Consider the following 288358-nt stretch of genomic DNA (forward strand, 5'->3'; position numbering starts at 1 on the left):
CTCATGATCCACCCACCTCAGCCTCCCAAAGTGCTGGAATTATAGGAATGAGTCACCACACCCGGCCAAACCTTTTTTTATCATTCATTTTTTATTCTTATTTCCACAATTCTGCTTTAGATGAAATAGGAAGGGCGCATCTGTATGAGTTCAGGTGATTCGGAGGAGAGGGGAGGGATGAGCCCCGGTTGGAGCCCTGTGTACCCACAGAATTACTGTTGATCTTTGCCATTTGCTGCCAACTCACTATGCAGCTCCTCTGGTCAGGGTTGTACCATTAAAAACATAGGAAGACGGGACCCTGCGGGGAGGGAGACTCCCCTCTTGGTTGTCAGCAATAGCTCTCGGATTGAAGAACAGAGGATTGCTCAGCCTGTGTCTCTTTTCATTCAATGTCCTGTTCCTACAAGGCTTAGTGCCTGTATCCAAGCCATCCTGTGGACACTGGCAGAGGAAGTGTGGACAACTGCAGGATTTTTTGCAGTAAAGAGTCAGTTGCTCTCACACAGTATCTAATTTACATTAAACATTAATGGACACATAGTTCTTTTTAAAGTGAAAAGATGATAGAAAATAGAACAAATAAAATATAAAAAGAAAAAGAGTCAATTGGTGGTTGCCTCAAGTAACCTAGGGAAGAGGCCTGTGTAGAATTTAATCAGCTTTTCTGCAATTCCTCTTTTCACTATTGCCTCAGGTCACCCTTCCTCTCAGCTGTAGCCACCCATCTATCCTAGCACAAAACAAGACAACCTTGTCTATTTAGGGACACCTTGCATTTTTTCCATCACTAGTTTCTAGAGTTCTTGTTTCCTCTAAGTTCTGGGGTTTCTCCAGGGTTGATTTTGGAGGAAAGAGACAGCAGCCTGGGTAGTTGGTCATTTTATTAGTTTCCTAGGGCTGCTAGGAAATTGCCAGAAACTGAGTGGGTTCACAACAGAACTGTATTCTCTTACAGTCCGAGAGGCCATAAGTCCAAAATCCAGGTATTGGTAGGATTAGTTCCTTCTAGGGGTTCTAAGGGAGAATCTGTTCCATGCCTTTGCCTCATTTCTGGTGTTTGCTGGCAATCTTTGGTGCTCCTTGGCTTGCAGATGCATTGCTCCAATCTCTGCTTCCATCTTCACATTGACTCTTCCCTTGTGTCTATGTCTTCTCTTTGTATAAGGACACTTGTTGTTGGATTTATGGCCCACCAAAATAATCCAAGATGATCTCATCTTGAGGTCCTTAACTTATACATCTGCAAAGATTCTTTTTCTAAATAAGTTCACCTTTACAGTTTCTGGTGGGCACAGCTTCCCCCCCCCCCATTTATTTATTTATTTACTTAATTTTAATTTTTTTTTTATTATACTTTAAGTTCTAGGGTTCATGTGCACAACGTGCAGGTTTGTTACATATGTATACCTGTGCCATGTTGGTGTGCTGCACCCATCAACTCGTCAGCACCCATCAATTCGTCATTTATTTCAGGTATAACTCCCAATGCAATCCCTCCCCCCTCCCCCCTCCCCACGATAGGCCCCGGTGTGTGATGTTCCCCTTCCCGAGTCCAAGTGATCTCATTGTTCAGTTCCCACCTATGAGGGAGAACATGCGGTGTTTGGTTTTCTGTTCTTGTGATAGTTTGCTAAGAATGATGGTTTCCAGCTGCATCCATGTCCCTACAAAGGACACAAACTCGTCCTTTTTTATGGCTGCATAGTATTCCATGGTTTATATGTGCCACATTTTCTTAATCCAGTCTTTCACAGATGGACATTTGGGTTGATTCCAAGTCTTTGCTGTTGCGAATAGTGCCCCAATAAACATACGTGTGCATGTGTCTTTATAGCAGCATGATTTATAATCCTTTGGGTATATACCCAGTAGTGGGATGGCTGGGTCATATGGTATATCTAGTTCTAGATCCTTGAGGAATCGCCATACTGTTTTCCATAATGGTTGAACTAGTTTACAATCCCACCAACAGTGTAAAAGTGTTCCTATTTCTCCACATCCTCTCCAACACCTGTTGTTTCCTGACTTTTTAATGATTGCCATTCTAACTGGTGTGAGATGGTATCTCATTGTGGTTTTGATTTGCATTTCTCTGATGGCCAGTGATGATGAGCATTTTTTCATGTGTCTATTGGCTGTATGAATGTCTTCTTTTGAGAAATGTCTGTTCATATCCTTTGCCCACTTTTTGATGGGGTTGTTTTTTTCTTGTATATTTGTTTGAGTTCTTTGTAGATTCTGGATATTAGCCCTTTGTCGGATGAGTAGATTGCAAAAATTTTCTCCCATTCTGTAGGTTGCCTGTTCACTCTGATGGTAGTTTCTTTTGCTGTGCAGAAGCTCTTTAGTTTAATGAGATCCCATTTGTCATTTTTGGCTTTTGCTGTCGTTGCTTTTGGTGTTTTAGACATGAAGTCCTTGCACATGCCTATGTCATGAATGGTATTATCTAGGTTTTCTTCTAGGGTTTTTATGGTATTAGGTCTAACATTTAAGTCCCTAATCCATCTTGAATTCATCTTCGTATAAGGAGGGAGGAAAGGATCCAGTTTCAGCTTTCTACTTATGCCTAGCCAATTTTCACAGCACCATTTATTAAATAGGGAATCCTTTCCCCATTTCTTGTTTCTCTCAGGTTTGTCAAAGATCAGATGGCTGTAGATGTGTGGTATTATTTCTGAGGACTCTGTTCGGTTCCATTGGTCTATATCCCTGTTCTGGTACCAGTACCATGCTGTTTTGGTTACTGTAGCCTTGTAGTATAGTTTGAAGTCAGGTAGCGTGATGCCTCCAGCTTTGTCCTTTTGACTTAGGATTGTCTTGGCAATGCGGGCTCTTTTTTGGTTCCATATGAACTTTAAAGCCGTTTTTTCCAATTCTGTGAAGAAACTCATTGGTAGCTTGATGGGGATGGCATTGAATCTATAAATAACCTTGGGCAGTATGGCCATTTCCACGATATTGATTCTTCCTATCCATGAGCATGGTATGTTCTTCCATGTGTTTGTGTCCTCTTTTATTTCACTGAGCAGTGGTTTGTAGTTCTCCTTGAAGAGGTCCTTTACATCCCTTGTAAGTTGGATTCCTAGGTATTTTATTCTCTTTGAAGCAATTGTGAATGGAAGTTCATTCCTGATTTAGCTCTCTGTTTGTCTGTTACTGGTGTATAAGAATGCTTGTGATTTTTGCACATTAATTGTGTATCCTGAGACTTTGCTGAAGTTGCTTATCAGCTTAAGGAGATTTTGGGTTGAGACAATGGGGTTTTCTAAATATACAATCATGTCATCTGCAAACAGGGACAATTTGACTTCTTCTTTTCCTAACTGGATACCCTTGATTTCTTTCTCTTGCCTGATTGCCCTAGCCAGAACTTCCAACACTATGTTGAATAGGAGAGGTGAGAGAGGGCATCCCTGTCTAGTGCCAGTTTTCAAAGGGAATTTTTCCAGTTTTTGCCCATTCAGTATGATATTAGCTGTGGGTTTGTCATAAATAGCTCTTATTATTTTGAGGTACGTTCCTCATTACCGAATTTATTGAGCGTTTTTAGCATGAAGGGCTGTTGAATTTTGTCAAAAGCCTTTTCTGCATCTATTGAGATAATCATGTGGTTCTTGTCTTTGGTTCTGTTTATATGCTGGATTACGTTTATTGATTTGCGAATGTTGAACCAGCCTTGCATCCCAGGGATGAAGCCCACTTGATCATGGTGAATAAGCTTTTTGATGTGCTGCTGAATCCGGTTTGCCAGTATTTTATTGAGGATTTTTGCATCGATGTTCATCAGGGATATTGGTCTAAAATTCTCTTTTTTTGTTGTGTCTCTGCCAGGCTTTGGTATCAGGATGATGTTGGCCTCATAAAATGAGTTAGGGAGGATTCCCTCTTTTTCTATTGATTGGAATAGTTTCAGAAGGAATGGTACCAGCTCCTCCTTGTACCTCTGGTAGAATTCAGCTGTGAATCCATCTGGTCCTGGACTTTTTTTGGTTGGTAGGCTATTAATTATTGCCTCAATTTCAGAGCCTGCTATTAGTCTATTCAGGGATTCAACTTCTTCCTGGTTTAGTCTTGGGAGAGTGTAAGTGTCCAGGAAATTATCCATTTCTTCTTGATTTTCTAGTTGATTTACGTAGAGGTGTTTATAGTATTCTCTGATGGTAGTTTGTATTTCTGTGGGGTCGGTGGTGATATCCCCTTTATCATTTTTTATTGCGTCTATTTGATTCCTCTCTCTCTTCTTCTGTATTAGTGTTGCTAGTGGTCTGTCAATTTTGTTGATCTTTTCAAAAAACCAACTCCTGGATTCATTGATTTTTTGGAGGGTTTTTTGTGTCTCTATCTCCTTCAGTTCTGCTCTGATCTGAGTTATTTCTTGCCTTCTGCTAGCTTTTGAATGTGTTTGCTCTTGCTTCTCCAGTTCTTTTAATTGTGATGTTAGAGTGTCAATTTTAGATCTTTCCTGCTTTCTCTCGTGGGCATTTAGTGCTATAAATTTCCCTCTACACACTGCTTTAAATGTGTCCCAGAGATTCTGGTATGTTGTATCTTTGTTCTCATTGGTTTCAAAGAACATCTTTATTTCTGCCTTCATTTCGTTATGTACCCAGTAGTCATTCAGGAGCAGGTTGTTCAGTTTCCATGTAGTTGAGCGGTTTTGATTGAGTTTCTTAGTCCTGAGTTCTAGTTTGATTGCACTGTCGTCTCAGAGACAGTTTGTTATAATTTCTGTTCTTTTGCATTTGCTGAGGAGTGCTTTACTTCCAATTATGTGGTCAATTTTGGAATAAGTGCGATGTGGTGCTGAGAACAATGTGTATTCTGTTGATTTGAGGTGGAGAGTTCTATAGATGTCTATTAGGTCTGCCTGGTGCAGAGATGAGTTCAATTCCTGGATATCCTTGTTAACTTTCTGTCTCGTTGATCTGTCTAATGTTGACAGTGGAGTGTTGAAGTCTCCCATTATTATTGTATGGGAGTCTAAGTCTCTTTGTAAGTCTCTAAGGACTTGCTTTATGAATCTGGGTGCTCCTTTATTGGGTGCATATATATTTAGGATAGTTAGCTGTTCCTGTTGAATTGATCCCTTTACCATTATGTAATGGCCTTCTTTGTCTCTTTTGATCTTTGATGGTTTAAAGTCTGTTTTATCAGAGACTAGGATTGCAACCCCTGCTTTTTTTTGTTCTCCATTTGCTTGGTAGATCTTCCTCCATCCCTTTATTTTGAGCCTATGTATGTCTCTGCATGTGAGATGGGTCTCCTGAATACAGCAGACTGATGGGTCTTGACTCTTTATCCAGTTTGCCAGTCTTCGTCTTTTCATTGGAGCATTTAGTCCATTTACATTTAAGGTTAATATTGTTATGTGTGACCTTGATGCAGCCATTATGATATTAACTGGTTATTTTGCTCGTTAGTTGATGCAGTTTCTTCCTAGCCTCGATGGTCTTTACATTTTGGCATGTTTTTGCAATGGCTGGTACCGGTTGTTCCTTTCCATGTTTAGGGCTTCCTTCAGGGTCTCTTGTAAGGCAGGCCTGGTGGTGACAAAATCTCTAAGCATTTGCTTATCTGTAAAGGATTTTATTTCTCCTTCACTTATGAAACTTAGTTTGGCTGGATGTGAAATTCTGGGTTTAAAATTCTTTTCTTTAAGAATGTTGAGGCCGGGTGCGGTGGCTCAAGCCTGTAATCCCAGCACTTTGGGAGGCCGAGATGGGTGGATCACGAGGTCAGGAGATCGAGACCATCCTGGCTAACACTGTGAAACCCCGTCTCTACTAAAAAATACAAAAAACTAGCCAGGCGAGGTGGCGGGCGCCTGTAGTCCCAGCTACTCGGGAGGCTGAGGCCGGAGAATGGCGTGAACCCGGGAGGCGGAGCTTGCAGTGAGCTGAGATCCAGCCACTGAACTCCAGCCCCGGCGACAGAGTGAGACTCCATCTCAAAAAAAAAAAAAGAATGTTGAATATTGGCCCCCACTCTCTTCTGGCTTGTAGAGTTTCTGCCAAGAGGTCTGCTGTTAGTCTGATGGGCTTCCCTTTGTGGGTAACCCGACCTTTCTCTCTGGCTGCCCTTAAGATTCTTTCCTTCATTTCAACTTTGGTAAATTTGGCAATTATGTGTCTTGAAGTTGCTCTTCTCGAGGAGTATCTTTGTGGCGTTCTCTGTATTTCCTGAATTTGAATGTTGGCCTGCCCTACTAGGTTGGGAAGTTTTCCTGGATGATATCCTGAAGAGTGTTTTCCAACTTGGTTCCATTTTCCCCCTCACTTTCAGGCACCCCAATCAGATGTAGATTTGGTCTTTTTACATAATCCCATACTTCTTGCAGGCTTTGTTCATTTCTTTTTCTTCTTTTTTCTTTTGGTTTCTCTTCTCACTTCATTTCATTCATTTGATCCTCAATCGCTGATACTCTTTCTTCCAGTTGATGGAGTTGGTTACTGAAGCTTGTGCATTTCTCACGTATTTCTCTTGTCATGGCTTTCATCTCTGTCATTTCGTTTATGACCTTCTCTGCATTAATTAGTCTAGCTGTCCATTCTTCCACTCTTTTTTCAAGATTTTTAGTTTCTTTGCACTGGGTACGTAATTCCTCCTTTAGCTCTGAGAAGTTTGATGGACTGAAGAGTTCTTCTCTCATCTTGTCAAAGTCATTCTCTGACCAGCTTTGATCCGTTGCTAGTGATGGGCTGTGCTCCTTTGCAGGGGGAGATGCGTTCTTATTTTTTGAATTTCCAGCTTTTCTGCCCTGCTTTTTCCCCATTTTTGTGGTTTTATCTGCCTCTGGTCTTTGATGATGGTGACGTATTGATGGGGTTTTGGTATAGGTGTCCTTCCTGTTTGATAGTTCTCCTTCTAACAGTCAGGACCCTCAGCTGTAGGTCTGTTGGAGATTGCTTGAGGTCCACTCCAGACCCTGTTTGCCTGGGTATCAGCAGCAGAGGTTGCAGAAGATAGAATATTGCTGAACAGCGAGTGTTCCTGTCTGATTCTTACTTTGGAAGCTTCCTCTCAGGGGTGTACTCCACCCTGTGAGGTGTGGGGTGTCAGACTGCCCCTGGTGGGGGATGTCTCCCAGTTAGGCTACTCAGGGGTCAGGGACCCACTTGAGCAGGAAGTCTGTCCCTTCTCAGATCTCAACCTCCATGTTGGGAGATCCACTGCTCTCTCCAAAGCTGTCAGACAGAGTCGTTTGCATCTGCAGAGGTTTCTGCTGCTTTTGTTGTTGTTGTTGTTAACTGTGCCCTGTCCCCAGAGGTGGAGTGTACAGAGACAGGCAGGTTTCCTTGAGCTGCTGTGAGCTCCACCCAGTTCGAGCTTCCCAGGGGCTTTGTTTACCTACTTAAGCCTCAGCAATGGCGGGCGCCCCTCTCCCAGCCTCGCTGCTGCCTTGTGGTTAGATGGCAGACTGTTGTGTTAGCAATGAGGGAGGCTCCGTGGGAGTGTGACCCTCCCGGCCAGGTGTGGGATATATTCTCCCGGTGTGCCCGTTTGCTTAAAGCGCAGTATTGGGGTGGGAGTCACCCGATTTTCCAGGTGTTGTGTGTCTCAGTTCCCCTGGCTAGGAAAAGGGATTCCCTTCCCCCTTGCGCTTCTCAGGTGAGGCAATGCCTCGCCCTGCTTCAGCTCTCACTGGTCGGGGTGCAGCAACTGACCAGCACCGTTTGTCCTGCACTCCCTAGTGAGATGACCCCAGTACCTCAGTTGAAAATGCAGAAATCACCGGTCTTCTGTGTTGCTCGTGCTGGGAGTTGGAGACTGGAGCTGTTCCTATTCGGCTATCTTGCTCCGCCCCCCCCCCCCTTTTTTTTTTGAGACGGAGTCTCGCTCTGTCACCAGGCTGGAGTGCAGTGACAAGATCTCAGCTCACTGCAACCTCCACCTGCCAGGTTCAAGCAATTCCCCTGCCTCAGCCTCCCAAGTAGCTGGGACTACAGACACGTATCACCATACCTGGCTAATATTTTGTATTTTTTAGTACAGATGGGGTTTCACCATGTTGGCTAGGACAGTCTCCATCTCCTGACCTCGTGATCTGCCTGCCTCTGTCTCACAAAGTGCTGGGATTACAGGTGTGAGCCACCATGCCCGGCCTAACTTTTATTTTAGGTTCAGGGGTGCATCTGCAGGTTTGTTATGTAGGTAAATTGCAATGTTGCAGGGTTTGGGTGTACATATTATTTTGTTACCCAGACAGTAAGCATAGTACCACATAGGTAGTTTTTCGATCCTCATCCTCCTCCCACCCTCTATCCTCACGTAAGCCCTCATGTCTGTTGTTTCCTTCTTTGAGTCCATATATACTCAGTGTTTACCTCCCACTTATAAGTGAGAACATTCAGTATTTGGTTTTCTGTTCCTGTGTTAGACATAGCTTTTTTGTGGTGGCTATTGAATCCACTGTTGTTGAGTTGAAAATTCCAAGGGCAGCTGGTTCACCTGTATTTGCTTTCATTAATTCATCCCAGCAGGGCCTTTGTGTTACCTGATATACTACCTTTGTCTCTTGTGAGACGTGCATTCCTGAGCTTTGGAGCCAAATTCCCCTAGAATCCACCAAAAGGGCCTTCTTTCTCTCTTGAGTTTCCAGGAGGTCATAAGAACTCTTATTAAGAAGACATTTCTCAGTCTGGCTTGGAGGAAAGCCATGCATTTGTTCCAGGCCCTTTGACCTTCTCTCTCCTCTGTCAACCATAATAGAGACTTAATAGACAAGCCTAGCAAGGCCAGACTATATAAAAATCTATAAGCCATTAACCATAGCTATATTAAACTAATAAGAATCAATTCCCACACTTGCTTTCAAAGCATGCTGGGCTTCAGAAGTGATCTGAAAAGTGACAGTCTACATCTGGGCTGTGATCAGAGGGGGCTGGCCTGGAGCCGTCAGCTCCTCAGAGTTTACAAATTGACCCTCAGGAGAAGGCTCTTGACATAACCTTAGGAGGATGATTCATCAGGAGTCGAGAAGACCACTCCTTAACATGGACAAGATATGAAGGTCCAGGAAAGATTGAAAAGGGAATTAGTAATGTCCAAGCTTCCAAAGTCACTGGGCTTTGAAAACCCTGAGTTTTGCTTTGCCGAACAGCTCTGGGTTGCATTATGTCTATTGATCTTTCTGAGCTTTTGCAGCCTGTAAATGATGAGCCTTTTAGCGCACTCCATGACTGAAGGGCACACAACTGTGAGAACAGCTCATTTCATTTTTTTCGATTTATACAAAAGATGCTGTGGCCCAAGCCCTCTAGGCACCCATCTCAATACATAAATATGCCAATTAAGCTAAATGGAGATCCTGCAGGTTAAAAGTGCCTCACAAAAGAAGGAGGCTTTTTCCAAAGCCAGAAAGTTTATCCACAGAAGAAACACCAAATCACCAAAAGTGGATCCATGCCAAGCCATGAAGGTCAAAAAAAGTGGATCCATGCCAAGCCATGAAGGTCAGAAAAACAAGGCTTCTGGGATCCAAAAAAGAAGAAAAACAACCATTATTTGTTCCCCTAGAAAACTGGGGAAAAATAGCTTTAAGCTGTGACTTCAGGATTCTAATCAGATGCTACTATTATTATTTTTTCATTGCATTTTCCAGAGCAGCATTGATGGACGGGATAGGTGAGTGGGAGAGGGAGGAAATCAGTCCTAAAGCTGAACTGACACAGAAGTGTCTCAGTTATCCACCAAATGTCACAAGGGCAGGTGTGGGTAAATCAGTGTTAGTTAGACATGCTATAGCCTTGCCACTCAAGGATGGCCCATCACAGTCATGCGTAGCAGCCACAGCAGCTGCATCAGCTGGGAGATGGCTAAAAGTAGAGAGTGCAGGCCCCGTCCTACATTATGTTAGCGAGAGACTGCGTTTGGCCAAGATCTCCTGATGATTTTCCTGAATACTAAAATGTCAGAAGCCTTGACCAACACTAAATGGCTAGCCTGATACTCACCATCCCACCCCTGGAGAGCTTATACTCTTTCTGCCTACCCTACAGCACTGAGGGAATGGAGGTCTGGATCCAGGGAATGGACTGGGAAAAAGATAGATAAATGGGTTTTTGTCCAGCTTTTAGTCAAGTTCAACTGAGTGTAAGAATCTCAGGAGATGCTTCTGAATGGATTTATATACTCGGGTTTGCCCATCGTACGTCTCCAAATCTTTCATGATCAGCTTCCAATCAAAAACTGGGTTTCTTAGGTCATCTTTAACACCTTATTTGGGGTCTGATATTATTGGAGGGCACTGAGGAAAAGTTTGGCAGTTTAGAAAGCAACAGATGGTAGCAGGTGAAAGGATTTTTACCTTATGTTCTTGGCCCTTGGATGTGCTTTTGTGTGAGCCAAGAACATTGTATAGTTCTTCCCATGTTTCTCCCACTACTAATACTAACAAGGCTTAGAAATGCCACAGACCCAAGAATGTCACCAATGTTATCAAAAGCATTTCATGAAACCCCAAGTGTCTTTGCTCACTCACTCAGTTGCTCGCTCAGCCATTGACTCAGTGAGCATTTATCCATCATCTACTTGTCATAAACCCATTTCCCTGGGATTGCTGCCCTCTCATCTACTTTCTTTTCCTGCCAAAATTTACACATAGTCATCAATAACTGCCTCCCTTTCCTGAGACCTTGCTGTCTTTATTTCTCTGCCATCTGTCTCTAACCCCACGTCTCTATAGAAATAAGCCTTGAAAGTCCCTTGTATCTCTTTACCAAATGCAAGACAGAAATTCTTGACCATCTAGTCGGAAACAGGAACTAAGGGTCACACTCTCCCTATGGCTTCCACGATACTGCATTTTATTTGCTCTCTTAGTCCTGTAACTTCTCTCTTTCTTTGCTGTCTCTACTTCCTCTCATTATTCAACTTCTCCAAGTTGAAAGAGCAATCACAAAGTTTTCAATTTCCATCTACAGACTCATAGAGTAGATAGGCGGTGGGGCAAGCACTCTACTGCACATTTAACTTACATTTTCAGTTAAAGTCACAGCATCCCATCAAGTAATAGTTCTTATTCCTATTTTATTTTATTTATTTTTAAAATAGAGACAGGGTCTCACTCTGTCGCCCAGGCTGGAGTGCCGTGGCAAGATCATAGCTCACTGCATCTTTCATCTCCTGTAACTTCCTCTTGTCTCAGCCTCTCAAGCAGCTGGGACTACAAGGCACACACCACTAGGCCTGGCTAATATTTTTGTTTTAAAATTTTTTGTAGAGATGGGGTTTCACTATGTTGCTCAGGCTGGCCTCATGAACTCCTGGCCTTAAGTGATCCTCCCACCTCAGCCTCCCAAAGTGCTGGGATTACAGGCGTGAGCCACCATGCCTGGCTCATTACTTTAAAGACAATAAACTCAAGGCTCAAAGGAGGTAAGTAACTTAACTCAAGGTTACAGAGGTTGCTAGTGGGGAGCCCAAGCCCATTACATCCAAAATATAACCAGCAGGAATCCGTTGCCCTCTGAGGGAATCTAGAATAATGGAAGCTGTAAGTACTGACCAAACCGTTAGAGCAATAGAAATCCTGGATGGATGGAGGGCTTGGTATGAGGGCTGGAGGGAGACTGGGCCATAGATGGAGTCAGATAGAAGAGTTCTAGTCAGAACCAACTGAGGCTGGTGGAGCAAGCTGGGATGGGGTCTGCTTTATGGGAGCTGATGCTGAGATAAGGAAATCAGTCACTTCAATGGAGGAAAAGCTTGGGTGTAGAGACAATCTTACCGGTTTCACCTATATGCTTTTGACTCCACTTTACCAACTTCCAGGTAGGTATTATCACAAATTAATTCAATCTGGTGAACACTATTGTGGGCTTTTTCTGTGCCTCATGGTGTCTAGTTAGCAAAAGGGATAAGATCACATTGATTTAACGGCCCCAAACCTCAATATCAGAGAGACATGGTGTCCAAGCCAAGCTCTACCAGTTGCTATAAGGCATTGTACAAGTTATATATCTCTCTAAACCTGTTTTCTTATCTGTAAATGGGGATGATCATAGTTTGTTACTCATTCAATTGATGCAATGTCTAAATAGATTATGCTCAAGAAGCACTTATTACATAGAAATATTCACTGAAATGTCTGATAGACTAGAGGCTGGCAGGGAGGGGAATAAGACACAGTCTTTGCTCTCAAGGGCTTATAATGGGGTGGGAGAGGGCAGGGAAAAGGCCTTGAACTGGGCAGTTTAAACATTTACGCATATTTGTCTCACGGGATTTTCATGGGGAAGGATTTGTTGGGTAAATGTGTGAGATGACAGATTCTATCTTTATCACACTGAACAGCAGAATGAGAAAAAGGGATGGAAATGGTGAGGAACCAGATTCTTCCAGCTCATCAGAAGTAACAACCCTCTAACAATAAGAATTGTCAAACAGCAATGAAAGAGTGAGTTTTCCAACACTGCGATTATATAAGTCAAAGATGTATGGCCCTTAGTAGGAAATGTTTTACAAAGGCATTCACAGGAATGAAAGACTGAATTTACGTTGTTTTGCTCCTCCCCATCTGCTTGGCCTTTATGTATGAGAGACTCGCAAGGTCAGGGCATCCTCCTCCTCCTCCTCTTTTCTTTCATCTGCTCCTACTGGCCACTCTCTCACTTCTATCTTTGTCTGAGGTTTCTCTTCTGAGCTCCAGACACATGAATCCTATTGCTGATTGAACTTAGAAGGCTCCAATTCCCCAAGACCCAAAAGGAAGCTATGATCTTCCCCCACAAAAACTGGTCCTTCTCCAATGTGTGAACCAGAACTCAAAGGCACTTCACAGGCATGTCACTTTCAAAGGACTTCCCTGCTGTGTTGCCAGGGAAAAGTGAGAGAAGGTACTGTCAGTAGAGGGAGATGTCAGATAAGAAAAGAACCTCACAGGCTCTGTCAAAATACTTTTCAGTCGTGGATTTAAGGGGGGGAAAAAAAAAGGTTTTAAAATCTGCTATTTTTTGAGCTTTGAAAAAAATTAATGTTGCTGTTTTATAACCTCTGACAAGGTTTTATTCTACAGTTGGACAGGTTCTTTCTGTTAAATTGCCTTATACAAATGAAGCAATTTTTGTATTTGGGTTTTAATGTATATGATACTCACAAACACACCCATTTAGCCCGAATTCTCCCCATTGCTACCCATTGCATATAGAGGCCACCCACAAAGCCCAACTGAGTGTGACTGAGTCTAAGCAAGACATAATCACAAAGGCAGATCTGGAGAGGAAGACACATGCCACAGGCCAAGACCACAGGTTCAGCAAGATTCTTACTCTAGTTATGTGTATCACTGTTTCTCACTGTCACAGGCAGTTCCTTAGACAGGCATATGATCCAGCCATAGTAAGCGTGCGTGGCCAGCCCCATTCCTGGCTTCATTTTGTCCCCATCCTTGTGTTTCTGTGTAATTTTGCCTAATTATAGTTTATACTATATCATTACATATACTTTATGGAACGAGCTTAAATCCTTTTGGAAAAAGGCAGGATAGATGAATAAATGGGTGAGTGGGTAGATAGGTAGGCACTCTTTACAGCCACCTAGGAAAAGGGCTATTGATAAATCTTTACTGTTACCATCGATTGATTTCTACTTAGAATTTCCCTCTCTTCTTCTCTTCCTCTAATTCAGTTTCTCTTTGCACTCATCTTCCTCTCGTGCTTCCATCCCTGTTTCTCACCTCATCTCTGGGCCAAGATGGGGTTTGGGCTGACTGCAGGCTTAACACTATTAGAACTTTCCAGAGAGAGTCCCTCAACCATGTTCCAGAAGTGCTAGGCCAGTATTAATTTCCTTGGCTACTTTCCTGCCCTTGTTTCATTTCCCTTATTCCTCCCGATCTTCATTCCAGAAAGATCATTTCCCACTTGTGTCCCTCCCAGGTTGGCACAAGTCTGCTTTTCTCTAAGATTGAGATCAATTTTCTCTTGAGGCATTTGGGCATAACTGTCATAAAATAGATAAGAATTCTGGAGGATGGGGAGTCTTGAGACAAGAACTGTCAGAGAAGAAAGAATCCCAAGTGCTTTCTTCTGGTAGAAGTGGCATACACTGGGAACGTCCTGTAGTCCTGGAATATATAATGCCCATGCGCGCCCACGTGCGCGCATGCACACATACACACACACACACCCCAACACACAATGAGATTCATCACATTTTAACTATGCCATGAACCCTCACACATTCCCACATATTTACTCTCCAAGGGAAGAATTATCTTCAACAATTCAGCTCTCTCTCATCAGGACATGGTTTCATACTGGATTAGTTCATGCAAGATAAAGCTGAATGAATCAGCCAGTTCAAAAGTGGAGCCTCAACTATCCTCTAAGAAAGAGAACTTTCAGTCAGAAAACATGTATTGAGTACCTACTGCATGCAAGGAAACCTAATAGGCAAATGCAGTGAGAGTGGAGGTGGACACCTGAAGATGTGTGCAAGTCAGTCCCTTAAGACTCTTCAGGGAAAGCACCAAAAGCAAAATATTCATTTGAGATTGGCGATTTAGAATCAGCAGATGTGATGGATTATGACTGTTCTTGGCATTCATTACGACCACATTAATCAAGCCAGATTCTTTCACAATTTACATGGATATATTGTTGCCTTTGAGATAAGAGACAACTATGAATACTGACTCTACAGGAAAGGCAGTTACCATCAGTCAAGTTCATTAGTGAGTCACCAACAGCTAGGAAAATTTTATTCCCAAACTGCTGGAGGAAGGAGCAGACCAGACAGGAAACCAGTAAGCATTTTTTTTTTTTTTTCAGGGAAAAAAGGAAAGAAGCAACAAATTGGGATATCAGTGCAGACAAACTTCAGGCAACTCTCCCCAAGATTGTGGCCATCAAAGATACTGGGCAGAGAAGCCTAAAATATACTGCTTATTTTCTTTTGGTTTAGCTGCAGCTGCTATATTTTAATACAAAGCTATGTATTAATTATACTGTAAATAAAAGAACTAAAAACATACTCTGGCCACACAGTTGTTCACTAGTCCTCAATCTTGAACATTTTGTGATAGGTCCTCATTTGGGTTTGACCCTCTTCCCACGATGTGTCTCTCTCAAATTCTTGAATTGGAATATTTTCATTTCAGCCTGAGTTTGGCATTGATAATGCTTCTTCTTTTGTGCTTAGCTCTGTGGTTTGCTTTGGTATTCTCCTTTCTAAGAACCTGTTTCCTCCCTGTTTCTAAGATTAGGCAGTAAAATAATACAGTTTTTTTTTCTGCTTGGAGCCACCATCACCCCCTAATGTATTATGACAGTGTACATAAAAGTGCTTCGTAAAGGGTAAAGCAATACACAAATGTTAACTGACGAGATTATAAGCAGCTGTTGTAAGTATCTCAAGTTGACTTCCAATTGCAATCTCTGTTACTAGGTCAAACATAAAATAAAACTGCCCTCCTTGCTTCTGTGATGACTGAACCATTCAGGCACAATGCTATTGTACCCTCACCCATGGTGGGGTTGGGGGGCATGGTGTTGAAGATATAATCTAATGGCCACTTGTGGTAGAATCGCAGGTTCTGGCTGTGTTGGATGAATGGGAGCCAAGAGCCAGGTTGGCTGGTAGCTGCAAAGCCCGACTTTCCTGCTGGTTGCATCTGCACAGGGAGCTGCAAGAAAGCAAGGAGTCCGGGGCTGGATGCGGAGCCTGGGGGTGCATGGGGCGCAAAGAGGATGAGTCGGAGAAGCCAGTCTGCTGGTTAGCATGTTCCATCTGCTTTTGCAAGGATAGGGCACCACCAGGCCGGAGGAAACCTGTCTGAGTGGGCTGAAAGTGGCCGTGCAGGACACAGGACTGTGGCTGTGGCTAAGATAGGTACTGCACTGCAGGGAAGGATGAAGGAGCTCTGAGCTGCCGACTAGGACTATAAGCTGGCTGTGTGGGCCCATAGCGAGGTGGGGGCTGAGCAGTCCCATAGGCACCACCAGGACTGCCTTGAAATTGTCCATCCTCTGGGGTCCCCGCAAAAGCAACTGCTGGGCCCATGTAGTGCTGGGTCGTAAGCACTTGGGGTCAAACATTTGTTTGGCGCTGTCAGCTGCCATGAGGGTGCCTGGGCGATTGTGTCCTCCAGGGATCCCCTGCATGCTGAGGAGTAATGTTCCTGTGTGAACAGTCAGGCTTTGCTGGCAGGCAGTTGATGACAGGGTGGTCAGGTCACTCTGTTCCTTTTGCCTCCGTTTTTTTCCTCATGTAAAACTTTCTTGAGCTGCAGGAAAAGCTGGTGCTTCTCTTCCTGTAGGGCCAAAAGCTTCTCCTGCAACTTCAGAATTTGTTCCTTAGTGTCCTCTAGTGACTCTCTTCCATCTCCTTTTTCTTCCTTCTCTCTTGTTCTTCTTTAATCTTCCGTTCCGTCATCTTGTCCACCTCTTTTTCCTCCTGCCGCTTGCGCTCCCGCTCCATCACCATGTGCTTGATGCAGTGCTCTGGTCATGGCACTGGAAAGCTTGGGGCGCTCCAAGAGTGCGGGTATGGTGCTGCCTTGGGAGCTCGGGCCTTGGGCGCCCGACTCTGTCCAGACCTTAGACAGGGACCGCCTTCTCGGCGCTTTCTCCGTGTCTCCGTCGCGCCCTGGCCCCTACGTCACATCCGGCGGCTGGGCCGTATCCTTCCGGAGTCCCACAATGCTATTATAACAGCCGGGAATCATTTGAAAATGACCTTCTCTTCACTTGGCGTGTCAGGTGGTCATTTTAAAAACCAGGCTCTATGTTTTTATATATTGGAATTGGTTCATATTTAAAAGGCACATGCACCCTGCTTGGAGAGGGCCTCAGGCGAGCAGTGGGGAGTGGGACATCAAACTAGGATCATGGGGACCTGGTTCCATGGTAAATCCTGATGGAAGCATTGCAAGAATGGCCAGCCAAGAGGGAGGCGTTTTGCAGTACAAGGCCAATTTTGACAGGGGACAGGTGGTGATCCTGGCAGCTGATTAACTTCAGAGAGAGCCAGCCAAGGACCTGAGCCAGCCAAGGGTGTGCTGGCAGGAGGGCAGGGGTTTCCCAGAAGTTCTGGAAAGAAGGGAATGATGGCAGGCAGATACATCAGTGATGGCAAGGTTCCATGACATCCCTGAGAACTTGTGTCAGAATGCTTAGGCAAAAATGTCACATCTCCTATATTTATTCTCCCAGGTCTCTTCTGCCTCCTCATAGGTCAGCCATATTCAACAGACACTCCAGACACATGGGAACTCAATTCAGACTCTACTTACTGTGCTTACTACCTAAGGAATAACTGCTTTTCTAAAAAAAAAAAAAAAATTACCATGAATTCATAAGCTGTTAGTGGATTTGCAAAATCCTACTTCTCTCCACGTTGGCAGATTTCTGGCTCTATAGATGCAGAATAGCATGTGGGTAAAATGCCACTTGTGTCCAAGGTGGAGGGTGGGAAGAATGCACATGTGTGTATGGAAGAATGACAAGAAAGTAATAACATTAGTTTCTTTGAGGGAAGTGAGCTGGAAGGTAGGAAACACTGATCAGATGGAGACATCAGTGTGCATCCTTTTTACATTTTGAAGTTTGAACAGTCTGAATCTATTGTATTTATTTGAATTTATTGTATTTAACAATTCAAAAGTTAAATTTAAATAATCCCCAGCATTGTGATCATCTGTCACCTTGATGGCTAATGAGGTGAGAGCTGTGACTTTCTCACCATCACACTCATCTTGATGGCCATGTTTTTGGGGGATCCAACATTATCATTGGCTGCCATCATGTGCATAGACCCTTTCTGAGTTTGTGAAGAACAGATTTATTTATGTATTCTTTCTCTTTTTGTTCATGTCTCTTCTGAGCATGTGGTTTACTATTACTTTATATGGAGATTCTGGCAGGGAGAAATTTGTTCTTGGAGTGGTCTGGCAGGTGTACATTCCCAGTCTCGGGGATAGGATTCAGGAGAAGACTCAAGCCCATATGGAGTCTACAAATACCGAGCTAGGGGCCCAAGTCTAACCAAAATTGGAGGGCATGAGATGTTATACACATTGTCAAGGCAGAGGTTCAGATACAGGGACCCTACTCCTACTCCATTATTTTCTGCTGTTCTTCCCATTGAAACTCCTGGGAAAAGTTGTCTAGATTCTCTACTTGGTCACATCCCCTTCGGTCTTTACTCCTGAAATGGCTCTTATCAGGGTCACTGATAACTTCCATATTCTAACGTATTCTAATGGCCAAATGTCTCTTTTCATCATATTTGAACTTACAGCTACATTTGACACAAATTGTCATCTTTCCTTCTTGAAGCAACTTTTTCATGTTACTGCATGCCTCCTACCTTATTGGGTAAAGCTCTCAGTCTGGCTGGTGACCCTTTCTTCCCTGTCCAACTATTAAATGTTGAAGTTCTCTGCTCTTGCCTCTTTTCTCTATGCTATCTTCAAATGGTCCTATGCTTTATCATTTGCATGCTCCCTGATTTTCCCAACCCTGTCTCCAAATGAGGCTTCTCCTGATTTCCAGATGCATGTGTCTAACTGCCAGCCCAATAGCTCCACTTGACTGCAAGTGGCCATCTCAAACCTAATATGCTCACAACCAAACTCTGGATTTTCCCTGCCAAACCTGCTCCTGACCTCCCCTTTACCATTTTACTAAATGGCACTGAGTTGCTCAGACCAAAAACCTGGGAGATAACCTTTGATTCTTCTTTCCCTCTGCTACCGGCAGCCAATCTGTTAGCAAGTTCTGTTACTGCTGTCTCCAGAATAGATCCTGAGTCAGGTCACTTTTCAGCAACTTCACTACTAAAAGCCTAGTCTTAATGCCCCATCTCTCATTTGTTCTATCACAATAGCCTCCTGACTGATTTTCTTGCTTCCTTTCTTGCTCACATACAGTCTGCTTATCAAAAGTAACCAGAGTGAACAGTACACACGATCAATCCAATCTGCTTCAAACCTTCAGACTTCTGTTCCGTCTGCCAGAGTTCCTTTCTCTAAATCTTTATGTGGCTACGCCTCATCAGCTCAACTACTAGCGCTTCTGTAAGGAGTCTCTGAGCACTGCTGCGCAAGTAGCAGCCTCCAAGTCACTCTGCATCCAGTTCCCCAGTATAATTTTCTTCATGGCACTCATCATTTTCTAATATTTTACATATTTGTTTGCTTATATGTTTATTGCACATATTCCTCCTATAAAATGTAAAAGGGCGGTGCTTGGAATGATGCTGTATTAGCTGGGTTAGGCTTGGTCATTCTGCAATAAGACTCTCAATCCTCAGTGGTTTTAAAGAACAGAGGTTTATTTTTGCTCAAACTACATGTATAACATAGGCTGACAGGAGAGATTCTCACTTCACATATATTCAGAGGCTCAGGCTAAAGGAGGCCATACCATGTCATGACACTGTCAATACAACAGGACTCCTAAAATTACTGAGGAAGGAGGAAGAAGAGGTACAAAGAATCTCACACCATCTCTCAAATGCTCCCACATGGAGGTGACACACATCACTTCTGCTCACAGTGGATGGGTCACGGAAGTCATAAGGCCTTGTCTCATTTCAAGGGGCCTAGGAAATAAAATCCTCATATGTTCCTGGAAAGAGAAGAAAACTGGGAATATTGGCAGGTAGCACTTACGCCTACCACAATGCCTAGCAGAGAGTAAGTACTCCATAAATATTTATTATAAATGGAATGGGAAAGAAAGAGACCCAGTTCTTAGATACTGATACAAAGTGGAGACCTGGATTTCATGCACAATGCAGAAGTTTATGAAAAATGGAACACCAGGTGAGAGCAGGGCAAGCAGCAAGGCTAAGTCGGTGCAGAGTCACCATGTGCATTGGACTAGGGCTCCTGATACTCCCTAACTAGGAATAGAGCAGGTTTCAGAGGCAGAACAGAAAAAAAAGAATGCTTGGGGGAATAAGACTTATTTACACTGAGAATTCACTGGAAATGAGAGAAGGGACTCTGCTTTACTAAAGAACCCGAGTCCACCAGGCAGATCTGCTAATATGAGACTGCGATTTATAGAGGGGTGTAGCTCCACAAGAACCGGGTGTCTCTTAGTGATTTAGCTTCCTGAAAGTCCCTGAAAAACCTTATTCTGAGTGCTTTCCTTTGTCAGAATAGCCATGGCCTCAGACCATAGACTAAGATTTTAAGATTTTTCCCTTTTGAAACTCTGTTCATGTATCTGTGTCTGTACCACAACCTAATAGAACTAAAAGGAAAGGATTACAACTATTCACCAACTAGTGATTACTAGGGACTTTAAATTTATTTCATTTCACCATGAAGTAAATCTTTGAGATATGTGTTAGTATCCATATTCCACATCTGAGAAAACTGAGACTTAGAAAGGTTAACAAGGACTCAATGGTTTTGGTCTTCCCTGTGAGTTCTCTCATTCTAAGAATATCAATAGAGGGCACTCAATAAATGATTACTGGTGAATAGTTACTGATGGTTTTTTTATTCCTTTGAGGATAGGAGCCAAGTCTTCTGTGTGCTCCCAGGGCTTGGACAAGTGCAAAGCACTGAGCACCCAGTGATGTGCTAATGGATACAATGATATGTCAAACCTGATAAAAATGTGTGCCTATTTTTTTTCTGAAGTTACTGTACTGGTGCTCAGGATTAAGAATATGGCAGTGCTTTGAGGAAAAGGAAAGAGAACAAGGGAGCAGCTTCAAAAGAAGAAGGTGGAGAGGTTGTAATGGCAGTCACAACAGGAGAGTTCAACAGAGCACATCTCCTTGCTACTCAAAGTGTGACCCATGACCAGCAGTGTTGGCATCACCAGGGAGTTTATTAGAAGTACAGAATCTCAAGCCATACTCCAGACTACTGAACCAGACTCTGCATTTTAACAAGATCTCCAGGTGATTCATATGTACGTTTAAGTTTGAAGAGTAGCACTCTAGAGACCACCTGCATCTCTATCTTCTGCGCTAGCCCAGCACCAACTTCTCTGACTGACTGTTAGGGGCCAAGGAGGCCATGGAGCATTGTACCTGCTCCTCATTTGACCATCCATCACTCAATGGGCCTGGCAGTGCAATTACAAGTGCTCAGAAGAGCCTTCTACAGGTGTTATCAATTTGATCCCCAACTCTCCCATTCTTTACATATATGCAAATCTGGTGTGTCTGACTCAAAGTTCATAGTCTTAACCCTTCCATTGTGGAAGAACGTGGTTTTGGAGCTTCTGTCTTAATGAATACTTTCTTTTATTCTAATTTCTAGGTATTTCCAAATATCTGGAAAATGGCACCAGCCACTTTTGGTGCTTCCAATACACAAGTGCTTCTGTTGTTCCCCCAAAATCACTTATATCCTAATAAGTAATCCATAAGTGAGATGTCCAAAAATTTTGTTCCTTATTACATTATTGTAACAATGACAAATTAGCTTTTCATTAAGGACAATATACTACAAATATTAAAAGAATGTATTTTTATTTCTCCTTTAAATGACCATACTTCAGTTCTTCCTTTACATAGGATTTTTGACCCAGGGTAATAGAGGATGAAAGAATGAAGGAATGAATAAATGACTGAGATTATTTCTTTAGCAAGACAATACATTTAAAATTAAGCTATGGACAGAAAGTGGATTTTTCTGAATTGTTTTCACATATTCTGGACTCAGTCAGAAGTTTCTTCTGTCAAGGGGGTAAGCTGCCACTCCATATCTGACAGCTAGATCACAAGGCTGCTGCCTTTAGGTAGAAGAATAAGATTATAAAGTAGGGGAAGGAATAAGTAGCCATTCCTTCTGCTCTTAAAGAATGTGGGTTGCAGAGGGAGAGAGGCCGATTGATTGGGGTAGTCACGCACGTGTCCCTCTTTCCCTGTGTTGGAAGCACAGTGGTTTTTAGAAAGGGCATAAAGATGGAGCTGGGAAGGCAAACAAATAACCCATTCCATATGATAATAATAATAATAGCTAATAAGTCAGGCAGTGTGGTAAGTGCTTCATATATCTCTTTGCAATCAAACTTCATAAGAACCCTGATGTAATTACTTTGTTTTAGTAGATAAGAAACTGAAACTTATAGAAGGCAAGTGACTGGCTCAAGTTTATACACTGCATAAATGGCAGAAGTAGAATTTGAATGGACATATATCTAAGTAAAGAGCCCACATCTTTAACCACCACGCTACAATGCCATTTTCAGTAATAGTTGATCTAGAATTGAGTTGCTTTGCATGCCTAAAAGCTCTACTTCCTTGAATCCCTCCTTCATGCTGCCACCAAAGAGGTCCATCTATGATATAAACTGGATTGTGTTACTCTTCCTTTTGGCTCATGCCTGTAATCCCAGCACTTCGGGAGGCAGAGGCAGGCAGATCACGAGGTCAGGAGATTGAGGCTGGTAGTATCACAATGTGTTCAGTGGACAACTCTGTGGGGCCCTCTTGCCCAACTCCAATCCAGGTATTTAGAGGTTACAATCTCTTGGGGGTTGTCACCTGTCCACTGTGGGTTGCAGCATTAGTCCCATGAAAATGGGAGATTGACCCACTCCACCCCAGCTGGGGCTTCATATCTTCTTTTTGAACTAAACCCTGCAATTTATGTAGCCTATTCTGTCTATGGCTTTCTAATGTGTCTCTTTGAATATAATGCCTCTTCAATATAGAAGTGTCAAGTCATAATAAAATTGTGACATTAATGTTACGTCTAAGGGTGCCAAGTGCAAGGCACTAACAATTTAATAAGTTTGGGCTTTTGCATGACCTATGTTAATATGTGATTTCTTGCTATTTTGCATGGCAAGGGAAGTTTTTCAGAATTCATTTGATTGCAAGATCAATGTGAAAATGCATTATCTGCCTGCCTTGAGCATGGCCAACTGTTGACCTCTCCAATTAAGTAGAGTTGAGAATGAAAATTCAATTACAATGAACAAATGTTTCTTGAACATTTTCCATGTGTGAGGCCCTATGCCAGGCCTTGTGAAGAATATGGAGATCTATGAGATTTTTTCCTATCTTTGGGATACTTGCAAGCAAGTTGAAGGAGGCACAGATACATGCACAGATGATCATGGTATCGCATGCTATCTTAACTTATGAAAGCAGAGGAAATGGAGTTAGGTAAGCTGAACTTTTTGTAGGTAGCCCCCCATAGCAGGCATAGCTGGTTCCTTGCCATATGTTCATTCCCTTTCTATGAGACTAAAACCCTACTCCTATTTTTTAGGGCCTCTTCATTGGAAAAGAGGAGTCCATCTTCAGCTCAGTGACAAATCTTGATAGCTTTATGCTTTTCATGATAATTCCATGCCTCTTGTCAGTGATTAGTTAAGAGGTGGGCCTGTGACTCAGTTCTGGTCAATGAAATATAAAGTCAAATCTCTGGGTTCCTTTTGGAAAGGTTTTCTTGTAGTAGAAAGAGTTTAACAGTTAAGAGTACAGATTCTGAAGTGAACCGCCTGGTTTATAATCCTGGGTCCACTGCTTACTAGCTGTGTGTCATTATAAGTCACTTAATGTTTCTGCCTCCGCTTTCTCATCTGTTAAATGGGGTTAATATGTACCTAATGGGGTTGTTGTGAGTATCAAATTAGTGAATATTTTGTAAATAGACCAAGCCTACAACTCATTGGCATTCCTGAGAGAGAAGGAGAAAGAGTAAGCAACTTGGAAAATATATTTGAGGACACAGTCTTTGAAAATTTCCCTAATCTCACTAGAGAAGATGACATGAAAATTCGAGAAATACAGAGGTCCCCTACTAGATACTATACAAGATGATCATCCCCAAGGCACATAGTCATCAGATTCACCAAGGTCAAGGTAAAAGAAAAAATATTAAAGGCAGCTACAGAGAAGGGTTGGGTTACATACAAAGGGAACCCCAGCAGGCTAGCGGCAGACCCCTCAGCAGAAACTTTACAAGCTAGAAGAGATTGGGAACCTATTTTCAGCATCTTTAAAGAAAAGAAACTCCAACCAAGAATTTCATTTCCTGGCACACTAAGCTTCATAAGCAAAGGAAAAGTAAAATCCTTCTCACACAAGCAAATGCTGAAGAAATTCATTATAACTAGACCAGTCTTACAAGAGCCCCTTAAGGGAGTGATAAATCTGGAAACAAAATGATGACACCTGTTATCACAAAAACACACTTAAGGACATAACCCACAGACACCATAAAGGAACTATACAATCAAGTCTAGAAAGCAACCAGTTAACAATAACAGGATCAAAATCTCACATATCAGCATGAAAGGGGCTAAATGCCTCCACTTAAAAGACAGAGCGGCAAGCTGGATAGAAAGGAAAGACTCAATTGTCTGCTGTCTTCAAGAGACCCATCTCACATTCAATGAGACTCACCAGCTCAAAGTAAAGGGATGGAGAAAGATCTACCATGCAAATAGAAAACAACCAAAAAAAGCAGGAGTCACTATTTTTATATTAGATAAAACAGAGTTTAAACCAACAACAATAAGGACAGAGAAAAACATTCCATAATGATAAGGGGTACAATTCAACAAGAATATTTACCTATTCTAAGTATATACGTATCTAACATTGGAACACCCAGATTCATAAAACAGGTTCTTCTTGACCTAGGAAAATACTTAGCATACGATAATAGTGGGAGAATGTAACACCACATTGACAACATTAGACAGATTAACAAGGTGGAAAACTAACAAAGAAATTCTGGAATAAAACTCAATGCTTGGGGGCGGAGCAAGATGGCCGAATAGGAACAGCTCCAGTCTCCAACTCCCAGCGCGAGCGACACAGAAGACCGGTGATTTCTGCATTTTCAACTGAGGTACTGGGGTCATCTCACTGGGGAGTGCTGGACAATCGGTGCTGGTCAGCTGCTGCAGCCCGACCAGCGAGAGCTGAAGCAGGGCGAGGCATTGCCTCACCTGGGAAGTGCAAGGGGGAAGGGAATCCCTTTTCCTAGCCAGGGGAACTGAGACACACAACACCTGGAAAATCGGGTAATTCTCACCCCAATACTGCGCTTTAAGCAAACGGGCACACCAGGAGATTATACCCACACCTGGCCGGGAGGGTCCCATGGCCACGGAGCCTCCCTCATTGCTAGCACAGCAGTCTGTGATCTAACCACAAGGCAGCAGCGAGGCTGGGGGAGGGGCGCCCGCCATTGCTGAGGCTTAAGTAGGTAAACAAAGCCGCGGGGAAGCTCGAACTGGGTGGAGCTCACAGCAGCTCAAGGAAACCTGCCTGTCTCTGTAGACTCCACCTCTGGGGACAGGGCACAGCTAAACAATGTAAGGGGAAGCAGCAGAGGCCTGTGCAGACACGAACGACTCTGTCTGACAGCTTTGAAGAGAGCAGTGGATCTCCCAACATGGAGGTTAAGATCTGAGAAGGGACAGACTGCTTGCTCAAGTGGGTCCCTGACCCCTGAGTAGCCTAACTGGGAGACATCCCCCACTAGGGGCAGTCTGACACCCCACACCTCACAGGGTGGAGTACACCTCTGAGAGGAAGCTTCCAAAGGAAGAATCAGACAGGTACCCACGCTGTTCAGCAATGCAACCTCTGCTGCTGATACCCAGGCAAACAGGGTCTGGAGTGGACCTCAAGCAATCTCCAACAGACCTATAGCTGAGGGTCCTGACTATTAGAAGGAAAACTATCAAACAGGAAGAACATATATACCAAAACCCCATCAGTACATCACCATCATCAAAGACCAGAGGCAGAAAAAACCACAAAGATGGGGAAGAAGCAGGGCAGAAAAGCTGGAAATTCAAAAAATAAGAGCGCATCTCCCCCTGCAAAGGAGTGCAGCTCATCGCCAGCAATGGATCAAAGCTGGTCAGAGAATGACTTTGACGAGATGAGAGAAGAAGGCTTCAGTCCATCAAACTTCTCAGAGCTAAAGGAGGAATTACGTACCCAGTGCAAAGAAACTAAAAATCTTGAAAAAAGAGTGGAAGAATTGATAGCTAGAATAATTAATGCAGAGAAGGTCATAAATGAAATGACAGAGATGAAAACCATGACACGAGAAATACATGACAAATCCACAAGCTTCAGTAACTGACTCGATCAACTGGAAGAAAGTATCAGCGATTGAGGATCAAATGAATGAAATGAAGCGAGAAGAGAAACCAAAAGAAAAAAGAAGTAAAAGAAATGAACAAAGCCTGCAAGAAGTATGGGATTATGTAAAAAGACCAAATCTACGTCTGATTGGGGTGCCTGAAAGTGAGGGGGAAAATGGAACCAAGTTGGAAAACACTCTTCAGGATATCATCCAGGAGAACTTCCCCAACCTAGTAGGGCAGGCCAACATTCAAATTCAGGAAATACAGAGAACACCACAAAGATACTCCTGGAGAAGAGCAACTCCAAGACACATAATTGCCAGATTCGCCAAAGTTGAAATGAAGGAAAAAATCTTAAGGGCAGCCAGAGAGAAAGGTCGGGTTACCCACAAAGGGAAGCCCATCAGACTAACAGCAGACCTCTCGGCAGAAACTCTACAAGCCAGAAGAGAGTGGGGGCCAATATTCAACATTCTTAAAGAAAAGAATTTTAAACCCAGAATTTCATATCCAGCCAAACTAAGTTTCATAAGTGAAGGAGAAATAAAATCCTTTACAGATAAGCAAATGCTTAGAGATTTTGTCACCACCAGGCCTGCCTTACAAGAGACCCTGAAGGAAGCCCTAAACATGGAAAGGAACAACCGGTACCAGCCATTGCAAAAACATGCCAAAATGTAAAGACTATAGAGGCTAGGGAGAAACTGCATCAACTAACGAGCAAAATAACCAGCTAATATCATAATGGCAGGATCAAGTTCACACATAACCATATTAACCTTAAATGTCAATGGACTAAATGCTCCAATTAAAAGACACAGACTAGCAAACTGGATAAAGAGTCAAGACCCATCAGTCTGCTGTATTCAGGAGACCCATCTCACATGCAGAGACATACATAGGCTCAAAATAAAGGGATGGAGGAAGATCTACCAAGCAAATGGAGAACAAAAAAAAGCAGGGGTTGCAATCCTCCTCTCTGATAAAATAGACTTTAAACCATCAAAGATCAAAAGAGACAAAGAAGGCCATTACATAATGGTAAAGGGATCAATTCAACAGGAAGAGCTAACTCTCCTAAATATATATGCACCCAATAAAGGAGCACCCAGATTCATAAAGCAAGTCCTTAGAGACTTACAAAGAGACTTAGACTCCCATACAATAATAATGGGAGACTTCAACACTCCACTGTCAACATTAGACAGATCAACGAGACAGAAAGTTAACAAGGATATCCAGGAATTGAACTCATCTCTGCACCAAGCGGACCTAATAGACATCTACAGAACTCTCCACCCCAAATCAACAGAATATACATTCTTCTCAACACCACATCACACTTATTCCAAAATTGACCACATAATTGGAAGTAAAGCACTCCTTAGCAAATGTAAAAGAACAGAAATTATAACAAACTGTCTCTCAGACCACAGTGCAATCAAACAAGAACTCAGGACTAAGAAACTCAATCAAAACCGCTCAACTACATGGAAACTGAACAACCTGCTCCTGAATGACTACTGGGTACATAACGAAATGAAGGCAGAAATAAAGATGTTCTTTGAAACCAATGAGAACAAAGATACAACATACCAGAATCTCTGGGACACATTTAAGGCAGTGTGTAGAGGGAAATTTATAGCACTAAATGCCCACAAGAGAAAGCAGGAAAGATCTAAAATTGACACTCTAACATCACAATTAAAAGAACTGGAGAAGCAAGAGCAAACACATTCAAAAGCTAGCAGAAGGCAAGAAATAACTCAGATCAGAGCAGAACTGAAGGAGATAGAGACACAAAAAACCCTCCAAAAAATCAATGAATCCAGGAGTCGGTTTTTTGAAAAAATCAACAAAATTGACAGACCACTAGCAACACTAATAAAGAAGAAAAGAGAGAAGAATCAAATAGACGCAATAAAAAATGATAAAGGGGATATCACCACCGACCCCACAGAAATACAAACTACCATCAGAGAATACTATAAACACCTCTACGTAAATCAACTAGAAAATCAAGAAGAAATGGATAATTTCCTGGACACTTACACTCTCCCAAGACTAAACCAGGAAGAAGTTGAATCCCTGAATAGACTAATAGCAGGCTCTGAAATTGAGGCAATAATTAATAGCCTACCAACCAAAAAAAGTCCAGGACCAGATGGATTCACAGCTGAATTCTACCAGAGGTACAAGGAGGAGCTGGTACCATTCCTTCTGAAACTATTCCAATCAATAGAAAAAGAGGGAATCCTCCCTAACTCATTTTATGAGGCCAACATCATCCTGATACCAAAGCCTGGCAGAGACACAACAAAAAAAGAGAATTTTAGACCAATATCCCTGATGAACATCGATGCAAAAATCCTCAATAAAATACTGGCAAACCGGATTCAGCAGCACATCAAAAAGCTTATTCACCATGATCAAGTGGGCTTCATCCCTGGGATGCAAGGCTGGTTCAACATTCGCAAATCAATAAACGTAATCCAGCATATAAACAGAACCAAAGACAAGAACCACATGATTATCTCAATAGATGCAGAAAAGGCTTTTGACAAAATTCAACAGCCCTTCATGCTAAAAACGCTCAATAAATTCGGTATTGATGGAACGTACTTCAAAATAATGAGCTATTTATGACAAACACACAGCCAATATCATACTGAATGGGCAAAAACTGGAAAAATTCCCTTTGAAAACTGGTACAAGACAGGGATGCCCTCTCTCACCACTCCTATTCAACATAGTGTTGGAAGTTCTGGCTAGGGCAATCAGGCAAGAGAAAGAAATCAAGGGTATTCAGTTAGGAAAAGAAGAAGTCAAATTTTCCCTGTTTGCAGATGACATGATTGTATATTTAGAAAACCCCATTGTCTCAGCCCAAAATCTCCTTAAGCTGATACGCAACTTCAGCAAAGTCTCAGGATACAAAATTAATGTGCAAAAATCACAAGCATTCTTATATACCAGTAACAGACAAACAGAGAGCCAAATCATGAATGAACTTCCATTCACAATTGCTTCAAAGAGAATAAAATACCTAGGAATCCAACTTACAAGGGATGTAAAGGACCTTTTCAAGGAGAACTACAAACCACTGCTCAGTGAAATCAAAGAGGACACAAACACATGGAAGAACATACCATGCTCATGGATAGGAAGAATCAATATCATGAAAATGGCCATACTGCCCAAGGTTATTTATAGATTCAATGCCATCCCCATCAAGCTACCAATGAGTTTCTTCACAGAATTGGAAAAAACGGCTTTAAAGTTCATATGGAACCAAAAAAGAGCCCGCATTGCCAAGACAATCCTAAGTCAAAAGAACAAAGCTGGAGGCGTCACGCTACCTGACTTCAAACTATACTACAAGGCTACAGTAACCAAAACAGCATGGTACTGGTACCAGAACAGGGATATAGACCAATGGAACAGAACAGAGTCCTCAGAAATAATACCACACATCTACAGCCATCTGATCTTTGACAAACCTGAGAGAAACAAGAAATGGGGAAAGGATTCCCTATTTAATAAATGGTGCTGTGAAAATTGGCTAGGCATAAGTAGAAAGCTGAAACTGGATCCTTTCCTTACTCCTTATACGAAGATTAATTCAAGATGGATTAGAGACTTAAATGTTAGACCTAATACCATAAAAACCCTAGAAGAAAACCTAGGTAGTACCATTCAGGACATAGGCATGGGCAAGGACTTCATGTCTAAAACACCAAAAGCAACGACAGCAAAAGCCAAAATTGACAAATGGGATCTCATTAAACTAAAGAGCTTCTGCACAGCAAAAGAAACTACCATCAGAGTGAACAGGCAACCTACAGAATGGGAGAAAATTTTTGCAATCTACTCGTCTGACAAAGGGCTAATATCCAGAATCTACAAAGAACTCAAACAAATATACAAGAAAAAAACAAACAACCCCATCAAAAAGTGGGCAAAGGATATGAACAGACATTTCTCAAAAGAAGACATTCATACAGCCAACAGACACATGAAAAAATGCTCATCATCACTGGCCATCAGAGAAATGCAAATCAAAACCACAATGAGATACCATCTCACACCAGTTAGAATGGCAATCATTCAAAAGTCAGGAAACAACAGGTGCTGGAGAGGATGTGGAGAAACAGGAACACTTTTACACTGTTGGTGGGATTGTAAACTAGTTCAACCATTATGGAAAACAGTATGGCGATTCCTCAAGGATCTAGAACTAGATGTACCATATGACCCAGCCATCCCACTACTGGGTATATACCCAAAGGATTATAAATCATGCTGCTATAAAGACACATGCACACGTATGTTTATTGCGGCACTATTCACAATAGCAAAGACTTGGAATCAACCCAAATGTCCATCTGTGACAGACTGGATTAAGAAAATGTGGCACATATACACCATGGAATATTATGCAGCCATAAAAAAGGACGAGTTTGTGTCCTTTGTAGGGACATGGATGCAGCTGGAAACCATCATTCTTAGCAAACTATCACAAGAAGAGAAAACCAAACACCACATGTTCTCAGTCATAGGTAGGAACTGAACAATGACATCACTTGGACTCAGGAAGGGGAACATCACACATCGGGGCCTATTATGTGGAGGGGGAAGGTGGGAGGGATTGCATTGGGAGTTATACCTGATATAAATGACGAATTGATGGGTGTTGACGAGTTGATGGGTGCAGCACACCAACATGGCACAAGTATACATATGTAACAAACCTGCACATTATGCACATGTACCCTAGAACTTAAAGTTTAATAATAAAAAAAAACGAAAAAAAAAAAAAAACCTCAATGCTTGACCAATTGAACCTAATAGACACCTACCACACAATATACATTCTTCTCATCCACACTGGAATATATTCTACGATTGGCAATGTGCTTAGTCATAAAGAAAATTTCAATAAATTCAAAGAAATCAAAATCATACCAAGCACAATCTTGGACAACAGTGCAACAAAACAGAAATCAATATCAAGAAAATCTCTCAAAAGAGCACAAATACATAGAAAGCAAACAACTTCCTCCTGAATAACTCTGGGTGAACAATGAAATCAAAGCAGAAATGGAAAAATTTGAAATTAATTAAGATAGAAACAAGACTTATCAAAATCTCTGGGATACAGCTAAAGCATTGTTGAGAGCAAAGTTTATAGTGCTAAACATCTTCATCAAGAAGTTAGAAAAAATCTCAAATTAACAATATAACTTTGTACCTAGAGGAACTCAAAAATAAAGAATAAACTAACCCCTAAGCTAGCAGAAGAAAAGAAATAACTAAAATTATAGAAGAACCAAAAGATCAATGAAACCAAGAGTTGATTTTTAGAAAGAATAAACAAGATTGATAGACTCCTAGCTAGATTAACAAAGAATAAAAGAGAAGATTCAAATAAATACCATCAGAAATGACAAAGATGACATTACAACTAATCCCACAGAAACACAAAAGATCCTCAGAGATTATTATGAACAACCCTGTGCACACAAGTTGAAAACTCTAGAGGAAATGGATAAATTCTTGGAAACACACAACCTCCGAAGATTAAACCAGGAAGGAAGTGAAAACTTGAACAGTCCAGTAACAACTTCCAAACTTGCATCAGTAATAAAAGACCTAACAACCATAGGGAGAAAAAAAAAAAAAAAAAAAAAAGGCCCTAGATCAGACGGATTCTCAGTCAAATTCTACCAGACAAACAAAGAACTGTTATCAGTCATACTGAACCTATTCCAAAAAATCAAGGGGGAGGGGCTTCTTAACTCATTCTATAAAACCAGCATCAGCCTGATACTAAAATCTGGCAGAGACACAACAACAACAACAAGAAAACTGCAGGCCAACATTTCTGGTGAACATAAATGCAAAAATTCTTAACTAAATACTACCAAACTGAATCTAGTAGCACATTGAAAAATTAAAACACCATGATCAAGTAGGCTTTATTCCTGAGATGCAGGGCTGGTTCAACATATGCAAATCAATAAATGTCATTCACTTCATAAACAGAATGAAAAGCAAAGCCATCTGATTATCTCAATAGATGTAGAAAAAGCTTCTGGTAAAATCCAACATCCTTCATGATAAAACCCCTCAACAAAATAGGCATTAAAAGAAAATACTTCAAAATAATAAGAGCAATCTATGGCAAACCCACAGCTAACATCGTACTGAATGGGAAAAAGCTGAAACCATTCCTCTTGAGAATTGGAACAAGACAAGGATCCCCACTATCACCACTCCTATTCAACATAGGGCTAGAAATCCTAGCCAGAGCAATCAGGCAGAAGAAAGAAATAAAAGGCATCCAAATAGGAGAAAAAGAAGTCAAACTATCTATCTTCACTGATTATATGATTCTACACCTAGAAAACCCTAAGGACTCTGCCAAAATGCCTCTAGAACTGATAAATGACTTTAGTACAGTTTCAGGATACAAAATCAAGGTACAAAGATCAGTAGAATTTCTATACATCAATAATGTTCAAGCTGAGAGTCAAATCAAGAACAAGATCCAATTTACAATAGTCATATACCAAGAAGTTGAAAGAGCTCTATAAGGAGAACCACGAAATACTGGTGAAAAAAATCAGAGATGACACAAGTAAATGAAAACACATTCCTTGCTCGTGGATTAGAAGAGTCGCTATTGTTTAAATGACCATATTGCCCAAAGCAATGTACAGATTCAGCACTGTTCCTGTCAATCTGTCAGTGTAATTTTTCACAGAATTAGAAAAAAACTATTATAGAATTCATATGGAATCAAAAAAGGAGCCTGAATAGCTAAAGCAATCCTAGCCAAGAACAAAGCCAGAGGCATTACACTACCCAACTTCCAACTATACTGTAAGGCTGCAGTAACCAAAACAACATGGTACTGGTACAAAAACAAACACATAGAATAGAACCCAGAAATAAAGCTGCACACCTACAACCATCTGATCTTTGACAAAATCAACAATAATAAGCAATGAGGAAAGGACTCCCTATTCAATAAATAGTGCTGGGATAACTGAGTAGTCATTGCAGAAGAATGAAACTGGACCCCATTTCACCATATACAAAAAATAACTCAAGATGGATTAAAGATTTAAATATAAGACCAAATTATAAAAATACTAGAAGAAAACTTAGGAAATACCCTTCTCAAAATTGGCCTTGCCAAGAATTATTCTGCTAAGTCCCAAAAGCAGTTGCACCAAAAGCAAAAATTGACAATTAGAACCTCATTAAATTGAAGGTCTTCTGCACAGCAAAAGAAATTATCTATAATCAGACAACCTCCAGAATGGGGGAAAATATTTACAAGCTATGCATTTGACAGAGGTCTAATATCCAGAATCTATAAGAAACTTATACAAATAAACAAAAAACAAACAAACTCATTAAAAAGTGGGCAAAGGACTTGAGCAGACACTTCTCAAAAGATGACATACACATTTTCAACAAACATGAAAAATGCACATCACTAATCATCAGAGTAATGCAAATCAAAACCACAATGGGATACCGTCTCATACCAGTCAGAATGGCTGTTATTAAAAATTCAAAAAACAACAGCTGCTGGTGAGGCTGTGGGGAAAAGAAAACTGGATAAAGAAAATATGGTACAAATACACCATGGAATACTACCCAGCCATAAAAAATGAAATCATGTCCTTTGTAGCAACATGGATGCAGCTGGAGGCCATAATCCTATGAGCATTAACGCAGGAACAGAAAACCAAATACCTTATGTCCTCACTTATAAGTAGACACTAAACATTGAGTACACATGAACATAAAGATGGGAACAATAGACACTATGGACTATTAGAGTAGGGAGGGAGGAAGGGGGCTGTGGGTTGAAAAACTACTTATTGGGAATTACGCTCATTACCTTAGTGATGGGATCTGTACCCCAAACCTCAGCGTCAGGCAATATACTTACGTTAGTCCCTGAATCTAAAATAAAAATTGAAATTATAAAATAATAATAAAAGTGCTTTTCCTTTTTTTGAGACAGGGTCTCACTCTGTCACCCAGGCTGGTGCAGTGACACAATTATGGCTCTCTGTAGCCTCTACCTCCTGGGCTCAAAGGATCCTCCTACCTCAGTCTCCCCAGTAGCTGGGAACACAGGCTTGCGCCGCTACACCTGGCTATTTTTAAAATTTTTTGTAGAGATAGGGTCTGTCTCTGAAATCCGGTCCTCAAGAGATCATCCCGTCTCAGCCTCCCAAAGTGTTGGGATTATAGGTGTGAGCCACCATGTCTGGCCAAATTATATTTCTTTGCCAAACGCTTAATAGAGGGTCATAGCTTTGCTTTGCATAATGATTCTTTTTATTGAAGCTTTGCATTTTCATGTCCTGACAAAAATTAAATGAACTAATTATTGTAAAAAAAAAAGTTATATTTATAAAGCATTTAGAATAGTGCCGGGCACATAAGAAGTGTTAAATGTCATTATCATAATTTTAAGAGGAAATTTTAAGAGACTATCAGCAAAAGTGATAGTCTCTTTATGACTCTGAGTGTTATGGTGTCTGGATGTGACCCCTGGAGCTATCATGGTCACCTTGTGCCTATAATGGGGGCTGGATGCAGAGCAAAAAAAGGAAAGAACCTCGGTCCTTGATGAAATCACAGAGTCACTGAGTCACTGAGTCATCAATCCTAGAGCCCACTGTACCTCTGGACTTCCTGCAATACGATATGATAAATTTCTTTGTTTAAAGTATTTTCAGTCAGGGTCTTGTGTTCTTGGCAAAGGCACAATTTAACTTCCATAGCAATTTACTGGTGTGTGTCCTGGAGTTCCTCAGCCCATGTGTTTTCCATGTCCTCCTATCCTTGTCTCAGCGGCATACCCCAAGATGTGAGCTGCCTCAGAATAGTTCCTCACATCAGTCATCATCAGTTCCTACTACAATTCTTCATAGTTTTGGCCTTATGTTAATTATGACTGGTTCATGAAAGACTGAGATTTCCAAGGTGTCCTTAAGTCCAAAGCTAAAGCTACTCTTGATATTCACAAGTGTGTTAGTCAGGATTCTTTAGAGAAACAGAACCAACAGTATGTGTATGTGTGTGTGTGTATATATGTGTGTATATATATGTGTGTGTGTATATATATATATGGTTGCATCTGTGTCCAATTCATTTTTTATATATAAAGATATATATTTTTTACATATACTTAAATTTTCAAAACTATATATATACATACACACACACATATATATAAAGAGATTATGAGAAAATGGTACACACAATCATGGAGGCTGAGAAGCCCCTCAACCTACTGTCTGCAAGCTGGAGGCCCAGGAAAGCCAGTGGTGTGATTCAAGTTCAACTCCCAAGGCTTGAGAACCAAGGGAGCTGATGGTATAAATCCCAGGCCAAGGGCAGGAGAAGACCATGTCCCAGTTCAAGCAGGCAGGCAGGCAGGAAGAAGTTCCTTCTTCCTCTACCTTTTTGTTCTTTCAAGCTCTCAACAGATTGGATTATTCCCACCCACACTGGGGAGGGCAATTTACTTTATTAAATTCAACTGATTCAAATGCTAATATCATCTGGAAATACCCTTGTAGACACATCCAGAAATAAAGTTTACTCTGGACACCCCTAGTGCAGTCAAGTTGACACATAAAATTAACCATCTCAATGAAGGACATGCTTTGAGGTCCTTTCTAATTTACAAATACTAAAGTTACCTAATTTCCCCCATAAAATGCAATAAATGAACACTTTAATAAATAAGCTCCTTTCATTCTTTAATAATTCTGTAGCTACAGGTTGGAATAATTAGTAAAGTTACAAAATTCCTTGACTGGAATAAACACAACCCTACATTACATCATTTTTATAGTAACATTTACTTAAGCACTTACTTAAATTTTCAAAACTAAGGTGAAGATGATGAATAGAAATTTTTAATATGAGGGGAGTTGTTGCTTGCATGGAGGTGCATCCTCTGAGTGATCTATAAAAAGTCAGTTATTTCCCCACACCTACCTTGTAGCATATATCTGTACCAAATTTTTCCTTCAGCAAAATTAGAAATTCATAAACCTCACAGATCTTCAGGATTGTTCAAAGATAGGAAATAATACCAATTTGTGAATCTTTAAAAGTCAGAAGTTTCATCTCTTATGCCCGCTTTTATATATTGATAATGGCTTCCTAGAACATGGGGCTGAGAAGGATGGCAAGACCTCATCCAGTCTCAGGAGGAAAGAGTGCTAGGACAGTTATGCATGTCTGCCCTTAGTGTGGGTGGAGCAGAGGCAGAAGCCATTATGTATGTATTTCTGCAATCTAGGGTTTATATTTTCTGCCTACCATGCTTGAAAGGCAATTAGAACATTGTCATGTCTGATTCTATAATTCTAGTTACTCTTAGGATCAATTTATTTATTTAATCAATGTACATTTATTGAGTACCTTCAATGTATGAGGCATATTGTTAGGCAACACGGGTAATAAAAAGATGAATTGGACCCAGATCCAACCGGTAAAGAACTTAAGTCTGACAGAAGAGAAAGATGTGTGCATGATAAAATGCTGTAAGATAGGACTAGATAAGGGGAGGGACTGGAGGATATGTCAAAGGTGGGAAACGTATCTTTAGTGAGTGTGGAAGGAGTCAGCAAGGCATACTGGGGAGGGTGTATTAGAAGTGAGTCTTGTAGTGATGTAAGATTGTTCATGTGGATAGAAGGGGAAGACTATTTCAGACTGAGTGGTCAGAATGAGCAAAAGCACCAGAGTGGAAAGTTTTAAGCTCTGGATGACTGCCTGACTGATGAGAATATGTAGCTGCTATTTATTCCAGTTCTCCCTACAGAATGAGCAGGTTGCCTGGTGGGCTTCATTAGACTGGTGTGCTGATGTGACATCCACTTTTGTAAGAGTTGTTTGGGCCAGGGGAAAACCTGCTCTTTAGAGAGATCATCTTTCATGATCATTGACATGTGACATATAACAAATGTCTTAAAGAAAAGGAGAGGCCTCACTGCCGTCTCACACTGTACATTTTTATTGTAAACCTCAAAGAAACTGACAAAGGCACCATCTTTATTCTCTTAACTACATACAGACTCATCAACTATTGCTGCCAGTGAAGAACATTCCTGACATCATACTATATTCAACAACATGAATAAGGCAAAAATTTCTTAACACATTGCTGAGCTAGAAAGTCGCTGCTGATTTGTTGAAAATGTTTGCAAAAATAGATTGAAATTGCAAATAGAGGATCACTCCTAACATGCTCTTATCTCAGTCATATATATTGCATACGTATAAACATGAGGTAGGGTTTTGTTAAATTTCTTTTTTTAACTGTATTTTTATTTTCAATGTCCAGAATGTGTAATATAAGGGCCAGATCTTCCTCCTGGACTCAATTTTAAAAATTCTTGATTGGTTGGTGAGGTCATTAGGGATACTTTTTCTTGTCTAATTTGGTTTCTGGGAAAGCTTTGTTCAAGTCCTCAATGGTCATCTGATCAAATGGAATTAAGTTCTTCTTCTCCTTCTGTTTCTCATATTCTACAATTGTGGCCTTTGAGAGAGACACCCACTCAGCATAAGATTTCACATCTTCTTTTTCTTCAGCATACACCTGGGTGGTATATTTATCCTCTGGCACAGGAGCCTTCAGGGCATTAAACTTCTTCTCAAAGTCATTCACCAAGCCTGCCTTGGCTACCTGGTCCTTGTAGTAAGCCCGGTCGATAGCTGGTGGATTCTCAGGTAAAGTAGCCAACCTGGAAGTGAGGGTCTCATTCCAGGATTTCAGGGAATTAGCAATGGCCTTTTGGTTCTGGGGTATGATCTCTGCAAAAGCTACCCAGTCAGTGGTTTTTAGAGCAAGTTTTCACCCAACCATCTTGGGATCCTTCACCAACCCTGGCTGCCCACGGTCCACAGGCTAAATTTTTAAAAAATACTTCTAAAATTAAAGTAATGCTGTTTGTTTTGCTATAATAGTAATAAAGAGAAACCCACAATTAAAAGAAATTTAATCTTCAGGCACATGAAGAAAATTATAAAGAGCTAGTCTAAGAAGCACCAAGAAATCGACTCTTCAGTAAAGTTAGTATGCAAATTTTAGAGTTAGAAAAAAAATTAAATAAACTGAAACACCCTTGTAAAGTTTAGAATGCATAGATCATGAAGTATGAACTGGGATGCTGATAAACTTCCCAGGCCTTCATTTTACTTATTGCTTGGCTTGTTACTGTCTTCTAGGCAAACCTAAAACAAAGAAAGTGATTCTATGACACTGAAGTGGTTAAGTTCTAGCCAGACCCAAAGCTATAAGCAAGCAAGTTTTGTTTTCATGTTCTCTCCTTCTCCTCCTTTCCCCTTTCCCCTTTCCTATTCTCACTCCCATGCCTTTCCCTGGAGTTTTTAGGGGCAGCCCTAAATCTATATTTACCCACTATATTTAGTATGTTTGATTATGCACAGCCTGAATTCAGATCCAAGACGATGATCCAGATTTCTGTTCATCAAAAGAACTTTTTTTCTTCTCTGTAGATTTATAGCAAAGCCTAAGCACTGATTTATTTTTCTGCTACTCAATAGCCTTATCTTGCCTGGGGCCTTTGCCCTTACTTCTATCTTCTGGTAAGGCTCTGCTTGTGCATCTGCCTATGCTGGCTCCTTTTTTGACATTTAGGCCTCTATCAGGTGCCACCTCTTGGAACAGACCTCCTCCACCAATCCTCCAATCCATCAATCCTGGCCTTGACACTTTCTAGCTTATTCCTTTTTAACTTTCCTATAATTCCTTTATGTAACCATTTTTAAATAAGTTTTTATGTAATTTAAAAAATTTACACACAGTAAAATTCACCCTTTTTAATGTATAGTTCTTTGGGTTTTGACAAAGCATATAGCTATGTGTTGCCACCTCTACAATCACGATATGGAAAAGCTCCATCGCTCACCCCTAAAATTTTCCCATACCTCTTTAGAGCCAACCCTTCCAAGAACCCCACCTCTGTTCTATTTTTGTTTGTTTTTGAGACAGGCTCTTGCTCTGTCACTCAGGCTGCAGTGCAGTGGCACAATCTCTGCTCATTGCAACCTCCATCTCCCAGGCTCAAGTGATCCTCCAGCCTCAGTACCTCGAGTAGTTGGGACTACAGTTGCAGACCACCAAGCCCGGCTAATTTTTATATTTTTTGTAGAGATGGGGTTTTGCCATGTAGCTCTGATCTGTTTTCTTATATATAATGCTGCTTTTTCCACAGTGGCATATAAATAGAATCTAATAGTATGTAGCCTTTTGAATCTGGCTTCTTTCACTGAGTATAATGTAGTGATATTGTTAGACATATCAGTACTCCATTCTTTATTATTATTATTATTCCATTGTATGAATGAACTACAGTTTGTTTGTTTATTCTCTATTTAAGAGACATTTTAGTTGTTTCCAGGTTTGGTGATTACAAATAAAGCTGCAATAAACATTCAAATATAGTTTTCACTGTTAATGCAAGTTTTCATTTCACTAAGGTAAATATCAAGGAGTGAGATTGCCAGGTCACATGGTAAGTGAATGCTTAACTATATCACAAGCTGTGAAATGGTTTTCCTAAGTGATAGTGCCATATTGTATTCCCACCAGCAATAAATGAGAATTCCAGTAGTTCTACATGTTTGTCAGCACTTAGTATTGTCGGATTCTTATATTTTAGCCACCTAATAGTTGTGTAGTGGTATCTCATCATGGTTTTAATTTAAATTTCCCTAATGACTAATGATGCCAAACATCTTTTCATGTTCTTATTTGCTATTATATGGAACTTTTTTTTTTCTGGTAAAGTAGTTGTTCAAATCTTTTGCCTTTATCATTACTTTTTAAATTGAGTTTTCTTATTACTGGGCCTTCAGGCAGAATTATATCACAAGTTCTTTTAATATTCTAGATTTTTTTTCAGGTTTGTGATTTCCAAATAGTTGCACCCAGTGTGTGACTTGTCTTTTCATTTTCTTAGTGTGTCTTTCCAAGGTTATGAGTTCTTAATTTTGAAGTATTATCATTTTTCTCTGAGGTTTTGAGATCATATGTAAGAAATTTTTGTCTAACTTGAGGCCACAAAGATTTTCTTTGTTTTTTTCCTAGAAATTTTATGCTTTTAGGTTTTATATTTTAACTTATGATTTATTTTAATTTTTGTAGATGCTATGAGATATGGATTAAAGTTTATTTTTTAAAATCACATACTGGTATCCAATGATTCCAACAGTTTTGAAAGACTAACTCTTCTCCATTGAATTATCTGTAACTCCCAAAAACCAATTGACCATATATGTTAGGGTCTGTTTTTGATCTAATCCATCCTACTGACCTATACATCTACCCTTTCGTGAGTACTGCACAGCCTCAATTACTGTAGTTTTATAGTAAGTAATGAAATCAGGTAGATATTACCCTTAATCCTTTTCAGAAAACTTATCACCATCTGAAATTATCCCATGTGCTTAGCTTTTTTAATTCCTTTTTGAGATAGGGACTTGCTCTGCCACCCAGGCTGGAGTGCAGTGGTATGATCAGGGCTCACTGCAGCCTCAATCTCCTAGGCTTAAGTGATTTTCCTACCTCAGCCTCCTGAGTAGCTAGGACTACAAGTGTGCACCACCATGCCTGGCTGGGTTGTTTGTTTGTTTTTTGTTTTGGTAGAGATGGGGTCTTGCCATGTTGCCCAGGCTGGTCTCAAACTCCTGAAATCAAGCGATTCTCCCACCTTGGCATCCCAAAATGCTAGGATTACAGACATCAGCCACCTTGCCCAACCTACTTTTAAAAAAAAATTCTATTGGGAGACATCAAACCATGAGACTCTCTAGAACCATGGGACCAGGGAGTTTGTTCCTATCTCATTCTCTTCAGCACCAAGAACAGTACCTGACACACTATAATTGTTTAATAAATTGGTTGAAAGAAAGAAGGGAAGTTAAGAAATACTTAAGTTGAGGAAATTAAGGGAACTTAATATTTTGGAAAAGGAAGGATCAAATTATTTTGTGAGAGCTATTAATGTAATAATAGAGGTTTGCTGTGGTGCTAGGCTGGAAGATTAAATGCTCTTTTGGCCATGATATTGTGATCATAAGCTTACTTCTTTGGGGACCCATGAGGAGCTCTTTGGGGCCACATTCATTCACTCATTCATCAGACATTTATCCAGCAGCTTTGTGTAACACTGTGTTACAAAGGGCAATGACAAGGTCTTGTCTCAAAGTATTAGGGGTCCCAGACAAGTTAAATAGTAACTGAGACCAACCTCATCCAGATGCCATAAAAGTGATGTTTGTGCAAGGGTCTTTGAGTGATGTGGGAGAGGCATCTAACTCAGCCTTGGGAAAAGCTTTGCAGAAGAGGCCAAGCCTGATGAAGTTTTCAAGTTTCAATAGGAAACTTTGAGCCCCACCTTCCCTTCAAATGGGTCACTCCGTAACAATGTACCACAGGTTTCTTCTTGTATTCTAAAGGACCACCAGCTGTTTCTGGATTTGGGTCACTGGGGGTGGTTGTTTTACAGATTAACTCTGAAACTCTGCTCTAGGTCTCCCAATAAATGCTCCCTTAGCACCCTTTCCTTCTCCTTCATATCACTTATTGCAATTATGATAATTAATTATGCATCAAGCTATTTGATACCTACTTCCCTCCCACTACAATATGAGTTTCCTGGAGGCAGAGATTGAATCTGTCCCAATCTGCTGCATTTCTGCTGACTGACATAGTGAATGGCCCAGCCAGATCTTGTGCAGAGCCTGAATGATGAAGCGCTAGTCTCAAAGTTCTTGTAAAATCTGCCAGGTTACCTGAGAGCTTGTCCTCTCTGATGAAGTGTTTTTGTCCTCTTGCTCAGTTTAAGGAACAACTGTTAGCTTTTCTTTTATTTTCAAATTACTTTAAAATAATTAATTTTCAAAATAAAAGTTTCCACCCCACCAAGGAAAAATAGAAACTTTCACATTATATGCAATGGTGGACGTTTGTGCCTTTAGTAATAAATTTGCTGATCTTGAGATGTTTCTAGTATGTAAATGATGCCCAGATGGTATGCTCTTGCATATCGGTAGTGTTTATAGTGCCTTAAAAATGGTAGAACAAAAAACAAATGGAGAAAAAGTTATTTTGGTGCTAAATTACCAACAATTTCTCTGGGTAACACCATTTATTTCAGTTCTTCCCAACACACACACATGCTTCCTCTCAGATGCTGTAATAGCAAACTGGCATTGAACTAGCGGTGGGAGTGGTCTGGAGAAGGGCATTACCATTGTTGAACACTTAACTGAGCACCTATTGTATGCTAAGCACTTTTCTAAAATTCTGTCATTTAGTCCCCATCTCCACTGAAGATGCTGAGGTCTAGACATCAGGAAAGGGATGGTGAAGAAATATAGTCAAGATCTGGAATTCTCAGGGAATTAAGCACCTTCCTCTGCTTCTGTCTGTCAGCTGCTGAGTAAGAGGCAAGGGAAAAGGAAAGTCATGTGCCCTTCATTCAACAGCCAGTCTGTTTTGATTGAGCTGTGGCCATCTTGAATTATCCTCAGACCTTACAATCTCTCACTACGACCTTATGGTCACTGTTTGTGCCTTCACACAAGGGAGGTGTCGGCCCTGGCCAAGATCTCTCTGGGTGGTTTTTTGGTAAAAGCCTTGTTCTTGCAAGATAAAGCAGAGGTGGGACTCAAGAGTTAATAGTTTACATGGTTCTTGTATTCAAAAGGCGAGTTTTCTAAAACCTTCTAAGTAGTCACATTCTTTTTCAAATCCCAAATGATTCTGCTTGGAATAAACTATAAATCGTCATCTATTTACCATATTGAGAGAGCTGGAAAGCAGAGAACAGGAAGAAAAGGGAGGAAGAAAGAAAATTAGCATTTATTGAGCACTAATTCTGTGAACTGTTAGGTACTTGAGCATTTTATGTAAATTCTTGCAATCCTAGTGAGGTATATGCCTTTTATCTCATTATACAGATAAAAACACTGAGGCCTACATAGGTTACATAATTTGCCTCAAATTGGTCTGCATGTTAGTGAGTAGTCAGCTTGTTCTCTCTGAGGCCCAAACCTGTGCCCTTTGCTTTACATGGCATGATTGTGTTAAGGACGGATGAAAGCAAGGACATCTCCCTTCCTTCAGAATTAAAGACATGATCTGTATCTCTAATGGGCAATGAGTTTCAAAGATTCACACTGTATGTGACAACTGGTATACAACATATTACATTGTAGCTTTGCCCTTTTTCTTTTTCCTCTCCTGCTTCAAGGTCAAAATCTCTCATTTTCTTATCTCTGCTAAAGAATTATTGGTTTGGTTTCCTGAATTTCCTCTTTGCTTCAAGTTTTTCAATACTACAGAGATATGATTCTTTGACTAATAGCCTTTGGGAGACATTATGAGGAAAAAGTCTCTTTTTAATAAGGAAGTCAAGAGTAAACAGTGTCCAGTGGTTTTATTTGTGTGGTTGATTTCATGTGTGGATTTTTAATTGGCTCATATTTGAACAGGTGTCTAAGGATGGGGAGTCTTTTTTCTGGAAACATTTGTTGTATTCATCTCACTGTGGCAAGTTCCTTGTATCAGATGAAATCTGCATAGCTCTTAAAGAGAGAATGTCCTGACTTATGTGAGCTACACATCCAATGAGTCTCAAAAAAAATATAACTTAAACGAATTCATGTTTTAGGCATATTGAAATAACTGCTACATAAAGTGAATGAAAGTCAGACTATCTTTGAATCCCACATTTTACAGATGAGAAAACCAAATGCCAGGGAAAGAAACTTGCTTTGCCTGAGGTCACACAGCTCATTATAGCTCAGCTGGAGGACTGAGCTCACTTGGAACTGGAGGACATTATAGCTCACTTTGTAGGACTCTCTAGTGACTTTGTTTCAGTATCAGATTGTTATGTATTGAATTCTGTTTAAGGGATCATGAAACATTCGACTGCATACAGGCGCCAAGTCTCCCCAGAGAGGAAGAGAACTAGTATATACTTTCTTTTCCTCTTAGGAAAGATAGAGTTATTCTGTTCCTCTTTACCTGGTCATGGAGTGATTAAGATTTTTATAAACATAGGTGTAAAATGCATGGGAAGATTTCTTACCTAAAGAAAGTATTCTGGCCGGGCACGGTGGCTCAAGCCTGTAATCCCAGCACTTTGGGAGGCCGAGACGGGCGGATCACGAGGTCAGGAGATCGAGACCATCCTGGCTAACACGGTGAAACCCCGTCTCTACTAAAAATACAAAAACTAGCCGGGCGAGGTGGCGGGCACCTGTAGTCCCAGCTACTCGGGAGGCTGAGGCAGGAGAATGGCATAAACCCAGGAGGCGGAGCTTGCAGTGAGCTGAGATCCGGCCACTGCACTCCAGTCCGGGCGACAGAGCCAGACTCCGCCTCAAAAAAAAAAAAAAAGAAAAAAAAGAAAGTATTATTTAAGTTGAGGATGTTCTCAGATCTGAAGCCTGTTTGGTTCGCCAGTGCCACGATCTGAATGTCATAGCTCTGTCTGCATTACAGAGAAAAACACATGTCACAAGACTGGTTAGCTACTCATGTACATATAAGGCATCTTTCATATATGCCTACTTCATAAGGGTTTTGAGAGTAGGTGTTTGGCATCTTATGTATGTACATGTGCATTTATTTGGAAGCCATTAATATTTGTAGAGGCAATTCAAAGTCTTGTTTATTCATTAGAAGAATTTGATAGCTATAATTTCTTGATCTAAAAATTACAAAGGTAATGGTTGATCAAAGCACATTTTTGGGAAGGGGTGGAGTAGAGAAGCTTTATCAACATCAATGACAGAAAATGGCTTTAAGTAACAGAGATGCTTTATATGTCATCATTGAAGTTCCAAAACAATCTCAATCATGGAAGGACTGGGTGAGCTAAAATTTCAAACTGATGTAAAACAGCCTAACAGCAAACAGATGTGATTGATTTTAAGAGGCCTCAGATGAAGGCTCATGCAATTATAGTGAGAGGAATTGGCTGTTAAGAATAAATAACATTCTTGGTGACTAATCTGAAGGAGTTATGTTTGTAGGATTTTATTAGTCATTCTTAATAATATATATATTTCTGCTGATTATAAAAATGTCACGTATTCACTGTAGAAAAATTGAAAAATAGAGAAAATATAAGGAAAACAAAATAATCCATAATAATAGATTCCTTCAGCTAGTATATTTTCCTTCTACTTTTCCCTCTGTATACTTATAGATGTAAATGTTTAATAAAATGATGCTTAAGTACTGCTTTATATATTCCTTCTTTTATTTGACATAAGCAAGTGTTTATCCTATATAATTCTTGAAAATGTATTTTTCAATTATATGAATTACATAATTCATATGAATTATATGAATCTATAGCTCTATTTAATAATTTCCCATTGCTGAATATTTATATTTTTATAATATATTATTACTTATAATAACAAACACTGAATTCTTTACAGAAATGTGGTAAAGGACATTCTTGTAATATATCTTTATGTCCTACCTACAATTATTTACTGGAATAAATTAGAGGTTGACTCACCAGGCTAAAGCATATCAATGTATTTAAAATTCCCAAAACTGTCGCTAAAATATCTTCCAGAAAGTGTACCAAATTACTTCCTCACCTACAAAGCATGTAAGTGCTATTTTTTTTAAGAGACAGCTGTCACTCTTGCTCAGGCTGGAGTGCAGTGGCATGATCACAGCTCACTGCAGTCTCAAACTCCTGGGATCACATGATCTTCCCACCTCACCTGCCCAATAGCTACCCATGTTGCCCAGGCTGGTTTTGAACTCCTGGCCTCGACCAATCTTCTTGCCTAGGTTCCCCAAAACATTGGGACTACAGGTGTGAGTCACCATGCCCAATGTGAAAGTGCTAATGTTATCACACCTTCCAAATCCTTAATATTTAAATATTTGGAGTTAAAATATTATGGATTTTTAATATCCTTTATTAAGCATCTTCGTTAAATTTCAGAAATTAATGAGTGATATAAAGTCCTCTATCCCCACTTCCACACTGTCATTGCCAAGTAAAACCAGTAATTCAAGTTCTGGATTTTATTGGGACCAGGCAAACTAGAAGGAAAACATAGCTACAACCTGTTTAAAAATCAAGACTATATCCTTTGATCCTTTTATAACTCAGCTAATTGGCTCAGAACATTGTTTTAAAATTTTTCTTCCATGATAACTACATCCAACACTTCACTACATTTGTGATACCTGAATGTAGCTTCAAGGGAAACCAGATATTGTGACAATGAGCTCCTTAGAAGAGGTTCAAACCTTGCTGGAATCATAGAAAGACTGAGATATCAGCCTGGTAAATAAGTCAGGGAGAGACATACCTACCCTTTTTGCCAAATGAAAGACATCTTAATAATGTCTGAAGTAATTAAAGTAGAACTCCAAGTAGGAATTGAGTACTCTGACATATGAGTGGATGTGTGTATTTATGGACGCACATATGAACCAGGTTAGTCACAAGAACTGCATGGTTCTTGTTGTGGTTGGGATGAACAATCAATAGATTTTTGTTATGGGGTCTTCGGCAAGGCTTTTTGTTCAGAACAGGATGTATGATAATGTAGCTACTTCACACTCACTTTTTACAACCCACTCCTCTTTGCACACTATCAAAATCCTATCTTCTCTGATGGAAGGAAAAAGAGGGAGCAGTTTGGGGTCAGTCTGGGCAGTGAAAAGCTGAGATTTGTGGTTAAAGCCCTTTAGTGTGTGGAGGGGAAGATTGGGGGGTGCAGTGAAAGAATAGTCAGGTTCACTGATTTGATAGTGATTCACCTGACCAAGGAGAATGTGTCCTCATTTAAAATTTCAGGAAAATAATACACTTTAATAGCAGTGCCATGCTAATGCCAAGATACCCAGAAGGTATTTAGGTATCAATTAAAGTGTAATGTTTATGGAATGTTTCTAAAGCAACCAATAATTAATAATCTAAAACTGTGTCTACAGAACTTTTAATAACTATTAGTTCTTTTGAACCAGTTATTTGGCAATGTGCATTTTTTAAAACCCTAGTTCCCTGCCACACTTAGTTATTTTAAACTGTATAGAGACAGAGCAGGTGGGTTAAGTGGGAACATATCTTAGTTCAAGGATTGAATACAAAACCATCGCTTTGTATACCAGCATTTCTTTTGCAATATCCAAGAATAAATTGGAAACTTGGGAACAACATATGCAGAACATGTCTTTCCAGAGAGTATGGTAATTCATGATAATTTCCTCTTACAAAAAACAGAAGATGAAATAGTGGGATAGGCTTAGTTCTGACCATCAAAGAATAATGGGATGGAGAAATACGTGGCAGGAAGCTTGGGAAAAAATTATCCAAGTCACCGAGGATTCACTGACACATAAAGAAATGAAAGCCTCTGCAGGCATGGACTCTAGACCAGTGTTCTTCAAAGGGGTTGAGTTTTCCCCCAGAGACAACGTGGGATGACACACTGGAGTGTGGAAGAAAATGCTGAACTATTATTTAAAATTTTTTTTATTAGTTATGATGGATTGATTGTGTCCTTCCAAAACATATGCGCAAGGCCTAACTACCAGTAGCTATGAATGCTACCTTGTTTGGAAATAGGGTTTTGCACCTGTAACCAAGTTCACAAGAGGCCATACTGAACTTGAGGAGATTCTAAATTCCATGGCTGTCCACATAAGAAGAAGAGAGGACACAGAGATACATGCAGGAAAGACAGCCATGTGAAGACAGAAGCAGAGACTGGAGCCATGCAGCTCCAAGGAATCCCAGGGACTGCAAGGCACCGTAAGAAGCTAAAAAGCAAAGGGCTCTTCCTTTCAGCTTTCAAAGGAAATGTGGCCCTGCTGAAACTTTACAGTCTTTCTGTCAAAAATTCAGTGTTTATTATTATAAGTAATAATACATTATAAAACTATGAATATTCAACAGTGGGAAATTATTAAATAGTGCTATATATTCATATAATGCCATTGAAAACTACATTTTCAAGAATTATGATATAGGATAGACACTTGCTTATGTCAAATAAAAGAAGGAATATATGAAGCAATACTTAAGCATCATTTTGTTAAACATTTACATCTGTAAGTACACGGAAAAAAATAGAAGAAAATATAATAGCTGAAAGAATCTATTATCATTATGGTTAGATTCAATAAGACTCTAAGCATACTTTAACTAATATGTGCAACATTAGTGAGTTAAATACCAGCCATGTGATAGGCACATGGGTCAGAGCTAGAAGAATATGAGTAACATTGTAGAACAAAAAAATGTCATCTAAAGCTGCACTAGCACATTCTATTACTTCACTGTGCTGAGTAATGCACAGCAGTTTCTTCCATAATTCCTTCTGATGCAGATGACCACATATGGAGAGGTTTTGTTTTATGTGATGTCCAAGGTAAAGCAGTTTAACAGCGACCATTAGAAATAGCAATGATTGCAGTGATGCTTCCTATGCTTTAATTCTTTGATCAGCATTTCTTCTAGGTTTATAAACTATAAAGCTCATCAAACTCTCCAAACCAAATCCCTTGGCAAATCTGGGTATAGCAGGCCTTCACAGGGATCCAAAAATTTTAAATAATGTTTTAAAATATTTCTCTACAAGTGGCTGAGCTAGATCCAACAATCAGCCTATATTTATTTTTCAATGCATCCTTTGATTTCTATTTTTGTATGTCTTACAAAATATATAATATATGAGTTTCTATATATGCATATGTACACATAGATCTATGCATGTGTGTATATATATATGTGGATAGGTATATATAGCATGTCTGTATACACGTGTGTGTGTGTGTGTGTGTGTGTGTGTGTGTGTGTGTAGTTAGAGAGAAACTATTTAGTTCTGGGCTTTCTATTATTACTGTAGTACATGCACATAATTAAAAGAGTATTGGGCTAGGCGCGGTGGCTCAAGCCTGTAATCACAGCACTTTAGGAGGCCAAGGCAGGCGGATCACGAAGTCAGGAGATCAAAACCATCCTGGCTAACATGGTGAAACCCCATCTCCGCTAAAAGAATATTAAAAAAGTAGCCAGGAGTGGTGGTGGGCACCTGTAGTCCCAGCTACTTGGGAGGCTGAGGCAGGAGAATGGCGTGAACCCGGCAGGTGGAGCTTACGGTGAGCCGAGATCGCACCACCACACTCCAGCCTGGGTGACAGAGGGAGACTCCGTCTCAACAACAACAACAACAACAACAAAAAGATAAATATTGGTATACTTGGGGAAGACATACATAAAGTGTTTTTATTCATAGGTGCAGATGATCAAAAAACTTTAAAGACCATTTCTACGAACTTTCAGGATATAAATTTCATAAAGTTAATGAAAACACTAGGTTCTATTTTATTGCTGGAGCAATAAAATGAATGACAGCTCCAGAATGATGGGAGAGTGTCAAAAATAAAATGTTAATAGTACAATCATAAATGGACCTGATGGGGAAGAAAAGGGCAGTTATTTTCATACCTGTGAGGTTGCATAGGGAACTCTCCTAGGAGTTCAGAGTTTAAAAGAATATTTGACAATAAGGGAGGGGGAGATTCTATCCAAAGCAGTACAAAGGGACAGCACCTTACTGAAAAAGAATGAAAACACTGACATTCATGAAGTGCAGAGGCTTTTAGAAAATACCAAGGAAAACAAGGATTTCAAACCCAAAATATCTGAAGAGAGATATTAAAAATAAGGATGAGAATAAAGGAAGAGGAACTGGAATTAAGATTTACTGTGGGCTTACTGTGTGTTAATCACAAATACTATCTTATCTCTTTTAATATTTGTAAAAGTCTGATGAGACAAGGATTATAAATACTACTTTATAGGTGATGGATGAGGTGAGGAAACTGGGATGTTAGATTCATTAACCTGACCAAGATCACTCCAGTACTAACCAGTATATAGAAGAGACTGAACAGAACCAGCACATAGCAGACGCCAAACCGTGGTCTCTTTACTACATAAGGGTGCTAACCTACTAAGATTAAAAACTTCCTCCCTTCCTTTCTTCCTTTGCAAAGCATTACATGGCCATATTTTAGCTGCTTCTTTCAATTGTGCTCGACTAAGTTCTTAATGAGAGATGGTATCAGCTGATGACGACTTCACTCAGTTAGTAACTCCACAATATTTCTGGGTGTCTGAAATATATTAGGTAAAGAGGGATACAGCATAGAATAAGACTCAGTCTCTCTTCTCAGGCAGCTCACATATAGGAAATTACAGCAATAAATGGGTGCTCTAACAGAGGTACTACAGGGCTGTAGGAGCTGTGGGCAGGAGTGTGAAGTAGATGGTTTGCCTCCTTCTAACCTTTTAAGAAGGGTAGAAAAAATATTACCCATGAGGATGAGACACAAGGTATGTCAGAAAAAAAGTAATAGAAGAATAAGATGATTTAAATTCACTCACAAAATTATACACTAAGAAATTGTAAAAATATAAATATCTGAAAGAAAAATAATGTTATCCTGGTTTGCAAAAAGCAGAAAAGACAAAGTCCAAAATTCCAGGCAGATGTTGGCTATTGCTCCTTTGTGCTTTCCTTTTTTTTTTTTTTTTTTTTTTTTCCAGAACTGGTCATTAAACAGATGGTTGATAAGGATTCAGAAAGAAAGTAGTAACTTTCAGGATGAACATGGCATAAGTCAGCATTTTCCACTTTTCCTTCTGGAAGCTATCCAAAAACAAGGAGAATCGAAATATTCTGCAGATGGCAAACCTCATTTTCTGTAAAACTAGGAGAAGGGGATAATCTGCAGTCTTAGACATATGCGTAAGGGCTGTAAAAGCAGTCAAGATTGGTTATTAGTCATGTGGGAAAAGGTGCAAAAGAAGTGCAAAGAGGGACAAAAGAGCCCGGGGGCAGTACGTCTTAGCACCTGAAAATGAGAAGCATTTTTCTGAAATGCAAAAGGTATATTCCTTGTTTGTAACATCTTGTGCAGGAACTGGGGTGAGCAGAGCTTTGGGCAAAAATGCTCCTGGAACTGGAGCATGGTGGAACTACCTAAAGAATACAAGAGGAGCCATTGTTGCAGGAAGCAGTGTGATTCTGTGGCAACCTAGAAGAAGAAAAAGTTTGAGTTGAGAAAAACCAATAGCATGAAAACTGTCACATCTTCTTCTGCCACAGAAACTTCCTCCTGTAAATAACTGCCCAGAAAAGTCCTATAATTTGATGAACAATAACATCAAAACAGCAAGTGCGAGAGAGGTGATCACGAAAAAAAGTAGAAAAAAGTAGTAAAATTTACAAACACATGAAACACGTGTATCAGTAAAATGATGCCATGGCACATATAAAAAAGGTGAGCAAATATTTTGTCACGATTTTTGAAACATAATGAAGCCTTCACCTGTATGGAGGAAGCAATAACTTTCATGAAGGAAGATCATGATGCAGACGGAAGAGAACAAGAAGGATCTTGATGTGCAGATATGGAAATGTCTTTGAGATGTATTGCTCAGTGAAAAAGGACGTAGAAAACAGATACAGAATATTACTATTTAGGTATAAAAGCAATGAGGAGGAAATAAATAAGAAAGTAGATTCTTACCTTTACAGTGTTTTGTAATTTTATATCTAAAATGAAACTCTGAGAGGATATGCAAGAAATAATAACTGAGGCTACATGACGGGGGAAGAGAAGGGGCCCAAATGAGGTTAAGGAGATAGAAAGTCATGATAATTAGAGACCTAGCTCAGTTTCATTATAATAAAAGCGATGTTCAATTAGTTTCATTTCCTTTTTATTGGCAGAGTTATTGGACTGGGCTATGAGAGTGAAGTCAGAAATTAAGGTTATTTAGATATCATATTCCAAAAAGGTCATATTATATTTCTTTCTGACCTAGCTGGAGAAATGTGGCCTGGGAATGAATACAGGTGAGTAGATTTTGAGCTACTTCCATGACCAAAGCCAAAAGGTGTGAAGAAAGCTGGATACACGCAAACTTTGAAAGAAGATTACATCCTTGGCTTTTTTCTACTTAATATTTTTAAAATCTAAATTTGCCTATTAAATCTGCAAAAGATAAAATGGTAGGAATCACTAATATGCTAAAAAAATTAAAAGAAATAATCCACCGGCTCTAGTAAAGATCCAAAAACAGTAGATAATTGAATGAGTGGAATAAATACAAAAACCTGTACCGAAGTTGAAAAAGACCAGCTAGCTGCATACTAGGAAAAGGGAGAAATGTGATTTAAAAGTCAATCATGCAAAAATACACTTCTTGTGTTTAATTGACTATACACTCAAGTAAAATGGATCCCAAACTTAAAAATATATTATTATGATTCAAAACAGAAAGAGTTACTATTGCTCTGATCCCAGCATTTATCAGAACACATATGCTGTCATCCTGTAATTAGTGCTGAAGAAATGTTTTAAAAGGAGACACTGATAACGAGGGTATTTCAGAGGGGGAGAACTTAGAATTTCAAACTATTTCAAAATCACTCTTATGGGAGGGAGGAGTTGAGGATGTTAGCTTAAAGACAGGTAGGCTAGAAGGACATTTGTTAAAACTCTCCAAATATTTGAACAATTGCCATTTAGAGGTTAGAGCCAACCTACTTTGTTCGAGTTCAGAAACACAACTAAGATCAATAAGTGGAATTTATAGAAAGTAAGATATAGAATCAACAGTAAGGATAATTTTTTTAATAATTGGAGATGTTGAAAATGGGAGACATTAATAGCCAAGGACCATATGAAGAGTAACCTAACCTTACCAAAACGTAAATACAAACCAAACAAGACGCTACTGTAAAATAATATTTTTGGGTCTATCAGACTGACACAAATCATACAGATGGATAATATGAAGTTTAGGAAAAGATGTAGATAAATGAACATGCTTATTTATTGCTGGTGCAAGGGGAAATTGGTGCAACCATTGAGAAAAGTAGTATCTACCAGAGCATGATATGTACATACTCTGTGATTCAGCATTTCCATTTCTAGGCATCTCATTTGAAAACACTCATGTCACCGTACACACTGTGTGTTCCAAGATGTTTAGTGCAGAATTTGTTGCAATGCCTAAATAATTGAAAGCAACCTGAATCAGTCGATCAGAGATTTTTTTAAAAAAAAATTATAGTATATCCATGCTCTGGACTATTATGCATGTATTAAAAAGAACAAAAAAGATCTATCTGTGCAGATTCAGGACTTATTACTAAGTAAAAATTAAGTTGCAGACTTCTAGTGTTAACTTGTACAAACAAGCCCCACCATGATGTTCTTTACTGGCACATCACGGAAAAATCACCTGAAAGTATACAAATCAAACTGTCACATCAGAGGTGTGGGGTGAGGTGTGGGAGTGGAGAAGGACTCTATACACTTTTGTAGTTTTCATTTATATGTATGTTAGGTTTTTGTAATTAAAGAAATAAAGACTTCAAAAATGAAAGAGTTAGTTTGTCAGGTAGTGAGCTCTTTGTCACAGGAGTATTCAAGCACAGGCCTTTATCTGCTTAATAGTTTTGAAATAAAAATTTGACTATTACATCTGCAAAAGATAAAATAGAAGGAAGAGTGGGAGGTAGCAAGGAAAGAAAGTTGAATAAGATGGCCTCTGAGTACCCTTGATACCCTGAAGGTCTTGGAACCACTCCTCTACTCTTCCATCCTCTAACTCACACAGCAGAGTTCCAACAAGGTGAAATAGGACATTGAAAAAACAAGAGATAAATCGAGGTAAATCTTGCAGATAACTCATGAAATCCATTTCCACAGAGGCCTTCCTGACACTATATACTGCCTCTGGAATGCTTTTCTCCCCTGTATACAGATCAATTTTATTGTACTAAATTTGGGGGTATGTGGCCAGACTGACCAATGTAAGTCAGTCCAGGAAGCTGACACAAGGTTTAAACACTTGATCATTCAAGCCTTGGCAAGTACTCCTGTGAGCTGCTGGATTTCCTTCCTTCCTCCACGGTCAGGTGGAGAACACTGCCTTTGAGTTATGTGAAGCTCCTCTTCCTTACCACACACATTGCTCAGGCAGGCCTCTGGAAAGCTTGCTGTCCATTTGTAGGTGCTAGAGTCTCAGGGGCCCACCAGCTTCTTCCTGCTCCCAGACCTCAATGCCCAGGAAAAAGAGGTGAAAACACATCCGTACTTTCCTGCTTACCGTTTATTGGCTACAAACAGCACTTTCCCTGACAGCATCTCCCCTTCCTTGGCAAAGAGAGGAGTCTGCAGGAGGCACCACACCTGGTACCAATGAGTCAGAGGCTCAGATGGGGCTGTTGACAGCCAAACCGTTACCCTGTAGGGCAAGAAAAAGAGATAAAAGCCAATCACACGTCAGACCCACATTAATGGGTTGGACTGCAGACTAAGGTTGATAGTTGTTTTCGTTCTTTTGAGTCATAGAACCCATTGATGAGAAGGATAGCTCAATTTATGGAGCAGGCCAGGCGCAGTGGCTCATGGCTGTATAATCCCAGCACTTTGGGAGGCCAAGGCGGGCGGATCACGAGGTCAGGAGATTGAGTTTAGCCTGGCCAATATGGTGAAACCCCATCTCTACTAAAAACAGAAAAATTAGACAGGCGTAGTGGCGGGCCCCTGTAGTCCCAGCTACTTGGGAGGCTGAGGCAGGAGAATAGCTTGAACTTGGGAGGCAGAGGTTGCAGTGAGTGAGATCACACCACTGCACTCCAGCCTGGGCGACAGAGCAAGACCCTGTCTCAAAAAAAAAAAAAAAAAAAAAAAAAAAAATTATGGCGTAAGTACCACATGCTGAGTACTGAATTAAGAGTTTATGTATATAATTTTAGTAAATCTATACAATCATCCTGTGAAGTATGCCCAGAAAGGTTAAACAATTTGCCCAACATCACACAGGACAACTGGGGAGTCATGCTTCAAACTCATAGACTTGGCCACCATGGCAACCTGTATTTCTGAATCAAAGCTCATTAGAGGCCCAATAAGTAACAAGGTTAAATCAGAAGCTGATTTGTTTGAATAGTGCAGCAAAGGGAGATGTCTGGAGTCTGGCCTCTTACTGACTCCTGCCAACCTGTTCAGGGGTCTTGAAGGTGCTTTTGGAAGCAAGAAAAACTACCAGAGCATATGGCATCTACCATGCTTCCAGCTCAGACATCCTGTGTGTGTCTGCCTGAGTGTTAAATTGAGTTTCCTCATTTCATATGAAAAAGTGAGAAAGTCTTGCTGTGCTTCTACACCAAGGTCACCTGTCCAGGGGTTGGGCAGTGGTTGCTGGCTGAAGGGGAGCAAGGGGCACATTAAGCATGGGGCAAATTCCTAGAGGGTTAATTTTGACTAGAAGATTTGGTGAAAAATTGTATGTAATTTAGCTGCCTAAGTAATATAAATGACTTTTATATCAAAATATACTCAGATGTAATATACAATAGAATGCAAATCTTCCTTCCCCTTCTTCTTTTGTTTTTTTTTTTTTTTTTTTTTTTTTGAAACAGGGTAGAAACCCTGTTTCAAGGCCTGTTTTCCTGTTGCCCAGAGCTCAAGTGATCCTCCCACCTCAGCCTCCCGAGTAGCTGGGACTATGGGCATTCACCACCACGCCCAACTAATTTTTAAAAAAACCTTTTGTGAGATAAGGTCTCGCTATGTTGCCCGAGCTGGTCCACAAATTTTCTATATATATATATATATATTTTAAAAGACAAAGCATTTAATTTCAAAGACACTTGCCCCTTGAGGTAGGCTACTTCATGCTTGTCTCTCTCACCCTTGCAGGACCAAATTCATTTACATGGGTTATTACAGAGAGGAGCAAATGTATGTATTCTTTGAACAAACATGTTCATATGGAGTCAAGGTTATTTGTGCCTCATTTTCTTCTTCTCAGATTGTCAGCTCTGACAAGGTTTCCAGGGGTCCCCTCTCTTGAGTCTTCCTCCAGACCCCCAAGCTGTATTACAGCCCCATGGGCATTTCTTTCTAAGCAGGTACAATGATAAGCCTGGGCATTCTCACAAGGAATGAAGGAGAGCACACGGTAAACATTTTCCTCTACCTGGGCATGTGACCCAGACCAGATTTCTTTGCTAGTTGGAACATACTAGAAAGCCTGGGAACAGAGTACAGCAGTCAGGAAGAGAATAGAGATTTGGGGGCCATGGACTGGTGCGGCCCACACAAGGAACACCAAACAGTGACAGCCAACGTGTAGGTAGTCTTTCCCCTCTTTTCCCTGCAACTTTCAAACCTGTGCAATAGGAAGGTGCACAGATAGCGAAGTTTCCTAATGTTGCAACTAGCATTAGTAATACACATCTGCCTGATCGTCAAAGGACTCCAGAGTATAAACCAAAACTGGGAAAAGTATAATTCAAGGTATCAGGATACAAGAGATTGTATAAGCAGGTGTGTCAGAAACAAAAGCAAAGGCTTGGGGTACCACCCCATCGATTCTATTAAAGACCAAAGAGGTGCAAAAAGCACAAACCCTCTCTCACTCCTCCAAAGCTCAATCCATTTGGCTTAAGAGGCTTTGCATAGTTTAGAGTTGATATGACACATGGAAAAGCATCTCATTTTCACTTTTTCCTAAAATCTAAAATTAACATTAACATCTGTGTTTATTTCCTTCAAAATTGGAGAAACAAGAATTAGTGTCATTGAAATCAATTATTAAACACTTTAAAATTGTGATTACAAATAGTAGATAGCATGGGGTAGAGCAGACTGAGAAAATGTTGGTGGGGGGTATACACACAGAGATACAACAAATGCCACATCAAACCAGAATGCCAGGCCATGGATGAGCCCAGACTGTGCCATCTGAAACACAAAGGGAATTTCTACTCTGTAAGGAAACAAAAAAGATAAAAGACTTGGAATTATTTTGTTGTTGTTGACAGATGTACTAGATATATTTGTGAGATCAGTAGGAATATTTTCTTTCTCTCTTGGGCACTTTTGCCTTGGCAGCCAAGTTCTCTCAGTGTGTGATTAATGCTTGGGTGGTGCTGCACATTTGAGAAGCTTACTTCTTGACAAAACCCTTCAAGAACTACGCTACTCTGCTGCAATGACCTGGAACTGCAGAGGGTGAAGGTAACATCTGGAGCTAGGTTTGACTAGAGAAGAGGAGGATGATTCAGGACACAGAGGGCAGCCATCCTTCAAGAAGCCAACGCATGGGCAGGGAGAGTTCCCCTCCACAGCTGCTCAAAGGGAAAGGTTGTTCCGGCCTCTAAAAATGGAGTGGAGCACAAAGGAAACATCGAACTCAGAAGGTCATCCTCATAGTTAATTGATTTTTGTGGGAGGCAATTTAACTTCCACTAGGCTACAACAAGAGTCATGCAGAAGTGGCTATGGTTTATGCCAAATGCAGAATAAGCAGGAATAGAAAGAATATTGGGAAAGATACAATGCAATCTAGATGCTGGACCTATTTTAGCTGTGGAACCTTGGAAGGTCATTTAAATTCCCTGAAACTTGGTACCTGCATTTGCTGAAGGGTGACAAAATCACTCTCCTACTTTCCTCATAAGATTCTTCTGCATGTTAAATGAAAAAACATGTATATAAGAGTTCTTTGCAAATTTTAGAGTAATTCATAATTATTGGCTCATTGCTGGGGCTGTATCACTCCGAGGAGTTGGATTTTCTGAAGTGCTTTAGAAGTTTTCAGAGGAGGTTGTATGTTCTCTGTATTCATGGTGTCCCCAAAGACTTACCTTCCTTCACTCTGCTGAAAACAAAATATTTCTAGAGTTTTCCATTGTACTTGGCACATTGAATTTATCGGTCTTGACTGTTATTATTTCTTTTCATGTTTTGCATCTCCCTAGATAAAGTATGAGCTCCTGAAGAATAGAAACTTTAAAAATTACTTTCCATACATGTGCTAGCACCACCACAGTACCTGGCACATAGTACAATCTCAATAAACATTTGCTGAATTGATGCACAAATGAATGAATGACATTGGTGGAAAACCCACATAGACATAATTTTTAAAATATTCCCTAGGATTCAGGAGGTAGTTCAGAGCAATAAATAAAGCTAATCAAAGTCGATTTTTTTTCTGGATCTTTGGTAGTTATTAGAGTCGTTTGCAAATGCCATTTCTCTTGCTCTGAGCATATGGTAGGATTGCAGTTTTCCACCCACTTGAGCTCAGGTACTGCCACGTGACTTGCTTCGACTGATCAAATGTGAACAGAAGTGACTTGTGCCATTTCCAGCCAGAAGCTTTCATTGTCCTTTCATACTTTAACATACTCATTCTTTCTCCTGAGTGACCAGCATCATTTCAGATAGAAGCTGCTACACTGGCTCAATTACTGGTGTGGGTAATGCATGGTAGAGCTAAAGCTGGTGCATGATGGATACATTGTGTAGAAAACAAGACACCTGTGTTATTAGAAGCCACTGAGGTTTCTTTTTGTTACTGCAGCATGTTCTGGCCTATCCTAACATCCAGCACACCCTTTGTGCATCATTATATCAAGATGGATGATTTTTTCATTAGCCAGATGCACCTTCTAAATTCTCACCCTGGCTAAGTCTTAACTTTCTTGTCCAGAAAACAAATATGACTATTAATTTTCTAAGGGAGAAAAAGACAAAATATTAGTGAAAGGTCACCCCAAAAGGATTCACACCACCATCTAAAAAAATGGAGCCAAGTCAAGGTAGGAATCCTCATTTCAGAGTCTTTTCAAGTGGAGGGGAAGAGGACAGAAATGAACATTTATTGAGTGTCCTCTTTAAAAATCAGCTGGTGCCTCTAAAACACTTAGCACGGTGCCTAGTATGGAGAAAGCACCTAACAAGTTGTAGCTCTTTGCTTGTCCTTAACACATTCACTGGCCTAAGTGCATTCACATATATGCTGTCACTTTAGAGGCACAAAGCAGAGTGGCTAAAAGCCCAGACTTTGGAGCCTTCTGAAGGGTTCAAATCCTAGTTCCAATTAATATAATTTTTAATTCTGTGACTTCATGCAACCTATCATTCCACTTTGCCTCCTATGTGTCGTCTATAAAATGGGGATAATATCCTAGGAAGGAAACATCATTATCTTTATTTAGCAATAAATGAAACGAATACTGACACATCATTCCCATATGTGACCGATATCTAAAATCTCTCCCCTGGGTGAGTAGCAAAAGTCTGCAATGAAGTTTTGTGGGTGGGAGATGTAGAGAGAAGATTTTAAACATCAAGAGCAACACTGATTTGCACAAAACCTGTGTAGATCTTCCTCTTCCGCATTCATAAAGTTTACTGTGTATTTGACTGTTTGAGCCATCAAAATCCTAACATGGAATGTGTCCTTGGGTGAAAAAATCAAAGATGTTGCCTTTCTGCCAAGATAAACTGAGCTCAAGGAAATTTGCAGTCTAGCTTTTCTTCTGTAATTTTAAGTCATCAGGAGGTAGAATTTAGAAAGCATGAACTTAATGAGAAAAATGTTAACAATAAAAACAATAAAAAATGAGTACCTACTATATTAAGCACTGAGTGCTTTTCATGCTTTACTAAGTGCTAAGGGCTTTACTAGGATGTATCATTTACTCTTTAAAAATCTCTGGAGCAGGCATTTGGGGTGTGTGTGTGTGTGTGTGTGTGTGTGTGTGTGTGTGTGTGTGTGTCGGTGTGTGTGTGTTTCTGACTATCCAGAATTTATTTAGCAGTGTGGGTTTATCTCTTCTCCACATTCTGTCCAAAAAGTTCCATATGAACTTAGTATACCCTCGGTAAAAGATGTGGTATATGACCCCAGATCGGGAAGTCAGAGCACTACTTTTCCCCTGAAGACAGTGATTGGTTCATAGATGAGCACATAATCCAAGGTAGGATAACCTAACTAAACTACCTAAACTAAATCTGGAGCTTTTGGCTTAAGTTATTAGGAAAAGGCAGGCTCTCCTGTGGAATTTAGAGTCGTAAAAAGCAGAGGCTTGAGTTTCTGTAGCCATCTTGTTACCATGAAGGGAAAGCCTGTCTAGGAAAAGTGTTAAATCAGAGGAAGTGGAGATAATTGATAAGGATAGAAAAATCACATCCTGGTGACATTTTTGGAGCTCCTGCAACACGTCCCAGAAGCAAACTCTGTCTCTAGGCTTTGTAATTTTTGAAAGACAGTCATTCAATTTTAGCTTAAGCCAATTTGATTTTTCTTCTACTTACAACTGAAAGAATTTCAGATGATGCAAACTTAAAGTTTTCCAAGGTTACACAGCAAAATGGGGCCATGGCTGAAATTTAAATCTGATTAACGGCAAAGCTCCTGCTCTAAGCTGTTATATAATGCTTGCTCTTCTACTATGTTTTGGGCCACTAGAATGAATGGGAGGATGTGAATTATTGAACAAATGTTAAGGGCTGAGTTGTGTATGGGGTGGGTCAGGGCAGTGGGGAACTAGAAGTTACTTACTGAAAGGTAGTTTAAAAATTTCCTCGCTTTCAATAGTATCATTCTCTGATGATTTTCTTAATTGATGGAGGAGATTAGAGCTGGAAGACTTGAACACACAGTGCTCTAGGGAACTCTTTCTCCTATTCTGTGATGGCTTAGCACAGAATCTGGCAGCGCAGTGCACGCCAGTGAATGAATGAGTGAGTGAATGAATCAATACATAAACACGGGAGAAACCCTGAAAAGAGAGCACACTTACTACTATTGGCTGCCTGAAGTATTCATCCACTGCTGCACCCCGGAGACTGGACAGATTGACCCCGTAGAAACATTGCTGGTACCTAAAATATCACAAAAAACTCACCATGCATCTTGTCTGTCATCTGAGTCCCCAGGCCCCCCATAGCTGTTATGTGCTATGAGGCTGCCTCATGGGTCCTCTGCGTTAGCCCTGGGGAGAATGTTTGCACATGTGAAGGGCAGCTGGTCTATAGGGTGTGGCAGGAAATTCTCCCTAGAAAATTTGCAGACCTGTATTTGACATGGGGTTGGGAGAGAAAGAAGGGGAAAACAAGTTGAGTTGAAATAAATTGGGCTCATCCCTGTAATCCCAGCACTTTGGGAGGCTGAGGTGGGAGGATCACTTGAGTTCAGGAGTTCGAGACAAGCCTGGGCAACATGGTGAAACCTCATCTTTACTAAAATTACAAAAATTAGCCATGCGTGGTGGCAGGCACCTATAGTCCCAGCTACTTGGGAGGCTGAGGCAGGAGAATTACTTGAACCTGGGAGGCGGACGTGGTAGTGAGCCAAGATCATGCCACTGCACCCCAGCATGGGTGACAGAGTGAGACTGTGTCTCTAAACAAGTAAATAAATTTGTAAGGAGATTATCAAGAAGGATATTTGGGGCCAGGAAGGCCTTTGAGCTCCTACCCTTGATCTCCCTCAATGGGTGGCTCCTGGCTCTGTGCTGTGCTGTTCAAGTGCTGAAATGCAGTTTCCTTGGTCCTCCCACTATCGCAACCAAGAGCACGATTTTAGCTCTCCAAAGCCACTTGACACTCCTGCTGTTTGAGAAAATAGATTTTCCTTCTCTGTTCTTCCCTAGCCACTGGCTGGTACCTTCATGATGGCATTTGTTGTGATAGCTGACACCAGGCAGCAAGTCAAAAGTGAGCAGGGGATGTATCATGTGGTGATCTGGAGCCAGCTCATAACAGCTTATCAGAGCCCACTGTGCACATTTCTTCCCAATTCCATGGTCAGTGACATCTGAACCATAGAAACTGACAAGCATTACATATCATATCTCCACCCCTCCCCCCACCCAGAGAACCAGATATAACGTGTTCACCAGCACACCACTGGCTCTGTTGTATTGGATTGGTGCAAAAGTGATTGTGGTTTTTGCCATTAAAAGTAATAGCAAAAACCCCAGTTACTTTTGCACCGACCTAATACTTTTATGTATCTGCTGCAATATAGACTGTGCCTGGAGCATAGCAGGTATTTCGTATCAGCTTGGCTAACGGCCTTGAAAATTTAGGAAAGCAATCTAGGGAATGAAATCAGAGTAGCTTTGATTCCAGTTCTGCCACTGACTAGCTGTGTAATTCAGACAAGTCATTTGAACTCTGTGCACCAGTTTCCTTATCTCCAAAATGGACATAGTTACAAGCTTGCCTTATAGGGTTCTTATGAGGGTTGAGTTAATTTTTGAAAAGCACTTTGAATGATTCCTGGCATTTGTTACTACTAGATAAGTGTTAGCTAGTATGCCCTAAATGTACCTTCTCAGATCAGCACTGGGCACTAGGGAAGTGCTGTCCAATCTCACTGGGTTTACTTTGGGGAGCTTATTAAGAATTCAGATTCCCAGGCCCAAACCCAGGAAAGGTTTGGCAACCTTGTCACTAGAGGTTGAAAGCCTGTATCCCTCATTAAGATTCCCTAGTAAGGGTGTGTTTTATGTGTGCTGTATAGTCTGTAAATCAAATGGGAACTCAATTCATCAGTCCTCACCCTCCCCAAACGCAATACCCACCAGCCTGTAGGGAAGAAAGAAAAAAAAAACCACAGAAACATGGAATAAACATAAAAAATTAGGGTGCAGTTAGATTTTGTTGAAAGGATCATCCAAAGTGAGGCTCTATATCAAAAGTGAAAGCCTCAAATGCGCTCACAGGCAGCAGTGAAGAGAGCAGCCTGATGCTCTTAGTCAGCAGCCATTCCTCAACATGCAAGCCAAACTTGAGCCCCATTGAACACTCACACATTCTTATAGGGATTGTACAATTTCTCACCTCTGAGATTTTGGTTGTTTTCCCCTCTACCCAGAATGCCCCTTTTCCTTTTTTGCCCTGTTAATTCCTATTTAGTCTTTAAGACTCGGCTCACTGTTATTGGTGTATAGGAATGCTTGTGATTTTTGCAAGTTAATCTTGTTCCTGAGACTTTGCTAAAGTTGCGTATCAGCTTACGGAGATTTTGGGCTGAAACGATGGAGTTTTCTAAATATACAATCATGTCATCTGCAAACAGAGACAATTTGACTTCCTCTTTTCCTAATTGAATACCCTTGATTTATTTCTCTTGCCTGATTGCCCTAGCCAGAACTTCTAATACTATGTTGAATAGGAGCGGTGAGAGAGGGCATCCTTGTCTTGTGCCGGTTTTCAAAGAGAATGTTCCCAGCTTTTGCCCATTCAGTATGATATTGGCTGTGGGTTTGTCATAAATAGCTCTTATTATTTTGAGATACGTTCTATGAACACCTAGTTTATTGAGAGTTTTTAGCAGGAGGGGCTGTTGAATTTTGTCGAACTCCCATTCACAATTGCTGCAAAGAGAATAAAATACCTAGGAAAACAACTTACAAGGGATGTGAAGGACCTCTTCAAGGAGAACAACAAACCTCTACTCAAGGAAATAAGAGAGGACACAAACAAATGGAAAAACGTTCCATGCTCATGGATAGGAAAAGTCAATATCATTAAAATGGCCATGGTGCTAAAAGTAATTTACAGACTCAATGCTATCCCCATCAACTACCATTGACTTTCTTCACAGAATTGGAAAAAACTACTTTAAATTTCACATGGAACAAAAAAGGAGCCCACATAGCCAGTACAATCCTAAGCAAAAAGAAGAAAGTTGGCGGCATCATGCTACTTGACTTGAAACTTTATTACAAGGCTATAGTAACCAAAAGAGCATGGTACTGGCACCAAAACAGATATACAGACCAATGGAACAGAACAGAGGCCTCAGAAATAACACCACACATCTACAGCTATCTGGTCTTTGACAAATCTGACAAAAACAAGCAATGGAGAAAGGATTCCCTGTTTAATAAACGTTGGGAAAACTGCCTAGCCATATGCAGAAAGCTGAAACTGGATCCCTTCTTTATACCTTATACAAAAATTAACTCAAGATGGATGAAAGGCTTAAACGTAAGACCTAAAACCATAAAAGCCCTAGAAGAAAACCTAGGCAGTACCATTCAGGACATAGGCATGAGCAAAGACCTCATGACTAAAACACCAAAAGCAATAGCAACAAAAGCCAAAATTGACAAATGGGATCTAATTAAACTAAAGAACTTCTGCACAGCAAATGAAACTATCATCAGAGTGAACAGGCAACCTGAAGAATGAGAGAATATTTTGCAATCTATCCATCTGACAAAGGGTTAATATCCAGAATTTACAAAGAACTTAAACAAATTTACAAGAAAAAAACAACCCCATCGAAAAGTGGGCAAAGGATATGAACAGACACTTCTCAAAAGAAGACATTTATCAGCCAGCAAACTTATGAAAAAAAGCTCATCATCACTGGTCATTAGAGAAATGCAAATCAAGACCACAATGAGATACCATCTCATGCCAGTTAGAATGGTGATCATTAAAAAGTCAGGAAACAACAGATGATGGAGAGGATGTGGAGAAACAGAAATGCTTTTACACTGTTGGTGGGAGTGTAAATTGGTTCAAACATTGTGGAAGACAGTGTGGTGATTCCTCAAGGATCTAGAACTAGAAATACCATTTGACCCAGCAATCCCATTACTGGGTATACACCCAAAGGATTAATAAACCATTCTACTATAAAGACATATGCACATGCATGTTTATTGTGGCACTGTTCACAATAGCAAAGACTTGGAACCAACCCAAACGCCCATCAATGATAGACTGAATAAAGAAAATGTGGCACATATACACCATGGAATACTATGCATCCATAAAAAAGGATGAGTTCATGTCCTTTGCAGGGATGTGGATGAAGCTGGAAACCATCATTCTCAGCAAACTAACACAAGAACAGAAAACCAAACACCACATGTTCTCATAAGTGCGATTTGGACAGTGAGAACACATGGACACAGGGAGGGGAATATCACACACAGGAGCCTGTCAGGGGGTGGGAGGTAGGGGGAGGGATAGCATTGGGAGAAATATCTAATGTAGATGACGGGGGTTGATGGGTGCAGCAAATCACCATGGCACATGTATACTTATGTAACAAACCTGCATGTTCTGCACATGTACCCCAGAACACAAAGTATAATAAAAAAAGACTGTACTCAAATATTTCCATTTAAGAATGCAAAACCTTGTGTTACGATTAAGTATCTATGCTTCATTCACTTAAAAGCAGAAGAATTTTCTTATTCATCAGAGTATACTTAACACTTAGCATGGGGCCAGGAATATTGTTAGGGTGAAAAAGATCTGTCCACATTTATTTATTTAATGAATAAATTAATCAGTGAATGAACTGGAATGAACTGGAGGGCTTGGTACTCTAAATGGCCCTATATGTGGGTACAGGCATCAATGACAATGAAGAGGAAATGGGAAAAGTCATTTGTCCAAGTTTCTTCAGCTTCATCACTCAGTTCCTAATCTTCTGCTTCTACCAAGGGCCAGAGCCAAGCTGGCCCACTGGTAAAGCCAAATAGCGCTTCACATCATTTTATAAACACATATATTGAAAACAAGCTTCCTATAATCCTAGAAAATGTCTGGAAATAGAACACTGTAGATTTAAATGGCTTTAACAGTTAGAATGACAATGGGAGTGTTCTTGGGGAAATAATCATGTCACAACAGCCTATTACTAGGTTGATGCAAAAGGAGTTGCAGGTTTTGCCATTACTTTTGCACCAAACTTATATTTGAAGGAGGGAGGAAGAAAAGGAGATGAGGGAAAGAATGAGAGAAGGAGAGGGAGGGGGAGAAGGAGGGAGAGACAGAAAGAAAATTTTTCAATACCTTAGAAAACTATGGTTTTTAGACTTTATTGGAAAATTTTTAAAAGTACTGATGCCTCTGAACTGTGATACATTTGATCTAGGGATAGCCCTAGTGCCTGTTTATTTCCACAGCTAAACAGGTGATTCTGAAGTGCAACCAGGGTTGGGTACTAAGTTAGTTGTTCTAGATTCTTGACCAGGTAGATTCTTGGCCAAAAAGATTATTGGCCAAAAAGAAAACTCCAAGGGCAAAGACAGTCCTCCACATGGCATGACTGAATTGAAAACTTCCGTCTATCCACTGAATACCACCTCAGCTCTCAAAGAGGATGATGCGTCTGTGCCATTTGCTTTGCATGTTCAGTACCAATTAAAACCCATAAGCCACAAACAGTGTGGTGCAGATGGGCACCATTTCTGGGGCAGATGGAAAGCTGTGGGCAAAGAGCCCACTGCCTGGGTTTTTAAAAAAATTCTGGCTGGACCATATTTCATATTTCTAATTCTTAGAAATTTTAAATATCCTTCTGCAATGCATCATAAAATAATTAAAGCGGATAAAATCTGGCATCTCTTTTGGTCTCCTGAGATACATCGTGTGTGTCAGGGGGTCAGGGAGATTGATCAGGCAACTCATCTGTTGAATGGGGAGCTAGGGATAGTTTCCATTGTTTACATCAGCTGTGGCTTCTATTTTCTAAGTTAATTTAGGGTGTCTTTATGAGCACATAAGAGAGAGAGTCTGGGTGTTTTTTTTCTCCTGAGTTCACGTTCCCAATTCCTATCATTCTTCATGTGGGAAATCCTTCACATTTACCAACACCACAACCATAATGCATGCAACATCTGGAAACGCCTAAAAATACAGTTCATATAAATCAGACACTTTAAGAAGAATCTTGTCTTTATTCTATTCTGACAAAAAAGCTGCTCATCCCCATTAAGAAGTTTTCTTCCTTTGTAAAAAAAAAAAAGAAGAAGGAAGGTAGAAGATAAATGACAGAGAGAGAGAAGTGGGATGGTGTTGGGGGAGGGGAATCCAGGTTGTGCTGTTTGACAGTTAAGCAACTTTTGTGTCTTAATGTGCTGTGCTCTACCAGAATTAACAACCAAGTGTACACTAACCTGATGGGAGACGTATGTAACCCCAAGAACTAGGAAACAAAAGCAAAGATTCAAAAATGTCACTACAGCCACAAAGAAGGTTGAAAATGTGGCATAGGAGTATGGTTGGGAGTTCCTAGTAGGAGAAGGGTGTGTGTCTAGGAATAAATTGCATCTTTATTTGATTTCTTATACGTTCCTTGTATACAGCAGGACTTGAGGCTTGGTTGTTTTTGACAAACTTCTTCTAAAATTAAATTCTATATGGTTATTTTATGTGTTAATTGTGGCAAAAACACTTGTAAGATCTACTCTCTTACCAAATCTTTGAGTTACGATACATTATTTTTGACTATAGGTACAACGTTGTACAGCAGAGCTCTACTTATTTTTATCATGCTTGACTAAAACTTTATGCTCATTGATTAGTAATGCTCCATGTTTCCTCCAGCTGCTGGTAATCAGCATTCCACTCTTTGAGTCTATAAACTTGACTATTTTAAATACCTCATACACATGGGATCAAGCAGTATTTGTCTTTCCGTGACTGGCTTATTTCATTTAGAATAATGTCCTCAAGGTTCATCTATATTGTCACATGTTACAGACAGGTTGCCATGTTCTGCCTTCTGTTTTTAATATTTGACAATGTTTCCTGTATGATTTTTTTTTAAACTTTCATTTTAGGTTTGGAGGTACATGTGAATGTTCATTACACAGGTAAACTCATGTCATGAGTGTTCGTTGTACGGATTATTTCATCACTTGTGAATTAAGTGCAGTAACCAATAGTTATCTTTTCTGTTCCTCTCCCCACAACCCTCCACCCTCAAGCAGACCTCAGTGTCCGTTGTTTCCTTCTTTGTGTTCATAAGTTCTCATCATTTAGCTCCCACTTATCAGTGAGAATATGCAGTGTTTGGTTTTCTGTTCCTGCATTAGTTTACTAAGGATAATAGCCTCTAGCTCCGTCCATATTCCCACAAAACACATGACCTCATTCTTTTTCATGGCTGCATCTGCCTTCTTTTTAAGGCAAAATATATTCCACTGTATGTACATACCACATTTTTAAAATCCATTCATCTGTTGATGGACACTTAGGCTGTTTCCATATCTTGGCGATTGTGAATAGTGCTGCAATGAATATAGGAGTACTAACATCTCTTAAAGATCCTGATTTCAATTCTTTTGGATAAATACCCAAAAGTGGGATTGCTGAATCATATGGTAGTTTTATTTTTAAATTTTTGAATAACCTACATATATTTTTTCATAGCAGCTGTACAATTTTTCATTCCCGTTAACAATGCACGAGGGTTCCACTTTCTCCACATACTCACCAACACTTGTCTTATTTTTTTCAATAATAGCCATCCTGAAGGGTGTGAGGTGATCTCTCACTGTGATTTCAATTTGATATAATTTTCCACTCCAGCCAACTGCAGGCACATCAACCACTGTGGAAAGTGGTATCTGTGCAAAGATGTGTGCTCATTATGTCTCTGATTTTACTGGTTTAAACACCAGCAAAGCAGTGTGGCTTGTATTTCCCATATGCTATGGTTAGATACTTTTTTGTATTTGTAATCTTTTTTTTTTTTTTTTTTTTTTTTTTTAGTATAAATGAGAGGGGAAAACAGGTGCATTTCAGACCATGGCTCTTTGGTAAAAAGTAAGGGAAAGTCTGTGATTCTGTAAAGCAATCTGTGGAGCATTCTCAGGTGTGTCAAGCTAAATCTAGATATTATAGTGGTTGGCCTAAGAATTGGACCTATGAAAGCCATATTGGAAGGAAGAATGAATCAGTCAAGGCAACTGTGATGGTTATCTCAGGTCTGTTCTACCTAGCGAATGGCTGCCCTTGCAGTAACAGCACCAGATTTTTCTGTTAGGGATCTCTTTCTTACTCACAGTTCTTGTGGTTTAGGTGGTCTTGACTATGCTTTCAACATGTGGCTCAGTCTCAGCCAGTCACAGTGTCTTATCACCCTAGCCTTGGTGATAGACTTAGGGTTAAGCTTGTGACCCAACGAGAGTCAAGCCTATGACTTTTGTTTAAACTGTGGCAAAGGAGAAGTGGTGATGGAACTATGAGTCTATAAATCTAGATTCTCTAGAAAATACATTGCTGCCATGAGGGGAAAGTTACCTAAGAATGGAGCCAAGCTGAGTGAGAGAGAGAGACCAGGATCCAATATAAGTGCCTTGAAATCCATTTATGTCTGAGAAGCTGAATCTATCCTTAGGTTTCAGATACATTAGTCAGAAATACTCTTTTTTCTTAACTGACTTCTTGTGTGACTTTTGGCCACTTAAAACAAAAAGTGTCTTAATTGAAAAAAATTAATGGGTCTTTATGAACTGTACTATGTACATATAATTCTGAGAGAATAGCTTTGCCTGGTTCAGTGAAGTCCTAGTTCTACCAGGACTGAACTAAATTGTTACAACCCATAACTGGGCCGGGGGATGGGAATACTGCATATCCCTGACAACACAAGTCAGGATGTATAAAAAAAGGCATGAACTTGATTGAGGCAGAATATCATAAAAGAGCCATGAGTTTGACAAACATTATGAAACAAGATAAATACAGAAATCAAGGCTTATCCTAAGAGCAAAAGCCAGATGAGTTCAAGAGCTGCAGATATAAACAGAGATGCAGAGGACATATCAAGAATGAGTACTAGGCAACTGAAAGATGATTAGAGACCAAGAAATCACTGAAATATGAATGGGATAAGGACGGGGGCACATGAAAATACTGACATGATTTTTCAGTTACGGTAATATTCCTATAAAAGTTCTTTCTCTGTGACATTTTGTGCTGTTTACTCGACTTCTGAAAAAAATTTGGTTATCTCGTATGCTAATTTGAAATATTTTTATTTGATCTTCATAGTATTTCTATGAACTAGCGACTATCAGGGTCAAATATACTTTTGGGAATGACCAGAAGGCCTAAAACTCTAACTATGCAAAAGAAACTTCAGTGGGAAATTTAGGTTGATGCATAATTAGGCTACGAACAAATCGTTCATTACCTTCACAGTAGACTTCAGCAGCTTGTCCACTCAGTAGAATGGATTTCTTTAAAAATAATATTTCTCAGTAGTACCATGGCCAACAAGGTATTTAGTAGACTCAGAGTAGAAAGGAACAAAAAGGGAGCTCTCATTGCCTGTGGCAATATTCTACATACATTTATCTTCCCTCATCCTTTGCAAACACAGACCTCCAATTTCTGTAAAAAACAACTGACTAGAGGCCATTCACCGCTGGGATCCCTGATTTCACTCAATTGGCTTTGCTCTGGTCAAGTATGACAGATGCATACTATCCATGCATAATACTCTGAAAAGGGAACTGGAAAATGTCGTTTGGTTCCTTAAGTGGTATATCGCCTTTTAAGTGCCATCCCAGATCTTTCTTACCTGTCTCTGGAAACCTCAGCCATGTGTTCTGCACCAACTGTGCCAAAGGATGGGCTCCTCTGACCTTGCATGGGCACAGTGCAACAATGTCTCACCCCAGGCCTGCACAATGTGCCTCTCTCCTCCTGCCCTGGGGCATCCCTGTTAACTTTGGGTATGAGATGCCATAAGACCCAGAAGGCTAGTTAATGTCGGCAGGATGTGTATTTGATAAATGAGGAGATAAAAGCCAGTATATAAATTCATTTATGTCCCTGTATAAACTATCCTGAGATGTACTTCATTTGATCTTTTGAAGATGGTCCTGAGAGAGCCAGCAATCTCTTGTTTAATACTAGGCGGTGGTCAGCATGGTGATAATAGCAGCAGCAGACTGTGCGAAGCAGCCGCTACCCCGACGCCGGCTGCAGTGGGGTACAGGAGTAGGTCGTGGGCCCTCAGGTACCCTGAGGTGGGCAGCCCCTGGAGCCTGTCCCTGGGAGCGCCCCCGGAACCTGCTGCCCTGAGAACCCACCCCTGGGAACCCCGGGAATGAGGCTGGGCCGAGCCACCCGCTGGAGGGAGAGCAGCGAGGTCAGGCAGAGAAAAGTGGGCAGAGAGGGTCCCCGAGGCAGAGCTGGGCCCAGGGCGGTGCCGCGCTTGCATGTGGAGCATGGGGCCCAGGCCCGAGACGTGGACCTGGGGCCCCGCTTCAGGGGCCCAGGGCAAGAAGTGGGAGTGGCACCCACTTCGAGGACCTGCCCAGTGACATGGCCACTGCACCCAACCCGCCGATGGCGCCAACTTCGTGCGCCTCTGGAAAAGGCTCTGTATGGGGCTGCCTGAGACCGTTATCTCCAGGACGTGCCCCACATTAAGGTAACCACCAAGCCAGGCAATCCTGATGGTCAGGCCTCGCGCCTGCCATCTGCTCCTGGAGGCGCCCCCTAACCCCAGGCATGGCCGTGAGCCGGCCAGGCTGTACTGAGGCAGGGGGCGTGTCCTGTTCATTGGAGAGTTTCAGCCCAGTGGGTGAACCAGACACACTGTTCAAAGGGACAGGAGTTAGCAAGCAGGAGGAGGGGAAGTCCCGGGGCTGCCCCTGAGCACTGGGGCCACAGGGAGAACTCGTGACATCACCTCTGCTCCAGACGCAGGCCTGGGCCCAGTGAGGACATGAAGCCCCCGCCCCAGGCTGCAAGGAAGCACCACCCGGGCTGCATGTTCCAGGGAACTGGTGGGACCTGGAGACAGGCCAGAGCCCCGCCCTTCCAAGTTGGATTAAGAACTTCTAGGGTGCAGGTGCAGCTGCAGCTGCTGTAGGGTGGCTGCAGACCCAGACATCTCTGCATTCTTGGGGGCCTAGGAGGATCCCCTTGCCCCCTGTAGGTTAGGAAGTTCCTGCTGCTGCTGCCTGGCTTCTCCCCGCTGTTGGTGTCCACTTCGATTTTCGGCTTAAGTTGGGGCTGAGTCCAGGCGCTGTTGCAGTCTGGCCAGGTGTGCACATGATTGCGGCAGTGCTGACATACCGGCCCCCTGCCCCTCGACCTCCTGCAGACTTTGGGCTCTGACAAACATGAAAGGGAGGCTTAGGGGTGGCTGAGGACAGCCTGGCACTGGCCTGCAGGCACCCCTTGGCATGAAGGCATGAACAGTGGCGGGAGGCAGACAGGCTCCTGGGCAGAAGGGGTTGGGTCCCCAGTGAAGCCTCATCTTCAAGCCAGGGAGGGTCTGAAACCTGAGGGCTGGGCGGCCAGTCACCCTGAGGGGAACTTGCGGTGCTTTTCCCTGGGCGGGCCCATAGCCACCTGTGGATCAATCAGCACGCACTTCCTCCCCTCTGAGTCCCATAAAAACCTGGAATTCAGCCAGACTAGAAGGGATCATGGTGAGACAACTGGTCAAACAGCTGCAGAGAGGAGCTACCCTCTCTGCTAAGAGAGCTGAACCCTCCTCCAGACACCCTGGCTACAGAGAGGAGCTACCCACTGTGGGTCTCCTCTGAACTGTTGTTTTTCTCAATAAAGCTCCTCATCGTTTTGCTCACCCTCCACTTGTCTGAATACCTCATTCTTCCTGTATGCAGGACAAGAACTCAGTACTCGCCATTCAGGGCTAAAAGAGCTGTGACACAAACATGGCTGAGGCACACCCTTTGCTCTCCATGTTGCAGGCAAAAAGAAGGAGAGAAGGGCTGCAGCCCTTTGGGGAGCCCAGACCTGGGAGCTCCTTGAGCCAAGTCTGTGACTCCCTCTTTGGAGCCCTGCAGTTCCTGGAAGGCTCTAAGTTTTTGGGCACTACTGTGTTCCCCAGTGCCAGCTGTGGAAGCTGCTTGTAGTGTGCCTTGTCCAGCTGTGGCCTTTCAGGGAGCCAGTGCCGCTGCTGGCAGCTGGGGCTATCTGTCCTGCAGCAGCAGCTGGCATGCCTGGCTATGCGCAAAGACCGGACCCCATGCTTGCTCACACACCCCTTGCTAATCCGCACCTGGCTTGCCCTTGGCATCCTGGGATCCAGGCTGGTAGTGTGAGCTGAACACAGCCTGCCAGACTGAGTAAGCAGAACAAAGCAAAACTCAGTCAAAGGTGCCACTGGCCACAGAGGTTTCTGGCTGGTGAAGCAACACCCCAATGATCTCGTAATGGTAATGCACTTTTGCACCAGCACTCTCCTCATTCCCTGCCTCATTCTTCTTTCTCCCAATTCTTGTTTCACTGGAAATACACTTCTTAATAAAGTTGTAGTATATAAGCTTCACCTATATACTCTGTTGCCCAGGCTGGAGTGCAGTGGTATAATCTCGGCTCACTTCAACCTCCGCCTCCCAGGTTCAAGTGATTCTCTCTGCCTCAGCCTCCCAAGTAACTGGGATTAGAGGTGTCTGCCACCACACCCAGCTAATTTTTGTTAGTAGAGATGGGGTTTCATCACGTTGGGCAGCCTGGTCTCAAACTCCAGACCTCAGGTGATCCGCCCACCTTGGCCTCCCAAAGTGCTGGGATTACAGGCGTAAGCCATTGAGCCGAGCCTTTCATCACAATTTCTAATGGTCTTGCTGATGGTTAATTAGGATGCAGTAAGGTAGAAGGTGAAACATTGGGCTTTATGGCAACCGTGTGCTTGAAATTTTGGAGCAATGATTATTACATGAATTGAGGAGTAAGCAAGCCTCTGTTGACAGCATTGCAAGCTTTGCAAAAAGAAAATTTTAATCTCAGAGCAGCAACTCCCAACTTAAGACACACTGTGAAATCCAGAGGGGCTTTCTAGCAGATTTAAAGAAATTCCTATCTCTATGGTGATCCAAGACCTGCTGTGCTGAAAATCATGTATAGAATTTGACAAGTAGAAGCCACATCTTTGGAACTGAAACTGCCCCATCCCCCTACTCCAAACAAGATAGTAAAATGGTAATAGTAGAAGAGCTGCAGAGGAGATTGGACATACACTCTTGACAGGTCTTATGTATTAAAATTGTGGCCTTGACAGGGAAATGGTAGGGCCCTGAGACCAGCGGTTGGGATGATTGGGTGGGGAAAGCAGAGAAGCCTGAAATCTTTCCAGTTCCCCTGAATCTTTCAAGCCAGCAGAGGCAGAATTCTTTCCCCTTTTACTAGAGGAAAACAGCCTTGCTTAAAGACTATGCAACAACTTCTCCAAGAGCCTTTGCCTTGAAAGATGATTTTATTCTCTTCGAGATCTGCCTCATGATCACTCATTGCCTTCAGGCTAATAGTTTCTCATTGCTGTCCGGCCAAAAACTCAAGCACAGCCAGAGCAGTAAACACAACTCCTATTCCAGAGGGAGATAATTTACATACCTAAAAAACTGCAGAAGCCAAATAGTATTTTCTGCTAAGAACTAGGAAATATTGTATTACAGTAGATTTTCAGTCCATAAAGAGAGCAGAATGTAAATGAGGAGAGAGTGTAACTCATTGAAATGGGGCACTCAAAGATTCAATGTTCTAACAAGACACCAGAAGTCCTAAAAGTCCATTGATGTCACTTTGAAACTTGGTCATCATGATGGCCTGCAGTCAATGAGGTTGAGATTTCAGAACTTCTGCTGCATTGAGGAAGGGGTCAGAAGGCTCAGGAACATGCAAATGCTAGATGGATTGACTATGGAATACGTAAGAACATTTAACCTGACTATTTTGTCAGAGCACAGGAAACTTTCCTTTTACAAGGTCATAGGGAAAAACTGGTTAGATAACAGTGGCATCTTTGAGAGCCTTAGAGTAGCTGTCCTTGGTAGATGAAAGATGGTGGTAGGTGATGTAGCCATTAAATTGTGCTCTGAATGAACACAATTTGAATGACATTTCAGAATGTCAGAGCAGGAAAGCAGTAATTATCTGGCCTAGGCAAGAATGGCATAATTACTGTGTAACAAGCTAGGGTAGAGTAGCAATCGGGCACCTTGACCTACAAGAACCTTTGGTGTTAATAGATCCTAGTGTTACTAGAGAAGTAAAACAGATGGAAAGTCAGCTAGGATAGTGCTCAATTTGTATAACAAAAAATGGCTAGCTCATGAGCAGAAGGATGATGTCAGCTGTCACAATGGAAATATTAAGTCCTTCACCCAAATTCCAGATCCAAGTGGTCCAGAATTAAGTAGAGTCCCAGTCCTCTTGAGGAAGGACTCTCACTGCCACCACAAGCACACACAGTAAACATTCCTCACTCCTTCTCCAGAGAGACCTGGGTTTCTATGACAAAGCAACCATGGCGAAGGAAGGATACCTCGATTTTTTGAGAAATGTTAGATAAGGAGTTTGAGCTTATATTGATACAAAAAAATCTAAAATGCCTCTGGTTAGTGAAGGCTATGGAGGATAGGTAGTAAGTGGAGTTTTGGACCAAGTCCATCTCACAGTGTATCCACTTGTTTCATGCAAACCCTATGATTATTTTCCTGGTCCCTGAATATGTAATTGGGATAGATATATTCAGCATCTGGAAGAACCCTACACCATGCATAACCTGGCCCATGAAGAAAGGGCTACTATGGTAGAAAAGTACAAGTAGAGGATCCATCCCTGAAATTTCATCATCTTCAGGTAGGTAAAATTATCTTCTTCAATTTATGGATTGAAATTAATCTCAGAGAGATTAAATTAACTTGGCTAAGGCTTTACAGTTGGTAATTGCCAGAACCAAGAATTAAACATAGTTCCATCTGGATCTAGAGTCTGAGTCATCTGGCTTTTAACTACTACCTATTTTGTTTATGCTTTTATGTTCTATAACTGTAATAAATGTAATAAAACAGTCTAGTTTAGTCTCAAGCTTCTTGACAATATTTGGCTACACCTCTTAATTGATCCTATGTATATATTTTTCTTCATATGAGAACCCATTTAAAATTGTATCTATAGGCTTTGGCAAAAAACCCCTGAGCTAATTATTTTCAATAGTGCCAGAGGTACCTATCACATTAAGAAGAACTACAGTTGGGCATGACGATTCTTTATGATGAGCCTTACTCTCAGGAGATACTTCCCATCACCTTAATTAATGGGGCCCAAGAAATCATCATACAAAAGAAAATTATTAATTTTATAGGTGACTGCTACTAGCATCAGAATGTAGTAATTTGGTCTACTAAGAGAGAGTCTCATAATTGGTTATTTGGAAAGGATAAAGTTATATGGTTATTGCAGACTATATACTAAGATGAATTTCAGAGTTAAATGCAAAATTTAAAAAATGTCACATGGAAAAGTAAAAACTTTAAAAAAGGAAGTTAATACCAAATTCATGGGGGGGGGGCTAAAAATTACAAAGGAAGATAAAGAAACAATAAAAGATAATTATTGGTAGATCCAGCTACATAAAAAGTTGAAGTTGTTTTGTGGTCAAAACTATCACAAATAAAATTACAAGGCAAGCTGGAAATTCTGAAGAAAATACGACAGTCTTAATGTCCTTAATATAGACAGAATTTTTACAAATCAATGCATTCATCTTCTAATCATCAAAAATGTCTTCAGCAACTATCGTTAGCCAGGTTAGATGACAGGGCTATAGAAGTAAACGAAGCAGCCACACTTAGGGAACTTGCAGTCTCATGGGGGAGATAGACAATAAATAAGTAAAAACATACAACATGGTATATGGTGATAAATGCTATAGAGAAAAATGAGTTGAGAAGTGTGGTACAGGCTTGCAGGAGGAAAGAGACTGCAGTTTGTAATTAATAGAAGGCTTCTCTGGGACGGTGGCATGTGAGCAAAGACCTGCAGGAGGTGAGAAAAGCCACTGGATTGTCTGTGTCTTGGGCAGAGCGAATGTCAGGGAGGCAGGAGCATGCCTGGTTTGTTCCGGGGAAGCAAGGAGGCCAGCCAGTGAGGCCAGAGGGGAGAGAGAGTAAGAGAGGAAGTAGCAGGAGACAGAGTCAGAGGGGTAGCAGGGTAGGATCTAGATCATATACGGTCTTCCCAACTATTATGAGAACTTGGGCTTTCACTATGCAGAAACAGGGAAGCCACTAAAAGACTTTATGCAGTGAAATAATATAATCTGAATTATGTTTCATCAAGAGCATGGTTGTGGTTTAAAAAGACGATTTAAGTTAGAAGGCTATTGCCAAGACTGTAGTAGACACAAGGGTGTTTTGTTTTGCAAAGGTGGGCAGTGCAGAGATGGTGAGGATCAGTAGCTTACATTTAAGCATGTTAATTTTGAGATGCCCAATAGACATCCAAGTGTAGTTGTCAACAGCCAGTTGGACATCCAAGTCTGTGGTTCTGGGCAGAGGTCTGGGCTGGAGTTCTAACTATGTGAGTTGTAGACAGAAAGACGGTATTTATAGCCAAGAGACAGAATGAGATCAAGTAAGACAGTGAGTGTTGACAGAAAGGGGAAGACATGTAAGAAAGAAACCTGGAGTCACTCCAATGTTAAAGATTTGGGCCATGAGGAAGAATCAGCAAAGGAGACTGAGAAGTAGGGGCCAGAAAGGTAGGAGAAAAACCAGGTTCAGGCTTGAGAAGTGGAGCAAAGAGAGAGTCAACTGTGTCAAGTGCAGATAATAAGAAAATCAGGTGAGGACTGAAAACTGACTGCATCTGATGATCTTGTTTAGCCAATTAGTTGTTCCTTCATCTCTCAGCTGAGAGATCTCACCCAAACTTATTTTTTGCACCACTCCCCAGCGTACATATCCACTTCTTTGCTTCTTCTGACAGAAATCATGCAAGCATTCACCACCTGTTTCCTGGATCAAAGCAACAAGAGACCCAAATGCCAGTTGACTAATGCAGAAACCTTACAAAGGGAGAGGAATTAGAAGGAAAGCAAAGGCTGTGAATTTTGATAACTATATATTTTTTAAAATATTTTTGTGTTTGTTGACTAAAAATAATCGTTCAAATGCACCAGCTATCAAAGAAATACAGATTAAAAATAAACGGGCCACCATTTTTTTTGCAAATCAAATTGGCATTTTAAAAAGCATATCCCGTATGGGCAAGACTTAGCAGACATTCCCAAATACCACTGGTGGAAGTGTTAATTGGTAAAACTTTTCTAGAGGGCAATTTGGCAATATATAAGAATAATTTTTTATAAGTTCCTTCTTCACATTTTTTGGTCCAGTAATTCTGCTTTTAGCAATTTATCATATGGAAATAATCAGAACGTACACCAAAATTTATATGAAAGGATGTTCACTTTAGTGTTGTGTCTTATAGAATTTAGGATATATAATTCTATAGGATTCTATATTCTTATAGAATATTGAAACCTTGGTGTGGTTTGTTATGGAATCTATAGGACTAAAATGGCAATTAAAATAATTTAATACTCAACATTGAAAACTGAGTTAATAAATTATGAGTCACAAAAGAAATACTCTTCAGTCAAATGTATGTAGACGATGTGAGAACATGTCAACAAAGCATTGTGAAAGTAAAAAAAACAAAAAACAAAAAACAAGCTATAAAATGGTACTTATGATTCTGTTTTTGTAAAGAAAGGATAGAAAAACTGGAACTATATCACCTAAAATCTTAATAATTATTTTCATGCATGTTTGGGCATACTGAAGTTTTTATTCATTCAGAGACATTTACTGAGAGCCTACCCTGTGGCAGGCAGTGTTCTGGGTGCTTGGGATACATCCAGTGGAAACTGACAGCATTGCTGACCTTCCAGTGCTTACATTTTATCAAGAGGGATACAGACCATAGATAATAATAGGAACAGGTTATATATCTTTTAGGATGCTGTAACTGTTACAGAAAAAATATAGAATTGAAAAAGAAGGGTTGGGCATGGCATGGGTGCAATTTAAAATAGATGGTCAGGGTAAATCTCATTGAGAAGGTGGCATTTGACAAAGACTTTATGGAGTTAAAGGAATTGACCATATGAACATTGAGGAAAAAGTATTCAAAGGAAAAAACAAAACAAAACAAAAAAACCCTGCAAACGCAAAGGCCCTAACTTAGGAGCATGCCTGATGTGTCTGAGAATCAGCACACAGGCCTGTGAAGCAGGACCCAAATGAACATGGCAGTAGGAAATGAGGCTAGAGAGTAACTGGGAGCCAGACTATGGAGAAGCTCCTGCGAGGCTTTGGCTCTGCTGAGAATAGATAGGTAAGAAGCTATTGCAGTAATCTAGATGAGAGATGATGGTGTTGAGAAAAAGAGGAAACAGTGAATATAATAAAAATTGGTGTGATTCTGGATAGATTTTGAAAGTAGAACCAATATAATTACTTGATGGTTTGGATTCAGGAGATAAAGAGAGGCCTTCAAAGTTCTTGGCTTAAATGATGGAGAGGATAAAGTTATCAATTGAGACAGAAAAACTACCAGTACAGCAGGTTTTGGGTAGAAATTGGGAGATCAGAAGTTGAATTTTGCACATGGTAAATTTCTGCAAGGGGGGAACATCCAGGAGGACGTTTGCTAGGAAAAAACCATGTTTGGAAGATATGTCTGCACTGGAGAGGGACACTTGGGAACCATTAGCCTATGGATGGTATTTGTAGTTACGAGAATGGGTGAGCTCACCAAGGGAGCCTGCACAGAGAAGAGGTCCAAACACTGCATCCTGGGGCAGTCCAACATCAGGGGCTTATGAAGACAAGTAACAATGATAGCTGGTTGAGAAAGTGTCAGCAAGGGAGGAGAAAAATCAAAAGATCATGAAGCAAAAAAAGTGTTTCAAATGATGCCAGTAAATTAGATAAGTTGAAAAGTGAGAGCTGATCACTGGAATTAGCAATGTGGAGGTCAGGGCACTGGTGACCTCAAAAAGAGTGGTTTTGGAGAAATGACTCCAGTGAGAAATAGAAGGGGGGAGTTGGACACTGAGTATAGACAACCCTTCTGAGGAATTTTGCTGAAAGGGGCTTAGAGAGTTGGCCATGGCTGACTGGGAAAGCGACATCTAGAGAAGATGATGTTTTCATTTTTGTTTCTGTTTTTCATTTTTAGATGCAACAAATAGCAGCATGTTGGTATGTGGTGGAAAACTGAGCCAAACCGCTGTGATCATTAATATACTCAAGTTAGTAAGATGGCAGCAGATAGTATGATTGGAAGGTCACACAAGGACTGCCTGGACGACAAACCTCTAGTTCGTTGGTCTGGTCTATTCTGCTGCTTAAAATTCGTAACCCTTTCATCTCTGCATTTCCTCAGGAGATCATAATAAAAATGTAATCATTTAGGGTCAGCATAATCTCACAGAGCAATGATTATTAAGGTAAAAGCTCCCCCACCATTCCCCTGCCCCACCCGACACATATATACACCAAGAAGCCATTCACCCCCATGGGAAAGCTTGTGGCTTAGAATCTCAGAATTGCAGATTCAACAAAACCACAAAATGCTCTGAATCTGTGCTAGGAAAGCCTATTTTGCCAAAAAAATAGAAAGGAAAAGCCATTTGACCCCACTCCTCAAAGAGCTTAGTAGCCCTGGAAACCAAAGTACCTCTTATTTGCTGTCCCTTCTCTATGATTACAAAGAGAAAAGCCCAGAAATCAACTTTGGACCTCTTTGTATCATAAGGCCCTGTATACCTCAGACCATAGTCAAACCTTAAATTTGAGGATCCTGAACCTCATGCAGGACATGCCTGTGCTCCCACACATGTAACATTCCGACACAGATGATATCTGCTCTCTTTCTCCCTCCCATTCTCTTTCCTTCCTTCTTCTTGTAAAAACCAGTTCTCAGAAAGGAATCCCGGAAGCAATGGTGGTTTAAAACTGGCAGGAGCTTTTGTATCAGTTCCCATTTTGCACATAAAGAAACTCAGTCTCAGAGGGGTGAAGTGGGCCCAAAAGCCAACTGCCAATTAAAACTCCATAAAGGTTTGATCAACTCATTTATCAGGTGTACTGACTGATATGTTCTCTGTCAAAGTCAAGTCCTAACAGAAACCATTGCCCAGAGTCAAAGAAGTGGATGGTGAAAAATGGATGGTGAACGGCAGCAAGCAGGGGAGGATGTTGTTTTAGCAGTAGGATAGCTTTTCGGATGTTTGATATTGCATGAACAGCTCCTTGATTCACCTGTCTCTGATTTATGAGTAGTGGTCTCAACTGGTGGTGATCCTGCAAGGGGACATTTGGCAATGTCTGGAGGGCATTTGTGGTTGTCACAACTCTGGGGGGAAGATGTGACTAACATCTAGTAGGTAGAGACCAGGGATGCTGCTAAACATTCTACAGTGTACAGGATAGGTGCCTCACTGCTGCCGCCCCGCCTCCCCCCACCCAACAACACACATATGACCCCAAATAGCAATAGTTTTAAAAACTCTGGTTTCCTTTGAAGGGAAAGGAAGGGAGGAAAAAAGAACATTACCAAAAATTGGCTCTGGAGAAGTGTTCCACATAGAGCTGTTCATCAGAAAAAGGGGCCAAGTGGATGTCGCTGAATGTCAGGAACATCATTCCTAATGAGCAAAACACAACAGACCCAGAAGTCAGCTTCTATTGCTTTCTGATTGAAGGCTATACTCATCTGCCACCTGAGACCAATTCCATTCTTTTGCTTCAGTTATGACATGACAGGACAAAATATAATTTTGTCTCAATGCAAGTATACAAAATTAGGCAGAAGAGTAGAGGGGCTATAGAAAAGAGTATCAAAGCAAGTCACAAAGCAATACAATGATAAAAGCTTGCAGAGACTTCGGCAAGCCTTTCAACCTGGCAGTTGCCTTCTCAGTTACTGGCTTTTTTCCCCTTTCTGTTTGTCCTGTGAATTCTGGATTTATTTATTTATTTATTTATTTATTTATTTATTTATTTATTTATTTATTCTCTTATTTATTGTAACAATAATTTAGCTTTAAAAACAATCAAAATCCCATCCTCCCATCACATTATTATTCTCATTCTCGGACTTTGTCCATGGAGAATCAGATCGACCACCTGTCTTCTTAGGTGCTTTTGGGATTTATGTTTTTATGGATGCTCGCCAATCTTCACGCTGGGAAATACACATTTGTGCTATTTCTTGGCATCCACAATCACTACAGGAAAGGTAGATTCTTCAGTGGGCAAATGAGCACCTAGATTGGCATGCCTGAAGTTGGGCCTTTCTGAGTAGGCAGACCTGATGATCAGCATTGTTACTCTTGCAATTTTAGGGAAAATCTTTTTATAGCCATTTATTAAATTGCACATGAAAGAAAGAGGAACTATTAACTATATTTCAGAAATAAGGCTGACTTAAGACACCAGAGACGCTGTCATAAAAACAACAAAAATAGCTAAAATTTCTCAGTTATGATGACCCTGTCGTGTACTTTTCCAAGGGTTTCCCGTGCATTAATTTATATAATTCTCATACCAAGATAAAGTGGGTTCTATTATTATGCCCATTTTATAAACAGGAAAACAGAGAAATTTAAGTTACTTGGTATCACAGAGTTAACAAATAGAGCAAAATCCAGGGAGTGGAATCTCATCTGATAGTCAGTGCCCCATCCTTAAACTATGTGGCTTTCCATATCTGTTAAAACAGGTTATTTTATTTGGGGTATTTTCAGAAGTGGTCAGGGGCAAAGCATGATCATAACCTAATTCATATGTCCCCATCTAAATCTCAGGCATTGGTATCAAAACAATAATGATTGCTTGGTGGTTTTTCAATTTCAAGATGATAGAAGGATATTAAATAACCTCAGAGAAGTAATATGTATCACTGCTTGTGTAAACTTGGGAAGATTAGAGGATGATGTTATGAGCCTCAACCTAATAGGAATTCCAAGAATGTCTGATAAAATGGAGGGGAGAAAATTAAATGTAAAATATTTTGAAAATTCCAAGAACAGAAGAAAATCAGCCTCCTGATTAAACATATTCACTGAATTTCCAGCACAGGAACTTAAAAAAGATTCTCACTAGAACACTAAAATAAAGAGAAGATACTAAAAGCATCTAGAGGGGAAAACGTTGTTACTCTAAAGGAGCAGGAGTCAGAATGGTACTGACTTCTCAATAGCAAGGTTTGCAGACAGAAACCAAACACAAAAACCAAAACACAAGCTTTAAAAATATTGATTAAAAATTGTTTTTAAGTTAAATTCTTGACCAAATAATAGCACAAGGACTTGATAAAAAGTAACTCCTCAAGCTCCTTTTCTGCAGAAGCTGGTAGAGAATATCCTTCGCTGAAATGACGTCGTAAATCAACAAAGAGGAAGACAAAAGGATGATGATGGAAAGTCAAAGTATGGCTGTCATGCAATGGGGCTGGAGAACACTCAGTTCATGTTGCTAGAGAAGGCCAGAGGACTACTGAATAGAGGAGAACAACAGAGGAACACATATTGATGGCATCTGTCAGATCTATTGGAGCATAGAAACACTTAACCATGAATATATAAAAGCTAAGCTAATAAAAGAAACCAAGACAATTAACTCCGGGAAAAACAAAAGATTATATGAGAAAACATACATAAATATACAGCATCTACTCTACCATCTGACTCAGTATTCAACAATAGCTACATTACATCATAACACTGTAAACGTTGATTCTTGATTTAACCAAATAATGATCTAGGCCTGTATTTCTTTATGCTAAATTCTGAGATCTGAAAAGCAACAGAATTTTATAAGTTTGCAGCAGCATCATTTGATGGCAAAACCTGACCTGAACTAACATGAGAGTTTATTTGTAGTCTTTATTTATTCCACTTGGTATCAATATTCTTATGTTTCATTGCAGGAATATAATGTGTTTCATTACAGAGTGTTGCCTCAGATCCCACTGGGAGAATTAAGTAGTACATGGTATGTGATCATATTAACTTTCAAAAGTCCTTCAGATTCTGAATTCTGAAACATATCGGGCCCTAAGGGTTGGGATAAAGGAACTGAGGACCTATCTAAATACATTGAGAGGATGGGGGTGGGGTAGGTGCATCAGGAAGGAAGGAGCTGCTATTCAGGAAAGCTGAATTCTCAAGCAGAGGGTGATGAGAATAGCAATGTAATCATCTTAGATAGGAATATGTAGGTAAATAATAGAAGAAACAACAGATAGAGTTGAGAGCAGTTGCCTTTGGGGAGCAGTCTGATGATAGAAAGAGGTGTGGCAGAAGGCTACTATTTTTCATTATAAGCCTTTTTATTATTAATTGATGTTTTAAACTATGTGTTATTTTGATGGAATATATAAATAATTAGAAAAAAATCAATCACCCTTCCCTGAGGAAGACATAGCCTAGAAAGCCAATAAAATCAGTATTCATTTCTACTTGTCTAGTTAAAGATATATAGCCCAGTATAAAATGTCATATTCATTTCAAATATCCAGGGAAGATACCTAGATATTATCTAAATACTGAGCTTAAGAGGGGCTCAGGTGATACATGTTAATTAACTACATTATAAATCTCATCATATAGAAGCACCTAACCATCTTGAAAAAGTCCAGGAAAAAAAACCATACAAATTCTTCCTGGGGGCATTGAGGAGGAAATCCAAGCCACTTTGTACCTTCACTTTCATCTCCCACAGTTCAATTTTATCGCATACACACAAGGCTTCCAAGAGCATCCTGAGCTGTTTTACAGCAAGATTGCTAATGAAATTCTTGACTCAGGTATACTTTGCCTGAGCTTATTTATTTATTTATACATGAATTTTCTTTCACTGCCTATTTCTGAATTTTGAAGCATGTAGGAAATTATAAACTTCAAACTTCACTTAAATGCATGTTGGTATGTATGAGTTGCACGGTTGTTCACTATTTTGTTTTCACTGAACATCAAGATAGGGAGCTACAACATTGGTAATTTAGATAAATACAATTGGGGTAAGGAGCTGAAATTCTCATAAGATGCAACTTAAAATTGGCCAGTTATCACCCATGTCTTAATTGGAAACACCTGCTGTTGGAATGGGTCTCCTTTCTCTGGTGAAGAGTGGAAAGCCAGTGTGTGTGCCAAAGTCATGAGTGTAGGCTTCAGGGTCAGATGGATGTAGGCTCAAATTCTTGGCCTGCCAATTGTTAGATGTTTGTTCTTGCCAAGTTACTTTTCCTCATTGAGTCTCAGTTTTCTCTTTATAAAATGGGATCATAACAATGCCCTCCACTAACCCAGGTCTCGATCATACACTATTGACATTTTGGGCTGATAATTCTTTGATGTAGGGGACTGTCCTGTGCATCAAAGGATGCTTCACAGTATGTTTGCCCCTATTCACTAGATGCCAGTACCCCAGCCCCTGCTGCCATTGTGACAACCAGTATCTCCAGATATTGTCAAATGTCCCTGGGGAAGGTTGCAAAGTTAGCTTCGAGGCTAACCCCCCAAATAAATTGAAAACCTTCACCATTCAGACTTTATAAGGATTTTATAAAATAACTTATTCAAATTGCTTAGCACATGCAGTCGCTTGGAAAGCACAAAAAGCATATTGGATTTAATATTATCTTGACTGTGTAGTGATCATAGACAGAGAGAGAAATACAGTAGGGAAAAAAATTGTCAAAAAGAACAAGCAGACCCCAGAGAGTTCCTCACATTATAGAAGGCCAACACTTGAAAGGACATTAGAGATTATATGTAATAATATCATTTTACAGATGATCATTTTACAGTTCATTAAGGAACAAAGGGATTGAACTAGGACAAAAAACACAAAACTCATCCCTGGCTCTCTATACCATGTTGAATACTGTGCAGCATACCTGTGTTCTTATGATTGGAGACTAGTTAATTTGTCATGGAAGAATGAGATGAGAAAAACAAATAATTGAGTACAATAGAAATGCTTTTACAGAGAAGTCAGACTGTTTTTTAAATCAAGAATGGGCCAACTTACCATTTGATTTTAGCCAGTTTTTGGAATGAAGATAACTCTCTAGCATCCGTTCATTGAACAGCATGTATCCCATTGGTTCAGAAATGATCACATCTACAGCCTCAGGAAGTGAGATGTCTTCAGCTTTTCCTGGCAAAACAATGATCTTGTCTGAAAGGTGATTGTTTTTCACTAGCATCTGAAAAAGATAAAATGGGGTGCCAGAACTGTTGTTATTCAGGATCTTATGAAAAATGAGTTTTATCGATTAAGGGCTGAGAATGTGACAGGAAGGAGGAAGAAGTAACATTTGTTTCTAGAAACACTTTGAAAGAAAAATAACTCATTTGTCTTACTATACAAAAATTGCATGTTTAATACATATAATTTTGGAAAAGATCCAGATATAAAACAAACAAAACACCTACAATCCTAATAATAACTATTAATATTTTGATGCATTCTCTTCTAGACTCTACACAAACATACACATATATGTGTATGTATGCCAGTATATGTGGTCTGTGTATGTGTGTGTGTATATATATTTATATATAGATTTACATATAGATTTATATATTTATACATTTATATATTTTTTATATATATAGGGGGATTTTTTAAAATTCATGGCTTCAGCTTATTTCCTATTGTTCTACTTGCAATACAGATGCCAAACAACTCTGTACAATGATCTTCCATAGATTAATTATCTTTTTTGTTTTGCTTAGTTTTGAGATAGGGTCTTAGTTTGTAGCCCAGAGTGGAGTGCAGTGGTGTGATCATGGCTCACTGCAGCCTTGACCTCCTGGGCTCGAGTGATCCTGCCACCTCAGCCTCCCAAAGTGCTAGGATTACAGGTGTGAGCCACTGCACACAGGCCAATGATCTTGATCCTTATTAAATTTTTCCTTGGTCTTTTGATGTCAAAAATAAATACCATGATTACTGACCTTTCTTTAGGAGTACATTTTTACAGTCATGTATTAATTTTCTTTGATGTCTTTTATATTTTATTTAATAAACTTAAACTCTTTCAAAAGAGGCACCCTGAAGAGAAATACATTTACTATGTTTCTAATGTATTTCTTCTGAGTGCCAAATATGACAAGGTGATTGAATTATTATGTCTTTCTACTGCCTGAAAACATATTTTCTAATAAACATTTTATATTTGCCAGCATAAATACATACAGCACATTCCTTTTCAAGTTGTTCCTCTCTGAGACTTGTAGATTTTTGCTCATTGTATATACAGCCTGTCAGAGTCCTTCCATTTTGTATTTTTGTAGCTTAATCCCTTTGCCCATCTTAAGTGCAACGTGTTATGCACTTGTTATAATTCAGTGGCACCCAACAGACACATGAAAAAATGCTCATCATCACTGGCCATCAGAGAGATGCAAATCAAAACCACAATGAGATACCATCTCACACCAGTTAGAATGGCAATCATTCAAAAGTCAGGAAACAACAGGTGCTGGAGAGGATGTGGAGAAATAGGAACACTTTTACACTGTTGGTGGGATTGTAAACTAGTTCAACCATTATGGAAAACAGTATGGCGATTCCTCAAGGATCTAGAACTAGATGTACCATATGACCCAGCCATCCCACTACTGGGTATATACCCAAAGGATTATAAATCATGCTGCTATAAAGACACATGCACACGTATGTTTATTGCGGCACTATTCACAATAGCAAAGACTTGGAATCAACCCAAATGTCCATCTGTGACAGACTGGATTAAGAAAATGTGGCACATATACACCATGGAATATTATGCAGCCATAAAAAAGGATGAGTTTGCGTCCTTTGTAGGGACATGGATGCAGCTGGAAACCATCATTCTTAGCAAACTATCACAAGAACAGAAAACCAAACACCGCATGTTCTCACTCATAGGTGGGAACTGAACAATGACATCACTCGGACTCAGGAAGGGGAACATCACACATCGGGGCCTATCATGGGGGGGAGGGGGGAGGGATTGCACTGGGAGTTATACCTGATATAAATGACGAATTGATGGGTGCTGATGAGTTGATGGGTGCAGCACACCAACATGGCACAAGTATACATATGTAACAAACCTGCACGTTATGCACATGTACCCTAGAACTTAAAGTATATTAAAAAATAATAATAATAATTCAGTGGCACCTTCTTAATTTCTGATCACTTCTTCAAATGGCTAGGATACCTTTCACATTAATCCTGTCTTCTAGGGTGCTGCTCACCAACACATGCTCTGTGAGCATACAAAATGTCTTTGTTTTTTAAAATCAAGTAATCTCTAATCTATGGAGGAATAATAAAGAAAACTGTTTGAACATGTCATCCATTGTCAATATTCATCCATTGCCAACGACTCTTGGAATGCTATTCTATCATCATTCCACACATAGAAGTCAAGTCCCTGGGAGTTCCGCAGAGACAATGACTAAAGGTTCGAGCTTTTGGTGTCCTGCTTTTCTCTCTACATTCTTCCCAGGAGAATCAATTCTCCTGCACAGCTTTGACTGTGGCTCCATTGTGAATGACTATCCAAACTACATCTTTGGTTTTGTCCTCTCAGCTGAGTTTCAACAATAACTTGGACATTTTCCCCAGTGAATTTTGCACCTCCTAAATAACAAGTAAACAGCAAAACTCAGCTGCTTCTTGAACATGAATCATTCCCTGAGTTTGTCTTTAAAATCTTTGTAAAATATTGCAATTCTATGATTCTGTTTTGGTCATCAATACCACAATCCCCAATGTCCTGGAGGTGTACTTAGTTCCTATAGGTAATTAGTTATTACATTTTCTTATTTCTACCTTTCAGATACATTTTATTTCTACCTTCTTCTGCCAGCATCAACTTGTCCAGTTCCTACTAGCTTCAAACATGGACTTAAAAAATGATATTTATATAATGAAAACAATGATGGCAGTAACTACTTCACAAGTGTGTTTGAGGATCAAACCAAATAAAATATATTAAGAGCTATGTAAGCATTAAAATTACTATATTATTCTTATTAAATAATACTTTGGGCCAGGTGTGGTGGTTCATGCCTGTAATCCCAGCACTTGATGTCAGGAGTTTGAGACCAGCCTGGCTAACATGGTAAAACTCGTCTCTACTACAAATACAAAATAAGTTTAAAAAATTAGTCGGATGTGGTGGAGCATGCCTGTAATCAGCTACTGAGGAGGCTGAGGTGGGAGGATCCCTTGAACTCAGGGGAGGGAGGTAGTAAGCTGAGACCGTGCCACTACACTCCAGCCTAGGTGACAGAGTGAGACTCTGTCAAAAAAACAAAACAAAACAAAACAAAACAAACAACTTTTTAGTTAAAAAGAGAAATGCAAATAAACAAAAACATAAAAATTACTAGTATTCCAGATATAGGCAAGGTATGTTTTCAATCAGACATTGGAGTATATCTCAAATCTCAATGTAATAATACTTCATAATTTTTTCCCAGCAATATGTTTTAGATCAGTTTTCTGAACATTTTTACATCATGGCACACATTTTTAAAAATCAAGTAATTTTATGGAACACTTGGGTGAAAGAAGAGCCTGCTCGCATTTTGAGACATTTGAGTGGGGACTCTGGCCACACTAGACCCTGACTACCTGCCATGAGGGCAAAGGACATCAAAATCTCAATACCCAGTAAACTGGTTGGGAAGCTCTGTTCTAGACATCTTTCCATGAATGGTTCTATAACATAAATTTATTGGCTATACAGTATTTAATAGATGTGTATTGATTTATTTGATATCTCCTATTATCGGATGCTCAGGTTATTTCAAATTTCTATTAAGATAGTACACTGACAAATACTAATGCAATTAAATCTGAAAATATACTTTCTGCTATTTCCTTCAAAGTTAAAGGGTATGAAGCTGGTAAGGGTTTTTGATATACACTGCCCCACTGTTTACCAGAAAGGTGGTCCCTTTTCTAAGTTTCAAGCCCTCTCTAAATTCTGCTTATGAGGTTATGTCCAGGTAACCTCAGTATATAAAATTGCCTCTTTCCATAGACTCCTCAACTTGCAACAGGTTGCTGGAAGGGGAGCTGTTCTCTAAGTGTTGCTGAAGGGCACAATACAGTAAGATACTCAGGTGAATATCTGTGAGGTAGGCCTTATATGCAGAATTTAGAGGGGATACCCCTAGACTCTTGAATCTTTAGGGAGAGCAGAGAAGTAATAAGGTTTCAGAGAGAGGATTTCATGAGCTGTCAGAAGTGCAATTTTGGCTCCACAGGAAATAATTTTAGGTCTCATTATTTTCACTGGCAAAGAAGGACATATCACATGCCTGGAAGGGAGCAAATAGGCCTGCCTTCCGGTCATTGTATCTTGTGACTTAATCTATTTTTGATCAGTTTCACACAAGATCAGGAATCTGAAGATAAAAATTCTAGTTCTACCTTTATCACCAAAGAGCTACGTGACCTTGGGGAAGTCACTTAAAGTCTCTAAATTTTAGTTTCCCTTCTTGTAAAATTAGGGTTTAAAACTGGAGTTGTTTTGAGGCATCTTCTAGTTTGAATATTTTATGATTAGAAGAAAGCAAAATTGCTTGAAATATGTTCCAGGAGTCCATGAATACAAGGGCTTCCTGATCAAATAACTTAGAACTTCTTTGTAATACATATCCCTCTTACAAATTCAGAGTGCATTAGCATAGTAATAGCTTTGAGGAATTCTACAGAAAAGAAAACTCTTGACTTGGTTAAATTAAAGACATCCAAACTTATTAGAACACTTTGCAGGTTTTTTTCATCACTGGATCTATATGCATCTCCCTAGATCAATCTTTAGGAAACAATGAAAATAATTATTTGATTATCCTAGGTTTCATTACAATTCCTTGATAAAGATATTGGAAAATAGGACATAAATTCAACCAGCAATCGCTCTAATACAGAAGGGCAGCTAAGTCTAGATGCATGACAGTTCTTTGAGTCAGTCTTGCTGCCTCCCCTCATCTTCGGTTTACAACATTCTCAGTATAGATTATCGTTGGGTAGCCTGTCATTTCATTGCCATTTTTCTAAAACTGTAACTCAAGACAGATATCCTTTCTAGTAATAACTGAATTTCACGACGCCCCTCCAAGTGCTAGAAAAGTCCACTAACACAGGGCAAGGTTCTACAATCCACCACATTAACTGCTGCACAGGTTTACCCTGTGTGACCTGGTCCTTTTCTAAGAGCTCAGGATGGAGGGATATTCCAAATAAAGGCTCTTCTCAGACATCATCGAGGCCCAAGCAAACCCACATCATATTCTTGTTTTAATCCTGTTTCCTTGTTATTAAATTGGGTTTCTAAAATCTATGTCAATTGTCCTATCACTTGTATCGGCTGCTTAAAACACACACATATACGTACACATATGCATACACATGCACGTACACATACACACACACACTTTAGGTGGTAGCAGCAGAATTCATCCTTTTAGGTACCAGGGTAAGTGCCAAGAGAGATCGGGGCAGTAATCCCACCTGGTATGCTGCTGTTCTTGTCTCATTTAGGAGGGTTTTCAATAAGTTACATGTACTGTAGATGTGTTGTTTATTTATTCCTGTTCAGTTTAGAAGCTGAATTAGTCTTAGAGGCTGTGCTATACAATATAGCACCTAATTATAGTCTGTCTCGAAGCATGAAAAAAGCAAGCATTTTGGAGGTGAAAGCCTCGGTTGCTAGTTTGGATCCTCCATTTACTAGCTGTGACCTGTGGCCAAGATGCATAATTTCCTGGGAGTCCATTTCTTTACCTATAAAATGGGAATCATAATAGTACCTATTCTTCAGTGTTATTTCAAGGATCAAATCAAAGGAGAAAGTGCAAAGGAATATATAAGTCAAAGAATATAGATGAAATAAAACAAGAATTTAAAGAAAAGATGATAAAGCAATAGAACTCAGATTAAAAGGAAGATTTGACTCAAGGAAACAAATTGAGAAGCAAAGTGACATAATTACAGAATAGCCATCAACCAGGTAGAGAATATATTATGTTCAAATACATGTAACTATTTTAGAAAATCATTTGGTATTATTCAGTAAAGTTAAAGATATACTTATGATTTGGAAATATCACCCCTCAGAAGCATACATTCTAAAAAAAATTTGAACATGTGTACTAGATATATATACTAAAATATATATAATATTGATAGTAATAAAATAAAATGTTGAAACAAACTAGAAGTCATTAACAGGGAAATGAATGCATAAATGGTACTGTATCCATCCTATGAATATTATTTTTAACTTATTTTTTGAAAATTAGAGATGGGGTCTTGCTATGCTGCTCAAGCTAGTCTTGAACTCCTGGACTCAAATAATCCTCTCACCTCAGCCTCCCAAAGTATTGGGATTACAGGCATGAGCCACACACCCTGTCTATGAATATTATTTAACAGTGATAAAGAAATAACTAAAGGCACATATATTAATATAAATAAATTTCACAAACAGAATTTTAAGGAGAAAAAAGACAGGTTGCTAAAGAATATATAGTATGATTTCTTTTATAAAAATGGTCAAACATATTCAAAAATAAACTGTATTCATTAGGGTATAATTTTTTAAAACTCTTATGCTAAAGATAAAACTTAAGATGTTAGTAACTTTGGGGAATGAACAGAGGAGCATGGAATCTAGGAGAGGTATTCATATATAGGAATTTTAATATATAGTAATATTATTCTAGTTCTTAGGCTGGGTTGTAGAGATATGAGAGTTCATTTAGTTATTATTCTTTGTTCCTTATATTTAGACTCATTTCCTCTGTGTATGAATATTTGAACATTTTAAACGATGCTGTTAATAGAAAAGTTTGAGATAATCATAAGAAGTGCAGATTTTAAAAAAGCAAACTGATTTCTGTACCAAGAAATTAACAGACAAAATGTAGATTAAAATGAGGTAGCATAATGTCTCAGAATGACAGAAAAATAGAATAGAAAACTAACTCAGTATATTAAAAGAAAGTTTTATTAAAATAAAAAAGCAATTTGCTGATAGAAAAAACACATAAGGGTCATAGGAACATTTCATACAGTAATGTTCCTATGCATTACAAAATATACAGAAACAAATTCTGCTAAAGATTTTGGGTTTAAGGAATAAAGAATGAATTCCTTGAGCACCCAGGCAGAAAAATAAATCACCTAAAAACTGAAAAAAAAAAAAAAATCAGGCTGTCATTAACCTCTTCTATGAAAGCAATAAAACAACGTTTACAATATTTAGAAAAAACAAGTGTGGCCAAAAGATTAAATCCAGAGAAGGTGTTATTCACCTATGAAGATAATAAATGGACATTGTCAACATGAAAGAACTCAGGACATGTGGCACACATGAGACCTCCTTTAAAAAATGCTGAACCAAAGTGGCAAAAAAATCTGCATAAATAGAGATGAATCTAAAGAAATTAGTAATAAAGAAGCTATAATGTAAAAACCAATGGTTATAAATTAACCCATCAAATTATAGAACAAATACTAAACAATTACATGGAGTTTTGTTATATTTGGTCACATTTCAATGGGAATTACCTTACACTTTGACAATATAAAAATGATATATAGCTAACAAAGGGGAGAGGAAGAAGGGAAAGATATGAGTGCTCATGACTTCATCTCTTTCATAGAAAAGAACATTTTTATCACAAAGAGAGAAAAAAATTCAAATTTCCTAATGTTTTCCATAACTTTAGAGGAATCCTTTAGAAAGTGATTTCTCTTATGGTGAAGAAGCATTTATTTAAAGTTTAGCAATTTCTCTTCTTTTATCTCGGTTTCCTTTTCTTCTGTTAAATTTCCTACAAGTACTTTTCTCTATCTGTTATTCTCTATATTTGCATTAGAAATGTCTGCAATACTGTTCACACATATTAATAATGACTATGGATGGTTTACATTTTTCTTTATTAAATTTCTGAATTGCTTACTTTCTTTATAATATAATATTATTTTATGAAAATAGCAAAATTATTTTTCTTTAAAAAATATTAGTAAAAGCAGAGGTCTAAGCAAATATATCTACCTCCTCTCTTTTCTTATATTGCACAGCAATGTAGGAAATGTTATAAATCAGAAGAAAACCTTAATATGCATGTATATTTAAAAAGCTAGCATAGGAGGAGAAATTTTGAGGGAACTCTAAAAGACAGAAAGCAGACTGAATTGGATTGATGGAAAACACCAGAACATATTATTCTGAACCCCTACATATCAGAGCTAAGAAAGATTCCCTGTAAAGGAGTTTGGGAGTAAAATGGAAATTTTGAATCACCAAATTCCAGGAACAGAAGAAGCCCTCAGGGCTATCACTGAGGCTGGCATGTTCCACTTCCCTCACCTTGGGTCTTTGGAGCATGAGAGGTTGATATCACCGGGTTTTGTCCCCTGGCTAAAGCTCTTGGCACTGTTTTTTGATGAAATCCCTCAGAAAAGATCTTAGGATACTGAAGCCAGAAACGTTAACAGAGTAAAGCTTGGGGTAACTTTAGAGTCTAGTTTCAGACTCTGAGAGAAGAAAACTACCAAACAGCACCACCTAAAGTTTCAGTCCTGTGAACAAAACTCTTATTTGGTGAATTGTCAAAGCTTAAGGCTAAGATAGCAATAGAGAAGGTAAATTTGAGAAAATCTGAGAATGTAGCAACCGAAACCATAAAAGAAACAGTCAAGTTGACATGTACATGATAGATAAATAATATTAAAAAACAATTCCCAGAAATCAAGAAAGATACTAGTCTTTAGATGGAAAGGGCCCACTAAATGTGAAGCAGAAAGGATAAAGCTCCTTAGTCCACATCTAAATACATCATGGCAAAACTGGACAACCCTGGAGATCAGGAGAAAAGTCCTCAAATCTTTCATGGTTAAAAAAAGTTACACTAGCTTTGGGTGAACAAAAACCACACTGATCCCAGAAATCTCATCAGCATCTCAGGATATTAGCAGATAATGAAGCAACTTCTGAAGGAAAATGATTTTGAGGTTTGAATTCTATACCCAGTCCAAAATTTGTAAATCATAAAGGAATATAAAATATTTTCACACATGAAAAACCTCAAATATTTTAAAATCACATATGACAAATGACAACATACAAGGAAACATATAAGGAAAAGAGAAATATAAAAGAAACAGTGGTAACCAGACTATGAAGGGAAAGAAGGGATCCAATCTGAGAGGAAAAAGATTTATCTGTTTTTGATATACAGAACTTTTTTCTTTTTCTTTTTTTTTTTTTTGTTTTTTGTTTTTTGAGACAGAGTCCCGCTCTGTCACCCCAGGCTGGAGTGCAGTGGCGCAATCTTGGCTTACTGCAGCCTCCGCCTCCTGTTTTCAAGCGATTCTCCTGCCTCGGCCTCCGAGTAGTTGGGACTACAGGCGTGCATCACCACACCCAGCTAATTTTTATATTTTATATTTATATTTTATATGGGGTTTCATCTTGTTGGCCAGGCTGGTCTTGAACTCCTGACCTGAAGACTGGTTTGCTTCAGCCTCCCAAAATGTTGGGATTACAGGTGTGAGCCACGGCGCCCAGCTCTAGAACATTCCTCTTGGAGTGGCAAGAGTTCAGTGACAAAAGGATCACATTTCCTTTTCTATGGGTCCAAGGAATCAACTTGGCTCCATAGTGATGAGTATTTATATAATCATTATACTTAATATGACTTTTTAGGGACTTAGATTTTCAGAAGCAATCTACAGACAAAGCATCAAAGACAGTGATATATTCCATATCTTAACAACCTAGAAATAATATAACCAAACAAAATTGGGAGTCACACCAGAAGAGGGAAGTTTCTCTTTCGGGAGTCAACAATATATCCAAAGTTGGTAATTCAGAAAACAGAAATACATACATTATGCCATACAGTCATAGTAATCAATGGAAGAACTAAAAAGACATAAACTCAGAATGGTTAACACTGGAGAATGTAGACAGGCAGGAGTTGGTAGGTGGGGGACTTTTTTTTTTTTTAATTTTAGACCTTCCTATGTTGTTCGATTCTCTTGAAAGTAAATATAGGTATTTACTTTCATTTAAAAGAAAAAAGTCAGAAGCTCCCCAAACAACAGAATACCTAACCAATCCTTTTATTCTCTCCTTTCAAATCCTATTCCTTAATAGGCAATTCTGAACATCTGCTTAAACATTTATAGAAACCAACATTAACTTTACTGTTAAAAAAACTCAACAGCTTTATTTTAAACTGAATGCTTAAGCTGAAGTGCTTTGCTAACTACCTGTTACGATGTTGTCATTGTATAAATCAGGAAACTGAGTCCTAGAGAGGTCAGTGTTCAAAACAAGGAAATACTAGAGGCAGTGGCAGACTTGAAGGAAAGTGACTATATTTATCATCAGTGTTTAAATCAGTTGAGCTCATGACTATCAATCGGCTACAGTAGCATTATGGCTTGGCTCCTTTCTGAGAAAGGTCAAAGGAAGAAACAGATGTGGTCGTGGTCGCCGTCTCTCTCTTTCCTTTCCCTCCCTCAGTATACACTTGCCTCCTGCCTGGAATTCGGGGGGAATTGCTCAGCACTGCACAAGATGCCTCTTGGCCCACTGATTCTTAATTATCAGTGTGCAGAAGGCAGGGACCTCCAAAATCTGCTGCCAAGAAAGAGTAAATGGATCCCTAGAGGAAGCAGCCTGAGATCTGAGTGTGGGAAAAAAAAAAAAAAAAATTTGCAAATGAGAACTAAGTAGGCAGGGCAATGAGGACGACACACAGAGGATGACAGATGAGAGAGTGGAAAGGAGGGGAAGAGAGGCAAAGACAGAAACATCCCTCCCTGTTTGTCTTTGAGCCGATTTAAGGGCACAGTTTGAGGAGTCCAGAAGGCTTCTCTGTACCGAGCAAGTTGATGTCCCTTTATCACTGCAGAAGCTCTAAAGGTGACAGAAGGAAGTCATGTGAAGCTTTTAGGAGGGAAATGCTGCCAAACCCATAGTTTGGCCGTCAGCAAAAAACCACACTGGCAATTTTAATGCAATAGTTTTTTTCATCTGATGATGCTACAAACTGCTCAACAATTGGGGAAGAAGAGCAAGGAGGCAGACAAGCTGTCCATGCTTGGAAAGGATGTTTTGAACAGGTTATAATGTAAGCCCTAAAAAATACATAATGTGCATAGAAGCAATTCACAGGGTTGGGTGGAGTGCACATTTGTACGTTATATTGAATAGCATATTTGCCCTCTATTGGAAGGTAAGTTTTCCCCTGTATACTGTAAGTATCTGACAGCAGGACCCATGCCTACTTTGTCCATCTAGCAGAGTCTCTGGCATATTGAAGGCATCCAACACACATTTGTTAATTACTTCATGAAAAATGACACAACAGCCATTGGAATCCAATTTTCCATCTTAGTTTGGAAAGTTATTACCAACATACTAGGACAATTCAAAGAGAAATGATCATTCTTTGACCTTATCTCTCTCTCTGCTGGACCTCTGGTAGTGGATAAATTGGAGGGTAGGTAGGAAAAAGCAATCTCTGATATACTCCTTACAACCCCCTAAACACTGGTATATCAGGCAACAGGGAGAGGATAATCTAGATATGCTAGAAAAAACTTTTAAATTATGAAAAACTTTGAACTAGACAAAAAGTTACTGAGTGTCCTTTCTAGCACACCTTTCCAGGCTATTTTTATCTTTTGGTTCCTTTACTCTGTATGTAAAACCGGTAATAGAAAGTCATTCTCGTCCCTACAAATGGAAAGAAATTGTGCCTGGTGGAACGCAATTGATTACTGCACAATGAATAGACCAGTCTTGTATCTATTTGAAAATTCTTTCCAGCATTCCTCATTGCCCATATATCTGTGTTTCATTGAATTCTCCTTTGAACATATTTGGCATCCTAGTGGTTCACTCGGTTAATTAAAATATTTGACACATGTTAATTTTATGTTTGTATGAGAGTCATCATTTTACCTTTTTAAAAATTAACTTTTAGCATTTTAATATACAATTTTTCATTTTAGTTCAGGGATTTAATTTATTCTGTTACCTCTTTATGACTTTTTTCTTCCTTTTCCCTTCTTTTGTGTTTGTGTGTGTGTGTGTGTGTGTGTGTGTGTGACATAGCACAGTGCAGTGGTAGAGCACTTGCTTCTGAGACTAAAGAACCTGAGTTCAAGTCTCTACTTCCACACTTTCTAGCAATCTTGGTCAAGTTAATTAACCACAGAGCCTCAGTTCCCATATATGTAAAATAGGAATAGTACTAGCACCCACTTTATGACTTACTCTGAGGCTTTAATGAAATAATGCATGCAAAATGATTACACATTACTTATCAAATAATAAGCACACAATACATATGAGCTATTATCTGTCCCGACCTGCAGGACAGTCGAACAGACCCTGGAAGGGGGAGTGGGAATGGAGGAGACAAGAAAACACGAGAAATGGAGACAAGACAAATAGCCTGATCAAGTCTCGTTTATTGAGTGTAGGGTCATGCCTTATATAGGCTGGCAGGGGAAGAGGTTGGGCCAGGGCGGTGATGGGGGCCGGGTCTTCTCAAATTACAATCGCGCATGCGCTGTGGGTTTGTACTTTTCCCGGGCGCGGGATCGCGCCTGCGCCCTGGGCTGCATATCTTCCTGGGCGGGAAAATGTTTGCGCGCGCGCGGGAAAGGTTGGCGCGTGCGGGAAAGGTTGGCGCGCGCGGGAACAGTTTTGGCGCACGGGAGAAACTTAGGCGCGCACGGGAGAAACTTAGGCGCGCGTGGGAAAAGCTTTGGGCGCGCGCCGGAAGGGTTTGTAAATAAAGAACCCGGGAATGTGCCCTCTTGTCTCCGCTTTGCGGAGATCAAGCAACAGAGGTAGGCTAATTCCAGGCCTCATGGCTCCGGACAGGTTCCCCTTTTTTATATATAATTATGGCTAGAAGATTGTCCCTCGGGAACTGCGCCTGTCTTAGGTTGGAGTAATGCATCTCATCACTGGTACCCGTCATGGGATTAGGCAGTAGCTTATGACGGCCCTCCTGTCTTAGGTTAGTGAGAGATGATACTCTCTTACCCGTCATTGGCTGTCCAGTTCAGCGCATAGGGAAGGTGGTCATAATGGGTGTGAGTATGAACCACCGCGATCTTCTTGTTCTAGGCGATGATAATGGACCTGTATAGGCTTCGCTTGGATAGCCTCGACCTGTTGCTTAATGAATGTCATGAGCTTATTGAAGACCAAAGGTCCTATAGAGAGTAAGAGCAATAGGCAAAGCAGGGGGCCCAGGAATGGCATAAGATAGGGAAGGAGTCCATGGAACCCAGTCCAAAATGGGTTATCGGTTATTTCTTTTCATCGTTTTTCTAGGTCTTCTTGTAGACGCCTGATTTTGTCCCTGACGATCCCGGATTTGTTGGCATAGAAACAGCACTTCTCCTGTAAAGCCAAGCAGATGCCTCCCTGTTCTGCAGTTAGTAAATCTAGGCCTCTTCTATTTTGGAGCACTACTTCTGCCAGAGAATCTACCTGATCTTGTAAATCTTGTATAGTACTCGAAATGGCCTGCATATCTGAGATCAATTGGCGAGACAATTTGGTATATTGAGTAACAGAGACCCCTAGGCCTGTAGCCCCAGTTGCTACGGCAGTAGTTATGCCTAATCCTGCAAGTAAGGGGATAAATTGTATTGCCCTTTTGTTTCTTCCTAAAAAGTGATCTATAGCTGGGATAGGCACAGGTTCATCTCCAGGGATAATGTCTATGTCTGGCAAAAGTGTGGCTAAGACACAGCGTCCTGTCCAGTTAGTAGGTAAATAGGTATAAGCCCTATTATTGCCACATATTTTTGACACAAGGTGGGACTGTTGGCCATACCTTGAGGTAACACTTTCCATTGGTATCGTTTCATTGGTTCTTTGAAATTTACAGATGGTAAGCTAAAGGCGAATCGTTTTTGGTCAGTAGGATGAAGGGCAATTGTAAAAAAGCAATCTTTAAGGTCTATGATAATTTTAAAATATCCTTGAGGGATTGCTACTGGAGAGGGTAGCCCTGGCTGTAAGGCGCCCATAAGGACCATAGTAGCATTTACTGCTCTTAGATCTTGTAAGAGTCTCCAATTTCCAGATTTCTTTTTTATGACGAATATGGGGGTGTTCCAAGGAGAGTTGCTTTCTGTAATGTGTCCTGCCTCTAATTGTTCCCGCACTAACTGTTGGGCAGCGGCAAGCTTCTCATTGGTTAGTGGCCATTGATCAACCCAAACGGGTTCATCTGACTTCCAAGTGATTGGATCAGCAAATTTTTGGGGTGCAGGCATGTCAATGGCCACGGTTAAAAATTTCCAAGCCCCATTTTATCCAATTTTCCTATGGCTGGGATTGGCTGTAAAATGCCATCTTCTCTTTTTCCTAACCCTTTTCCAGGGTGGTAGCCCTGAGCCAACATTTGTGCAGTGACTATATCATTTGGGCTACCCATCATGACCCTCATTTGGGAGAGAAGATCTCTACCCCAAAGGTTAACAGGCAAATCAGGGATAACAAATGGCTTAATGAGACCGGAATTACTTTCTTGATCTCTCCAGGTGAGATATTTGGAACTTTGTCTAGGGTTATTACTTTGCCCGATTCCTCGTAAATTTGTTAAGGTCTCTGAAGTGGGCCAACTGGAGGGCCAATCTTGTTGCTTAATAATTGTTACATCGGCCCCTGTGTCTATCAGTCCTGTAAATAACTTTCCGTCTAGCCACAAGGTGAGAGAGGGTTTTTGATTAGTAATGGGCTGTACCCAGTAGATGTCTGAGGATCCGAACCCTCCCTTTCCCCTTAGGGGCGGCTGGACTTTATTAGCTCTTTTTAGCAATGGTAACAGGAGTAACTGTGCTATTCTATCCCCTTGAGGAATGATAATGATGTTGTCAATAGCCTTGGCCATGATTTTGATTTCTCCTATATAATCACTATCAATTATTCCTGGAAAGACCTGTAGGCCTTTCATGGTGACGCTGCTTTTCCCCAGGATTAATCCAAACATGTTTGAGGGTAGGGGCCCATATATACCTGTACTTAGGGCCTGAGGTCCCATTTCAGGGGTTAATACTGTGTGGTAGGTGGAACAGAGGTCCAATCCTGTGCTTTCTGGGGTTGCTCTACTAAGCTGTGAAATGGATTGTTGTTGGTTGGTACAAAACTGACCGCCCCATAAGCTTGTTTCGGGGCCTGGGGCCGGCCCCTCAATCCGTTTCCCTGCTGAGGTGTTAGGGGATTTCCTTGATTGTCAATTTTAGATTGACATTCGTTGGACCAATGTTTTCCTCTTTTACACCTAGGGCAGAGGCCTGGAGCTTTTGCCTCTAAGGTCTTAGCTAGCTCTCCCTTACAATCCCTAGCGAAGTGTCCCATTTTTCCACACTTGAAGCACCCCTTGCTATTCTTATTTTTACTAGCGAGGAAGTCTTTTACGGTTTGTCCACTAAAGGCAGCAGCCATAGCCAAACCCTGTTGATATGAGGGCCCTATGTCTGAACAGAGGCAGATGTAACCTGTTAAGTCTGTTTTCTTTCTATAAGGTCTGATTGCTGCCTGACAAGCCGGGTTAGCGTTTTCGTAAGCTAGCTGTTTTACATAATCCACCCCTGCCTCGGCATTTCCAAATATTCTGCTGGCCGTGGTTAAAAGTCTATGTACAAAGTCTGCAAAAGGCTCATCAGGTCCTTGTTTGACCCCCGTGAGCGAGGCTCCTGGATCCCCCTTAACAGGAAGTTTTCTCCAGGCTTTGGTAGCCGCTGCTTGGATTTGAGAAAACAGTCCAGGATCATACTGCATCTGAGCATCGGTTTCTGTGTAATTACCCGAGCCAGTTAGCATATCAAAATCCCAACCATTTCTGGCTTGTTGGTTTCTCTTGGCCGTATCTCTACAATTTTCATAAAATTCTGACTTCCAAATCAGATGGTCGCCTCCGGAAAGAACTGCTCTAACTAAGGTATTCCAATCTATGGGAGTGAGCCAATTTTCGGCCACAGATTCGACTATGGCCAGGGTGTATGGGGCAGTAGCTCCGTATTGCGAGACAGCAGTTTTTAGTTCTTTTATTACAGTAAATTCAAACCCATTGTGGTGTCTCCAGGCTCGACCCTGCGTATCTGTAGTTTCCGTTACTGGAAAAACGTCTCGAGGAGAGGAATCCTCCCTATCCCTACTACCAAGTGACCTTCCTTTTGGGACATGCTGTCTGGGTCTCTGAGGGTGAGAGGGTTTCTCTATTCCTTTAGGGTATTGAACGCTCTCACTTCCTGTCCTTAATTTCTGCAATCTAGTGATTAAAGACTGATGTAGTTCTTCGAGCTTTATTTGCTCTTCAAGCTGTGCAATTTTTTCTCTAAGCTCTTCTTTTGGGCCTATTACTGCCATAACTGCGGGGGCAGAAGCCTTATTATAGGGAGGGGGATAAGTAAGAGTTTGTGGCCAGTCAGAATTATAATATTTTGCTGCCCCTTCCTCCAAATTATCCCAGTTTACTTCTGAAGGGTTAAAGTTATTTTTACTTTTGCTTTCATTAGTTGTAGGTAAAACTGGGTATTTTTTGAACTTTTCCTTATTTGATGTTTCTATATTTGTCATTAAGGGGACCCCAGCCTCTTCCTCGTCGCTTTGTAGCGATATAAGGTCTATTTCTTTATTAGGTATGGATTTTTCGAGGTCGGTCTGGGAGCTGCCTCTTAATATTTCCTCAGTCTGAGTAACCACCGCCATTACCTCAGGATCTTTTTCTTTTTCCTTTTTATCTATTATATCTCTGATTAGATTCCAATAAGAAAAAGCTGTCACCGGAACCTTTTCTGGTCCAAAAGTACTATAGTAATCTTGAAAACAGTCTCCCACTCTACGCCACCTCTTTACGTCAATGGTCCCTTCTTGTGGAAACCAAGGGCAGGTTTCTTTTACAAAATCAAAAAACTTAAACAAATCATTACTTTTAACCTTTACTCCTCGTGTTTTTAGAGCCTCTTTTAATTGCCCTACATAAATTTGATGCTGGCTTAATTCTTGTCCCATAATCAGACACTGTTACTCACCTCTGGTTCCAACGCGGCAGGCTCCCACGACGTCCGGAGGAATTTCTTTCCACTTTCACTTTTGGCCGACTTTAGTGCCTTCTTCCTCACTTTTTCCCCCGTGTCCAGGTCCCTGTTCGGGCGCCAGGTGTCCCGACCTGCAGGACAGTCGAACAGACCCTGGAAGGGGGAGTGGGAATGGAGGAGACAAGAAAACACGAGAAATGGAGACAAGACAAATAGCCTGATCAAGTCTCGTTTATTGAGTGTAGGGTCATGCCTTATATAGGCTGGCAGGGGAAGAGGTTGGGCCAGGGCGGTGACGGGGGCCGGGTCTTCTCAAATTACAATCGCGCATGCGCCGTGGGTTTGTACTTTTCCCGGGCGCGGGATCGCGCCTGCGCCCTGGGCTGCATATCTTCCTGGGCGGGAAAATGTTTGCGCGCGTGCGGGAAAGGTTGGCGCGTGCGGGAAAGGTTGGCGCACGCGGGAACAGTTTTGGCGCGCGCAGGAGAAACTTAGGCGCGCGCGGGAGAAACTTAGGCGCGCGTGGGAAAAGCTTTGGGCGCGCGCCGGAAGGGTTTGTAAATAAAGAACCCGGGAATGTGCCCTCTTGTCTCCGCTTTGCGGAGATCAAGCAACAGAGGTCGGCTAATTCCAGGCCTCATGGCTCCGGACAATTATCCCTTCTTTTTTCCTATGGTAGGTGAGCCAGATTATTAGTGATCAGTTCCCAGCAGAAATGGGCATGTAGACGTAGACTGTTGGTTAAGTCACTGGCAGCAATTCTCCTAGACCATAGGTTCTCCTTTCTACACTTTACCCAGAGTCCAAAATAATTTATACTTGGTGTGGCAGCTGCTACTAATTGCCCATCCAACACCCATTCTTGCCTTTTATCTTATTAATAAAATGCCTATATTACTGGGGACAACAATGAACTAACTAAAATACTACATTCCTAGCCTCGTCTGCAGCTAAATATGTCTATTTAGTCAGTCCTGGCCTTCAAGATAGCATACATTGTTGGGAGGGACTTCCACAAAGGTTACTTAAAAGGAGGAACAACAGCTAGAGGAAGACATTTTTGGATCCTCCCTTTCTTTATCCTATTTTCCAGGACATGAATTTGTTGACTAAAGTTCCAAGAGCCATCTTGAATCCTGAGGTGACTGACCTTCAGATAAGCCATATACAGTACGCCAGCATAACATAACAGGAAGCTGGGGCTCTATGAATTTTGTGGGGCTGCCACATTGCCTTAGGCTCCCTCCTTCAGACTTCTTTTACAAGAGATTAAAAAAAAAAAGTCCTTATGCATTTAAGCCAGTGTTAATTTGGGTTTTCTGTTAGATACAGCTGAACCAATGGAGTCATGATAGTCATAACAGAACCATATGGTTTGAGAACTCAGAATGACCTTTTTTTTTTTTTTTTGGGGGGGGGAGACATGGTCTCACTCTGTCAGCCAGGTTGGAGTGCAGTGGCACAGTCACAGCTCACTGCAGCCTTGACCTCCTGGGGCTGGGCTGAAGCCATCTTCCTGCCTCAGCCTCCCAACACAAAATGTGTTCCCTTAATTATCTCATGTCTACCCCACAACACTATGGGAGATGCATTATTATTATCTTCATTTTTTAGATAGGAAAACTGAAATTCAAATCAATTCTATTAAGGTTACTCAGTTTATTTATAGTAATGGGTCACTTTACAAAGCTTTTGACTCAACTGGGTTTTTTTTATAGCTAATGTGAATATAAAATTTTTACCAAAGGACTAGTTGAAGTTAGAGCTTTTGATAATATAAATTACTGCTAAATTATATGTTTAACCCTGCTGTTTTCAAACTTATACAAATAATGAAGTATACAAATTATTTGTATAAGTTTGATAGGACCAAACAAAGTGAGGAGCTTTGTTGGGGAAAAAAATTCTATATGTCTATGAAACAATTCTGACAAAGCAATGTTTCGACAATTTAAATATGAAGAAATTGGGGTTATCCGGATTTTATTTTCCATCAAATGTTATGTAAGTATAAAAACTTTGGTTTTTATCAAACCTCACATATTTCATCTTCTTAAATGATTTCTCCTCAAATGTACAATTCAGCTAATTAGCCCATCCCTGGCTTTAATGGCCACCAGTGATGTGAATATCTAGAAGTCCAACCTGCAACCAGTTCCGTGGAGCTCTGAGGAGACCACAGCTAAATAAATGGAACTGCTCCTCTATAGTAAGGGCTGATAAAATGCACACACCATAAAAACATAACTAAGGCATTCTGAATTTTCTTTTCTCTAGGCACTTCTTAAGAAAAAAACTGGCCGGGCGCGGTGGCTCAAGCCTGTAATCCCAGCACTTTGGGAGGCTGAGGCGGGCAGATCACAAGGTCAGGAGGTCGAGACCATCCTGGCTAACACAGTGAAACCCCGTCTCCACTTAAAAAATACAAAAAATTAGCTGGGCGAGATGGCGGCGCCTGTAGTCCCAGCTACTCGGGAGGCTGAGGCAGGAGAATGGCGTGGACCCGGGAGGCGGAGCTTGCAGTGAGCTGAGATCCGGCCACTGCACTCCAGCCTGGGCGACAGAGCGAGATTCCGTCTCAAAAAAAAAAAAAAAAAAACTACCTAGTACAAGAAATTGAAGAAATTGAAAAAATCATTTTTCTGAATGATCAAGCAGTGCTCTGAGTAGATGGAAATATTCATGACAAGAGAAAACCCATCTAAGGAAGGGTTAACTCACGTGGAACTCCATTATGAAGTAAGTATCATTAGGATTAATAGAATAAGCACACTAAGGCAGGAAGGCTCTAATAAGAAACTAGGTCTGAATGAAAATACACTTACTACAAGTCTCAAAAATCATGGGCTCTTAGAATCTGGATCTTGGCATGAGCGAGTCCTCCTTTCTCCATGCCACCCCACTTGTGTTACAGGGATTGTTCAGCAAGACTGGAGGTTTTGGAATTTCCTCCACATCCATCTCCCCTCTTGCTTCAGAGAAATATCTGATGATGATTTGGGTAAAGTGACCCAGATCACTGCACCCTTACAAAGCATCTTTCTTCCAAGATAATCAAAACACATTGCCTTGGTTAAGTGTGCCAAAGCTCATTTCATCACTAGCCAGTTAGTCCCTTAACTGACTTATTACCACTTCAAAGCATTTAAACAAGACCTGGTTGAAAAGTGAACAGCTGACATACTTCTGACAGTCCCTTCTGTTTCAGTCAGTTATCAGTGACCTTAGTCTTCCGGCTAGAATGCCTTCAGTTAAAGGGAAGGTCCAGGCATGCTTTTCACCTTTTATGTTTCCTTCTATCAATTTCTGTTTCATGCCAAGACCTCACAAAAAACACACATGCATAATGATGATGAATAGTCTTCTCTTTCATATGGAAATACTTCTTTCCTGAGTCATTAAGACAATTTCTCAGAATTAAGAAATAGGGTTGACCTCACCTGTCCTTTGTTTCATTTGATTTACTTGTAAAGCAAGATCAGGGTCTCATTCAAACCTCAAGTTCAGTTTGAGACAATAAAATATAGAAAACACAGATATTGGCACTGAGCTTCAAGAGAGTAATTAAATGGTGGGCTGTCAGAAACTCGAGTAAAAGTATTTATCCTGGAGACAGAAGACTGAGAATCTATAGGTTTGCACAGTGTTATAGAGGAAGTAAAAGCAGAGGCAGGACCTCAAAGATTGCAGTCATAGTTCAACAATTGCATTGTACAAAAAGGGAAACTGAGACCCAGAGAAGTGATATATCTTATTGATTTCAAGAAACCAGTGAGCAAACCGGTCAAGGCTAGAAGCCAAACCCACTGTGCCCCGTGCAGCTTCTCATTCTACCACTTGGACTCCCACAGCCAAACCCACTGTGCCCAGTGCGGCTTCTCATTCCACCACTTGGACTCCCACGTGGAGATGACCTCCCCTATTTTTGGAACAAGAGGAGTTGCCAAATCAGGAACCAGACTGTGTCTCATATATTTGGGGAATGAACAATTGCACATTGTTTCCTTGCCCTTGCTTTATGTAGATTGATTCAACCACCTTTTCCATCATTAGGTACTATTCAGACCAGCTGAGGAATTCTCCTGATGATTTATTAGTCTCTACTGGGCTGTGTTCCATGTAATTTTCAAGCAAAGGGGAGAAAAGATTTCCATCAGCTAGAAACTTGTGTGATTGCAGAGGTTAAAACAACATCTCCCCTGAACAATGCATTTAAAAAGTCACCCAAAACATGTTATTCAATCTGGCACCCAGATTTAAAGATTGCCAGATGGCCCACCCAGGTCTCTGAGGAAGAAATATCACATTGCTCTTCCCTTCTTTATCCTGCCTTGCACTGATAATAACACAATTGAGAAAGAACCACATAACTGCCACATTCAATTACGCCAACAACTAAAGGTAGATGCTCGAGCTGAATCCTCTCTCCATACCCGAAGACAAAACAGCATTTGTGTATGTAATACCAAATCCCTACACATTTTTAAGAAAGCAAGGAAACCTCAGGGAGAGACCAAGAAAGAGGAGTGGTTTCAAATTCCTCCTAGGGGAAGCCTTTGGGATCTAACTATATAAATGGGATGACAAAGCCTAATATACCAAATATACTATCTCACACATGCAGACAGACTTTCAGTTCCTGCCCCAGTATCACTCTGAACTATCTCTGCCTTATATTTAATCAAAGATTGTGTATCAGGCACAAAGTGCTCTGCTATGTGCTGTACTATATGTGATGAAATACCGTTGTACACAGGACCAAGTATTGTCTCTACCTACGATAGGTTAGGGGAAGAGACAGATATATACACACCAGAAATAGCAGCAAATACCAAGCAGGGCTTACATGTGCCTTGTACTATCTTAAGCGCTTTCTATACATTAATTCACTTAATTGCTCAACAAACTCATAAGGTAGGATATATTATTATTCTATTGTACTGATATGGGAACTAAAACTAGGCAGTGTGTCAAAGGTCACCGTTACTGGGATGAATCGTGTTCCCCCAAAATTCCTATGTTGAAGTCCTAACCCCCAGGACTGCAGAACGTGACCTTACATGAAAATAGAGTTGTTGTATATGTAATTAGTTAAGTTGCACTGGGGTCTGGTGGGTCCCTAATACAATATACCTCTTCTCTTTACAAAAAGCGGAAATTTGGTGATAGCTAGCTACACACATGGCGAGCGCATTATGTGAAGATGAAGGCAGGGTTCAGTGTGATACAGCAGAAGCCAAGGAAAGCCAAAGATTCCAGCAATCTCCCAGCAGCTGGGAGAGAGGCCTGGAATGGATTCTCCATTACAGTCCTCAGGGGGAACCAACCTGCTGACCCCTTAGTCTTGGACTTCTCACCCCCTGAACTGTGAGACAATAAATTTCTCTTTAAGCCACTCAGTCTGTACTACTTTGTTACGGCAGCCCTAACAAACTGAAATGGTCACCACGCCAAGAAACAGTGAAGTCAATATTCAAGTTCAAGCAATGAGGTGCCAGTCTGCCTTCACAATCATTAAACTGCTCACACTGCTGAAGGCATTGACCTATGTATTATACCAAGCACTTCCCTACATATAAAGCAGAAGATGGGAGACACAGGAAGGAGCACGTAAACTGAGTTCAAAGATTTTAATCTTCCCAGTTGAAAACATTCACTGAATAAACATTTGCTGAGAATTTACAAGTGTGGGGACTCAAAGTGCAAAGACATGTCTCTATTCTCATGAAAATTTAGTTGGATCTCTGAACAACTAAAATATACGGAGTCAAGAAACCTTTACACCAGAAGTGACGTGTTAGTAAAATCTGGAAGGATGACGAGCTCACCAGGTAACTATGGGGAGAAAGGTTTGAACAGAGAAAGCAAAGTGTGTAACATTATAGAGTCACAAGCTAGAGACAGCAAGGAAAGGATGGGAATGTCCAGATTTTGGATAAATTGTGTAAGGCTGGGTTAATGCCTATTCTCTCTCAGGTTCTCGTTTTACAAAAACGTTTATTTTAGGTTCAGGGTACGTGTGCAGGCTTGTTACACAGGTAAACTGTGTGTCATGGGAGTTTGATGTACAGATTATTTCATCACCCAGGAAATGAACATAGTATCCAATAGCAGTTTTTGATCTTCTCCCTTCTCCCAGCCTCCACCCTCACATAGGCTTTGGTGTCTGCTGTTTCCTCCTTTGTGTCCATGTGATCTTAGTGTTTCGCTGCCACAAACATCTAGAAAGCAGCCAGGGACCGGAGCCTGCCAGCTCTGGCGCTGACCCAGACCACCCTCTTTTGTCATCTGGATTTAACCTTTTCCCTCTTCCTCCCTCTGGCAGCCTGACTCTTTCCAGCTAAGTATCAGAACCTGAGGACCCTCTCCAGCTTGCGAAGTTTCTTACCTCCTGCTTTGGAAGGCTTCTTGGCTTTGTCCCTCGGCTTTTCTTCCCTTTGGTTACACGGAGCCTGGGTCAGCCAAGCCTGCCCTGCATGAGGCAGTTAGGGCAGGTGAAGGGACCAGGCCGCCCGTCGGGGTAAGGGGAGAGTGGCAGGTCAGTATGGGTTGAATTGCGGTTCCCCAAATTCGTATGCTGAAGTCCTAACCCCTGGTCGCTCAGAATGTGACTGAATTTAGTGACGGGGTCTTTAAAGAGATTAAGTTAAAATAAAGTCATTAGAGTGGGCCCCATTTCAATATGACGGGTGTCCTTATAAGAAGAGGAGATTAGGACACAGGCAGCTACAGAGCACAGACTGTGGGAAGACACAGAGAAGGCAATCTTCAAGCCAAGGAGAGAGGCCTCTGAAGAAACAAACCCTGCTTACGCCTTCAGCTTGGACTCCCAGCCTCCAGAACTGAGAGAAAAAAAATATCTGTTGTCTAAGCCACCAGTCTGTGGTACTTGGCTATGGCAGGCCCAGCAAACGATCCCACAGTGACAAAGGACAGGAAAGGAAGCTGTTCACCAGGGCAGTCTCACTACCTCTGAGGCAGCTCCGGTTCCTGGAATGAAGATCAAGAGACAGTGCCCTTTTGACGCCGGTTCCAGGAAGAAGACCCCAGCTAATGAGTCTAAATGTTAGCACCTGAGGACTCTGGCTAAGTAAGACTGGGGACATTTTCCCGGAACTGGCATCTAGAAGGAATGTATCTAAGTGATATGCACTCACAGAGAGATGGATCCCATATCACTGTCTCCTACTCTTGCTAAAAAGACTGAATCAGTTTCACCTTCAGGACTGTTGTCATGATACTGTTAAGTATGATTCCCATCACCCCGCCTCTCTCCTTTTCTCAGTCTGTCATCTATCACAGTCAGAGTTCAAGGCCTAAAATTGCAACACTGATTGAGAAGGTCAAATTCATTAACACAAGAGTAACCCAGTTGATCAATCAGCAAGGGAGAGTGACAATTATTTCTTTTTCTCTGTTTTGACTGGAAAAGCAGGAGGCATTGGAAGCTAGAAATGGGAGCAGGGTTCATAACAGTGATGGATACAGAGTGTGTGCATGCACATATGTGTTTATGCATGTCTGTGTGCATGCATGTGTGGCTGTGTACAGAGAAATGACTATAGGAATGGTGCCTGGAGACACAGCAGTCAGATTTATGAAAATTCTGCCCACTATTGGCCTTATTTACCTTTGGCAGGGTCGTTTTGGAAGTATTTTAGTTGCACTCACACATGCAAGCCGCTGGGCTTCTGAGGATTTATGAAGATTTCTTTTGTGACTTCATTATAAAGGCGCTTCTTTCCCAAGGGGTCTATTCATCAAGGCATCACGGCAGTGTGCTTCCTGCCTTTGGCCTTGCCGTGAAAGCCCTTTCAAACAAACTGTGCACAGCTGCGATGCAGAGCGTGCTGCCTCGAGCACATGAATTAAATTAAACATCATTCAGTAAGTATGAGAAACAGGCTGTCAAGACATCAGGAGGAAAAGTGAAAAATTCAGTCAATTTGTCCTGATCCTTCCTTGACATAATCTGCATATTCGGAGCTATTGGGATCTGGTTGGAGTGGAATATTTCTCCAAGAGAGGGGCTGCGTATTACTCTTCTAGAATATCCCCTAGCACCAAGCCAGAAACATAATAGCACTCAGAAAATACATACCACAGAATTTTTCATATTATGGCTGTATTATGTATGTCTTGCAGATGTAGTGTCATTCCTAAGTAATAAGCACCACTTCTAGGTTTAATACCTAACAGCTTTTGTCATTGACTTACTCCATTTGCTGGTAACCTCTTGCCTATTTATTACAACTTTACTTCGAACTAACTAAGTGTATAGAACAATAGTTGCCTGCCACCAACATTAATTTACCCTAGTAAATAATGTGGCTTTTTATTCCACCTGAAAGGAATAATAACAGCAATTAGCACTGGGACAATGCTTTAATGCTTAAAAAAAAGGCTTTTACATGCTTCATTGTATTTAGAGTAGGGTAGGTATATGTTCAGTGTTCCAGCCAACTTCACCTGTACAGGATCTGTTGTTCCACTGGTAAATTCTGGTAAATTCTTTCTCCCCTATTCAGATCATATGAGGCTGGGGAGGCTGCTAATTACAGACAACTTCCCTTACCCTCGCCACAGAAATGGACACGTGATTCAGGTCCAGGCAATCACCGTACTCCCATACCTCCCACAATAATGACTGGGAGGGTAGGCAGCCAGGCTAATCAAAATCCTTCCCCAGATTTTTTTCAATGTAGATGTGGAGGAGAAGATGACTTGTTTTCTGAGTCATGGATCTGAAAGGATGTTATTCAGTGATTGTCAGTCATCTCCTCCACATGTAGATGGACTGTCTATAGTAAAAGAATGAATCCAACAGAGAAGGAAACAGAGCTAAGGTTGTAACCACAGGACCAGCTCAAACCAGTTAACCATTGCTTAAGTTGTTACAGATGTTGCTAACCACGCCCTCTCTAGACTGCCTGGTTACGTGACCGAGTAAATTTGCTTTTTTCTAAGCCAATATGAGTTAGCTTTTGCAACCAAATACCTAGCTAATAGATTTTACAAAATCAGACAGATTTTTGAAGATGAAAAAACTAGACAGTTTTCCCATTGTCTAAAAATATCCTATTCCCTTCCCCCAGGTAAAATCATACGTTCTTGTCCCATCCACATCAGCCTGAGACACATGATTTGCTTTAGTCAGTAAAATAAACCATAGCCATGGACATGTATGTGAGCAAAAACTGGGCTTTAGGCCTCAGAAGTTGAAGTCCTTTGATACGTAGCAGACCTTGCCTATCCTGACTGATAACATCTATACTAAGTGCTACCCCAATATCAACCTAGCTTATTTGATTTCAAATTCTACAGTTCTTATTTACACCATACCAAGCTGCTTCTGGCAAACCTACTCTCCAAGTCTTCCAGTGCATCTCTGAAAAATAAGAATCCTATCAAAACACAAAGCAATATAAAACAAAAAAATCCTGGTCTCATGGCAAATCCTGGGTAGAGCTAGGATGACTGATGTAAATTAAAGTGATAACACTGATAATAACAACTAATATTAACATCCAGTAAAAGGCAACCTTTATGAGAACAGGGGCCTAGGATGTTTTGCTTAATGTTTTGTCCTAAGAAGTTAATATAGCATCTGGCACACTGTAAAGTTCAATAAATATTTGTTCAGTGTTAAAAGAAACACTTAGTATTTGCCAGATTTTGTACTAAATTCTTCACCATATTCTCATCTGACTCAGTTACTTAACAGAAATGTATTGTGGACCTCCTATGTGCCAGGTTGTAAACACCAGGGACAGCATAGACCAGGTTCCCATTCTCATGCTGCTGAACCCTACAGCTGGCCTTCTCAATATTGATATTTTGGACCAGATAATTTGTTTTTTTTTTTTTTTTTTTTTGCTGTAGGGAACTTCCCTGAGCATTTTAGGGTGCTTAACTACATGTCTGGCCTCTACTCCTTCCCTCAGTGTGACAAAGAAAAATGTTTCCAGACATTACCAAATGTCTTCCAGGAGGCAAAGTCATCCAAAATTGAGAACCAGTGGGCTAGTGGCAGGAGACAGAAAAGCAGAGTATTGATTTGAAATGTATTTGATATAAAAGTGCCATTAATAAAAATAAACCAGGATAAAGGAAAAGAAAATGATCCAAAGGGAGATTCTTCTTTACATAGAGTGATCAGAGAAGACCTTCTAAGTGAACATTTGAAGGGAACTGAATGGAGTAAATGCTAGTCTTGTGGCTACCTGGGGGAAGAATTTTTCTAGAAAAGGGGACAGTTAGAGCAAGGTCCATGTGGTAGAAGTGTCCTTGCTGTGTTTGAGAAGAGCAATAAGGCCAGAAATGCTGGAGCAGAGTGAGTGACAGAAGCATGAGAGTAAACAGAAGGAATGGATGGTCAACCATGAATGGCTTTGCAGGCTACAGCAAGGACTCTGGATTTTATCCAGGTTGGAATGGGAAACCACCAGAAAGTTCCAGAACAAAAGTGTCAGGTCCTGACTGACACTTTAAAAAAAATGTATCTGACTGTTTTGTGGAACAAGGGATGAAGCAAGTAGACTAGTCAGGAGGCTCCTCTAGTATTTTAGGTAGGAGATGGCTTAGCCTGAAGGGGAATGGTAGAGGACTTGAGAAGTGGCTGAATTCTGGGTATGTTTTAAAGGTAGAGTTTACTAGATTTGATGTGTTGAATATGGAGAAAGAGGAAAAGGAGTTGATGACAAGGCTACACTATTATTGTCCTCATTTCACAGATGAGGAAACCAAAGTGCAGAGAGTTTAAGCAGTTTTGCAGGACCACATAGCTAGTAAATGAAACCCAGACACTTATTTCAGAGCTTATACTCTTCATTTCTATATTATATTACCAGTAAAAAGCTGGCAGCCTAGGTGGGAAAACAAAGCCAATTGAGGTGTTCTAGGCACCATTTTCTTCCTACATAGCACTTTATTCACCCTCTTTCTGGCTCAAAGACATCTAAGACATACCTATATTGTCATAATACAAAAGTAAGCAACAATAAGAAAACGGCAGAGTTGGACCTTTTCATTATTGGCCCTTAGGCCCATTTTGATAAAAAGATCATGGATATCTGTCACAAGAATACAGTTGAAAATATTCAACATTACAAAAAACTTATTTGAAATGTATATTTACACTAAATATCATTAACAAATCTTACCATAAGGGTATGTATTGTGCCACTAAAAATCATCAGAATTTGCAAGACATTTAAACAACTTATCTTCTGAGATATGAAGACAAACTTTTACGATTTTAAAGCAATGTTGAAAGTTTTGTATTACTCAGTTCAGTTCTTCATAAAATTTCCCCAAACTTTATAAGCCAGTTATGATGTTCCTTATGTAATAAAAAAAATAACAAGCCAAATATCAACGAGAAATACTTGTTTTCCTTGTAGTGGTAAAAATGGCTAAAATACTTGGAATCAATGTGGCAAAAAACAGAAATAAATTCATTTGTCAGCAAATATTATTGATGATGCAGAGAAAACATTATTGATGATTTTAGAAAAATTCAGAAATATGTTATATGAGCAGTTTGCTATATATTTGTATTAAGTATAGATCTTCTTAAGAAAAATGCATTTCAATAGCAAATATCAGATCAACTGCTTTTTTGGGAATCAACTAAATGAAGGAGCTCTGGAAGAAGATCTCATGATCTTTAATAAACTCAGTGTTTCATGGGAAAACTGTATAACCATAACTACTGATAGAGCAATGACTTTGATGGAAATCTTGAAAATCTCACACAAAGAGAAAGTTGTAGAGATAGCTCTACATGTGATATTTATTCACAGCATCATGTTACTAGAGATAAGAAGTTAAGGTTACAAGTCCATAGGGGACTGTGTGGTGTGGTTAGTTTTATATTCAAGAGAATTTTTGAAAGATGAAGAAGTAGAAAGCACCATGAATCCAATGTCCCCACCTAGACAATAATTGCACAGGCAAAATCTGCTTTATGTAACTGTATTGAAATTCTGGTGTAAACTGAACCCTTGCAATTTCCAGGACAAGGCTTGGATGGTAAATTGTGGTTAATTTTGGTCAGTTGCAACTTTTAGCTCAGCAACAGCTACCCATTCCCTACCTCCAGCCTAGTAGCAGGCAGCTGTGCAAGTGTTACTGAAGAAGCTCTTATGCAGCCTGTCCTCCAAATATCAGGGTTCTGTGTTCTGTTCATTGATTTTTGCTTCTGGTTATGGAGGTGCAGACACAGAGGCAGGCAGTCATTGTGGTCCCTTCTCTCCAAAACTTGCAGGAGATTTCAAAGGTTAGTACCATGATTTCCATCATTTTTCTATTTTCCTCTTTTGGGAGTCAGACATTAAAGACTAGGGCATTCAAACGCATTTACATACATAGGGGAAATTAGTAAGTTATTGCACATGCCCAGTAAAAGTTTATACTTCAAGTTGATTCTTGGTATGGAGACAGATTAAAATAATAAAAAACACAAATTTTAAAAACAGCAAACCCTGGGGAAAGAGAAGAATCCAGTTTCCTACTACCACACTAATACATTCAAATGTTCAGTTTCTTGGGGACAGAAACTGTCTTAAAGATGTCTTAAAGATGCTCAAAAAACTAAAGAAGAAATGGAGAAAGTAAAAAAAAAAAAATGTATGAACAAAACTGAGATATCAGTAAAACGATAGGGAAACCAAGAAGAAACCAAAAAAAAAAAAAAAAAAAAATTTAGAACTCAACAGCACAACAACTGAAATAAGAAATTTATTAGAGGGATTCAAAGCAGGCTGAAGCAAGCAGAAGAAAGAATCAGCAAACTTGAAGATAGGACAATTGAAATTATCAAGTTTAAAGAACAAAATGGAAAAAGACTGAACAAAAATAAAGCCTAAGGGACCTATAGAGCACCCTCAAGCAGACCGACATGTGCACTGATGGAGTTCAGAAAGAGAAACAGAAATGGATGGAGAGATTATCTGAAAAAAAATCATAGAAAACTCCCCAAATTTGATGAAAGATATGAATATAAATATCCAAGAAGCTCAACAAACTCCAAATAAGATTAACTCAATGAGACTCACACTGAGACACATTACAATCAAACTGTGGAAAATCAAAGACAAAGAGAAATTTTTTTAAAGACAGGGTCTCACTCTGTCACCCAGGCTGGAGGGCAATGGCATGATCACAGCTAACTGCAGCCTTGAACTCCCAGGCTCAGTCAATCCTCCCACCTCAACCTTTCAAGTAGCTGGGACTATAGGCATGTGCCACCACATATGCCTAGTTATTGTATTTTTTGTAGAGACCAGGTCTCACTATGTTGCTCAGACTGGTTTTGAACTCCCAGCCTCAGGTGATCCAGTCACCTCAGCTTCCCAAAGTGCTGGTATTACAGATGTAAGCCACTGCACCCAGTCTCCAAGAGAAAGTCTTGAAAGAAGCAAGAGGGTACAGGCATAGTGGCTCGTACCTGTAATCCCAGGACTTTGGGAGGTCAACGTGGGTGGATCACTTGAGGCCAGGAGTTTGAAAGCAGCCTGGCCAACATGGTGAAACTCCATCTCTACTAAACATACAAAAATTAGCCAAGCATGGGGGTGCCTGCCTGTAATCCCAGTCTTGGGAGGCTGAGGCAGGAGATTTGCTTGAACCCGGGAGGTGGAGGTTGCAGTGAGCCAAGATAGCACCACTGCACTCTAGCCTGGGTGACAGAGCAAGACTCTGTCTCAAATAAACAAACAAATAAACAAACAAAAAGAAAAGAAAGCAGCAAGAGAGAAGTGACTCATTACACACAATAGATCCTCAATATGATTACAAGTAGATTTCTCATCAGAAACTTTGCAGGCCAGAAGGCATTGGTAGATATATTTAATGTGCTAAAATTAAAAATAAAAAAAAAACTGTCAACCAAGAATTTTATACCCCAAAAAATCTGTCCTTCAAGTATCAGGGAGAAATTAAGACATTCTCAGATAAACAAAAGCTGAGGGAATTTGTTACCCCTAGACATGTCCTATAAGAAATCCAAAGGAGGTCTTGCAGGTTAAAATGAAAAGGTATGGCTGGGTGCAGTGGCTCACGCCTGTAGTCCCAGCACTTCGGGAGGCCAAGGCGGGCAGATCACGAGGTCAAGAGATTGAGACCATCCTGGCTAACACGGTGAAACCCTGTCTCTACTAAAAAATAGAAACAATTAGGTGGGCATGGTGGTGAGCGCCTGTAGTCCCAGCTACTTGCCAGGCTGAGGCAGGAGAATGGTGTGAACCCAAGAGGTGGAGCTTGCATGAGTGGAGATCGCACCACTATACCAATTCAGCCTGGGCTACAGAGTGAGACTCCATCTTAAAAAAAAAAAAAAAAAAGGTAAGATATTAGGGGCACAAAGTTGTATGAAGAAAAACATATCAATGTAGGTAAATACACAGACATTTATAAAAGCTAGCACTTTTTAACAATGGCTTGTAACTCTACTTTTCATTTTCTACATGACTTAAGAGGATAATTAACTTTTTAAAAAATTTCTAGTTTATGTTTTGTTGTTGTTGTTTTTTAAGATGGAGTCTTGCTCTATCACCCAGCCTGGAGTGCAGTGGCATGATCTTGGTTCACTGCAGCCTCCACATCCCAGGCTCAAGTGATTCTCCTGCCTCAGCCTCCCAAGAAGCTGGGATTACCGGTGCCTGCCATTGTGCCTGGCTAATTTTTGTATTTTTAGTAGAGACGGGGTTTCACCACATTGGTCAGCCTGGTCTTGAACTCCTGAGCTCAAGCAATCTGCCAATGTTGGCCTCCCAAAGTGCTGGGTTATAGGCAGGAGCCACCACGCCTGGCCTAGTTTATGTTTTTGGATGCACAATAATGTAATCATAATCATTACAATTACATTAAATGGGAAGGGGATGTAATCGTCCCCTTCAGCTTTATTGAGGTATGATTGACAAATAAAAATTGCAGATATTTAATGTATACATGATGGCTTAATCTGTATAAACACTGTGAGTTATTGTCATAATCAAGCAAATTAATATAACAAGGATATAATTTAGTGACATCAGTGAATTAAAAGGAGTGGAGGCAAAGCTGGAAACAAAGGATTTGAACAACACAATAATCCAACTAGATCTAACATACATACACAGAACATTCTACCCACCAACAGAATGCATATTATTCTTTAGTGCAGATGAGACATTCTCCAGTATACACCAGATGTTATGTCACAAATTAAGTCTCAAACATTTAAAAATAGAGATATTATACAAAGCTTCTCCAACCACAATGATATGAAATTAGAAATCAATAATCAAAGGAAAACAAGAAAATCAGAAACTTGAACAAATTGAAGAACAGCATCTTAAACAACCAATGGATTTAAAGAAAATATCAGAAGGAAAAGCAGAAAACACTCAGAGATGAAAGAAAATGAAAACACAACATACCAAAATGTATGAAATACAGTGAAACCAATATAGGAAAATTTATAGCTGTATATTCTTTCATTAAAAAACAATCAAAATCTCAAATCAACAACCTACCTTAATGACAAGGAACTAGAATAAGAAAGACTAGCCTTAAAGCTAGCAAAAAATAAAAATAAAATAACAATAAAGATTATAGCAGAGATAAATGAAATAGATAATAGGAAAACAATAGAGGACAATCAACAAAATAAAAAATTTGATTCTTTAAAAAGATCAACAAAATTGACAAACTTATCTAGATTGACTGTATTAGTCAGGGTTCTTTTCCAAATAAGATGAACTCAAAGAGACCCACACTGAGACACATTATAATGTAGCTGTGGAAAATCAAAGACAAAGAGAGAATTATTTTTAAGACAGGGTCTCACTCTGTCACCCAGTCTGGAGAGGGAGAGGACTAATAGGATAGATGTGTATATGATGGGGAGTTTATTAAGGAATATTGACTCACATAATCACAAGGTGAAGTCCCACAATAGGCTGTCAAGGAAGCCAGTCTGAGTCCCCAAACCTCAAAAGTACGGATGCCAACAGTACAGCCTTCAGTGGCAAAAAGCCTGAGAGCCCCTGGCAAACCACTGGTGTAAGTCTAAGAGTCCAAAAGCTGAAGAACTTGGAGTCCAATGTTCAAGGGCAGGAAGCATCCAGCATGGGAGACAGATGAAGGCCAGAAGACTCAGGAAGTCTGCTCTTTCCAACTTCTCTGCCTGCTTTATTCTAGCCATGCTGGCAGCTGATTAGAAGGTGCCCACCTAAATTTGAGAGTGAGTCTACCTTTCCCAGCACACCGACTCAAATGTTAATTTCTGTTGGCAACACCCTCACAGACACACCCAGGAACAATACTTTGCCTCCTTCAATCCAATCAAGTTGACACTCAATAATAACCATCACACTGACTAAGAAAAAGAAAAGAAAAAACCTCAAGTTATTATAATCAGAAATGAAATTGGTATATTACTACTGATTTTATAGAAATATAAAGTATTATAAGAGAATACTGCAAGCAATCATATGGCAACAAATTGGATAACCTAGATGAAATAGACAAATTCCTACAAACATAAAACCTACAAAGACAGAATCATGAAGGAATAGAAAATCTGAGTAGACCTGTAACTAGTTAGGAGATTGAATTAGCAATAAAAAAAATCATTGAACAAAAATATGCCCTGGTCCAGATGGCTTCACTGGTGAACTAACAGCAATCTTTCTCAAAGTTTTCCAAAACATTGAAGAGGAGGAAACCCTTCATAACACAGTTTATGAAGCTACTATTATCTGAATGTCAAAGCCTGACAAAGAAACTACAAGAAAATAAAACTGTAGACCAGTATCATGAACATCGATCCTGGTCTGATACAACAACACAAAATACTAGCAAACAAAATTCACCAGCATATGAAAAGTGTGATTCGCCACAACCGAGTGAGATTTATTCCTTGAACGGAAGGATGGTTCAACATATGAAAACTGATCAACGTATAATAATTCACCATATTATTATAACAGAATAAAAGGCAGAAAACCCAAGTGATCATCTCAAATGATGCAGAAACAATATTTGACAAAATTCAACACTCTTTTATGATAAAAACACTCAAGAAACAGGAATAGAAGGAAAGTGCCTCAGCGTAATGGAAGCCATATATCAACATCCCATAGCAAACATACTCAATGGTGAAAGACTGGAAAGGTTTTCTTCTAAGACAAGGAAGAGAGCAAGGATGCCCATTTTCATCACTTCTATTCAATATAGGACTAGAAGTCCTAACAAGTAATTTGGCAATAAAAAGAAACAAAAGACATCCAAATTGGAAATGAAAAAGTAAAATGATCTCTGTTAACAGAAAATATGACTTTATATGTAGAAATCTTAAGTATTCTATAAAAACCTGTTAAAACTAATGAACATATTCAGCAAAGGCAAGGGACTTGAATAGACATTTCTCCCAACAAGATATATGAATGGCCGCTAAGAATATAAAAAGATGCTCAACATCACTAGTCATTAGAGAAATTCAAATCAAAACCACAATTAGAATGGATATATATAAAAAAGAATATAACAAGTGTTGGTGCAGATGTGGGAAAATTGGAACCCTTGTGTACGGTTGGTGGGAATGATACAGCTGTTGTTGAAAGCAATATGGCAGTTCCTCAAAAAATTAAATGTAGAATTACCATATGATCCAGCAATTTCATATCTGAGTATATACCCAAAAGAACTGAAAGCAGAATCTTGAAGATATATTTGTACCCCCATGTTTAAAGCATTATTACTCATATAAGTGAAACAGTGAAACAACCTGCTATGACTTGAATGTGTGCCCTCTATAATTCAGTTGGGATGGTATTAACAGGCAGGCCCTTTACAAGGTGATTAGGCCATGAGGACCTTTCCCTGTGAATGGGATTAAGGCCTTTGTAAAAGACATTTCACGCAGTATTCAGCTTATTTGTCCTTCCACCTGCCTTCCGCCATATGAGGACACAGTGTTTCTCCCCTCCAGAGGATGTAGCCTTCACCAGACAACCAAACATACTGGCACCTTTATCTTGGACTTCCCAGGCTCCAGACCTGTGAGAAATAAATTTGTCCTTTATAAGTTACCTAATCTCAGTATGTTGAGCAGAAAGTACCTCAGCAGCATAAAATGGACTCAGACACAATCTAAGTGTTCATCAGTAGATGCATGAATAGGTAAAACATGGCATACACATAAAATGAAAAATTATATAGCCTTAAAAAGCAAGGAAATTCTGACACATCCTACAACACGGATGAATTTTGAGAACATTATCCTAAGTGAAATAAATTAATCACAAAAAGAAAAATACTGTATGATACCACATATATCAAGTACCTACAGTAGTCAAAATTATAGCAAAAGTGGTTACTGGGGGCTGAGAGGAGGAGGAATAGTGACTTGCTGTTTAATGGACATAAAGGTTTCATTTTGTGAGATGAAAAAAGTTCTGTGGATGGATGGTGGTGATGGTTGCACGACAATATGAATGTAGTTATTATCAGTGAACTGTACACTTAAAAATGGTTAAGATGGCAAATGTTATGGTGTATGTGCTTTATCACAACAAGAATGTTGAAAAAATGACCTTTAAGAGATAGTAGACTGTTTATAGTACTTTGGAATAACACGTAGATGTCCTTGAAAATCTTTTCAGGAATGGGCCTTTACTGGTTGTTTAATAGCAAAGTATTTAGGAGAGTTGCTCCACTTACAAATCAATCATGGAATTTTCTTGTTAAAGACAAGAGTTGAAACTTTCTGTAATGACGAGTAGCTGTCAAAATTATCCCATCCAAGAAGTATTTTTGAAAAAATAAACTTATTTTGCCATTCTGAAATGATGATTTTTTAGTAATGAATGCAAGAAGAACTATTTTTCAAAAGAAACTCACGCTATGGAAAGAACATTTTGAAAGTGGCTCACTGGAACATTTCATTGTTATATGGTTTTATTGCTAAAAATGATATAAAAACCTTATATCTGCAAATTTTAAAAACTTGGCAATATAATTTTAAAACTTAAAAACAATCTTCCAAAAGAATAATTTAAATAATTTTAAATTTGTTTCTTAAAATGTAAAAATGCCACACATCCTGATTCATTTGTAAGAGAGCTTCTGATTGACATTAGGACAAAGAGAAATGCATTAAATGAATTTCACATGCTTTGTATAATGGTGAATGGGTTGAAAAGTGAATATTATTTACTTAGCTCAAACCATTTTACTTTTCTTCCGTTTGAATGTGTATATCTGATGTTTGTTTTTTAACAGCTGCAACAGCCCTTATAAGCAAATATCAAAATAAACTTAACATGCAAACAGATCTTTAAATCACAATATCACCAAACAGTCAATCAATATGTTAAATTACATAACACTATAGGCTTTTGTGTGCCATTAGTGAAATCTATAGATTTTTAAAATATTGTTTATTTCATTCTTATATTTTCTCCCTCTTATTTTTTATATTATCGCACTAATACTCACACAGGCTACAACATGGATTACTAGAAGTACATGTTGACCAGAAGTTTACTTTTGTTTTCGAGGTATGATTTACATATAATGAAACACTAATTTTAAATGTATAGTTTTAATAAATATATGTTTTAACAAATATATATATCCATGTAACTACCACCACAATCAAGATATAGAAAATACCCATCCCCATCAAACTTCCTACATGCCTCTTCACAGTTCACAGTTCATCCTACCCCCCTTTAACATCCACCATCCCTCAGCCACCACTGATCTGCTTTCTGTCACTGTAGATTCGTTTTCCCTGTTATAGAATTTCATACGAATGATTCATACAGTATACACGTCTTTCGATTGGCATAATGTTTTTAAGATTCATCTATGTTGTTATGTGCATGGATAGTTCACTTTTGTGGCTTAACAATATTCCATTGTTTAGATTCACCACAATTGGTTTATTCTTTCATTTGTTAATAGGCATTTGGGTTGTTTCCAGGTTTTCAAGTACAAATCTTTGTGTGGACATAAATTTTCATTTCTCTTGGGGAAACACAAAAGAATAGGATTGCTGGGTCATAGGGGAGTGGATGTTTAATTGTGTGAGAAACTGCCCAGTTATTTTTGAAAGTGTGTCATTTTCTACTTCTACCAGCAATATATGAGGCTTCCACTGGTCCCTCATCCTTGTCTACTTGCTTATTGTCATTCTTTTAAATTTTAGCTATTCGTGGGTATACAGTGACATCTCATCATTTTAACTTTGGAGAATGTTTCTAACATACATAAAGTGTGAATACAGTATACATGTATAGCTTCCAAAGTAAATCACTATGTATATATTGGCAGGATCGCCCGAAATGTTCACTGGTCATGATACACAGCCAAACCCTTGGAGACACACACAGTAATGTCCAGGTCACTGCCTTAAGTGCTAGCTACCACAGTACTTACAACAAATTTGTCTTTTCAGATGCATGAAGGTTTTAGAGTTTAAAATGTTATATTTTTAAGGAGTTTAAGGAGGAGAAAGAATGATTTTCTTGCTTTTACTTCTAACTTTGGTAGGTGCTGGCAGAGGCTGCCTATCCACCGGGGTAGTGAGGAGACTATGCAGCGTGTTTTCGCTCCAGTGTTGTACACTGTAGTGACAGCTTTGGTTTCATCCGTGGTTGAAGTTCATTTGCACAGAGGGTGCCCCTAAAGAAAAACACATTTCCCCTTCCAGCGTTGCCCAGAAGGCAGCTGGGTCCCAGCAGTTTCTTGGGCACTTTACTTGCCATTCATACTAAAGTTTAGGGACACTCATCCGTCATTTCATGGCTTGTTGGCAGAAAAACAACAGTGCAAATACCAAGAAACCTCAGCAGTCAGTCAGTTTCAAGCAGGTCAGATGTCCCATAATATGCACAGTGTGATAGTTTAATCAGAGAATCATGCGGTATTATTGCTTCTGCCTGAGAGGAGACTTTTTTTTTTTTTCTTTTCAAGAAAATGCTTTTCAGATAGCTATTAGGTTGTTGAATGAGGAACTGCACAAAAGAAACGCTGGCTCCTTGTGGTCTTTCAGATCATTAAAAAGTAACCCAGGTGGCAAAACCAGTTATCATTTTCTCAGCTACAGTAGATAAAAGAGCAAGATTGGACACCAATCTGTGGCCACATGATGGCAAAACCATCAGCCCAGAGCAAGACAGGATTCATCAATTCCGTGGAAAATATGGAGTCAAAGTGATTACTTGGCATTGTGCAGGCGCCAACCTGTTGATTTGACTGATTTTGCTTTTTCAGATGTTGATCTAGTCTTGAAAAGTCTCACACACCCAAACTCACTGATCCTATCATTCTCTCTCTTGCAGCACCTTGTACATACAGGATAAAACTCTTGAGGTACCCAGCTGGAAAAGGAAAAGTTGGGGGGACATGAGGCCATTTCCCTACTAGGGTTAAAGGAGTTCCAAGACATTGTTAGCAATGATTAGTAATCAACCATCTGAATGCTTTTTAGTTTCATTATAATACAGAAGTTATTAGGAAATAATTTTTAGGCAGATAGAAAGGGCAAAAGGAGTTCTTGGAAAGGCTTTTTCTTTTAAGAAAAGGCTTTTTCTTTTAAGAACCATTTATTTTCTAACAGAAAATGGCTTGAAGGGCCAGGTCGGCAAGATTTGATATGCAAATGCTGGCCATTAGAAATGGTCCACCCAATATGGCGATTGCTGCCTTCTTCTTCTTGTCACCAGGTGTGCCAAGAGTCATGGCTACCTCCAAGTAACACCATGTGTTCAGAACATCATGGCGACCCATATTTGCATACTAAAGAGGTAAGGTAGGAGGGCCCAGTTTTTCCCAGGCTACCTAAATGACACACCTCATCAAAACCAATCCCCTGGGCCCTATGCAAACCAAACACCGCCTCCTACAGCATCCCAATATAAGCAATCACTTTTCACCGCACAGGAGATTTCTCTTTATTTGAGTCTCCCCTCCCTCTGTCTCTGTACAGGGGAGCTGTTTTCTTCTTCCTTCCTTCTTCTCGCCTAATAAACTCTCTGCTCCTTAAAACCACTCCGTGTGTATTCATGTTGTTTTATCTAAATTGGCATGAGACTAAGGACCATGGTATTCCTCCAGTCACTGAAGCCATATCAATTATTTAGTGTACTTAAATTATAGTCCATCCCAATGTTCCTTCTTTTCTTGCCAAGAAAACATGCAGCCTAATTACAATCCCCCTAGAATGTGTGGCTGCTGCAGTAGAAAAATGCTTTAGATCAAAAAGCATTTTCTCTAAACATGCTGCTTCTCTCCTGCAATGCCCAGAATCAAATGGGTCCTTAAATAGGGGCCCATGACAGCAATGCACAATAGTGGCTTCTAGGAGCAGATGGGTAAGCAGAGAACTAAAAGAGGAAGGTAGGTGGCTGAGAGAAAGACTTTGGCTTAAGAAAAGTAGATTTCAGAAGTTGCAAAGTGAGCTAAGGAAGTTGCTTGAATTGTGGTTTAAATACTGAAATGACAGACATGTCAATGTTGGAAACAAGAACAACTTCCCATGGCAGAGGTGTCTTAGTCTGTTTGTGCTGCTCATACAAAATACCCGAAACTGAGTATAAAGAAACTTATTGCTCCCAGTTCTGGAGTCTGGGTAGTCCAAGATCCAGGTGCTGCAGGTTTGGTGTCTGGTGAAGGTCCGTTTTACAAAGATAGATCTGTCTAGGTGTCCTCATATGGTGGAAGGGATGGATAAGGGCAAAAGGGGATGAACAGTGTCCTCATGCATCAAAGAAACGAAAGGGCAAAGGGAACACCCTAAACTAGTTATCCCCAGCCCTTTTCTAGGGTGCAAATACATTCATAAAGGCAGAACCCTCATGACTTAATCACTTCCTAAAAGGTCTTCCCCACCTCTTAATACCATCACAATGGAGACTAAGTTTCAATAGTGAATATTGTGGGCACTGATACCATAGCAAAAGGAAAAGCAACTGGGGATTTGGACAAACCACTTAACTTCTCTAGGCTCCCTCTGTTAATTAAGGAAATTTGATCTCAGTTTCTAAAGTTTTTCTTGATCTCCTTCTGCAAGCAAAAATTAATCCAGAAGCCCAATAAGTAAAACTGATAGAAGGGATGTTGTTCTCATGGTAGAGGTTTTTGGGGAGGTAGGCTTGCTGTTGAAGTTCAAGCTCCCTTACCTCTCTAACTTAGTCCCGGAAGGAACTTCTTGGTGCATCTTTCAATAGCACTGTGGTAAATCATTTTTAGGGGTTGTTTCAGTTGCAATGTTATATAATCCTAGTGGTTCTCAAAGTGTGATCCCAGAAGCATCATTATTAGACATGCAGATTTTCAAGCGACTCCCCATTCTTACTGAATCAGACACTCTGAAAATGGGCCCTAGCAATCTGTGTTTTAAAAGCCCTTCAGGGGATTCTAGTGCACCTCTTTGAGAGCCATTGTTTTGCTCCCCAATGCTAAAGAGTTGTGTTCCTTCTGAGCAGTTGCCAATACTGAGACCATTCAAGGAGAACTGAGTAGACTGGGGTAAGGAAGGAAAGAAGCAAGTGGGGAAAGAACTTACAAACAGCTGTGAATTTCTCCTAAGAATCAGATACCAGAGAGCTGCTCAAGTCACTGCCCTGCCAAGTCTTTAGATCCTTTGAGAAGAGTTGGGAAACAAGTACATCCTCAGCATCTGTAATGTTTGGGTTTTAAAAAGCAGTGACAAAGGACATTTCAACATGCAATTGAAACAACATGCTCTTGAAGAAATGTGCTCTGCCTGGCCCTGTCCTCCCCACTGTTGCCTAGTGATCCCCCTTCCATGATATTTGTTTGGTTAATTTATACAGAGATATGGATGAAATGAGGCCCCATAATAATGTCAATGATAACCATGATGACAATAATAGCAGTAGCTAGAGAATGGCAGGCACTATGCTAATTTTACATCGGTTTTCTTATTCAATCCTTATAATATCTTTATGAGGGACTATTGTTATCTATAATTTTATAGTTTAAAAAAATGAGGTCGGGAAAGGTCAAGTAACTTGCGTGGTAGGCAAAATAACGGCTTCCCAAAGATGTCCACATCCTGATTCCTGAAAACTGTTAATGTGTCATATTATATATCAAAGGGACTTTGGAGATATTAAAAATGGTGAAATGGGGAGATTATCTTAGATTATCTAGAAGGGTCCAAAGTGGTCACCAAAGTCCTCATGAGAGGAAGGCAGGAGGGTCAGAATCAGAGAAGGAGATATGATAATGGAAGCAGAAGTCAGAGTGATGTAGCCACGATCCAAGTAACATGGGCAACCTCTAAAGGCTGGAAAAGGCAAGAAGCTGATTCTCCTCTAGAGTGTCCAGAAAGAACAGATTTCTGCAACACCTTCATTTTAGCCCCATGAGACCCATTTCTGACTTCTGACCTCCAGAGTTGTAAGATAATACAACTGTATTTTTTGTTTAGCTACTGTTTGCATTCATTTTTTACAGCAGCAATAGGAAACGTAATACATTTGTCAAGGTCACACAGCCATTAGGTCATAGGGGCAGGGATACAATGTTACACTATCTGATTCCAGAACCCACCCTCAATTTGAATCCTTGCAAAGGTATTTAGGATCTACCCTACAGGGATGAGAATGTCAAGCGAGATGAAGACACATGGATACTCTCTCCCAAGTTGTCTTTTGTCCTCATCAATCAACAATGTAGCTATGAGAAGGCTCTTTATTTCTTGGATGAGGCTTTGTGGCAAACAGTGGGACATTCCACATGGACTACTTTAAACTACTCCTCTAAATGTACTACTCGCTGAATTTGCCAATGGAGCAGGGTTCCTCTTTGGATGGCAGAACTGTCTCCGTGTTTAAGTGCTTCATAACAGGTTGCTTGATAAGTGAATGGTTTTTCTCTTGCTTCCTGAATGAACTATCTACACGGGTAGGTGCTAGTCAAACACATTCACTTCTTCACTTTCAAGGGAACAACCAGTTCCTGCTTACCTGGACATTCTAGAAGGAAGCAGCAAGGAATTGTTTTCACAAGTCATGTCCCACTTTCATGACTACCTTCTCTGAGGTTCTTTCTTAACTGTAATGTGGGGATGGTATTGTTTGCTCCAAGCACCACACAGACTCTTCCTGAAGATCTATGAGTTTATAGATGTGGAAATGCTTTCAAAACTCAAAAACTTCAGCTCTGCCAAATGCTTATTATTGTTTCCTTAACAGATTCCTTATTGCCACCTTTTAACTTCATTGTCAGTGCAAAAATAAAAAGTGTTGACAGGCTGGATGGAATCTTGTGACTCAGGCATTTGGTGTCTGTGGGAGAGTGAGGAGGAAGGAGAAGTTAGCAATTGGAGACACTTAAGAAATTGGAGAAAAACCCTAGCTCAAAGAGTTGAAATCAGGATAAATTCATACAGAAAAACTTCAAAGTATATGCTTTTTCTAGTGTTCAAGGTTGAAAATGAGAAGTACCTTTCCAATAATTGGCCTTCAAAGCATTTATGAAGACATTATCAACATATTTAAGATGGGGGACCCCATGTGTTTTCACAAATCTCATTGCTAGCAGTAAGACATGAAAAACGAAAAGAGTACCATTTAAGTTCTTCTCATCCTTCAGGATCCAATTGAAGTCAGATATCTTTTCTGAAGGCTTCCCTAACCACCCCAGCTCATGGGAATGGTTCCTTGTGTAGACGTGGCATGTTTCATCTCTGCCATTCAGAGGCACTTGGCATTCACTGTGTGTCAGGAATTTTATTTGTTTGAAAACCAACTGGATTTTAAGTTATGTGCTCTATGTCTTTCCAGGTCTTAGAATAATATAGACTACATCAGATCAGGTGATGTATTCAATTTCTAGAAAACTTTTGCTTACAACTAAAGGACTCATACCGTATCGCCTTGTGGCTTTTCCTAAGTTTTTGGTATTATCCTGCTTGCTCCCTCACTCTAACTATCTTCCTTTGATTTACTGTCATCTTTTCTTTATCCTACATCAGCTTCCTGTTGGTAGCCCAAAGTCAGAATCCTGGATCTTGAAGTACATGCTGTGACATACCAGACCAATCCTTGCTTCTGGACCAAGGTACCCATTCCCCCAACTGCTGGGAATACTGGCAGATGATGGCTCTCAGGTGAGTCATATTCTAAGTGCTGCCCAGGAGAGCCATCTTACCCAAGGTCACACTTCCTCAGCGTGTGTGCATTAAAAAATGTGGAATATAAAGTTCCCCGCCTCAAGGTGGTTCAACTCTGAAGGGCCACCCCAGCTCAAGAACTCCCTGTGCAATTGGCTGAGTCCTTTAATATGACTATATTGCAGCTTAACTCCCCCCTTGGCCAATCTGTCCTGCTTCCTTCACTTCCTCAGAAGTGAGGCTCCTGAGAGCTCTTCCCAATATACTTCCTGCTTACAAACCTCCACATAAGAGGATGTTTCCTAGAGAAGCTGCTCTATGACAGATCTTTTGTATAAATAAGAGGACAGTGTCCACAGCAAAGAGGACTGATGGAGGCCTGTCTCACCTAAAGTCAAGCCAGACCAATCTGGCCACAGCTACCAATTCCTGGCAGTGAACACAGCCATTATTCTGGCCATAACATGCCAGAAAGGTGAAGTTTGGCTATTTGTGGTCTCTGTCATTGCTCTTCAGTAGAACTTTCTGTGCCAATGGGAATGTATTCTACATCTTTCCTGTCCAATGCAATAACCAATAGCTACTTGTGGCTACTGAGCACTAGAAATGCTATGGTGACTAAGGAGTTTAATTTTTTACTTTTATTTTTATTTTATTTTAGTCTCACTTTGTTTCCCAGACTAGAGGGCAGTGGTGTGATCTTGGCTCACTGCAACCCCTGCCTCCTGGGTTCAAGTAATTCTCATGCCTCAGTCTCCCGAGTAGCTAGGACAAGTGCTTGTCACCATATATCCATACATGACTAATTTCTTTTCTTTTCTTTCTTTCTTTTTTTTTTTTTTTTGAAGTGGAATCTCACTCTGTGCCCAGACTGGAGTGCAGTGGCACGATCTCGGCTCACTGCAACCTCCACCTCCCTGGTTCAAGCAATTCCCCTGCCTCAGCCTCCCGAGTAGCTGGGATTACAAGCACATGCCACCACGTCCAGCTAATTATTTGTATTTTTAGTAGAGACAGGGTTTTACCATGTTGACCAGACTGGTCTTGACCTCCTGACCTCAGGCAATCCGCCTGATTTTTTGTATTTGTAGTAGAGACAAGGTTTTGCCATGTTGGCCAGGCTGGTCTCAAATGCCTGACCTCAAGTGATCCACCCACCTTAGCCTCCCAAAGTGCTGGGATTACAGGCGTGAGCCACTACACCTAGCCAGGAATTTAAATTTTATTAATTAATTTATATTTAAATAGCCACATGTGTGATGGCTACCATATTGCACAGAGCAGCTCAAGATGATGAGCTGCTTTACGGAGGGCTTGTCACAACAGTTCCAGTTCCACATGCCTTTACTTCCACCACTCCATGATCTGGAAAACACTTGGTCTGACCCTTAAAAATCATTCTGATGAGGCATATCTAGGAACTGCGTACTAGTGATGTCTAATTATAAAGTGGCCCAATAATGACTCTGAACATTGTTAAATCTGAGTGCCAGAGAACTTTGTTGTAAGTTTAAGTTGATTATAGCACAGAAATCTAGTCATAATCACTCACTTTAATTGTCTTTTATTCTGGTGACCCTTTAAGGAGTTTCTCATTTAGGTAGAGAGATATAACATCTATCTGTGTATAAATTGAAATTAAGGAATTCCCTTCTCTCGATTTTATATTTGTATAGATTTCATGAATGCTTACTTCTTTTCCATTTGGTCTATATAATCTTGGGGCCTTTGCTTTATGTTTCGTATATAAGAAAAGGAAAAAAAGAGCAAGAGATAGCTTCCAGCTTGAGGTGGGAAGGTTCACAGCTTAGAGACCCAGGGGAGATCTTTAGTCCTGCCCTGTTTCTTGAACAGGAATGATATCTTATTACTGACCCAGAAATGTCACATGGGACCCACAGTGAGAGCATGTAGCCACACCTTGCCAAGCTTGTGACCACTCCTGCAAAAACATGTACATGCATGCCATACAGATAAGAAGTCATTGCCATCAGCCTGCCTACCAAGGACCAACCCTTACAAAATCAGGCTGTTCTACTAAATGAAGCTGAAATTGAATTCAATGCAATTTGAAAATATTCTGTTTACTTAAAGCCTAGAAGCCTGGTGTGTGAAGAAGAATCCAGGGACAGGAGATGGTTGTTAAATTTGTACATTTTTCTTTCTTGTTGCAATTTTATCTTTGCCGAGAAATTTAATGAAGACTCCAGAGAAAAGAATTAAATGTCTGCTGGTTCAATTACCAAGTAATGAAAAGGTCGAAAGGAGCACCATGCACTGTGTGCTGAGCTGCTAGTTCAGCCTATTCTTAGAGTAAAATTCTTTTCCGTGCTGTTCACAGTCGCATTTTGCCACCCACAAACTGTACAGATGAGTGTTGGTGTGAGAAGCAAAAACCACGTGCTGGTACAGATCATCCTCCACAAGGTGAAAGGGCCTTGGTCCCTGGGGAGCATCTCATGACACCCACGCAGGAGCTATGGGCAGAGCAGAGGCCATGGATTTCAGGAGGGACCAGTCTGTTGTTAAATCCACACTTTGAGAAGATTCTAATCATCCTTGGCGCTGAATACATTTTTAACCAGTCTGTTCTTAGGACCACATGCAGGGGAAGCCTCAGGAGCAAAACAGACTTGCCAGCAAGGATTTCAAGGGCTCCCAGCAGTCCCTGACAGCATTTGGAAAGCCACCCCTGTCCCCAACCTGCCCCAGTTGTACATAGAAAAGAAAGATTACTGTAACACACAAATCCTCTACAGAAGCTAAAACCAAAGATAAACTATGGTGCTTTGGAATTCCTTAGAACTTTGGTTCTAATGTTTTCAAAATCAAGCTTCCAAGAGACTGAGGCAGGAGAATCGCTTGAACCCGGGAGGCAGAGTGGGCAGTGAGCCAAGACCGTACCACGGCACTCCAGCCTGGGTGAAAGAGCAAGACCCAGTCCCCCCGCTGCCACCACCGCAAAAATCAAGCCTTCCTAGAAATACTATGCAAGGGAAGGGAAGAGGCAGTTAAGTATAGATTCCTCTCACCTCAGCACCATGGTGACAGTCCCCCTGCTCATGCTGGGACCACTGCAAACACCTGTTACCACCAACACTGAAAGACTGCATGAGAAAGTCATCATATAGCTTATTCTTCAGCTTTAAATCAAGTTCTCTTTTGGTTATATAAAAGTCTTGTTTTTGGCGGGGTGCAGTGGCTCAAGCCTGTAATCCCAGCACTTTGGGAGGCTGAGACAGGCGGATCACGAGGTCAGGAGATCAAGACCATCCTGGCTAACACGGTGAAACCCCGTCTCTACTAAAAAACACAAAAAACTAGCCGGGTGAGGTGGCGGGTGCCTATGGTCCCAGCTACTCGGGAGGCTGAGGCAGGAGAATGGCGTAAACCCGGGAGGCGGAGCTTGCAGTGAGCTGAGATCCGGCCACTGCGCTCCAGCCTGGGTGACAGAGCGAGACTCCGTCTCAAAAAAAAAAAAAAAAAGTCTTGTTTTTAGGAAATACACACTGAAATGCTTAATGATAAAGGGCTGTGGCTATGATATATATAACTGACCCATACAAAAAGTATGTGTCTCTATATCGCTGGACATATATGTATGTGTTCATATACATACACGTATATGTGTTCATATACTTACATGTGTGTTCATATACCTACATGTACACTCATAGTTTTCATATACATATGTGTATTTTTCATATATACATTCATGTTCATATAAATGTGTGTATATGTTCATAAATGTGTGTGATCATATACATATATGTGTTCATATACATATGTGTATACATATTAATATTAATGTATGTTTGCATGTGGTGGGAAGGCAAGCTAGAACAAATGATAAAGCAAACAGGGTGAAATATAAACAATAGGTGAATCTAGGGAAAGGGAATTTGAGTAGTCTTTGAGCTCTTTTTATTTACTTATTTGCTTATGAGAGATAGGGCTTTGCTATGTTGCCAAGGTTGGAGTACAGTGGCTATTCACAGGCACAATCACAGTGTACTTGCACCTGCTATGGCTGGAGACAGGATTATGGCTCAGGAAGGTGAGAATATCTCTAGCTAATTTCTTCTTCTTTTTCCTTAAAGTACTATATCCAAGGATATTAGATGTTTAAGGTTTTAAAAGTAGCTAAAGTATCTCAAACCACTTTAAAATATATGAAAAAAACAAACTATATGAAGAAAAGAAAACTCCCAAATTATTTATGCCACTTTTTTATTTTTATTTTTTGGTCTCTTGTATAAGATACAACAGGATCAATACCTTATTAAAAATCAAAGCTCTTTGAATATAGGAAGAGACCTTGATTGTTACTGTTTCTCCTGCATTGCCCAACAACAGAATTGTAGAGTGCAATTGAATAAACAGATGAATAAATGAATAAGCAGCACCTAAAACAAAGTTCTAAACTCAACCCCTCACCTTGAGAATTCATTTTAAAATCTACTAATATCTGAGCAAAGGCATTTTTATCTATGGAGTTCTCTCCACATATTTTTATCCTCCTTTTCTCTATTCTCTTTTAGACCTCTGTATCTAAAGCTGACTAGGGCCATTAGGAAAGAGAAAATGTAAGGCACCAATGGGGAGAAGATATTTGCTACATACATTACTGATATAGGATTAATATCTAGAAAATAAATTTCATTCCTACAAATAAATTAGAATTAAATAATTCAAAAGAAAAATTGTCAAAAACCTGAATAGGCATTTTACTGAAGAGAAAGCACAAATGGCCAAAATACTTGCAAATATGTTCAAAGCCATCAGTAAGTGGAAAAAACAAATTAAAATCACAAAGATCCTGTCATAACCACTAGATTGGCAAAAATTTCAAAGTCTGACAATACCAAGGTGCTGACAAAGACATAAAACAATGGCACGCATATACTGCTGGAGGGAATAAAAATTGGCACAGCCACTTTGGAAAACAATTTGGCATTACATAGCAAAGTCGAAGGTATGCACACCCTATGACTCAACATTTCCACTCCCGTGTATGCCTGAGAAACTTCAGCAAAGACGCAGTGGAGACTGTGTGCAAAACTATTCATAATAATACTTTCATAATGGAAGCCATCCAAAGTCTGCCAACAAGACCAGTAACTTGAGGCATATCATAGCACGAGACACTCTACAGCACTGAAAATGTATAAACAACAGCTGTATGCATCAACAAAGATGGCCCTCAGGAACACGATGTTGGGTGAAAAAAAGCAAATTGCAGGAGAATGCATACTTATGAGCCCATTCATGGAAAGTTCATAAGTGATATGTTTTTAGGAATAGAAATATATGTGGTAAAAGTATAAAGAATAAGAGAATGATAAACAAAAATTCACAGTAGTGACTACCTCTGTTCAGGGCAAAAAAGTAATGTGGGCCGGGTGCGGTGGCTCACGCCTGTAATCCCAGCACTTTGGGAGGCCAAGGAGGGCGAATCACGAGGTCAGGAGATCAAGACCATCCTGGCTGACACGGTGAAACCCCATCTCTACTAAAAAAAATACAAAAAATTAGCCGGGCATGGTGGCGGGCACCTGTAGTCCAAGCTACTTGGGAGGCTGAGGCAGGAGAATGGCGTGAACCTGGGAGGCAGAGCTTGTAGTGAGCCGAGATCGTGCCACTGTGCTCCAGCCTGGGTGACAGAGCAAGACTCCTTCTCCAAAAAAAAAAAAAAAAAAAAAAAGGAATGTGATCAGGACAAGGTACATGGGTCTTTAAAGAAAATGCTAATAGTCTATTTCTTAAAAGGGGAAGTAGGCACACATTCATTGTATTGTTATTCTTTACACTATATGTATATATATATATATATATATATACCCACAAATATTATTTGGTGTGTAGTCAATATTCAATAAAAATGACATTTAAGAATTGGTAAAGAAAAAAATGACTGAAAATATTTTCTTCAGGACTTGCTGGAAAAAGAAAAGAAAATACAACAACATACCAAGCCATTAGACTCTGACAATCTTTCCCTCCAAACATGCCAGAGTTGTTTACTTGTCTCTGGGTTCCTCTTTGCTCACTTACGCCAAAACCAACTATCACTCAGAGGTACCAGTTGTCTGGACTGGAGGAGGGTTTCATGATGCTCATCTGAAGCAGCAGCCAAGCTTTTCTCTCTATCTGTCATCCTACCCCTCATTAAAATTCAGGCCTCCTCCAGGTATGAATGACAAGCGCATTACCCTGTTCACACGGATGCACACATATCCAATTCTGCAGTTTGATTGGGTTATTATTACATCCAAATATTACTGAAAGCCATTATTACCTGAATCTTGACTTTGACTTATTTTATAATATTTGTACACATTTCATAATGATAATAGAGCACTACATTTAAAACAAATCTTCTCCCTCTCCTCCAATCAGAACCTGAAATCTTAAAAAGCTCCTTGAAACACAGAAATCTGTCTCTTCCTCTTACTACAACCATGTAGCAACAGCCCCTTAAACCAAAAGTAAAATTTAGAATGGTATAGTTATTGTCATTACAACACTTAAAAAGAAAAAAATAAATCTAGCTGCAGTGAAACATTACTCCTCACCCGGATAATTAAAGAAAACATTCATGTCTCCCTTCCTCTACCCCAGCTCCATCTGCCACCCAGTGGATGGGAAGGGAGAAGATCTTGCTACAATTTCAGTATCATGACAATTAAAAAATTAATTTTTTCATATCAATCACTACAGGGAAATCAGGCTTGATTGGCGGTAACATTCCAATACAGCAAAAATTAGAGACTGGTTTTATTAGTCCATTTTCACAGTGCTGATAAAGACACACCTAATACTGAGTAATTTATAAAGAAAAAGAGGTTTAATGGACTCACAGTTCCATGTAGCTAGGGAGGCCTCACAATCATGGTAGAAGGTGAAAGGCATGTCTTACATCGTGGCAGACAAGAGAGAATGAGAGCCAAGCAAAAAGGAGTTTTCCCTTATAAAATCATCAGATCTTGTGAGAATTATTCACTACCATGGAACAGTATGGGAAAACTGCTCCCATGATTCAATTTTCTACCACCGGCTCCCTCCCACAACACTAGCAATAAAGGGAACTACAATTCAAGATGAGATTGGGGTGGAGACACAGCCAAACCATATCACTGGTTTAAAAAAAAAATTATTCTAAATGACCTACCTGGAAGACTCCATCACTGGGTACCCTGAAGTATACTAAAGACCCACTTATTAACTGCCTTAAAACTACAATCACTTACCTCAGCATACTGTGCTACTGAACTGGCTTCAACTGCATAAACTCTCCTAGCTCCAGCCTGTACGGCAAAAAATGACAGGATTCCTGATCCACAACCAACATCTAGAACCACCTGAAAGGAAAGAAGACAAAAAAAAAAAAAAAAAAAAGTGTGAAAACACAAACAAGTGCTTGGCTACTGGCACAAAGCCAGCTTTGGGTGTTGAGGTCAGACTTATTAAAATACTAGCTTTGATATTTCTAGTGGCCTTACCTTGGCAAGGTTATGAATCTCCATGAGCCTTGTTTTTCTCACGTGTTAAATGGGGTTAATAACAAAGACTCTTAGAATTGGATGTAGAGATTAAATAATATGAAAGCATGCAAAGCACTTGGCATATAATTGATGTTTCACAAATTATTGCTATTATAATAGTTTCTTTGTAACATGGACTGCTTTGAGGATGCTTAGGGCCAAGAGAAGTAGTGTCACAAATGAGCTTGCTCCACCAATTCTATCAGCATAAACAAATGAAAACTGTGGCCAGTAATTTTTGGAATGATATATCTAAGTTTAGAAATCACCGAAGATAGTCTTGAAAAATTCAAAAGTGAGGTGTGTGCTTTTATACCAGGCCCCCTCCATAAAGTTGGGGAGGTTTCTCTGGAGGGTAGGAGCAGATGAAGGTAGTGGAGTGATTAAATTTTTCTTCCACTCTCTGTGTTCAGATCTGGATCTTAGGTCAAGAAAACCGCCATTTACTGGCACAAAAAGGTCAACACTGAACCCTGCATGCAAGGGGTGGATGGTATGTGGTCAGCCCCTTTCTCCAAGCACTGCTGAAGCTAAGGCTCGAATCTCAGCCTGATCATTGAAATTTCGAGTTACTGTATTTCTGTCTCATTGATGCCTTTTAGTCTCAGCATCTTTTGGCACTAACTTTGAACCAGACATTTTACTTGGCTTTACCTCCTCACAATAACAATATGAGTAGACAACATTTTTATGGCCATGTAATAGGTTAAAAAAATCCCTGAAAATCAGAGACACTGAACAACCACCTCAAGTTCAGCTGGCAATAAATAGGGAGGCTAAGAGTTGACTCTGAACATATCTACCTTCATGCTCATGTTTTTTATTATCATACATTGCTTGCTGACTTTCGTCTTCTATAAAACTGACATTTCAACACGGCAATACCAATAGACAATGGTTGACAAGGAAACAAAGCAGTATGTTTGTTGGAAAAATTAGAAAAGGTAAAAAATTATAGCAGGAAAAATTTGCCAAAAAACAAGAATTATTAAGATGTGTGTGTGTGCATTTTAACTGCAATATCACACTGTGATGACACAGATACTGTGCCATTATTCTAAGAGAACATGCTGTTAGTAATGGGTTCACAGTGCTCACTTATATTAATCTAGAGCTGTGGCTGTATTCCATACGGTTTCCTAGGGTTTGGGTAATTAGGAGCATTACCAATTTAAAATGTCACCCAGACTCCAAAATTGGCTATCAGGCTGTCTATACTTTTAGAAATAACAGTATTCTCTTTTCCTCATCCTCCCCAGGAAATACATCATCTTCATGTGACCATGGTCTGTTGTAAGAACACTCACAACTGCCATTTAAGAAATGGAGGCTGTTAAGTTGGAGAATGCAATCCACGGTCCCAAAGAAAAATGCACTACATTCAGAAGAACCTTTCTAGAACTTTCTTCGATTAAAAATACAACACTCTAAATTTCAAGTTCAGCCCAGGGTATGGATGCAAAGTTAAAAGACAATGGAAATTGCACCTGGATGCTCTGGGAACAGGTGCCCTGGAAATGTGTAAATGAAGTTCTTTATCTAATTTATTAAGATGGCATGAAGCACATCTTAGAGCAGTGTTTTCCAGTTCTCGTGATGCTGCAGACTAAAAACTAAAGGAACATCTCACCATTAGCAGAGAGATGGGGGAAAGGAAATTGGGAGAAAGAAAAAGAGACAGAGATGGGAGGGAGCCTTATGCGGTTGGGCTTTTGGAAAATTGGTCCATTTGGTAAAAAGATACTTTAACAGACCTAGGCCGTATCTAGAGAAGTAGTGACAAATTATAAGCTGAGAAAATTTTCTAAAAATGCAAGCCAAAGTAACTTTAATCATTTGGCTATTTCAAAGCAGAGTTAGGCCTTGAAAAAGAATCCAATCTTTTGCTAGCACTGTCCAGATAAGTCCATCTGCTGCCCACTTATGTGGATATTAAAAAATCTTAACAAGTAAATTTTCAGTCATGCAATGGGAAGAAACAGTGAGGAGGTAGAGGGACATTTCCCTTTCTCTACATAAGCCATGCAACTTTGGAAAACAAAGCCTTGGAGGACCAAGGATAAATTCTGTGGGAAAAAAAACCCTAAGAGTCAAAGCAAATACTTAGGCTCTAATGGAAATACACTACCTCAGCCCTTTCCATCTGTGGTTTCCAAGACTGTGGAAGAAGAAAAGTCATTAACACAGGTAATTCCATTATGCTTTCTTACATAGCACCTTAGGAAGCATTGGAACTGCCTCTAATTGTATTTATTTGTTCTTATAGAGGTAATATTGAGCTCATTTCTTATTCTACCACTGGTAGATCATCACAGAAGTGGATATATTTCAGGAACTTAGCAGTCATTGAGTTATACTTTCATGCTCTGGGAAAAAATATCTCCCCTCAGGCAGAGGCAAAATAGAGTAACTAAATCCCCTTGTATATGTAGAGCAGTTTACAGTTGCCAAAGGATGTTTGCCTGACATTATCTATTTGATCCTCATGCCTCTCTGGAATAGAGAGTACATATAGTTTTGTGCCCATTTTATTGATAAGCTGAGGCTCAGAGATACTAAGTAGCCAGCCCAAGTAGGTAGCAAGGTTGGTAAGCAGCAGTTGGCAGAGTTAGGATGAAAATCCAGTGTTTAACTCTCGGCACAACTCTCGCTCTCTTTTTGTACAGAAAAAAAAGAGAAATGAGTATACTGTGAAGACATGCAAATCTGGCCATATCACACTTCTAATAGTTCCACACATCTGGAGGAGAAGGAGAAGGTCTCTCTGGTATGTTGTCCTTAGTCCTGAGCCATCCAGTAATGACTGACCTTTTTGGTCTCTTCTTCTGTACTCCTCTCCTTTCTTCCACACACACCGTAGGCTAGGAATCACGTCCCTTTACTTCATTCTGTGCTCCCTCATGTGCAATTCCCTATGGCAGTGGAAGCCACCACCCCATACCAAATGTTCATGCTGTCTCAGAATGCAGCTGCCAGGAAGCAGCTGCCTACCCAAGACTACATCTTTCCACCCCTTTGCATCTACATTCATGGCCAGTGGAATGTGAGGCAAAGTGATGAGTGTCACTTCTGGGCCAAGGTGGTTAAAGGTCCAGCACACCTTCCCTGCATTGAAGATGAAAACAGCCTGAATCTCTGGATCACCACTTTGGGAAGAGCCACTCAGAACACACTGGACATGGCATGAGCAAGAAATAAATTTTATTATGATAAACAGCTAAGATTTAGAGATCGTTTTAGTAGTAGTTGGCATCCACTGATCAATACATTCCCCCTAGATAACATTCCCTCCTCTCATTTTTCTACCTGGGAAACATCCTTCAAGACCTAGCTCAAATCTCATATATCAGGGATGCATTCCCTGATTCCCCAGTCAGGGTAGGCTGGGTTCTCTGGCACCTTGCATGTCACTCTCTAACAGCACTTATCACAGGATATGACAAGCAGTTATTTACATGGTTGTCTTTCCTGCTTAGTCTGTGAGCTTACCAAAGACAGGAATCACATCATCTCTCAGAACCTAGTGAGCACAGTAGGAAACATAAAAACCATTAATAAATATTTGTTGTCTAAATGACTGAATAGGATGGCCCAAGATAGCAGTCTTTTAATTTCAACATCACTTTAAAATATCTTCAGGAAAGGCCTAAGACTTTTGTCTGCCATTTGGACTCTGGAAATGCTCTTGCATCACAAGGCAGCACCCAAAGAGGATGAGCTCAGGATGCCCTTGCCTTACTCAAGATTCATAGCCTGTAATGTTTCACTCAACCTTCCTTGTCTTCTGCATTTGGGCCTCTTTCTTATTTCTTGGCCTCCATGTCACCTCACACATCTGACATTTTTCACTCTTGATCTTCATGACCTCTACTCTTCCTCCTTGACTATGATTGGAACACGATCACCCTTCTGACTAGCTGAGGTAGCCTTCCGCCAGGTCCTTCTGCCTGAAAACAGGTGTTCTTAGAAGACTTTATGCTCATTCCTGCCACAGGCCTTAGTACATTCTGTTCCTTTTGCTTGCTATGCTCTCCATTACACACAATCTGCTTTCAGTCTGCGGTCATATTCTTTCACTTACTCAGTGACTATTGTGCTGGATATTTTCCATTTGTTCCTCCAGATCTGTCCTCCACTCTTCTCATCTTGGTCTTTGGCAGGAGCCTGACCTACATCGACTGTAACAATGGGCTTTCTTGCCACTGGATTCTAGTTGGGATAAGTCAAGGGAAATGACAACAGGAGATCAGAGAGAGTGAGGATGGTGAGTCAGATTATTCTTTTGGCTTCCTTTTTTCTGTGTCTTCATGGTTCTTGTCGGACTCCCATCTCTTACAGCTCTGATATTATGTCACATTTCCAGTAGCTACCTTTAGGTCCAGGTAGAATAACAGGTTCACATTCTTGCTGGTAACAGAGTGCTTCACTATACCTTCTTTGTTCCCCTAACTCTGCCTACATCTTTGTAAATAGTCATGTTATCTTTAACTCTCATTAAACACCCTGTATGATGGTTAATACTGAGTGTGAACTTGATTGGAATGAAGGATACGAAGTATTCATCCTGGGTGTGTCTGTGTGGGTGTTGCCAAAAGAGGCTAACATTTGAGTCAGTGGTCTGGGGACGGTGGATCCACCCTTAATCTGGTGGGCACAATCTAATCAGCTTCCAGCAAATATAAAGCAGCCAAATAAACTTGAAAAGGAGAGACTGGCCTAGCCCCCCAGCCTACATCTTTCTCCTGTGCTGGATGCTTCCTGCCCTTGGACATTGGACTCCAAGTTCTTCAGTTTTGGGACTTGAGCTGCCTCTCCTTGCTCCTCAGCTTGCAGACAGCCTATTGTGGGACCTTGTGATAACATAAGTTAATACTTAATAAACTCCCTTTTAGATAGATAGATAGATAGATAGATAGATAGATAGATTATAGATATAGATATGGCTATATCTCCAATTAGCTCTGTCCCTCTAAGAGAACCCTGACTAACACACCCTGTCATGTGTGCCGTCTCTCTCCTGCAGGGACCCTGGCTGTTAAACCAACTCATCCTTAAGGTCACAAACATCTCCACCTTTTAATCTTCAGTGTAGGGAAGGTATGCTGGACCATTAACCACCTTGGCCCAGAAGTGACACATCACTTCCTCTTATATTTCATTGGCCATGCATGTAGGTGCAAGGGGGTGGGGAAATATAGTCTTGGCTAAGTCCCAAACAACTCCCCTGGTCTTTGCTCTCCTACCATGCTAAGTCCTCTTGTTGTATACTTTCTTATCAGTATCTCTTCATACTCTTTCTTCATAACATTCACCAGAATTTTAATTTTTCATGTAATGAATGATTATTTGATTAATATCTGCTCTCTCCCCTGGATAGTAATCTTCATTAAAGGAGAGACCCCATCTGTTTCTCACTATTGAATCTGACATGTAGTACAGGGTCTGGTGCATAGTGGAGACACTCACTAAATCTTTGCTGAACAAACTGAAGGAATGAAAAGGTCTCTCACTACCACAAAGAGAGGACAGATTCATGATCCAGAAAATATGGTACAAATCTGTCACCTTGCTGAGAAGCCACCTTATACCAACATAAATCCTCACCAACCTAGTGAAATTAAGAATCTTTCGAAGGATTACTTTCTTTTGACCTTGCCATATTCTCCCTACATTACCATCCAGTTAGGTCTTGTGGACAATCACCTTCTAGAGAGGGAATTCATCCTCAGTTTCCTGTTGGATACATAGGCAGTGACTGTAGATATGGCTATTTTTTGGCTTATACATAGTGGTGCCTGAAAATGGTATGAAATCCCTGGCAGGACTAACTGGGAAAAGTCAACAACTGGTCCATGTAATCGTGACCAAATGTCCGGGGGATTTATTGGTAAGAAAAGTTTTAAAAATATTAGAAAGAAAGGGTTATCATTTTGCTTTACAGATTATTTTAATTACATGTTCTTGTAGTTTCCTGGGCAAAGAAATCCTGCAAAATGCTTGGACAGGGCTTACATAGCTCCAAGTGGATTCAAAACTATTCATTTGGATTTAGTAGGTTAAAATTAACAAGGAATATATAGATCCTTATGAAAGTATGAAACAAAATTACCCTTGAATAAAAGAGTAAAAATAAATACAGTCATCTGTTGGTATACATGGGGGACTGGTTCCAGGAATCCCCTTGGATACCCAAATCCTTGGATGCTCAAATCCCTTATATAAACTAGTGTGGTATTTGCATATGACACATGCACATCCTCCTGAATACCTTAAGCAGTCTCTAGATTACTTATAATACCTAGTACAATGTAAGTGCTATGTAAATAGTTGTTGTACTATATTGTTTAGGGAATAATGACAAGAAAAAAGTGTCCATACATTTTCAGTACAGATACAACCACTCATCTTTCTTCCAAATATTTTCTTCCACAGTTGGTTTTATCCATGACGTAGAACCCACAGAAACAGCACAGGAATATGAAGGAACTATTGTATCTACTACTTCTTGTATACTTACTATATGCTATGCCTGTTTAGTACTGTGTAGGAATTACCTTTTTAACTTGTGATGATATTATTTTCTCCATTTTGTTGATAAGGAGGCTGAGAGTCAGAGATGAGATTTTAAAAATTATCTAAGTTGAATCCTATACTATCAGCTACTCTCTCAACTTCAATTCTAAATTATTATTTGTTCTATTCAGACTAGAGTAATACTGGCCACATTTAGACTTATTATTCACTCCAGCTTTTTATAATAGTCTTCAAATATGAAGGTTTTGATTATTCCACAATTGGCTCCTCAAGTGATATCAGTTATTATGTACTAATTCTTCTTTATTTTTTGAGCTCATCAGTGGCTGCTCTGAATTGCAATGCCTGTTATTGTTGTATGCCTTATATTCCTATGTTCTATGTCCTACTTCCACAGACATCACTCCTTCCTGCCCTCATTTTATTCCATCTATAGTCAACTCACTAGACAGCCCAAAGCCACATGTGGCTCAAGCTTGTGCTCAGTGTCATGTGCTTCATCATCACTATTGGCTGCCACAGGTTGCCGACCCCCATAAACTGCATCTAGTATCCAAATCTTCCAATATCCAAACTATGGACTGACAGGTAGACTGAGCAGCTCCTGGGCAGTAACAGAAAGAGGAAGATGCACAGACTTTTGCAGTCTATCGCATCTCCTACTCCAGCTTTTATCAGAGAAGAAAATGTCCAAAGCATCTCAGGGACTACAGAAGACATCCTCTTATGGCCTTTTCAGCTTGGACTTAAATCTTATTCAGATACTTAGCACTTTCATTATGGCAGGAAAATTCTGCAGTGATAGCTCCTCCTAAGACAGAACTCTACATCTGTGTAGTGAAACTTGCTTGCATCCAGAGGGTTGCCTGTGTTTAAATAATGCAGAATTAATGCTTATGAGCACATTCTGTTTAGTCTTCTGGAAGAAGATGGATAAACTTATTACCAACCTTTTAACCACCCTTCTGTCAGTTCTATAACTATTTTCCTTTCTAATTAGGGGATATTCAAAACATGTGATCATGCTTAGTTTATCTCCTCACAACTAACCCTGCTTTAGACCTGGGCGTGATCACTCAGCTCTAGACCCTTAAACACTCTTTCATTCATTCACCAATGTGCAAGCACTGCCAGGTGCTGAGAATACAAAGATGAATAGAGCAGGGCTGTCTGGGAGGAGAGATAAGCATTAATAAAGAAGTACAATCATGTGCTACAGTGGCAATAATAGAATTATATAAGGGCACAGTATGAGAAGAAGGAAAAAGAGCCTACTTTACCACGGGGTCTGGAAAGATTTCATTGAGGTGACCTGGGTAGTGGAAATTGAAAAGTGAGTCAATATTGTGCCATTTAAATGATGGAAGATGCAGGAGCTCTGGGAAGTATGGACAAAGGCATCTAAGAATGATAGAGCCAGTTGCATACGGGAGGCAGTAAATTGCATCAGGAGCATGATATGAGTATTAGAGGTAGTGGGGCATGGTTAAGACATGAACATGGCAAGAGCAAAATCTGGAGAAACTGGCAGATGCTTGATCATAAATAGTCTTTTGTGCAAGACTTGGCTTGATTCTTCAGCAAAGAAGAATCATCAGAAAGTTTTAAATAGAAGGATTATTTCAAAGGATTATGTCATAGTTGCATTTCAGCAACATCATACTAGTGGCATGGATTGGAGGGCCACAACATCAAGGGTAACAGAACCTAGTAATCCTAACCAGTGTCAGTCCCCTCTCCCTTCCTCCTTCCAATCAGAACTTCAGTTTTATTGAGTATTTACCCTCTTCTATGTGGCTAACCATCCACAGATCCAGAGAGGGGATCTTGATTGGTCTAGGGCAATCAAAAGTGGTTCTATTCCTCTTGCTAATGATGGGTTTAGGCTTGGGCATGTGATACGATTTTCTTCACGAGTCTACTGAGAAAGACTACTTGGGAAAGATTTCCTCCTTTCTAAAGAGACACACAGAAAAGATCCCTCCTATTTCCTGAATGTGGTTAAATTTGGATGTGATGCTCAAAGTAATTGGCTAAAACAGTCAAAGGTAATGTGACTTCATAGATTAAAACACCATAAAGTTGCATTACCTTTGACTGTTTTAGCCAATTTGAGTAGGGATTTTTCCTATTCCGAGTCAAAGGTATCTTAACTGGTACAAGCAGGAAGAGTAGTTGCAAAACTTTTGCAATATTCCAGGAAAGAAACAATAAGAATGAGAACTGGGGACTTTCTGTGGGACATGAGAAGTGAAAAGATTGCAGAAATGCTGAGACCATTGAATCTAAGGGATTTAGACTTGAAAGGAGAATAAAAAGTATAGATTGACTCCTAGGTTCCTGGTTTGAGTGCTGGTTATAATGCATTCTGGTTTTGCCTCAAGCCAGAAGAGAACACTTGCCTTGCTATCTAGCAGAGGGGTCCTAGAAAATGCTTGCACTGATCTTTGAATCCTGGAGCTGGATTTTATTGCTGATGTTGCTGTTGCTGCTGCTGCTGTTGCTGCTATATTCACTACTGCCTGAGGAACCTATTGCAATGATTTCTTCTAGGTCCTCATATCATTCATTAGCACAACAAACAGTACACACTTCATTTGTGCCATGTGCTTCCTATAGTGGAATTTCCTTGTTTCTGTTGAGGCAGGAGAAAGCACTGCAGCACTTATTTGACACTCATGCGCATGTACCCTTGAAGTGTAAGGGAGTTAATACCCACTGAGGGAATACTTTGACCAATGGGAGATGGCAGCTAATGAATACATCATTCTCCATCTCTCCCCTTAGAGGAACTATTTGAGGATGAAGTAGCTTCATATTGCCCCTTTGAAGATGTCCTATGACACAAAGCAATCAGTTTTTCATAAAGCTGTGGCCAGGTCAGTAAGGTACTGCCTTCTACTTGCTCTCCCTCCTTTCTCCTACTCCTGTTTTCCTGAGATTAGTACTCCCTGATAAAGTGCCAGCCCAGAAGCCTTTGCCTCATGCTCTGCAATTTAGGGAATCTAGACTGAGAAATTGGTGGTAGTTACAGGAATATCAACATGTTCATTGAAATTTCCCTGTGACTCTGTCTTTTCTGGGTTTCTGGAACTTCTCAATTCTAAACCTAAGCCACCACTCTGAGGTTAAAGTGGACATGCCAATACTACAGACTCAGGAAATTAAGTGGAAAGAGAATTTAGGCAGAAGCTCTAAATTCATCAGAATTTTTCTGGTTCAGTGCCAGAAAAGACCAGGGTCTAGTACAGTTAGCCCTCAGTATCTGTGAGTTCTGCATCCAAGGATTCAACCAATAAATCAAAAATATTAAAAACAAAACACCCCATAAAATAACAATATAACAATTTAAAAATACAAATAAAAATACAATATAAAAATTATTCATATAGCATTTACTGCATTAGATATTAATCTAGAGATTATTTAAAACATACAGGAGGATGTGCATAGATTATATGAAAATGTCACGCCATTTTATACAAGAAACTTGAGAACCCACAAATTTTAATTTGGGGGGTATGTGTGTGTCCTAAAACCAACCTCCCACAGATACCAAGGGATGAAAATACAATATTTTGAAGAGCTTATTGGTTGGTTGCTTCATCCAATTTAACTGCTTTTTAATGCTCTTATCCTCTTTATTTACTTATATTCTTAGCCTGTAAGCAGACATTAAAACAAAGTCATCTGTTTTAGATTTTACTATGTCATACAGAGCCTTCTATATAAGCCTTTGGAAAGTCAGTAGTTGCCCCAAATTGGCCCTTCATGTCACTGTCTTAGAGGAAGAGTAAAAAGGTTGGAAGTTCAACTCTAGGAACTTTCTAAAATGCTTTGCATTCAGTGGCGAGGCAATCCACCAGGCAGAAGTTAATTTCAATGAAATCCTGTAAGTGAAGTACTAATCCATCAAGCCCCTCTTTTTCTAACCCCCTCCCATGCATAGCTTAAGGTGATAAGAAAATCACCTTATCAACCTGTCCCTAACTTAATGAGTTTGCAAAGGTAATATATAGTGCCATTTACCAAATATTTCTGGTTCTCCTTATGGGCAGATGTAGATTTGCATTTCCCTGCTTTGTTGAAATTAGGAGTGACCATATGACTTGCTTTGGCCAGCGTAATGTGGTTAGAAGTAACACTGGCCACTTTCAGGTGGAAGATTTAAGAACTAGCTGTGTGATTTGCTAGGTCCTCCTTTTCTCTACAACAGGAAATAGTAATGCTTTTCATGGAGGCTGTTCCATCAGCCTGGGTCCTGGAGTGAGAATGATACAAAGTAGAGAAATAAAGCTCTGTTGGATTAAGCCACTGACATTCAGGAGTTGATTGTTACAGCAGTATAGCCCTGACTCACAAGCCTGGATAAGCTGTATCTTTGAGGGTCCGATGATTTCTGATTCTGATTCCCCAGTCGTGTGTGCAGCATTCCAGAGTTGTGCTGGGACTCTCCAAGAAGTTGCTTACTAAATTTTTACAGCCACCATGTGGTTAAGTGTTCTTACCACAATTTAAAATTAACTTCAAAAAGATCAAGGTCACATGTCGCCATCTTGAAAGGGGCAGAGATGTGCTTTGAGTACAAATATCTTGGTTAGAAAGCCACCTATTGCATTGTACCCTAAAGCCCTCAGCTTCCTTTTCCCCAATTACTCTAAAAATCAGTCTGTGACCAATGCTTATTCATAGTCTTCTTGACTCTCCTGGAGAGCTGCACTTTGCTTTCATACCAAATGAAAGCATTTCCTTTTGCTGACTCTGGCATCTTTCTCCAGTAACCTTTTAGGAAGTAAGTCTACTCAAGCTCAAGATTCTGGCACAGATACACTCCTGCTTCACTCACACGCAGAAGATCTGTTCAGTGGGTCCCCTTTGGGCTTAAGGGACCAAAGAGATCAGTTAAATCTAGACTCATTTTTCTATCACTTTCTCTTTGCCTTTATTACAGAGAATTAGTCTCAGGAATGAGTTACTGTGATATCTAACTTAATGAAACTAGTCTCTATACTATACTGCATTGAATAGTGTCTACCTCCCCAAAATTCATGTCTATCCAGAACCTGTGAATGTGACCTTATTTGGAAATAGGGTCTTTACAGATGTAATCAAGTTAAGATAAGGTTATAATGAATTAGGGTGGGCCCTAAATCCCATATGGCTGGTGTCACTATGAAAGGAGAGAAATTTACACAGAAACACGTACTGGGAGAATGCCATGTAACAACAGAGGCAGCAATTGGAACGATGCATCTATAAGCCAAAGAGCGCTAAGGACTGCCAGCAACCAGCAGAAGCCAGGAAGAGGTAAGGAAGGATCCTCCCCTAAAGCCGTCAGAGGGAGCATGGCCCTGCAGACATCTTGATTTCAGACTTCTAGCCTCCAGAACAATGAGAGAACAAATTTCAGTTGCACTTAGCTACTAACTTTGTGGTAATTTGTTATGGCAGCCCTGGAAAACTGAACCACACTTCAAAGCCCAAGCTATAGAAAAGCATATATATATATATTTACGCAGATACTGTTTTTCACCATCACATCCTGCTCCCCTCACATTCCAAAAATCACATAGCAAAATGTCAGTTTATCAACCTAGAGCATAAAACAAATGACTTTCTGTCACCCCTAAAATCAAAATCATCCTGCAGTACAGGCTTTGCATACAGACAGACCTGAGTTTGCATGTAGCCCTGCCACATAGCAGTTGTTTATGCTAAAGCAAGTTAGTTAACTTTCTGTAGCTCCAATCCCTTTATCAATACTATTAGCCTAACAATATGTATTGCATTTGTTTCTTGTACAACACAGAGGGCATTTGCCATTCTTTGGTGCCTCTCAGCATCAGAACTCCCTTCCTATGTTTGGGGAATGCCCCACATTCCGAGGCAGCACCAGCCTCTTGCTAGGGAAGTGAAGGTATCAGCTAAAGCACAGGCATGACCCAGGCTCTGCCAGGAAGATGTGCTTTGCATGGGAGCTCAGAGTGTGAAGATGTAGGGACTACATGGAATCCACTATGGTGAGGTCATATGGTGGGATCAGTTACCTCCAGATCCCAGAGAATCAGAGGGAAAGTTCTTAGGACAACACTCAAGATTGGTATTTAGTGAAAGCTGTGTACATTGCAGTATCTATGTCTTTCTGAGATCAATTCTGCAACATGATTTTGAAAATTATTCCAGATATGTAGCTTCTAAGACTCATTATCTGAAGTTCCTGTAACCTTTAAGGAAATTCTTTCACTGTATTAATTTCTGATGCTGGCAACTAAGAACCTTGACTAACACACAAAGATTTTTTTTTTTTTTTTTTTTTTTTTTTTTTTTTTTTTTTTTGAGATGGAGTCTCGCTCTGCCGCCCGGCTGGAGTGCAGTGGCCAGATCTCAGCTCACTTCAGCTCACTGCAAGCTCCACCTCCCGGGTTCACGCCATTCTCCTGCCTCAGCCTCCCGAGTAGCTGGGACTATAGGCGCCCGCCACCACGCCCGGCTAGTTTTTTGTATTTTTTAGTAGAGACGGGGGTTTCACCGTGTTAGCCAGGATAGTCTCGATCTCCTGACCTCGTGATCCACCCGTCTCGGCCTCCCAAAGTGCTGGGATTACAGGCTTGAGCCACCGCGCCCGGCCCAACACACAAAGATTAAATTATATAGGATATGTGAAGCCCCTAGCAGAAATCATAAGTAATTTCTTTTTCTTTCTACTCCCACCCACAGGCTCTGAACAAGGATTCTGCCACCACAGGGTTAACATCTATGCTGGTCAAGAAGTAGAGAGTCAGTAGAAATGGAAGGAAGCAAGCACTTACAGACAGCACTATGTGGCAGATCTAGGCTGTAGCCTTTATTTCGGTCAATGATGAAGGTCAGGCCTCATTAGTGTGTGCAGTGTTTTAAAGTGAGGGAGAATTTCAGAACAGGACTAGAAATGGACTCAAAGGCCTTTGACCAAACTGATGATAAGCCCACACCAAAGAAAACTCATATCAGAAGAACCAAAGCTCAGGCTCTGCAATCTGAATATCAGCTGATGGTCTGAACAGGTTGCTTTCCATGTTTGTTGTTATTTATGTTTTCTTTTAAGCTTTCAAATCCCTAAAATCCTTCTGCCTAAGCCAAACTCATATTTGGATGCACTAAGCAGCTGTTGCAACTGGGGATTCTCTCCTCTGTGAAAACACTGATTTAAAAAAATAACAAGCTCTCAGCTCCTGCTCACTCTCACAAGTTTCCAGCAACTGGTGCCCTGACAAATGAAGTGTCAAAACATTTCCAAATTAAAACCCCACAGCTCACACAGCCCCATACCCTCAGCAGGATGGACTTTCCCTGTTTGTGCCCAGTGCACACTTGAAGAAACTAAAAATAGCCAGATGGCAATTAACAGAAACTCCGAGAAGGGGAGATGGGTTGGATTCTAGTGGGGTCAGTTTCCTGGAAGGATTCCAGATGGAGTTCTCAGCCAGCAGTGTGCTCTGGCCAAGAAAGGATTTTCATTAAAACTGCACGGAGGAGGCAGAATGAAAAATCAAGATGTGGAAGCTTTAAAGTAATAGCAGAGGTGGAAACCCATGACCATCAATAATAATAATCCTTGCTAATACAGAGTTCTTATACACTGTATCATCTTGAACTTGTAAAAGCTCTAGAAAATAGCTACTACTCTTATCATTTTCCTACTTTTATAGATAAGGAAGCCAAAGCCCAGAGACTGTAGACAACCTGCCCAAGATCTCAAGACAAACAGGACAAAGATCTATGGCAGGTATATGGTAAGTGGTCAAGCAGGAGTTTCAACTCAGTTCTCTGGTTCCAGAATTCATGAATGTAACCATTGTGCAAGGCAACCTCATTGTATTCATGGGGATGTTTAAGTAACCAAAATGTTTTTATCCCATCCTTAGGCTGGAGAAACAAAAATCTCCCTTAGCAATTTTAGCCAACTTTCCCATGGGCAATGCCTTTCAGGGATTATGTGTGCAGGCTCCAAAGTTAGACTAAGTGGGTCTTATTCTGGCCTTTTTATTTCTAGTTGTATAAAACCAGGTAAATTATCAACCTTCCTGGGCCTTTATTCTCTCATCTCTAAAAGAGCAATAATATTAGTATTTATCTCATAAAGTTGTGATGAAGATTAAAAGAAACGGTGCGTGGAAAGCCCTTAGCATGGTGCTTGCCCATACTAAGCTGCTCAATAAATAATAGCCATTGTTATTGATCATTCTAAAACCCTGTGCTTTTAGGCAATCAATTTCAATGCCCTTTTAAATAGTCAATTTCAATGAAAAAGAATACAAGGATTTATTTAGTGAAAAAGGAGCATCCTCCACAGACTCCCAGGCATCATTCCAGAATGCTCTTCAGTATGATGTAAGCAAACAAAAAAAGCACTAGAAAAGATGGAGTGAGGGGTCCCAACCATCCTGGTTTGTTTGGAACCAGGGGATTCCTGGGAAACTAAAGTAGGGTCAGTTTTCTCCTTCAATTTTCAGAAGGGAGGAAATATTTACTCCCAGGAGAGGGCAGTAATGGAATTAAGAGTGGTCATTTCCCCTCCCTCTTTTTTCCCCTTAGCAGGAATGATTCACCTTGATGATGACACTGGAAATAGGATGGAGCAAGCATAGCACATGCACTTGGGAGGGGTCAGCCTGCCCACTCCCAACCAAGTGTGTGTCCTTGAGTTCTCCATGTGAGAACCTTATGGGGCAGACTCTGGACTTGTTTGGGAGACTGGTTGTTTGGCATGTAAGTGAGTGGAAAAGTTCGGTTTGGGAGCAGAAGATTTAGGAAACTGCATTTGGCCATAGGTCTGAACCCTGTTCTGCAAACAGCAACAATAACGTTGATGCTGTGATTTCTTCCTGACATCTGTGTCTATTTCTAAATTGGTTCAGAACTCAAAGAAGAAAAGGGATATAATTAATTATCAACCATGTGATTAATTATCACCTTCATAACCCCTAACAGATGGATGCCTATTTCATTTCATTGGCAGACGAACCTATTTCAGGAAGGCAGGGAAAGGGTATTTTGTAAAATCAAATGAAGTTAGAGCTGGGAGTGACCTTAAAGATAATCTAGTCCAATATCTTCATTGTTATAGATGAAAAGATACAAAAATGAAATGGCCAAGTGATACAATCCATGTGAAAAGTCTGTGAAAGACTTTTGTAATGTAAGTTATTAGTGTCATGAGTAATTTAGGGAGTGGTTTTTAAAGTTGTAACCAGAATTTAAAATAGATCAGAGATAACATAGAAAACAGATTACAGATTAAAACTAAGTCCCTATACAGAGAGAGAATATTCCCTAAATAAAACGAATACCTCCAGGAAACATGTTCAAACCATAAAGAAGAAATCAGCAGTTCAGAGTTAAACTTTATTTTAATTGGAAAAAACCTACCTTAGGTTGACAAGATTGCTTACTGACAACCTTGAAGACCAGATAAGCTCAAAAATGAACTAGTTTTTCTCCTTTGTCTCCATCCTGCCCATCTATCCTAGCAGATCCTCTTCATTGGGAATGTTTACTTCATAATTGTTAACCAGGCATGTCCCACTGGCAATGTAAGGTTGTTTGCTGGGCATCTCAAGGCATATGACATATAAGACTCTTTGGCTAAACCCCACCATTTCTGGTCTCACCTTTGCCTCTTACCCATTACTTTCACCCATCAGAGCACATAGAAGTGGCTTTTAGATAGTGTCCAGTCCTGGGTGGGTTGGAGGAGGCCCACTTCACCCTCTCTCTCTCTCTCTCTCTTTCTCACTGAATACAGCTGTAACACCGGGACAGAATGCCTAGAACAACTACTTTAGGACTCTGAAGAGTTAAGAATGTCAGGCAGATTAGGAAATGTATTAGTCCATTGTCACGCTACTAATAAAGACATACCTGAGACTGGGTAATTTATAAAGGAAAGAGATTTAATTGACTCACAATTCAACATGGCTAGGGAGGCCTTAGGAAATTTGTAATCATGGCAGAAGAGGAAGCAAACACACCCTTCTTTACATGATGGCAGGAAGGAGAAGTGCCAAGCAAAAGGGGGAAAAGCCTTTTATAAAACCACCACATCTCATGAGAATCTATCGAGTGAAAACTCAATATCCCAAGAACAGCATGAGGGTAACCAACCCATGATTAAATTACCTCCCACCAGGTCCCTCCCAGGACATGTGGGAATTATGGGAACTACAATTCAAGATGAGATTTGGGTGGGGACACAGAGCCAAACCATATCAGGAGATAAGACTGGGATTTGAAATACTACCCAACCAACAGTGAGTTTACTCCTTTTTTCCTCCAGTAAACCCTGGCCTAAAGTCGACACACCAGAAATGGGCACCAGGGTACAAAGAGACCTCCTGAGACACCCTGTAGTTCTGGTTTTAGCAGTGGAAAAGTAAATTCCTAATAGTCAGGGTGTGAAAATTCTCTGTGTTTCTCTCTTCTCCCCCTCCTCTCTTCCCTCTGTTTCCCTCCTTTTCCTCCCTTCTTCCACACTCTTATCCCCAAGAATCTTGTGATATTAGCAACATCAGCCTGAATTAGACAAAACTATAAGGGAAGGAAACCTTCCTCCCCATTCAGTGGAGCTGTCATTCCCAAGGCTGGGCTGACCCCCAGTGCTTTTTTTCTCTCTCGGTCTCTCTCTGCTTGGCCAATATGCAGGCAAAGTCATAGAAGTACATGGCAGAGTAAACTTGTTGGCAAGATACTGAAAAGTGATCACAGGAAACCAAAAAGTATCACGGAATGGAAGGAGCTTGGCAAAGTATCTCCATACACTTTCATTTATACATTCCTGGGATCATCCTCAGCCTGTGCATGCATGGATCTGGTACTAATTAGCATACCAAACTTTGAGAACTCTGCCTGGGTGCCAGGCTGACCACTGGGTGACATACACAGCGGACAGATCCAAATAGCACCGCCAAGGCTTTGAAAAATGAATTGACATGTGAAACATAGCCCTCAGAAGATCAGCTATGGGGAGGGAAATTGCAGCCCAAATCCAACCAAGAAGAATTGGGAAAACCTCAATTCTTATGGGAAAAGATAATCAGCTGAAACTAACACTGCCATGACATAGAGGTCAGAACAATCTGACAAAGACTTTTAAAGCAGTTATTATTAAAAAACTTCCAACCGGCAATCATGAACACCGCTAAAACCAATGGAAAATAGAAAGTGTCAGCCAAGACACAGATGACAGAACAAAGTGCCAAATGGAAATTTTGGCATTGAAAAATATGACAACCAAAATAAAAACTTCACTGATGGGCTCAATAGCAGAATGGAGATGACAAAGAATAGAAAGCCATGTGCAAACCAACTTCTAGCTGGGGGACTATGTATCACTACCTTTCATTCATCTTTCCCTCTGTTTTCATTAAACATTGTTGTATAACAATACCATACAGTTGTATATACTTATATGCAGCTGTATAATTGTATTGTATACAACTATAACTACTGTTATGCAACAATAGTTAGTGAAAACAGAGGTAAAGATGCAAGAATACTTAGTGACTTAAACCAGAAACAATTTATGAATTTTCTCAATTCTGTGGGAGGGCTGGGCAGTTTCTCTCCTGGTCTTGCTTGGATTTGTTCATTCTTCTGCATCCAGCAGGAGGGTTGGTTGGACTGGAAGACCAAAGATGGCCTCGCTCACAGGTCTGGCAGCTGTTGGCTGAGGTGCCTCAGTTCTCCATGTGACCTCTGAACTCTAGCAAGCTAGACTCCTTCACAGTATGGTAATTACTGGGTTCCAAGAAATTGAGAGCAAAAGCTATGAGGCTCCTTAGGGCCTAGGCTCTGGAACTCAAACAACATCACCACTGTCATATTCTATTGGTCAAAGCAGTCACAAAGTCAGCACAGAGATAAGGGGCAAAATATTAGAATGCCTCTTGATGAGAGAAGCAGCTACATGACTATGTATGTGTGGATACAGGGAGGCATGATTATTGGGATAATTATTTCAATATCCTACCACAACCTTCCTGGGAAGTAATGCTGCAAAACTCAAAGACCATGGATCTACAATTATTATGTCAGTAGACTAGACTGTGAGGCTTAGAGAAGTTCAGCATTTTGCCTAAGATCACACAGCTAGTTAAGGAGAAAATATGAAACTAGATCCCATACTGCCGAGTCTTTGGACTAGCACTGTTGCCTCAGAGATAAGCTGTTGAGTGTTTTGAACAGTTTTTCTCTTTAACAGGTAGAAGAACCCTAGACAACAGTTGTATAATGTGCTGGCAACCATTCATCATTCATATCCATTTCATGAGGGAAATAAATGCATGTACTTGTGGAGTCTATGAAAAAACTGAAGTAGAGTGTCTCACGAAGAGCTATTTATTATGTAGCAATAAAGCTCCTAAACTGTTTGATGCACCAAAACAGTATATTCAGTCTCTTGAGTTCCTGACACTCAAAGGTTAATAATTTTAGTGAGATAAATTCACATAACATCAAATTAGCCATTAACTATTTTAAAGTGTACAGTATAGTGGCATTTAATGCATTCATTACATTGGGTGACCATTACCTTTATCTGGTTATAAGATATTTTTATCACCCCCAAAGGAAACTCTGTCCCCATTAAGCAGTCGCTTCCTATTTCCCTTTCTCCCTCATCCCTGGCAACCACTAGTGCACTTTCTATCTCGAAAAATTTATCTATTCTGATGCTTCACATAAATGGAATCACATGATCTTCTGTGACTGGCTTCTTTCACTTAGCATGTTTTTGGGGTTCATCCATGGTGATGCATGTATCAGCATTGCATCCCTTCTTATGAATAATACAAATATGACTAATCGTCATAATATTCCATGTGTAAATATACCACATTTTGCTTATATATTCTTCAGTTGATGGGCATTTGGACTGTTTCCACTTTCTGGCTATTTTGAATAATGCTGTTATGAACATTTGTGTACAAGTATTTGTTTGAATGCCTGTTTCAATTCTTTTAGGTGTATAACTAGGAGGGGAATTGCTGGGTCATATAGTAATTCTACTAAAGTTTCATTTTGATTCTGGTCTTGAAAAGGTTTCTGAAATACATGAGATTCATAACCTGCTGCCAGCATTACCTTGTCTCTAAAGTCAATGTGATTCTGGAGGATGGCTCTGTGGTAAGTGGCTGTCCTCACAAAATCTTGCATCATGTTCTGCTGTTGAGAAATGCAGCCATAAAACTACAAGGGAAGGAGAAAAGCGGGGGAGTAAATAACCCACAAAGTCAGCAGGATCATGAGCATCTGATTCTGACAGCCACTTTGGTCAAGGAAGACATGATCTTTCACAAACAGAGAAGCTGAGGCTCTGAGAGACACAGTGACTTGGCCATGTTGGCCCTATATGTAAAGCATAGAATTCTAAGTAGATCCCAGACTTCTGACTACATAGATTCAATAGATTCGGGCCTAGATATTGATGAGATAAGTACTTAAGATCCCTTCCTAAATCAGAGGTTATGAGAGAAAACAAATCAAGAGTAACAGACAAGTTGGGATGGTTGACACCTGCAATCCCAGAACTTTGGGAGGTTAAAGTAGGAGGATCACTTGAGCCCAAGAGTTGGAAGCTGCAGTGAGCTATAATCACACCAGTGTGCTCCAGCCTAGGCAATAGAGCGAGACCCTGTCAAAAAAAAAAAAAAAAAAAAAAATAGAGTCAAGAGAGAAAGGATCCAGGGCCAAAAGGGATGGCCTGCCCTGATGAGCCCCATTAGCCTCGACAGGAAAACAGAACTTGGATAGAAATCCTGGTGGAAGTGGAAGCAGGGCAGAAGGTAGTAATCATGGTAATCCTGATGGAAACAGAGGCAAGCCAGTTGGGTGATACGGTGTATATAAATCCCTGAATACTGGTAAGAAATATTATTGTTGTAATTGCCACCATTTAAGGCCTTTCTATGGGCCAGGTACCATGCTAAGTGCTTCACAGTCTCATCTAATTAAATTAAAGCATCATGACAATCAGGTGAATTATGTTTCTCAGATGAGGAAGCTGAGGCTCAGAAAGATCCAGCAACTTGCCCAAGTCCTGACAATGTAATAAGTGGCAGAATGGGGATTTAAATCTATGTAATGCTGATGCTGCTGGTCTGGTGACCACATTTTGAGAACCACTGCAATATCAATTATCTCCTCTCCACCCACCCTGCCCAGATGTGTTCAGAGGCACACCTTGAAACAAATCAATTTATTCCACAAAGGATAACCCTGCTGACCTGGAAGTACTGTGCAGCAGATGCTTCTTCTGTCCACTGGCTGAACACCGAGTATTCCTTTTGCTGATTTCGGCATATTTTCAAAGTATTTGCAAATGCACTGAATTCTGCAAGGATAAAAAGCAGATCCATTTCTTCACCTTGGAAACCATAGCACTCACCATTGCACTCTGTAAAAAATTCCAACTGTGAAAATATTAGAAGATGAAAATGGCATATTAATCCCTGAACACATACATGATAAGAGATGGCAAGGCGGAAATGGGTACTATTCCGAGCTGTGACACCCTTATTTACACTTGTCAGACATATTTGCATTCAGAAATGTCAAGTGAGAGAGCACAAAGAAACACAGGCAGAGACTGGGCTCCAGAAATTCTCCCGGTGCTGCGCTTACAAAGCTCATAGATTTATACTCAGAAAGTGCTCTAGGGAAGGTGATTGTTGATAATAAGAAAATATATATATATGTGAATACAAAAAATAGAATGTATACATACATATACACACGTATATTTTATATAGACATTCATATAACCTCATTCTATTGTCATGACCATTTTTTCTCTCTCATTTAGTATTACCTAGATGTATAGAGAAAAGGTAAAATAACTGGGGATATTTGAATACAAAGAAATGCTTTGTCATTTGAGGAAAGAATATTGAAGTGAAAGCTCAAAAAATTCCAGAAGTGACATTGCTAATAGATAACACAGAGTTCACAGCGGCCAATTCCTGTGACTTCTGCCTCAGAGATGTCTTGTAAATACTGCCCAGTAGTCTCCACTGTCTGTGGCCTCTTTCCATTCCACCACAGGCACTGTGACCAGGTCTCTCCCTTATACTATAGCCTTGGCTGGATCCCTAATGCCCACACACTCTTGGTTCATGGTAAGTTCTCTGGCCCCTCACATTCTAGACCCAACCTAGATGTTCTAGATGATCCTGTCCAGTAACCTGTATGCACTTTTCAGAGCCCTCTCTGTGCTGTCTTCCTGCACACATGAGACCTGCCCTATGACCTCCATGCTTCCACCATGCTGAACACTTACAAATTCCCACATCAACCCAGTCCTGGCCAGGAATCTTGACTTTGAATCCCTCTATGTTTTTTCTGTTAGATTATCCTTTAACGTCAAATTCTATTCATCCTCCCACATTCTATTCAACTAGCATTTCTTCACTGCTGTATTCTGAAACATCATAGACAGAATTAGTTGCTGTAATAGAGTGGATCTCAAACTCAGCTCTAGATCAGAATTACTTGGGAAGATTTTTTAACCTACGGATACTGGACCCTCACCCTACATCTAGTAATTAAATGTTCTAGTGGTAGGGACAAGGCACCTCTATTTTTAAAAAAGCCTCCAGAGTAAATTCTCCTGTGTAGCCAAGGATGACAAACATCTTTCCAATCTCATGTTCTAATCTTACCATCATCATTCACGCTATACTGAACTTACAGATTTAAAAAAATCACCATCTCTCGACCTAAATCAAGTTTTTGGGAAACTGTTTAGGGGGTGTCTTAGTCCATTTTGTATTACTATATCAGAATACCACAGACTGGGTAGTTTATAAAGAACAGTAATTAATTTCTTACAGTTCTGGAGTCTGGGAAGTCCAAGGTTGAGGGACGATATCTGGTGAGGACCTTTTTGCTGTGCCTTACTATGGCAGAAGGCAGACGGCTTTCTCTGTGCAAGAGCAAGAGCAAGAGAAAGAGACAGAGAGGGTCCCCTTTATAACAACCCACTCTATTGACATTAACCATTACATGACAGTGGAGCTCTCATGGCTTACTCTGTTGTGGGAAGTCAGGGACCCTGAATGGAGTGACTGGCCAAAGCTGTGGCAGAAGAACATAAATTGTGAAGATTTCAAGGACATTTATTAGTTCCCCAAATTTATACTTTTATAATTTCTTATGATTGTCTTTACTGTAATCTCTGAACATAAATTGTGAAGATTTCATGGACATTTATCACTTCCTCAATCAATACCCTTGTGATTTCCTATGCCTGTCTTTACTTTCATCTCTTAATCCCATCATCTTCTTCATAAACTGAGGAGGATGAATGTCACCTCAGGACCCTGTGATGGTTGTGTCAACTGCACAAATTGTTTGTAGAGCATGTGTGTTTGAACAATATGAAATCGGGGGATCTTGAAAAAAGAACAGGATAACATTGATGTTCAGGGAACAAGGGAGGTAACTTTGAACTGGCCACCAGTGAGCCGGATGGAACAGAGCCATATTTCTCCTCTTTCAAAAGCAAATAGGAGAAATATTGCTGAATTCTTTTTCTCAGCAAGGAACATCCCTGAGAAAGAGAATGCGCCCTGAGGGTAGGCCTATAAATGGCCCCCTTAGAAGTGTGCCGTCTTTTATGGTCGAAGCCAAAAGGATGAAATAAGCCCCGGTCTCCTGCATCGCTCCCAGGCTTATTAGGATGAGGAAATTCCCGCCTAATAAATTTTGGTCAGACATGTTGTCTGCTCTCAAACCCTGTTTCCTGATAAGATGTTATCGATTACAATGCGTGCCCAAAACTTCATTAGCAATTTTAATTTCGCCCCATCCGGTGGTCCTGTGATCTCGCCCTGCCTCCATTTGCTTTGTGATATTTTATTACCTTGTGAAGTATGTGATCCCTGTGACCCGCACCCTATTCGTGTACTCCCTCCCCTTTTGAAAATTGTTAATAAAAACTTGCTGGTTTTACGACTCAGGGAACATCATGGATCCTGCCGACACGTGATGTCTCCCCTGGACACCCAGCTTTAAATTTCTCTCTCTTGTGCTCTTTCCGTTTATTTCTCAAACCGGCCGAGACACCTAGGAAATAGAAAAGAACCCATGTAACCATCAGGAGCGGGTTCTCCCGATATTACTCACTTCTTAAAAGTCATACTTCTTTTTTGTTTTTTGTTTTGAGTCGAAGTTCACTCTTGTCACTCAGAGTGGAGTGCAATGGCACGATCTCAGCTCACTGCAACCTCCACCTCCTGGTTTCAAGCGATTCTCCTGCCTCAGCCTCCCAAGTAGCTGGGATTACAAGCGCCTGCCACCATGCCCAGCTAATTTTTGTGTTTTTAGTAGAGATGGGTTTCACCATATTGGCCAGGCTGGTCTTGAACTCCTGACCTCAGGTGATCCACCCACCTCGGTCTCCCAAAGTGCTGGGATTATAGGCGTGAGCCACCACGCCTAGCCAAAGTCACATTTATTAATACTGTCACAATGGCAATTAAATTTTAATATAAGTTTTGCAGGTGACACTTAAACCACAGCAGAAGTTTAAGCCTCATTTATCGCTAGTCTCTAGAACACGGTGCTAATGTAGTAGCCACCCTAATAAATAAGTCTGAAATGTAAATTCAATACATTTGGGGAAATGACCAATGAACTTGGTGAAACTATTTAATTTGAGAAGCAGCCCTGTGAGGCCCTGCGGCCATCCCATGTGGAGACATAGTTCGAAAAAAGATCTTGTAGGAAAATAAACATGCAAACACGTGTAACCACTGCCTCTCCTGCACAAGGGAATGCCATCTCCTCCAAAGGACCTTGAGAAGGATAATGGGAGGAGTTCTTGGTGGAAATGTAGATCAGGATTAGATTTACAGTATACCCTGAACAATCACTATTTCACCAATTCGTAAGGGATCATACCAAGTAATTAACCTCACCTCACTAATGTTTCCATGTGGATTTTTAAAAATGAAAACAGAAGGATACTTTGATTAAAAATGTCTCTTCATTATACAATTTCTGTCAACTCTATCTTTTGCAATTATACCCCTATAAAGGAAAGGATGCAAATGATGGTTTAAAAATAACTACAAAACCAACAAATGAAAAGTATAAAAAATTTAGAAAAATGCAACAAATCAAAAAAGAATAAAATAAAAAGAACAATTCCATTATACAAGTGACTAATTATGCTTAACATTTCGGGTATGTTTGTGTGTGTGTAAAAATTCCTCTTATTTATAAAACTACATTGTATTATTTTATAACCAGCAATTTTTATTTAAGATGCTATGAATAATGTCCTAGGCCATTAAGTAGTCTTCTCCACCTTATTGCTAATGGATATATGATTTCAGCTCAATAATGTGCCATAATTTGACCAATTCCCTGTGGCTGAATTTCCAAGCCTCACTCCAAGTCTACTGTATCAGAATGATAAAACCCAGAATCTGTATCCCTGGTGATTCTGGTAACAAGAAAGTTTCAGCCAATAAAGTATGGCAACATTCACATAGTAAGAATATCCTATTACAGTAAAAGCAATGCCATTTATTCACAGTATCTTCCTACACATAAAAAGCAATGTATTGGTTGACATTTCTGTTCTCCTATGATTTTTTTTGACTTTCTCTTTTTCTTTCTTTCTTTCTTTCGTTTTCTCTTTTTTTTTTTTTTTTTTTTTTTTTTTTTGAGATAGGGTCTCACTCTGTCCCCTAGACTGGAGTTCAGTGGCACGATCTCAGCTCACCACAACCTCCGCCTCCTAGGTTCAAGCAATTCTCCTGCTTCAGCCTCTCAAGTAGCTGGGATTATTGGTGTGAGCCACTACCGCCTGGCTAATTTTTGTATTTTTAATAGAGATAGGGTTTCACCATGTTGGCCAGGCTGGTCTTGAACTCCTGACCTCAAATGATCCACCCTTCTCAGCCTCCCAAAGTGCTGGAATTACAAGTGTGAGCCACCACACCTGGCCTTAACCATTTTCTTTTGCAATTAAAAAAAATTGTCTCTTACTTAACCATATAAAATTTAGAAATGCAGAAAAGCCAAAAAGGAAAAATAATTCCTAGAGATAATCACTGATAACATTTTGGGACTTTCCCAGGAATTTTTATTTACAATTTTACATCTATCTCTATATTATATATAATAATACTATTGTACTCTATTGGTTTATGACCTGCTTTTTCACTACTAGCAATATACTGTTAGCTTTTTTCTGTGTCAACACTTTTCATAGAGACTCACTCAACTACACATAAAGCTACAAAGCTCCTTAACTGTCATGTCATTTTGCTCATTTCTCCAGTTTGTTCTCAGAGGCAACATCAGAGACTAAGTAGATCTTAATTTTTCTTAATTTCAACAATGTTTTTTGACTATATTCCCTTAAATTCTGGACTCAACTATTTGCTTATAAAATTTGATTGGGAGTCAAAAATATCAAGTCTGTTAAGCTACAATTTCCTATATTTGCGTTTTTCTCTTTTAAAAAGATATTGGACAATATTTACCCAGCTCTAGTTTCCTGGCACCTCTCCAATTCTCTCTGAGTTCTCAGAGATTGCCAGCAGTGGTTTTTGTCACCCATCTGTGAGTTCTTTGAGTCTCTGTTGTTTGGACTTTCAAAGCCTATGGTAAATTAATTTGTTCAACAAATAATCTTTTGAATATTCTCAACAGTTGCAAGTCTCTATCCTTTGGGGGAAATTTGAACCCTTAATACAACCCAAAATAATGGATTCCCAATTAAGTTAATAGGATATATGGCAAGTTGAAAAATATCATTTTTGGTTAAAAGACAAGATTTTGACTATAAAGTTACACAGCTGGTCTTCTTGTATAGCTCGCCAATTATCTCCAAAAAGAAAATGTAAAAGAGAAGCTTCAATAAAGTTTTGTGTTACACCAGCATCCATGCAATACGTAAATAGCCTACAAAATAAGTACTAAGCTGGATGTGTCAGTTCCACCGTTTGATATTTTCAAAATCCAATTTTATTATATTATTAACAGTGTTAGTCTGCTTAGGCTGCCATAATAAAATGCCACAGATTGGGTGGCTTAAACAACAGAAATTTATTTTCTCAACGTTTTGGAGACTGGTAAGTCCAAGGTCAAGGTGCCAGACGGTTAGGTTCCTGGCAAGGGTTCCCTTCCTTGCTTGTAGTTTTCTGCCTTTTCCACTGCATCCTCACATGGCAGAGACAGCAAGCTATTGACTCTCTGATGTCTCTTTTTATAAGGACATGAATTCTGCAGAACCAAGGCTCCACCCCATGACCTCATTTAAACTTAAATTGCTTCGTTACTCCAAATACAGCCATACTGGGGTTAGGATTTCAACCTGTGAATCTCGACGGGACACAATTCAGTCCATCGTAGACACTATAGTCACAGCTATTTATAATCCTAATACAGGGGCCACATTTAACAAAGCAAAAATCACAACCTCTTGTTTGACAAGTTTAAGATGTATTTATGGGATTGATGGGATTTAGAAAATCAGGAATATCCTGACAAGTCCAGGAATCATCATCAATTAATTCCTTCCTGCGGGGAATTCTGTCAAAAGAATGTTTTTGTTGTTGTTGTTTGTTTGTTTGTTTTCACAATTTACCCTCACTTTTATTTTAATGCTTAAATAAATGTGTATAAATTTTAAAAAGCGTCTATGTTTCCACATGGTGTATAAAGAGTCAAATAAATAAATAAATAAATAAATAAATAAAAACCTCTGTAAAAAGGAAAAGAAACTTAATTGTTGATTTCTCCCCTCTCCTCAGCTCCTTTGGAGAACCCAAAAGGAAGGGAGCAGTAATAGCCTATCCTCCTTCTCCTCATCCTCAGTTCTCCAAACTGAGGGACAGAATTTGGGGTAAGAGAAGTGAAGGGCTCTTTAAATCCAGCAGGTAATTTTGCTTTTGGAGAATTTTGGGAAGGAGTGCTCTTTTTTTTTTTTTTTTTTTTTTTTTTTTTTGTGGAGGAGTCTTTTGATCTGCAGGTTCGATTTGTTTGAAGGACGTTGTTAATTCTGTAGAGCCAGAATGGTTACGAGGAGAGGGAAGAGAGGCCAGCTGGTTTAGAATATAAGAAAGTCAAAATGGATGTCCACATTAGAACAGTGGCTCCTTCAGCTGCTCAGGGTAGAGAGGTGAGAGGATATGGATTAGAATTGCTGCTCTGGAATAAAGAGGTCCCTATGGGGATATTGTCTAGAAGCCTAGGGCAGTGGGCTGGGTATGTAAGGATGGAGAACTGCCCTCAGTTATTTGTAAAAGCCCAGTTCCTCTGACTAGAGCACACATCTTTCAAAGGACACATCTACCCACACTGTTTCTAAAAGGAATGACCTGGTGGAACTACGATTATAAACTGTCAGGCTGTAAACCATTGTGTCTTGCAATTTTTTTGGTCACAAATACACAAATGTAATTTTCTCTATCGTGTAGATGTTTTACCAAGGACATAGCTGCTCCATGCTACAGCCATGATTCCAATTATTTTCCTTCCATTCTCAGGCTTGATTTAGGCTTCTTCATGACAAACCATTACTTTTCAATTTTAGTATGTATTTCTACTCATGAATCAATACAGACTACTCAGATGTACCATTTTCTTTCTGTTCTGCTACTCCTAAAAGACCAGATTGAAGGGATCTGTTTTTGTTTGCTTGCTTTTCTTAAATAGCTGCTATTTACAAGTCACACTGTCTGTGGTGCTTTCCATACCAAGAGTTTATTTACCAAGACACTAGCGTCTTTCTGTGCCAGGAAAGGGTAATACCTGTCTGACTACCTCAGCTGTTCCGGCCACATGTCCCAACATTATACCAGAAAATATACAACTGTCAATGTAATAGTCATGGTGTGGATTTTTATAAAATAATGTCAAACTCTAGACACTACTGCAAAACTGATTCTGGGCTATCTTGAAGAATTTGCAGACAGCTCATTTCAATTCACTCTAGTCCATCAGCTTGAGCTTACCCAATTAAGCTCTCTACTGGACACTCAGGGAAGAAAAGATACCATTTTAATCAGTGTACAAAGAAGAGAACAACACTAACCACTCGCTTCATTTAATTCTTCTTCTCCCAGTTTCATGGTCTAAGCATTTCTCCCTTGAGATGGATGTGGTTTAAGGTAGACAGGGAGACTGTCTTAGGGTAGATTCCCCATATTCTTTTTTTTTTTTTTTTTTTTTTTTTTGAGATGAAGTCTTGCTCTGTTGCCCAGGCTGGAGTGCAGTGGTGCGATCTCAGCTCACTGCAAGCTCCGCCTCCTGGGTTCACGCTGTTCTCCCACCTCAGCCTCCCAAGTAGCTGGGACTACAGGCACCCACCAATACGCCCGGCTAATTTTGTTTTTGTATTTTTAGTAGAGACGGGGTTTCACCGTGTAAACCAGGATGGTCTCAATCTCCTGACCTGGTCAGTGCTGGGAGAAGTGGGATTACACTCAGAACATCATTCAACAGGATGGATGTGATATCTACAGCTGGAATACTGGTCTTCTCTGTGTCTGTCTCTTATTAGTTCATTAGTTCTTTGTATAACATATAGGATAATAATTACTACTTTGTCTAGTTGCTTAGTTTTTTCTATCTTGCTCCATAGAATGTAAGCTTAAAAGATTTAGCAAGTACAAAGATTTATTCACCATCAAATCCAAGAGCAAAGTATGACACCTGGCACATAATAAGTATGCAATAAATGTCATTTAACGCATAAGTAAATGAATTAATGAAGGCATTCTTTGTTTTTCTTCCTTCCCATTCCTTCTCCTTCTTCTTCCTTTTCTCCTTCTGCTCCTCCTCCTCTCCTTCTTCTACCTCTTCTTCCTCATCTCTTCTTTCCTTCTTCTTCCTACTCCTTCTTCTTTTTCTTCTTTTCCTCCTTCTCCTCCTCCGTTTTTATTCGTCTTTTTCTTTATTTTTCTCCCTTGTCCTCTTTCTCCTTTTTTAATTCATTTCCACTTCTACCTTTCGAATGGTTCATGTCTTCCAAAGCAATTACCTGAGAATAAGGAGTTTATTTTCTTGTTGACTTATTTCTTCCCTAATCATAGGTGTGTAGACTCAACTATCTGGGCTCCATCTATTTACTTAAAAAGTCTAATCATAAAGTTATTTGAGTTAATGTCTCAGTGGCAAAACTAAATTAGCTGATCAATCACATATTTCAAGTCAAAATCCATTTATTATCTAAACTCCTAAACATGGCAATATACTTTTGCTTCTCTTTTTTTCAGTGGATAGCAACATATTTGCATAAGACAGTTCCCACACCTTCTTCATCCCAACTCCCAAAGTTAGATAAACATAAACCAAATTTTAGGAATTTTCCTATACAGATATACTGTGTGTGTTTTTCCAGAAAAAGGCACAGATATCTCAGGTGGTGAGAGTTGAAGTAGAATAGGAAAATGAATACATTCCAAACATGTATATAGACAGGGGACTCTGCTGCTTAGTGAAATTCAACATAAGGGTGGCCCTTCTTACACCTCATACAATGGTTTGTTTACTTAGCAAAGCAGCAAAAAGCGATATAAAGCAGATTCTCTGAGTGCCCAACATAAATAGCATTATTATAAGACACTGTATGTTCCTATCACATACATGAAAATACTATAAAAATGCACAGCTTCATCAAACTTCAAGCTAATTTCTCCCTTTTAGTGCTTTTGTCTCCTCTTTGAAAAGAACGTGTCAGTATTTCTTGAAAGCAGCCGTCAAATCAAACTCTCTTAAAACAAAGTTACTTATAAGTTCTAAGAAACTGAATATATTATTTGGGTTTCCTCTTCACTCAAAGCCTTACAATTAGCAACTAAACCTACAGTTCATAAGTTGTGTAACACTAACCTAACACTATTTTTGTCCAACCAAAAGATTGGTGCAAAGCACTGAGTAGGACTATTGGGAGTATTTTGTGTATTTGTCAAATCTTTAACTGTCAAGAATCTTACGGCAAAACAATTGAGATCATGTTTTTTTCAAATCAGAGATGATCTTCATGCATATCTTCAAAACCAATGAACACTTATTGAGATGACAAGTAGTGACCTAAACATTAGTAAAATAGTAATGTTAAGCATTTATAAAGGCAAGGATGGTTTGTTCATTTGTTTGAACATTGAGTGAGATCCCTAATCCTTGTAGAATCCTGGTAGACTTGCCCTGATGCTCTACCCATCAACAAAGAAAGCCCAAGATGTAAGAACTGCGTGGTCTCCAATAAACAGACAGAACAGGAGGTCAACCTTAAATAGAGGAATAACTGACCGAACTGGAACAGAACCAAGATTCTAAGGTATTTCTGTGAAAACTCTTTTATTAACAAGTGTTGGAAAACTCAACTACGTATAACTTGAATAGGAGCTTCATGGCTCACAAAACCCAAAAATACAGGATTAAAGTTCAATTTTCAAGAATAGCTATTTTCAAGTTCTCCATTGCTGTTGTTAGGACTTGCTCTCTCACTTGTGTGTGCTCTCACTCTTTTGCTCTCTTTCTTTTTTTCTTGTTTTCTTGCTCTGCACTTCTCTGTTTTTGCTTCCCCATTGGGCAGGCTTCACCCTCATAGAACAAGATGATTACCAGCAACTGTAAAACAACAATGCTACAAGCTCAGCAACCTCTGTCCTTCCAAAATGTTCCAACAAAACCCCAATATTGAGTTTCGTTGAACCACGTTAAATTAAAGACCCATCTCTGAATCCATTTCTGTGGCCAGGGGATCAATGCCAATGGACTAGCCTTGAGTCAGCCTTTTCTAACCCAAAAGGAAGACTGGGCTTCCATTATCAGAAGAAAGGAGAGTATATTAAAGATAAGCAAAATCACAGCTAACTACTACAGAAAAAGAAGTAGAAACATTATAGACTAAGCTAAAAGAAACAGGACTGAGAAAATATCAATACTTTGGGGGCAAATGGGAGGAAGGTGAGTCACGGAAAACACCCACTCTGCTCATCAACTTCTGAAATCTTGGAACTTGCATTAGCTTAAGCCCAGATTTTGCTTCCAGCAGCAGGTGGTTGTTGTGACAGGCTACTACAAGTCAATTGGTGGAAAATTTCTGGTTCCAGAACATGTTGAGTCTCTGATACTGCCAGAGTTGCCAACACTGTTTCTCTGTCCACACTCATTAAGAACAGCTGGCACTGCTCCAAGCTTCCTATGTTCTGTTTACACCACTGGACCCCATAGCCAACCAGTAGATTAAGAATGAGCTGTTGACCAGAGGGTAACTCAGCCTGAATCAAAAGACTAAGGCACTGTAATCAAAGAGGGACAGATTCTGAAGCTCTCATGTTGTTGGTGGTAGTCAGGTAATCCTGTCTTGGTTCATCTGGAGCATCTCAGTTTGTACCTGCTGTCCTGGAGAAACGATTGATCCCACTGCCTTTCACCCTCAAAAGATTCCTGATTTGGATGATAAATGATTGAATCATCCTGCCTATAAGTTCATGTAATTTTGGGGGAGGTAGCCACTCACAACTGAGAGAGATGGGGAGACAGAAAGATGATTATGAGGAGACAAGGCAACACCTAAAAGCTGGAGATGATATATCTGCTTCCCCACCATGGTACCAGGACACTGTCTGGGCCTGAAATGCCTTAAATTCCAGGAGACATTTCACTTCGATAACTTTTTATTTTTGACTTGAGCTACTTTGTATAGGTAGCTTTGATTAAAACAGAAATTCCTCCAATTTAAAATAATGGAGGAATTTAAAATAATTTTTTCCTGGGTCATTGCCAGACACTAGAGTTTGCTGAGAGTGTATTACTTTTGTTTTTACTAAAAATTTTATATGTTTTAATGTCTTACTCATTTCAAGTGCTTTTAAAATCTGCACCATGCTTTCCTGAACCCTAGAGGTGAACCAGTCTATTTGCAATTAGGCCTATTTCTACCACTGTGCTTTAACCAGTCCAGTGGAGACCACCCCATATTAAGATTACTTGGGATGAAGATGGAATTTCAAACAATCTCCTAGTCATTTGAAGGTCACCAGACTTGTAGAAAGACAAATGGTACCTTCATTCACTAAGTAAGGCCAGAATGCACCTTCTGGAGCATTTAACATGTATTCACAGAGGGACTAATTTATTTATGTTGCAGCATAAGCTATTATTCAATTAGTTCTCATAGCTTCCTGAGGCCTCTGCATGCCTCCCAGCAAGAAAAGCAGCACAGGTAAACACCAAACAGGTGGCATAAAGGCACATTTCCAATTTGATTAGATTTACACTGTTTAAAAAATGACACTTGACAAGTGAAATAAACATTTTCATGATTGCTTATGCCATAATCCCTCCATTCCCCTAACAAATAACTTTGGAGAAGCATTAGTGGAATCCTATATAGTATTTAAAAAATTGAAATAGCCATCTGTATCTTCACTACATAATGCTTGGGGCACTTTATTTTGCCAAGAGAAAACTTTGCATAATAGGTAGACTTCAAAATCTCTTTGGGCTTTCCCTTTACATATTATCCATAAATGAATGAGACAAAAACAACTACAAACTCAGTTGAGAAATGCTATAGCTGTTACAAGACAGAGGAAAGAAAGTATTTTGTACCTGGAAGAGTTGAGATTTCAAATCAAATAAAAGACTAGTTTGGATGACAAGTAACTGCTTTGTTAGTTTTGCGATGCGAGTTTTAAGATCTAGCTCTCTTCCCATTCAAACATGCATTTGACAGTAATTCTACATGATTGTACTACCTAATCCTATTCAAAAAATTCATGTTGTATTCATTTTTTTAGAGAGCAAAATGTACCCACTGTAGTTCTCAGTGAAGTGAATCTATGATAATTGGCTAAAAGCGTGATGTGCATCTGTCTTCTTAGCTCAATCTCTTTGCTTTTATCTTGTTTTCTCTTTCATATTTATATTGACAGTCAACTGGGTATAAAATGAGCAGAGGCTAAATCTGGTCTATAGGAATATTTAACTCGGCCATGATATGTTTTAAAACTCAGAAGAATGTCACAGGAAACATGAATTTCTACCTAAAATAGTATGACAGGGCACACTAGGGTCTGAATTACTGTGTAGCAACAACCAACATGAAGGAAGTAGCTACTGCAACCTTTTGAATGGGTGTGAGATCTCCAGTTGCCATAGTTGCCCCATCGTCCCTTCTTTGCAACTAGCCCACTTCATGCATTTCCATGACTTGGTTGGGCTGTATAGGCATTTGAGTCTGTGCCTCCCATATAATCAAGGACCCATTACAAAACTTCATGGACAACAAGTCTGCAACTTAAAATATCAGGTACTTCCCTTCTATTTTTGAGCACCACGAAATCATAAAAGCTAAGAAAAATGATAGCCAAACATATTATTGTATGCTTGTTTCAATCAATTGACGATTTTGTTTTAAATGTGTAAGAGAGGTAGTTGTGCTTCTTGACAATGACCTTATTTGGTCATTTTGTGCAGACACTCATTAGGGCAGGTTCAAACTCAAAGTCTAGAGCTATCAGATAAGTTCTAGTAAGTCAGTGACTATCATTCCCAAACAACATATTTTTATGTGAATAAAGTACTGTTGACTGATTTCAGCTATGAAAGTGAGTTTTTCTCAAACCATTCATCTCCCCAACCTTCCTGTATAGTTACTAATGATCCATGGGATCCTGGAGTATGGCATCTATATTGAAGAGTGATTCCACTCAGAGAGGATGCTCATGGCACCCACTGCCTTATCCTTCCCTAACAAAGTGATCAACCATCTACTCTATGACAAGCAACTGATAGATACAGCAATAGTTAAATTAGTGCTTTCTGGTTGACATCCATCTGCACTTTCCTTACATAGAAGAGGGGATAACATGGACTGAAAGTCAGGAGGATTCAATCCAGGGATATTGGTTATCATTCAATATTTTTATAACCACAACCAGCAGATCTTTTTATATATGTGGCTTACGTGCAGCTTTAACTGCAATCCAGCTCTAGAATGAGTGTCAAATCTATAATTCTTTGATACTTTGATAAAAAGGGATATTCTAAATCTTATTGAGAATGCAGCTATTGAGTGACCGTTGAGTCTAGAATCCTTGACACTCTGGTATGAAGGCATACTCCAAGTCCTATTGGGAACCCACATAAAAAAATTTCTTCAGATCCAAATGCCAAAAGAAGCTTTGTTTGACATATTCTGCGCTCCTGCCACTACTCTATCTTTTATGGACTCTGGAGATCATGTAAATTCACAGTGTTTCCCCTTTTGCTTGAATGCCAAGATGCCCAGAGTAAAAAACATGGGTTGGCAGTTATACTTATGAGTCCTCTAATATGCAGATTTGTGTTTTAATTTCCTCTTGGCCTCAGACTTCTGTGCTTTGTATATGTTCTCTAATTTTGAACTTTATTTATATTTTACTATAGAGATGTGTGAGGAAACTCAAACTCTGTGGTAAAAATTAGGAGATGGATACATGGATGGATAGATGGATGAATGGATGGATGGATGAACAGATAGGTAGAAAGACTGATCAATTAATCCCATCAAAACTACATGAAGATTTAACAGAGACTGATTAAATTATGCTGCGATTTTTCTGCCTCACTTTCCACACAATAACCCACCCTGCTCTGAACAGCAAACACGAGGACTTTGGAAGCAACAGCCTTGGTCCCATATGCTGAAAGCAGATGGGAGCTGCACTGTCTTCACAGTAGCAGCTGCCCAGGAACCAAAGTGAAGAGGAGGAGGCTGGGGGAAAGGAGCACAAGGGGAAAGAAACACAAAAGAACAATCGGGAGTGGAGAGGAGATACTTCCTGCTGCCAGTCTCAGTCAGGGTCAAAAGCAAACATGCACTCAAGAAGTGCTCCATTTAGTACCATTTTCACATTCTCACTTAATCCAATCCCCATTGCCAAGAGGTATTATGGTCTCCATCATACAGATGGAAGAGAGATACAGACACAGTTTGCTCAGAGACAAATCAGCCAGGCCACTGTTCATTCCAGCACCAATATCTGCATTCCAGAAAGTGGGAAATTCTGAAACCCAGGACTACCCTGAGGGGCATGTTCTACCTCAGAATAAACTGTTTATCAGTTGATGATGACTGAGAAGAAAAGACATACACAAAATTAAGATGTAACATATTCATGTAACATAACTAACAAGGAAATGGCTTCAGCTCCTACCAGAAAGATTGGCTAGATAGGGAGAGGTTTTTTGATCCCAAATTTTACAAAATCAAGACTGAAAATTTATCTGTATAACTGCAGATGTTTTTTCTTTGGAGATAATTATTTGAAAACTAGTTATCTATTATTCTGGACTGGCAAAGTGTTGCCAGAAATTTATGAAAAATACTCTAGCTGAACTCCTCCTGTACTTATAAAGCAGGTATCTATCAATTATACAATGCGTGATTTATTACAGTAAAGCAACAAGAACACCAAGTTTATATAATACTGCACTTAAATTGTTTCCTGTGTTGTCTATACACAGGTACACATACACATGTACACACACACACACACACAACACACACACAAACATGAATTAATTCTAAGAGGTATAGTATAGAAGTATTCAGTGCAGAGGCAGAGAGCTCAGACTCTCCCTCTTTCTCTCTTGCTAGGTAGACAGATAAAATCCACATGCATACATATTATATGTACATGTGTTATATGTTAATACCTATTTATACACGAGTGCAGGTGTGCATGTGTGCATACACACACCCATATAGATATCATATAGTAAGCACTTAAATGAGTGTTAGTTTAGGTTGGAGATTCTGTTTCATTTTGATAAAGGAAAATGGACATAGGTGTGAATTTTTTCCAAGTGGCCCCTAGGTCTCCTCTCCATTGGGGATCTGTTTCTTTCACAATTACCCCAGGGTAGGATGGCCCTTTCTGAGTTTTTTCTTTGAAGGTCTAGCATTGAAATTCATACCAGCACTATGGAAGGAAGCCAAGAAAGCCAGCTTTTCTTGGAAGGCTGCATGCCTCAGAACAACCTGAGCCAAGGGGGCCAGAGTGCTGGCGGTGAGTCAGCTCCTTATTAAAAAGATTTATTGATCACCTGCTGTGTGCTAGGCACAGGAGTGGGGGAGATAGAGGGGGGCTACAAACAAAATTAGAAATGAGACTTCCCCCATCAAAGAATATGTGATGAGGAGAGAGAGAGAGAGAGAGAGACAGAAGAAACTGACACACATGAGAACTACTGCAAAGCAATACATTGTTACACACAAAATGGTTTTAGAATAATTTGTATTCAAAGATCCAGGGAAACAGAACTCTGTGCATTCCATCATGGAAGACTGCTTAGAAGAGGTGAACTGTGAGCCAAAAGAAGACGGAGACATTTGGATAGGCAGAAAGGAGGATGGAGGGTAAGGGCTTGAGGCAAAGCTTCCAGCGGAGAAATTTGGAGTCACTATGCAGGCAAAGGTGTAGCCTGATTTTTCCAGTGTGAAAGAACTGAGATATGGAGTTACAGAAAAAAATAAAGGCTAAACAGAAAGTTCATTTGGTGATGTAATGTTAAATGTAAGGTTGGATTTGTCATTTTATGCAACTGGTAGCCTGTGTGGGTTTTTGAGAAGGGTCTGATGGCAATTTTAGCAGTTTTCTTTGTGTTGAACTTTGGTCCTGCTATGAATAGCATAGCTGACTTTATGATCAAAATTCATTAGGTTGCAACCTACATGAGGAAAGGAAGCCCGCTTCTGGCTTGTTCAGCATTATCCAGGTCAGTAACTGGTGCACTGCAAAAACCAATCATTTCTATGATGAATAAGAAAAAAATCTTCTATTAATTATTTAATTTATTTATTTATTGAGACAGGGGTCTCATTCAATCATCCAGGCTGGAGTGCAGTGGCACCATCAGGGCTCATTGCAACCTTGGCCTCCTGTGCTCAAGCAATCCTCCTGCCTCAGCCTCCAGAGTAGCTGGGATTACAGGCATGTGCCATCACACCCGGCTAATTATTTTTATTTTTTAGTAGAGATGAGGTCTCACTATGTTGCCCAGGCTGATCTCAAACTCCTGAGCTGAAGTGATTCTCCCACCTCAGCCTCCCAAAGGGCTGGAATACAGGTGTGAGCCACCACAACCAGCTGCCTATTAAGTAATTACAATTTAATGTATTGTGTTAGTAAAGGTTCTGTAGAGGGACAGCACTAATAGGATAGATGTATATATGAAGGGGAGTTTATTGACTCGCACAATCACAAGGTGAAGTCTCACAATAGGCCGTCTGCAAGCTGAGGGGCAAGGAAGCCTGTCTGAATCCCAAAACCTCGAAAGTAGGGAAGCTGCCAGTGCAGCCTTCAGTCTGTGGTCAAAGGTCCAAGAGCCCCTGGCAAATCACTGGTGTAAGCCCAAGAGTCCAAAAACTGAAGAACTTGGAGTGCGATGTTTGAAGGCAGGACGCATTCAGCATGGGAGAAGGATGCAGGACCGAAGACTCAGCAAGTCTGCTCTTTCCATGCCTGCTTTTATGCTGGCAGCTGATTGGATGGTGCCCGCCCAGACTGACGGTGGGTCTGCCTCTCCCAGTCCACTGACTCAAATGTTAATCTTCTTTGGCAACAGTGTCATAGACACACCCAGAAACAATACTTTGCATACTTCAATCCAATCAAGTTGACGCTCAATATCAGCCATCACATATATATAAAGTGCTTGGCAGACTGCCTAGCACAAAAGAAGCTCTATCAAAGTACTGTTCTTCTTTTCTCCTCTTTATCTGCATCCTTCTCCTCCTCTTCCTCGTTTTTCTTCATGAGAAAGGCAACAGAATACAGAGTACTCATCATCGTCTCAAATGAGTCCTGTCCCCTGGGACCCCAGGGCAGCTGGCACCATGCAGATTGTGCACTGCACAACTCCAATTTGCACATAGGCTATGAAGAGAACAGTGTTCCTTGGAATTATGTTACACAGCAGCCCTATGCAGACAAGCTTTCCATGTCATACCCAACTTGGAAACTCCTTTCATACTTCAAAATTTTAGAATAACCTCAGAAACCCTTCCTGCCATCACAGCAGAAGGCAGATCAAAGAGTGGACAGAGCAGAAAGAAACTATAACAGTGCAAAAATGAGAGAAGTAATTCCCAAGGTAACTGGTAGCTGCAGCAGCATTTTTAAAGTGTATTGGAAGAAAAGAACTCTCCTAAAGGGTTTGCAAAAAGGAAGAATGGAGAGATCACTACTTGAGAAGCATGGACTTGAGTCATTACAGTCAAAGAAACACAAAAAAGGTCTGCAATTATTATAAAATCCCTGATTCAAGATCCTGAGAGACGAATGGGGCATGGAACAGCACAGGACATGAGCAGACAGCACACGGAAGAACTCGTGGGTAATGTTGATCCAGGAAGACTTCAGGAGACAAAATGAATTTATCAGGACTGTTATTATGGGATTTATCAATTCTTTCTGGAAGCGAGATTAGCTGTTAGCATCTGAACATGCTTTTTATTATTTTAGTCTCAGAAGTATGTCCTATGATTTATACATAATATAACAGAAAACAATTTGGAGAACCGTATGCTGTTAAAACCATATGGAGGTTCCAGTAATTTACAAGAAGTCACTTTGTTATTTTTGTCTTTAAGGGCTGAGCTTAAAAATTCTATAACTAAAGACAGGAACATAGTCTAGGTGGTCCCCAGGTGATAGCCCAGTTAGGATTCTGGTTGGTGGCCAGATTGGGTGAAATCAGTTATCTTACAAAAAGAGGTAAGGGTATGGTTCATTTCTAAGTAGAAGTTAAAATAATGCTAACACATAAAAACATAGATTACCATATTTCTCACCTCACTTGTAAATGACTTACCAAAAAACTGAATACATTTTATTAGAATACCTTCTATTTAATAGAAATTCACCAGTGACAAGGTGCTATCTGCCATAAGCTGAACTGGACTACATTACAAATGATGGAAAATGGAAGTTCTACCCCTGTGGTTCCCAAGGGACCGTGAGCAGATGAAAGGGCAAGGGGTGCTGACAAAGTCAATGGTGATGCTGGATTTAAAATGTTGCAGCACAGTTGTGGGCTGCAGGAGATTAGCAGAAATGCAAGGACTGACTTTGTGTGGCAGTCCCAGGTGGGTCTGCTGTCTCTTTGAGCAGACACCCTGAGCATTCCAAAACCCTAAGAAGTAGTACTGCACACAGTGAGATGACAAATTGTCACTGCTGTGCGTCTCTTGCAGACAAAATCACTCTGCCACACGTGACAATTATTGGGGCACATGGCCACCTCCCTGCTAGACTCCATGTTCCTGGGGAGTGTGCAGCTGTGTCTGGTTTATGTTTTGATCTCCTAGAGTGCCTAGCTCACCACTGGACCCATAGTGGAGCCTCACAGTATCCTGAATGATATACATCTTTTTCTTTTTTCTTTTTCTTTTTCTTTTTTTTTCTTTGAGACAGGGTCTTGCTCTGTCACCGAGGCTGCAGTGCAGTGGCACAATAATAGCTCACTTCAGCCTTGAACTCCTGGGCTCAGGAGATCCTCCAGAGTAGCTGGATTATCTCATTTAGTCAACCAGTAGTCCTCTGTAGTATGTATTGGAACTATCCCCATCTCATAAATGAGGACACTGAAGATTAGAAAGATGAAGCAGCAGACGTTAAGTTACACGTCTGATTGCTAACATCCACAGGTTTTGCAAAAGGCCATGCTTTTAACCACCATATTCCTCTCCTTCTAGATCAGAGGTTGGCAAATTACAGCCCACAGGCCAAATCCAGCCCTTTGTCTCTTTCTATATAGCATATCAGCCAAGAATAGTTTTCATGTTTTTCACATGGTTTAAAAAATCAAAGAAAGAATAATATTTTGTGACAAATGAAAATCATATGAAATTCAAATTTCAGTGTCCATAAATAAAGTGTTACGGTAGCACAGCCACATTCATTTGTACACATATTGTCTATGGCTGCTTTCATGCTACAGTGACAGAGCTGAGTGACTGCAATAAAGCCCATGGCCCATGGAGCCTAAAGTATTTACTATCTGACCCTTCACAGAAAAAAATTTTCATCCCTGCTCTGGGTCCAGATGCACTAAGAGGCAGACATGCTCCTCTTTCCAAAAGTGAAGACAGACTGACATGTAAGGCTAGAGAAATCCTGGAGTGATGAGTGCTAGGTCAGCTTACTTATATCCTATCCCAAAGGCCATGGCTACAGCCTGACCACACCTGAAACCAGTGAGGCAGGCAACATCAGGCAGTTGGCTCAGGCCGTTTCTTGGCAGCGAGGATAGAGCTAATGGTAGTTCTGGAGGTCAGTGAAGATGTTCAATAAACCATTGATTGATTTGGCCAACTTGCAAGCAATATGGGTCTTGTGGTTGACTGAGTTCTGCAAGTGGTATAAAATTACGTTTAGCTTTGAGTCGGCAACCTCCTTTCCCACTGAGCCTTCTGTAGAGCAGCCGACAAGTTGCAGAATTGACAGATTTGAGTATTACCACCGTGTGCTAGGGATGGTAACTGAGGAATGCCATAGCCAGGGGGCAGACAGCAGGAAGAGAGAGATGTGCAAGCCAGGTGCCTGCACAATCCAGTACCTGCAGGATGAGAAAGGCTCAGTTGAATCTTCTCTCTGCTCAGCCAAGAGAACTCAGTGGAAGCAGGAGGGAACCCTGAGGGCCAGAAACTAGCCCTGGGACTGGGGACTTAGGAAAGGGGAAGAGATGGTCGCATGATTGCTCAGATATTTTATGGACCTCCTGCCAGATGGTCAAGGCAAAGGCCACCCGTGTCATAGTAGGGGCTAGGACAAAGTGGCCACTACACTAGTTCATACCAGATGCTCCATACAGGATGTGACTCATTGTGACCTGGTACTCTACAGCCACTGTTCTGCACAGCTATCCTGAAAATGTGCAGAAATAGAGGGAAGAGAGTAGCAGAAAACCACATCCTCGGAAAACAAAATGGTACAATAAGTAAAGCACAGGCTTTGGGGGCCAGAATCCCCAGGCTTCAGTTTTACCTCTGACACTACTACTCCTTGTATGATGATTGTTTGGTCACTTGATTTTTCAGATTTTTGGTGAACTTCTCTGCAAAATGAGCTAATATAGTTAATATTAGGAACTTCCCTGTAAAATGAGCTAATATAGCTAATATTAGCTCCTTGGTGAGTTATGTATTTTGTATCAGTCAAGATTAGATTTGTATGTATATAAAAACAAAAAACTCCCCAAAATTAGAGTAGATTAAATGAATTAGTAATTTATTTTTCTCTCTCATAACAGAAGTCCAGAATTAGACAGTTCAGCAGTTCCACAGATGCAGACACAGGGAAGGACAAGAAAAGGCATCCTTCTCTGATGTGCTTAGAGCACACTTTCCATCCTTAGAGTGCCTTGAAGTCACAAAGTGACTGCTGCAGCTCTGGAAATCATGTCTACACTCCTGGCAGCGAGAAATAGGAAGAAGCAATGAAGAAATGACATGCCTTTTCTCTGAGTTTGCCTGTGTTAAGGAAATTTTGCATAAACCCTACCCGACTTCAGTTACTATCTTTTCTTGCAAGGCTCACTGGGAGGTGCAGATTTTTAACTACACCCATTGCCACACCTAAAAATATAGGACTTCTGTTACTGTGGAAGAAGGAGTGAATAGAATGGGGAGACAACTAGCAGTCTTGATCACCACAAATGCCTACTTTGAGAGCTGCTGCTCTTCCCAAATGTTCTAGTGTACATGGAAGAACATTGTAAAGCTGAAGAGGGTCATGCACAGAAAATCACACTCCTTGGCTTCTCCTACAAGGCCCTTCATGACTGAGCCTCACTCTGCCTTTACTCAGCGCAGGTGTCTTCCTCTGGAAGCTTCCCTGGAGTTCCAGGTTGGGCTAAGTCTCCCTTTGCTGTGGTCTCACGACGCCTGCTGGACTTCTGTCCCATCACTCTCCCCATTACTTTGAAATAATCATCGGTGCCTTTATCTTTCCCTCAAGACCTGCACTGGGCAATACAATAGCCACTAGTCACAGGAGGTGATGGAGCCCTTGAAATGGGGCTAGTCAAAATTCACATGTGCTGTTAAGTACAAAACAAAATGTACTGGTTTTCAAAAACATAGTAAAAAGAAAACCAATGTAAAATGTCTCATTAATAATTTTCTATACTGCTTTCATATTTAAATGATAACACTTTAGAGATACTGGGTTAAATGAAATATATTAGTTAAATGAAGGTCATCTATTTCTTTTGGTTATTTTAACATGTACATCTGAGGCTTCCATTTATGGCTTATGTTGTACTTCTATTTGTTGGAGTGTAAGCTCCTAGAGGGCAGGAACTAGGTTCTATTGATTTTTGTGTCTCTAGCATCTGTATGGTGTCCATTTGGTGAGTGTTAGATGGATGAAATCATACATAGCATAAAAGCCTTGGTGCCAATGTAGCAAAGGCAGGAAATAGGGAAAGAAGATAGCAGTAAAGGACAATGACCTGGCAGAATCAAATGGGCCACACAAAGGGCCTTGAGAAAGCTTCAGAAGAACCAGTGTGTCCCCTATTGTGCAGTGGCTGCTACACAGCCCCTGGAATTACATGGAGCTTGGTTCAAATCCTGGTGCTCCTATTAACCAGCAAATGACCTTGACAAGAGATACTGACTCTGAGCCTCCTTCTTCGTAAACTAGCAATGATTATAGCACCTTTTGAAAAGAAATGAAGGGGATTATGTTGGTAGGATGCTTGGCATGGCCTCTGAAGCATAATGAATGATCAATACATGTTGGCTCTTTTCATTAGCTTTTATGGGCCTGTTGTAAAAGAAAAGCAATTTTTTAAAAGTTGCCCAAAGCCAACCAGCATTAAGTCATTTCCCTGCTGAATATTAAAACAGAATTTTTAATCTGAGATGACAAAAATAATTTGAGCTGGCAGATGGCATAGTGTTGTCACCCACTTTGTTGCTTGGAATTGAATGGATTATACATAAATACCACTGAACTCTTTCCTTGTTTTGAAAAGCACCTGACTCCAAGATCTGCTGCAGTGCTCTGCGGTGTTGCAATGGCCTGGCACCCTAGTGCTGTGGCACAGCAGTGCAGGCAACTGAACTGTTCACATTGACCAAATCAGTCAGGACAGTTGGCTGTGCTTTGTAACACACAATCTTCAAATCTCAGTGCCCTATAACAAATTTACTTCTCAGTTATTCTGCATGTCCATCACAGACCACTGTAGGGCCTTTGCTGCATGTTATCCTTACCCAAAAACCTAGGCTAGAAAGTGCCTGGGATCATCGATGCAAGAAAACAGAGACATGATGATTCTCACAATGATATGTAAAACCTTCAGTCAGAAGTGACACATTGCTCTCACTCACACTCATTGGACAAAGCAAGCCATATGTCCACACCTAACTTCGAGGGAGTAGGGAAGTATAATCTCATCATGCGACTGGAAGAAGGAGACAAGAATGAATGCCCATGAACAGCTCTGATGACCGCCACTACCTGAGTAGATGGTTTCTCGATGGCAGAGAGATGATGCCACCCAGTGTCCCAAGATCAAATTCTGGTATGTTAACAAAATCCTCCTCAGTTTCACATCAATACAATGTAAAGAAATACAAATTTAAAGGATGTACTTTTTTTTTATAGAACAACTGAATTAGGCAGTATTTAAAAACCTCCAATGTCCAATTTTGTGAGGTTTCAGTGAAATGATACATTCAAACACTGCTGTAATCATCATAAATCACAAAATAGAACATGTGTTTTGGGAAGCAATTTGGCAGCATGTAGCAGAGCAAAAAACAAAAGTTCATATCCTCTGGCAGAGTTGTCCAACCTCTTAGGATTGATCTGAATGAAATCATCCAAAACCTACCCACACAAAGACGTCTATTTATTTATAATTTTCAAAGTTGCTATTACCAATTATAATAGAAAAAATATTGTTTATGACAGAAAAAAGCAGAAACTATTTAAATGTTCTACTATAGGTGATTGGTTAAGCAAATTACAGGAATTCTTGTGTGGAATATTATTTACATATTTTTGAAGATATAAAGTCAAACAAAGATGAAAATATGCTTATTACACAGCGTTAAATGAAGATAGTGAATATAACATTTAAATAATGATCACAACTATTCAAAAATGGATACAAAACAAAAATGCTGAAAATAATTAAACCAAAATGGTAATAGTGATATATTAACCTTATTTTTATCTCAAATACAATAATGAAAAATAAAGTTTAACATGGAATCTGAACAAACTACAACATATCTCCAGTTGAGAGGGGTTCTCTGAAGCACCTGCTCGTGCAGAAGCTCTATTTAGAACATGGTCTGTCAATGAGAACAGGGATCTGTAATAGTGCCTTTCTCGGGTGCTCAAAAACAGTTATTGTATAAATACATGGAAAAAGATGAATAAAGAAAAATAGAAAAGGAATAAATGAATGTTGAGCTGAGAACACGAAAATGAAAGGGCCGTCTCTCTTAAGAACCCGGAATAGGTAACAATAATCACTAATGAGAGAAGTCGTTTTCAGGCCCAGAAAAACAGCTTCCCAGGATCAGTTCTGTGTGAGCAAGAAGGTCTAGCAATCACAAACCAAATGGAAAAAACTCTTTTCCTCCTTCATGTTACCTCTCAGAAATCTCCTCCACTTTTTTTCCTTCTCCCATTCAACCATCCCTCCCTGGATTTTGCTCCTCCTACCCCCAAGACTGGTCCAAAACAGAGTTTGAGCTGGAACAGCTGCTTGTTAGAAAGAACAAAGTATTTTCTCTTAATGAAAGAGAAAATTAAATAAGGGTGATCTTGCTGTCACTCTGTGATCTTCCTTGTTCTTTTAATGATCTGCTCCAAACTCAGATCACTTAATGGAATGCCCAGGAAAGCGTATAGGTTTTCCATAAGTTTCCTTATGAAATACAGACCTTACTTAATTTAAGTATACAAGACAGCCATGTACAGTTGTGCAAGATGTGCATTGCACAACCCTGGGATGATTTTTTTTAAGATCAAAAGCATCATGGATTTATTCATTATAAATTCTTTAGCAAATGGCAGTGAATTCATTTTTCTAACAAAATCAGTATATCATGATAACTTTCTGACAGATGAAAGAAAAAAACTGTCTTAAGGAAGGTTGGTTTTTTTCTTCCCAATTTGGACAAGGTGCCATGTGGACTATGATAGTCCTTGAGCACACAAACTAGCCCTTGCCTGCTCCTCCATGGTCTACCCTAGAAAGGGGTGGCATACTCAAGTCCTTCACAGTCACACAGGTGCCATAATAGGTGAAGAAGGCCAAAGTATGTGTATCTTTAGAAGGTAGGGAGGGTTGTAAAAAGCTACATTGGAGGGCACAATATGGAAATTTCCCAATATGGAAATTCTATAAGTGGACTGACAACATATTGTCTCATCAATAAATTCTTAATAAAGAGTTTCCTTTCCTGAGGTGGGTTGAATATAGCACACCGCCTCTTCATACATGGTCAGTGGGTCCATAGGATGCAATATAATCTCCTGAGAGTCCATGAATCAAACTGGTTTGGGGGTATCACCTTATCTGGGAAGCACAGGGAGGTTTCTCTTACAAAGAGAAGTTGAGAGGTTTGTGGGAGGCACTTATCTGGCGACAAAGTGCTCAAAAAATAGAAAATCAATAAAATAAAATATTACATCCTTAGCACCCAGCGCAGTACCTGAAGGACTGGGAGTTCTAAACACTGAATAAATAATTCTTAACCTGAGTAACGGACAGTATAAATAGTGTTCCCTAGTTAAGTCTAAAAAAGAGAAGGACCCTCAGTTCCAGGAAATATCCACCCCTTTCCCAGAAAACTCATGAATAATCCACCCCCTATTTAGCATGTAGTCAAGAAATAACTATAAGTATTCTCAGTCAAGCAGCTCATGCCGCTGCTCTGCCTATGGAGTAGACATTTTTTTATTCCTTTACTTTCTTAATAAAGTTGCTTTAATTTTAGCCAAGAACAGAAAATTTCAATTGAACTAGAAGTTCTTTTCATAAGTAAAAAATTTTAAAATAGCTGTATGGTATTCCAAACCACCCACCGACTGAAGATGAACAGTTTTGTTTTGTTTGTTGTTTTCAGTATATTGCTATTACGAATAATGATTTAATGTTAATAGTTTCTTAAATTTCATTTTCCTCATTTATGAATATATTTAGGTGAAATTCCTAGAAGTTAGATCAAGACATTTTTTTTTTATTTTAAAATATATTGCCATCCAGGTGCAGTGGCTCATGCCTGTAATCCCAACACTTTGGGAGGCTGAGGTGGGCGAATCACTTAGGTCAGGAGTTCGAGACCAGCCTGGCCAACATGGTAAAGCCCCCGTTTCTACTAAGTATACAAAAATTAGCCAGGTGTGGTGGCAGGTGCCTGTAATCCCAGCTACTCTGGAGGCTGAGGCAGGAGAATCGCTTGTGCCCGGGAGGTGGAGGTTGCAGTGAGATGAGATCACACTATTGCACTCCAGCCTGGGCAACAGAGTGAGACTCTGTCTCTCTCTCTGCTTCTCTCTCTGTCTCTCTCTCTGTATATATATATATGCATACACACACACACACACACACATATATATTGCTGTATACATATATACACATGTATTGAATACATATACATACATATATACATATATATACAAATACATACATATATACATATATATGTAACAGGGGAATACCACTATGCCCGGCTCATTTTTTTTTTTTTTTTTTTTTTTTTTGTAGAGTCAAGGTCTGCCTGTGTTGCCGAGGCTGGTCTCAAACCCCCAGACTCAAGCAATTCTCCTATCTTGGCCTCTCAAAGTGCTGGGATCACAGGCGTGAGCCACTGCACCCTGCCAGAACATTTTCTTTTGTGTTAACTTATTAAATGATACATATTCCTTTCATGTTCCTAAGAGAACTAAGACATTTGAAAGCATTTTGAAGAAGAAAGAGGGGGATACAAATGTTAATGCTGAGCACAGTGTGTCCTATAACAAATAACTATGTTCTACTTCACCCAGAAGCTAATAGTCAAATGCAGCAAATTCCAAACCATGAAGATTCTCAAGTTCCATTAGTAAGCCACCCCATCCTCCTACTATTGCTACTGTAATTGTTAAGAGAGCATTTCCAGGCAGCTCCAAAACTCTTGATCAATACACCTTAGATGGCCAGCAGATTAATCAACTTGTAGATGAGTAACATTGTTCCTTTGTAGCTCCTCATACCCTAAATCATGTTTTTGTGGACTTTTCAAACATTATGAGTTTTTTCAACTTTTATTATGAAAAATTTCAAATGTACATAGATAGATTGATATAGAGAACCCTATTCCCAAGATTTAACATTTGTTAAGATTTTGTCATCTTAATTCATCTGTACTGCCATGCCTTTTGAGTTTTTTTTGTTTTGTTTTTTGGCTGTACATTTTAAAGCAAATTCCAGACATCATGTTATTTTACCCATAAATCTTTCAGTAGAATGCATATTTTGTGCACATGCTCAGCAGGAAACAGGGACCAGAGAATATGATCTATAATAAATACTGAGAGCAGAGAGGCATGGAGCAGTCATGCTCCAGCTGGGTTTAAGTGAAGTATGAGTTTTCCCTATAAGAGAAAAAATTGAAAAACAGCTGCTAGAAAAAAAATGGAAAAACAGCCGGTAGAAACTTGTAGTCTTTACTTTTTGCCTTCTTATGTAATTGTTTGAAGCATAACTTCACATATACTCAATGAAATATCATCTATGATACAGGAAAGGGATATAAAACATAAACACTTACAGTTTGTAATTCCAATTATCCCCCCTCAATAATTAATAGGACAAGTAGACCAAAAACCCTTAGGGATCAACCAACTTGACCCAACTGATATTTAGAGAAAACGCCACCCAACAAGAACAAAACATACATTCTTTTTAAGTACGCATGGAACATTCACCAACACGGACCATATTGTGGGCCATAAAACAGACTCCAACAAACGTGAAACCATTCATATCATACAGAGCATTTTCCCAGATCATGAAAGAATTCAACTAGAAATCATAACAAAAAGATATCTGGAAAATCCCCAAATAATTGGAAATTAAACATGCCCAAATTATCCATGGATCAAAAAACAAATCCATAGGTCAAAGAACAAATAACAATAAAAATTAGAAAATATATTGAACTGTATAGAAGGAAACCACAACACACTCAAATTTATGAGATGTTGCTAGAGCACAGGGTAGAAAGAAATGTCCAGCATTAAAGGAGTCCATACAACAAAGGAAAGAATTTAACAATCTAAGCTTAAGTTGGAGAAGGGTAATCAGAGAAACAAAGTAATCAGAGGAAAGAAAATAACAAAGACGAGAGAAAGAATCAATTAAGATAGAAAATGGATAAAATAAAGAAAAATGAATGAAACCAAAAGCTGTTTCATTGAAAAGATCAATAAACTTGATAAGCCTCTTGTTAGGTTAATCAAGAAAATAAAAAGACAAGACCTAATATCAATATAAAATATGAGATATTTGAATAAATGACACCAATTCTATACAGTTCCCCAAAGATAGGGAGCATGTCCCAACTCATTTTATAAGGCCAATATTACTCTGATACCAAAGCCCCACAAAGGCATTAAGAAAACTACAAAGCAATACCAAATGAACACAGACACACAAATTATTTATAAAATTCTAGCAAAGTTAATCTAGCAATATGACAATGAGGTTTAACTTGGAAATTCAAGGTTGTTTTAACATTGAAAAATCAATATATTAACAGACTAAAATAAAAATTATATAATCATCTCTGTAGATTTAGAAAAAGCATTTCATGAAGCATACATTCAAAGTAGAAACTCTTAGCAAATTAGAAATAGAATGGACCTTTCTCAGCTTAATAAAGGGCATCTATTTTTTAAAAAATCTACAGCTAACATGAGGAAAACTAAATGTTCCTGAGTTCATGAAAGAGGCAAGGATGCTCACTCTCCTCTGTACAACACTGTACATTGTATTAGAGGTCCTAGCTGGTGCAATAAGGCAAAAAAAGAAAAAAAAAAAAGAGGAAGGAAGGCAAGACATACAGACAGGATAAGAAGAAAGTAAAACTGTCTCTAATCACAGCTGATATAACCACTTAATGTAGAAAATTCTAGGAAGCAATCCAAAAAATCTTATAAGAACTAAGTGACTTAGCAAGGTTGCAGGACACAAGGCTAACACAGAAAAAGATCAACTGTCTTTCCAAAGCCATGGATAACTATTGGATACTAAATTTGAGGTGAGAGGCTGTATGATGAGGAACAGGATATTTGTGGGATCTCAAAGTGCTTTTGCACAGATTGCTTATGAGTTATGGCTAACAGGGAAAGAAGAGTAACTTTGCAGTGGAGAAACTGGAAAAAACCCTGACCTGGTGACCAAATCCAATGAGGGGTAGATAGGCTTTGGTGCTCCCTGATGTGATATCCTGAGAAGGACACAATAGAAATTGAGTAGTTTTCTGCCTGGGGATGTGTAAACTAATCTTTTCATGAGGAAATCAGAAAAGAAACACAAATGGGGAATATTCTATAACATAACTGGTCCATATTCTTTGAATATCTCAATGTCATAAAAGAAAGAAAAGGCTGAAGAACTGTTTCAAATTAAAGGAGACTAAAGAAACATGACAACGAAATGCAAGACTTGATCCTGGGCCAGATCCAGTAATGGAGAGGGGAAAAGACGGTTTAAAGGCATAAATTGGGACCATTTATGAAATTGGACTATGGGCTATAGATCAAACAAATATTGTATAAATGTTAAATTCCTGAATTTGATAACTCTACTGTGGTTATGTAAGAGAATATTCTTATTCATAGCAATGCCCAATGAAATACAAAGGGTAAAGGAATGTGTCATATGCAAATTACTCTCAAAAGGTTCAGAAATAAAATTATGTGATTATATATATGCACACACTCATACAGAGAAAGAGATAAACCCAATGTGACAAAATATTATACATTAATGAATCTATTTAAAGGGTATTCATAAGTTCTCTGTTATGTTTATGTAACTGTTCTGTAAGTTTGAAAATTTTTCTAATTCCTGAAGAAAACTTCCATGACTCATAAATCCCCAGAATAAAGTCTGCCAGTGTCTCTATTTGTTTTTTCAGTTAGTGAAATGTTGATAAAAGTTGGTTTTCCCATGTTCTTGATATCATCCCATATAATGACATGAGTTTTCTACATTAGATGGCAGCAGCCAATGCAATGAAAGGTGAAGGGGAAGTCTGGAGGACATAGAAAGAGAAGGGGCCTTGTATTTTATTTTTTGTCACCTAGGCAATCTCCTTAATATTTGTGAGCCTTAGTGTCTTTGCTGAAAAATGTGAATAATAAAATATACCAACCTCATGGGTCTGCTATGAGAATTACAATGAGAGAGGGTATAAATGCATACTTTTAAAAAGTATATAAAAAGATATAATTCCCAGACCATGTCAAGCCCCTGCTACAAGTTCTTCAAAGCTTCTTATCTCCCTCAGAATATAGCTAAAGTCCTCATTATGGTCCCCAGTGTCTCACCTGACCAGGCCTCTAGCAATCTGATCCTGTCTCCTGCCTTCTCCATCCTTTGAACACATCCTGCCTCAGGGGCTTTGTAGTTCTGCTCCCTCTGTCTGGACCACCCTTAGCGCAGATGCACACGGCTTCTCCCCATTCCCATTGAAATTTTCTACTCAGATGTCATCTTATTATGAGGCTACCCCCCTCCGAAATTACCTATATATAGTACATGCATTTAATCCCCAGTCATCTTGTTTCTTATTCTGGTTTGTCTTTTCTGCACTTATCACACACAACTCACTATATGTTTATTTGTTTATTGTCTGTGTCCCTTCCTTAAAATGTCAGCTTTGTAATTGTAAGAGCTTCTATTTATTCAGTGCTCTATCTTCAGCACATAAAGAAGTACTTGGCCCATAAGTGATTCTCAATAAATATTTGTTGAATGAATGGATGAATGGATAGATGAACAGGAATTAACCTTGCAGATATCTTGTAAGTATATAGTCAGTGTTTCACAGGTATTACCATAAGTCAATTAAATAAACTTAAAAAAAAAAACTTAAAAAAATTTTTGATACTTTGCCAGGCTCAGCGGCTCACGCCTATAATCCCAGCACTTTGGGAGGCCGAGGCAAGTGGATCACCTGAGATCAGGAGTTCAAGACCAGCCTGGACTACACAATAAAACCCCGTCTCTACTAAAAATACAAAAATTAGCCAGGTGTGGTGGCACGTGCCTGTAATCCCAGCTACTCAGGAGACTGAGGCATGAGAATCACTTGAACCTGGGAGGCAGAGGTTGCACTGAGCCAAGACTGTGTCATTGCATTCCAGCCTGGGTGACAGAGCGAGACTCTGTTTAAAAAAAAAAAAAAGAAGAAGAAAGGCACTCGTTAAACATTCCCACTGCTTCCAAAATACAATGAATTAAAATATATTTTATTTTTAGGATTTCATACTAGTATTTGAGATTACTGGAGATTATCTGACATATGACTAAATTAGGCTTGGAAATCACTGAGTCACAATTCTGAAGAAGGAAGAGAGGGAAGAAATAGTCCTCACACTGTCATATTTATATATTTGATCATTTCTTTCCTAGTGGTGCCTCCTAATTATCAATACAGGTCAACTCCCCAGTAAAGGTGGATTTTTTTCTTACCCAAGTTACAGATACTTGGCAGCTGTTCACTCACTTCTAAATATAAAATAAAAGCCTTGCATTTCAAACTCCATATCCTCTTATTCCAGGAAATCAGCACACATCTTGAAAACTTAGCGATTGTATCTGATAGGCAGTGATATAAGTAGACAGCCTTCTGTCAACACCCAGGCTGACAAACGACAATCAAGATCCACTGCCACCTGGGATCTGGGCCATCTGGGACCTTCCAAGGCACATCCTGAGTTAAAGCTTATCCTGATTTTCATTACTGAAGATAGGAATTTCTTGTTTTTATTAAAACTGATCCAAATGTACTCCAATCAGGATTGTAAGATATTATATTTGACCTATAAATATAAGTCAACACGGCTGTCTTTATCTGGGAGCCAGTTGTTGTGAAGGCAGAATTCCTTCATATATGTTTTATTGCTGCAGATAAAACTCAGTATTCAAAAACTGGTTTGGTTTTTTTTTTCACTTTTAACATAAAGGACTCACCAAGATGTCCACATGGACTGATCCACCAGGGCTTACCAAGCTGTAATGCCCACGAAGTATAACTTACAAACCCCTTATACCCATGCCTGTCTTCCTTGGCTTCTGGTTGCATATAACTGTGCTGACAGAGTGATTTTGCTCTCACTGAATCCGTTTCTAAATTATTTCTGGTTTATTGCTATCTGGATATCTGGTTGTATTTCTGTTTCAAGTCTCCTTAAATTATTTTTATCTAATGGATATCTGGTCCCCTCAAATAAGTGAACAGCCCTAAGGTTGGTATTTATCCTCATTCAGTGTTGTTTCTCTATAGTTTTCAGGATATCTTGAATGACTGAAGCATCTCCTCCTCTACAATCAGGTTGGTGGGGGCACAATTTTTCAAGATGTGAGGCTTGTCACAGTTGAATTATTAAGAAAAGGTATACTATGGAATATCTTATACTACAAATACCATTTTATCTTAGCTGTAGAAGAAATTCTAAATTGCCTCATCCATGTCTGTTTTTCCTACAAAGATTGTTCATGCATGTGTGTGTGTCTGGTTTGATCGGATCTATGAATTAAGCTTCCTATACTAACATTCTCTCAGTGTTTGTGTGTCTATACATAGGAGTATCTTTTCACTCCTCCACATGGAGCAAAAGTTTTGGGAGACATTCCTCCATCGATCTCATACTGGGGTTCGTACCCATCTTGCTGAGTATGCCAAGAAAGCAAGACTTTGACCACTCTTTGCCTGGGCCATTTCTCAGAGTTATGTATGCAGCAAGCAACCTCAAGGGATGAAGTGACATCTTCCTCTGGAATAAAGGCAGGCTTTCTTACTTCTTGCTATAAAATAGCAGGTTCTCCAAGCTCAGTGATCCTCTCCTATAATGCAACTGACTGCATCTATAGGTAACCACCTGGCCTCTGCATCTGCCTGTGGGAACTGGGGCTCACAGAACTGACAATTTGCTGACCCTCTGGCTACTGCTCTTTCTCTGAGTAATAAAGTCTTTTATCTCTGACCCAGGATTCCTATGTCCTTTGTCAGCATCCATGAAACAGTGACATTGTAACTTGTTACCTTGCAAATAGGATAAAATCTCAGATTCTTCACGATTCTTGATTTAAAAAAATGGCTTTTTAATATGGTCTGTAATGGTAGCCCTGTGTGTCAGTGGTCAGTATTTTGGAGACACACTTTAAGATCACAGGAAGATTCCTAAAATAATAGAAACATGTTATTTGCATACATTATAGGAATATCGAAGTCTAAAAGGCTGATCTATCATTGATTGGAAGGAAGTATTTGCAAATATTTTATGAGTTGAAGTCTGTTTTGCCTGGCTTTGAGAGCAGAAGGTTCTGACTCTGTTCAATTGCATGAATGGGCAAGGATGTGTGTTAGAATGAGAATACAGAGGAATGGAAATGTTGATTGAGTCTGGCTTTTCATCCAAATCTAAAGGGTTCTGAGTGTGTGAATTTCTTTTTCTTCAAAGAAATATGGAGGACTTCTCTGCTCATAATCATGACATTAAGTGCTACCATACCTTCCCACCCATTGGCATAAGAAAACTAAGCAAAATATGTGAAACAATAGTTGTCACACAATGGAGAACAGTCCATGCCAAACTGTGATCCTTGAAAGAAGGTAAACCAATAAGGACAGTGCTATGATTAAGTTGGTTTTCTGCCTTGAGGCACTATCCAGACTTCAGTGTAGGGAGTGGGAAGCAAAATAGAGCAAAGTGGTCTTGCTGAGTTGAAAATACAAAGAATGGTATTCAGGGAGGCTGACGCTGCTGCTGGAATTTCCACAGTGGATCATCAAACAGAAAGTTATATCAAGAAGGAGCTCAAAATATCTGCAAAAGGCTCCCCTTGAGTCTCTAGCTTGATAAATTCTAAGCAGCACATGTATAGGGTAAGTTTCCACAAGTGGACAAAAACCTCGATGGGAAAAGAACAACTTTAAGGAGCTCTAATTGTTCTAAGCTGAACAATTCCCAGAGATAATACAACATGGAGAAAGTTTATAGTTTCAACCAGTCAGTGTGAAAATACCTTGTTGAACACTTCAGACATATATCAGAAAACTCAGTTTGGTCACACTTTAGTAGCATATCTAAACTAGACCTGGAATAAAGATTTCTTAGCCATAGCAAAGCTAAAAATAAGTCTCAGGAGAATTAAGCTGATCTATACTAGCTAATCTGTCTATCTGAGCAAATCTCAATTTTCCTTAAAGGAAGGATACAAAATCCAGACACTTGACAGCACAACATTTAGAATGTCCAGCTTCAATAACTGAAAGATATATGAAAAATTCCCAAGTACATGGAAATTAAACCACTTCTCATTATCCCAGGGATCAAAAAAGTAATTACAACAGAAAGTAGCATATATTTTAAACTGAATAATAATGATGATGCAACATACCAAAATTTAGTTACATAGATAATCCATGCTTAGTGGAAACCTAATGGTTTTAAGAAATTATATTAGAAAAAAATAAAAGAATGAAGTTAGTGACCTAAGTTTTCACTATAAGAAGCTGTAACAAAAGAGCAAAGTAAGCCCAAAGAATGCAGAATGAAGAAAATAATAAAAATAAGACTAGAGATCAATGAAATAAAAAAATAGAAAAACTATAGAGAAACTAATACAGCCAAATTTGATTTGTTGAAAAACTGATAAACCCCTACCTGATCAAAAAAAGGGAGAGGAAACATTAATAACAACCATCAGAAAAGAAATAGTAGAAATTATTACAAATCTTACAAAATTAAAAGGATAACAAACAAATTATGAACAATGAATCTGACATCTCTGATGAAATGGAAAATTCCATGAAAGGATATAAAATATCAAATTGAAACAAGAAGAAAATCTGAAAAGCCCCATATCTATTAAAGAATTACCATGAATACTACCATGAATAAAATTTCAAGCTTCAATAAATTCACAGGTGAATTCTATCAAACATTTAACAAATAATATCAATTGTACACAAAGCACATCATTCAAAGAAATTAACCAAAATTATAGAATATGATTATATCAATAGTTTTTTAAAAGTTCGACAAAATCCAATGCCCAACAATGATAAAATTTTCTGCAAACCAAGGATAGAAGGGAATTTCCTGAATCAGAGAAAGATCATCCACAAAAAAATACAACAAATATTATACTTTATGGTAGCATATTGGACTTTTATGTACAATTGGGAAACTCTCAAGGACAGTTGCTCTCTTTTGCCTAGTCAATAAATTGTTCAATATAGTCAATAAATTGTTAAAAGTACAATTCTCACCAAATTGATCAATCTCAATTATAATTGGATCAAGCACTTTTGTAGAAATTGACAACTTAATTCTAAAATGCATACAGAAATGCAAAGGACCAAAAGATCCAGAACAATCATGACAAAGAAGAACTAAGTTGAACGATATAAACTATGAGACCTCAAGAGTTACTTTAAAGGTAATCCAGACAATATGATATTGGTATAAGGATAATCAAAGGAACAGAATAAAGTGTTCAAGACTTCTATTTGGTCATTTGACTTGAAAATGTCTTTTCAATAAACATTATTATTAGAATAGTGGAATATCCATATGAACTAAAACTAATTCTTGGCCTCATACCTAATACCATATGAAAAATAATTAAGATGAATTACATACCTAAAATATAAAAGCTAAAGCTATGAAACTTCTAGAAGGAAATAGAGGATAAATCATTCAGTATTGAAAGTAGCAAAGGGCTCTTAGGACACAGAGAGCAATAAACAAAGAAGAAGAATGATTAATTAGACTTCAAATTTTAAAACTTCTGCTCAACATAAGACAACATTATGGAAATTAATAAGCAACTACAAAACATCCGTAAATTACATATCTGATACAAGCCTGGTATCCTGGATATATACAGAACAACTACTCTATGGACATACAACCAATTAGTAACAGGAAAACAGTTTGAATTCAAAAGCACATGAAAAAGTGCTTAACATCATTAGACATCAGGAAAATGGAAATTGAAACTGTAATGAGATATAACTCGTGTCTCATGAAAGATCAAATGTTAGCAAGAATGTGGAACAACCAGAACTGTCATTCATTATTTGTTGCTGGGAGTGTAAAATGCTAAAACCACTTTCGAAAAAAATTCTGGCTATTTCCTATAAAACTCATCATGTGCTTACTCTATGACCCAGGAATTTTACTCTTAGATTTTTGACTCAAGAGAAATGAAAAAAACTATATATAGAAATATATTGGAATGAGAATATTTATAGTAGCCATGTTTATAATAGCCAAAACCTGGAAACAGCCTCAATATCCATCAAAATGAGAATAAACAAATTGTGGCTATTACTTAGCAATAAAAATGAACAATACTAATACTTGTAACAACAGAGACAAGCCTGAAAACACTATGCTGAGTGACCTTAATGAAGAGAGTATATATTGAATTATTTCATTTATAGGAAGTTCTAGAAAAGACAAAGCTATTCTATGGTGGGAAAAATATCAGAACAGTGATGATTACCCCTGGCAGAATGGCAGTGGGGAATGACTGGGAAAGGGCATGAGGTAATTTTCAGGAATGATAGCATCTTCAGATTTGTGTGTTTCAATGGACAGTTTGGAAATTTAACCTCAAGAGAAACAAATAAAAATCATCAACAAATTTTGAATTCTAATTAATGATACACAAGTTGAAATATATGGAGGTGAAATATGCTGACTAGTAAAATTTACTCTGAAATTCATGATTAAAGATAAGGTAGATTGATGGATAAATAGATAGATATATGGATAGATATATGATAAAGAAAGTTCCTGACTCTGGCTGACTCCAGATTCAGTTTAGAAATCAGTTTAACTTCTTTATCCCAAGGTAGTTAATAATAAAAGAGCTTTGGATATTTTAGCTAACCAGAGAAGAATCCATACCACTGCTGGCATTTTACACTGGATGTGGATTAACACCATATGTGAGATGGAACAACTTATATCTAAGTTAAAGAAATGACACTCAACCATCCAAAGTTGACCCAAGGCATTGTTGGTTCTAATTTTCTTTATCAGACTGGAAATCTTTCAGAGGGTGGTTCAGTACTTTCTTAAAATACTTCTAGTTACACTTTCACTTACTTCTCTGTTGTTTGATTTTTGTTGTCCAGAGTCTAAAAATGCTCAATAAATGATTCAAGGACAAAAACAGGATGAAATCATTCTGACCAACACTTAAACTGAAAGTCACATTTCTGCAAACAACCTCATTTTCAAGGAGAATTGACAACAGTGGTGAAGATCTGGACAACCTTTGGTGGTCTCTCCTGCAGCTTTGGATGAAGGAAGACCAAAAGGAGGGCTAAGAATAAAAACATTCTCATACTCTAGGAAAAGATTGATTGTTCTCTAGCTATGGTATCAAGTAAGTACCAAGACCAGTTTAAAATCATTTCATCAATGCATGAGAATTGACTTGTATCAGGAAACATGCTTTGAAAGCCAACTAATCAGTAACCACTGAAAGTGAGCCAATCAGGAGATTCTTCTTTGAATAAGACAGGGGGTCTGGATAGGCACAAAACTTACCAGCATGAGACTTAAACTTCAGCAAAGCACTGCTGTACCCTAGAGTAATCAAGATGGACTACTTCCCCACACGGCAACATTCCGTGTCTCTGTTGAGTAAGCATTTAAAGACACAGACGCCATCGTCTATATAGAGTAAAAAGAAAAAAGGGATTAGATAAACTCACTTTGGCCTTTGTAAAAAGTATTCACAAGTGTCATTCCTACTTTTCTCTCATGTTCCCAAGGTTCCACTTCTGTCTTCTTGATATAATGCCTCCTAGACATATGTGAATATGAGAATCAGAGATGAGAAGAATCTAATCATGGCCAAATACCAATTCTCTGCATGTGGATTACAGCAGAGCTCAACACTGACTCCTATTTATTGGCTCTTGCCTCTATGTCCAGGGCCCCATTGCCCACAATTCTTATAGTGCCCAAGTCAACTGTGTGTCTCCTGACAGCATCCCAGGAGAGTTAAGTCAATGTCTCAAAGACATTCTTGATCGCCTGTTATTTGCCAGAGCTATCACAACAAATCTCCATTGTGTTATCATTGTCAAGGTTCCTAGTGAAGGCAAGACAGAGCGTTTAGGCCCAAATATGCACAGCTAATAAGTGGCAGAACTGGAATTCAAACCTAGGTATTGTTAAAAGAAAAACTTTAGGCCAGGCATGGTGGCTCACGCCTGTAATCCCAGCGCTTTGGGAGGCCGAGGCGGGCGGATCACGAGGTCAGGAGATCAAGACCATCCTGGCAAACACAGTGAAATCCCGTCTCTACTAAAAAATACAAAAAAAATTCGCCGGGCATGGTGGCGGGCGCCTGTAGTCCCAGCTACTCGGGAGGCTGAGGCAGGAGACTGGCGTGAACCCGGAAGGCAGAGCATGCAGTGAGCCAAGACCGAGTCACTGCACTCCAGCCTGGGCAAGAGTGAGACTCCATCGCAAAAAAAAAAAAAAAAAGAAAGAAAAAGAAAAACTTTAAACAAATTAAATCCAACAGTGTTTCATTAAGCAAAGAATCCTTCATGAATCAGACAACTCCCAAACTAGAAAATGTTCAGAGCCACTGTGACTCTGCATTGTGGTCTGGGAGGATTTACTGACAGAAAACAGCAAAGTGATGTACAGAGAAAGGAACGAAGTGAGGTGCAGCAACAGCTGGATTGATTCGAGCTTGGCTTTGGTCTTATCTGAATAGTTGGTTGCCTGTGATTGGCTGAAACTTGGTGATCGGTACAAGAGTAGATTACAATCTGTTCACACATCCCATTATGTTACTATGTTCACTATGTCCAGAGAAACCTTTAGGCTGAATTTACAAGGGGGTAGCTTTAGGCTAAACTAAACAGTATTTGACTCCAAAGCTCATGTTCCTTCTACCACAATGTGCCGACGAAATCATGATAAAGACGGAGCTTAGATAGTTGAGAACTTACTTGCTAAACCTCCTTTTACGGGTTAGACAGGCCTTTAGCACAGTGTGATGTAGTGTGGTGGAAAGAGCAATGATCTTGGGGTTTTACTTTTATCTTTGAAAGCCAACAGGAACTTCAATTACCTAATCACACTGAGTATATTTTTTAATCAATCATATAAAACTAAAATATTGCTTATTTCATAGGCTTTGGTGAAGACTGAATAATAAAGGTAAAATAATTTCTCAACTACTATTAAAATAATAAGGAATTATTATTGTTTCACCCATTTTTAAGACAGATTTTTTTTTTTTTTTTTTTGAGACAGAGTTTTGCTCTTGTGGCCCAGGCTGGAGTGTGGTGGCATGATCTTGGCTCACCACAACCTCCATCTCCCAGGTTCAAGTGATTCTCCTGCCTCAGTCTCCCAAGTAGCTGGGATTACAGGCATGCGCCACTACGCCCAGCTAATTTTTTTGTATTTTTAGTAGAGACAGGGTTTCTCCATGTTGGCCAGGCTGGTCTCAAACTCCTGACCTCAGGTGATCCACCCGCCTCGGCCTCCCAGAGTGCTGGGATTACAGGCACGAGCCACCGCGCCCGGCCGTCAAGATAGATTCTTATGGCCTTTCATCCTTTCTTATAAAATCAAATACAGAAAGTGTATTAACTTCAAGACATAATTATATGTAAAATTCTACTGTTACACATGAGCATATGCACCTTCATGTACACACATTCAATGCACACACACTCACATACACAGAGTTAAGATGACCAAATATTTTCAAATGTTTTCATCTGTTACTTCAAGTGAATGAGTATCTCTTGATGAAAGCATTCACAAATATTTTTCACAAAATGTCTTGGCTGGTTAAATAGTACAGATGTTTTGAAAACATTTTCCTGGCATCAAACATGATTACAGGTTTAGGTATTACAGTCCAGTCAGTGTCTCAAAGGCATCAGTGCCTTCTTTCAGGGAAGTAACCATGGATGCAGGTGCAGAAGAAGGGATGCTGGGGCTCTTCTAAGTATGTTATCTTGAAATCATAAGAAATGTTTTTCAAGAAATTAGAATTTTTAGTATTTTGCCAACTGTTCCTCCTATGGTTTAGAAGTAGAATAAGATAAAGAAGGGAGGAGGATTCTAGGCTCCTACTGTTTCTGGTACATACATGACTATTGTAGTTTGTAAGCTCTTTGCTGGCAGTAGTAATTTTACTTTATTTTCAGAATCAATGCCTTTTTTTTCTCAGTCAAAACTAAAGCACAGTGCCTGATACTTAATAGATATTTGTTGAATCAGTAAAAGCATTTCTCCATGTATTGGTACCATTCCAGAAGAGATAAAAACCTTCGAAATTTATCTGGTTTAATTTTCTTTATTCAGAAAGGCTCAGAATTTCTGTTTTGTAGTTGTTCGTTTTGTTGTGATTTGATTACAATATAAATTGAGTTTTTTCCCTATTTTTATAAATTGCAAAATGTCTATCTATATATTATTCTCTTTCTTCACCTCTCCCTATCCTCTGTTAAAATATGGGTGGAGAAGGTATTTTTAAGCATACCATAAAATCCAGAAAGTACAAGTAACTACTCAAAAATTTAAAATATACTGATGTAAAACAATTTTAAACACTTTAAACAAAATTGAAAAACAGTGATAAGCTGGGAAAATATTTTCAACATACATAAAGACTTAATATTCCCAATATACAATTAGCTCTAAAAAATAAGAAGCAAGCATCCTATTGAAAAGTCAGTAAGAAGCTGGGTGCAGTGGCTCACTCCTATAATCCCAGCACTTTGGGAGACCAAGGCCGTTGGATCTTTTGAGCCCAGGAGTTCAAGACCAGCCTGGGCAACAGATTAAAACCCCATCTCTACTAAAAACACAAAAAATAGCTGAGTGTGGTGGCCCATGGGGGCCGAGGTGAGAAGATCACCCGAGCCTTGGGAGGTCGAGGCTGCAGTGAGCTGTGATTGGGCCACTGCCCTCCAGCCTGGGCAAGAGAGTGAAACTCTGTCTCAAAAAAACAAAAATAAAAATAGATTAAAAGTTAGTAAGAGGCATTAGCAACTAGAAAAATGCTAATAGCAAAAAAAGTGAAAAAACAATCTCAGTAATAATACATTTAAAAAATGAAGTCTTTATCTCATTAAAATTTAAAAAATATATTGATAATATCAAATGTTGGAGAGAATATAAGAAAATAGTGAATGACTATTATTGGAACTGTACATTTCTGTATTTCTGGAATGTATTCTGCCCTTATGAATCAAAATCTAAAATTTATGTATTCTTTGCTAGACATTCTACTTATCATTATTTCTTCCAGGTTGTACTTTTTCAAGTGTGGATGGATGCATATTCAAGGATGTTCTTAGAGTTGTTTACTATAGCTAGAAAATTCAAAGAAGCTGAGTCCATCACTTAACACAGTTGGTTAAATCAAATACAGTATACCTCCATGTTCAGGTTGCAGACAGCATGTATCTATCTTAGTAGCAATTTAATTTTGTTTTTATCTTCATAGAAAGCTGTTTAAGGCCAGGCACCGTGGCTCACACCTGTAATCCCAGCATTTTGGGAGGCCGAGGCAGGTGGATCACCTGAAGTCAGGAGTTCAAGACCAGCTGGCCAACATGGCAAAACCCCGTCTCTATAAAAATACAAAAATTAGCCGGACATGATGGTGGGTGCCTGTAATCCCAGCTACTCGAGAGGCTGAGGCAGGAAATCACCTGAATACGGGAGGCGGAGGTTGCAGTGAGCCGAGATCGCGCCATTGATTGAACTCCAGCCTGGGTGACAGAGTGAGACTCCATCTCGAAAAGGAAAAAAAGAAAAGAAAAGAAAGCTGTTTAAAAAGATACTCACCAAAGTGGGACTTGAACAGTGAAAACACATGGACACAGGGAGGGGAACATCACACACCGGGGCCTGTCGGGGGCGGAGGGCTAGCGGAGGGATATCATTAGGAGAAATACCTAATGTAGATGACGGGTTGATGGGTGCAGCAAACCACCGTGGCACGTGTTTGCCTGTGTAATAAACCTGCATGTTCTGCACATGTACCCCAGAACTTATAGTAGTAGTAATAATAATAAAAAAACATACTGACCAAAATGTCAACAGTGGTTCCCTCTTGATGGGGAGATTTGGGGTCATTTTAATTTTTCCCTCTATACAGTTCTGCCTTGTTTGACATTTCTAGGTGACTACTTATTTTTACAATCAGAAACAAACAAAAACAAACAAACAAACAAACAAAAACAAGAAAACTATTTTCATTTAGTAAAAAGCAATCAAACAAAAAACAAACTACCATTAGTGTATTTCACCAGCCTCATTCTTTTAATTTTTTCTTTTATTAGATATTCATTGGTATTTCACTTAAACATATTTATTAAGGAATTACTGCATCCAATATTACTATTATTCTAAAGTGTGGTAGTGGGATCACAGCTCACTGCACCTCCCCTTCCTGTGCTGAAGCCGTCTTCCCACCTCAGCCTCCTGAGTAGCTGGGACTACAGGCACACACCGCCCTGCCCGGCTAATTGTTTTCGTATTTTTTTTTTTTTTTTTTTGGCAGAGATGGGGTTTCACCACGTTGCCTGGGCTGCTCTCCAATTCCTTGGCTCAAGTGATCTACCTACCCCAACCTCTCAAAGTACTAGGAATACAGGTGTGAGCCACCATGCTCGGCCTAATTCCCATTTTTAATCATCCATGAGAATGAACATCTTCCCATGTCTTTTTGCTAATCGTATAACTTCTTGTGTTGTATATTTTCCTGTCCTGTACTAACCAGGTTAATACATAAAACAAACATTCTAAATGATTTCTGTTAACTAATGGAATCAAGATTAAATTGCAGCTATTTTAGGGGAAAATATATTATCAAGTGAGAAATGTATCTTTTTTAGTATAAAAATTTACATTAGAAAAATGAAATATGATTTAAAAATTATTGCAGAACACACATAACTCTAACAACAAGAAACGCCACAACCCTGATGGAGAATGAAGTGGTGGGGACTCTCTCCCAGGTGCCTTAGGCCGAGGCTCAGGGCAATTACCTTTCTATGACTTTATTATTGCTGCTACTACTATGAATAACTATAAATAACTACATTTGTAGAACACTCTGACTCCCTTTCACAATCATCTCATTTCATCTTTTCAGTGGCCCAGTTGGTTGATTGCCTCTGTATATTTACTATCATTTTACTTTTGAACTTTGCTTCCATCAGCAGCACTCTGCTACTTCTTCAAAGGGGAAGGCCTGAGCAGCAAGGAACAGCAAAGGAATAAAGAGAAAAAGTTCATATCCACAGAACTTAGTCAGCTTCAGGAAAGCCCAAGCCTTGATGAAAAATCACATTTGCCCAGAGGTCTTTCAAAGAAAATTATGACGATGGTGACTCCAGACCCTTACTCTACCCACTCCCGCAGCCTCTTCTGACAAAACTTCCAAAGGCACAACAAAAAATCCAGGATTCACTCATTTTACAAGTGCAGATGAGTAACCACAGAAAATGCCACAGGGTAAAGTCAAGAGTATTGTCCTTGCTTCTCTTAACCAACATTTCTCTACTTTTTAAATATATACCCCTTTCCTTTCAGCCTATACAAATGCAAAAGTCCAATCTTCATAGGAAAACTACAACACTAGTTGACCAAGAATATTAGATATCAGGCAAAGTCTAGAACAGGGGTTCTACAAAATATTTTTATTCATAAATTATACTAAACAGAACATAACTCATTATCTAATAATATAGTACAGATGCAAACTCTATGCTAAGTGACCCTCTTAATATTTCCCTATCTAGAAACAGGAAGTTAGTCTACCTAAGGACTGTATTTCCCAGAAATCGGTAACTAAAAATAATTACCTAGGCAGTACCTATACAGATGGAATAAAGTATGTAGATAACTGTGCAGTTATTATTTTTAATAAACAACCACAGAAAATGAATGAAAAGAAAGATTTGTTCCATAATCCAAAAAGAAAGAAACTTCCGTAATACATGATTCTGAAACTCCCAAAAAACCTAATATTAAAATTAGCTGGCCGGGCGCGGTAGCTCAAGCCTGTAATCCCAGCACTTTGGGAGGCCGAGACGGGCGGATCACAAGGTCAGGAGATCTAGACCATCCTGGCTAACCCGGTGAAACCCCGTCTCTACTAAAAAATACAAAAAGCTAGCTGGGCGAGGTGGCGGGCGCCTATAGTCCCAGCCACTCGGGAGGCTGAGGCAGGAGAATGACGTGAACCCAAAAGGTGGAGCTTGCAGTGAACTGAGATCCGGCCACTGCACTCCAGTTTGGGCAACAGAGCAAGACTCCGTCTCAAAAAATAAATAAAATAAAATAAAATAAAATAAAATAAAATAAAATAAAATAAGCTAACAATACTAATCATATTACACAGTTTTTTATGAGATGTGACAAAAACAGTAACAAATTGCATATTCACTGCTTCTCTCACTTCTCTACCTAGTAAGGAGAATTTTGTTTCTAAGATTAGATTTTAGTTTTCTTTTTCTTTTTTTTTTTTTTTCTGAAGTTATGATAGTGAAGAAAAACTGAAAAGGATTGATTCAGGTTGAAGGGGGCCAAAAGTTAATAGCAGAGGAGAAATGAAGACAATGGAAAAATAAACTAGGAACGAAAGATTTGGAAGAGGCTTTAGAGTTAAGACAAGAGGCTGAACCAAATATGAGATTACCACAAGAGATGGAAAGATGGCTTTTAAAGAGCATATGTCAAACTCAAAATACAGATACTAATAATATCGCCACCAATTATGAGTACTGAAACCGTTGTTTGGTTTTGCTGTAGGTTTGGTTTGGGAGATTATTTAGGTGAGTCTGAGGTAAACTCATGAATCCTTTAAATCTGAGTCTATAGGTTAAATACAGAAAGTCAGAGATTTCAAGTATGACAAGAATTCAGCACATTGTTGCAGCCTTGAAGACGGAGGGAACAAGGAATGTGGGTGGCCTCTAGATGGTGAGAACAACCCCAGATGACACCCAGAAAGGAAATGGAACTTCAGTCTTACAACCACAAGGAACTGAATTCAGCTAACCACAAGATGAGCTGGGAAGCAGATTTTTTTTTTTTTCTCAGATCCTCCAGACTAGAGCTCAATCCAGCCAGTAATTTGATTTCAGCCTTCTGAAACCCTGCAGAGAATTCAGCTACATTTTGCTGGACTTCTAACCTACTGAAACTGTGAGCTAATATTGGGTTATTGTTTTAAGCCATTAAGATTGGGGTAGTTTGTTAAGCAGCAATACAAATCTAGTATAGGCAGCTAGTCACCAGATTACCCTATATGAAGCCTAGAAGTCATACCAATAACCAAAACTTCAAAACTGCTTCTTAGAACCTCACATCAAAATGAATGATCAGCCAAAGTATACTAGCTATTTGAAGAAAGCCTCCAAAATGAAAAGAAAAGCAAAAACAGAAATAGAACTTCAGGAAGACAGAGATGAAACAGAAAACAGTAGAAAAAATTTAATATAATTAATATAGAAGCTTTTTTCATTCAACAGTTGTTTATTAAGCACCTATAAGTGTCAGGTAGCATTTTAGAAGCTAAGAAATCAGGAAAAAATATTGTGTTAATAAACTACCAATAGAATGGTATGAAAAAGAAACAAAGCAAAGAAAAACAGTGAATTTTTAAATGTAGCTGAAATAAAATATTCAAAGAAGAATTAAATGGTAAGTCAAGAAAATCATCTAAAAAATAATAGAACAAGAAGAAAAATGACAAAGAAGATGAGAGAAAAGAGAAGAATATTAAATAATTACTTTTGATGTTCCACTGTTAAGCCAATAGTTCATTCATTCATTCAGAATGAATGAATAGAGAAAGCAGAGGGGAAGAATTTAGCAAAGAGACCAGGAATTTTTCAGAAATCAAGGACACGTGTCTCCAGGTGATAAAGACTCCTCAAGTATCTAGATCAGTGAATGAAAAATTACATACACCAAGGCAAATTATTGTGAAGTTCAGAGCATAGGGATAAAATTAAAATCCTAAAATCCTCCAGAGAAAGAAAAAAAGAAAATAGGGCACAGATGAAAGAAGTGAAATAGAGTGACCGTGGACTTCTATAGTGACCCTGGAGGCTTGAGGTACATTGAAGAATTTCTTTACAATCATAGGGTAAAATAATTTTCTATACCTAATCAACCAATCAATCATGCAAAGGTAGGATAATACATTTCCAGGCATAAAATAATTCAAATGGCTTACCTTCCAAGAACTTTTTATTAGGAAACTACCAGAGAACGTCTCAGTAATAATAACCAATACAGAGAAGTAACTGGAAAAAACAAAGAGAAGGTTTTTCTCTAATATCCAGTATGAGGGATGAGTAATGGAAAGTATCATGATGACAGCCATGTCACAGGTGGAAGCTTTAAACAAAAAAAAATGTTTGCAAGATAGGAAATTTCGCAACTGCAATGAAGAATATCTGCATAAGTGCACGAATATTACAATACAATCATACTGGAAAGGGGCAGGAAGAGAAGTGAGGCTCTGAGGATACTATGAGGGTGTTGAATTTTCACCCACCAGAGTCATTAGGGAATGTCCAACATTGATAAATCAACAAATATCATCAAAAACATATTCTTTAGAAAATGGAGTCAACACTAGAAAAAAAAGGAAAACAGCTAGTTTAGCTAAAAATGGTTGCCTCTAGGGAGTGGACTCAGGAGAAGTGATGGTTCAAGGAACTTTCATTTTTCATTATAAGCTCTAAAGTCCCATTTGAATTTTAATCACATGTATGTGTTATTTTGAAAAAACAATTTGAATTAATAATAAATAATATCTACTTAGTGCTTACTTTATGCTAAACACAGTGCAAGATACTTCATGTACATAATCTCATGTAATCCTGAAAACCCTCTGACATGGGAAATGTTACTCCATTTTTTTTAGATTGCGGATCTTAAGTATCCAGAGATTAAGCTCCCAGCCCGGGATCACACAGTTGCTAGTGGATCTATGATTTAAACCCAGGAAACTTCATTCCAGAGGCCACATTCTTAACAGGAGTAGGGAGAGAAGGTAGAGAACTAAGTGGATGCATTTGCATAGAGGTCAAGATGCATTTTGAATAGAAAAGCCCTGAACCCCTAGACTCTATTCTTTTTTGAAATGCTATATTACCATAATGATTTGCTGGACCAAGGTGGGCAGATTTCTTTGACAGGAAAAGCCAGTGAATTCCCCAATGAGAAATTCACCATGAGGAAAGGGAGAGTCTGGACCAGGGGCATGTATTCAATGGTAGATTGTGGGATATGAGGGTATTCTGGTTCTGGCACAGTATGGCTGAATCTGGAAGCTTCTTTTTGTCTGCTACCCAGGCATAGTATTGAGCAGCTGAGTGCGAGCCAATGAGTTATCACCTTGAGTGTGCACATATAGAGATTCCTTGCATAGCAATGCGGAAATGAGGGGTCTTCGGTTTTTTATATTTGTCAGCGGACAGTTTCTAAACCCCACCCCTCCATCTGCCTCTTGTGCCCCACATCTAGGTAAACTGATAAAAAAGCCTAGATTATCCCTCCTGATTCAAACAGGCAATCCCTTGCCCATGTGCAGGAACTTCCACCCTGGTCCCACCTCCTGACCACAATAAAAACCTAGGCCAGTCTCCTTTCCTTGCTTTCTTTCAAGCCATTCAGTATTGCTTGAGAGGTCTGCCTTGCTCTTGCTAGAGATCTAAATTACATAAGCAATAAACTTTTGCATAGCCTCTTGGTGTATGTGGGGTTGTCAATCTCAACATCTGCACAAAACAGCGTGGTAGTCCATCTGCCACTGCAGGTAATCGTAACAATTGGATGAAGGCAGGCAAGACTGTGGGGTATCAGTTTTCAAAAGCAACAGCACTAGTACTGGTAGCAATGACAGTCAAAATTGGTGAATGACCAATTTCGAGTCATGCCCTTTGGTTCTCATATGCTTGAAAGTAGGATTGGCCAAAGTAGGGTTGGCCCCTCATGATAAGTAAAACCTTGAAGTTCTTAGATGAAAAGTGAGAGAGACATTGAGGAAAATGTTCACTTAATGTGGTTAAAAAGAGCCTCAAAATGATTAAGTGGAAAAATAAAAGTGATGTCATTATAACTGAACATCAAGTTAGTGAAGCTAATCTTGTGAGACTCTCTATTATTTGAGAGTCACTTGAGAGAGAAGCAGAAGGAATTGCAAGCGTTTTTTTTTTTTTTTTCTTTTTTTTTTTGGCATGCCTCTGTGTCACAGATACTATAAAGGGAACATAATGTAAACAGTTCATGGAAGGTAGGTCATAATATCTCCATGTTACAGATAAAGAAACTGAGGCTCACATACATTTGTATAACTTGTCTAAGATCACAAAAGATAGGTGCAGCTGGGAAGACACCCCCTGCCAAAATGATTATCCTCAACTGGACTCTGAAATTCTACCTGAAAATTCCACCATTTAAAATTTATGTTTTAGGACTTTCCACTCTTTAAGAAACTTTTGTATCTAAAACATAAGTTCCTTTCTAGTAGGTTAATGCCTTAATACCTTATGCAAGGGAAGAAGGCTGATGGGTAACAGGGAAGAAAAATATGAGGTTACTTGTTAAAAGGAAGATGAGTGCTTGAGAACAGAGCAAGGGTGCTGGTGAAATGGCTAAAAAAAAAAGACAAAAGCCGCCCAGGCAGATGCTGGCTGGAGTATGGTGCAGAGAAAAGATGTCCTGGATATGCCCTACCATCCTGGAATGTCAAAGCTCTACTTGACCCTTACAGAGAACTTAGCCCAATTTTACAAATGGAGAAACTGAGCCTCAAAGATGTAGTTACTTCCCTTGGTTAATACCCACGTATTGTTAATACCCATGTATTGCAGGACTAGAATGAGGGTCAGCCAGTGCTAGTCTCTATCTCAGGGCCACTTCGGTTCATTTGTCACGCAGAATGATGTCTTCCCTTTAACATTTACTAGATCTAGACTATGACCAAATCCAATCCAGGCGTTATATGAAAGCCTCTACTATTTGGAGGAAAAAATATTCTATCAAAACGTTAGTCCATTTACATTTCCACTTTAATTGAAAATGTTATTGAGATCAGTAAGTTCATATGCAGTTGTACAAAAGAAATATAAAGTTACCATGTACATATCACCTAGTTTCCTCAAATGATAATATTTTGCAATGGTAATATTTAGCATTTCGCAATGGTAACATTTAGTATACTATCACAACCAGGTTATTGACATTGATACAGTCCACTAATCTTATTCAAATGTCTTCAGTTTTACTTGTAATCATATATTCATGCCTCTATGTGCATGTGTGTATTTTATCACATGTGTAAATCGTACATTCACTACAACAGTCAAGATCCTCACAAGTATTCTTTATGTTGTGCTTTTATAACTACACCACCTCCTTCCCACCCCACCCTACTTCTCTAACCTCTGTCAACCACTAATCTATTCTCTATTTCTAAAAATTGATCATTTCAAAAATATTATGTAAGTGGAGTTATATAGTAAATAACCTTTTAGTATTTGGCTTTTTTTCCCACATATCAAAGTTCCTGGAGATTCAGCCAAGTTGTTGCATGCATCAATATTTCATTCCTTTTTATTTCTGAGTAGTATTCCATGATGTGGATTTATCACAGTTTGTGGAATCATTCAAATGCTGAGCCATTTATCTGGGTCATTTTTGTTTTGGGCTAATACTAATAAAATTGCTGTAAACATTTATGTACAAGTTTGTGTGAACATAAGTTTTCATTTTCTTGGGATAAAAGTCCAAGGGTGCAATTGCTGGGTTGTGTGGTAACCGCACTTACAGTTTTATAAGAAACTGCCAAATTGTTTTCCATTGTGACTGTGCCACATAACATTCCCATCAGCAATAGAGGAATGATCCAATTTCTTCATATTCTCAGAAACATTTGGTGTTGTCGCTATTTTTTATTTTAGACATCTTGATAGTTGTATAGTGATATCTCATTGTGGGTTTAATTTGCATTTCCCTGACGACTTATGATGCTGAACATCTTTTCATATGACTATTTGTCATCTGTATATCCTCTTTGGTGAATGTCTGTTCATGTCTTTTACCCATTTTCAAATTTGATTGTTTTTTTACTGTTGAGTTTTAAGAGTTCTTCACATAGCCTAGATACTAGCCCTTTGTCTGGTATGTGGCTTGCAAATGTTTTCACCCATTCTGTACCTTATCTTTTCAGCCCTTTTAACAAAATCTTTTACAGATCCAAAATTTTTAATTTTGATAAGGTTCAACTTAACAATTTTTCCTTTTATGGACTGTGCTTTTGGTGCCAAGTCTAAGAACATTTTGCTTGAATCCCTTGACGTTGTCCATTCTATGGTCTCATTGCACCTCAACTGGACAACCATGATAGTCTCTCCACTGCTATCTGCTCCTGCCATTGAAAATGAATTCATCCTACCCCAAACTGCCAGACTGTAATTAATGTAGCACAGGCACACTCACAGAAATGCTGTCCTCAAACCTTCAAAGGTCCCCACTGAATCTGTCCTGCCTAGAATTGTAACCCATGCACCCCACCTGCCACTTTTTCTGCTTCTGCCCAGCAAACTCCCTTCCCCCTTAATATGCCATATTCTGGACACAAAAACTACTAGCTGCTTTCCAAGAAGCACTTATAATTATGGTAGTGGTAGGGATGTGAACTGGGAAGAATGGACCTCTGAAGTGATACATAAAACTCCCTTTCTGCCACTGAAAATTCTACCTAACTTATCAGTACCCATTTAAAATGCCACCATCTCCATGGAACTGTTCTTGATTGCCCCCAACTGGCATGTGTTATCTCCCTCACTCCACTAAACTAACAGCACATTGCACCTCTCTTACCACACTTATTTCATTCTCCCATTTGTACCCCAGTCTTATAATTTTGCAAGATGTCAGTCTGCCCAACGGCAGGAATTGTGTCCTCCTCATCTTTGATTCCCCTGCAGGACCTGGTACACAAAAAGGACCCAGAATTGTTTATTTGACTGGAACCACATCAGCATCACTCCAGTTCAGATGCACATGGTCTATTCACCATATAAAACAAAATAAAAAGGCAAACTATGCTCATTTTTCTAGCCTCCAGGCCAGCCTTAAGATTTTTCCTAACCATTTCCTCCTTTCTTCCACATCCTTCCCTCTACACATAACCAAAGCAGAAAGAAGAAAAAGAAATAAACGCTGAAGCTGACGCCACACTGAAATTTTATATTAGTTATTTATTTTTTACAGGGCTTTGATGCCTGGGTCTGAAAAAGGCATTGACTCCTGCCAAATGTTGTTCTTTTTTTTTTTTATTTTTTAATTTTCAAAAATTTTTATGGGTTCAAGGTAGGTGTGCACATTTATGGTATACATAATGTCAAAGATACTTTGATAAAGGCATGCAAAAAGCAATAATCACATTATGGAAAATGGAGAATCCATCCCCTGAAGCATTTATTCTTTGTGTTACAAACAATCCAGTTATACTCTTTGAGTTATTTTAAAATGTACATTTAAAGTATTATTGACTTTGGTTGCCCTGTTCACACTGAAATTTTAAACACCTCTATGAGCAATATTTTCAAATCAGAAGTAAGTAACTTTTCATTCTATCTTGAGTGCAATAGTGTGCCATGCCTCTAACAACTTCTCTAGAAGGCTACTGCTCCCTCGAATTTACTTATAACTCCCATCTTGGCAATTCTTCAGCTCCCCTGCAATTCAAGCCAGAGAAGCAATGAGGTGGTATTGCCTAGGTTTTCTTCTAGGGTTTATATGGTTTTAGGTCTAACATGTAAGTCTCTAATCCATCTTGAATTAATTTTTGTATAAGGTGTAAGGAAGGGATCCAGTTTCAGCTTTCTACTTATGGCTAGCCAGTTTTCCCAGCACCATTTATTAAATTGGGAATCCTTTCCCCATTTCTTGTTTCTCTCAGGTTTGTCAAAGATCAGATGTTTGTAGATGTGTGGTATTATTTCTGAGGGCTCTGTTCTGTTCCATTGGTCTGTATCTCTGTTTTGGTACCAGTACCATGCTGTTTTGGTTACTGTAGTCTTGTAGTATAGTTTGAAGTCAGGTAGCATGATGCCTCCAGCTTTGTTCTTTTGGCTTAGGACTATCTTGGCAATGCAGGCTCTTTTTTGGTTCCATATGAACTTTAAAGTAGTTTTTTCCAATTCTGTGAAGAAAGTCATTGGTAGCTTAATGGGGATGGCATTGAATCTATAAATTACCTTGGGCAGTATGGCCATTTTCATGATATTGATTCTTCCTATCCATGAGGATGGAATGTTTTTCCATTTGTTTGTGTCCTCTTTTATTTCATTGAGCAATGGTTTGTAGTTCTCCTTGAAGAGGTCCTTCACATCTCTTGTAAGTTGGATTCCTAGGTGTTTTATTCTCTTTGAAGCAATTGTGAATGGGAGTTCACTCATGATTTGCCTCTCTGTTTGTCTGTTATTGGTGTATAAGAATGCTAGTGACTTTTGCACATTGGTTTTGTATCCTGAGTCTTTGCTGAAGTTGCGTATCAGCTTAAGGAGATTTTGGGCTGAGACGATGGGGTTTTCTAAATATACATGGGCAAGGACTTCATGTCTAAAACACCAAAAGCAATGGCAACAGAAGCCAAAATTGACAAATGGGAGCTAATTAAACTAAAGAGCTTCTGCACAGCAAAAGAAACTACCATCAGAGAGTGAACAGGCAACCTACAGAATGGGAGAAAATTTTTGCAATTTACTCATCTGACAAAGGGCTAATATCCAGAACCTACAAAGAACTCAAACAAATTTACAAGAAAAAAACAAACAACCCCATCAAAAAGTGGGCAAAGGATATGAACAGACACTTCTCAAAAGAAGACATTTATACAACCAACAGACACATGAAAAAATGCTCATCATCACTAGCAATCAGAGAAATGCAAATCAAAACCAAATGAGATACCATCTCACACCAGTTAGAATGGCGATCATTCAAAAGTCAAGAAACAACAGGTACTGGAGAGGATGTGGAGAAATAGGAATACTTTTAAACTGTTGGTGGGACTGGAAACTAGTTCAACCATTGTGGAAGACAGTTTGGCAATTCATCAAGGATCTAGAACTAGAAATACCATTTGACCCAGCCATCCCATTACTGGGTATATACCCAAAGGATTATAAATCATGCTGCTATAAAGACACATGCACACGTATGTTTATTGTGGCACTATTCACAATAGCAAAGACTTGGAACCAACCCAAATGTTCATCAATGACAGACTGGATTAAGAAAATGTGGCACATATACACCATGGAATACCATGCAGCCATAAAAAAGGCTGAGTTCATGTCCTTTGTAGGGACATGGACGAAGCTGGAAACCATCATTCTCAGCAAACTATCACAAGAACAGAAAACCCAACACTGCATTTTCTCACTCATAGGTGGGAATTGAACAATGAGATCACTTGGACACAGGAAGGGGAACATCACACACTGGGGCCTGTTGTGGGGTGGGGGGAGGGGGGAGGGATAGCTTTAGGCAATATACCTAATGTAAATGATGAGTTAATGGGTGCAGCACACCATGTCCTTTGTAGGGACATGGATGCATACATGGCACATGTATACATATGTTACGAACCTGCACATTGTGCACATGTACCCTAGAACTTAAAGTATGATAAAAAAGAAAAAAGAAAAAGAAAAGCAATGAGGTGTCAGAGAGTCCATTGTTTCTAGCACTTCCAGGAAAAGGATTAGATCTTTTTCTTTTTACAATCCCAATTCTTTCTTATCAAATACATATCTACTGTTTTGAGCACATAGATTATAATTTTTAAATGCTCATTGAATTAAACAAGTGAATCAACACAGTCACTGAAGCCTTGTTAGCTTCCTAAACCACATTAGAAACAAAAAGAATAAAAGAGCATTACAGATAACAAAATATCAAAAACTTGGTATTTTTCGTTGACTTTTTTTTTTAACACTGGCAAGTGGTTTGGATCTATTGGTGTATAAAAAAATGTTTTCCCCATTATAATAATATATCTAGAAAAAGTGTATTTTGCCATAGGAGTGTAAAATTCTTTCTACTTTACCTGAAATGCTGCCTCTCTCAAATGTAAATGTAGTTTCATTGTGAAAGTCTCTTTAAGATAACCAAGTATTGTATAGTCTATATCTTGTCTGAGTAAAGGTTTTGTCAAATCAACAGATTTCTCCTTTTGGTTCTAGAAATTAACTATCCTCTTGTAGTCACCCACTCAAGGAGAGTTGCTCTGATTTGGATTCACCAGCTATACTAACAAAAAAGTGGGAGTTGCCAATGAAAAGACATAAAATAACTTCACTTTCAAGAGCTGTTCTGGAAATTCATTTTGGTTTTTGCCCTGCAGTAGATATGGTGAAAGCAGACGCCTGCAATCCTTGATTTGGGGATTCACTCTTATATGCACGTGCAACTAACATTTATGAGCATCTGATATAAGCCAGACACTGTCGATTGGCACTAAGGAAAAGTGCAAAAATAAATAAACTGTAGCCACAGCCTTGAGAGAGTACACAGTGCAAGGAGAAGAGATGTGTTCAAAATGCTGTAGTACCTCAGAAAAACAAGCAATGAATTTTGCCTGGAAGAGTCCTCATAGGAGACATTACATTGAATCTGAGCCTTAGAAGAAATGTAAGAGCTTACCAAGTAGAAAGGAAATACAAGGAAGATGGGGAAACAGTCTATATAATAGGCTAGCGAATAAATGTATCACAAATGAATGTGACAGATCCAGGAATAAGTGGTTCTGTATGGTTTGCAGATGGAGTCATGAGTCTTAAAACATTGGCCTGCATAGGGAGATTGGAGCAGGGATTTTAAAAGATTTTGATTTACCGCAGTTAATGTTTCTCTTTCGATTGACAACAATTGCTCATAGTAACATGAAGAAATCTAGGAGAACTGAGCAGCTAACTGCCTGTGTTGAGTGTTTTCAAATCCTTTACCCCATTTGGGCCTCACAGCTACATCATGAGGTGGCGTTTCTTATGCCCATTCTACAAATAGAAACCTAGGACCCTAGGTTATTAAGTATCTGTATCAGCTCACCCCAGTCTGTGTTGCTTCAAAGTCTGTTCCCATTGCTCTCCGTTATGTATCTCCTCGCTTGATAAGTTAAAAAAAAAAAAAAAAAAAAAAGGTCAGTGGGGGAGGAGGACAAAGAAAGGGACTTCAAATTTCTCAGTATATGAGTTCTAGGATCCTGTTTTCAAAGTGGTGTTTTGTTTATAAGTAGGTATAAACATCCCCTTTTCTATTTAATCTTAGCTACTCTTAAAAGCCCATTTTAAGCCCTACCTTGAAGGGTAGAGAATCACTCTGGCCCGTGAGTATCACCTCACAAGAATTAAACATAACCTTCATTACATTCATTTCTTGCCATACATTGTCGATCTTCTCTTTCTGAACCAGTCTTATCACCCTCTTAGTTGATAAGCTCCTTCAGATGCTTTATTCATGGCCTTTTGCCAGCAGCCCCCACCTCAATGCCTTACACACAACACACATTCCCTACATGTTGGTTCCCTGAGTATAAATTAGGACTCTTTGGCCCGGTTCTGAGGAAAAAAATTGAAACACTCTATAGAATTTTCTCCAAGAAAATTTTGAAGCCAGATGGTTTCACAAACAATATTTTATCAAACATTTGAGGAAGAGGTAGTTTCTCTGCTATTTAAACTGCTTCAGAGCAAAGGAAAAGATGGAATGTATCCTAAATCATTTACAAAGCCAATATAATGCAATAATAAAACTTGACAAAGATACTCCCAAAATAAAACTTAAATCCCATTAGGAGTATTGAGGCAAAATGGAGACAACACAGCTTTGCATCTGGGTTAGAGCACTTACTCGCTTTATCTCCTTGGCAGTATGATTTAACTTTTTCATAACTATGGTTTTACTAATGATAAGATAAATAAAATAATAGTATGGTATGACAATATAGGGCTACTCCAGGTTCAACAAAAGTAGTCATGATGATGATGATGCTCACATTTATTATTTGTCTGGCACTGTTCTAAGACCTTTATATGCATGAATACCTAATCTTCTCAACAACCCTGAGGTAGGTATTACTCTAATCCCCGTTTTGCAAGTGAAGTACCTGTGACAGCATGAAGAGAAGTACCACAGTTATATAACTTGTAAATGATAGTACTGCGGTCTGAATGTCTGTGTCTTTCCAAAATCTGTATATTGAAATTACAACCCGCAATTTGATGGGATTAAGAGGTGGGACCTTTGGGAAGTAACTCTAGTATCAGGGCAAAGCCCTCACGGATGGGATTACTTCCATTATAAAATACGCACAAGGGAGCTTGTTTTCCCTTTCTGCTATGTGAGCATGTAGTGAGAAGGCATTGTGTGTGAGGAACCAGCCCTCACCAGACACTGAATCTGCCAGCACCTTCCAGCCTCCAGAACTGTGAGAAATAAATTTCTCTTGTTTACAAACTTCCTAGTATTTTGTTATAGTGGCCCAAACTAAGTTGAGTCAGGATTTGAACCTAGGCAGACTGGCTCCAGGTCTCATACCCTTAGCAGCTCCTCTAGTCATTAATATTAGTGTCATATTAACATGGCAAAGGAAAATATGTGCTATATTTTATCAATGCAGAAAAATAAAAGAACAAGAAAAAAACAGCTTTTTATTGAAAAATAAACTTTAAGCAATTTAGGGTACATCTTTATTAAAAAAATATTTGTATTGAAACAAAGATCAATATTGGACTTAACTTTGAAATTCATTTAAAGTCACAAACAAGACCAGTTAGTCTGCAGAAATTTCTATTAATTTACATTGTTCTTAGAATTTCTAATGATCATTATCCTGAGCATTGCAGCCAATGTAATAAGGCATGAAAATAAACAAGAAGTCTGTCTTAGCCCATTTGCATTGCTATAAAGCAATACCTGAGGTTGGGTAATTTATATTGAGAAGAGGTTTATCTGGCTTACAGTTCTGCAGGCTGTACAAGCATAGCACCAGCATCTGTTTCTGGTGAGGGTTTCAGGTGCCTTCTGCTCATGGCAGAAGGCTAAGGGGAGCCAGTGTACATAAATCACATGGCAGAAAGTGAGAGAGAGGGGAGGAGTTGCCATGCTTTTTAACAATCGGATCTCAAGGGAAGTAAGAGCAAGAATTCAATCCTGTGAGAATGACTTCAAGTCATTCATGAGGGACCTGCCCCCATGACCTAAATCCCTTCTACCAGGCCCCACCTTTAACAATGGGGATCAAATTTTAACATGAGATTTAGAGGGGACAAAAATCCAAACAATAACAAGGTCTAAGCATTGTAAAGGAGATGGTATGATCATGGATCTGAAAGTATCAAGAAAATCAACTTAAAACTTATTCACGCTGGTAAGGGCAACTGGGTGAAAAATAAAATTACTCAACAGTTCTATATGTCTGCAAAAAACCCAAAGTTATAAAAAGTCTAATTCAAATAATTCTATTTTAAATACCAGCACAATTATAAAACAAATAGAAATAAACTTAGCAAGATATGTGAAGGACCAGACCATATAAACAGAAAAGAACTACAAAATCTGCAATGCATAAAAGATAGATAAATGCAAAGTCTAGAAGTTACCTATAATTCCAACAAGAAGTTCAATGTTTTTGTGAGGAAATTTTTCTATGATTCTAAATTTTGTTCAAGAAAGTAAAAAGATGAAAAAAAAACAAAACAAAACTATGGATTTCTTTTTTTTGGAGGATAGTAGTGAAATGAATAAAAAGCCAGCTACAATATCACAAATTATAAGTAAAAGTTGTGTTCTATCAGTACATTCATGGACAGACAGATGAATGTAACAGCGGGAAAATAAAAACAGAAATAAATGTATCGAATAATTTAGTATTTTATAAAAATGGCATTTCAAGTCAATATAGGATGAATTGATTTTTAAACAAATAATAAACAAATTTAATCTCATGGCAGAGGGGAAACTTCCTTTAAGTGGAAGAAATCCACCCTTCTTTCCCCCTTTCTCCAACTCTGCTGTCTCAAAAACAAATGTGATGGCTGGAGCTCTATCAGCCATTCTGTAGCCATTAATATGAGTAGGAGCTGAATAGTAGACTAGCAAGTTGAAGGATAGCTCAGTACTTAAAGATGTCCTGAAGCCAACACTGGACTGGTAACTACTGAACTTATTTTATGTCAGAGAAAACTGGACTTCAATATTTTTAGAGACATTTTACCTGGGAGTTTCCTCTCATATGCAATTGAGCTGAATCCTACCTGATACAGATTCTTACCTAACAACTCAAACCCAAATAAACATTACCTTTTTAAAGAGTAAGTAGACATTTTAGAAATAAGCCAGACTATAGAGAAATGTTTCTCACATCTTAGGAAAGAGAAGGCATAAGTGAATATACAAAAGCAAAATATATAAAGAAAAATTGACAATGAAAGAATTAAACTTTTTAAAATACAAAAATCAGGAAAATGTACATCTTGGGAAATAGTTAAATAAAAGGTATTCAAAATTATCTTAAAAAATAAGAAGTTTCATATACATCAACAAGAAAAAGCTCTCAAATAACCAAATAAATAATATTATGAGGCAATTTCTAAGGAAGAATAACATTTGGCCTGTTAACATGTGAAACATATAAAAATACTAGTGTGTGTTGTTTCCCTCCCTGTGTCCATGTGCTGTTATGTTCAGCTCCCACATATAAGTGAGAACATGCTGTGTTTGGTTTTCTGCCCCTGTGTTAGTTTGGTGGGGATAATGGTTTCCAGCTCCATCCTGTCCCTGCAAAGGACATGATCTTGTTTCTTTTTATGGCTGCATAGTATACCATGGTGTATATGTACCACATTTTCTTTATCCAGTCTGTCATTGATGGGCATTTGGGTTGATTCCATGTCTTTGCTATTGTGAATAGTGCTGCAGTGAACATACACGCGTATGTGTCTTTGTAACAGAATTATTTCTATTCCTTTGAGTATATATCCAGTAATGGGATTGCTGGGTTAAATGGTATTTCTGGTTCTAGATCTTTAAGGAATTGCCACACAGTCTTCCACAATGGTTAAACTAATTTACATTCCCACTAACAGTGCAAAAGTGTTCCTATTTCTCCACAACCTCACCAGCATCTGTTGTTTCTTGACTTTTTAATAACCATTGTTCTGACTGGTTGTGAGATGGTATCTCATTGTGGTTTTGATTTGCATTTCTCTAATGATCAGTGATAACGAGATTTTTTTCATGTTTCTTGGCTGCATGAATGTCTTCTTTTGAGAAGTGTCTGTTCATGTCCTTTGCCCACTTTTTAATAGAGTTGTTTTCTTCTTATAAATTTAACTCCTTTAAACATGTTTAATATACAGAATTAGTGAGCCTTCAAGGAAATTGGCACCTTCGTACAATATTAGTGGGAGTATCATCATTATAACTTGATCTATAGGGCAATTTATTAATATCTGTCAAAAATCTTAATAGTATTTACAATATTTGATTTCAGAAATCTATAGGAATTTGTCCTAGAGAAATTATTACAGTAATGTGTGACAGTGTCTAATAAAACATTTTGCTGTAACAAAGTGTATAACGGTGCAAATGTGAAGCAAATTAAATGTTCAAATAGAAGACTGATTAAGTAAAGGCCGTCCACACATGAAACAACATCATTCAACCATTAGAAATATTTAGTTTAAAAATCATCACGAGAAAATATTCACAATATATTGTAATATAAAAGAAAAGAGACAAAATATTTGTAGAATAATCTTTTTGTATTTTTTACAGTAGCGTATACACAAAATATCAAAAGTAATTATATCCATGTAGTGATGTTTTGTTCGTCCTTTTGGAGTTTTCCTGCACCTTGAAAATTTTATGTCATTAACATACATTAAATTTGCAATTGAGTAAAATTTAAAAGCAACAGAAAAAGAATGCTGATGATCTGAATCAAGATTGTAATTTATTAATCTTAAATTAGAGCCCCATATTTTTCACTAAGGCTATTCTTTAAAACATCAGACCCAGGTGGAACTTTTGTATTGAATAAGAGTGGATCATAGTTCTTGGCTTTATAAATTATTTCCATTGACAATCAGAATAGGGTAAAAATCGTCTTTAGACTTGAGATTCCAAATGTCCATCAATAGATGAATGGATGAATTCCCAAATGTCCAGTGATGAATGAATGAAGAAAATATGATATGATATAAGTGTATAATGGAATATTGTTCAGCCTTCAAAAGGAAGAACATTCTAGCATTTGCAACATCATCAGTGAACTTAGAGACCATTATGTTAAGTAAAATGTGCTAGTCACAGAAGGACAAATACTGAATGACTCAACTTACATGAGGTATCTAAAATAGTCAAACTCACAGAAGCAGTGACTAGAGAATAGAATGATGGCTACCAGGGGCTGAGGGGAGGCGGGAATGGCAAATTGTTGCTCAATGGGCATAAAGTTCCAGTTATGCAAGATAAACATGTCCTAGAGATCTGTTGTACAACACAGTACCTAGAGTTAAAATTAGGACAGTGTGCTTTTGAAAATATGTTAAGAGGATAGACCACATGTTAAGTGTTTACCCAAACAACAAAATGAAACAAACACACACAGGAACATAAGGAAATTTTTGGCGGTGATGGATATGTTCAGTACCTTGATTGTGGTGATGGTATTGTGGGTACATGCATATGTTCAAACTCATCAAAATGTATACATTAAAGACATGCATTTTTTCATATATTAATTATACCTCAATAAAGCTTAAAAGAATTGAGTTTCCGTTTGTCCTTCAAAGCATTTCTTTGACGTGATCTTATTGGGAAGGCTGTATATGTATCTCAGGAGAGAGCAAATTAAATCTGATTGGCATATAAATAAGTGATACAGCCTGGTTCACGCTGATGAAAATTATTTGCCAGAGGAATCCTTCCAAGGCAGTTAAACCAAAAGGTAATCACTTCACTACAGTACACAGAGCCAGATCCAAAGAGCACTCTCCATGCTGTCATTATGAATGACAATAAAACTACACTCAGGGACAGAAGGAAGAGAAAACAAATAAGCAGAACCTCAAATGTGAGCAATGCAGGAAATGCTTAATGCAGCCAGGTCATGTGGTGCTGGCCATCAAGTTGAATATGCCATTGACTAATCAAGCCAAGGATCCGCAAAGCTTCAGGCAGGGCCATTCCAGGCCGTAATGAGTGAAAGCTCGAAGATGGAGTGACAGCAATTCTAGCGACCACTTTACAGTGCCCCACAGAGCAGTTACAGAAAGGAGAGAGCCCCACACACTAGCTCAGGATCACTCCTCAACTCTCGCCACACCCTTCTCACCACATCCATGGCCACTGCCCTGGGTCAAGCCCTCGTTACTCCTAAGACGCATGCTGAAGCATCCTCCTACCTTTCTCATTTTTCCTTTCTTGAGTTTTTTGGTGCCCCATTCATCCTCCACATTGTCCCCAGAGATAGTGAGTGAAGCAAATATTATGAGGGTTAGGGACAGAGCATCATTAGCTCAAATACTGGGCTTAAATCCATCACTGACTAGCCATGTGGACTTGGTAAAAAATGCAACCACTCTGAGCTCATTTTCCCAGAAGTAAAATAGGTCTGTTAATCCTTCATGGAGGCTGAGAGGATCATTTGAGGATAAAATGGAAAATACCAGCACAGCGTCTACTGGTAGGATAGTGCTCAGTATCTTGTATGGCACCTCTTTGCCTGCAGAAATGTTATCCGTATTGAGTTTCTTGGAATAGTATTTCCATGTACTGTAGACTATCAAGACTCTGAGAAGTTCTAAAACAGCCAATAACCCTGTTTAACATTATTGAACCCAGAATTTTCAAATCCATTGCCCAGGAAAATAGTTTTCTTTCCTAGAAACACTTATTAACATCACATGTGTCTCTGTATGAGGCAGATGTGCAATATTTGATCAAGTTATTAGCCACAAAATCCCTTTATTAGAAAACATCCCTCAGGACTAAAATTATATAAAGACCTTGGAAAAATGTTAATCTATAAAATGGTGTTCATGTTGTTCCTCCGTGGTCTGGCTGCAGCCTACCTTCTCAGACTGACTTCCCAACCTCCAACTCACATTTTGACCCTATCCAACTACGTACCACCTCCAGAATAAACCAGTACTTCCCACATCCATGTCCAAGCTTATGAGATTTCCTTTATCCCTCTCACCCTCACTTCACGCATTCATGCCTTCTGCATCTTCTGAAGCTCTATTTCCAGCTCTTATGCTGTGGAATTTTCTTATTTCAAATCAGGACAAACTGCTTATATTTCCATTAAGGCAAATATTCAGATTAGCTTGAAATGCTAGATAGTCTTTATAATTTGCCTTTTTGGCTATTTTGTTTTTATGTGCCTCAGACCCAGCTATTATACTTTACATTTAATAAGGACTTGGTGAGCAAAAGGATGACAAGAAATTACTATTGTTAATAAATAATAATCCCTTCCAATGTTGTCTTGGCCAGTTCAGGCTACTTTAACAAAGTAGCATACACTGGGTGGCAGTAAACAACAGAAATTTATTTCTCAGAGTTCTGAAGGCTGGAAAGTTCAATATCAAGATATTGGCAGACTCTGTTTGTTGAAGGCCTGCTTCCTCGTTCAGACAGCTGCCATTCCACTACATCTTCATGTGGCAGAAGCAGGAGAGAGCGCTCTGGATTCTTTCATGGGGCACTAATCTCATTCATGAGGGCTCCATCCTCATGACCTAATAACTTCACAAAGGTCCTCCCTCCTCATACCATCACACTGGGGGTTAGGTTTCAAATATATGAATTTTAGGATACAAACATTTAGCACATAGCAAACCTCTTCACCTTTTTTTTTTTTTTTTCCTGTACTGCTCCTTATGCATCTTTGCAATCATTTTCAATCCTTACTAAAAGGCAGCAAGGAATAGATTAATAACCACCAAAAAACCAAACATTCATGGAACACTTCCAACGTTACAGTTAGGGGACTGAGCTTCATGAGGCTCATACTTTTCCTCAAAGCAGAGAAGCTGGTATTAGAAGCTGGCTGTTTCATCTACCCCAAAGACTGTACTTGTTCCATGTGCATGTACTGTCTCAGCCATATCCTAACAACTTCTCTGTCCATGGGATCTCCTCATTTTAAAGCAATAGCTGCAGCCTGCCCTAAAGTTGAGTAGGTTCTAGAAGCTTAAATAGAACAGATTTTAAATAAAGCTTAAACAAAACAGATTCTAAAAATTCTAAGGATACGATGGAAAAAGATCCACAATAATCACTGTGATATGCCTGTAGATAAGTTCAGTCCAAATGAAAAGCCACATTTAGAATTTCCCCACCACCTAGGGTCTACTGTAAAAACACTCTATGCTATTCGGACACTTACAATTTTATTATATAAATAATGATGACAATAATCACATCAGTCAGCAACAATAAAATGTGATTGCAATGTCAGCAGCAATAAAAGTCTCCATTGATGGGGTGCCTAATATGTGCTGAGCACTTTACATATATTCATTTAATTAATTTTCATAATAACCCTTCAAGGTTGCCATTACTTTAGAGACGAGAAAAGTGGAGCTAAAAGTGGTAGAGCAACTTGCTTAAGTTTACAACTGGCAAATTATGGGATCAAGATTCATCTCCAAATCTAGTTGACCCCAGATCTCATGCTCTTTTCGTCTCACAACTTTGTCTTCCATCTGTTTGAAGTGTGCAACAGTATAGTTCATAATAATTCATTGTACTTTGACATTTATTAGACATCTACTATGAGGGTTGCGCTAGGTAATGAGGATGTTAAGATGGATATGACTTTGTCCTGACCCTAAGGTATGCACAATGTAGTAAATAAGACAAGGTCACTACCTATGATTGTGTAGGCTGTTTTTCTGTAACTTCATTAATCACCATCCCTACAAACTTCCAGCAAATAGTTCCACCTTGAGCTGGGCAACAAAGCAGTCCAGAGAAAGACAAACCCATACACAACTGTGTTGTTCATTTTAAGTGACAAAGACACTTGGTTAATATGTCTTAACCCATTTCACTAACCCAAAGAAGAGACGAACTAGAAATGTGGGCAGCGAGGAAGAGTCTAGGGAGGAAATCTACTTCTGGGCAGAGTGGATAGTTTCACTCACTTCATGCCTGAGCCAGTCCTACCTGATGGTGGGTTCAACAAAGACGTGGTGGCCATTACCTGCTGGACTTACCATGGGTTCCTTCAGTAAAACTATGTACATTTGAATGCACACAAACAATCATCCATTTGAAAAAGGTGCTTGGAAAAAGAGAACTGTCTAGCTAAAGTTGTCAGAGGCAGGAAGAATTGAACCATTCATTAGAAATAAAGATACAGCAATATGGTATGCTTTATAGTCCCACTTTTCGGAAAACGTTTTCAAAAGGGGAGGCAAAGCTATGAGGAAATCTTTCTTCTCCCTCAGTAGAGGATGAATATATAAATGCTTTACAAAATTCAAAAGGTAGAAAAGAATATGCAGTGAAAGTAAGTCTCCCTCCTGCTTTTGACCCCCTGTCCCCAATTCCTCTCCCCAAAGGTAACCACTGTTACCAGTTGAGCACCCTTCTAGAAATACTTTATGCACATACCAATCCATGTTTGGCTATATTGACATTGGGTTTAGCATTCACTCTATCCTATGTCTTGTTTTATATCATCTTAAAAAGTACACCCTGGATTCTGCACCTTGAATTTTTTAAATGTAACAATATATCTTGGCAATTATTCCATGTCAGTACATATAGAAGCGTTTTATCCTTTCCAATGACTGTATGATATTCCCTCATATGACTGTATCAGGTTTTTTTCATATCACTTGCTATTACAAAAAAAACTGCAATGAAAATCATGTTACATACATTGTTGCATGCATGCATAAGTGCACATACCTTTTCTCTCCTCTCTGGCTTATTTTACTTTCTTTTAATCTCTGGTTTCTGTGATTATGCTATATTATATGCTGGAGTCTATTTTTTTTAATTTGTTCTGCTTAGAATTCACTGGGCCTATTGAGTTGAAGGTTCACTTTTCAGAAGTTACTGAAAATTATTAGCTCTTTATCTCTTCATATGTAGCCCTTGGCTCATTTTTTCTTCTTTTCTCCTTCTGGAACTCCAATTCACAGTAGGTTATACCTTCTCAAACTGTTGTGCATGTCTCTTATCAACTCTTTTATGATGGTGCATGGGGCTTTGCTCTGTAGCGTTGTTCTCTAGGCTCAGGTAGAAGACTTAGATAATTTAAGTCTAGCACCACTCTAACCCATAAAAGAGTGTGGAAACAGATTAGACAAAGCTGAATTAATGAGCTGTAAACACAATTTAGGCAATCTTCTTGAATGCACGAGAGAAAGAAAGAGACAGAAACCATAAAAGCAGTTAGAAGACTGATGTCAGAGCAAGAAGATTTAATACACATCTAATTTAAGTTATATAAGCAGAGAATAGAGACAATAGGAGAAGAGTCATCCTCATAAATATAATGGATAAGAACTTCCCAAACCTAATGGAAAATAGGAATCATCATATACTAGGAGCATGAGTTGTCATCAGGATAAGGAAAATAAATTCTACCTTTAGATACATTATAGCGACACTTCAGTATATCCAATCAAAGGTAAAACCAGAAAGCAGTAAGAGAATTAAAAACAAATCCATTATAAAAGAATGAAAATTATATTGGTATTGCCAAAAGAAAGGAAGCCGTACCTATATAAACAATTTTCAGAATCATAAATTTTTTAAAGTACTTTTGACTTGGAAAGTAAATTATATGGTCACAAAACGTGGAATCTACTAATTCCTCATGAAAACAAAAGGCTCAAGGCCAAAGTTAAGTTGTTTCATTTTGTTTTTGTTTTTTTGAGATGGAGTCTCGCTCTGTCGCACAGGCTAGAGTGCAGTGGCATGATCTCAGCTCACTGCGACTGCCGCCTTCCAGGTTCAAGCAATTCTCCTGCCTCAGCCTCCCGAATAGCTGGGATTACAGGTGCACACCACCATGCCCGGCTAATTTTTGTAATTTTTAGTAAAGATGGGGTTTTGCCATCTTGGCCAGGCTGGTCTTGAACTCCTGACATCAGGGTGATCTGCCCACCTCAGCCTCCCAAGGTGCTGGGATTACAGGTGTGAGCCACCACGCCCCGCCCCAAGTTTAAGTTTTAGGCCAAGCTCTTTTCATGAAATCATTGACTTTAAAGCTGTATAAGACACTAGAGGTCATTTCATTCAACTTTCTCATTTAAAATTTGGACCTGAAGCTCAGGGAGTAAAGTGAGTTGTCTGTGTCATTAGTTCACAGCAGATCTGGAGCTAGAACTTTAACGTCTTCCACTCCTTGCAAGTGAAAATCTGCAAAGTTAAGTTTTTCTTTAGTTGGTTACATTTGCCTTAAAACACTTATTCAAAAAAACCTAAAATCATTCACCAATTTATATACACACAGATTTCCTTCACAAACCCTCTGTCACACACCAATAGTGATTATCATAGATCAGAGAGCAGACCAAAGAATGGTCAGGCCTTTTGAAACTCTTGGTCAATCAGAAGCAGCTCATGTGTACTTTAGGCAGCTTACTGCAGAGATACTCCACAGTGACTGATATTTTCTACACAATCTAAGAGATTGCACACATTGTCCTTAGATGTGCTATAATTGCATTTTCATTGCTCAACACTAGCAAGGTTCTGTTGGCTATGTTGTAGCTTTCCCATTTCTGCCTGGAGAAATCTGAGCACATACAATCACCTTCCTTATTAGTTTCAGGTGGTAATTTGTTTGAGGGTCAAGGTTCTAGATGTTAGCATGGATAATTAAAACAGAAATATATTTGGAAACATTAGGTCCAAGATATCTCTTTACCAAGTAAATGAAGAATCTCTTATAGTTAATTAAATCTAGAATCATAGAGCTGAAAACTACTTGAATTCCTTGTTCAAATTCCTTTACCTTTGCTCAAAGTGTTCTCCATGACTATTAGCATCACATTACATGGAAGCTTGTTGGAAAGGTATACTCTCAGGCCCACCCCAGATACTGACTCAGAATATGTATATCAAGATCCCAGGGTGATGTGTATGAGTAAGAAAGCTTGAAAAAAAGCTGTTCTAACCATCCAAAAGTGAGGGTTGTCTATCCTATTTTTTACACCATGCCACATAAATTCTTTTCTTATTATTTTATGCTAATTCATTCCTTTATAACACATATGCCTATATTCTCAGCACCTTTGCTCTTTGAAAAATAGAATCCCTAAGAAGTGAACATATACTTGGAAATACCATTAAAGCTATTAGACATTTGAGTAAATCTCTGTCCCATTCAAAAGTAATTTCTAACACCATTAAGTTAGGCGTAATTCAATGACTGCTTCAATTACCCTTGAGAAATAGATATTTAATGTTTTTGCTCTTTTGTGTGCATAAAGGCAAAACAAGAAACAATCTAATCAGTTATTGAGTGAGTTCAGCTCTATGTTCCACTTGCTATCATAATAATCAATGACTTTGGAGGCATTTCCAGGTTTCCTTAATAGCACTGTTTTTTTTAAGATGTGCAAAAGCAGCTAATGTTTCATTTTTCAAAGTGGTTACTGAATAGACAGATAAGCCATTTAGAATTTTAAAATGTAGAACATTTTCAATGTTCTTTCACAATTAGGGAGCAACTAGGCAATGTTTTTCTAGTGCTCCTCTAATGCAGGAAATCTTTCCTTGCAAGTTTTCAAGAAATCCTAGGTTTAAAGAAAGAGTGACGCATGACTATCCCAGAGGGTTCCCATTGTCAGTGACATGATAATTTAGCTCTACGTTTTCAGTTTAGAAAGGAATCAAAAGTCCCCTTATAAAAGGCATTATGGGATGTGATCTAATACAGCACTTGCATTTTTACTGCAGCCACAAAAAGATGATTAAATATTTAGATCAGTATGTTTTTAATAAAACACAATGAAAAATTTCAAATTGAATTACTTTTCAACTTTAGAAAGCACAAATAAGTGTGGATGGCATTATTTGTTCAATTATTGTGTTGAGACAATTGGATAAACCTTTGAGAAATAAAAATAATTACATATTTACCTGTTACTTCTCCCCCAAAATAAGTATCAGTAGATTAAATATTTATTTGAAGAAAAAAATGAAACCATAAAAACATGACATGTAGGTAAATGGCTAGATCAACTTGGGCTGTATAATAGCTATATATTTTCCAGGCGTGATACTACGGGTAATAGCCGTGAAAAACCAACCAAATACATTTGGCAACATATTCTTAAAAAGCACACAAACTTAAGACAAATTGCAAGCTGGAAAATAGGTTGTAATACATGACAAAAGGATAATATCTTTAAAGACCCATGAAGAGTTACATAACTGTTTTTGTCTACCAAATTTGTAAAGGTATTTTTCAGTATTTTAGTGAGGGTAGGCAAAGATGCAGAGAAATAGCATTCTCATACAATAAGGGTGTAAATGATATAATATTTTATAAGAGTAATTTGGTAATATATATAAAAAGTTTTTAAATAGTCATGCCCTTTGACCTAGTGATTTCAGTTTGGTGAGTTTATCCTCAGAATACAATATAGATTGTGTGGAAAGATTTAATTGCAATTCTACTCATCACAGTGCTGCTTGCACTTTTGAAAAATTAGAAAATTTTAAATGTCAAGCAATAGGGGATTAATTAAATAGATTTTCATTCTTCTACATAAAGGAACAGCATGAAATTGCCAAAAATGTTAACACAGATAGTTGTTCCTCATGTATTTCAAAAGAATAAAATGTTTTACACAGCTCTAACTTTATAAGGAAAAAATATATACATTTAGAAAAGTGTTTGAAAGCATGCCAACAAAGCTTTAAAAGTGTGTTTTTTTTCTTGATAGGTAAAATTATGGTTTATCTTCTTCTTGCTTGTCTCCATATAAAAATTTTTCCAGTAATTAATATGCATTGCTTTTTAGTAAAAAAAGACAAAAAAAGTTATTTCTACAAAAAAGAAAGAAATATAGCATATATCTCATATGCCTTGAAGTGGCAATAATAACTTAGTACTATTTTAAATGGAAAGTCACAGAAAGTGAATCTCATGTTTGCATAAGGCCTTACGATTTTTGCCCTCCAAGGAATTATTAGAAAGTATTTGACACTGAATTCGGTAAGTGCATCCTCAAAAATGAGGAAATCAAGGCGGAGTGTTCTTAATTTCCCACATTTCCCTAAAAATTCACAGATTCCCCAAAAACATGAGTGTAAGTTCATAAATAGTATGGTCTATTTGCATATCTTCCCAACTCACTTTTATTTAAAACTGCCATGCTGTATTCTGAGTTGTGAGCTTTCCTGACCTGACCACCTGCTTTTTTTCTTCCTTTTACTTTTCTTATTTTTTTGTGGGGGGACAACTGATGATGAATTTATTACATCATTGAAATTCATATCTAACTCTTTATAGGAAAACTACCCTTAGTACGTATTTTATGTTCACTGACTTTTTGACACATTATATTTACTGGATCTGATAGCCTCTTTAACCATTAGTATCTTTCTTTTTTTAATTGATAAGTAAAAATTGTCTACATGGTATAAAACATAATTTTTTTGATATATGTATACATTGTGGAATGGCTAAATCAAGCTATTTTATATATGCATTACCTTACATACTTATTTGTGTGTGTGTGTGTGTGATGAGAATACTGAAAATTTCCTCTCTTAGTAATATTCAAGTATAGAATATATTAACTATGGTCACCATGATGTACAATATATCTCTTAAAATTCCTCCTAACAAATTTTGTGTCCTTTGACCAACATCTCCCAATTCTCCCCTATCCTCACAAAATTGCCATTTTATCCTGTTTCTATGAGGTCTTTTTCCTTAACTGTCTTCATCTGTTGAATTTTTCTAATAAATTCAGAACTTAAGGCTTATACACAGATGAGGGACCCTGAGCGTCCAGCTACCTACATACTAAGGCCACTTTCGGAAATCACAGAGGCCAAAATTTTCTTTGTCCTATTTTCTCTTCTCTGCCACATTTCTAACCTAGTTTCTATCACTGTCACATCTTGTGAGGACCAGGCTTTTCAGACTGTAGATCTTCAACTTTTGAAATACTCTGTCCTAAAATACATGTATGTATGCATACACATTTAGAGTCATAAAAATACGACACACATACTTATAATATAGGTTTAAAGTAGCATTTGGCAATAAACAGAAAATAACTTAATAGTAACTTTGGATGTGTTTACCAGCTAATCATCAAATCACACAAATTTTTAAACTTAGATCCCCTTCATTTATTAGACACTATTTTTTGTATAAGTAGATTAAGATATGCCCTAATTTTACCATATTTGCAGTTTTGTGGAAAATATTTCTCATTTCTGCAAGCCCTTAAGTTACCCTAGAGGGGTAACTTAAATTAAGAAATACTTATTCTCCATAACGGACCTATTAACAGAGCCGCAGCTTATTCGCTTTTCTCTAAGGTATATTCTGGTAGTTTAATTTACTTTCTCAAGCTGATCTTTAGTCCTTATACAATGTTACACAAATATTAGTGGGAATGAATGCTTGTAGGCATTAGTTCAATTCTGCAAGCATTGATGGAGCCCTGTAATATGCCATTATCTGCTAACTAAGAGGGTAACGCAGAGCAGGAAGAAGTTGTGCCTCAAGGTGTTCATAACCTCAACTTGCAAGTCGAGTGTTGCAATATGAATAGCATTATGGTGACAGTGTGCACAGAAACAGAGCCGCTGCCCAGATCTGGAGAAGAGGGCAGGGGTTCCAGGAGACTTGCAGGAGAGAACTCTAAATTAAGGCTTAAAAAATTACTAAACAAAGAAGTGAGAATGACCTGATCCAGTTTGACCTTGTGATCCGCCCCCCTCGGCCTCCCAAAGTGCTGGGATTACAGGTATGAGCCACCGTGGTTGGCCCCCGGCTCACTTTCAACAGGAATTAACTCAACTAGCAGAAGCCCAATTCCATGAAATAGGGCCACCTTTATTTAACCCAGGAGATTTGGTATTGGTGAAAGTTCTCCTTTCCCTCTCTCTCTCTCCTTCCCTAAGCCCCAAGCTGGGAAGGGCCTTACACCATTCTCCTTTCCACCCCTTCAGTGGTAAAGTTTCAGGAATTGACTCTTGGATACATCACACTTCAGTCAAAGCCTGGAAAGCTGAGAGAGCAACCCCTGACAGTCCAGAGGAACACCCCAGATATCAATGCAAAGAAATAGGCGATCTTACAATGAAAATCATAAAACACAAGTAAATGAGTAAGGGCTGCTCATCCTACTCAGTCTCACCTTTACCTTACTAGACACTTTCAGTCATTTCTACTTTTCCTCTTGAGATTCACTAGCAAACATTGGAGCTTCTTTTTGACACCTATTTGTAGGGAGATGATCCATGGGATTACGTTTGTAACTTCATAGACTCCCAAAGGGAAATTCTGTATCTTGGGTTTTGCTTAATTATTATCCTTATAGTAGGGATAATAGTTACTGACAAGAAGTGAACATGAAGGTTTTACTATCACTGAGTCTGCTGGGATTTTTTATTGGATTTAGTGATATGTCACACCCTTTAGCTCCTATGAGGATATAAGCCATGGCCCTTTTGTACAACAAGAGTAATTCCTGGGTCTGTCTTGAGCAGTTTGCTCAGTTCAATAACCATAAGGAACCTCTCAATGACCCAGAACTTACTTATTGTTCTAGAGTTCCCTTTTTTAGCTTTACTTTTAACCCTTAAAGACTTATCAGGCATAACTGGGACACGGTATGGGCGCACATTCAATCGGATAACTCTTTATAGGAAAACATTCCCCGCAGACCTCTGTACCAGGAAACACTCTCCCCAATGATACGCTTCATACCCTCAGGCTGGGAAAAGTTGACCGAATCATAGCAAATGCCTCTCTCTGCTTTAAAAGCAGTGGGGAAGGACCATACCTGGGATATCTCATATATTATAATATCACACTTGTAATTGCTGATAACTCAGAGATCCGGGGAGGAAAATGCAATAGAGGTATAGTAAAGGGATTGGAAGCTCTACAGGGGGGCTTTCAAAATCTAGCATCTCCTCCTGGTTGGAAGTCCTGATGGGAATGGCATGCTCTAAGTAACCACCTTGACACATGGTACTACAATGTAAAGAATAACACATGGGCTTCTTCTAACATGCCCCCTCATGAAATTCCAGACCCCTGTATGATGTTTGCTAATAGTAGTGGCCTACAAATCTGTGGGTGAACAGGAGATGTCTGGACCGACAGCTCTTGCTGCAAGGATTATCTGAGATATTGGCCAGGACATATTATGTTCCTAATTTTTCAAAACTCCCTTTGTCAGGTGTACCCTTCTCATTTAGCATGTAAAGTTCCAAGCGGCATTGTGAATGACTATCCTGAGTATGGATATCCCTATCCCAAAGATGCTCCTATTATCTGTAAGGGGGGAAGCTTTTAAGATATGAGAAAGATCTGCCTGTGTCCCTCACAAGCCAAAATTTAGAACCATCCCTTCAAGGGACAGGGCTGTATTTCCTTTGTGGCTCCTGGCTACACTTAATCCACCCTAGGCACTGGAAGGGAATCTGCACTATAGTAGCAGTGGTCCTCAACCTATTATTTTTAAATCCACTAACATGGCGGCATCATCTGAGGATACACCTAACCTAGGCTATTTATTTATTTATTTATTTATTTATTTATTTATTCGAGATGGAATTTCGCTCTGTCACCCAGGCTGGAGTGCAGTGGCAGAATCTTGGCTCACTGCAACCTCTGCCTCCCAGGTTCAAGCAATTCTCCTGCCTCAGCCTCCTGAGTAACTGGGACTACAGCACTCACAACCATGCCTGGCTGATTTTTGTATTTTTAGTAAAGACAAGGTTTTGCCATATTGGCCAGATTCGTCTTGAACTCCTGACCTTGTGATCTACCTTCTTTGGCCTCCCAAAGTGCTGGGATTACAGGTGTGAGCCACTGGGCCCGGCCTAACCTAGGCTCTTTTATAAAGAGTGCACTATCTCGGATATGCTGAACAAAGAGATCTATCATTTTCATGCCCTTATATGGAGATGTAACTGAAAGAGAAGACTGGGGTGGGGGCATGTACATGACAATCCCATCTTAGAAAAACCATGGATAGGGAATTCTATAGTCAGAGGCCTATTCTGGTTTGCTGGTATTCCTCTCCTTGACAGATCAGTACTTAATATTTCCATTATGATGTAATGAGGATGGAAGGCGACAGTAGGGGCCACAGAAGTACAACAATACATAAACTCTTTAGCCTATGTAGTAGCACAAAATAGAAGGGCCTTGGAGAAGCCCTTATGGTTGAGATGGGGGCTACCTGTGCAATTTTAAATGACACATGCTGCTTCTGGATCAACACCTCTAGTCAAGCAGAAGAAAACCTACAGGTGCTTAAAAATCAAATTAGAATCATTGACAGGTTAAGAGAAAAATGCTGGCTCCAGCCCCAGGTGGCTACAATCTCTCTTTAATTAACTCCAGTCTTCCTTGTGGAATTGGTTAGCTACTTTATTAAGCCCCCTCTTGATCATATGTCTTATATTAATATTTGAATCTTGTATACTCACTACTATTAACTCGAATTATTTCCTCTCGCCTAGAAGAAATCAAACTCCAAATGGTGCTGCAGGCTGAACCATACATGGACACACCTTTCTTTCAAGGACCCTTACTTTGATCAACCTCAGGAGGAGCCTTAGCTACTGTTTCCCACAATAAGCCTCTTTTCAGCAGGAAGTAGCCAGGAAGAGTCATTGTCTAACACCCACTAACAGCAGTTATAGGGTTACCACTCCTGAGAGGGGAAATAATGCAGGAGCTAAAAAGAAATTATGTAGGCAGTTAGTGAGGGTAAAGGAGTCCTCGGCAAGGCTTCTCTTTAACAAAAAGCCGCCCCCAAATCATTTCTTTTCAACAGAAAGCAGTCTGTAAAATCGAGCTGCAGACATAGATAAGCAGGATCGAAGCTTGCATGGGTGAATGCCGCCAGCTGTGCCAACAGGAAAAGGCTACCTAAGGGCCAGGGAGGTTCAACATGGAGGCTCCATCTTCCCTTTTCCTTGTCAACCACGTGTACAGTAAAGGAACAGGCATCATGGCGCCAGCCAGGTAGCTAATCCATCTGCATAATAAAAGATTAGGGTGGGGCCGCCAGCTTCTTCACACACTATGCAAATGGCATACCTGGTCTGACCAACCTCTCGTGCCCTATGCAAATCAGACACCGCCTCCTCAAGCTCATCTATAAAAACTCCTACACTTCACCACAGGCTGGAAGACCCCCTCGGGAGCCCCTCTGTCTCTGCAGGAGAGAGAGCTTTTCGCTTTTTCTGTTTCCTCTCACTTATCAAAACCCTGCTCTTAAACTCACTTCTTGTGTGTCGCATCCTTGATTTCCTTGGCGTGAGATAATGAACTTTGGGTATTTACTACAGACAATGATGCCACTTCACTGCTATGGACCTTCTTGTGTAAGTTTTTGCTTGAACATATGTTTTCAATTCTCTTGAATATATCCAGGAGTATATATTCATAGACTTCAGTTTAAACATCACCCCCAAATAAAGGCCCTCCCTGACCATTTTGTCTTAAATCATCTCTCAGTGACTCCTTCTCACATAATACTATTTTATGTCTCCTCATAGCTTTATCACTATCTGACATTTTTATGTGTTCGTATATTGGAAACTCTCCATTAACATACTTATTTGGGGCTCCTTTTTCCTTTATGTGCTCACTTTACTAAACTTTATTATTATGCCTGTTATTTTTTTCAGTTGATTCTCTTAACTTTTCTAAGTAAACAGTCTAACGTTGTAAGGCAATAACTTTGTGTTTTCCTTTCTACTCATTTTTAAAATTATTTTATTGCCTAAAATTTTAATGACTACAACAAAGTCAGGCGGACATTGTAATAGATGAATTTGGTCATTTACCAATCAGAAATTAATCAAGTCTAAATTCCTAAAGAATCTTTCCTGTTATTGCAGAATTGCTCTAGTAAAGTAATAGTTGAGTAAATGGTCAGACTTAGAAGAAAAATGCTTCTTTGCATGGGAAGATTCAGATTTGAAAAACAACTATCAGACCATTAATGAAAAAAATCAGCTCCTCCCTAATACAACAATGTCAGTAGAAAGAAGCTATCCCAAGAAAATGATTGCGCCTAAGCATATGGTTATATTATTTTAAAATGTATATTATTTGCACAAATTTCAGACAGTCTTTTTGACCTTGACTAACTCAAGATCCATTTCTCCTTTCTGAGGAGTATCACAGAGCTCCTCCTCTCCCTGGAAGTCACAGAGCCTTGTCTGCCGATCACAGTGTGATGTTTGGAAAGGTCCTTAGGTTGTACTCATGCGAGGGGGGTAGGGGGGAAGACAGTGTAAAGACAAGCCACAGCAGAAAATATTTGCAAAAGACATATGTGATAAAGGACTGTTACCCACAATTTACAAAGAACTCTTAAAACTCAACCATAAGAAAACAACCTCATTTTAAAAATGGGCAAAAAACTTTAACAGACACCTCACCAGAGAAGATAAACAGATGAAAGTAAGCATATGAAAAGATGCTCCATATCATATGTCATTAGGGAAATGCAAATTAAAATAAGAATGAGCTACAACTACGTATCTATTAGAATGGCCAAATTCCAGAACACTGACAACACCAAATGCTGATGAAGATGGGAAGCAACAGGAACTATCACTCATTGCTGGTGGGAATGCAAAATGGTACAGCCACTTTGGAAGGCATTTGGCAGTTTCTTAAAAAACAAAACATATTCTTATTTGATCCAGCAATCATAGCCTTTATATTTATCCAAAGGAGTTGGAAAGTTATATCTGCACAGAAACCTTTCCGTGGCTGTTTACAGCAGCTTTATTCATAATGGCCAAAACTTGGAAGTAACCGAGATGCCCTTTAATAGGTGAATGGATAAATAAACGGTGGCATATCAGACATGAATATTATTCAGTGCCAAAAAGAAATCAGCTATCAAGCCATAAAATGACACAGAGTAAACTTAAATGAATACTACTAACTGAAATAAGCCAGTCTGAAAAAGCTGCATGCCGTATGATTCCAATTACATTAAAAGGCAAAACTGTGGAGGCAGTAAAAAGGGATAAACAGGCAAAGCACAGAGGATTTCTAAGGCAATGGAAATACTTTATATGAACTATAATGGTGGCTACCTATCACTATACGTTTGACATTTGTCCAAACTCATAGACTGTACAACATCAAGAATGAATCCTAATGTAAAGTATGGACTTTGGGTGATAATGATGTGTCAATGTAAGTTCACCGATTGTAATAAATGTATCACTCTGGTGGGGATGTTGATAATGGGGGAGGATATGCATGTGTTGGGGGCAGGTGGCATATGGGAAATCTCTGTACCTTCCTCTCAATTTTGCCTTTAATGTAAAACTACTCTTTAAAAGTCTTTAAAGGAAAATCAGACATCTATAAGTTTTTAATTTAAATTTTAAGTTCAGGGGTACCTGTGCAGGTTTGTTATATAGGTAAACTTGCATCATGGGGGTTCGTTGTACAGATTATTTCATCACCCAGGTATTAAGCCTAGTACCCATTAGTTATTTTCCTGAACCTCTGCCTCCTCCCACCCTCCACCCTCTGATAGGCCCCAGTGTGTGGTGTTCCCCTCTATGTGTCCAAGTCTCCCACTTGTAGGTGAGAACAAACAGCATTTGGTTTTCTATTCCTGTGTTAGTTTTGCTAAGGATAATATCCTCCAGCTCCATCCATGTCCCTGCAAAGGACATGATCTTGTTCTTTTTTTGTGACTGCATAGTATTCCATGGTGTATATGTACCACATTTTCTTTATCCAGTCTATCATCCAAAGGACATGATCTTGTTCTTTTTTGTGGCTACATACTATTCCATGGTGCATATGTACCACATTTCTTTACCCAGTCTATCATTGATAGGCATTTACATTGATTCCACGTCTTTGCTATTGTGAATTTGCTGCAATAAAAATACACGTATATGTATGTATATAACAGAACAATTCCTTTCGGTAAATAGCCAGTAACGGGATTCCTGGGTCAAATGGTATTTCTGTTTTTAGGTCTTTGAGGAATCACCACAGTGTCTTCCACAATGGCTGAACTAATTTATACTCCCACCAACAGTAAATAAGCATTCTTTTTTCCCCACAACTTCCCCAGCATCTGTTCTTTTTTGAAAAAGCCTGTAATCTTAATGAGTTACGGAACATGGGTATGACAGTAACTATTAAGTATTCATCTCCTTCCTGAAATGCAGTTCTTAAGCATGGCAGAAACCGAAACACTTCAATGGCACCACCTATGAAATAATAACAGTCAGAGTACCTCTATGTCACATTTTAAATATTAGATTAATATCTCAATCGTTTGAACATTTAGTGTGATGTTTGCTATACATTCATGATATAAATTCTTTAACATGCTATGTGAGTTTTAAAATATTAACTAATATTTTAACACAATGAAGATTAAATTTATTACTTTTTGCCATCTTTTTTTTATTTTAGTATTTATGCATACTAAGTGCTAGATTTTATTAATAGGCATTCTATGTTAAATTATCCCTGCATTTCTTTGATAAACTGATGGCTATTGTTAGTTATTATTTTACTAAACTTCTGTATTTTATTGTTCTAGCATAGAATCAATATGTGCAGACAAAGACCAAGAATTCTTTTTGCACAGATTATTTGGTATATTTTTACATTTTTACTTCTGTGGAAGATTAGCCTATTGTGGCTTTGCTCTTTTTCACGTATTTTGGCAATCAGTGGCATGTTAACCTCATGAAAATGAATACAATGCCTTAGGAAGTTGATCAAAATGTTCCAACTGTGTAACAGTTTTAACAACATTGGAAATATCTAAGGATATTTAAAGATTTAATAAAATTCTCCCAATTAACCATCTGAGTCCAGTAAAAAATGGTGTTAAAAAATTCCTCCGAATTATATGCTTTCTTATCTTTGAGGACATATTTTCTGAACTATTAATATATGCTGGCTTCTTGCTTGGCAAACTTGTAAACCCAGGTTTCTTAGGCCAGTGCATTAGCAAAAACAAGAAAAAGGTGGAAAAGTGGGCAAGGAGGTAACTGCAGGGTTATTGCACTTCAAACCCATATGATACTGTAGCACTTCTAGAGAAGTCTAAAATGATCAATGCAAGAATATCTGACTGTTGTCATTTTCTTGTCCTTGTCCTTTGAGTCTAGAGGGAGGGATTTGTTATTGATTAAAAGTTATTTACTCTCAATGTAGACCCATTATTTAGCTACCAAGAGAATCAGAGTTCTGAGGAATCAACTCTGTCAATACTAGCTCATAAATAAAAAGATTTATTTTAACTTGTTTCTTTTTAAATTTTGAAAACCATGCTACTTTTGAAGTAGTGAGACCCATGCACATGTGCATGTACACACATTTTTTTTTTTAACTAAATATGATTAAGACAGGCTTCGAGAAACTGGTCCTACTGTCTAAACAGTGCCACCACAAAGAGCTTCAGAGGAACCATTCATTGGTTTCTATCAAATAATCCCATGTAGTTCATGATCTATTCAGTCTCCTTGGTTTACATTTTACAAATAGTTAATCTTGGAGAACACACCAGGAGTTTATGCTGCTTAAATCTAGCCTCTGAATGCTTCTGATGAGTTATGGATATGGTAGACATTTGGTTGCACTAGCTTTAATAACTTCTCCAGATTAAAATTTACTTCATGCTATGTGGAGTAGAACTCTTGGTCTGCACATATTGACTCTATGTTAGCATAGATGGAAATTTTTTTTCTTATGATAATATTGATCTTACCTTAAGTCTCTAGCCTCAACCTCTACCCTGCAGTTCACTTCCAACCAAAATATGTGTGTGTGTGAGTGCATGAAAGGTGGTATGGCATGGGGACTAGCTCTACTCAGGCATGCAACCTTCTTCACCACCATTTTCATATGAGAATGGTAATTGCATACCCAGCTCAGTTGATAGTTAAACGATATGACTCCTTACTCAACTGGCTACATCAATGGCTGTGTAAAAGGAACTTACCCAGAAACATAATTTGGAACTCTGCTGCCCAGTAGCTATCAAAACCTGGGCAAGTAAGAGTAATATTTATGAAAAACTGGCTTCCAGTCTTAGCATTCTAATGTCTCCTTCTATATTAAGCCAAATCATCACAAAGATGTATATCAAATGTCCATCCTTCCTCTTACACCTCTTCCCTTTGGCTTACCATTCCTTCCATATATTTTATAGAGACCATGAATTGATTATTTTTCAATTTTCATGCTGGTGGCTAAAAAACTTAAAGTGAAACTTGTGGTATACCCTTAGCAAGTATATAGCACAGCACCATAGGTTTGCTGTCTTTGACATAACACTAGTGCCATTTCATAGCTTTACCTTTTTTTCTGTTTCTCTTTTTTCTATTTATAATTTATTTTTCTTACTATGTCTTACTTAAAACTTTGTCTCCTTAAATAAATTTTGGAACAAGATAGGGAACATATAAAGATAACATATAAACAGCTGATCTTTCTGCCTTTGAAATTCCTCCCTAATATTCACCCTCTCCATAGATGTTGAGTGAAATTTCTAATACACATGATTTATCATGGCACTGCCCTCCTTAAAACTCTTTGAAGGGCCTCCATCATACATGGTACTGATTCCAAATTCATTAGCCCGGGGCCTCCAACGTCTCTTTCTCCAAATCTTCTATCTTATTTAGGAGACAGTGCAGCATAGGAGTTAAGAGTGTAAATTCTGGCTTCACTAAGTAACATATACTGGCCAGTTGACAAATAATTAACTCTTTTGGACCACAGTTTCCTCATCTGTGAAAAGACAGTAACAGTAATTACTGTACAGGCTATTGAGAAGATAGAAAGAGTTTTTATACACAAAACATTAAGAACAGTTTGTGAGAACCTTCAAAAGTAGCTATTGTTATTAATCTTTACTCCCTTCTTTATTAATTGTGATCTGTTCATAACAAACTACTTGGAGTGACCTGTAGCTTCCTCTATATTAAATAATTCCTAAAACACTCCATGTTACATTCCCAACCTTATCTACTTTTTACAGCAGGTGAATTATTCTTTCACCAGACCCAGACCAAGTGTCTAGCATCTGCAAATAAGTAAATAGTCTTCCTACTCCCTTCATCCCACCCAACCTTCCTGGCCTGCAAAGTTGAGCAGAACAACTCTTTGTCTTACTATACTTTACTTTGTGGAGTCTTGTATTAGAGCACTTAGCTCACATCATTTCAAATATGCATTTATCTATTGGCCTTTCTTACTGAATTGGGAGTTCTTGGAGGCCCAAGATTATAACCTAACTACAGCTGTATTTCCAGCAAAATAAACTATCAATATTTGATGAGCTATGAATAAATGAATAAATGAATGGGCAACTGAATGAATGAATGATGGTACCATATTATGAATAAATAATGTAAACCAAAGAAGGGATTTAAGAACAGAAATAATAAAAGGAATTAATGATTAATGATCTGGGGGATCACAAAGCAGATTATGTTTTAGCAAGCCTCGCAAAAATACGCTGAGATTTATAAAGACCAAATGGATAGCAATGCACATTTTATTTCAGAGGCAATACCATTATAAGTGAAGTGCCCATCTTGGCTAAGTGTCTGCTTCTAAGTTAACTGAATTTGCATCTCTATAGATTATACACATTAAATGAGATCTGCATATATGAATAATGTTAGTCCCTTGAAAACTACTCAAAACTGTAAGATCAAAAAGTTAGGAAATGTAGCTATGGGAACATTTTATGGTTAACTACATAACATGAACTCTTCTTCACATAATATTTATATTATTGCAGTTCTCAGTGTGATATGGTCACCCTGGATTTATATTGACGCATATACATCCTTGCCCTTATGTCTCGGGGCCAATACTCAGCATTTTCAAGAAAGCTACTGGAGGCTACAAATGTTATCTGTGGCCCCATGACTCATTAAGAGTATTGTTCCATCCAAGAATGATCATGACATCTTTAGAACCATAGTCTAACCTATATATTTTCATAAAATTTCTTTCAACAGATCCATTAAAAATCTATTAATAAAATAAAACCTCACCTACCCAATTAAAAAAATCAGAAATCACCTAAAAGAACATACTTGAAAGAAAAAGAGAGAGAAAGACTGGATTAGAAGATCGTGTTTATTTTATTGACTGGATCAAATTAAGTGTCTGCCTATTAGATTTTAAAGAAATTTGGTATTTTAAAGAAATTAGTTATTTAAAATTAAGTCAAAATTATTTAAAAGATTATTGATTTTCATGATATGAAATAAATTTAATCAGAATTTCATTATATACTTGTTTCTTTCTTTGATTTTTCTAGATTAAAGCATGCACGTTTTCTGGGAAACAGTAAAATACTTTTCTATAGCCAAAATGTTTTAAAAACTCACTATTTCACTATTAAAGTTCCAAAAATGCATTTCCTCATCCCATATCATATTCTAAGTAAATTCAAAATATAACTTAGAAAAGAAGCATGAACAAATCATAAGTGTCCAGCTCAATAAATTTTCATAAATTACACATATATCCATTGGGGTATGTGTATGTTTAAATTGCCAGTTTTCCAAAGTGGTTGTATCCATTTACACTCACATCAGGAGTATATGAGAGGTCCAGTTGCTTCCAATTCTCACCATTTTATGTCAGCTTTTAAATTTTATCTACTGTGGTATGTGTGTAATGATATATTATTATGTCTTTACTTTTCATTCCCCTAATAACTAGTGAGATTAAGGTCTTTTTTCTTGTATTTATTATCATGTGGATACTCACCTTTGTGAACAACCTATTGAAGTTTTGTCCATTTTTAAATTGAGGTTTCTGCCTTTTTCTTATTGATTCATAGGAGTTCTTCACCTATTCCAGATAAAAGAACTTTACTGGAGATATACTCTAACACTTTGTGTATCACATGCTGTCAGTCCCCCACACTATGCCCAGCAATTACCTGCAGCTTGGTGGATGCTTCCCGTTTGTGCCACTGACATTTTAGCATATGTTTCTGTGCCTCTTTGCATGGAAGCTTCTGGTTCAGAAATGGGCTCAGCCCATACTCAAGGCAGGTTAGAAGCGCCGGGGAGTGAATGTCCTCAGGAACAATTCTCCATAAATGTGAGGCAGGAGATGGTGGATAAATAACCTGGTTTTCTCAGTTCTCAGTGAAACAATTCTGAGGCCTGTCCAATACAATTTCTCAGGGGATCTTTGGAACTGAGCCACAATCACCCCATGAACTTTATTGGGTTTCCTTCATTTTCTGTCTCATTTCCCTACTTCCTTGTTGTAGTTTTTACTTTTACATAAGATCACTTCTCAAATAAACTACTTTCACCCAATCTTTATCTCATGGTCTGCATTTGAAAAAACTCAAACTTAGGACTTCTCAATATTTTCATGGAGTCATTTGGTGAGTAAAAGTTTTTAATACACATTTCTATGCAGTTTAACTGTTGGAAAATTTTTCATAGAAACTCTAGTTACCAGTTTTCTAGCTAAATTTGCTTCACTTCTTGAGCGTTATCAAAACTCCTTTTTTTTTCTTCCAAAGAGCCTTTCTCATTGGCATTCTGTGCTCATTCTCTATTCATGACCTACCAGCACTTCCCTAAAAAAGAAACTCAACATTTGCCAGCAGAAATGTAGGTTGGCCTATTTGGAATAGATGGGTTAAATGTGTGTGCCAAACAAACACAGCTACAGACAGCATAGTGTTCACTAAGCAAGGTCTTTTATTCTCCCTTCTTTAAAATTCCATCGACAGACTACAAACAGAAATTATCGGTCTATTCAGTGTGTATGGCACATAAAACCCAGCCAGCTAAAGCACTCTTTCCTGGTAGAGCCCACTCTGTTAATAGACAACTTATTGTCATGTAAAGACTCAGTAGGGCTGATGCACATAATGTCTGAGAATAAAATCAAAAGTTATAGAATGTTTCTTGATGCTCAGTGAGTTGTGCCGAGGACCACCAGCTGGACATTGTAAGTGTTTTCACCAGAATTCACTGAGAACCGTGCTTAAAGATAGAGCATTGTGATTTGATAGTGATTTTTATATATGACTTGAGAGAATAGAAGAACAGGTTTTTTTTTTTTTTAGATTTAATTTTTAGAAAATAGAAAATAACCTAGACAAATGGCACCGAATTCAAGATGAAAGTCAAAATTAGAGAAATGGTCTACAAGCACTGTTATGAATTAGGAGGCAACTTGCTTTTTCAGTTAGTGAATCTGCTTTTTTTCATATTTGTATCTTCAAAATTTAGCACAAGCCTGGCACATATTAGAACTCAAAAATATTTTTCAATGAGTTAATAAATGAAAAAACATATAAACAATGCACCATGCTGAATGTGTTAACTTTTAGATCTAAAAATATGATCCATATAAATCAATGTTTTATGAAAGTAAATGATCCCTCTAAGAACTGAAACTTTTTGGGGGGGTTCAATAACTCATTTTTTCTTTTTATGAGACAAGGTCTCACTCTGTCACCCAGGCTGGGGTGTAGTGGTGCAATCTCAGCTCACTGCAACAACCTCTACTTCCCAAATTTAGGTGCCTCTCCAACCTCAGCCTCCCAAGTAGCTGGGACTACAGGTACGTGCCACCACATCCAGCTAACTTTTTGTATTTTTTTCTAGAGACAGGGTTTTGCCACGTTGCCCAAGCTAGTCTCAAACTCCTGGGCTCAAGTGATCCACACACCTAGGCCTCCCAAAGTACTGGGACTAAAGGGGTGAGCCACCACATCCTGCCAATTTAATAACTCTCAATGAAATTTTTCTGGAAAAAGTTCACCACTAGATAAAATAGGTATGCTAGTGGACAAGGTTTAGACTCTAACATGAAGAAATCAATAAATGACCTTCTTATATAAAACACTAAACATAATTTAATCTATTAAGGACACAATCTTGCATCATCCTATGCTATAGTATTATATCCTCTGCAACTATTCATTCAACATACATTTATTGATTGTGTCCTGTATTTAGGGTATGGGACTAAGTACTGGCGACAAAGTGCTTTACAAAATACACATGGAAGAGTTGGAAAAATAAACAATCATATAAAGAAAGAAAGAATAATATTCCATCATGATGGAAGGAAGTTGGAAAAGTAGACGTGCAGTGAGAGAATAGAACAGCAGATGTGATAGAGTACAATAACAGTACACAAGCAACTCACATTTATTGAATACTCACCATGTGCAAGACACTGTTATCTGCCCTAAATGGGAGATAAAAATAGAAAAGACAAAGATGTTGCCCTTGGGTAGGGGGCTACAATAATGAACCATACAGACACATAATGCATTGGAGATGAAACCGTACAGACACACAATGCATTGGAGATGAAGAAGAGGGTCACAGCAAAACACAAATTGACTAAAATTAGTAAATAATTAAGATCACAGACTTTGAAGGCAAAATTTCTGGGTTCAAATCTAACTCCACCCCTTTCTGAGTGCCACTTGGTACATCACTTAACTTCTCTGTGAATGACAACAGTTATGAGGATTAAGTTAAATAATAAATATAAAGACCTTGCACAGGCCTGGTAGATTGTAAGCACTCAGTGATGTTAGCTGCCATTAAGATTATTCTAATTATGAGTACCATGCTACAAATGAAATCCTTGTTGTAAGAATGGGATTTCCACAGCAGACAAGCTCAGTTGTCTACAACATGATATTAATGAGAAGCAGCTCATATATTTGAAGCCTCAATGAGCTGATGGTTATCTCATTCTTTTCCATTATCATAGGCCTTAATTCTTGCTGACTGCCATGTAAATGTATATAATGGTGCACAAAGAGCTCTGTGTGATTAAGGGTAAATAAGATGTGAAAAATAAGTTTGTGTATTATAGAAAAATTCTAGGAATAAGACCTATCAAACGAGACATATACTAGAAATAATATATTTCTACAAGGAGAATGATAAGGAAGATCCAGGGAGTAAGCATTATGCTTTTCCGTCATTAGTAGAATACTTCCATTTGGGTGTCCAAGTTTTGTTTAAAGAAGCATTAAATAAATTAGATTGAATTTGTAAAGATTCATAAAAATAATTAAATGAATAGAAACAGCACTTGTATACGATGGTGATATTGTCTCATCAACAATATAATCTAAAAAAAATATGAGGTTGCATTCCTGATAATGATTGACCATGCCCTGTTAGAATTAGTATGGTGTGCCATTTTCAGAGCTTTTAGCTTGGGGGCAGGCTTCAGTCTGTACCATGCAGGGTGGGCAAAGCTTTGAAAGAAAATGTGCAATAATTCTAGTCTGAAGAACAAGAAGATATAATTTAGGGTAACCATAGCTGCCAGGTAGTGAAGGAATAACCCCAGAAAGAAGAGAGTTAGAGAACTGGAGCCAATTCTGTAGATAAACTCCATGCAGACACCTTTTGATAGGTAACCCATTCATGTATGAAACAAGCATTAAACACTTCAGTTGAAGTGAAATAAACTGAATTAGATTTAGGCTTCTGACCAAGAGATAGAATTTGGAGTTTGAATCCAACCAAGTTACTTCCCTGCATTAAACAAAAATTCAAAATCTCCATAATATAAAATTCACAATGTTCAGGATACAACAACAAAAAATTGACTTATAAGTAAAGAGAAAAATGTAACCCACTCTCAAAGAAAAGACAACCAGCAGAAAATGCTTCTAAGATGATCCAGATGCGGAAAGAGCAGACCAAATTTTTAAAGCAGTTATTTACATATGCCCAATGATGTAAAGGAGAATATAATTGTAATGAATTAAAAGATAGGAATATTTATAGAAATAGAAACTATCCAAAAAAGAAAGGGAAATTCTAAAACATAAAAAAAAAAAACTGAAATAATTTATAGAATGGGCATAATAACAGAATGAGATGAAAGGAATTACATAGTGAACTTGTAACGGGTCAAAATGATCCAATATGAAGAAAAAAATATTTTACAAGTTGTGAAAAAAGTCTCATTGGCCTGTTGGAAAATATAATTTGTATTTTAGGAAGAGAGAGAGAAGAACACAGTAGAGAAAATATTTAAATAAATATTGACTGGATGTTTCCCAAATTTGGCCACAGACATAAAATGTTAGATACAAGAAGTTCAGCAAATCCTAAGAAAGAAAAATGTCAAAAAACATGCCTATTTAATCTTAAGAAAAGTACATATAAAAATAAAATCTTAAAGTAGCCAAAGAAAAATAATATAACATATAGGGAGACAGCAATTTGAATTACTCTTGTCTGTAACAATGGAGTTTAATAGAGGATGAAAAAACACTCTTTAAGGTCCTGAAAGGGGAAAAAAATCGTTACTGGTATAGTATACCAAAAATTCTATATTCAGAGAAAATATTCTTCAAGAATAAAAGCGAAAGGAAGACATTTTTAAATAATGGAAAACAAATTTGTTGCTAGCAGACTTGCAATATTTCAGAAAATCGGGAGAAAGTTATACAGGCTGAAGGGAAATTATACCAGATGGAAACTTGAAGCATCAGGAAAAAATTTTTTTAAATCAGAAATGGTAAATATATGTGTAAATGTATATCATATTTTTCTTAATTTCTGTATACATAATAGTTTAAAACAAACATACATTATAGTTTAAAACAATAATTATAACATTGTCTTCTGAGGATTGTAATATGTGGAGATGTCATACATACACAAAATAATATAAACAATAGGAAAGTAGTAGAACTATATAGGTGCAAATTTTCTGCATTTTACATAAAATGGTACAATAGTAACTAACTGGCTGTGAAAAATTAAGATGTATGTTATAATCCCTTAATCAATCCCTAAAGGAGGCATAGCTATAAAGTTAACGTATAAGTGAATTTCTTTAAAATATTCAAATAATCCAAAATAAGGCAAGAAAGAAAGAAAAGAGAAACAAACTACAGAGGGGCAAGCAAATATTAAATGACAGACCTAAATCCAACCATATACATAATTATATTATATCATATTATTGGACTAAACACTTTAATTAAAAGGCAGAGATTATCAGGATTAAAAAACAAAATCCAATTATATGCTGTCTATAGTAACTTAAATACAAAGATACTGATATGTTGAAATAAATACACACACACACACACATATATGTGTGTGTGTGTATATATATATAATATATGCAATTAGTAAGCCCAAAAAGGAAAAGTTTGGAGTGGTTGTATGTATAGTAGATAAAATATATTTCATGAGAAAGGTATTACCAGAAACAAAAATAATCATTTCATAATGATAATAGGGTCAATTCACCAGGAAGACAATCATAAAGGTATATGTTTCTAGTACCAAAGTTTCAAAATACATGAAGCAAAAATTTTAATAAACTGAATTAGATTTAGGCTTCTGACCAAGAGATAGAATTTGGAGTTTGACCAATAAGAAGTAAATAAGACCAATAAAAAGTAAAAACATACATAATGTGAACAATGCTATCAGCTAGCCTGATGTAATTAATATTTGTAGAATACTCTCCCCAAAGCTGTTGAATACATATTCTTTTCAAGCATACAATGTGCTGGCACCAAGACAGACCATATTGTAAGCCATAAATGAAGTCTCAAAAATTCTAAAAGGTGTAAAATCATATTGAGTATGTTCTCTGACAACATAGAATTAAAATAAGAATCAATAACAGGAATATATCTATTTTTAAAAACTCAAAATTCAACATTTAGATGAAATGGACAAGTTTCTTGAAAAATATAACTTACTGAACCGACACAAAAGGAAACAAATAATCTGAATAGCCCTATATAATAAAGAACTTTTATTTGTTGTCAAAACCTGTCCACAAAGAATATTTTACCCTCGCAGACTCAGATGGTTTTGTTGGTGAATTCAATGCCAAATATTTAAAGAAAAAGTAACACCAATCTCATATAAACTCTTTCAGAATATAGAGAAGGATCAACTTCCCAAGTCACTTTTGAGTTTCCCTAGCAAAACTGTAATACCAGAATCTACTCTGTAACAAAAATTAAAAATTACAAATTTTCCTCACGAACACATAAAATTTCATGATCAATTAGGGTTTTTCAGGAATTTAAGGTTGCTTTAACATTCAAAAATCAATCACTGTAATTTAGCACATTAACAGTCTAAAGAATGATCAGTTCAACAGACAAAAAAATGGCATAATTCGACAATCACTGAAAGTAAAAACTCTCAGAAAACTAGGAATAGAGAGAATTTTCTCAGTCTGATAAAAGGCATTTACAAAAAAAAAAAACAACAACAACAAACATCATACTTAATGGTCTAAAAATGTTAATAGGCAAGCCACAGACTAGAAAACATTCTCAAAATATATTTGACGATATAATGGTACTGAGGATTTATGAAATACTCCCATAACTCAGTCATGAGAAAATAAAATCTCCCCCCAAAATGAGCAAAAGATGACACCATTTTTTTGTTTGTTTTTGTTGTTGTTGTTGTTGTTGTTGTTTAAAAAAAAAAAAAAAAGGCCAGGAGCGGTGGCTCACGCCTGTAATCCCAGCACTTTGGGAGGCTGAGGTGGGCGGATCACGAGGTCAAGAGATCCTGGCCAATATGGTGAAACCCTATCCCTACTAAAAATACAAAAATTAGCTGGGAGTGGTGGCACACACCTGTAGTCCCAGCTACTCGGGAGACTGAGGCAGGAGAATCGCTTGAACCCGGGAGGTGGAGGTTGCAGTGAGCCGAGATCACACCACTGCACTTCAGCCTGTAAGACAGAGTGAGACTCCGTCTCAAAAAAAAAAAAAAAAAGAAAAGAAAATAAAAACACATCGCATAAGCATCTGAAACAGTATTCAACATTATTACTCATTACTCAGGAAAATTAAATTAAATTAAAATTACCAGGAAATACTACTGAATACTTGCCAGAATACTGAAATTAGAAAGAATGATAACACTAGTGGTGAGAATATGAAGCATCCAAAACTTCTATGCATTGTTCGTAGGAGTGTAAAATGTTATAATCACAAGAAAAGTTCTAGCAGTTTCTTACAAAACTCAACATCTCCCCACTCTGTGACCCAATATTTTCAATCCTAGGTATTTTCCCCAGACAAATAAAAATATACGTCAAAAAAGGACTTGCACAAGAATATTTATAGGAGATTTATTCAGAATTCCCAGAAACTAGACAGAGCCCAGGTGACTATTGATAAAAATGTATTTAAAAATTGCAGTATATTAGTACAATGGTATACAACCCAGCAATAAAAGCTGAACAAACTACTGATTCTCAATACAGCACAGATGAATCTGAAAAATATTATGTTATATAAAAGAAGAATTATACAAAAGAGTACATAGTGTATGATTTCACATAGAAGACAGGCAAAACTAATTCAAGAAAAAGATACTGGAATAGTGATTGCCTCTGGGGCGATGGATAGGTCCAGGACAGAGAAGGTTTCTAGGCAACGGTAATGTTCTCCTGCATGATAGGGTCTGGGGTGACATGGGTGGAAGCATGTGTACAACTCCTCAACTGGTACTTGTAAGATTTATACATTTCATTTCATGTCTTCAAAAGAAAAAAGTGAACAAATACTGAACTTTATGGTATACATGTTGACGTGTCTAGGGAGAAATGTATTGATGCTTACAACTTACTTTGGCTTTATTGTGGCTTTTTTGTAACATATTCATTCATTTAATCATAAGAATAATAAGTCAATACATGTTAATATAAATAGCGTATTTTATAATCATTATATTTTTTTAAACAGCAAAAAAAAAATGGTAAGTGTACCACTGTTTAAATTTTTGAAAGCCCTTTTATATCTGGCTCATTCAAAGACTGCTGGATTGTCATATTTGCTTCTGTATTAAATCTGTCGCTGTATCACATGTCATGTAGACTCTGCAAAACTCCACTGTACACTTGTGAGAGAATGAAACTGAAATGATTGTGGAGATCCATGTCCAGCATGTGCTGCATAGTTCAGACGGCTTGGAAACCCAGGAAAATGATGCAGTGTGACTCCAAATGCAGTCTCATGACAGAATTCCCTCTTGTTTGGGAGATGTAAATTTTTGTCTTATTAAGGGACTTGGACAGATTGGATGAGGCCCATCCACATTATGATGGATTATCTGTTTTACTCAAAGTCCACTAATTTAAGTGCTTTATTATTATTATTTTAAATAGACAAATATTGTATATATTTATGAGATACAAAGATATGTCTTAAAATACATACACATTGTGGAATGACTACATCAAGTTAATCAATCTATGCATTACTCACATGCTTATCAATTTTTTTGTAGCGAGAACATTTAAAATCCACTCTCAGCAATGTTCAAGTATACAATACATTGTTATTAACTATAGTCACCAGATTTTAACTAGTTTCTTCTAACTGAAGCTTTATATCCTTTGACCAACATATGCCCAATCCCCACCATTCTCCCAGCCCTCTGGCAATCACCATTTTACTCTGCTTCTATGAGTTCAGGTTTTTAGATTTCACCCATGAGTTATGTCGTACAGTATTTGTCTTTCTGTGCCTGGCCTATTCACTTAATATAATGTCCTCCAGGTTTATCTATGTTGCTGCAAAGACAGGATTTCCTTCTTTTGGGGGGACTGAATAGTAAGTATTCTATTGTGTATATATACCTCATTTTATTTATCAATTCATCCACTGATAAACACTTACGTTGATTCCATATTTTTGGCTATTGAGAATAATGCTGCAATAAACATGGGAATGTAGATATCTCTTTGACAAATTGATTTCATTTCCTTTGGATATATAACCTTCAGTAGAATTATTGGATCATATGGTAGTTCTATTTTCAATTTTTTTGAGAACTTTAGAGTGTTTTCCATAATGGCTATACTCGAAAACTTATTTTGAAATGCAATAAGAAACAAAAAGGTGGATTTATGAATGGATAGAAAAATGCATTTATAGGTACATGATAAAGAAAACATAAGAAAATGTTAATGGTAGAAGCTGTGTATTGGGTATGTGAATGTTCACTCACAATATAAAATTTTCATGTTAAATGGAGAAAATAGTACTTATGAAAATTTAGAAGACAATATTTTAAAGTGGTATTATCTTTAAAATGGAGAAACTGTGGCCACCATAACTATTTTGTATCATTTATATCATCAAAGCATACAAATCTGGAATATTACTTAAAATGTATATTTTTAAACAACTATGTTTATGTTATATAACATTTTAATCAAAACTGCATCAGAATATCCAATCTGTATCCACCACTAGAATATGATTTTGAAAGATGTATTTTGAAAGCCAGTTATGAATTGGTTTTGAATAATTATCTTCAAAATAGATAATTATTTACCTCAAACATTTTATATCAGTATGTATCAAGTTCTAATTACCTGAGAAACTTAATGGCTTTCTATTTTGAATTGTTTTGAATAAAGCAATCCTCTTTATTCAACTATTTTTATTACATAGGGAAGCAAAGAAAATAAACTTAAGTAGCAACATTTGTGTTAAAGTAGAATTTCTAAGTGGCAATTATAATTACTAATAATTTTACCAAGAAGGATTACAAAATTTCTGCTACTTCAGGTTTTTAAATATAACACAAATTATGAACATCTTGGAATTGTTTATGCTTTATGACAGGTGGCTCCTTGAGATATACCTGTAGTACTTCAGAACTGCTAACATAAACCAGAGACAATAAACATATGGCAACTCATTTATTCAATGCAGACTATATTAATCCATCAGGGCACTCCTTCCCACCTAGTCCAATGCAGTCTCAGAATCCTTCTCAATACAGTGCCAAGCAGGCATTACTAGTTGGTCAAAGTCAACATAAAAGAAGAAATTTAGTGATCTTGGCCCTTGTCTGTATGTCTATAGGTCATAGACATAGTAGTCGTGCTACTGCTGACTACAAATATGCCTTGATGGTCACATAGTTGAATTCTGTTGACTGTGGACACTCTGAAAACACAAGTTGGGCTGCTAAGAAATTTGTAAATTTTAAGTTTTCTGATAGTAGAGGCAAAATAATGCTTGTACTTTTAGCAAAACAAATTTGTATAGAATTGAAAGTAATATTCACAGAGAGTCAAAATTTGAAGATACCTGTATCATATTTTATTTAGTAACATATTCTACCTCATTCCCAAAAGGACTTAAATGTCCTGAAGAAGTCTTCATCACGAGAAGCTTTGTTTATTTTGTGTGTATGTGGTTTTTAATGAGGAACTTCTGGTCAAAGATGGTGGAGAGAAGATGTTTTAATTCAATTTGTCTCATTATAAGCCCACAGGATGAAGTAAACGTGATAAAAGGACAGGAGGTAAGTTTTGACTCCATTTTTAAAAGGCCAGGACTAACCAAATATGAGAAACAATGACATTATTTGAACTCCTGGGTAAATGCCTGAAATCAGTTCATTCTTTGAAATTTGTTACATTACTCTTTGTTACTTATTGCAATTTAAGTTGTGTTTCTGACACCTGTAACAATCCCCAGAAGTACATTGTTATTCTAATAAAAATACATACATAACTTGATAAAATAAAAGGGAATTGAGAACACTGGTGGAAGAGCAAAAACATTATCTAACATGTATGAAGAATTACATGCATTGTTCTAATTGTTTTGTGTATGGTACTCATTTAATTCTTACAAGAAATCAATGAGAAAGATTATGCTGTCATCTTCCTTTGACAGATAAGAAAATTGAAACACAAAACATTGAGAAATTAACTTACCCAAGGTCGCAGTTAGTAAATGGGGACACTGGCAATTGAGCCCAAGGTTTTCAGCCTCAGAGACCACCCTGTTAATGAATAGCCTACTCTACCTCTCTGCTTAAAGGTGGAACAAGTATGCAGACATACATCCCACAGTCCTATACATTTGCTGGAAATGAGCTATCAATTTACCTGAGACCTTCCTATCTGGTTGATAGCCTGGTTACGCAGAAAGATAAACATAATCAGTTACTGGCCTGCAGTGTCTAGACGATAAATATGTATTAGTCACTCATGGAAAGCAGGGATACATAAAGAAATTTGTTCTCTGAATTTTCATGAGGAAAACACAGAATGGTGGACAACGGTTTCCACACATCTACAAGAAACACCAAGGTAAGTTTCATACTGCTTCTACTTAACGTCATTCTACTGAAGTTGAGAATTTCAGGACAAACTGTAATTAAATGAGAAGCTATGCTCCTAGAGCTCAAAAGAACACTCTCCAGTCATAAATAGCCTAGTTTTATCTAAGATAAAGCTTAATCTATCTACAGGAAGGGATTACCTGAATTGTTTAAGACACCTACCTCTATAGTATTATCTTATATTGTTGAGTTTGTAAACTCTGGGCAGCACATGGTTGTGTTACATTCTCTCTTAAGAAATTTGAATGCCCATGATCTGTTAAAAAAAAAAAAAAAAAAAAAGACAGACAGACAGACCTACATGTTTTGATATTGAAAACTGGGAGGGCCAAGTAAGATACTTCCCCAAAGAATAAGCCACCCTACTTTCACAGGGGGTGGACTCTATGATGGAGGACCAGTGGATAGAGCCAACATCTATTGAGGAAACAGCTCTGGATTTGTTTTTACCCAAATGAGGTGGAAAGGATGGTACTCCATGCTTCTTTTAAAGATAGCAGGATTGTGATATTTTTTTTCCTGGAAAACTAGGCATTATCAATTGTGAGAAATGTAACTTTCTGTTGAACCCTCTGAGATGAATTATTTACAAAGTTAACCCCAAGGCAAGTTCTTGAGTTGACCTATTACATAGTTACATGATATAAAACAATTAAACACCACAGAACATCTGTTAAAAATAATTTCTTTGGTTAAGAAACAGTTTATTGTGGGCTGTAGTAGATTCTGTCAATAATTAGATTATCTAGCAGGACCAGCTGTCAGTTGAGTTCAATCCTAATTTGTGTTAATAAAACCAGTTCCCTTATATTTTTCTTGTCTATTTTAAAGGGATATGGTCTCAAAATTGTTTGACATCTTTCAAATCAAATTAAGATAAGAGAAGAATTGACCAAACTTATCCCAGCTTTACAGCATGAAGAATTCTTTCTTTCTGTGTAGATTCCCTGATTATTCCGATTTTCTAAGAGTATTAGGTTTGAAGCTCTATGTAAACGTCTGTAGACAAAGTTTTTATTGAGATTAAGCAGGTTAGCTGGCATTTGTGCACAGAGTAAAAAAACAAAGGAAAGAATAATTTTGAAAATATGGAAAATATTACATAGTTCCTGATATATTTCTCCATAAAATTATAGTGTATATTATTAGTAACCTGTTTTATGCTAGCTCTACCTACAGCGCACTTGCTTTTTAAAAATTTTTATTTAATTATTTTATTTTATTTAATCACAGTAAAAACACTTAGCATGATTTATACCCTCTTTAAAAAGTTTTAAGTGTGCATTCTATTACTGTTAACTATGGATACAATTTTATTAAGCAGATCTGTAGATATTATTCATCTTGCTTGACTGAAGTGGAATCATGCAGTATTTGTCTTTCTATGTCTGGCTTATTTCACCTAGCATAATGTCCTGAAGCTTCATCCACATTATAGCACATATTAGAATTTCCTTCTTTTTAAGGGCTGAATAGTATTCCATCATATATGTATACCACATTTCCTTTATTCATTCATCCATTGGTGGACATTTAGGTTGTTTCCACATCTTGGCTATGTTGAATATAGCCATAGCAATGAACATAGGAGTGCTAATATCTCCTTGAGATCCTGATTTCAATTCTTTTGAAGAAATTCCCAGAAGTGGGAATGCTGCATCCTATGATAGTTCCATTTTTAATTCATTGAGGAACATCCACACTGCTTTCCATAGGACAGAACAAATTTGCCTTCTTACCAACAGTGTGCAAATCTTCTCTTTTCTCCACAACCTTGCTAACAGTTTTCTGTTGGTTTTTTTGTTTTGTTTTGTTTTGTTTTGTTTTGTTTTGTTTTGTTTTTTGAGATGGAGTCTCGCTCTGCCGCCCAGGCTGGAGTGCAGTGGCCGGATCTCAGCTCACTGCAAGCTCCGCCTCCTGGGTTTACGCCATTCTCCTGCCTCAGCCTCCCGAGTAGCTGGGACTACAGGCGCCCGCCACGTCGCCCGGCTAGTTTTTTGTATTTTTTTAGTAGAGACGGGGTTTCACCGTGTTAGCCAGGATGGTCCATTCCAATATGTGGTAGGGTGATATCACTTTGTGGTCTTGATTCGCATTTCTCTGATTAGTGAAATTGAACAGTTTTTCATATTCTTGTTGGCTATTTGCATGTTTTCTTTGAAGAAATATTTATTCAAGATCAAAGTCCTTAGGCCATTTTTATTTGGGTTGTTAGGGTTTCTTTTACTATTGAGTTGCAGGAGTTCCTCATATATTTTGAATATTAACCCCTTATCAGATACATGGTTTGCAAATATTTTCTTCCATTCCACAGTTTGCTTTTTCCTTTTGTTGAATGTTTTCTTTGTTGTGCAGGAGTTTTTTAGTTTGAGGTAGTTCAATTTGTTTACTTTTGTTTTTGTTGCCTGTGCCTTTTGTGTTATATCCATGATTCATTACCAATATCTTTCTCTTACGTTTTTACTAGAACTTTTACAGTTTTGAGTCTTACATAAATGCCTATAATCCATTTTGACTTGATTTATGTTTATGGCATAAGATATGGGTCCAAATTCACTTTTTTGTATGTGTATATTCAGTTTTTCCAACACCATTTGTTAAGAGGCTATCCTTTCTCCATTATGTATTCTTGGAACCCTTGTCAAAGATCAGCTGAGAATATATGAGTGAATTTATTTCTGGGCTCTCTATTTCTGTCCCATTGGTCAATATGTCTGTCTTTGTGCCAGTGCCATTCTGTTTTGATTACTGTAGCTTTGTTATATATTCTGATATCAAGGAAGTTTTTTGCCTCTTAGTTTTTCTTTCTCAAAATTAATTTGGCTATTTTGGGTCTTTTGTGATGCCATAAGAATTTTAGAATTGTTTTATCTATTTCTGTGAAAATGTCATTGGAATTTGGATAGGGATTGCACTGAATCTGTGGATTTCTTTGGGTGGTATGTACATTTTAACAATATTAATTTTTCCAATTCAGGAACATAGGATGTCTCTCCATTTGTCTATGTCTTGTTTAATTTCTTTCATCAATGTTTTATAGTTTTCAGTATACAAGTCTTTCACCTCCTTAGTTAAGTTTATTCCTAGGTGTGTTATTCTTTTTGATGCCATTGTAAATGAGATAGTTTTCCTAATGTCTGTTTCATGTAGTTCATTGCTATTGTGTAGAAACACAATTGATTTTTGTATGTTGGTTTTTGTATCATGCAACTTTACTGAATTTGTTTATTAATCCTAATGTTTTTTAAATGGAGTCTTTAGAGTTTTCTTATATTAAGATCATGTTGTCTGCAAACAGGGACAATTTTACTTCCTCCTTTCCAATTTGGATGCGTTTTATTCTTCCTGTTGCCTGATTGCTCTGGTTAGGACTTCCAGTACTATGTTGAATAGAAATAGGAAGAGTAGGCACATTTGCCTTGTTTCATATTTTAGAAGATAACCTTCCAGTTTTTCACTATTGAGTATAATGTTGACAATGGGCTTTTCTTATATGGCCTTTATTATGTTGAGGTAATTTCCTTCTATTTCTAGTTTGTTGAGAATTTTTTATTATAAAACGGTGCTGAGTTTTGTCAAATGCCTTTTCTGCATGTATTAAGATGATCGTGTGTTTTTTTATCCTTTATTCTGTTAGTTGTGGCATGTCACATTAATTGACAAGGATATGTTTGAACCATTCTTGCATCCCAGGGATAAATCCCCCTTAGTCGTAGCATATGATCCTTTCAATGTGCTGTTGAATTTGGTTTGCTAGTATTTTGTTAAGAATTTTTTGCATTTATGTTCATCGGGGTTATTGGCCTGAAATTCCTTTCCTTGCGTGTCCTTATCTAGTTTTTGTATGAGTTCAATGCTGTCATTTTAAAATGCATTTGGCAGTGTTTCCTCCCTTTCAATGTTTTGGAAGAGTTTAAAAAGTAGTATTAATTCTTCTTTAAATGTTTGAGAGAATTCACCACAAAACTATCTTATCCTTAGCTTTTCTTTGTTGGGAGATTTTTGATATCTTCATGATTTCGTCTTGGTAGGTTGTATGTTTCTAGAAATTTATTCATTTCTTCCAGGTTATAGTTTGTTGGCATATAATTATTCATAGTAGTCTCTAGTTTTCCTTTTTTATTTTTGTGGCATCCCTTGTAATTAATCTTCTTTCATTTCTGACTTTATTTATTTTAATCTCTTAATTTTTTTTAGGTTATCCAACTAAGGGGGTTTTCAACTTTGTTTATGTTGTCAAAAAACCCCACATCTCTCAGTTTCATTGATTGTTCTATTGTTTTTCTTTATTTCTGCTTTAATATTTTGTTATTTTCTTCCATCTGCTAACTTTGGGTTTAATCTGTCCTTTTTCTATATCCTTGAGGAATAAAATTAGGTTCTGTATTTGAAATCTTTCTCCTTTTTAATGTAAGTATTTATCTCAATGAATTGCCCTATAAGTACTTCTTTCGCTGAATCCCATAAATTTTGGTATGTTCCATTTTCATTTTTATTTCTCTAAAGATATCTTCTAATTTCCTTTTTTATTCATTCTTTGGACCAAGTGCTTAAGAGTGTATTGTTGAGTTTCCACATCATTGTGAATTTTACACTATTCCTTCTGCTGTTGATTTCCAGCTTCATTCCATTGTGGCCAGAAAATCTTTGTATGACATCATTCTTCTTAAACTTGTTAAGATTTGTTCTTGTGACCTAACATGTGATCGACAATGGAGGAAGATTGGTATGCACTTGAGAAGAATGTGTATTCTGCTGCTGTTGGGTGAAATGTTCTGTAAATGTCTGTTAGGTCCATTTGGCTTATGGTGTTATTCAACTTCTTTGTTTCCCTACTGATTTGGATGTTCTGTTCACTGTTGAAAATAGGGTGTTAATGTCCCCTACTATTATTTTGTTGCTTTCTATTTTTCCCTTCAGATCTGTCCATTTTTAAGTATATATTTAGGTGCTTTGATGTTGGGTACATATACATTTGTGATTGTGTTTTCCTGATGGATTGACCTTTAATCATTATAAAATTCCTGGTCTCTGTGACACTTTTTGACAAAGTCTATTCTCTCCAATATAGTGTAGATGCTTCAGCTTTCTTTTTGCTACCATTTGTATAAAATATCTTTTTCTGTCCCTTCACTTACAGTCTATATGTGTTCTTAAATCTAAAGTTAATTTCTTATAGACAGTAGTTGAGTCTTATTTTCTTTCAACCACTCGATATCTTTTTATTGGGGAGTTTAATCCATTCATATTTAAAATAATTATTGACAGAGCAAGATTTACTAATACCATTTCGTTAACTGCTTTCTGTTAGTCATGTAGGTTTTAAAAATCATTTCCTCTCTTGCTGTCTTCCTCTGTGTTTTGATGATTTTTTGCATTGATATATCAGCTTTTATTCCTTTTTCTTTTTCTTTTGTTTAACTCCTATGGATATTTGTGTGTGTAGTACATAGAATTAACCACCATAGGTACCAAGGTACTCAATCATGTCACTTCTCCAGTTGGTCATTTTAGATGACTAGTTATATTAATTAGCATCTCAAGGTGGGGAGAAAAAACAGTCCTGAATTTAGGTTAAAACATTTGATAAGTAAAGGGAGACAGAGATTTTCTTATAACGACTCCATAAAAGAGGCAAGCACAATCCCCTGGGCCTGTTCTCTGAATTTAAGAATCTCCAATTGACTGAGACCAGCTCAAATGCGTGTGTCCATATTCTCTTTGCCTGACTCTGATTTTTTTTTTTTTAATAAAAAATCCGTGATTCAAAAATTTTTGAGGTTATATTTGGAAAGTTCTTATTATTGGTGGCTCTATTTCACAGGTGAATCATCAGCTACAACTGGCATGGGGATGGTGATGTTTGACACAATTTGTGACATTTGTACCACATGCTATTTCCCAGATCCTGTTCATAGGCAAAACAAAACAAAACAAAAAAAAAACAAAAACAAAAACAAAAACAAAAAAAACCACCACCACCACCAACAACAACAACAACAACAAAACACAGAATACCAAATCCTAGGTTAGGCTAGGATTTGTAGCCATGTCATCCACGTTAGACTGACTGCATAGATTAGCTGACTGACTGGGATAAGAATTAGTGATAGGAAGAAATAAAGCATGACTTGTATCACTTAATCATATAAACAGACTCTCCTTTTAGCTCTGCCACTTGACTGAGTACTCTGGGAAAGATATTTCTCCGTAAAACTAGTTTTCTCTCTGAAAAGCAGGGATATCGCTTGTGCTTTCTCCCCTCATAGGATTTGCATAAACCTGCTACAGGAGGAAATCATACAGATACTCAAGCAATACCGTTATATGAAAGTCAAAGACTTCAGAAAACTTTGCCTGATGGTGGCTTTTCAAATATAAATTTATGGACCATTTCAGATATTGATAGCCACAACAAACTTATTAACGTTGGAGAGCCACATTGAAAACTCCTCATTTCAAGAGAATATTTACTAAAATTATTCTAGTCCCACTTACCCTAATTTGGAATTGGAAACACGAAACATGGAAGTTCACACATTCTTACAGATTAACAAACTGACTACTTTAATTAATTCTTCTTTACTGGATACATGACAAAAATTTCCTTGATGTATATTCTATCTCAGAACATATGAATAGGTTGCTATAGGTTTTACAAGCTAAATAAATCCTCAATATTATGAAACTCTGAAATCAGATCTTTGTTAATAGATTAAGATTGTTATCTTAAAAAACAGTGAGCTGTGCACATTAGTTATACAATACTATAGTTGCATTTTATTCTCTTAAAAAAATCTTCGGCCAGGCGCGGTGGCTCAAGCCTGTAATCCCAGCACTTTGGGAGGCCGAGACGGGCGGTTCACGAGGTCAGGAGATCGAGACCATCCTGGCTAACACGGTGAAACCCCATCTCTACTTAAAAATACAAAAAACTAGCCGGGCGAGGTGGCGGGCGTCTGTAGTCCCAGCTACTCGGAAGGCTGAGGCAGGAGAATGGCATAAACCCGGGAGGCGGAGCTTGCAGTGAACCGAGATAGCGCCACTGCACTCCAGCCTGGGCGACAGAGCAAGGCTCCAAAAAAAAAAAAAAAAAAAAAAAAAAAAAAAAAAAAAAAAAAAAAAAAAAACTTCACTCAAAATCAAATGTTGTCCAAATAAATACACCTATTCCTTTAACTCAAAACAATTACCAAATTTTCTCATTAAGTAGCTAATTAGAAAAACCTTAAGGGATATGGCATATCTCTTATTGCTATGGCACATTGCTGGTTATATGACCATTTATTATAATGTCGGAAAATCAGACAAACAGAATATTAGTACATCAATATAGATTAGTACAAGAATATTTGAAAAAGAAAAAAAAAGCTCATGTCTCCAAGGCACATTCTCATACAGTTTAAAAATAGACAAAGACATTACTAGCAACTGAACCCACTCAGCAATTGCAGGAAAAGGAAAAGAAAACAATGACTTTATTGCAACCATTTTTTAAGTGGGGAGTACAAACATCATTTTTGCTCAATAGCAAAAGCTTGGGATTTTAGTATATTGGGCTTCATTATCAGTGATTATTATCTGATCACTATTATTATTTTTTAACAATAATTGCATCAATCTCCTCTATCATCCTCCTAAAGCCATCTGACATTCTTCTTTTTTTATTATTATACTTTAAGTTCTGGGATACATGTGCAGAATGTGCAGGTTTGTTACATAGGTATACACGTGCCATGGTGGTTTGCTGCACCCATCAACCTGTCATCCACATTAGGTATTTCTCCTAATGTTAGCCCTCCCCTAGCCCCTGATCCCCCAACAGCCCCCTGTGTGTGATGTTCCCCTCCCTGTGTCCATGTGTTCTCATTGTTCAACTCCTACTTATGAGTGAGAACATGCAGTGTTTGGTTTTCTGTTCCTGTGTTAGTTTGCTGAGAATGATGGTTTCCGGCTTTGTCCATGTCCCTGAAAAAGACATGAACTCATCCTTTATTGCGGAAGACAGTGTGGCAATTCCTCAAGGATCTAGAAACAGAAATATCATTTGACCCAGCAATCCCATTACTGGCTACCTACTCAAAGGATTATATATCATTCTGCTATAAAGACACATGCACATATATGTTTATTGCAGCACTATTCACAATAGCAAAGACTTGGAACCAACTCAAATGCCCATTAATGTTAGACTGGATAAAGAAAATGTGGCACATATACACCATGGAATACTATGCAGCCATCTGACATTCTTATTCATAGTAAGTCACTATTCATAGTAAGTCACAATTAATTTTACCTTGGGAATTGTTTCTAGAATTTTCTAACACTGCTGAAATCACCAAATATATTCAGCATGTCACAAACCAGAAATGAGAATTCTTAGGTGATCAGAAAAATATCAAAGTTCATGATGGATTTGCTCCATCATGGGCAAGTTACATGGTGCAATTAAATAAAATGTATAGCACATTCCAAAGGAGCAATTATTCAGCCACATAATTCTTGGGTAATGTTGAGATGATCCCTCTACCTTCAACAATTAAAATGCTAGGGGTGTCAGCAACTTTGTATGTATTTCCAGTTATTATTTGATAAAACAGTTATATGAATTTTACAAATCAAAATCCTACTTGAGGGAGCCACAGAAATGCAATTTAGTAGAATTCTCTACAAAATAAATTGAACTATGAAGTAAGAGGAACTTAGTGAGCACCTACAGTATAAAAAGCAAAGAAAAATGAAAACAAAATAAATGAGACATAAATCAGGACGGGCACCTGAGTGTGTGCCATGAAAAGGTCTGAGAAGCCCTCTAGAAAGCATGACAAGCTTACTCTGCTACAACGAAATAATCATTACTTTCTCTCTGTGAGGATAAGAAGAGGACAACTGTGCTAGGCCTACAAAATTATTCTGCAGCATAAGAAAAACATATTAAGTAATAGTAAGGATCGGAAATAAAAATCACCTTTCTAAAACAAATTTAAGGCAAGACATAAATGTTAATTGTATACTTCAAGTTCTCAGTAAGATAAAAGGAGACACTGTCCTTTTAAGGTAAAATATTACAAGAGGAGTACAGGCTAAGATAAAGCTAACCTTTATGAAAATTACAAATATGGTAATTAAAAACTATAATTGGTGTAACTTTAAACTTTGAAATTTATTTTGCCATATGGTAAAAAGTAATATCTCACTTTTTTATCCCTGAAAATTTTGCTATATAATATTTTCTCCCGCTGATAATCACAGCAATTTTATCATATACTAAATATTTTAAACACTAAATTCTCTTCCTGGACTATTTATGGAATCACAAACTTACTGTTCAAATTTGCACCAGTACAAAACAATTTTAATTTGGAGAGTTTTATACACAGTAAAACTGGTAAAGACAAGTCTCCCCTAAATTTTCTCCTTTTAAAAACATATTTTAAAATTATTCTTGAAATCATTTCATTGAATTAAACTTCCAACAAATTCAATTGAGATTTTATTGAAATTGTATTAAGCAAATTTATTAATTCTGAAACTCAAGAATGAATATTAATTCTGAAACACATAAATGAAAAAAGAATCCAAAATAAAAGACACAAGAATATTAATGACGATTATTTTCAAGTAATGGAATTTTGGGTCATTCCAAATTTCTTCTTGACACCTTTTTGTGTTTTTCATACCGTCTACAACAGACAATTATTACTATTATAATCAAGGATTGCTTACCTATAATAGCATAGTAAATCATAGATTCAACATTGCAGAGAATTGAATCATAGAAATATCTAACTTATTTCTAAGGTGCTTCTAGAACCCAGGTGAAAATGATAGAGTTCATGATAATTAATGATGAGATGTGTGGGGACAGGAAAATATTATATTAATTTCCTTTTATTTCACAGGAGTCCAATGTTATTATATTTTCTTTATCTTTAATAATTATGTAAATGCAAATTTAAGAATACATTTAAACATTTGAAGTATGATATGTTAGGAAAAAATCAGGATGCCTCATTTTCCAAATATTTGAGGATGAAATAATATTAATGAACTCTACCATGTATTGACTGCATATCACGTCCTATTTAAATCCTCGGTCCACTCCCATGAGATGGGAACTATTACAACAGTGGTAAAAACAACAGCAAGCCATAAAACTTAGCAGATTTGGGGTTTTAATTCATGATTGTTTGATTCCACAGTGTTTTATCTTAAACTCCATATATACTCCCTTACACAGTACCATCCCACTATATCTCACAATAACATCCATGGTATGTGAAATTGAATACTTAGGTCTGTTTCTGCGATACCAATTCTCTTCCACTGATGATTCTGTTAATTGTATTTTGGAGGAAATTTTACTATCAGCATTAACAACAGTGAATCTTTCCAATGTGCAACAGAATATGTTTCTACATTTATCCAAGTTTTTCATGGATTTTTGTAAAGTCGTAAAGTTTCTTCATGTAGATCCCTAGACACTTATGAAGGCTATTCCTAGAGATTTTATATTTACAGCAACAACTTAAACAGAACTTATTCCATTACATGTTCTATTATGTTTTTGCTCATCTGTGATCATGTTATTGATTTTTGTATATTTGTTTTGAAAATCTGGTCAGTTAGCTAAACTCTCAATAATTCCATTTTTTTCAATTGATTCTCTTTAGTTTTTCTGGCTAGATAATCATATCAGCTATATATTTTATTTCTTCCCTTCTTTCTTATTTTTGATGATTGTTACTGAATTGGTTAGAATTTTCCAGAATAGTAATTGTTTATAGCAGGTGTCTTTGTCCTGGTCATGACTCAAAGAAAAAGCCAGGACTAATTTTCAGCCAGTTTATTGGCATGCCTACAGGCAAATGAAGAACTACTGTCCTGACACCCCCAAGAAGCCCCCAGACTCCCACCAAAAATGTCAATGCCTGGCACAGCAGGGAACTTTAAAGAACTCTGCTTCAACACAAAGGCTCCTGGCCATCCTGATGGATGGTGCCTGCACTGTGCTTAACAGTGGTTAAAGCTTCTCAGATTTCATAGTAAGGAAACAGGCTGTTAGGTGAAGGTATGTAGCTGTAAACATTAAGAAAGAATTCTTTTCTTCCCTAGTTTAATAGCAGAAAAAAAGTAGGTCGAATATTTTTTGATACAATGCTGCACAGTTATTTAGAATGGCATTTAGAGAAGTTATGTTTTAGCATACAGAAGTGCTATGATATGATAAATTTTTTAAAATCACAGATTTTATGTACATTTGAAAAATATTTTTTAAATGCTTAAAACAAAGAGACTTAGAAACACAAAGTATTAGTGATGATTGTCTTAGGGGAAGGTTTTGGCTTTGTCTGCCTTCCAACTTTTTGTGGTTTCAATTTTCCTTTACATAATGAGTCTGCAGTGCTTCTATACCAAGAAAAAACCAAATGACTTTATGCTGAGAAATGAATGTAATTCAGTGCACTCAAAAATGTTGACACAATTTGTATATATGTAAATTAAAGAAAAATAATTACTGAGAAACATGTGGGGGGAAAAAGTACAAGAAATCAGTATACACTGAAGCATAGACATGCAGCAGAATACACAGTACTAGAAATTATTCATTTATTATTTACATCCCTACATAGTTCTGATAAAGATTTCAGGTTGTTTACAAGATTTGATGAGGTCAAAAAAGGGAAAACTTCTGACAAATCTCCTTGGAGAGTACAGGTGAACTTGGCATACATCGGTCACGATGCTTTAATATTGTGCTATTTTAGTATATCCCTGTGCATACCAGTCACTCTTACAACTGCATAGAGTTCTGAATCAAAGCAATGTTAAATACATACTGACAGTATTCTGAAAGCAGTAACTGTGCTAAGCCATAAAATCAAACCAGCACTGATACTTGACATCACTTGAACCCACCTATTCATTTTACTTCCTTGTTAGAAGAGCTGAAAAACAATGTCTAATGAATCCTTTTCTTTCACTGTTTGTCTGTAAGCGCTCACTGAAAGAAATGAAGACTTCAGGCTTCCGAGCCGCTTTCAGGTGTAACAAAGAAAATAACTGGAGTATTCTCTACTGCAGAATCACAAAACGTAATTGAAAGACAGCAGTGGCCATGCATTCGGTAGTTAAGGGGCTATGAACCAAGCCACTCTCCACTTTGTGGAGATGAATGTATTAGCAATAAAACATGCAGTGCCAGCTCTCAAGCGAAAGCTCCAACAAGATAATAGTCAAACTTTACCTGGTGTCCATGACATATAATTGGATCTGAGTGTGAATTAATCTAATAAACGTCTTATATTCTCATTATAATTTAAATTAGCACAAAAATTGGGTATGTTAGACTGTGACAGTGCACTTCTGCCTAAATAACATATTGCCAGACATCTTTGTAATTACTACAAACAACCACCACGGAGAAGTGAGCCAAATAAGTTTACTAAGCAACAGCGATTAGCTTGTGAGATTTTGGTTATTACCTCTGTAAGCGTCAATTTGCTCAACTCTAATCATGAGATGATGATGATGATGATGACACTTTCCTCATAAGGTTGTTGTACAGCTTAAATGAAATAAAATGACCTACATGTAGTGCTTAGCATCATACCAATATGTGGTTTTGTAATCACTGCATAAACTTGTGCTGGTCTGTGACCCTCTAGTGGAGCATTTCATTTCTCTCTTTAATGCAGAAAATGTTCTAAACAAACTACTACAATGCCAGCCAGTATATTTCATAACAAGCAGAGAGCAAGCCTAAATCCAGCAATCCCACGAAACCATTTTAAATTACTAGCAAATGGCCAAGGGACCAACCCAGGCAAATAGAGATGATAGCAGAACCCAGAGGTGCTGCTCCTTAACAACCAGCTTGAACATTCAGCCAGGATAATGTGCTTAAAATGAATGGAGGTCAAGTGAGTAACACAATTTCTTAAATGCTAATAGGAAAATGGGAAGTGAATGTGTGAAATTGTCAGACTTGACAGGCTGCATAATGTTTCCAAATCCTTGCTGGGAAGTACAGCCATATCAAGGGTATTGCTTTATTAAATGATTCTTAGAAAAGTAAATTCATACCTCATGCAGCTGTGTCCGACTAACTGAAAATGTGTACTAAAGAGTTGAAAGGCCTCTTTTCTGACAATCCTCTTGAAAATGTTCTGATAACTTCATAAAACCAGCACCTCTACCCAGTGGAAGCCTGGCCCACTAATAGTCCCAGTGAAAGACTTTTAACTAGAACATTAGGTAAATTGATGAATTAGAGCTCCTGTTTTTTGTTTGCCAAGATGTTATGCCTTGATGAAACCAGTAGCAACTGTGAGTGCTGGAAACTGTGAATTTCCATAAATAACCTCATTTTAATTTTGCACTTCTTGTAACTTTCAGATCAAAGACCTAGACTCTCCTAGGTCTTCTGTGTGGTTCATCTGTTAGTTCCCGTGAATCAATCTATACTCATCAAATTATCTCTCTTCACAATAAAGCAGTAAGTTGACTAATACATTTGAAAATTCACAGAATGTTAGAGCTAAAAAGGTCCTTAAAATTTTCAGTCTGAAACCCTCATTACCTAAATTTTTAAAAATATAGTTTTAATATAGACTGGTTAAGGCACTTGATCAAACTTGCACAGCAGATTAATTTCTAAATGAATAAGTGACACTAGCAATGAGGATTTTGATGCTTTTTGAATATTAGTGGTTTTCAAATAACTTTTAAAGCAGAAATTTGTATCATTTTAAAATAAAATCCTATACAGAACTCCAACACATATATTGGTTGGTGCAAAAACAATTGCAGTTTTTGTCATTGAAAGTAAAGGTGAAAACTGAAATTACTTTTGCACCAACCTAATAATAATCAGAGATGCCTGCTAAAGGCCAGAGTAGGAATTGGCTAACCAAGCTTCTCCTTGCCCCTCTTCTCACTTATTGTCCCTCCCAAAGCCTTTCCCAATTCTGTCATAGATAACTCCTCTGCAAAACCTTGGGATCTGATGGACCGAACTCTGAACCTTTGTGCATATCATCATGGCCATTCTACCATTTCTGCTAAAATACTGGAGCTTGTTGTCTGTATCTTCACTATTGGGTTATATCACTATTGGGAATTATCCTCTGTGCTCACTGGACACATCCCTAGAGCCAGAGGCTCCTAGATTCCTATCCCCCATTCCTCTTCCTTCCCACCTGCTCCTGCTCCTGCATATATGTGACTTAATTATTTCTCCTGCTGTTTCCTCTGCATTTAGGCTATAGCCATGGATAACTTTCTTAACTGTTTTGGATGTCTGAGCAAATCTATTTTATTCTAAAATATATCAAAGCAAAGAAAAACAGATTTTCTGGTTCAAAATGTCAATACTGTTTTACAGTTGGCCCCTTCTTAACTTGGCAGTCTGTTGGAAAGAAAAAAAATGGAAATGTTCTTTCCTGGAATTTCATCATTCTGACAGTGATCTGAGTGAACTTATTCTCTAGGGGCTTGAGAAGCCCGGCGTCACCAGTATGCATACTCAAAACCAACATGTATCATTACTTTAGGCTTCAGGAAAATCATGGGCTTGAAAAACCAGTTCAGGGCATTCCAACTGAAAGCAATAGACAGAAAAAGAGTATTCTCAATTTCTAATTGCCTTTATTTTTACATATACTACAAGCTCAATGAAATTCTTTTCATACTATAGTATTTACACAACATAGATAATAATTTCTATTCCATAGAATACCTTATTTCCCCTCTTCACTCAATGTTTCCTGTTGGCGTTTGGGAAAGAATAGTTTTTGCCACGTGTAGATTATCCTGTACATTAAAAGACATTCAGCATCACTGGCCTCCACTCGCCAAAGGCTAATAATGCCACTCTCCAATCATTTTGTGGCAAACAAAAATGCCCCTATATATTCTAAACACCTGCTAGGAGTATAGAACCATGCCTGATTGAAAACCAATCCCTAATCATCACCTAGTCCATTATTCCTTTCGTGCTTTTCCCTAGGCCAGGCCAAGTACCCCTTGTCCTGTTCCCATAACACCTTTGCATTTCTTTGGCACTGTCCTTAATAAAGGTTATTAGCAATATCCATTTATGCATCTGTTCCCACTGCTCTCTACCCCATCTATGAATATTTATATTTCATATCATATTTTGAATATCATATTTTGATGAGCCTTTGTGTCCTATTAAATGCTCAATTAATGTTCAGCAAATAAAATGAATAAAACAAAGATATATACCAGAGAGTCTAGTCTATGCTAAAGAAAAAAGGGAGAATATTTTTGAATTGTGCAAAATTTTGGTGCTTCCATCATTTCAACTCCCTGAAACTATCCCCAAATTGGTAATTTTGGAAAAACTTTGTGGAGGCATTTTTCTTTTTTGGAAGAACTCATATTATTAATTTCTAACTGCTATTGAACCTCTTTACTATCATCATTAAAAAGAAAAAATCTGATTCTACCACCAATAAGAAATCCATTCCAAATAATTATACTAACACTATGAAGATTTTGGTACAGTTTTAAAACCTCTGTGTGTAAAGGATTTCTTTTTTTTTATTACCCCTATGTAAAAGCATGAGGATGCAGTAGGTTAGTCAAACTAGTTGCAAAAAATGAAATAAAACCCCATATTTTACCTTAAGGGAATTTCAGGTACCAACACCAGATAAAAGGAGTATAACAGTACATTAGAAGGCTTCATCAGGGTATGTGAATTACAAGAGACACACCTAAAACATAAAGACCCAGAAAAGCACCCACGGATCCCTTATTGTATGAAGTCTCCACATGCTTCAATTTGTTAAGCTTTCACTATTTAATCCCCAAGAAGTGATACTATTATTGTTTCCATTTAACAGATCAGGAAAGTAAGGTTCCCAGAGATTAAGTAATCTCCCCAGAGTCACAAAACACATAAGTGGCAGAATCAAGATTTAAGCTTGGATCTGTCTGACGCATCCACACTCTAAAACACCATGCTCAACATTTACCCACACATAGAGGGCTAGACTCTTTCAGCTAAATGAAAGGCACTTAAACATAAGCTACTATATACTATTATTGCTACAAAATCACACATTACTTGGTCTTCATGTGTTACTGCTCCCATATCATGGCCGTTTTCCTAAGGGGAAAAGGTTTATGGGTTTTTTGATACCTACAATGTACAGGTGGTATGGTTTACAGTAAAATTTTAGTTAATCCTTATAATAAAGATTCCTGTGTTTTCAGATAAAGAAACTGAGATTCCAAGGTTAAGTCATCTGCCAAATATTATCTTTCTCTGAGGTCACACAACTAAGGAAGACTCAAACCGGGATTTTACAAAAGTTAAGACCCACTATTCCATTGTGCTGCCTATATAATATTTTAAAATAAAAAAAATTGGAAGAGACCGAGTTTTCTAAAATGTATAGAAATATTGGCTCAGGCAGTATTTCCAAGATACCAAAACTTTACTTAAAATAGCTAATCCTGTTAGGGCGATCTCTTAGGCTGGTAATCAAACCAAATGATAAAAATGTTTCCAAAGAAAAAGAGAGAGGGAGATTTCCACTAAATTAATTAATTAATTTATTTTTAATTTAGTTTTATTTATTTATCTTTTTTACAGAATTAAGAAATAATTTAGAAGGGTTTTTTTTGACCAATATTCCTCATCTTCAAACAAATTCTGGTCCATTGGCCAATACTCAGGAAAAATTTCATGATTAATAATTATATTGAATTATGCAAATAGAGCTTAGCTCTCATCTGACTGCATTTTGTGCTTTATAACAGTCTTTTCTAATCAGTAAAGATTAGTGGCAATATGTTTTGTATAAGTAATTATAAAACTGCCATGGTATTTAGTACACTTCATTATATTTTCAAGCATCAGACTCTCAGGTTATTAAATTAGACATGCTACCACTGGGAAATCTGGCAATTTTTCCTAATTAACAATGACAAAGGGAGATAAAAGGAAATATTGTTTCATGGTCCAAATGTACTTAGAAGGTAGGATCTTCTAAGAGGCACTGCGTTCAGCAATACTCGTGAAACACATACACACATCAGGCTCCACTTTCACTAAATAGCGTAAAGGAGGCACTCAATAAAAAAGCAGTGCTAGATGAAATCTCTCTTTTCCCCCTATTTGTGCTTTGGATGCTATTTCAACACAATTAGAATCAAAATGATCATTTAAGGAAATGTTACAAGTTACATGTGGTCACCAATGAAATCAATATGGCCTCTCAAATAACAGTTCCAACGGAACAAATTATGCATAATTTTTACCTTCACAACTCAATGATGCTTGAAATGAAATCCCTTTATACCCTTTATGCATGTATGTCTTAGTAGTTAATGACTTGAAAAGGGGGGCTTTTATCAGCAAGATTTCTGCTACTGCACGTCCACCTCAACTTAAGGGGTCAAGAAGAGGTGCTGAATAAATGTATTTAGGTGCTCAAAGCACACTGTTTCTTAGCCTACAGAAAAATGCTACCTATTGGGTCCTCATGCTCTTACATAGGAGTAACAAATGGAAAAAAGAATATAATCCTTTTTACACAGAGGTTTTAAAACTGTATCAGAATCTTCATAAGTCTCAAAATCATAGTTTCAAAGAGAAAATTAAAGAAAAAAATTCTCAATTTCCCATCTCTCTCTCCTTTCCAATATAGAATGTTTTTCCTGGGATATTACCAAAGTAAATATGGGCAAGATTAGATACAAGGAAGTATTTACACTAAGTCATGAAAATTAAGTCATGGATACATATATATATATATGTATACACACACACAAATATATATATGTACATACTTTTTCTAGAATAATAATGATGGCTAACAATTACCATAGTGCTATGTGCTAGAAACTGTTCTAAATGCTTTTCTGCTAACTCATATAATCCTCATCAGGTAGGTACTAATACGATTCTCATTTTGCAAATGAGAAAATGGAGGCAAAGAGACTTTCCCAAGGACGTAAGTGCTGGAGTTAGGATATAAACACAGGCAGTCTGGTCCCAGGGTCTGCACACTTAAAGGCAAGAGCTGCTTAGCATAGCCCAGACAACACTGCATGTGCTAATACCTGCTACTCTCCAACTTCTTCAATATGCTCATCTTTGCTCTTCACTCCTAATCACATGGACTTCTTTTAGTCTATCCTATTCCCTATGCCAGCTGCAGGGCCGTTGAACATACTGTGCACTCTATCTGGATCACTCTGTTTGCTCCTATTCAATTTCAGCTTCTTTGTCACTTTCCCAGAAGCAGCCTTCCCTGACCTCCCTAATTACCTGCTGCCATGATTACAGCTTCCGGCAGCACCATCAGCAAGCACCATACAGTCCTCCCTCAAAGAATATGATTATACCTGTCTGTATAACCATGTGATTGACATAACTTTCCCCCACTAAACAATCAGCTCTATGATGGCAGGAACTGGGTCCACTTCTGTTCATCCCCAGTGTTTCTGCCAGTGCCCCATACATAGTATGTATTGAATGACTCTAAGGGGAAATAAGAAATAGACTGCTATCATAGCCTCTGAGCAGGTGTATCTTTCAGATGTGTTTTTCTGAGTTTGAAAAATAAAAATCGTTCATGCATAAAAGAGAAGTAAAAGGAGAGGGTATATATCAAAGAACAGAGGTTAGAGAAGGATAGACCATGGGCCTCATTCATCTGTTTAGCTAACAATCACTAAGCACCTTCCTGTTAAGTATCAAGTAACAGAGATTGATAAGGACAGTTCTAGAAGGGAATAATTTGTGATGAGTAGTTAAACAATTGCAATATAATTTAAGGGCAACATATAGAGGGAAGAAGATGGAGCATCAACTCAACATGGGCTAGTTAGGAATGTTTCCAGTGGCAAACAGATCTCTAGCTAGGTCTAGGAGGAGGCAAATGTATTTTTCAGGCTGGCTGGAAAGAATTAGATACAATCTTATGTTCAAAGTTATAGACACATGGGAGAACTCAGTGTTCAAGTGACCACAGAGGGTTTGGAAATGCAATAATATATGGTAAAGTTGGGAATGAATGGGAGAGGAGGTGGCTAAGCATTGGCCACATCTGGGGGTAATTTTATACCATGCACAATAGTTCTGACTCCGTGCATGATCAATGAGAAAAGTTTGAATAGTTAATTATAAATGTATGACACACTTAATATAAAATGGCACAGATTATTATTCTATGCCTAAATGTTTCTTATCTGAACTTTATAGATTCTTCATGCCTTCACCATCCTGGCCATATTTGCCAAGGCTCTTTGTTATCTCTACATTGGGGCTCTCTGGGTTTCTTTAGCTTCCATGGCTTCAGGGATCCCCTCCATTGAGCTGATTCTGCAGACACCATGTTTAACCCCGCACACTTTCTCAGTTTTATTCCCACAGTTTTTACTTTCATCTGGGCATTTTAACTTGGTTTTTGGCTCCCTTTGTCCCGACCATTCAGTAGCTCTCCATCGTGACTTCTCTGTATGTATTAATATAATTTCATTCATGATTGAGGCCTCAAACTCACACTTCCTCTCTTGCTGGGCAAGTGAAAAAGTTATATTTATGTATATTATATTTAGGTGAGAACTGGGGTAGGTACTAGAAAGGCCACTGAAGCCTTCCATGTATCTCCCCTCACCCTGACAGAGCTCTTCAAATATTTAAAAGGAACTACACTCTGGGAGAGAGGACCTTAGGTCCTGAATGTGGGTAAGGCTTCCACATACAGCTGTGTAGGTTTGACTACACACATAGGTTCCCAGCAAGGGGTTTACCAGGATCTGAAACCCAAGCCATGCTCTTCTTTATCAAATCTTTTGTATCTGTACAGAGAGAAGTATGTTTTTCTAACTCAATAATAACAGTCCTATATTTAGAAGTCTAACAAAGCAAACAAAGTTTAAGGTAACTCTGGAATCACACAGCAGAGATGCAGGAGGAAAAAGAGGAAACATCATTCCACTCAGACAACTGAAGTTGTCTGTATCTTACACAATTGGAGCAGAGGTCTCAGCTGATTGACTGCTCCATATCCACATCCAAGTGAAGCTTGACAACCAACACACCCTGCCCTCTTACACAGAGCTTAAAATCAGGCTTCTTCTCATTGAAGAGTAAAACGTGTTAGGGAAGCAGATACAAATGCAATGCTAGTGGAAACTCAGGCCAGTTTATAGAATTAATCACCATGCAATTGCATAAGAAACTTCTGTCAACCCTGTACGATATCAATCTAGTCTTTAAAATAATCTGCTAAGGATCATTTCTTCAAGGAAAACCAATGACATGAAAGAGAATAACCAAGAGAAATGATCAGACATTGACATCAGAAAAAATAGAAATAATTTACTAAACAAGAAAGATTATTTTAAAAGTTTTGATATCCATAGAGAGATTTAAATGGATACTGTATCAAATGTTTGAATCTAGTTTGTGGGTATAGGGTTCACTATACCCACCATTCAACATTTTTCTGTGTTCAAATGTTTTTTAAAAGTTAGGTGTAATGCTACTATAATCAAAAGAGGGTAGTATTTGCAAAAGAACAGACCAAAAGATCAATGGAACAGAATACAGAGCCCAGAAATGCAAAGCTTGGTCAACTAAGCTTTGAAAAGGAGTAAAGTCAATACAGTGGAAAAAAGATACTCTTTTCATAAAACAGCACTAGAATCATAGGACATCCATATGAAAAAAAAAAAAAGAATCTAGACATAGACTTTACACCCTTTGCAAAATTAACTCAGAATGAATTGCAGATCTATATCTAAAACTACAACCCCTCAAAGACAACATAAGAGAAAATTGAGATGATCCTGCATTGGCTGATGACTTTTTAGATGCCATGCTAAAAGCACAACCCATGAAGCAATTCATAAGCTGGACTTCATTAAAATTAAGTATTTCTGCTCTTTAAGAGACACTGTTAAGATAATGAAAAAATAAATCAGACTGAGAGAAAATATTTGCCAAAAAATCTTGTCTGATCTTAAAGGATTGTTATCCAAAATATACAAAGAACTCTTAAAACTCAACAATAGGAAAACAACCCAATTTAAAAATGACTAAAAGACCTTAACAGACACCTCACCAAAGTATACAGATAATAAAAAAGCATATGAAAAGATGTCCAACATCATCTCATTAGAGAAACATGACTGAGAATAACAATGAGATAAACCACTACAAGCCTACCAGAAAATGACCAAAATCCAGAACACTGACAAAACCAAATGCTGATGAGGATGGGGAGCAACAGGTACTCTCATCCATTTTTGGTGGGAATGCTAACTAGCCCAACCACTTTGGAAAGTGGTCTGGTAGATTTTTATAAAAACCAAACATACTCTCACCATATAATCCAGGAGTCACACTTCTTGGTGTTCACCCAATGAAGTTGAAAACTTAGGTCCACACAAAAACATGTATACACATGTTTATAGCAGCTTTATTCAAAATTGTCAAAACGTTAAGTAAACCAAAATGTTCTTCAGTAGGTCAATGGATAAAATAGACTCTGGTACATCAGACAATAAAATACTATTCAGCACTAAAAAGAAGCGAGCTGTCAAGTCATGAAATGACATAGAGGGAACTTGAATGCATTATTACTAAGTGAAAAGAAGCTGATCTGAAAAGGCTACATACTGTATGATTGTAACTATATAATGATCTAGAAAAGGCAAAACTTTGGAGACAGTAAAAAGTTCAGTGGTTGTTAGGGGTTAGGGGAAAGGGAAGGATGAATACGCAGGGCACAGAGGATTTTTAGGGCAGTGAAACTACTCTGTATTACTATAATGTTGGATTCATGTCATTACTAATTTGTCCAAACCTACAGAATGTCCAACACCAAGAATAAATCCTAACTTAAAACTACGGACTTCGGATGATAGTGATGTGTCAGTGTATATTCATCAATTATGACAAACGACCCCCTCTTGTGGGCAATGCTGATAAGGAGGAGCTATGCGTGTGTAGGCATGGGAATATATGGGAAGTCTCCATACCTTCTACTCAATTTTCCTGTGAACCTAAAACCGATCTAAAAAATAAAGTTTGTTTGTTTGTTTGTTTATTGAGATGGAGTCTTGCTCTGTCATCCAGGCTGGAATGCAATAGCACGATCTCGGCTCATTGCAACCTCTGCCTCCTGAGTTTAAGCGATTCTGCTGCCTCAGCCTCCGGAGTAACTGGGATTACAGGCACCCACCATTATGCCTGGTGAATTTTTTTTTTTTTTTTTTTTTTTGTATTTTTAGTAGAGACGGAGTTTTGCCATGTTGGCTAGGCTGGTCTTGAACTTCTGACCTCAAGTGATTCGCTTGCCTCGGCCTCCCAAAGAGCTGGGATTGTAGGCATGAGCCGCTGCGCCCGGCCAAATAAAGCTTATTTCTAAAAAGTTAACAGACAAAAGGATACTACTTCTATAAAAACAAAGACAAGGATAAGCTATTATAACTGAGGATGCAAAACAAACAAATAAAACTCTGAAATCAAATGGTGTGATTATTACAATGAAAAAGTCTAAAAACCAAATGAATGAAAGGGCCAGCAAATGCTGGTGAAGATAAAATTTTGAAACAATAATAACAAAAGATTCAGACTCATTATGAGGTTTCAGAATACCAAGTATAGAAACAAAGTAAAACCACTAAAGAGAAAAAATGATTACCTATTAAAAATGATATCAAACCGGGGACAAACTTCTCAACACAACACTAAATACTAGGAGACTACAGAGAAACACATTCAAGTGTCTCAGGGAAAATTATCTTGAAGCCAGAATTAGATAGCCGGCACAGATAGAAATTAATTTCAGGGCAAAATAAAGACAGCATGGATCATGCAAGATTCAAAGAATTTACCTCCCACATCCCTAGTACAAGACACAATGACAGTAAGAATGATTTAGAAGTGGAAAGAAGGATCAAAAGAAATTAAAGAGAAACAAGGAGACCTTGACATTGGGACATTCTCCCTTGATTAGCGAGGGCTTAGAGATGTGAAATTAGATCTTTTTTTAAATTTTAAAAAATAAATCCTAAGCAATACTTGGTTCTGTTTTCCGTATAAGTTAGATCATCATAACAGTAAGCTATGTTATCGAACTTAGAGACAAAACAAAGGATACTAACAGCTATAGAGCAAGGTATAAATGGTCAAAACATCAAAAACATGAACAAAATATGTGCTTAAGAAAATCAATAGATGAAAGAAATAAGGTGAAAGTTAAAATGCTCTCACTTCTCCTTCTTCCAGAGCTAGAGCCAATACTTTGAACCCAAACTGCATAACAAAGAAAAGTATATCATTTGAAGTTGTAAACTTTTAAAGGTAGCTCCACATCAGGCATTGGATTTCAGCAAAGGCAAAAGTGAAGTTTTTAAGATGGTAGAGCCTTAAACATAGTCCACTTAAAAAATTCCTATTTAAAATGGACATATTGTAAAATTATCTTACATAAGGTGGCAATAAATGTTCCTTTTAAAATATTTTCTCTTTTCATACTTTTTTTTTTTAATCCCAGGAAGCCTCAATACAGTAGCAGGTGTATTTTACATAAATGACCAAAATGTAACAATATAAGTATGCTTCACATCTTGATCTCCATCTGTTTCCTTGTTAGAAAATTAAACAGTCTTAGAGCAGATAATCCTTTCACAAATTATTCTTTCAGATGGTCTCTGTGTGTGGCATATTCATTTGAGCCTTACATCTCTTAAAGTTAGAAAGACCTCTTTGGGCTCTGCTCTTGGGACATCACTGTTTTTCCAACACAAACTCCGTCTTTATATTGTGCCAGCTGACTATGAAATTCACTAGACCACAGTGAAGTCTGGCCTTCATGAGGAGTTCAGGAGTTAACTGCTACTGAAAGAAAAATCTGTGGGAGGAAAAGTCTGTCATGGTTAATGATATGATTTATTGCAATTACAGAAAACTACCCTGATTGTTCAAATTGCGGTCTGTGGGCCTCAGCCAGATTAAATGCCAGGCTGCGACTAGCACAGGGGAGGTAATCAAATAATTGCCTTTGCTAAATAACACTGTTCTTCATTCACACAGAAAACTTTTAAAAGTGTAAATTGATATGACATGACTGAGAAAAACAAAACACCAGGATTTTAAAAATTAGATTATGCAACACAAATGCACCTAGTGTTAGCTGACCAAAGCTTATTTTTAAGGCAATTTTTCTTCAAAGATATTTGAAGTCTAGTTGTTATATAGAGCCAGTGATGTCACATAACCCAAGATCTAGCTGGTACAAACTCTAACATCTGCCATTTGCAAAGCCAAGAAAAGCTCGTCATTCAAGAAATTTGAGGGAAAGAGAAAAATTGCAAAAATCAAACTTGGAAAGAAAAAGAGGAAGAAGTAAAATAGAGGTATCATACATGTTCCAATGAAATATTATCCACTCAGAAGATAGTCTGCCTGCACTAAAGGGGATAGGGTAGCATACTGGAAAGTCTGTCAACTATCAACAATTTGTTCTATTCAAAATTTTAAAAAAAATTCTGGTCACCTGTATTATCAGTGATAGATGTGATGATCTGAGTCCTCAGTGGTTAAACAAGGACATGCTTTTTCAGTCCAAAAGAAAACTGAGCAAAGGATAATAAGGATAAGAATAGTTAATAGAGGGGCTGGGCACAGTGGCTCACCCTTGTAATCCCAGCACTTTAGGAGGCCAAGGCTTACTTGCACTCAGGAGTTCAAGACTACCCTGGGCAACAGGGTGAATCCCTGTCTCTACAAAATACAAAAAAAATAGCCAGGTGTGGTGGCAGGTGCCTGTAGTCCCAGCTACTCAGGAGACTGGGAAGCAGAGGTTGTAGTGGGCCGAGATCACACCACTGCCTTCCACCCTAAGCGACAGAGCAAGATTCTGTCTCAAAAAAATAAAACAACGACAACAACAACAAAATGAATAGTTAATACAGTATGCTTGCTATGTGCATTATCTTCCAAAACCCATTATCATCCCTAGCACATCCAGATGCAGGCATTTCCAAACAAATTCTAAAGGGTATACATTAATTATAGCTTACAATAAGGTCATCAGAATCATAAGAAGCTTTATTGCATCCTCCCAAGAAGCATGAACCTGAACTTTGTTCTAAAGTTTAGAGATGGGCTAAATTTCAATCTTGCCTATGCTGATTTTAAAATCTCCTGAGGAAAACAGAATGGACAGAGAGAGATACCACAAATAATCCACTAATGAGTCACCAGAGACACACATGGATTCTATTAACACAAGGAAAGAATGAAAATACAAACACATAATTTAGGCACCTTAACACACAAATCAGTTTGAGGGAACGAGGAAGTATGAGATATAGATTGACCTGGATTAAGGTTAACTAACTCCAAAAACTATGTGATTAGACATTAGAAAGAAAAAAAAAAAAAAACAGAAAGATGTGAAATGTCAGAAGAAAGAGTAGACAGGCAGATGTCCTCATCTATTTCAGGACGTTGGCCATGGAGTGGGGCTTGATGGTATCAGAGGTATTTGCCTGAAAAGGCTTGTGGCTATCAGACCCACTCTGAGAAGCAAGAACCGACGTAAGTCATGAAGCTGAGGGCAAATACCAGGCACAGAACAACACGGGGACAGGAACCAAAAGGAACCAAAATCAGAATCAAAGCTTTCCAAATATAGGAACATAAATAAAGAAAAAATAAGAAACCAAGAGAAACAAAGTTACAACAGAAGCAGGGAAAGGGGAAGAAAATAATCAACTACTTTCAACACTGGTGCTGGCTGTGAGCAGTTTTAGAGGACTGGACTTGTCATTCTCATGGCTAGGCATTTCCTTTGGCATCTGTTTGACTTGTTTTTGTGTTCTCCTTTTCCATAAACTCAACATTCAGTAGAGACAAGAACTCTGACAACACAAAAAAAGGCCCGAGTCTCTGGGGTGAAAACCTGAGCTTGATATCTTTTCTCAGACATGCATCCTGTTCAGAAAAAGCTTGGTGATTATTTCCTCATCTTTCTGTAATACAGCAATATTTATTTATTTCTAAAAGCAATTGTTTCTGTCCTTCTGTGTACTGGTTTCTGTATCATTGCTATTCTTTCATTCCTGAAATACTGTCAGACAATTTACTAATACTGTTAGTTGTTTTAAAAATGCTACCACTAGGGAGTAACCAAGAGTAAATATTGAGATCCTTTGTAAAAGAAGAAACAAAATAGAAAATCTTCCAATATTAAAGTAACTTAACATGTCTACTTTATGCCAGTAATGAGCAGAACATATTATTATGTTAGTAAGAGAAATGCATGTGCTTAGCTGTCAGGATATATTGATGAATAAGCCACAGTATCTGAGTTTAGAATATGTAAACAGCCACAACAGAACATTACTCTAACCCTAATATTAAATATAGGGTTGAAGAGTGGAGGGTACAAGACAACCAAATGAAATGAATTCAAAAGGTGACATGGCCCTCTGAGGAGAGGTAAGAGACACAGATTGCTTTACTCTCAGCAGACTATGAAAGAAGGAGGTGACAGTCTTAAAAGCAGGAAGAAAAAGAACAACTGAAAGATAAATGCACTTGTGAAGACTAAACGTGGACTAGCACAGCAGTTTAGAATCCCAGGGAGCCCAGCACAAGTGGAGTCCTCACCCACTCAGCAACTCTTTTCTGTGAGTCTCTGCTGGGTGCTTATAAGAAACATTGAAGGCAGGGCAGGAAACCCAGGAGTGCCATCTCACCCCTGATGGCGCGGGACTCAGAGCCTGACGAGTTATGAGAGGAGCAGGATGACCCCGGGAAGCCCATTTGTGTTTGGGCCCTTGCATGAGAAGTCCGTGATTGACTGCATCTGGAAGGCAAGTACAACCTCATATGTACCCTAAATTTTACCCTGATGTAGACCAAAAGACATCTGCCCCTGGGGAAGGAGTAAGAATCTCAGAAGTTGACCCTTATTTGAATATCTGTCCCAGGAGAGGGATAGAAAACCTGTTCCCCACCCTACATTGACATTAGGTAAAATCCATATGCTACTAAAAAAGGATCAGAATGCCTGCTCATACCCAAATCTTGTAATAATGTAAAGCAAAATTCTGCCAATCCTGAAGGGGAACCCACTCACACAAAAGACCACCCACCAATACAGGGCAGAGTTAGGCCGCTATGAAGGTAGAGACAGGGAATTTGCTTCTGACGTAAGCATAGACTGAATAGAAAGGGGAGACTATCTACCACTGGAGGAAGAGAAGTGATGCTCAGGAAGTCCTGCTCCAAAAACTCAGGCCCACAGAGTCTGCCTAAGACTGAGACTGAAGAGGAAGTACTGGGAAACTGTCCCTCCTCACACTATGCTAACAGCACCTCAATGAATAACAAGCAACAATCATGCAAAGAAACACCATCTGTGACACAGCCATGCAAAGCAAGATGAAAACTGAGGCACAGAAAGACAACAGCAAGAAAAAAGACCCACGTCAAGACATAAAAGCATCAGTAAAACCAGGCCCAGAGATGGCCCTGGTATTAGAACTGTCAGCCAAACAGTTTCAAATAACCATGTTTAAAACATTAAAACTTCTATTGGAAAGAGTGAATAACACACACAAACAGCTGGGAAATTTCAGAAAAGAGATGGGAGCTGTCAAAAAGACTCAAATGGAAATGCTAAAAATGAAAAATATGATACCTATGAAGAATAATTTCAGAGAGTAATAGCTGACCAGACATAGCATAAGAGGGAATCGCTAAACGTGAAGACAGATCAATAGAAATTATCCAAATTGAAATACAAAGACTAAAAGTGGAAGAAATAAAAAGAACAGAACATCCAAGAACAAAGAGGTATCAGATGACCTAACATATACATAACTGGAACTCAAAAGACTAAGAGACACAGAAGAGTCCAGAAGATGTGTTTGAAAAAATAAGAAAGCCGGGCATAGTGGCTCACGCCTGTAACACCAGCAGTTTGGGAGGCCGAGGCAGGTGGATCACCAGGTCAGGAGTTAGACAGTAGCCTGGCCAATGTGGTGAAACCCCATCTTTACTAAAAATACAAAAATTAGCCAGGCATGGTGCCCAGCTACTGGGGAAGCTGAGGTAGGAGAATCGCTTAAACCCGGGAGGCAGAGGTTGCAGTGAGCCGATATTGCACCACTGCACTCCAGCCTGGGTGATGGAGCAAGACTCTATCTCAGAAAAAAAAAAAAAAAACACACACACACAATAGATTCAAGAAGTTCAAAAAATCCAAAGAAGAAAAACTGTAAATAAAAACACACTTCTGGCATATCATAGTGAAAATGTTAAAAGTCAAAGATAAAATTGGGAAAGCAGAGGGAAAAAGACATTTTACATAGAATGAAACAAAGCAAAGAATACAATAGAGATCTCATTGGAAACTATGCAGTCCAGAAGACAGTGGAGAGTCATCCTTAAATAAATAAAATATACTACAAACTGGTCACTGTATAAATATACAACCAGCAAAAATATCTTTAAAAAATAAAAATACATTAAAGCTTTTTCAGACAAAAAAATCAATACTGAAATAATTTATTGCCAGCATGCCTGCAATATTAAAGGAAATATTAAAGAAAATTCTTCGAGCAGAAAGAAAATAGCAAACGGAAATTTGGATCAACACAAGGAATGAAAAGCACTGAAAACATACATAAAAGATGAGGGACAAATGTAAAAACATTTTCAATATTTCTTTTCTTTTTAAAAAAAATTATACTGTAACTTCTGGGATACATGTGCAGAACGTGCAGGTTTGTTACATAGGTATACACATACCATGGTGGTTTGCTGCACTCATCAACCTGTCATCTACATTTGGTATTTCTCCTAATGCTATCCCTTCCCTAATCCCCCAACCCCTGACAGGCCCCAGTGTGTGATGTTCCCCCTCCCTGTGTCCATGTTTTCTCATTGTTCAACTCCCACCTATGAGTGAGAACATGCGGTGTTGGGTTTTCTGTTCCTGTGTTAGTTTGCTGAGAATGATGGTTTCCAGCTGTATCTGTCCTTGCAAAGGACATGAACTCATCCTTTTTTATGGATGCATAGTATTCCATGGTGTATATATGCCATATTTTCCTTATCTAGTCTATCATTAATAGGCTCTTGGGTTGGTTCCAAGTCTTTACTATTGTGAACAGTGCTGCAATAAACGTACGTGTGCACGTGTCTTTGTAGTAGAATGATTTACAATCCTTTGGGTATATACCCAGTAATGGGATTGCTGGGTCAAATGGTATTTCTGGTCCTAGGTCCTTGAGGAATTGCCACACTGTCTTCCACAATGGTTGAACTAATTTACACTCCCCCCAACAGTGCAAAAGTGTTCCTATTTCTCTACATCCTCTCCAGCATCTGTTGTTTCCTGCCTTTTAATGATCGCCATTTAGTGGCATGAGATGGTATCTCATTGTGGTGCTGATTAGCTACAAAGAGAATAAAATACCTAGGAATACAACTTACAAGGAACTCCCTTTGTGAATGGGAGTTCACTGGTCTCTCTAATGACCAGTGAGGATGAGCTTTTTTTATATGTTTATTGGCTGCATAAATGTCTTCTTTTGAGAAGCGTCTGTTCATATCCTTTGCCCACGTTTTGATAGGTTTGTTTTTTCCTTGTAAATTTGTTTAAGTTCCTTGTAGATTCTGGATATTAGCCCTTTGTCAGATGGATAGATTACAAAAATTTCCTCCCATTCTGTAGGTTTCCTGTTCACTCTGATGATAGGCTTTTTTGCTGTGCAGAAGCTCTTTAGTTTAATTAGATCCCATTAGATCCCGTTTGTCAATTTTGGCTTTTGTTGCCATTGCTTTTGGTGTTTCAGTCATGAAGCCTTTGCCCATGCCTATGTCCTGAATAGCATTGTCTAGGTTTTCTTATAGGGTTTTTATGGTTTTAGGTCTTACATTTAAGTCTTTAATCCATCTTGAGTTAATTTTTGTACAAGGTGTAAGGAAGGGGTCCAGTTTCAGTTTTCTGCATACGGCTAGACAGTTTTCCCAACACCATTTAATAAATAGGAAATCCATTCCCCATTGCTTGTTTTTGTCAGGCTTGTCAAAGATCAGATGGTTGTAGATGTGTGGCATTATTTCTGAGGTCTCTGTTCTGTTCCATTGGTCTATATATGTTTTGGTACAAGTACCATGCTGTTTTCATCACTGTAGTCTTACAGTATAGTTTGAAGTCAAGTAGCACGATACCTCCAGCTTTGTTCTTTTTTGCTTAGTATTGTCTTGGCTATACGGGCTCTTTTGTGGTTCCATATAAAATTTAAAGTGGTTTTTTCTAATTCTGTGAAAAAAGTCAATGGTAGCTTGATGGGGATGCCATTGAATCTATAAATTGCTTTGGGCAATACGGCCATTTTCACGATATTGTTTCTTCCTAGCCATGAGCATGGATTTTTTTTTTCTGTCCGTTTGTGTCTTATTTCCTTGAGCAGTGGTCTATAGTTCTCCTTGAAGAGGTCCTTCACATCCCTTGTAAGTTGTATTCCTAGGTATTTTATTCTCTTTGTAGCAATTGTGAATGGGAGATCACTCATGATTTGGCTCTGTTTGTCTATTATTGGTGTATAGGAATGCTTGTGATTTTTGCACATTGATTTTGTATCCTGAGACTTTGCTGAAGTTCCTTATCAGCTTAAGAAGATTACGGGCTGAGATGATGGGGTTTTCTAAATATACAATCATGTCATCTGCAAACAGAGAGAATTTGACTTCCTCTCTTCCTATTTGAATATCCTTCATTTCTTTCTCTTGCCTGATTGCCCTGGCCAGAACTTCCAATACTATGTTGAATAGGAGTGGTAAGAGAGGGCATCCTTGTCTTATGCCAATTTTCAAAGGGAATGCTTCCAGTTTTCCCCCATTCAGTATGACATTGGCTGTGGGTTTGTCATAAATAGCTCTTATTATTTTGAGATATGTTCCATCAATATCGAGTTTTTTGAGAGTTTTTAGCATGAAGGGATATTGAATTTTATCGAAGGCCTTTTCTGCATCTATTGAGATAATCATGTGGTTTTTGTCATTGGTTCTGTTTATGTGATGGATTACATTTATTGATTTGCTTATGTTGAACCAGCCTTGCATCCCAGGGATGAAGCTAACTTGATCGTGGTGGATAAGCTTTTTGATGTGCTGCTGGATTCAGTTTACTAGTATTTTATTGAGGATTTTCGCGTCGATGTTCATCAGGGATATTGGCCTGAAATTTTCTTTTTTGTTCTGTCTCTGCCAGGTTTTGGTATCAGGATGATGCTGGCCTCATAAATTGAGTTAGGGAGGAGTCCCTCTTTTTCTATTGTTTGGAATAGTTTCAGAAGGAATGGGACCAGCTCCTCTTTGTACCTCTGGTAGAATTCGGCTGTGAATCCATCTGGTCCTGGACTTTTATTGGTTGGTAGACTATTAATTACTGCCTCGATTTCAGAACTTGCTATTGGTCTATTAAGGGATTTGACTTCTTCCTGGCTTAGTCTTGGGAGGGTGTATTTGTCTAGGAATTCATCCATTTCTTCTAGATTTTCTAGTTTATTTGCATTGAGGTGTTTATAGCATTCTCTGATGGTAGTTTCTATTTCTGTGGGATCAGTGGTGATATCCCATTTGTCATTTTTTATTGTGTCTATTGGATTTTTCTATCTTTTCTTCATTATTAGTCTGGTTAGTGGTCTATCTGTTTTGTTAAACTTTTCAAAAAGCCAGCTCCTGGATTCATGATTTTTTGAAGGGTTTTTTGTGTCTCTATCTCCTTCAGTTCTGCTCTGATCTTAGTCGTTTCTTGTCTTCTGCTAGCTTTTGAATTTGTTTGCTCTTGCTTCTCTAGTTCTTTTAATTGTGATGTTAGGGTGTCGATATTAGATCTTTCCTGCTTTCTCCTATGAGTGTTTAGTGCTATAAATATCCCTCTAAACATTGCTTTTGCTGTGTCCCAGAGATTCTGGTACATTTTGTCTTTGCTCTCATTGGTTTCAAAGAACTTATTTATTTCTGCCTTAATTTCGTTATTTACCCAGTAGTCATTCAGGAGCAGGTTGTTCAGTTTCCATGTAGTTGTGTGGTTTTGAGTGAGTTTCTTAATCCTGAGTTCTAATTTAATTGCACTGTGGTCTTAAAACTGTTTGTTATCATTTCCATTCTTTTGCATTTGCTGAGGAGTGTTTTACTTCCAAGCACCTGGTCAGTTTTAGAATAAATGCTATGTGGTACTGAGAAGAACGTATATTCTTGTATATTTTGAACGTATATTCAAAATGTTGATTTTGAGTGGAGAGTTCCATAGACGTCTATTAGGTTTGCTTGGTCCAGAGCTGAGTTCAACTCCTGAATATCCTTGTTAATTTTCTGTCTTATTGATCTATCTAATACTGACAGTGGGGTGTTAAAGTCGCCCACTGCTATTTTGTGGGAGTCTAAGTCTCTTTGTAGGTCTCTAAGAACTTGCTTTATGAATCTGGGTGCTCCTATATTGGGTGCATATATATTTAGGATAGTTACCTCTTCTTGTTGCATTGATCCCCTTACCATTATGTAATGCCCTTCTTTGTCTTTTTTCATCTTTGTTGGTTTAAAATCTGTTTTATCAGAGACTAAGATTGCAACCCCTACTTTTTATTGCTTTCCATTTGCTTGGGAAATATTCCTCTATCTGTTTATTTTGAGCCTACGTGTGTCTTTGCACATGAGATGGGTCTCCTGAATATAGCACACCGATGGGTCTTGACTTTATTCAATTTGCCAGTCTGTGTCTTTGAATTGGGGCATTTAACCTGTTTACATTAAAGGTTAATATTGTTATGTGTGAATTTGATCCTATCATAATGATGCTAGCTGGTTATTTTGCCCATTAGTTGATGCAGTTTCTTCATAATGTTGATGGACTTTACAATTTGGTATGTTTTTGCAGTGGCTGGTACCAGTTTTTCCTTTCCATATTAAGTGCTTCCCTCAGGAGTGCTTGTAAGGCAGACCTGGTGGTGACAAAATCTCTCAGCATTTGCTTGTCTGTAAAGGATTTTATTTCTCCTTCACTTATGAAGCTTAGTTTGGCTGGATATGAAATTCTGGGTTGATAATTCTTTTCTTAAGAATGTTGAATATTGGCCCCCACTGTCTTCTGGCTTGTAGGGTTTCTGCAGAGACATCTGCTGTTAGTCTGATGGGCTTCCCTTTGTGGGTAACCTGACCTTTCTCTCTGGCTGCCCTTAACATTTTTCCTTCATTTCAGTCTTAGTGAATCTGAAGATTACGTGTCTTGGGGTTGCTCTTCTCAGTGAGTATCTTTGTGGTGTTCTCTGTATTTCCTGAATTTGAATGTTGGCCTTTCTTGCTAGGTTGGGGAACTTCTCCTGGATAATGTCCTAAAGAGTGTTTTCCAACTTGCTTCCATTTTCTCCATCACTTTCAGGTACACCAATCAAACGTAGGTTTGGTCTTTTCACATAGTCCCATTTTTTCCTGGAAGCTTTGTTCATTCATTTTTATTCTTTTTTTCTCAAATCTTGTCTTCACACTTTATTTCATTAAGTTGATCTTCAATCTCTGATATCCTTTCTTCCACTTGATTGATTCGGCTATTGATACTTGTGTATGTTTCACTAAGTTCTTGTGTTGTGTTTTTCAGCTCCATCATCAGGTCATTTATGTTCTTCTCCAAACTGGTTATTCTGGTTAGCAATTCCTGTAGCCTTTTTTCAAGTTTCTTAGCTTCCTTGCACTGGGTTAGAACGTGCTCTTTTAGCTCAGAGGAGTTTGTTATTACTCACCTTCCGAATCCTACTTCTGTCAATTTGTCAAACTCGTTCTCCATCCGGTTTTGTTCCCTCGCTGGCGAGGAGTTGTGATCCTTTGGAGGAGAAGAGGCATTCTGGTTTAGGAATTTTCAGCCTTTTTCTGCTGGTTTTTCCTCATCTTCATGGATTTATCTACGTTTGGTCTTTGCTGTTGGTGACTTTCAGATGGGGTTTTTGTGTGGACGTCCTTTTTGTTGGTGTTATTCCTGTTTGTTAGTTTTCCTTCTAACAGTCAGGTATCTCTGTTGCAGGTCTGCTAGAGTTTGCTAGAGGACCACTCTAGACCCTGTTTACCTGGGTATCACCAGCGGAGGCTGCAGAACAGTAAAGATTGCTGCCTGTTACTTCCTCTGGAAGCTTCTTCCCAGAGGGACACCTGCCAGGGTGGAGGCTAGCTGGATAGTTACCTCTAGGCTAGCTGGAGCTCACTGTTCTGAGTGAGACCCCTGTTCTGTTGTCCCCTGCTGGGGAGTGTCTCCCAGTCAGGAGACATTGGGGGTCAGGGACCCACTTGAGGAGGCAGTCTGTCCCTTAGCAGAGTTCGCGTGCTGTGCTGGGAGATCCACTGTTCTCTTCAGAGCCAGCAGGCAGGAACGTTTAAGTCTGTTGAAACTGGGCCTATAGCGCCCCTTCCTGCAGGTGCTCTGTCCCAGGGAGTTTTATCTATAAGCCCCTGATTGGGGTTGCTGCCTTTCTTTCATAGATGCCCTGCCCAGAGAGGAGGAATCTAGAGAGGCAGTCTGGCTACAGCAGCTTTGCTGAGCTATGGAGGGCTCTGCCCAGTTCAAACTTCCCAGTAGCTTTGTTTAGACTGTGAGAGGAAAACTACCTATTGAAGCCTCAGTAATGCCAGACATCCCTCCCCCCACCAAGCTTGAACACCGCAAGTCTACTTCAGACTGTTGTGCTGCCAGCGAGAATTTCAAGCCAGTGGATCTCAGCTTGCTGGGCTCTGTGGGAGTGGGATCTGCTGAGCTAGACCACTTGGCTCCCTGGCTTCAGCCCCCTTTCCAGGAAAGTGAACAGTTCTGTCTCGGTGTTCCAGATTCCACTGGGGTATGAAAAAAAAAAACTGCAGCTAGCTCAGGCTGCCCCAAAGGGCAGCCCAGTTTTGTGCTTGAAACCCAGGGCCCTGGTAGCATAGGCACCCAAGGGAATCTCCTGGTCTGTGGGTTACGAAGACCATGGGAAAAGCATAGTATCTGGGGCAGAATGCACCGTCCCTCACTGCAGGGTCCCTCACATTTCTCTTGGCTAGGGGAGGGAGTTCCCCAACCCCTTGAGCTTCCCGGGTGAGGTGATACCCCACCCTGCTTTGGCTCACCCTTCGTAGGCTGCAGCCACTCTCTAACCAGTCCCAGTGAGATGAGCCAGGTACCTCAGTTAGAAATGCAGAAATAGGCCAGGCGTGGTGGCTCAAGCCTGTAATCCCAGCACTTTGGGAGGTCGAGACGGGCGGATCACGAGGTCAGGAGATCGAGACCATCCTGGCTAACACGGTGAAACCCTGTCTCTACTAAAAAATACAAAAAACTAGCCGGGCGAGGTGGCGGGCGCCTATAGTCCCAGCTACTCGGGAGGCTGAGGCAGGAGAATGGCATAAACCCGGGAGGCAGAGCTTGCAGTGAGCTGAGATCCGGCCACTGCACTCCAGCCTGGGCGACAGAGCGAGACTCCGTCTCCAAAAAAAAAAAAAAATGCAGAAATCACTCCTCTTCTGTGTTGATCTCCTTGGCAGCTGCAGAGCAGAGCTGTTCCTATTTGGCCATCTTGCCAGCAACTTCAGTATTTCTTTAAATGATAATTAACTCTCTCCCTGGCTAGAAAGGGCAACACCAGCCTAGTCATAGGAAAAAGCCAGATGAAGACAAACCAGACAAAAAGGGGGACTCTGTTACCTACTGTCTGTTGCCAGTTAAGGGTAGCTCAACCATAAACCCATTTGTTCCCATTAATGTCATAATTTATTTTTATTTTCTTTTTTCTTTTTGAGATGAGGTCTTGCTCTGTCACCCAGGTTGGAGTACAGTGGCAGCATTGAGGCTCACTGAGGCTTCAACCTCCCAGGCTCCAGCGATCCTCCCACCTCAGCCTCCCAAGTAGCTAGAATTATAGGCACAGGCCACCACATCCAGCTATTTTTTAGATTTTTTGTAGAGACCGAGTCTTGCTATGTTACCTGGGCTGGTCTTAAACTTCTGGGCTCAAGCGATCCTCCCACCTCTGCCTCCACCTCCCAAAGTGCTGGGATTACAGGCATGAGCCACCATGCCCAACCTCATGATTTACCTTTTTTATGAAAAGGGCAACTGTGTATCTCTGCTTCCAGTCCAGATGAATTTACAGAGACTGAATTATGCTCCCACTTAAAACAACTGAAAAAATTATTCTCAAGAAACTGGACATCAGTCATCAAAGAACAGTAATGTCTGAGACATGGGAAACAAGTGAGGTGAGCCCCATGATTTTCCTAGCTTACTACCTTAAAAATTTCCAGGCTACAGCTCAGTGTCAGGGGATGCAGTCAGAGCGATGCAAACTCCCAAATTAAAGAGGTGGAGTGCAGAGTCCAGAGAGACCAAGGCAGCTAAAGTTCATAGAACAGATTAACAGAAAGTAGAGAGCTATAGAGAAAAGATCTACAGACATCTGTAGATGATCCCCCTTGAGTATTTGCAGAGTAGTGATTCATGCATGCATTTTAGGCCAGGAAAGAACCCCCAAAATGATTAGAGGAAACAGTGATCAGAGATCACACATGGCCAGGAATAATGCCTGATCTCACTGGCCAGCTGGGAAAACCCAACTCCTGGGACATTGAGTCCAGTACTTCAGAAAAGTCCTGCCTCAATATAGGGTATAATTAGCCCTACACTAAACCCTGCTCTGTTTGTATCTAACAAATCTTAAAAGCAAGATCTATAAAGATAAAAATTTCCAAATAACTGCATCCCAGAACAAACTCAAGAATATTTATAGAAAAACAAAGATATTCAGCATCCACAAAGGTAAAATTCACAGTCAATGGAATGTGCAATCTGAATTCAAATGAAAAAATACCAGGCATGAAAGGAAATAGGAAAATAATCTATGTTGAAGATAAAAATCAATCAACAACAACTCAAAATTGATGCAAATGTTAGGATGATCAGATAAGGACATTAAAACAGCTATTATATTAATAACTGCATTCCATATGTTCAAAAGCCCCAGGGTTCATTCGGCAGTTCATGGTTGTCATCAAGAGTTGAGGCTCTTTTCATCCTTCTGGTCTGCCATACTTATATATTGATTATCACCTTCAGGCTTATTTTTTATGATGCTAAATTGACTGCTGCAGTTTTAATCCCAGTGAATTACACAAATAATATCCACAGCAATAAGAAAGGCAGAAAAAAAGCTTCTTCTAATGGGCCTTCCAACTTTGCCAGAAAGTAAATTCTTTCCCCAAATCCCTAAGTAAATCTCCTCTTACATATCATTGACCCAAACTGGGTCAGATGCCTAAACCTAAATTGGTCACTGGAAAGGAGAATGGGATGGCTATGAATGACTTACATCAATCACCATTTATCTCTTGAGGCTTTATTCTGGTTGCATGATCAAATTGGGATTATATCAACAAGAGAAAAAAACCTTGTTCTCCAACAAGGGTAACTGTTGGAGAATTGTAGAGAGCAGCCAGTTTCTCCATGCACCTCAGCAATCATGCATGTACCCACAGAGGTCATGCAAGCAAAGGTTTGTACTGTAACTAATCTAAGTATTGGA

The 288358-nt window shown here is 38.7% G+C and overlaps 1 protein-coding gene and 2 pseudogenes across 1 annotated transcript; all 3 read right to left on the reverse strand.

The window, feature by feature from the left end:
• Nucleotides 1-15394: 15394 nt before the first annotated feature.
• LOC104682255 lies at nucleotides 15395-17748 on the reverse strand (annotated as a pseudogene).
• Nucleotides 17749-37476: 19728 nt separating this feature from the next.
• LOC104682236 lies at nucleotides 37477-37959 on the reverse strand (annotated as a pseudogene).
• Nucleotides 37960-44541: 6582 nt separating this feature from the next.
• Nucleotides 44542-218742, reverse strand: LOC104682262 (histone-arginine methyltransferase CARM1-like; the record flags this gene model as incomplete). The annotated part of the gene is given in 12 exon segments (XM_030919179.1): nucleotides 44542-44623; nucleotides 54308-54445; nucleotides 56888-56977; nucleotides 59376-59461; nucleotides 60807-60888; nucleotides 81169-81259; nucleotides 85650-85827; nucleotides 136116-136226; nucleotides 156063-156167; nucleotides 157205-157311; nucleotides 194813-194938; nucleotides 218691-218742. Coding segments are annotated over 12 exon segments (1248 nt in total), but the record flags the coding sequence as incomplete, so codon positions are not given.
• Nucleotides 218743-288358: the final 69616 nt, after the last annotated feature.

The sequence above is a fragment of the Rhinopithecus roxellana genome, chromosome 16 (assembly GCF_007565055.1).
Source record: "Rhinopithecus roxellana isolate Shanxi Qingling chromosome 16, ASM756505v1, whole genome shotgun sequence".
Taxonomy (NCBI): Eukaryota; Metazoa; Chordata; class Mammalia; order Primates; family Cercopithecidae; genus Rhinopithecus; species Rhinopithecus roxellana.